General features: G+C 44.1%; 6 protein-coding genes and 1 non-coding gene across 12 annotated transcripts; 3 read left to right on the top strand and 4 right to left on the bottom strand.

Annotated features, from left to right (window-relative positions):
• Positions 1–10,388: 10,388 nt before the first annotated feature.
• OGDHL (oxoglutarate dehydrogenase L) lies at positions 10,389–33,147 on the bottom strand. 3 transcript variants are annotated; one of them, XM_068982213.1, is made up of 22 exons: positions 32,944–33,147; positions 31,013–31,180; positions 27,317–27,419; positions 26,775–26,890; positions 26,274–26,428; positions 25,434–25,580; positions 23,647–23,737; positions 21,113–21,292; positions 20,833–20,961; positions 19,773–19,952; positions 19,347–19,499; positions 18,721–18,823; positions 18,456–18,584; positions 17,246–17,396; positions 15,592–15,719; positions 14,539–14,717; positions 13,094–13,165; positions 12,849–12,974; positions 12,669–12,741; positions 11,298–11,461; positions 10,959–11,113; positions 10,389–10,512 (listed from the first exon to the last, which is right to left on the bottom strand). In XM_068982213.1, the coding sequence occupies exons 1-22, from the start codon at positions 33,145–33,147 to the stop codon at positions 10,389–10,391; spliced, it is 3,030 nt and encodes a 1,009-aa protein (XP_068838314.1). The 3 variants fall into 3 exon arrangements, with proteins under 3 accessions (XP_068838314.1, XP_068838317.1, XP_068838316.1); XM_068982216.1 differs by lacking the exon at positions 19,773–19,952; XM_068982215.1 differs by lacking the exon at positions 31,013–31,180.
• A 32,745-nt stretch (positions 33,148–65,892) lies between these two features.
• Positions 65,893–183,301, bottom strand: PARG (poly(ADP-ribose) glycohydrolase). The gene is made up of 18 exons (XM_068982315.1): positions 183,082–183,301; positions 173,809–173,875; positions 172,233–173,219; positions 171,186–171,369; positions 165,937–166,059; positions 165,720–165,803; positions 160,775–160,849; positions 133,372–133,464; positions 129,570–129,727; positions 118,762–118,841; positions 114,668–114,728; positions 109,047–109,122; positions 101,686–101,833; positions 90,956–91,034; positions 89,422–89,530; positions 79,003–79,108; positions 67,482–67,610; positions 65,893–66,802 (listed from the first exon to the last, which is right to left on the bottom strand). Exons 1-18 carry the CDS (start codon positions 183,299–183,301, stop codon positions 66,648–66,650), a joined length of 2,934 nt encoding a protein of 977 aa, XP_068838416.1. The 3' UTR covers positions 65,893–66,647.
• A 361-nt stretch (positions 183,302–183,662) lies between these two features.
• On the top strand, positions 183,663–204,575 carry LOC138087048 (mitochondrial import inner membrane translocase subunit Tim23). 2 transcript variants are annotated; one of them, XM_068981834.1, is made up of 7 exons: positions 183,663–183,882; positions 186,403–186,461; positions 194,221–194,314; positions 194,529–194,613; positions 196,819–196,877; positions 198,611–198,721; positions 203,973–204,575. In XM_068981834.1, the coding sequence occupies exons 1-7, from the start codon at positions 183,777–183,779 to the stop codon at positions 204,086–204,088; spliced, it is 630 nt and encodes a 209-aa protein (XP_068837935.1). In that variant the 5' UTR covers positions 183,663–183,776; the 3' UTR covers positions 204,089–204,575. The 2 variants fall into 2 exon arrangements, with proteins under 2 accessions (XP_068837935.1, XP_068837936.1); XM_068981835.1 differs by lacking the exon at positions 203,973–204,575 and adding an exon at positions 203,835–203,947.
• Positions 196,264–196,463, top strand: LOC138088080 (small nucleolar RNA SNORA74). Its single transcript, XR_011145666.1, has one exon. It is a non-coding gene; the product is annotated as a small nucleolar RNA SNORA74 (small nucleolar RNA).
• A 462-nt stretch (positions 204,576–205,037) lies between the features above and the next one.
• Positions 205,038–227,213, bottom strand: NCOA4 (nuclear receptor coactivator 4). 2 transcript variants are annotated; one of them, XM_068981832.1, is made up of 10 exons: positions 227,099–227,213; positions 213,030–213,184; positions 211,680–211,820; positions 211,413–211,501; positions 210,892–211,000; positions 210,253–210,342; positions 209,577–209,723; positions 207,600–208,619; positions 207,040–207,180; positions 205,038–206,692 (listed from the first exon to the last, which is right to left on the bottom strand). In XM_068981832.1, the coding sequence occupies exons 2-10, from the start codon at positions 213,168–213,170 to the stop codon at positions 206,687–206,689; spliced, it is 1,884 nt and encodes a 627-aa protein (XP_068837933.1). In that variant the 5' UTR covers positions 213,171–213,184; positions 227,099–227,213; the 3' UTR covers positions 205,038–206,686. The 2 variants fall into 2 exon arrangements, with proteins under 2 accessions (XP_068837933.1, XP_068837934.1); XM_068981833.1 differs by having other exon boundaries at positions 209,577–209,720.
• Positions 227,214–229,317: 2,104 nt separating this feature from the next.
• MSMB (microseminoprotein beta) lies at positions 229,318–239,516 on the bottom strand. 2 transcript variants are annotated; one of them, XM_068982996.1, is made up of 4 exons: positions 239,437–239,516; positions 235,485–235,581; positions 234,018–234,123; positions 229,318–229,554 (listed from the first exon to the last, which is right to left on the bottom strand). In XM_068982996.1, exons 1-4 carry the CDS (start codon positions 239,437–239,439, stop codon positions 229,425–229,427), a joined length of 336 nt encoding a protein of 111 aa, XP_068839097.1. In that variant the 5' UTR covers positions 239,440–239,516; the 3' UTR covers positions 229,318–229,424. The 2 variants fall into 2 exon arrangements, with proteins under 2 accessions (XP_068839097.1, XP_068839098.1); XM_068982997.1 differs by lacking the exons at positions 235,485–235,581; positions 239,437–239,516 and adding an exon at positions 234,504–234,741.
• A 17,707-nt stretch (positions 239,517–257,223) lies between these two features.
• LOC138087276 (basic salivary proline-rich protein 4-like) lies at positions 257,224–257,826 on the top strand. The gene has a single exon (XM_068982285.1). It carries the CDS (start codon positions 257,224–257,226, stop codon positions 257,824–257,826), a length of 603 nt encoding a protein of 200 aa, XP_068838386.1.
• Positions 257,827–262,336: the final 4,510 nt, after the last annotated feature.

The raw sequence follows: 262,336 nt of genomic DNA, 5'->3' as shown, positions 1-262,336 counted from the left end.
CAGCGATTCCTCTCCCAAGAGAAACGAAAACACGTTGACAAAAAATTGCCTATGATTATTCACGGCATTTATTCATAATAGCCAAAGGTCGGAAACAGTCCAAATGTCCATCAGCTCATAAGTGGATAAACAAACTGTGGTATATCCGTACAATGGAATATTGTTCAGTCGTAAGAAGGAACAAACTACTGCTGGGACAAAGTACATGCTGCAGCAGGGAAGGGCCTTGAAAATATTTATGGTAAGTGAAGTAAGCCAGTTACAAAACACCACAGAACATATGACTTGATTTGTATGAAATACCCAAATAGGCACACAGTGATAGAAATCAGACCCTGGAGGGGGAGGGAGGGTGTAGAGAGTTGAGGAGCTGATAAACTATGAGGTTTCCTTTCGACATGATAAAAATAGCCTATAATTGATCGTGGTGATGACTGTACAAGTCCATGAATATACTAAAAACCACTGAATTGTATACATTAAACTGAGTTAATTGTATGACACGTGATTATACATCTATTGCGGTTTATAAAACCGTTACCAAAAAAAAGTCAGTTACCTCCTCGCTCCAAACTATTTGGACAACTTTAAAAAGAAGATACTATCTATCTATCTATAGGTGTTGCTTTTGTAAAGATGTCCGTGTCACATATATGTGACCAATTGCCCAGTGTGTACATACTGCATGTACACAGATTTGCACAAGTAAATATATGTCAGGAATCTTGCCCAGGGTCACTGGCAATCAAGACAAATAGGTAGAAGGGAAATTTTCATTTTTACTTTATATACTTCTATGTTGTTTGATTTTTTAAAAAATCAGTATGTTCTATTTTATTAGTATCCAATAAAAAATAGGAAAAGGCAAAATTTGAGCTTCTCTACTGACATCTATCAATTATTTACCCTTTGCCAAGTGCCATATACTGTTCTAACCTCCTGTTGTACCTGATCTCATCTCACCCTTAAAAGACCCTTATACAGCCCTACATAGCATTTTCCCTTCTTGGGTAGGAAGACTGCGTCTCAAAGGAGGTGAGGGACTCAACCAGGCTCCCTCGCACAGGTGAGAGGTGGCTGCGTCTGGAAGCTGAGCCCCTGTCCTCAGCCTAAGCATTCAGCTTCACCCCCTCCCCTTGCTGGAATGGGACTCAAGCTGTTTTTGTGATTTTCCCCAAACCGACCTCCTGAGAGTCTACTTCAACAGTAACAGAGGACAACAATAATCCCGTTAAAGTGTGCATATAAAATAAACCAGTCTTGGGCAACAAATTTCAAAGTTCACCAAAATCAAGTAACAGCCTAAATAACATCAAAGAAGGCTCATAGCAGCTGGTGATCAGGCTCCAAGGCTTGACAGATTCTTGTCTTTAAAATGTTCCAGTCAGTTAAATATTCACTAGGAATTCAGAACCGCTGGGGAAATGGGTTAAATGAATTAAATGTACTAAAGACCGTGATTCACGTGAAGAAATATCCAGGGCTGCTTGTTGATTACTGCCCTGTCTGCAGTGAGCACCCCGTGGCGTTTGAATAGTGTGTGCCTTCCTGGAAACTGTCTTCAGAGAGACTTCTGTTTCCTCTGGTTTTGAAAAATGCTTCCAAAACATCCAATAGTGTCTCTGTGGCTTTCTGTAGAAATACAAAATAAAACTAGTCTGGTGTTTTTAACTATGTTATATAAAAGGTTTCTCAATCTGCTACAAGCATTAGCACATTATAAGAAAGATTACTTATTTGTTTGTGTATAACTGTGAAGGGATTTGGAAGTGTTTCTAAACATATTTCTATACCAGTACCCACATATTTTAATGGACATGAACTTGGGCAAACTCCGGGAGTTTGGTGAAGGACAGGCAAACCTGGGGTGCTGCAGTCCTTGGGGTCGCAAAGGTCAGACGCGACTTGACAACTGAACAACAACATTCCTCATATTGGCTCACCCCATCATTCTAGCTGGACCCTAAAGAAGGCGCGCCACCAAACTGTGGCGCTGGAGAAGACTCTTGAGAGTCCCTTAGACAGCAAGGAGTTCAAACCAGCCAATCCTAAAGGATGCCAACCCTGAACATTCATTGGAAGGACTGATGCTGAAGCTGAAGTTCCAATACTTTGGCCACCTGATGAAAAGAGTTGACTCGTTTCATTGGAAAAGACCCGGATGCTGGGAAAGATTGAGGGCAGGAGAAGGGAGCAGAGGGGATGAGATGGTTAGACCGGACATGAATTTGACCAAACTCCAGCGGATAGTGAAGGATAGGGGAGCTTGGTATGCTGCAGTCCATGGGGTTGCAAAGAGTCAGACACAACTTAGTGACTGAACAACAGCAACAGAATTATTCTGTCCGTGGTCCTCTCTCCCTTCACTCTCTAAGTCACATTCACAGTTGCTGCTATAACTTCCCAACATCTTTCCCAGTCCTTTCTTTGCTAAGTGCTAGATGTCAAATCCCAGTGGTCTAATCAGGAAATTTTCGTCTTCAAATGTCTTAAGCCGAGTACAATTGGCTTGAGAAAATAGGAAGTATATTGGTTCCTCTAACTGAAGATGCCATGTGCAGCTTCAAGCTTGGCTGGACTCCAGTGCTCAGTCAGTGATAGAAGGCCCTGTCTGCATCTCTGCTAAGTGGTTTCTTCTGTGTTGGCTTCATTCTCACGTAAGCTGACCCAGAGTAGTGACAGGATGACCAGCTGCTTCAGGCTGACCTCTCAGTAGCAAAACAGCTCTAGTAGAAGAAAATGTTACCTTCCCAAATGTTCCAGTGAAAGCCTGCGGGCCTGACTCTCCTTGGCTCAGGTTGGGTTGTGTGTCCATTTCTGAATTAATCACAGTGACCTGGGTTGATTAGGCCTGGAAGACATGCACATTTCTAAAATTGAGAAGAGGGGGACCCAAGCTTATTGAAACCCAAGGGACTGTGTGCGGGAAAGAGGTTAGTTTCCCAAAAGGAAAAGAGAGGACCTGTTTCCAGAATATATAGAGGCTGAGTAGCAAAAAACAAAACAAAACCCCATCAGTTGTCCCACATCTCGTGAGCATCTCCAGCAACTCATAGACCAGCTGTGGTAAACCCAACACATCTGCTCAGCTGGATTCCCCACAGTAAATAAAGTTATGGTCAACAACCTACTTATTCAGTTTGGAAATGTGGGGACAGCCGATTACTCTTTCAGCATCTTCTCTGTTCCTGCTTCTGAAACACTGCTGATCTGCCCTTTTCCTGACAGCGCTTCTGTCCTAGTTTGGAATTTCACCATCTCTTGCCTAGACTCACTAGATTCTTCTGTGATTCTATCTCCACTATCCCCTCCTGAAAACTGCTCTCTACGCTGCCGAAATAACCTTTCTAAAGTATACATCAGACCCTGCTTCTCCCCTGTGCGTTTTTGGTGTGTTTGGGCCGCAGAGCATCTTGCTGTGCTTGGAGATCCCCACCTTCGGGCCCTGGTGGAAGCCGAGAATTGATGGGCAGGGAACCCCCACCTGGGCAACTGGATGCCTTACCCAGCCCTTGACTCTCGACCTCTTGGCGTCAGGATAAAGAGAGGACAGACAGAGTGCTCTGTGGCCCCAGCTGTGGCGGCTGCATCTAGTTTCCACTGGCAGCAGGGCAGTCATGCCAACCACAGGATCCAGCAACCAGTGAGGCTAGTGGTGCAGGCCACCATCTCAGTAGCCGTTGCCACAGAGTCCTTCCAGGCCTGGTTTTTTGTGTGACTTGAGCTGTTCCTCTGGCTTGGAGTCTTGTCCCCCTTTTCTTTTTTTAAAGCCAGCCAGCTTTCTCAGCCTTTCTGGCAATTCTGTGAGCTCCCTGGCCTCCCCTCACACATTTCCTTTCGAATCTGTCTCAGCCAGAGTCAGCTCTGTGGCTCACAGCTGGGAACCAGGACTGAGACACGCCTGCACAGCTTTAAGATAAAGCCTAAACTCTTCAGCCGGGCACCAGAGTCCTTCATGATGTGGGCCTCACTCCCCTCTCCACCTGGCTGCTGTCCACTCCACGGCGCTCAGCGACCAGACCAGGCCCTCCAGGTCCCTCGGCCTTTGCCCTCCTGTTGGGCCCTACTTCATCGGGTAAATGCTGCCGACTCAAACAGCTCCTCCTCTCATCATCTTTCCGCACCGCACCTCCCCAGCGGCCTGCTGGGCTCCCTCCTGCGGTCTCCCGCAGCCTTCATTCTCCATGGCCTCTGAACGAATGCCCAGCATCTTGTGTCTGAGTGTGTCTGACTCCTGAGAGGGTCACGTATGTGTGAGTGCTCATCGCTTCAGTGGTGTCTGACTCTTTGTGACCCCATGGACTGTAGCCTGCCAGGCTCCTCTGTCTATGGGGTTCTCCAGGCAAGAATACTGGAGTGGGCGGCCGCTTCCTACTCCAGGGGATCTTCCCGACCCAGAGATCAAACCCGCATCTCTTATGTCTCCTGCCCTGACAGATGGGTTCTTTACGACCAGCGCCGAGGGGGTCATAGAGCTCCTCAAAGCGGCAGCCCTGTCATCTTTCACGTCTCTGTGCCTCCTGCCCCAGAGCCTGGCACAGTGAGTGTCACCCAGGAAGCCAGCTCCCGCTAACACGTTGTTGACAACAGACAGCTCAGCTATCAGCGGTCAGCCCTTGCTGAAGGGGCAGTGTGGCATTCTCGCTTAATAAAGCATGTTGGGAAAGCATTTAAATGCCTCGGAGAAATGTGCTTAGTACAAACTGTTGCTGACAATTTCTTAGCATCTCCCTTTGGGGAATCAGTTGACCTGCTGGAGAAAAGTATCTCCTGGGGTTCTCGGGAGCTGGGAGAGCTCCGGGTCCATGGAGGAGAGGAGGTCGGGCTCTTCCCTGTGGCCACTGCGGTGGGCAGTGGCTGTCCACTTCTGCCGCCTGCCCTCCACCTTCTTCCAGGAACAGCCCTGTTGTCAGGGCTTCACCTCTGCCCTACTCTTGGTTTGACTGGGATCCCAAGCTCTGCTCTGCGGCAGCTGAAACTCACAGCGGCTCATCAGAGCACGACACCCTCAGGCGAGAGTAGGTCAGTGTGAGTTAGGTTTCCTACCACCTGGAACCAAAATGCCAGCCACCAAACACAACACGGTGCCAGGCAAGATTGAACGGGCGTGACTCAGAGCAGCTGCAGGGCCTGTGGGAACGGGGGCAGCTCCCCGACACTCCAGGCAGCCCCGCCCCAGCCTGAGACCTGAATCAGCTCCCACACTCAGCTCGTCTTCCTCTTGGTGCGTTGGCTGCTCAGTCCTGTCCGACTGCTTGTCACCCCATGGACCGCACTCCACCAGGCTTCTCTGTCCATTGAACTCTCCATCTTCCTCTTAGCCACCCTCAAACACACCGCATGCCCAGAGGTAGCCGTGCACAGAGCCAAACTTGGGGACGTTTCCTTAGGGAGAGAGGAAGGGCTTCTGCCACTCCCAGCGAGGGTTTTGGGTTTTCAGTCTTCCTGTTTGTCTACAAAGCCCTCAACAACAAGCCCCCTCCTCCCACCACCTCTCCGTCCCCTCAGGGTCTCTGCCTCCACCCTGCTGGCAGAAGCACTTTCCTGTTTTATCCTCAGACAGCAAACTCCTCCTCCTGGTCTCAATTCCAGGCCAAAAATGGGCTGCAGGCTGCTGGGCTTCCCTGGGTGAGCCGTTCTCGGCTAGGAAACTCTGCCTAGCTCTTTATGTATGTTAACGAATTCTCAACAAGCTGCCAGAGACCAAGCCTGCTAGCCGGAGCCTTGAAAACACTGTTGACCTCAAACTCGGTGCTCTGTGACAACCTGGAGGGAGAGGGCAGGGAGGGAGGAAGGAGAGGGGTTCAGGATGGAGGGGACACATGTATGCCTATGGTCAATTTATACTGATAAACGGAAAAAACCATCACAATATTGTAAAGTGATTATCCTCCATTAAAATAAATTTAAAAATAAAAACAAACAGATTCTGGAGAGATTAAGTTAAACATCTTAAACTAAGCCACTGGAAAAACAAAAACAATACACTGTTGTAGAGAGTAAAGCACCTAGCCTGTGACCCCAAGGCTGCTGGGCGGTCAGGACTCAAGCCCAGTGTGCCTTCGTGACCCGGAAGAAGCTCAGAGAGCAGCATGGCCCAGCCGCGTGCCGGTGGGGACGGGGAGAGGCAGCCGAGGTGACTGGGAACACCAGGACTCACTTCATCAGACACAGAAAAGCTGTCAGAACACATTAGGGCTTTCGGCAAAGAAACAGGAATATGTGCTGTGGAGTTTTGCCTGAGAAAGATGATTGTGATGCTGATATGTTTGGGGCAATCACTCCATCTCCTGACTTGTTCAGCTTGTCACAGTGATTGTCGCTGTTTCCCAGGGAGCTTGATTTGCTAGTAAAGTGAGGGATGCCCACCCTGGGTGTCCAGAGATGCAGCCGGAATGCGCCCTTGGTGGTCCAAGCACATTCCTATAGGCTGTAAGATCTCAACAAAAAATGCCCCCCGATTCCTTTACTGAACACAGTGAGCTTGGGCACATGTATGTTTGAGAAAATGCTTTGAAGTTTGGCCAGACAGAAACGTGTGCATCACTTAATGGAATGGGGACACAGAAAAAAAAAAAAAAAGATGGCTGTTTTCTTTGCCACCAACTCAATAAGCATGGTTCAGGTTGGAAATTCAGAGCGGGGTATGAACACTCCCTCCTTAGGATTTGTGTAGCTGAGAAATTACTCAGTCCCACAATTCTCAGTGTTTCCATCTACAAAATGGGGGTGGTAATAACAGCTTTGGAGAAGGCAATGGCACCCCACTCCAGCACTCTTGCCTGGAAAATCCCATGGGCAGAGGAGCCTGGTGGGCTGCAGTCCATGGGGTAGCTAAGAGTCGGACACAACTGAGTGACTTCACTTTCCCTTTTCACTTTCATGCATTGGAGAAGGAAATGGCAACCCACTCCAGTGTTCTTGCCTGGAGAATCCCAGGGACGGGGGAGCCTGGTGGGCTGCCGTCTATGGGGTCACACAGAGTCGGACACGACTGAAGTAACTTAGCAGCAGCAGCAGTATGTTGCTATTATGAGAATCAAAATGAAAGAAAATAAGGAGCAGATCCCAGATCCTGGCACACCGTGAATCTGTCTGGAAATGTTCAGGATTATTATCCTTTATTATTATCTGGAGTGTCTCACTGTTACTCAAAGGACATACACTACGTTTCCCATCAGGAAAAAGATGAAGTTGGTTTAAGTTCCTCTGCAGAAAAGCACAGCGTCTGTTTCTTTGGCCTTTCTTTTGGGTCCAGCAGTTCAGAGAAGGAAATGAGTATTTTTCACTTTGCACTTCAGCTGGAAAAGAGAGATGATAAACAGCATGGGAGACAGATGATTTGTAATACAACTCAACTCTATCCTCCAACTCTTGAGAATTCTATCTTAGTATGAAAGTTTCCTTGGGTATTCAAAGAAACAATAACTCATATCACCTCTGATTACTTCCCACGTATGAGGAAAATGCAACGAGCTCAACTAGACCCGCTCTGACCCACTGAGCAACACTGAGCAGTCACTCTGGGTGGACTGCTGTGTCAGGGGCTTGCCCACACTGCCTCACTTAATTCTCAGTCACCCTTAGGAAGAAGCCCCCGAGTCCAGACAGCAGTGTGGCTCATGGCGCAGGATAAGGACAGCAGACCCCAGCCCGCCGGATGGAAACTCCAGCTAGTGGCCTAAAGACAGTTACTCAGCCTCTCTGACCCTCAACATTTTAACAGGCAGCAAGAAAGTGATATGCCTCTCAAGGGGCACAGTGAGAATCCAGAGGTGACATCGGGGGGTTGAGGCTGAGGACAGCGGCTGGTGCAGAGAAAGTCCTTGATACACACTAACGGTTGCTGTTCTCACACCCGCCTCGGGGCAGGGAGAGCAGATGCCCGTCTATGATTTGTTCTGTTCAACAACCATATTCCCCTCTTCTAGAAGCCACACCCCAATTTTATTTTCTAGTTCCTCTTCCATTTATTGAGCAGAGTCTTGGACAGGTTGTCAGTCAAATTACTCTAAGAAAGATATAGGTGACCCAAGAAATGCCAATCAGATGTTCTTTCCTGGAATTGAACTCTGAAGGGCATTGACAGCATTGACATGGCTCACAATGAAAGAAATCACTCAGCCCATCTGTTGGCGTTTTTGTGTTGGCAATATTTGGCATTTTCTAAACATGTGATTATTTCTTTAAAAGCCTGCTACAGCTTCATAGGAGCAAGATCACCCTTGCTCTCTGAAGTCATTACAGTTCACATGAAGCCTTTGTTCTGTGAGCTCCGTTTTACTTCCTAGCATTAGTTATTATCTTGGTAAAGTCTGGAGCCTCATTTCGTGTATTTGGTTTTCTTCAGTTTAGCAGTCTCAGCCACTGGTCCCCACCAGCCTGTGTGCAGCCTCCCTGTACCGGGAGTGAGGAGGGGCAGTTTGTACCAGGCAGCTCCAGAGCATGAGGGCTTCTGTCCCAGGCCAGGGGCCTCAGAGGAGACATCCCACCCACTGCCACAGCCCAACTGCAGGGAAAGACCCCAGACCACTAGATCCCCACAGGGCCAGGAATAAGAGGCTATTTTCCAAGGGAAGTAGTGTATCCTTACAGACAGAGGCCAAGTAGCCTTGGCGAATGACCTTCAAGGCTCATAAATATTCCTCATCTGTAAAATGGGCACATTCCCAGCAGGCAAAGCCACGGTAAAGGTTGAAGAATATTAGTAAATCTGTAGGACCCCTGGCAGAGGGCCCAGGGCACACGTACTACCAACGGCAGCTCTAGTCGTTTTTATTTCGTGCCACTTAGAATGCTCCTGCCTGTGATTCAGTACGACTCCAAGAAGCTGTACTCGAGCAGATGGAATTATAACACTCTGTCCTCCAACTTCAGACTGCTCTTTCTCTTCGGGTTTCCCCACCCCAACCCCATGATCAGTGTTTCGGGGTCTGCTCCAGAAGAGGCTCATCTCTTCCAGCTTTCCTGTAGGACATTTCCTTTAAACACCATCTCCTCCGGGGAGCCTTCCCTGACTCCCACAATCCTCTGCACTTACCTCCAACATAACCCACAGCTCAGGGAATTACAGTTGCCCATCAGTATGCTTGGGGGGTTGGTTCCAGGACCTCCCTGAAGGTACCAAACTTCACACATGCTCAAGTCCTTCAGATGAAATGGTGTAGTATTTGCATGTAATGTACACACATCCTCCCATATGCTTTAAATCATCTCTAGATTACTTACAATACCTAGTAAGGTGTAAGTGCCAAGAAATCATTGTAAATACAGTGTAAATGCCCTGTAACATAGTAGCTGGTGCAGGACAGATTCCAATTTTGCTTTGAGGAACTTTCTGGAATTTTTTCCCCCAAGTATTTGTGATCCATACTTGGATCCGTGTGGAACCCATGGGCATGGAGAGCCACCTGTGAACTGTTTATAACGTCTTTCCTGCTCCAGGACACGTGTTTGTTTCACCCTGAGTCCCAGCACCTAGACAGAACTGCTCTGAGAAGGGAATAAGTGAGCAAATGATTTGTAGAAAGCAAAACATCCTTCCTGCGCTGTCCTTGGCATCTTTGCAGGGATGCAAAACCAGCAAAAGGCTAAAGAGTGGAGATGCCGACAGATCTGTAAACACCGCCTGATGCCCAAAGGGAAACCTGCCCACAGGAGGGGTAAGTCTGCCCCTTAAGTCTCTCTTTCTTCCCATCCTCTACCCTCCCTAATCCATCTGCCCCTACCCCCAACTTTACAACAAGAAGTGACAACAGGGAGTCTCTCTCAAGCACTTTTTAATTCCTCTGTTATTTGGTTTTCTACTTTGGTACATGGCAAATATGACCGCATTTCACATGGAAGCTGACACACCGCATTATGACGCGCCCCACAGAGCAGAGCCCATAAAAATCACCTGGCACGGTTTTGCTTCAGCTGGCTGTCATTGCTAAAATCTCTATTCCTAAGAGCACAGCAGAGAACAGGGCTTGCATCTACAGATGAACAAGGGCAGGGAGAGCAACGGCCAAGTCTGCCGGGCTGGAGGGAGGCCAAAGACACGGGCTCCTCGGCAGCTGGCTGGCTGTCTGCAGAGACGTGAGTGACACAGACAGAGAAGCCGCAGAGAACCCTGGAGACCAGGGCAGCCGGAGAAGCACCCCGCAGCTACCGCCCATCCATCAGACCCCTCTGGCTTTCTCAGCCCTGAGAGACTCTGAAATAAACACAAAGGCCCGAGATGGCTTAATACCAAAGCTGGTGGTACCTACATTTGGGCCTCAATCACCATATGGGTAGGTTTTATCCTGGGGCTCCTGACAGTCTCTCTCCTGGGCAGCAGAGCCAGCCAACCCCTAACATCCTCCATGTCCCCAGGCAACCCCACAGCAAGACTCAGACAGGCTCTAAAATGTTTTGCCCTCAAAGGCCTGGAGATTGAAGGCAGTATCCAGAAACTTCTTCAAAGACACCAGGTGAGTGTTCCTGTTCCCTGTGGCTGGTGCAGCTGCTGGGTCTCGGCCAACATACCTGGAGGAGGAGAGACAAGCTCATGGGAAGGGCTGGGCTGGCTTCCCGGCTACCCTAGGACCGCATGGGGTTTATGCTTATCGTCACCCAGCTGCAGGAATGAAGAGCCTGAGGCTCCAAGGGGCAAAGTCCGTGGCCTAAGACCAAAGGCAGGAGATCTGAGACAGGCAGGAGGTTCTCAGTTCAGTTCTGGCCTCAGAACAAACACAAAGGTTTGCTCTCCATACGGCCATGTTGAAGAGGATCCCTAATGGGGAAGATACTCTGTCACTGACAGTCCCAGAGCCAGCAGGGACTAGGGCGCCCAACTCCTCGGTTTTCAATACATCCCAGAGAAGGGCAGTGGCAGGTGCGGGTCACACAGCAAATGGGGCGGGTCAGGCCAGGTGGGGCCCTGGCAGACCCGAGGGGTGGGTGGCGGGCAGCCCCCGCCCCCGGCCTTGTACCATATGGGCCGCGCCCGGCCCAGGACGGTCGTGAAGCGCGGGCTGATGTAGTCATAGTAGCCCATGTTCTTGTGCTCCTCCTGACACCACACCAGCTCCGCGCCCGGGTACGTCTCTGCCTCTCGCTTGATCAGGTCGAAAGGAAACGGAGAGATCTGGGGCAGGGCAGGAAGAATGAGGGGCAGAGCCAGGGGAAGGGGGGCACGCCCACAGACAGGCCCCCCGGAGAGCAGCCCCCACCCTCCTCACTGGCTCCAGCCCCGGCATGCTGCCCAGAGCCAGGGGGCTGGCGACTGGGCCCTGCCCACCAGGCTGGGCAGCTGAGGGGCCCAGGCGCACCTGCTCCAGGCGTGTGATGGCCACGCGCTCGTCCAGGCCCTGGCTGCTCCGCTCCTTCACCAGGTCGTAGAACACCTTGCCCGTGCAGAAGATGAGCCGCCGCACCTGCTCAGGAGCCTGCGCCGCAGCCCCGTCCTCAGGGATCACCCGCTGGAAGCTGGTTCCTGGGGACCCACAGGACACGGAAGGGGCGTCGGCCCCCAGAGGGGCCAGAGCAGCCTGGGAACCGAGTCCCCACTCCTGGCTCCTCCAGGCTCCCTTGGCCACCGAGCCAAGCCCCGGATTGAGATCTGCAACCTGAACCTCCTGAGCCAGACAACAGAACAGGAGACAGTGGGCCCTGGGACGCCCCAGGGAGGGGAGTGGAGACAGCAGGTGCAGCCAAGGGCAAAGCCCTGGGAACACCAGGTTCAAAGTGAGGCGGGGCTGACGGGGAGAGCCCCCGGAGGGGACAGAGAAGGTGATGTCACACTCCCATCTACGGAATTGTCATCTGTCCCAGACCTGCTCTCCAGCCAGTCACGCCCACCTCCCAGGCACACTCGATTCCCCCCACCATCAAACTGGAAAGTAAACCCTGGCACAGCTCTTCCTCCCTCAGCCCAGTCCCACCCATTTTTCCTTCCTGATCTCATGCCAGGTGCCAGAGGAAGCTATTGTGGGGTCACTGCATCCCAGGTAAGGACCCTGAAGCAGAGGGTTCACAGGCTGCCAAGCCCCACCAGCACTGAGTGTTCAGCCTAGGCAGTCCAGCCCAATGCCAGGGCTCTGGACTGCTGGCTCAGCCACTGGGCACGTCAGAGGAGATGCCTACACACGCGCAAGTGAGAACAAGCGCCTGCCTACGCCACTGAGGTCCCTGGACCAGCTCCTGCCCCTCCCCTACAGCCCAGGACTGTTTTCCCAGACAGCTCTGCTGTGACCAGCTTCAAGGCCCTAACCTTGCCCCCTTCATCCTCTACTGGGTCACATCCCAGTTCCAACACCAGGGCTGAGAGGTCTTGGAGGGGGTGCCAGGTCCCCAGGGCCAGTGATGCCTGTTGGGCTCAGGACTGAAAACAGTGGGTGAATGACTGGCACTCGGCCTCCCATGAACCAGGCGGAGCTGCAGCAGGCCTCCAGCCTCTGAGCTCTTCCGGTGCAGACAAGCCGGCCCTCCTGGGCAGCCGCGGGGTGCCAGTGCACGCTCCTGACCCTGGTGCTCAGCCCAAGTGACCCAGGCAGGCCCAGACATCTGGCCGCCGCACCAACCTGCCAATCCAGCTGCTGGCAGGGACCGTGTCAGAAGCTGCAGGGCCAACAGAGCCACGGAACCAGAGGCCGCCCCACGGGCCGCCCTCAGCCACCTCCCCAGCCCGCCCAGGCACGCACCAGACACCATCTGGTCAAAGCTGGACTTGGCCTCTGGGTGCCTCAGCAGAGATTTGGGTGTGAAGATGATCAGCTGGAAGGGAAACACGGTGGCTGGCTGCCGGCCTGCCCCCACTCGGCCAGGGCGCCCTGCACTCGACCCCCGCGTTATCCCAGCGATGACCCACGCGGGCGGCTCACCGGCTTGCGGAAGGGCAGCAGGATCTGCCGGCGCAGCACGTGGAAGAAGCTGGCCGGCGTGGAGCAGTTGACCACGATCCAGTTGCAGTCGTAGAGCTGTCTCACCTCAAAGTCCTGCGTGAATGCCTGGAGGGACGCGGTGCAGCTGGGAGGCGGGCTGCCTGTGGTACCCCTATCCTGGCCTTGCCAGGAGCAGCAGCGTGTGGCCCTGTCCTGGGGAGGGGCGGGCAGCGGGCAATACTCACAGGGTAGGCATCTGAGTCGTCATTGCTCATCTGCAGGAACCTCTCAGGCCTGGCTGAAGAGTGCTCTGGGCCCTGGAACAAATGCCAGAGGGCCAGGCTGGCCAGAGTTCAGGGGGCTTGGGGGTCTGTCACACCAGACGGGGACCTGGGGCTCAGGGCAGGGTCTAGAGCGCTTCTGGGGGAGATGCCCTAACTCCAGAACCTGAACCATAGGAAAAAGCAAGGAATGTGAGACGAGAGCAGGAAGGAGGGTCCAGCCAGAGCCAAAACGTGTGAACACATAGGGCAGAAGTGAAAAGGCCGAGTTAAGATGCTCTGTCTCTAGAACGTTCTGCCTTGCAGCAGGGACCATTTGCTGAGTGCTTCCTGTGTGCCAGACATCATTCTACAGACCTCACACACAATACGCTCTGTCTTGAAAGCAGCTCTGTAATGTAGATGAAGGTGCAGGGCGAAGATATTAAGAAGCGACCTCAAGGTTACTCAGTCAGCAAGGGGCAACTGCAAACCCAGGTCTGACTCCTCCTCCTCCCCTCACCCACAAGGCTGCTCTGCTCCATAAGAGCAGCAGGACACCCCACTGTCCTCCAAGCTGGCTCCCCATGGGACAGGGGTGGCCTGCCCCTCCCTTAGGGGCATAGCCCCACGGACCCACAGTCACAGGCACCAGCCAGGCCAGCTCAGCTCCTCATCCAGCCTGGCTCCAGGTGAGAGGCCAGCTACCTCTACAACTGGGGGGCCTTGGGCAGTCACAGGACTTCTCTTTTCGCATGTGAAATGGGAACAGAACCGATCTTCTGGTGAGGATGCCACAGGATAATACATGGCATGGGAAGTGCCCAGCACCACGAGAGCTGGCTCCGAGCAGTGCTGATCAACCCCTGAATGTATGGCCGGTCCAGGCTGAGCAGGACATCCAGTGCAGCCAGGCAGTGACCGAGGCCCACCCATGCCCCACCTGGTCAGGCCGCACAGCCCGCAGGGTGGGACCTCACGACGCGCCTCCCTCCCCTCCCCTGACGACCTGCGTGTCCTCCTCCTCCCCGACATGTGGCCCCCAACAACAGAGGTTCAAATCTCAGTGGCTAGCCGTGTGACCTTGGGCAGGCTATTCTACCTCTCTGCGTCTCAGCTTCCTTATCTGGAAAGTGGGAACAGGACCTGCCTCTTTAGGCTGTTGTAAGGACTGGAGGAGTTGATACACAGAGAAGGCTTTAAACAGAGCTGGCACACAGCAGGCACTCGGACACGCCTGTCCCGTCTCTGACCTAGAACAGTGGCGTCATCGTCTGCGGCAGTGCTAACACAGACCCACGCGGGCCCCACCTGCGTCCTGTGCAGTTCCAAGGGGCTGGAAGGCACACAACCCCCTCGACTCTGCAAGTGGCCAAGCGTCCAGCCGCCCTCTTCCAGGCCAGCCACAGCCCTCCTATGGCGGCTCTCACCATGCCCTCCATGCCGTGGGGCAGCAGCAGCACGATGCCATTGTGTCGAACCCACTTGGCCTGACCCGTGCTGATGAACTGGTCGATGATGCACTGGGCCGTGTTGTGGAAGTCACCAAACTGAGCCTCCCAGAGCACCAAGGCGTTGGGGCTGGCCATGGCGTAGCCCAGCTCGAAACCTACACGGAAGACACTGGGAAGTAGAGCCTGCCCCGCGCGGTCACCCAGGGCTGGGGCCCCCGCCTGTGCTCATCCCCCGTCCCTGCCCTGCCCATCCTTCCCTGGAGGCCGGAAGACCCGGGGACTCCATGGGACCAAAGGCCAGCATCTCCCTTTCCGGCAGCTGACAACAGGCCCAAAGATGCCAACCTCAGCCCTGACCTCACGTACAGCTGGCTTCACCCTTAGCTAGACCAGGAGCCAAGTCCAAAGATACCCTGCAGGGCCCTCAGGGGCCACCTGCCAAGGAGTCCCCCCAAAATGAGCAGGGGTGCAGGACCAGCCCCAGAGGCTGCTCCCCAGGAGGGGTGGCCAGCATCGGGGGTTACTGCTCCTTGGAGGAGGCAGGTTCAGAGGAGACAGGCCAGCTAAAGGTTGAGCCAAGGGAGAGCTGAGGGTATAGTCTGGGGAGCCAGAGCCCAGAAGAGCCTAGCTTGAGGACAGGGCCTCTGGGCGCAGCGGCGCAGAAGACGAGGCGGGTGAGGGATGTGGAGGCGGCCAGGCCAGGAGGCTCAGGGCCAGCCAGTGGCAGTGGCCCCTAGTGTGTTCAATGGGGTTTTGGTCTGGGCCCAATGATGCCACCCAGGGACAGGCTCTGGTATCCAGAGTCCCCATCCAGGCAAGACTGACCCTCAACTGGCCCTCTGAGGGCCAGATGGGACAGGAGCACGTCTCTGATGTGGCCTCAGGTGGAGGCCGCCCAACCACTGTCCCCCAGGGCTGTCTCATGACCCAGGTCCCTCCGGGGGCCTCCCAGCTCCTTCGGCCCCTCCCAGCTCCAGATGCCCTGAGGGGCCAGAGCCTCTCTGGCCTGCAGGCAGAGTTCTGACCCACCCAGGACTCCGTACTCCGAGAGGGAGCTGTTGCACACGGTGTAGGGGGCCTGGTCAGGCCACAGGTGGTTCATCGGGACACACGTCCTCCGGTCGATGTCCTGATCGTGAAGAACGTGGTGCCGGTGGCTGGAGAGACAGACCAGGAAAGGGTGGGAGGCGGTGGGCTGGGCAAGACACCTGGCAGAGCCCACAGGCGGGCAGCCGCTGCGGAGAGCCAGAGCCATCTGGCCCCTCCTCCAGGCAGCCTCCCCTCCCAGTGGCACGCGCCTCACACACGCCCTGAGGGTGTTGGAGCACAGACATGAGTCTCAGCTTCCTACATAAGGAGGGTCCCACGAGACCAGCCATGCCAACCTCCCAGGCCCTGGGTGGAACCCGAGGCCCTAGGAAGCCATACTCCAGGGGCACTGTCCCCTGGCCCCCTGCTAGCTCCCTCACCACTCGCCTGCCTTGCCCAGGATCACAGGAGACAGGAACTGTGGCACATTAGGAGGGGCCCCTGGCTGAACGCCAAGCCTCACGGGACTGACGTGCAACGGAGGCGCAGTGGAGTGGCCCTGAGCCCTGGCTGGAACAGGGCCAGCAGCGATGAGGGACTGGGGCAAGGGAGGGATAGCCTATTGAATTCTGGAAGCCACATCCCCAGGACTCACTGACATGGCAGAGACTGAGTGGAGATCCCAAACATCCGGGGTCCCCAACAGAGGAAGTGTGAACTCTAAACTGCAAACAAGAAAGATGGCAGTGGGGAGTCGGCGTGGCAGTAGTTCAAAGGGAAACAGGATCTTGAGGACCACTGATGACCACAAGACTTGAAACCAACCAAGAGCTTACGCAGAGCAGTCAGCTCTGCATGCTGGCCCCATGGGGGTGGAGAGGAGGCCCAGGAGCTTTCAGATGGCCTGGCTATCTGAATCAGTATTTCTTTGAGCTATTCTCCATTTGCTGAATCATAGGTGTTCCAGATCTATTCGAAGGGCTCAGCCAATCAACTGTTTTAATCCCTTCTGACTCTGAGATTTTCCTTCCTTAGTTTTGAATGGTGGAGCATAGGGGTAGACCCTAGAAATGCCACATCCATCTCCTCAGTGAGGCACGGGTGCAGCTCACTGTAGCACCTAGTCCAACAGGGAAAATCCTTTGAGGAAGTTCAGCAAAACACACAATAAGCAAATCAATCTGTGGACACTGGAGTTAACAATCACTTGCATTGCCAAGTTATTAACCTGTCATTCCTGAAACGTATCCAGCCTTCAAGCTTGGGGAGCTGATGAGGAAATAGTGATTAGGACGCCAGCGAATTTAATGTTCAGGAATATGTAGAGACCAATGTGTACCAATTTCCAGCGGCCCTGGACCTGTCCTTGATTTGCCACAAGTTAGTGGAGCCATGTGGAGGCAGCTGTCCTGCCACTGGGTGTTGGGAAAACACAGGTGGGCCTTTCCTGCACGGTGGTCAGTGGTTGTGGCTTTTCCTCCAGACCATAACACTCAGCCAGGGATTGAAAAAAAAAATCAGTTCTAAGAAGCTTTCCTCTTAACCCTCATTGAAATGACCATCCAGAGTCCCTGGCCAACTGAGAGACCTGTAGCACAGCTGAATTCCAGCTCTCGTGCCCACCGGGCCTGGGCTCCTCCGCCCCCAACCTCACCTGAACGTGCCCCTCTCCACGTCCTGCCCGCTGAGCCGCACGTGGATGCCCTCCTTGAGCAGTGAGCCGAAGGCCATGTACTCTGCCAGTGCCCAGTCCACCGTCCTCTTCCTGATCATGTCTGCACGGCCCCGCAGGATTCGAGAGAGGCCTGGGGGAGGGAAGGGCCAGCCTGAGGGGTGCAGGAGCTTGGCCACCTCGCCCGGGACAGCTATGGTCCCCGGGCCCTGCGCCAGGTGTGAGCATATTCATTGTGGACCCCTCCCCCAGCCAGGGGCCCGGCAGGGCACAGGGGACCCCTCCCCCCCAGCCAGGGGCCCGGCAGGGCGCAGGGGACCCCTCCTCCAGCCCCACCACTGCAGCCAAGGTGCTAGGCTGGCCCGCGCGTATGTTCCCACCGCCTCTGTCCCTGCGGGAAGGAGGAGGTGAGCGTCGGCCACGTGCGCGTGCCACATACACTGAGCAGGGGACATTTCTCCAATGAAACGCAGGTACCGACTTTCACTGCCTTTCAGATGAGAAGACAGGCTCAGAAGAGGGAAGTCATTCACTCACCCTCATACAGAAGGCGCTTGCATCTGAGCCCAGGCACCTGGCCTAGGCTGGCCTGCCGTCGGCCCCACACCCACACAGACCTGCTGTGACTGCGCACAGAGCCGGTGCCCCAAGACACCTGGGCTTGTCCCAGAAGTGGTGAAACCCTCTTGGAACACCCACAGCTGCTCAGAGGGTGCACGGGGGCCCCACTACCACTACGGGGCTCTTCAGGCTGCCTGAGTGGAGGCCACAACAGCTACAGCCAGGAAGCACACCAGTGGCCACCTGCTAGACCAGGGTCCCCCTCTACCATCTACCCAGTTTGGCACACTTGCCCCCCAACATTCTAGACCCAACTGCCCCTTCCACGGGAAGCCTTTTTCCCCCTGCTTTCCTCCTGTCTGATCCAGGGGTACCCCTAACAAAGGCACTGGAGAGACCCAAGGTGTCCATGGAGGCCTGTCAGCGGCACTCACTGGGGAGCATGGCACCCACATCTGTTCACCTGATGAGTTATTATCACAGATCCCTCACGGGCATGAAGGAAGCACGGAGAGCTCAGCTATCTACCCACAGCCAAGCAGGGATGAGGCTGGGCCTCCCTGACTCCTGACACCACCTTCCTTGGGGCCTGATGTCTGGGACAGTGGCCCATGCCAGACAGCAACCTCACCCACGTGGATCTTAAAGTCCTCCAGGGGCACAGAGCTGGCCACTTCACCAATGTGGGTCAGCGTGTCCTCGGGAACACCTGTGGCTGGGCACGTCATGCTCTTGGGCTCCCCATCCATGTTGAAGAAGCCTGAGAGGGCAGAGACTCTGTGACTTCTGGGAGGCGGTGGGGCCTCAGTTCCCCGGACCAGCCCATCTCCCTAGGACTCGGAGGCCTGCCTCTCCCACAGCCCCAGGGGGCTCCCAGCCACACGCTGCTCACGCACCAGGCCAGGGAGAGTCCAGCCAGTGCTTTATATGCAGGATCTTTTTGTCCTTGGACCTGCCATACGCCTCCTCACAGATCCGATCATATTTGGCGATTTCTTCCTGAAATAAGGGTGAAGGCCTGGATTGAGGCAATGACGCCCTGGGCAGTCACAGGCTGAGTGACCGTGCTCTAGAGGAATGGTCTTCCCCTAACGCACAGGGACGTTATGGCCAGAGTTTAAAGTCCCAGAGTTCAGGGGATCTTGGAAAGAGTCCACGGGATCGCACTCGGCAAGGGACTTGTGGGAACCCAGGAAAGACTCATGGTCCTTGCTCCCAGAGCAGCTGAAAGAGGGAGGGCCAGCATGTCCACAGAAGACACTGGGGACAACCCGGCTCAGGGCCACCTCCCACAGGAAGCCTTCCTGGACTCCTGCCTGAGGGTGGGCTTCCAGGCATCGCCGCACTGGTGCATCCCACCAGGCTGTAAGTGTCTTTGGTCCTCTGTCCCCCTTGATAACGGGCTGCTGGGGACAAGGATGATAGCGGCTAATTCTTTAAGTCGCCAGCACCCAGTCCTGGGGTGGTCACATCAGCAGCCCCCTCGGAGTGTCGGCTGCAGCAAGGGGCTGACGGGGCCCACCTCAAATTCCTGCAGGGTGACTGTGCCCTCAGCTATGAGCCTGTCTGCGTACTTCTTCAGCACAGGCGCCTGTGTGTGGATCTGCTTATACATGAGAGGCTGCGTGAACATGGGCTCGTCCATCTCGTTGTGGCCACGCCGGCGGTAACAGACCTGCAGGGGCAGAGGGCGGGTCCCCGTGCCCAGGCAGTGTGCCTGACACAGTCACTTCCCACTGGGGCACACCTGGCAGGCCACACCCTTCAAAACCTCACCAGCCCTCACGATCACCCGTCACTAAATGACCCCCCTCCAGGCCTTTGCAGAGACTGCGCCCAGTGGCACTAAGCCTGCTGCCCAGCCCTGACTGCTGAAGATGCTACAGCCCTGGAGGGCTTGGTGCAGCAGGGACAGCCGAGCCCACCCAGCCAGGATCCCCACACGCACCAGGTCTACCACGACGTCTTTATTGAAGGTGTTCCTCCACTCGGCTGCCACACTGCACACGTATATCACAGCCTCTGGGTCGTCCGCGTTCACGTGGAAGATGGGTGCGTTGACCACGCGGGCCACATCGGTGGGGTACGGGGAGGAGCGGGCCATCCGGGGGTCCGTGGTGAAGCCGATCTGCAGAAGCAGGAGGCGCTGAGAGCTGGGCAGCTACAGCCGCCTGGAAGGCCAGGGGTCTGGCGGCTGGGGAAGGGGTGCCTTTGCCTTGAGGTCCATCAGGCGTGGTCGGGAGGTGATGGGGACATGGCCAGGTAACAGTGAGTGACCTTGAAATCACGGGGACAGCAGCAACACCAGGCGAGTCACACCTGCTCTTTCTCCTGCCATCATTTTTATACAGGGGGAGTAGGGAGCCCAAGTTGGGATAAAACCCAGTCTCACCAATTACTAACTCTACAGCCTTGGGCCAGCACTTAAACTCCCGAAGCCTCGGTTTCCTCATTGATTAAAAGGGCTCATTAAATTCCTGCCTCATCGGGTTACACTGTGAAGATTAAATGACTTAAATGACTATGCAAATAAAGTCGTTAACCCAGGGCTTTACAGGCTCAGAAGACGAGCTGTCATTAACCTCAGTTGCCTTAAAAACAAAAGCTGTGAGAGCTGTGTTCTAAGACTGGGTTGCATGGAGCTAAGGCAGCATCTAATTTTATATGGGCAGCCTCTGGGGTAGACGCTGGTTATACCCATCTTCCTCTGTCCCTACAGCTTTATCATGTGTATATGTGTGTGTGCGCGCACACATACATGGGGACGGAGGAGAGAAGGACAGAGAGATAGATATACACAGAGACAGACACACAGATGGATACTCCTCCCAATTCCACAGACCAGGAAACCAGGGCCGAGAGATCAGGCATCTCGCTGAAGTCACGCTCTGCTAAGTGGCAGAGCAGTGGGCTTAGAAGCAGGACTGTCCCACTCTGCCCCTCAGAGTGCTGCCTGGACCCAGGCACAGATAGCGCTGACACGGCCAGCATGCAGCCCTGGTCCTCACCTGGTTGTTGACGACAACGTGCACGGTACCGTTGGTGGTGTAAGAGGGCAGATCGCTCAGGTGGAAGGTCTCATAGACCACGCCCTGGCCAGCAAAGGCAGCGTCCCCGTGGACCAGGATGGACATGACCTGCAGGACAGGGGATCAGTCAGGAGGGGCTCCCATGCTCCAGCCTGTGCTGCCCAGCCCCAACCGTGAACCTTGGAGTCTACCCCTCGGAGCTCACCCCTCAGGAGCCCAGCCCACAGAACCCAGGTCCTCAGGGCCCAGGAGAGCTCACCTTCTTGCCCTGGGCGTCCCCGCGGTAGAACTGCTCCGCCTTCGTCTTGCCCTGCACCACGGGGTCCACCGCTTCCAGGTGGGAGGGGTTGGCCACGAGCGACAGAGTGATGTTCCTGTTTGTGACTCGATTTATCCGCTCGTGGTACATGCCGAGGTGATATTTGACATCTCCGGAACCCTGAAGGTTGACATGGCCTGTGATGAAGCCCCCACCATCCCAGACATGCAAGTCCACAGCGGGGCTGGGCCATCCCCCGGAGTCTGCTCCCTGGGAAAATCGTGCTGTCCCTGACTCACCCCTGCATTCCTCCCCCAACCCTGGCACACACCCTTTTTGTCCTCCAGCTGCTCTAAGAAAGGCTGGCGGGTTCTCTGGGTCATGATCCCTCATCAGAACCCCTGCACATTATCAGCTACCATACTCTCCACATGAGTGATGGCAGAGTTGGGGACGGGTAAGGCACCCTTAGGAAGGGGCCAACAGCGACGTGAAGGCCAAGGAATGAAGGACAGCCCTTAACTGGAGTTAAGACCACGGGCCAGGCCTCTGGGAAAACACTGGAGCAGGACCCCTACTAAATTCCTTACACCAAAGTAAGCAAAAATGGGCACACAACAGACAAAAATACAGAACCGGGGGAAACATGACATGCTTTATGATCTTAGAGCAAGGAGTCTTTCTAAACAACATACAAGCCTCAGAAGCCACCAGGGATAAGACAGCCAAAATCTAATATGCTTGTCAAGGGGGAAGAAGATCCATGCACAGTATTAGGGGGCAAGAAAATCAAGCTGGGAAAATACTTATCACACAAATGCAAGCAAAGGGCTAACTCCTTCAATACATAAAGCACTTTTCACCAAGACCCCAGGGAAAAACAAGCAAAAGCCAGGAAAAGGAATTTATAGGAAAAGGCATGGTTTAAAACCATGGTTTAATACATGGCTTAAAAGCGTGAGAAGACACTCAAATTCATAACAGAGAAATATGTTCAAATGCAGTCACTTCTGGACCTGTCACATTGGCAAAGATGGAAAGGGTGGATGGAGTAAGGGAAGGGGGGCGTGTCCTGGGACTCTGGCACACAGCAGGCAGACTCGCTGCTGTCTGCAGGCTGTTTGGAGGGCAATTCAGTCCTGCCTCCTCAGCTTCAGCCACTGCATTTCTCAGACACTATTTAGAAATGCACACACATGTGTGCAAGAACACTCATCCCACCACCCAATGCTCATCAACAAGAGACAGTGGAAACCAGAGGGGCATTAGAAGCCCGGGGAGCTTGGCATGCAGCTCTAAAATAGTGATGGCTCATCAAGTGAAACCAGCAAGGTGCCCAGCGGCATCTTGAGCTGCTCACCTGGCCTCTTACAAATAAAGCTGTGCTGGACGCCTACATGTGCTTGCACTGTGTGGAACATTTCTGGAAGTACACACCTTAACATGAAAACTGACCACAGCAGAGCCTCCCAGGAGCAGGAGAGCAGGCTCAGAAGGGAAACTCACTCTCACTATGAAATCTTTTCTTCAAATGATGCTCACACTGCTTTTTCAATTAAGAAAAAAGTAAATTTGTTTAAAGAGTTCTTTGGCCAGGTTTTATAGTTTACTCATGTCATCTGTAATTGCTCACAACCTATTCTGGGGCCAGGAATTTTTATCCCTGTTTTACAGGAAAGGAAAGTGAGACTCAGAGAATGAAGGTGCTTGAGGAAAATGAACGTGATGGCGGAAAGATTATGAGTTGGGAGCCAGCAGATGTGGATTCTAGTCCTGCTCTGGTCTAATGTGCTGGACGGTTCTAGAGCAGTCATTTAACGTGGCTCATTTTAACAAACCATCCTCCAGGACTGGGTGCTCAGGCTTCGGGGGAAAGGCCCCTGCCCTCACCTTGCTACCAGCCTGGATGGGAAAACAGACAGACAGACACACGTACACACAGAATGGAAGAGGCCAGAGCAGACACGGTTCTTCAGGCAAAGGGAGCATGGAGGAGGCACAGACGGGGGAGCCATCAAACGGGGTGATGGGCAGGACGTGGGAGAGAGAGAGGAAGGGAAGACGGCAACGTGGCTGAGGGCCCAGCACGCACAAAAGCATGAGATACGAGGCCTACATGACACGTAAACATACCCGGAAGTGGGTGAGGGTGGAAAGCTGTGCCCTCTGCTCATCAGCGGGCACAGGAAACTGTCCTGACCTCCCAACACTGTGTTGGGCAAACAAGCGAGTGAGCAGTCCCTACGGGCAGGCAGGCAGGACTCTGGGCACAGAGACACAGCTACATGGGCTGAACTGAGTAACTTCAGGCACTCCCCTGCACCTCTCTGGGCCTCAGTTTCCCTGGCTGGAGATAGCAGGTTGGCCCAGATTATCCAAGGATTCTCCTAGTTATCTGAGATCAGAGCACTTGGCTCCAAAGCACCTCAGGAGCCTCACACTGACCCCCGGCCTTTCTCCCACTCGTCTGCGTGCCTGTCCATCCCCCAATACCCAGCTCTCCAGGGGCTCTGGTGCCCACACTTGGCACCCACCTCGTCCGCCGCCTCCAGCTTGGGATCAAACTGGCAGAAGATCTGCTCCAGGTCCTTGCGAATAACGTTGGCCAGCACATTCAGCCTGCCCCTGGGCCAGAGGGGACAGGGCTCTCACCCGGCACAGGGGCCACCTCCCTCAACACACCCCAGCACAACCATGCTCCCTGCCCACCGAGGACCCAGCAGGAACGGCCCTCTGCTCCTGTCTCAATCTGCAAGGCATGTGAGCAGCTTCAGCTGGCCAGCAGACGCCCACACCCCCCAGACTCAGGAGGCCTTCACGGGCAGGGAGCCACCCAGCCTCATGGCCGAGTGTCCACTCACTCCCTCCCTGACCCAAAAGCTGAGCCCAACCCAGAATCTTGACCCCAACCTGCTAACGCAGCGCAACCGCTCCCACACGGCTCCCCAGCCCAGCCTAGCAGCGTCTTGGAGCAGATACAGAAGAGGTGACGTTTCTACCCTTAGGAGTCACCAGAGGACCTGTCCAGACGAGCTGAGGTCTGGTGGGCGGGGAGGGGGTCCAGGGGGGCTGTGGGGAAGCAGCTAGGTCCAGGGGTTCTCCAGCCCAGCCTGAACTTGCCATCACGGGGCAAGACATGCAGGGGTGGACGCCAGCCTGAGCCAGGCGCGAGGCGTGACTCAGAACTCGCTTCCCATAGCCCAGCAGCAGACGCCAGCCCTAGGCCTGCACATACTCTCGCGTGACCTCCAGCCCCACGGGGCCCCGTGACAGGAGGGCAGCCCTCTTCCGGCGGGCTTCTCTCTTGCTCTGTGGAGGGAGGGCTGTGTGCACACAGGAACCGGATGAACACCCCTCAGCCCCTTTGGGGAAAGCCCTCAAGCCTCAGAGGCCCCTTCTCAACTACGGAGGCTTGGCCGAGGGCAGTCCTTGGCCCCGAGAAGCCTCCTCAGGCCAGGAGCCCGTGCCGCGCCATCAGAGTCCCAGAGCTGCCTGCTGGCCCAGCACCGTTCTCGCCGCCCCCCACAGTTCTCCTGAAGCCTCGCCGTCCTGAAACCACGGGGTCCTCTCTGCTCCCTCCAGGGCACAGAGCCTGTGAGACAAAGCCTGGACTCCTGGCAGGCCGGCCCACGGGTGGGGACCCTCCTCACACTTCATCCTGATGCCCCAGTGCTGAAGCAGTAGGGGGCTGGCCCCGCTGTGAGCAGCTGGAAACGGGCATGGGAGATACCGGGGCTTTGCCCCTCAGACAGACAGCATGTCCTGTCCCTGCCCATTCATCAGGACCCCTGTCTGCCTTGGCTATATTCCTCATTATCCCACAGGCTCCAGCTCAGAGGTAACTGCCCAGTGGCCAGGCCAACCTTCCAAGTCTTTACCAAGGTCCCAGGGAAATGAGTGGTCAGCTAGAAGCCAGGGAAAGAGACATTCAGCTGACCTCCAGAGACCTCCCACCAGGTGAGGCCAACCCAGGCCCATGTGTCCAGGCTCTGCCCTCATCACACTTTTCTGGGCTGAGCCACTCCACAGGAACCTCAAGTAGGATGACATAGCCCCTTCTGTCATCTCAGTATTGCTGGGGATGGCGGCAGCATGGTGAGAGAGAAGCTGAGCCCAAGAGAACCTGGTTCCAGAGGCTTTGGCCACGCTCTCAGCTCTTTCTGTGATGAGCAAGCCAGGGCCCAGGGAGTCAGACCTTTCCAGACCCCTTTGCCTCTACCCCTGGGTCCCAACAACACCCCTACTCTACTTTCAAAGCCTCACACCCATCTCAGCTGGCCGGGCCTGGGGGGAAGCACAGGCCGAGGCAGGGAGGGCCCACCTGTGCGGCATCCCCAGGATGACGTTCTCAATCCCCATCGCGCTGGATTTGTCGATGATGGTCTTCAGGGCCGGAATCATGACCTCACAGCCCTCCAGGCCAAACCGCTTCTCAGAAGACCACTTCCTGGCCAGGAAGTCTTCAAACCTGCATGGGGAGGGGAAGAAACGGGTGGAGAGGCAGGGGCTCATGAGGGCTCTTCCTGAGGGCTTGGAGTAGGGTGCCAGGATGGGGAAGCTACGAAGTCACGTCTCTCTGCACAATCCGGGGCCCAACACAGACACCATGATGCCCCACCAGCAAGGAGCATAGGTCTGGGGGAGGCTGAGGCTCCTCCCAGCTTAACCAGAGGCCTCGAGCTGCGTCCATTCCCAGGAACCACCTTCTCTTCCCCTTCCAGCCAAGCTGCTGCACGAGCCATTCCACGGTTCTCGGCTCGCTGCCCTCCAGCACACGTGCCCTGGAGCTCTCTCATCACGTTCCAAAGACCTCCTCACGGCTCAATTCAAATTCCAGCCCACATGTCACTGCTCAGGGAGCCACTTTATTCCCAGCAGCTGGGCCAGGGGCTCCTCCAGGGCCCCACGGTCCTGGGCAGACCCAGCTTCACAGAAGTCCAGCTCTGCCCGACCTGCAGGAAGTCCCTGCTACACTCACTCGACGCAGGGACATCTTTATGTCCGTTCCATCCTCACTGGGTGTCATTTCCTGGAGCCCCACCCAGCCCTGCCTTCACTTGCCAGGTATCTCCTCATCAGCTAGGGCTTGGGATGTCTCAGACAGCCCTGGAGCAGGCCCCCCAGCCACTGGGGCTTCCCAGGAAGGTGCTGGGGGCCTGACCTCATGGAGCGCACTAGCCGGGCCAGCAGGGTCCGCTTCTCCTCGCTGGAGAACTGCATCACGCCCGGGGTCTCGAACTTCTGCCGGACCCACTGGCACTGCTCCACGTCGTTGATGAACATGAACTCCAGACCAATGTGCTGGCAGTAGGTGCTCTGTGGGGACAGGGGGCAATCCGCGAGCTGGCAGCATGTGCTCTGTGGGGACAGGGGCACTCCGCAAGCTGGCAGCACGTGCTCTGTGGGGACAGGGGCACTCCGCAAGCTGGCAGCATGTGCTCTGTGGGGACAGGGGCACTCCGCAAGCTGGCAGCATGTGCTCTGTGGGGACAGGGGCACTCCGCAAGCTGGCAGTAGGTGCTCTGCGGGGACAGGGGGCACTCCGCGAGGAGCCACGTAGCAGAGGGGCCGCCTCAGGGCCTGGAGCAGGAAAGGCAGTGCCCTCCCCCCCTCCAGCTGGCGAGCTTCATCACGTGTGCCCGACACGCCTGCCCGTGCTCACCTCTAGGCGCCTTATGATCTCCCGTAGAGAAAGGGTGTTTTCGGAGCCTCCAATGAAAGTGGTTGTGGGCAGCTGAAACTCCTTATCCAGGTCAGCCTCCCGCAGGTCGTAGAAGGCTGGGAGGCCCATGGGGCAGAGTCCGGGCGGCAGGCAGGAGAGAGGGAGGTGAGGCGCAGGTGAGCCTAGCTGCACCCTTAGACCTCCTTCCAGTGCCCCCAGCACCCTCCCACCAGGTCCAGCCTAAAGGTCAAGGGCCCTCTGTCCGCAGGGCACAGAGCGTGAGAGTCAGAACCGAGCTGGCCATCACAAGGAAGGGCCTGGACGGGTGTCTCAAACTTGCTGAGTGGGTGTACCAGCTGGGGAGGATGGAGAGCCCTCCCTCGCAGGGACCCAATGCATAGATGGGCAAGGGTCAGAAGAAAGCCTCTCAGACTGATGGCTGAGACCCGAGACCCAGGGCACCGCAGGCTCAGTGCCTGTCAATAGGCACAGGCATCAGCTGGCTCACGTTGCCAGGGCAACAGGAGGGTTTCGATTCTCACCCAGTTTATCAATGGTGGTGATTAAGTCTGAGGGCACAAAGGAGTCCAGGTCCGCATCCAGAATGCCCAGGGGGTCCAGCTGGGCCACATGGTGGCCCCGGATCTGGAGAGGAGAAAAGGCCAAGGCAGAGTGGAGCGCAGCCGGGCAGACCCCCACCAACACTGAGACTCCGGGCCCCTCACTTCCGGCTTCAGAATTTCAAGTTTCCACGTGCCCAGCACCCAGGTCCCAGCAGGCCTGTGAGGCCCCAGCACAGCAACTGAGGTGGCAGGAGCTCCACTCGGTTTAAAAGTACATCGAGCAGCTTTCAGAAACAGGAAGGAACACACACAAAAATAATTACCATGGTAACTATCGGTAATTGCAAAGTTCTAAAACTTCCCAAATGCCCATCAGCAGGACACTGACAAATGGATACGGGCAACTCATGCAGGCACAGAGCTGCTCAAAGGAATGAGGAAAATTCCTAACTGCTACAATGAGATTGTCTCCACAAAATATTCTTAAGCAAAAAAGCAAATTATATAAAAATGTTTACAATAAACTACCTGTTATCTGAGAAAGGAAAGACAAAAGTAAATATATGCACTTGCATATACTTGTATCTATTTGAATGTCTACAAATAAACGTGAGCATTAGAACAATATGTAGTAAAATAATAAAACCAAAAAATAAGAAAAATTATTACCTACAGGGAAACGACAAAATAGGGCAGAGTGGCAGGGCTAGAAGCTAGACTTTTAAGACTATATCTTGCCTTTGGAATCTTATAAATATTTTCTATCACTATAAAACAAAATTAAGAATTCTGAAAAGTAATTATCCTTCAATTTAAAGATAAATTTTTTAAAAATTGTTTTAAAAAATGAAAGTAAGATAAATGAATTAATGCATCCATTTTGTGGCATAACTATATAGAGAGGAACTATTCCAATCGACTAGCAGAATGCTCCCCAAAGGCAAACAGGACTGCAGAAATAAAAAGATCATAAATTCATTTATATTTCCAACCAGCAGTGGTAGTACTAGAATTGTATCCTTAGCTTTTCATGTATGGATTATGAGAAAAATCAAATATGTCATTGTATTGCGTCTTTGAGAACCTCTATTTTTGATATTTTTAAAAGGAGATGGTGATATAAGATTGATGGAGTCAAAGACAAACCCTCAGTCCTATATTTGACATGTATAGAAGCATCAGTACAAACCTATAAAGTATGGTATCCTTAAAAAAAGACATATTTCCTGTCTCTAACCATCAAAAGAACCCAAAAGTTACGTCCAAACCAGTAACAGCAAATACTCCCTCACTCTCTGGAGAACTGGCTTATTAGAAACGTATAAGATGAGCTCAAATCATCTTCTCCTACCAAACACCACTGAGGCTGGGAATAAGGACACATGTTGAGCAACAATAATGAGAATATCTGTAGCAGACTGAAATTCACCAAATGTGTTTAAATCCAAGCATTCATATCATACTAAGAAAAAGAAGAAAAGCCCTTATTTGCCATATTTGGAAGATGCTAGGGAAGCAAATCATAATTTTGAAAATCCATCAATAAAAAGAAAAAAAATCAAGCACTGACCCTACCTTCCCTATACAATTTGTACCTGAGGCTAAACGAGCTAACAAAGGAAAGTTTCTCCCCACGGAAATATTTCAGGTACCAAACAAAGACGGAATTAGACTGTCACCACTTTTACCGCTCCTAATGACTTAATGCATCCAGGAAATAATTATCCTTAGCTACTAACTGATGAAGTGCCATCACCACCAGGAAGCTGATTTTGCAACAAAGAAATCAAATCTATGTTGGGTCAAGCACCTAGATATAACCACCACTTTACAGAAATCACATGGGACAAAGGATCAGATAAAGTGATACCACGCGGATGCAATCAGCAACATCCAGACTCAAGAAAACTCTACGGGACAAACAAGGAATACAGAAAGAAATGGAGAAGAGCCTGCAGAGAAGAGAATGAGAGCTGAAGAGCCGTGTCAACATCACAACCTGTGGCTTTGTTTGAATCTCGATTCAAATAAGCAGAAAAAAGAAATCCTAGAGACAAACAGGCACAAATGAATACCAATTGGGTATTTGATGACATTAAAGGTTATTACTATTTTTAGCAGTGATAATGCTATTATGTATATTTGTAAATTTTTAAAGGAGGCTTTCTCTCTGGAAATACATCCTGAAACATTCAATGAATGAAATGAAACGACATCTGGGATTTGCTTCAAAATAATCAGTGGCCTGTGGGTGGAGCCGGAGGTGGGTAAGATGAATCAAGAGCGGCACTGTAATGATGGGCTTGAGGGTTTGAGACATGATTCTTCTACATTCTATATGTTTGCAAATAAGCAGCAGCTTGGGTTTTTTTTCAGTAGTGTATGCACCAAGTTAAACCAGAGCTCAGCCCCGAGTTGGCCTGTGAGGCGCCGCAGCCCACCCCGTAAGTACTCATTATCAGGCAGATTTTTATCAAGCCAGCATAAAGTAACCTTCCTGAATCCAGAGACCAACCTGCCCAGGACCCTGGTGCTGTGATCTCCGACAACGAAAGACCAAAGGCCCACTGCAGAACTGAGACTCTGCTTGGAAGATCAGGCCCTCGGGCCGCACTCTGAATGATACCTTATACTTCATATAAAGTTTTATGTTCCTTGTTCTTCTTTTTCAGAGTCAACAGTTAGATCGCTTCCTGCCTATTAGCCAGCCAAGACAAACGTCATTACCACCAATCCTGTTTGCTCCCAAGTGGCCCATGATCCATGGGTCCTGAGACCAATAGGGGAGCCCGATCCTGTGCACCGTCCTCTTCCACCCCAGCACAGCTGGCACACCCTGGGTGGGCAGCTGCCAACCCACGCAGAGAGCCTCATTCAGAGGCAAGGCGCCCTTTCCATGTGCTAAGGCCTCCCTCTCGCCCCAGAGCCCTGCAGCAGCTTGTGCGGCACCCTCCCACTCAGTCGCTGCCAGGATGCTCTCACCCTTCCTTCTGCATGTCTTCAAGACAAGTTTCTCTTATGAAATACCTTCTGCCACCGATTCCCAGAGAGATCCTAAATGATTGCATTTTTATGGCGTGAACACCCAGAACAGCCCTCCAATTAGTACTGTTGAATCAAGACCAAGAATAGGGAACATCAGGACTCTGACATAGCGGGGGCTGAGCCTGGGAACCCAGCCTAAGTCTCCAGGACAGAGAGCAAGCGATAGGCGGAGGGCTGCTTAATGAACTGCTCATTCATTCATTCATTCGTCCCACAAACGCTGGCTAAGCACCTGCTGGACATCAGCCCTGTCCTCTTGGAATGCCCAGTCAAGAGGAGAAAACGGACATCAACAAGGATCAATGTATTCACCTTTCATTCAGCACTCACTGAAACCGACCACCCACTAAGTACCCCTCCAGGTACTGGGGCACAGTGGTGCGGGAGATAGATAACACTCCATGAGAAAGACCACAAACAAACCAGTCCACAAAAAAAATGAAGGGAGATGGCAAGCGATGTGAATGGTAGTGTGGCAAAGAGCAGGACGGGGGGTCTCAGAGCAGGAGGGGGGGTCAGAGCCCCCCACAGAGGGCTCGGAGAAGGGCTCTGAGGTGGCCTGGAGCTGAGCCAGTCTCCTTGTCATTAGCGCCTGCCACACCCAGGAGCCTGCGCCCTCCAGTCGCTCACCTGGTAGGCCCGGATCAGGGACTGTACAGCCAGGTGGTCTTCCACCAGTTTACTGGTCTCGGTCCGGCTGGATGCTGCCGGCCTGCTTTCAGAGACGACAGAACCCTGGGGCTGAGCCAGGCTGTAAGAGGCTTCCTCACTGGCTTTCCGGAAGAAGCTGTCCCAGGACTGGACGGGGGCAGAAGCAAGAAAACAGCCGAGTTAGGGACTGAGAGTCGTTGGGTGTGGCCCAGACTGGGACCCCAGGGGACACTGGTCTTCCTTCCTCACTATAGCTCCCAGGACCTTCCTTCCTAAGACCCTGTCCAGGGATCCCTCTCAACCAGCCCAGGCCCCCATCCAGAGTCAGATCTCTCCAGGACCCAGCTTGGTAGAGGGTTGGCTGGGGAGTTATAAGTTGTGATCCAGGGGCTTCAGGTATGAAAGAGACTTCCATCCCTGGGGGAAACATGCCCTCACACACTGGGATTAGAGGCAGCCTTTGTAGAGGGCAATGTGGCAAGCAGGTCCTCAACACTTTCAATGTATGTATCTTTTGAACCAGAAATTCCACTGCCAGCAATTTATTCTACAGATGTACTTGGACAGGTGTGCCTACAGGTACAAGGATGTTCCCCGCAGGACAGTTTACAAAAATGGCAGCATAGAAACAATCTAAGTGGTGATCAATAGGAAACCATTTAAATAAATGGTAAATTTAGATTCTGGAAAATCAGGTAGTATTTTTTTTTAAGATGCATCTATTATTATGGATGTGGAATATTGCCAAGATATGCTGTAAAGGAACAAAACAGAAGAGGACGTATGGTTTGCTACTCTTTGAGCAGAAACAAAAACCAGACAGACAAATGCACCGGCACCTCTGTGGCCCAGCAGAGCACACAGGGGACGAGCTTTCCTTGGCATCCTCCCAAACAGCACCGGTTTGGGAAGCAACTGGGCAACATCCTTCACAACTGCGTGTACAGATGCCCTCTGCCCAACAGCTGCACTTTGCGGAGTTTATCCCATAGTGAGCTGCACACACTCGAGGTGATGAATGCAAAGGCGACGCAGTGCAGCAGCAGGCGTGGCAGCCAGAGACGGGCATCGAGCCAGAGGCCCATCCTTGGTGGTGGGTGTGGCACGTCCGTCCAAACACAGCTGGGGGAAGAAACGGGGCTCTTAAGGTGCTGACACTGAAAATCTTAGAGATGCACGCTGAATGAAAAAAGCCTGTGGCAAAATGGTGGACATTACAAGCCATTTGTTGGTGTAAAGGTGGGGGAAATCCAGAATTATGTTTGCAATAAGTTTATCTAAAGAAAATCTGAATAGATACAGAAGAAATTAAGAATAGACTGGGGACCAGACAGGTAGGAGTAGAGCAGATGGAATGGGAGGAAGGCTTTTCACTGTAGCACGTAATACTTTTCGTTTTGAATCACATGAACGTATTCCTTTCCTCTGAGGACTGTGAATGGAGAGACAGCAGCTTCACTTTTTACTTTTGCCCTGGCAACGGATTTTATTTTTTCATTTTCATTATGATTATTTTCTACCATCAGTGTGTACTTATTTCACCTGCTCTCGCTCTCTCTCTCTCTCTCTCTCTCTCTATATATATATATATATATATAAACATTCGTGCTCCTAACCACAGGACAAGTGGCCACCTGGCACAGTGCAGCGTGACAGAGAGGAAGTGTGTCTGAGCAGGCATCATCTGGGCGTCTCAAACCAGACCACCAGCCACTGGCTAGTTCAGCAACAGCAGAGCAATGAGCTTTCCACACCTAATATGAGGACCAGCTCTTTCACAAACAAAGACAATGGTGGACCTGAGAGGCAAAGAAACTACCCAGGGTCACACAGCAGGCAAGCTGCTTCTCCCCACTGCCCCTCCACAGCCCAGTCTCAGGACTTTCTCTCGCACATAGTGGGGTGCCAACCTTGTGGACACTCTGGGGGTTTTCCAACCAGGCGAAGTACATCTCCTCCATATAACTGGAACCACCTCCAACTCTGCTGCTTGCAAAGGAAGCTGGTGGCCCAGACGACCTGCTGCACCAGCTGAACGTCTGGACTCCATGTGGGGCCAGGAGCCTTGAGGCCTGTGTCCCAAGCCGGGATGGCAGCAGCCTCAGCTGACTCATCCTGGACACAGGCAATAAAAGAGAAGCATAAACCACAGGACCAGGATGGAAGGAGGCTCCAGCAGCCACTTGTCCATTCACATGGCCTTTAGCGGGCCTACTGGGCAGGTGACCCTGGGCTAGGCAGCACAAGACAGAGAGAGAGAGACAGTTGGCCAGGCCCCCTAGCCATCCTGGAACTCAGGCAGGGAAGTCCTTCAAGGACTGGGTGCACCATGCCTGGTCAGGAAAACGCCAGAAGAAAGGGGTCTGGCCGAGCTGTACTATCTCAAGGCCCATGGCACTGCTGGATCTCTGGTCATCGTGACCAAAAGTGACAAGCGACTTTCCTTGACCCCACTAAGCCACCTGCTCTTCCCCAGGAAAAATGCATGAACAATGGGCTTTCAGGAGTCTATGTCTATATGGGGTGGGGGCCTTCCTTCCCCGCCCCCAACAGAAGACAGGGATTCTGAGAAGACCCTTCTCTTAGAACCTCTGTTCCTTCATAATACCCCCAAAACAATTGTACGCAGAGCTCCCTTCTCTTCCCCAGCACTGCCCAAACACAGAGCAGCTCCCTCTGAATACTTGCTGATGCCCTTCTGAGCAGAGAACCCCAGCCTGTGAGTGGGGTGCAGCACCAGAGCCACCCCACCAGGGGCCATGCAGGCAAGAGGGCTGGCTTCCCCTTGCATAACTCAATCCCAGAAAGTGCACCTCCCTGCCTAGGCTTGGCCGGAAGTCAATGGCCCTGGGGCCAGGTGTGCCCAGCCCACAGGGCGCTCCCCTCCCCACCAGTTCAACCAAGTCTCCAGAACAGCTGGCTGGACCTTCTATTTTACAAGGAGTCATGTTCCAAGGCAGGGCACAGCCCTCCTGGCGCATCTCCTCCCCTTTTCCCTCCAAACTTACAGGAGGCAGAGGGAAGGGGAGGGTGGTCTCCTTGAGTGAGGGACAGTGGGCTCCTCAGGGCAACCAGCAGCAAGTCCAAACAAAGGAAAATTAAAAAGCAAAACTGCATTGCACTGCAGGGAGGAAGGAGATGGGTTCAGCTGGAACCTGAGTCCCAAGTGCTGGAAGGTTCCTTTCCACACACTCAGCGGCCTGTCCAGCCCCACCAGCCCAGTGACACTAGGCTTTAGTGAGGGTTGCCAGGGGCTGGCTCTTCCTGGAGTGGCACCCTCCAGGTGTGGGCTGGGGCCCCAAGGTCTGAGATCTGCGGTCAGAGGGTCAGGGTGCCAACCCCTTTTCAACCTCTAATAGCCCCTGAGACCTGGGCAAATACAGGGTTGCTGCCCCTGCCCAGACGGCCACAGGGCCTAGGCGCTACTGGCGTGGAACATCAGAAGACTCTAAACAACCCAGTGGGGAAACTCTGACCTCCGCATCCCAAGGCAAGAAAGCCTGACAGCAAGATGCCCATTGTGGCAATGAGGATAAGAGCACAGTGAGCCGGCGCTGGCCTGGGGGCAGGCACCGTGCTCCTCTCTCCCTTTCAACAGTCCCAGGAGGTGGGCACTTCTCTCGTCCCATTTTACAAATACAGAAACAGGCACAGAGAGGCTAAGCTGGCGAGTGGCGGGGCCCTGTGGTTCCGGAGCCCGTGCCCCCCTCACTGCCCAGTCGTGATGTAAACACAGAGCTGCTCCCTGCCGGCAACCACTCCCACTGGGAAATGGGGTGGCTTGGGGCAGGGGGGTGCGGATGGGGGGCTGCCTGTGTCCTGCCCGGCCCAGCCCAGGAAAACTGTGTTTTACAAATACTGAGTAATCCGGGAAGCCACTGCACATTGCTGTGGCCTTCACCCAGCCTGACAGGAGGGCAGCCAGCCAACCACCCCTGCCCAACCCCAGCAGGGCTTGGGGGTGCAGGAGCCCTGGAGGTTCTGGGCACAGAGTCGGCCTCAGTACCTGCAGTCAAAGTCCCAGCCTGCTCCGCTTACTCAGGTGAAAGGGAAGAGCCCAGCTCAGCCTCCAGTGGACTAACAGGCAGGTTGCTCTGGATAGGTCTTGGTGGTCTCCTCCCTAAGGCCAAAGTCAGTACCATCCCCATCCCCACCCCCAGAAGCATAACAACTGCAGAAGCCCTGGCCCCCGAGCCTCTCTCACATAAGCCCCTACCTGGGCAGCCCTGCTGAGGACTGCTCTGCCATAGGCCCATTGTAGAGATCAGTTAACAGAGCCTTCCCCAGACCCTGAAGCTGGGCAGCAGCAGAGCCTAGACTCACGCTCCTGTCGGCCTGCTATGGCACCCTGTTCTGGGATCTGGGTGGCCTTTTCTCAGGAACAAGTCCCAACCTTAGTTTACTGAACCCAAGAGAAGGTCAAGGAGGCAGATCTTGGGGTAGGAAGCAGGGTAGAAAGGGGGTGTGCTTATTTCCTTGGCAGAGATGGAGGGCCTGAGCGAAAGCCCAGGGGTGGGAAAAGGACAAAGGTAAAAGGGGCCTGTCCTAATATGCTACAGGACATGCGCGGAGGGGGTGCAGGGATGGACATCTGGTACCCTGCTGGGACCTTGTCTCATCCCCCGCATTTCCCTGAGAGATGGAGAATCAGTTCTCAGGCTGGCTGCCACCTCCGGCCAGTCTTGCCTCTCTCAAGGCCTCAGTTTCCCCATTTGTGAGCAGAAACCGCGATTAAAGCCGTATATAAGGGCCCTGCCCACCTCCCGCCTCCCCCGACGAGGTCCTGAGACTTCGAAGCTGCCTGCCTGTCCCACCAAGCACATAACGCTATACCATCCCCCTCCCCAGCGCTGTTCTCCACAGCCCAGGTTCCTTCAGGAGGGGAAGGGCAGTAGGCCCCTCCCCGGGCCACGAAAGGCGCGGACAAGTCTGCAGTCTTGGGCTAGAGACCCCACGCCGATGTCTGAAGCCCCACCGGTAGAGCTTCGCTCCTTTGCGCACAACGCTTCACAGAGCTGCACCCGGCTGGGTCGGATGAACGTGAAAGGCGGGGGTGTCCCTGGGGAGGCCGCAGCCAGCCAAAGACGGAGCCAAGGTCACGCTCACTCCTCCCGCCTCACGGGGCCCCTGCTCCGGGCTGCGGCGCCCCGGGACCCGGGAGAGAGGAGCGGCGGGGAGGCCCGAGAGACAGCGAGAGGGGAGGAGGCGCAGGGACCTGGAGGGGCGGGGCCGCCGCGCTCACCCGGCCGGCGGGGGTCGGCGCGGCAGCGCGATCCAGAGGCTGCGGGTCAAGGGGCTGCGAGCAGATGATGCGGAGCGCAAGGTGCCAGCTACCTGGGTCACGAGACGCGGCGACGCGGGCTGAGCGCCTGGGAGGCTCCACGCGTCTTGACGTCTTTGAGGACGCCCCGCCCAGCCCTGCCCCGCTAGCGCTGTCCGCGGTGCTGAAGGCCCAGACAGGAAAGCTCCCGGGGCCAGGAAGAGAGGGTCCCATCTGTCTGGGAAACTTGGCACTCTACTGAGCCCCTGAACCCCAATGTCTTCGTTCGAACACTAAGGAGAGTGAACCAGAAAATAAACGACGGTTTGCGTATGGAAGGATAGCTTCCGTTTTATCGTTTGTAAAACAGAATACTATTAAAAGTCCCAGTCTTAGGGTTATTTTGAAGAAAAGATGAGATAAGGCATATTAAGTGCTTATCACAAAATCTGATACAAATTTTACCCATCCACTATCCAAATTACGGAGGCCTACTCTGCTTCCACCTCCTTGCTGCCTCAGTGAACACTTTCCTACCCATTCCCTTAAGAACCTGTGTGGAAATTTTCTGGAATATTTAACAGGGTGCTGAATTGCTGGGTCACGATATGTGTATAGCTGTGCTATGCTCAGTTGTGTCCGACTCTTTGCAACCCCATGGACTGTAGCCCACCAAGCTCCCCTCTCCATGGAATTTACCAGGCAACAATACTGAAGTGGGGGCTATTTCCTTCTCCAGGGGATCTTCCGAACACAGGGATCAAACCCTCATCTCCTGTGTCTCCTGCATTGGCAGGTGGGTTCTTTATCACTAGCACCACCTGGGAAGTCCAGGTTATGTGTATACTTGAGTCGGCAGTGCTACATCGCTTCTCAATTCTACGTTCTCATAAACAGTGAAAGAGGATTTTTAAATCTGCATATCCCCGCCAAAACTTGGCAGTGTCTGGCCATAATTTTTGCCAGAAAAACAGACACGGTGTCACATAATTGTTTTAATCCACTTTTCTCTGATTATCAGTGGCTTGTATCCCATTATCAGTGGCTTGTTTGTTAGTCTGGGGAGCTCCTGCTGTGCTTCTCTTGGGCTTTGATCTCGTTTATACTTTAGAGGTCCTGGCAGAGGAACACATTCGCCTGTGTTTCAAACCACCATTGGTTGCCCCCTGGATTATTGCAACAGCCCCCAAACTGGTCTCCTTGCTTCCACACTTGCACCTCTGAATTTTAATCTCAACACAGTAGAATTTCCCTGTGGGATGATTGAGGGATGCAGATATGAGGTAATTAAGCAATTGCCCATACCAGTACTGGTAGGGTGCCAGGATGGAGTCATTAACTCTATCCTGCACCTAAAGTCCCTTTTCCAAAAAAACTTGTTCAGTTGGAGATATTTTAAGGTCCATATGGCCAAGAAGCATATCTGTTTAATATTATATCTCCAGCAGTCAGCATAGTGCCCAATTCATAGCATATTTTCAGTAAATACTTGTTGAATGAGTAAATGGATATTTAGTTTGGATTCTGAAGGATAAGTAAGAGTTTCTCTGATGCAGAAGGGCTGGGTTCATTGGGAGTTCTTTGATTAAAAGCACCAGAAAATTATCTGGCTAGCTTAGAAAAAAACTAACTGGAAGCTTGTCTAAAGAACAACTAGAATCACAGGAAAACTGGAGAATTAGTCTCAGGAAGCAGGACTGAGCCAGCAATGGACTAACTCTTCAAGGAGCTTATGATGTTTAAAATCCGAATTCCAAGAAGAGAGATATTAAATGATCTGGCTTTGCCTTAAGTGAGGAAGAGGGGATCTGCAGTCAGCCATATGAGATACACCTGGATTGAGAAGCCACACAGATGGTTCATGGGTGCCAGGTAGCACAAGAAATAGCAGTGGATACAGGGAAAGAAAAATAATCGACGTGTGTGCACAGAAGACTTCCAGCAGGAAAGCTCAGCAGGCAGAGGCAGAGCTATGGAGCGTGAGGGGAATGGTAACTGCCTGGATGCACGCAGAGAAGTTGTGGCCTTTGTCTACCATGTTAAGGGGCTTGGACTCTATTCAGGAGGGTACTGGGTACCAGCAATATTTTAAGCTGTGAGGGACATGGTCAGATTTGTTTTTTAGAAAGATTTCTGTGGCATTTGGAGAGCGAATGGAGTAGTAAAAGGCAAGAGCAAAACCCCAGGTATGACGCAATAACGCACTGGCTGGCAGTGGAGTTAGAGAAAGAGGGGTAGTCTCGAGAGACATTTAGGAGCCAGTTCTAAAGGGTGTAATGGTTGACTGGGTGTGAGTGTTGGGGGCAAAGATAACAGATAGATTTTCTGGCTTTAGTGACCGGTGGACAGTGGAATCTGTCAATGAACTGCAAAATAGGAGATACAGATTCAGGAGAAAGAGCAGTATTCAAGTTGGAGCCACCAATGAGCCACTTAGGAAAGATGAAAAGATTTAAAATGGATAACTAACAAGCACACACATGGAACTCTGCTTAATGTTATGTGGCAGGCTGGATGGGAGGGGAGTTGGGGGGAGAACGGATACGTGTGTGTGTGTGTTGTGTATATGTATGGCTGAGTCCCTTTGCTGTTCACCTGAAACCATCACAACATTGTTAATTGGCCATACCCCAATATAAAATAAAAAGTTTCAAAACAAGATGAAACAGCAGGCAAGAACCAAACCCTAGCAAATCAGTAGGCTCTAGAGCCTCCCATTTGCCCACAGTTATCTTCAGAGTCGCAAGAGGAAATAGAGAGCCACGGAGGGGAGCTGAGTCACTGAAAGGGCTGTGAGGGTCAGTGAAAGATGGAAGCAGCTGCTGCAGGAACCTTTCAGCCTAATTGATGCTCTGCTAATTATACTGATTAAAGAAAACATTTGGGGCAATTAAGGCTCCCAGGAGGATGGTCGCCATTCTCAGAAGACTGAGAAGGTCCCAGGCCTAGCTATGGGCTCTGCAAAGATCTTCAGAAACAGAAACCTGCCCCTCCCCCTTCTGATAGAACTTGTGTGCAAGTCTGTATTTATTCTGGTATATATTCTGGTTGTATTCTTTCTGGTTGTCTATTTACTCTGTTTATAGAATTTAAATGATACAGAAGGATTCAGACCAAACCGTGAAAATCTCCCTTCCACCTGCCTCAGCTTCACCTTTGTCCCCCTCTGGAGATAATTACTGGCCTCAGCTGGTAAACGTCATTACAAAACTGTCTATGCATTTATCCAAGTCTACTCGAATGGATACACACTTACAAAAACATAAGTTGCATCCACTAAATGACAGTTCTGCAATTTGCTTCCTTTTCCTACTGGTCTTGAGGATCTTTATTTTAATTTCAGTTCGTAGGATCACCTCCTATTTCTTAATGGGTATCCTGTACTCATTGCAGGGGTCCAGGGGGCGTGGCCGGCCTGTGCCTGCCCCTGATCTCCCAGCCCACTCATTAATCGCCACCACCGCGCCAGCAGGATGGTAGGCATCCGGTGGGTGAACCACTGTCTTCCCAGATGAGCTCATGGACGCCGCTTGCGTGCTGGCCTCGAGTGAGCCAGTTGATATTAGTCGGTGGGACCGGGAGCTCGGGGAGTCCCTCGCGGGATGGGGTGGGGAGGGAGGTAAGCAAGCCTTTGGGCTGGAGTCCTGAACTACGAGTAAGAGTTTTACAGAAGGTGGAGTTTAACAGATGACTTGGCGAGCAGGCGGAAGCAGCAAGAGGGAAAGAGCTCGGGCTGAGACCTTGCCTGACTGCTTAGGGCATGCAGAGTCGCCTCCTGGAGAGCAGGTTTTGGAGACTGTAGAGAAGGGAGGGGAGGCTGCAATGGCAGGTTAGGGCCAGACATCCCTTCCCCCACGTGTGTGGAGGGACACGATCCCAGGACAAAGCTGCACAAGGACCCAGCAGCGAGGACCTGAGGCAGCCCCGCAAGATCGCTGGGGCACTGTTTGGGGCGGGCCTCGGGCTCCCCCTGGAGGTGACGCCCCGCAGTGCGCTCCAGCGAAGACCCGACGTCTGGGCTGAAAAGGATCCCTTCCTCATTTCCGCGGCTGCCTCTCCCGGCCCTTACTGTGCCCGCGCCAAGCGCGCCCCGCCGGTAACGCCCGGCCAAGGAGGCTCTGAACCCGGACCTGGCATTGCAACGGACGCGGCTACTCAGTCTCAGGTCTCTCCTGCTAGAGCCGGCCCCGCTCCACGGTCAGGGTGAGTTGTGGGTCATCGAGCTGTTTGCAGGAGGGGACAGGAAGGAGCCAGTCCTTTTTTGAGATGGGTACCTGGGAGACAGGCCTGCGCCCACTCCTGATGAGCTTTGTCAAGGAATATCCCGGGAAATCCAGTCCAGGCCTCTCGTGGGGAGACTCGGCCAACTATGTGAGAAAGCCGTGACTCTCTCAAGAGGGGCCTGTCTCCTGTAAAATGGAGGCAATCAGCTTGAAATCCTACACAACAGGCGAGCACTTAGATATGGGGGGCTCTCACCCAAGCAGAGCCAAGCAGCCCGTCAAGCTTGCCCTCTTAGGGAATCGGGATGTGTACAGATGTATCAGGAAGGGCTTCCTGGAAAAGAAGGAAAGACTGGCGGAGTGAAGGAGCAAAGGCTTGCGGGGCAAGCACGGGTGGGGCAGGTCTGGGGAGTTGGTTGGAGGGTGGCTCTCCCTGGCTGGGCATTTAGTTCTCCGGAGCAGAAGTCAGAATGGAGGTATCAGACAGGCCCAAGGGAAGCGCCTCTGATGTTCTAGCTGACTTTTGCATCCTCAAAGCTTTGTTTAAGTAGGGGACATGGTCATATTTTGTTTTAGAAAAATATGTTGTTCTGGAAGGTGGTGGAGGAAACAGGGCTGAGGCAAGGAGGAGGCACCCCAGTCAAGGAAAGAATAGTAAAAACCTGTGTGAACTGCAGCTGTACCCGTGGGGTCTGGGGAAGAGCCACTCATGATGGAGTATGATGCGAGAGGGATCAGCTGGGCTGAGGCATTGAGTCCTGAGGAAGAGGAGTCCGGTGTGCACCCCAGGATCCTGGAGGGTGCCCAAGACCCCTCCTGTCTCTCTGTGAGATGGTTACTGCCTCATGCAGCGCTGGGCCACACTATTCTTTGAGGCCAAGAGAATATTTCCTCATTACCCTTGGAAAACTAACATGAGCTTAATGGAGGGAGAGACCCAAGCAGTCCCTGCTTTCATGGTGGTTTCAGAATACATAGGTGGCTCTCAGCAGGTTCATAGAGTCCTCGACCCTGTATATGCAGGAAGGGCAAAACAGAAACCAAGGGAACAGAACGAAAAGAAAACACTGAAGTGTTTAGCGAATCAGAAGACGAGCACTCTTAACTGAGTTGATTTTTACAGTCAAGATTTTTTTTTCCAATTGCAATGTTGATACTCTTTACAGAAAAGTTTGAAAGCACAGAAAATTATAAGAAAAATAATCATATTCTATCCTTTTACTCAAACTTAACTACTCAGTTGAGTTTATCATGTAGAGTTTTGTTTCTATTTTCCTTGTGTAGTTTTCAAACTTCTACTACAGCCGTGGCTGGGTTGTCTTCACAACTTGCAGAGCCACTTCTTAGAATACAGGCATTTCCCATGATGTAACAGACTCTCCCAGTTCACCTTAAATGTTGCCGTGTTGAACAGGTCACCCCAATCTTGGCCTGGCAGGTTCAGTTTAATCCGTGACCCCTAAACGCCAGTGTATCTGCAAATTATGAATGCAGGTCCACTTGATTTACTTGCCTTTTGCATTAGAGCAGAAGGTAAGAAACCTAGCTTCCACACGCTCATTAAGCTTTTTTCCTGGAAAAAGATTTGGGCAACCCTAACTGACGTGACTTAGAAACTGCAGCAGTATAATTAACTTCTAGTGGAAGCAAGGATGAAGTGTGGGCTGAGGTTAGTTAATAAAATTGGGGTAGTGTCTTTGTATGATATGAACCGTGTGGCCGTAGAGACGATGGCTCTAGGGAATAACCAATGCCATTCTTGGTTGCATTCAAACTGATTTCATAAGAAACAACTGAGCTGTTGATACACGGTGGTCGTTCAGCCGTTAAGTCGTGTCTCTTTGGGACCCGATGAACTGCAGCATGCCAGGCTTTCCTGTCCTTCACTATCTCCTGGAGTTTGCTCAGACTCATGTCCACTGAGTGATGCTATCTAACCAACTCATCCTCTGCGGTCTTACTCTTCTTTTGCCTTCAATCTTTTCCAACATCAGGGTCTTTTCAAATGAGTTGGCTCTTTGCATCAGGTGGCCAAAGTATTGGAGCTTCAGCATCAGTCCTTCCAATGAATAGACACATAGTTGGATACAGACTCTGTCTTATTATTTAAACTCCACTGGAAAAAAAAAAATAGTTTGCAGTGTATTCTCAGTGGTTGACCCAGGAGAGGGAAGGAGGTATCTGTCATTATTCACAGCTAGAAAGAGGGCCTCTGCTGACCTTTAAGGAAACCTTAGGAACAGGCCTTATGTTTTAAGCTCAGATGCCCAGGAGCACAAGTGTTCAACATCTTCCAGGAACTGGGCTCCGGCATTGTCAATGTCCATGTTCTTCAGGGTGGGCTCTACAAACCAGAAGCACCGGCTTTACCTGGGAGCTTGTTAGCAGGCCCTACCCAGATCTACTTAATCAGAACTCCTATTTGAAGAATCCCCAGGTGATACACATGTTCAATTTGAGAAGCACTGCTCTCTGTCACAGCCAGATCCTCCAGCTTTTTTCCTTCAGAAAAATTAGACCCTGGGTAAGGCTGTCAGCAAAAGTGATGTTTAAAGGGGACCAACTTTGGGGCTTAACTTTTTTTAAAAATTGAATATAGTTGATGTACAATATTGTGCAAGTTTCACATGCACAGAAAAGTGCTTCTGCTGTATGTATGATACATACCTATTTTTTAAGTTACTTTATAAATTATAAAATGTTGAATATGCTTCCCTGTGCTACACAGGAGGTCCTTGTTTATCTATTTAGTATATAGTAGAGGGTGTCTGTTAACCCCACACTCCTAATTTATCACTGCCCGGTCCTCTCTCCCCACCGCCCCGTTCCCCCTTGGTAACTGTGGGTGTGTTTTCTGTGTCTGCGGTCTATTTCCGTCTTGTTTATGAGTTTATTTGTGTGAGTCCACATATAAGTGATGTCGCCCGATATTGCCAGTCTCTGTCTGGCTTATCTCACCTAGCGTGATGGCCTCTAGGACCATCCGTGTTGCTGCCGACGGCCTTGCTTCACTCTTGTTGATGGCTAGTATCCCACTGTGTATATGGGCCACATATTCTTTATCCCTTCGCCTGCTGATGGACATTTAGGCTCCCACGTCTTGGCTATTGTCGGTATGCCACAGTGAACATTAGAGTACACGTAGCTTTTCAAAGTATGGTTTTCTCTGGATATGAGCCCAGAAGTGGGATTGCAGGACCATATAGTCGCTCTGCTTTCAGTTTCCTAAGGAACCTCCGTACTGCTCTCCGCAGTGACTGCACCAACTTACATTCCACCGACAGCATAAGAGGGCTCCCTTTTTTCCACACTCTCTGCAGCATTTACTATCTTCAGACGTTTTTATGCTGGCCTTTCTGATTGCTGTGAGGTGACACTTTATCGTGGCTTTGCTCTGCGTCTCCCTAATGATTAGTGATGTTGAGCATCTCTTCGTGTGTCTTCTGACCATCTGTGCATCTCCTCTGGAGAAATGTCTGTTCAGATCTTCTCCCCATTTTTTGATCGGGTTGTTTGTTTTTCTGATATTGAGCTTTAAGCACTGTTTGTATATTTTGGAATTAACCCATTGTTGGCCGCATCATTTGCAGATGCCTTCTCCCGTTCCACATGTTGTCTTTTCCCATTCTGTTCACGGTCTCCTTTGCTGTCCACAAGCCTTTATGTTTGATTAAGTGCCATTTGCTCATTTTTGGTTTTATTTCTGTCGCTGTAAATATTGCGGCAGTTTATGTCGAAGAGTGTTCTGCCTGTGTTATCCTCTGGGAACTTTACAGTATCCGATCTTACCTTTAGGTTTTCATCCATTTGGGTTCATTTCTGTGTGCGGTGTTAGAGAATCTTCTCCTCTCGCTCTTTCACATGTAGTTGCTCAGTTTTACCAGTACCACTTACTGAAGAGGCTGTCTTTTCTCCATTGTGTATTTTTGCCTCCTTAGTTGTGGATTAACTGACCACAGATGCATGGGTTTATTCTGGGCTTTTCTGTCTCACTGATTTATCTATCTGCTTTTGTGCCAGTACAGGGTATTTTGATAACTGTAGCTTTGTAGTAGATTCTGAAGTCAGGAAGCCTTATTTCTCCAGCCCCGTTTCTCTTTCTCAAGATTGCTTTGGCTATTCAGGGTCTTTTGTGTTTCCTTATAAGTCTTAATATTTCATGTTCTACTTCTGTGAAAAATACTATTGATAATTTTATAGGGATTGCATTGAATCTGTGGATTGCATTTTGACAAAATTAATTCTTCCAGTACAAGAACATAGTATATCTTTCCATATTATGTCATTTTTAACTTTTTCATTAATGTCTTATAGTTTTCAGAGTACAGGTTTTTGCCTCTTTAGGTAGGTTTATTCCTAGGTATTTTATTCGTTTTGATGCACTGATAAATGGGGCTATTTCCTTAATTTCTCTTTCTTATCTTCTGTTGTTAGTGTATAGAAATGCGACAGATTTCTGGGTGTTAATTTTATATCCTGCCTCTCTACTGAATTCAGCAATGAGACCTAGTGGTTTTCTGGGGACATCTTTAGGGTTTTCTATGTTTAGTATCATATCATCTGCCAACAGTGACTGTTTTACTTTTTCCCTTCCACTTTGGATTCCTTTTAGGTTTTTCTTCTCTGATTGCTATGGCTAAACTTCCAAACTGCGTTGAATAAAAATGGCGAGGGTGGACGTCCTTCTCTTGTTCCTGATCTTGAGGAAGTGCTTTCAGCTTTTCACCAGAACATGACGGCAGTGAGTTTGTCCTCTTTGGCCTTTATTATGTTCAGGTATGGTCCCTGTGTGTCTGCTGGAGAGTGTTTATCATTAATTGATGTTGAATTTTATCAAAAGCTTTTTCTGCTTATATTGAGATGAACATATGTATCTAGAGTCGACTGTGGGCTCAGCCCGTCCGCCGACGCGCGGGGCTGTCGGCCCGTCCGCTGATGCGTGGGGCTGTGTTCCCTCCCTGCTGGCTGCTTGGCCTGATGCATCCCAGCACTGGAGCCACAGGCTGTTAGAGTGGCGCCAGGTCTTGGTGTCAGAATGTGGCCTCCCGAAGAGCATGTCCTAATGAGCGCCCTGATATCCCCACCCCCGGGTCCTTGCCCTCAGAGTGAGTCAGCTGTGCTTCCCCCCAGATGCCCTCCAAGGCCAGCAGGTGTGTCTGGCCCACACTCCCATGAAGTCGCTGCTTTTTTTCCTGAATCCTGGTGCACGTGACCTGAGCGTGCCCTCCGAGCTCGGAGTCTCCGTTTTCCCAGTTCTCTGGAGTGCTTGCAATCAAGCCCTGCTGGCTTTCAAAGGCAAATGCTCTGGGGGCTCTTCTCCCCGATGCCAGACCCCCAGGCTGTGGAGCCTGACATGGGGCTCTGAATTCTGACTCCTGTAAGAGAGCTTCTGCAGCGTGTTATTCTCCAGTCTATGGCCCCCTCCCTGGGGGGTCTGGGGTGTGATTATATCGTGAGCACACACCTGCTGCTGTCTCGTTGTGGGTTCTTTATGTCTTTGGATGTTGACTGTCTTTTGTTGTTGTTGTTGGATTCCAGTCTTTTTAATCAATGGTTGTTCAGCAGTTAGTTGAGACTTCAGTGTACTCATGAGCGGAGGTAAGCTCGAGGCCATTCCACTCCACCATCTTGTCCAGGAAGCCGTGGGTTGACATTTGATTATTAAGCACATGAAAAACTTCATCGTGACTATATGTTCAGCAGTCCCAATCTTTGGGAATGTCTTCCTTTTTTCCTTTCCGAAAGGCAGTTACTTTTCTCCCAAGTGCTGCTGGGGAGTGTTTTCTACCATGACTTTCTGGAGTTTTGCAGGAATATAAAAGGAGGGCTTAGCTTGAGCGTGAGTCGTAGGCCAGCCATGTCTCCTTAGGAAAGTTTGCATCGCATTTTTCGTACACATCTTTTAAACGTTGTAATTATTGTTACGCATTTACAGCTGGCTCTCATTCTTTTCTTTGGCTTTCCATCCTTTCAAGATGATAACGTGAAGCAGACCCCAACTCAGAGAGAGGGGCCAAGCTGTGACTGGAGGTAGACGGTTCCCTGGCTCAGGGCATGGCTAAGGAAACAAATATCTGGGGAGGCTGAAGAGCTGTGCTCTTACTTCCTTGGTGGTTAAAGGTAAACTCATGACCTCCAAACTTTTGGGAGCCCAGCCCTTTACCACAATTCATCAGTGCCTTATTGCTTCATCATAGGAGAAAAGCTGTGATAAAGGAGGTCACTGAGGACTTCATCTAAGTCCCAGAATTGTCACTGAGTCAACCTGGTCTAGTCACAATGTCTAGAATATAAACTGGATGAAATAACCTGGTGTGAAGTATTTGTTTTGCCTAGGGAGTAGGATAAATGTGTGCACTGGTCTTCCAAGACTGTTTTTAGTCATTAAGATCTGATCACTTCTGCTGTGAATGGGTGGTAGGCGTATGATGGCTTTTGCTTTGATGAATTATGGTTTTCTGTTTCTCAGAATGTTGTAGCTTAGCTGTGTCTGAACACTAATACCAATTTATAAGATACATGAGTCATCATGGAAGAGCTCCTCTCAGCATCCTTATCCAAAGGGTAGAGCCAACCAAGCCTGCAGCCAGACATTACTCAGTGATTGTGAGAGACCTGCATGCAAAATGTGAATGCCCCCTGAGGGCACTAATGTTCTCCTCTTCCCGCCGAGGAGACACTCGCTTCACTGAGCCTCTGCTGTGTGCCAGATAGTGTGCTCAGGACAGTAAGCATGACATGACCTCTGACCTCAAGAGGCTCGCAGCCTCTGCAGCGGAGACGCAGAAGCAAACGACAGACTGTGACCGAGCATCTTATAAGGTGTGTCTAGTGCTAAGCGCCGGGCCCAGGGCCGGAGAAGAGAGAAGGTCACGTTGGAGTTAGAGCTGCCATAAAGGTGAGTCAGCTGAAGAAGAGCAAGGGGAATCTAGAGAAAATAGTGAAGCACCTGATCCTAAACAGGAGCAAAGAAAGGTTATCTCATAGTGGCCCAAAGGGGCCTCAGAGTCCCCTGGACACCGAAGTGCTCTGCAGGGGACTGGCCCTTCCTACCAGGTCAGGAGCAAGGGCTTCCAGATGCGAGAGAGGAGTGAGTAGGAGCCCTGGCTTCTGGTCTTGGCTTGAATGCCATCTGCCTATTTTCTCAGAAACTTGGCTTTCCCTATCTGAAAATAGGTTCACAACGGATGACCTCTGCAAGCTTCTTTCAGGCTGGGACATCTACGGCTGCTTGATGTTTGAAAGAGGCGCTGAACTGCACCGCCTCAAAAGTTCACTGCAAGCCATCTCCCTTGTATGTTGTTGAATCACTTCATGATACAATTTAGTTTTGTTTGTTACCCATTGTGCATAAGGCAAGCCAAAGAGAAGAAGAAAAAGAAAATGGGGTTTTTTGACGCTTTTTAAAACTCTTATTGACTATAAAAATAGTCACAACCTGGAAGTTGAGTTAGATGTATTCTTTGGGAATTATGAGGACTTCAGGCCTGGGAGACAGCATCTCAAGTGACCCAGAGAGATTGCTCCAAGGAGATGGGGAAAGGAGTCAAGATATATGGAAGATTGTAACATGGAGGGGTGGAGGCAGGCAGTCTGTTAATTAAGGAAAACCAGGTATCCGAGGAGTTTAGTGCTCTTCTTTGTATGGGAAGATGCAAGCATCTGGGCTCACGGAATATATTGCTTTCATGTGCATCGCAGCTGCCTGGGGCCAAATCCTGCTTGAACAATCAAGATCACATTCCCAATTCCTCGGTTTAGTTCAGTCTCTCAGTAGTGTCCAACTCTGCGACCCCATGAATCACAGCACCCCAGGCCTCCCTGTCCATCACCAACTCCTGGAGTTCACTCAAACTCACATCCATCGAGTGGGTAATGCCATCCAGCCATCTCATCCTCTGTTGTCCCCTTCCTGCCCCCAATCCCTCCCAGCATCAGAGTCTTTTCCAATGAGTCAACTCTTCGCATGAGGTGGCCAAAGTATTGGAGTTTCAGCTTCAGGATCAGTCCTTCCAATGAACACCCAGGACTGATCTCCTTTAGAATGGACTGGTTGGATCTCTTTGCAGTCCAAGGGACTCTAAAGAGTCTTCTCCAACACTACAGTTCAAAAGTATCAATTCTTCGGTGCTCAGCTTTCTTCACAGTCCAACTCTCACATCCATACATGACCACTGGAAAAACCATAGCCTTGACTAGACAGACCTTTGTTGGCAAAGTAATATCTCTGCTTTTGATTATCCTATCTAGGTTGGTCATAACTTTCCTTCCAAGGAGTAAGCAGCTTTTAATTTCATGGCTGCAGTCACCATCTGCAGTGATTTTGGAGCCCCAAAAAATAAAATCTGACACTGTTTCCACTGGTTCCCCATCTATTTTCCATGAAGTGATGGGACCAGATGCCATGATCTTCGTTTTCTGAATGTTAAGCTTTAAAGCCAACTTTTTCACTCCCCTCTTTCACTTTCATCAAGAGGCTTTTTAGTTCCTCTTCACTTTCTGCCATAAGGGTGGTGTCATCTGCATATCTGAAGTTATTGATATTTCTCCCGGCAATCTTGATTCCAGCTTGTGCTTCTTCCAGCCCAGCGTTTTTCATGATGTACTCTGCATAGAAGTTAAATAAGCAGGGTGACAATATACAGCCTTGATGTACTCCTTTTCCTATTTGGAACCAGTCTGTTGTTCCATGTCCAGTTCTAACTGTTGCTTCCTGGCCTGCATATAGGTTTCTCAAGAGGCAGGTCAGGTGGTCTGGTATTCCCATCTCTTTCAGAATTTTCCACAGTTTATTGTGATCCACACAGTCAAAGGCTTGGGCATAGTCAATAAAGCAGAAATAGATGTTTTTCTGGAACTCTCTTGCTTTTTCCATGATCCAGCGGATGTTGGCAATTTGATCTCTGGTTCCTCTGCCTTTTCTGAAACCAGCCTGAACATTTGGAAGTTCATGGTTCACGTATTGCTGAAGCCTGGCTTGGAGAATTTTGAGCATTACTTTACTAGCATGTAAGATAAGTGCAATTGTGCAGTAGTTTGAGCATTCTTTGGCATTGCCTTTCTTTGGGATGGGAATGAAAACTGATCTTTCCCAGTCCTGTGGCCACTGCTGAGTTTTCCAAATTTGCTGGCATGTTGAATGCAGCACTTTCACAGCATCATCTTTTAGGATTTGAAACAACTCAACTGGAATTCCATCACCTCCTCTAGCTTTGTTCCTAGTGATGCTTTCTAAGGCCCACTTGACTTCACGTTCCAGGATGTCTGGCTCTAGGTGAGTGATCACACCATCCTGATTATCTTGGTCATGAAGATCTTTTTTGTACAGTTCTTCTGTGTATTCTTGCCACCTCTTCTTAATCTCTTCTGCTTCTGTTAGGTCCATACCATTTCTGCCCTTTATCGAGCCCATCTTTGCATGAAATGTTCCCTTGGAATCTCTAATTTTCTTGAAGAGATCTCTAGTCTTTCCCATTCTGTTCTTTTCCTCTATTTCTTTGCATTGATCACTGAGGAAGGCTTTCTTATCTCTCCTTGCTATTCTTTGGAACTCTGCATTCAGATGCTTATATCTTTCCTTTTTGCTTCTCTTCTTTTCACAGCTATTTGTAAGGCCTCCCCAGACAGCCATTTTGCTTTTTTGCATTTCTTTTCCATGGAGATGGTCTTGATCCCTGTCTCCTGTACAATGTCATGAACCTCTGTCCATAGTTCATCAGGCACTCTATCTATCAGATCTAGTCCCTTAAATCTATTTCTCACTTCCACTGTATAATCATAAGGGATTTGATTTAGGTCATACCTGAATGGTCTAGTGGTTTTCCCTACTTTCTTCAATTTAAGTCTGAATTTGGCAAGAAGGAGTTCATGATCTGAGCCACAGTCAGGTCCCGATCTTGTTTTTGCTGACTGTAAAGAGCTTCTCCATCTTTGGCTGCAAAGAATATAATCAATCTGATTTTGGTGTTGACCATCTGGTGATGTCCATGTGTAGAGTCTTCTCTTATGTTGTTGGAAGAGGCTGTATGCTATGACCCAGTGCGTTCTCTTTGCAAAACTCTGTTAGCCTTTGCCCTGCTTCATTCTGTATTCCAAGGCCAAATCTGCCTGTTATCCCAGGTGTTTCTTGACTTCCTACTTTTGCATTCCAGCCCCCTATAATGAAAAGGACATCTTTTTTGGGTGTTAGTTCTAAAAGGTCTTGTAGGTCTTCATAGAACTGTTCAACTTCAGCTTCTTCAGCATTACTGGTCGAGGCATAGACTTGGATGACTGTGATATTGAATGGTTTGCCGTGGAAACGAACAGAGATCATTCTGTCGTTTTTGAGGTTGCATGCAAGTACTGCATTTCGGACTCTTCTGTTGACCATGATGGCTGCTCCATTTCTTCTGAGGGATTCCTGCCCGCAGTAGTAGATGTAATGGTCATCTGAGTTAAATTCCTAATTCCTAGTGTACCCTTAAATCCTCCTTTACCCGTAGGGTGGCGGATGGCTGCCTCTCTGAGCTTTCTTCGTCCCCCCAACCAGCTCATTGGGGAAGTGGCTGATGGCTATCAGATAGCCGGTATTGTATTGAGTTCAGAAATTTACATTTGAAAGGCTGGAATCCCTGATGGCTGTGATATTCGTGTTTCAAAATACAGCAGGAAATATCTCATTTCACATCTTGAAGGCCTATCATGCCAAGACTACCCAATACTGTCCTGGGATGGGGTCAGTGAGGGCCCCTCATACTCCACAAACTCTATACCTCTTCCATCACCCTCATCTAAACCAGGGGCGCACATCAGTTAACTGGAATCTGACGAGGATGACCTCCAAGGCCCACTTCCGTTTGATCTGAGTTATACTGACTAAGCAACGACACAAGACAGGAAGCATAGGGAGTGAGAACTGAGTGTGTAAACGAGGCACTGTGGCAGTGTGATCTTGCAAGCTTTCATCGAAGGAAGCTACCAGCCTCATCAGCATAATAAAGTGGGCCAGACCAGTGCGGGTGGGCGGTGGTGCATTCTTTCTCTAAGTATCTGTTTTGTTTCTTGCGTTAAAAAGCAACCCACAGCCTGTCTTAAAAATAAAGAAAATACCAACAATGAAAGATGTGCCAAAAAGAAAAAGAAAGTAGCATAAAAATCTATGGACTGTTTGTATAAATGGGAGGCGGGGAAGCTGATGTCAGTGAGGGTGACTGGGAGGAACCCTCATTCTGCAAACGTTCAGAGTTTCACAGTCAGCACTGCGCTCACTCACGGCTGGGCACTCAGCCGCTGTCCTGCTGAAGCAGGAGGAGCAGAGATACAGAAATAAGAACCAAACCCTTGGCTTCCTTGGTGGCTCAGTGGTAAAGAATCCACCTGCCAAGGCAGGAGGCACAGGCTTGATCCCTGATCTGGGGACATCCTACACGCCACGGATCAACTAAGGCGCCGCGCCCCAACTTTTGACCCAGTGGCCTAGAGCGAGGGAGCCTCAAGCGCTGACCCACGTGCCCTAGAGCCTGCGCCCCACAACGGGGCAAGCCAGGGCAGTGGGAAGCCTGCAGACCACACCTAGAGAGTAGCCCCCGCGCTCCGCAACGAGCAAAGTCTTCAGCAACGAAGACCCAGCTCAGCCAAGAATAATTAGAGAGCCAAAGCCTGTGCTATGAGCTCTGTATTCTTCCCACCTGGAGTGTTGCCACAGAGCAGCAGCATCAGTGTCATCTGGGATTTTGTTAGCAATGCACAGTCCAGGCTTCAGAATCAGCATCTGCATTTTATCAGGAACCCCAAAGTTTCAGAAGCACTGATCTATATGGTGAGGGGCTGTGGGTAGCATGGGGTTGGGAGGAGAAAGACTGGCTTAGAAGGTCAGGGACAGCTTCCTGGAGGAAGTCACATTTGTGCCGGATCTTCAAAGTTGAGCGGAACTTACTCGTTTGAAAAGAGAAGCAAGGAAATTCCTAGTAGAAGGGGTAGAATGAAAAAGTAGCTGACTGAGGGGAAGCTGAGCTGGAAACATAGGCTGGAATCTGATTTTGACAGTGTCCATCTGCTATATTAAGGAATGTAGGTTTCTTTGTTTCCTAAGTATGGAAATCAGGGAAGGAGGGAGAACGTTCTCCAGGAGCCGTGCTGATGTTTAATCAGTGTCAGAGTGTTCAATGCAATTAGAGCGGCTGCCTTGTTCATTGTGGGAATGTTTGGGGCAGACTGGTACCCTCCAGGTGTACTCACAGAGGGTGGCAGTTTCCATGAATTTGATAGGGAGCAGAAAAGAAAATTTCTATCTAAAGGCCCCCCTTTTTTCCCCTGAAGGCAATAAATGCAAGGAAATGATCAATTCCTGTAAATGGTATTAAACCAAAACATATTACAGAGGGACTGGGAAGTTTTCTTAGAGGCAAAGTAGCAACTGTTTAATCTTTGAAACAACCCCATGAAAAGCCAAAGCAGATAGACAATCCCTGCCACACTGTGGCTGAAACTCAGTGCCAGCTCAGGAGCAATGATCTGGTGTTCTGATTAACAACCGTGATCAGACCAACCGGATGTTGACTCTCTGCCCAGGATCCTGGCTCTGGGTGTTATCACCGCCCTTGTGCAGGCCTAAGCCTTCCTGTGTCTTCTAACTGGCTGGATCCTTTCAGTAATGAGCCAGAGAAACCCACAGGCATTTTAAAAGTGGCAGAAAGCACTTGTCCTACTCGGCTATTATAATGACAGTTGATTTCTTAAGGGTGCAAAATGAGACAGTGCCTTTGATCTACCGTGGATAATTCAGGCACCTCCCACTTTCTGTCCTGGCATCTGAGGTTGCCTTATTGGAGCAAACGTCCCAGAGCCACTGAGACTATTAACTGGAGGGTTAAGTGTGAGAAGTAGAAAAAACAGCATTAGGAGAGAGGACTAACCATGCTGCAATGTAGAGCCGTGGCAACAAAACAAAGACACGGGCTTCTAGCGCCAGCTCCCACTAGGTGCTGGCGCTGACGGATGCTCCACAGCCGCTCCCTTCCAGTTCGTTCGCTAGCCGCGCCAGATAGCTGTCCTTGGCCCCAGTTTCGGAGGAGGAACCTGGGACTCAGTGGCTGCTAGTTGGATGACCCCACAGCCAGGTGTTCAGAGCTTGGATTCAAGTCCAGACCAGGCTTATTGTTGATCACAGCCACGACTCCCCGCTTCCTGGAGTGGGCTGTCCTATCCTTCAGAAGCCTGTAAGAGACTGTCACTACACTGGTATTGCAAGGAGGCATCTGGCACCCTTGTGCTTCCGCCTCACCAGCTTCCAGAAGTGGCATGGATCCTTTAGAGAGCCACACTGTTGCAATGAAAATAGCCCAGAGAGGGTCAGGTGTTAGAAGTTCACAAATACGGGTTGGCCAGTGGCTCATGAATGGCCCTTGGCCTTATTTGAATCATTCTGAAGGCTCTGAGAGCTCTTGTTGGAGACAGGGTACTTAGCTAACCTTGGAGAAACGGGTTGGCAAAGAGGTATTTTGGAGGGTGAGGCTTCACAGAACATTGAAGGGTGGTCAGAGCCTAGGAGAATAGTTCTGGGTTATCTTTCACCCAAACACTACTGAGTCAAAAGTCAGACCCATGAAGGCCTTCAAATGCGCCATCTCATTTAATTTTATCCATTGACTCAACTCTGAATCTCACTTTGAGTAATTTCTTCAGATATAGTTGCCACTCTAACCTCTTCTACTGTGTCTCATCCATTGTATAATCAATTTCATTTTCTTTTTTTGTTTTGGTTTTAGTTGATTCTTTTTCTAATCTGCCTAGTCATTCCCTCGTCTGTGTTGGGCCAAAGTATAGTAATACACATAGTGCAGTTATTGGCACTTGCCCTCACGACAACCCTTTTGTTCCCATTTGCTATTCCTAGATTTAATTTTAACTCACTTGGAGGAAGGCTGAAGGGATGTGGGAATTCTCAGGAACAAAAAAAATCCTTAAAAGTATGTAATATCTAGAGGACAGTTGTTTTCTTAAAATCATTCACTGCTAGATGTAGAATTCTCTGGGCCCCTTCATATCCTCAAAGACTGCAAACTCTAAAGCTCCAGTATATGGAGCGAATGGTTTTTGGATTTAGTTTTACTATTTACAAAAGGGAGAGTTTTAGTATGTTCACAGATACATGAAGGTACAGAGACTTACATTCAGTAGTTACTGAAAATGTCTCAAGACCCCCATCATCATCAAGAGGCCCAGGAACAGTGGCCGTTTAACCCTCAGCCTTGACACTGGGCACCTGAGTCCTGTCAGTAGCAGCCCGTTGTCCTTCGTGAAATCTCAGAGGCAGCTCAAAGCTATGCAGTCTGGCTCCACAATCAACTCATACTTCTATTCTCTCTCTCTCTCTCTCTCTCTGTCTTTCCCTTCCCTCTCTCCCTCTTTTAAGAGAGTATTTTTTAGAGCAGTTTTGGGTTTATGAAAAGTTGAGCAGATAGCGTGTGTGTATATATATACACACACACACACTCCCTCTTCCCCAGAGGTTCCCGTTAACTTCCTGTATTAGTGTGGTACATCTGTAACTGGTAAGGCAATAGTGACACTATTATTAAAGTATCTCGTTCACTTCAGTGCTCACTGTTTCTGTTTTTCAGTTCTATGGGTTTTTACAACGGAGAAGCCGATGGCGCCCCACTCCAGCACTCTTGCCTGGAGAATCCCAGGGACGGGGGAGCCTGGTGGGCTGCCGTCTATGGGGTCGCTAAGAGTCAGACACGACTGAAGCAACTTAGCAGCAGCAGCAATGTTATGTATCTAACATGACATTATCATATAGTCCGGTCACCCTAAAAATTCCATGCTCCAGCTTCTTGCTGCTTATCTTCCCCATCTTCCCTACTCCAAACTCCTGGCAACCACCGCTGCTTTTACTGTCTCTCTAGTTTCACCTATTCCAAAAGTCGTATAGTTAGAACCAAACAGTACGTAGCCTTTTCAGACTGCCTTCTTTCACTTAGCAATGTGAATCTGGCATTCTTCTATGCCTTTTTGTAGCTTGATATTCCATTTGTTTTTATCACTGAATAATATTCTACTGTATGGATGTCCCAGTCTACTCCAACTGAAGGACCTCTTGATTGCTTCCCGTTTTGACAGTGATAAATGAAGCTGCTATATACATTCATGTGCAAAATTTTCTGCGGACATAGTTTTCATCTCGTTTGAGTAAATAGGAATGTGATTGCTAGATCATACGGTAAGACTGTGTTTACCTTTGTAAGAAACTGCCAAATGGTCTTCCAAAGTGGCTGTTCTATTTTCCATTCCTACTAGCAACGAGTGAGAGTTCTTTTATTTCCACATCCTTGCCAGCATCTGCCGTTGTTAGCGCTGTGGATTTTACCCATTGCAATACTTGTGTAGTAGCTCTGTTTTTTAAATTGGATTGTTGAGTTTTAAGTGTTTTTCATAGTTTTGGAATGTATAGGTCTTTTATGACATGTGCGTTTCACAGATATTTTCTCCCAGGCTGGCTTGTCTTTTTGTTTCCTGTCTTGTGTCTTTGGCACAGGAGAAGTTACTCATTTTAACTAATCTATTTTTTTTTCATGGATGACGCTTTTGGTGTTGTATCTAAAAACTCATAACCAGTCAAGTCGCCTAGACTTTGGCATGTGTTAGCATCAAGAAATTTTATTTTGTGTTTTACATACAGCCGATGACCTATTTATGGCTAATGTTTGTGTAAGTGTTAATTGCTGAGGTGTGTGCAACTCTTTGCAGCCCCATGGACTGTAACCTTCCAGGCTCTTGACCATGGAATTCTCCAGGCAAGAATACTGGAGTAGGTTGCCATTCCCTTCCCCAGGGGATCTTCTCCTCCAAGGGGTCGAACCCGGGGAAGGTCTAGATTAACTTTTTTGCATGTGAATGTCCGGTTTGAACACTCACTGAAAAGGCTGTCCTTTCTCCACTGAATTGCCGTTGTTCTCTTGCCAAAGGTCGCTCGCTTGCATTCACATGGCTCTATCCCTGGGCTCTTTATTCTGTCCGTTAACCTGTTAGTCTGTGCTTAGGTCAGTCACACTCATACTGTCTTGATTACTGTTCTTTCAGACTGGAAGTCAGGCCACGTAAGCCAGCTGATGGAGCTCTTCTTGTTTTGTGTTGTGTGGGATATTCTGGACCTTCTGCCTTTCCATATAGACTTTAGAATCGGTTTGTCTGTATCCAAAAATAACCTGTTGGGATTTTGACCAAGATTACATTGAGTCTATGGATCAGTGTGTCTTGTGCCATCCTAACAGTACTGAGTCTTCCTATCCATGAACGTAGGTCATGTCTCCATTTGTTTAGACCTTCTTTGGTTTGTTTAATCAGTTTTGTAGTTTCCCTCAGATCTTGTACATGTTTTATGAGTCATACTATTAATATTTTATTTTTGGAGTGCTAATGTGAATGTTGTTTAGTTTAAATTTCACATTCCAATTGTTTGTTGCTGGTATATAGCAATGTAATTGACTTTTGTATATTAACTTTGTATCCTGAAACCTTAATAAAATGTTTATATTAATATATATTATGTATAAAATAATTCCCAGATATTATAAAAATATCCAGGAATATTTTTGTTCATCTTTGGGATTTTCTGCATTAATAATCATGTAACTGGGAACAAAATCAGTTTTCTTTCTTCCTTTTCAACCTATCTGTATAATTTTCACTGTCATACTGCCTTAGCTAGAATGCATACGTTCAGTATGACACAGAATAGACGTGGTGTGAGATCTTGCCTTAGTCCTGATCTTAAGAAGCAAGCATCTAGTTTCTAAGCATGAAGCACAGTGCTTACTGGAGGTTTTTGTAGGTTTTCTGTGTGTGTCAGGTTAAAGAAGTTCCCTTGTATCATTACTTTACTGAGAGCGTTTATCACAAATATATTTTAGATTTTGTCAAGACCATATCTATTGATATGGTCAGATGACTTCTTGAGCCTACTGATAGGACTACATTAATTGAGACAGCCTTGCATCCCTGAGATGGATCCCACTTAGTCATGGTGTGTGATTTTTCACTATTGATATATTGGTGAGTTCTATTTGCTAACACTTGTTAAGGATTTTTCTATCTTAAATCATGAGAAACACTGGTCTGCAGTTCTGTTTGTGTTTTTAACATCTTTGGCATCAAGGTAATAAAACAAATTAGGAAGTTTTCCCTCCTCTTCTATTTCAGGAAGATATTGTATAGACATGTTAATTCTTCTTTAAACAGCTGGTAGAATTCTCCAGTGAAACGATATAGGTGTGAAAATTGCTTTGTGAGAGTTATAAAAGTACAGATTCAATTTCTGTAATATTTATATGGCTACCAAATTATACATTTTCTATTTGGTGAGTTGTAGAAGCTTGTACCTTTTGAGGAATTGCTCAGTTTAGTCAGAGTTGTCAAGTGTATGTATAGAGTTGCATTCTACAGGATCTGTAGTAACATTTATTCCTTTCTTGATATTAGCAATTGAGTATTTTCTTTCAGTCTTTGAGAAGTTTGTCAATATGATCAACCGTTTCAAAGAACAGCTTCTTGCTTCTTTTGCGTGTCTCAATTTTTTTAATCCTAGTCATTTCAGCTTTTTATTAATTTTTACATTAGGTTCATGACATAGTCTCCTAGATTGATTTTAGATATTCTTTTTAATTGAAGTATAGTTGATTTCAGGTGTATAGCAGTGATTCAGGCATATATATATATATATATATATATATATATATATATATATATATCAGGTTATCTTCCCTCATTATTACACAATATTGAGTATAGTTCCCTCTGCTATACAGTAGGTCCTTGTTGGTTATCTGTTTTATATAGTAGTGTGTATATATTTTTCACTTTCATTCTGTTAAACATTTATCTTAAAATTTTGAGACTTAACCCATTAATTATTTGGAAGTGTGCTGTTTCGTTTCTGTGTTTAGAAATTTTAGCCTTCTGTTACTGATTTCTAATTGATTTGATTGTGGCCAGAGGACACATTTTACATAACTGCAATTCTTTTAAATTTGTTGAGGTTTGTTTTAAGCCTTGTTCAGTCACTCAGCCATGACCAACTCTTTGTGACCCCACAGACTGCAGCACACCAGGCTTCCCTCTCCTTCACTGTCTCCCAGAGTTTGCTCAAACTTATGTCCATTGAGTCAGTGATGCCATCCAAGCATCTCATCCTCTGTTCCCCTCTTCTCCTCCTGCCCTCAGTCTTTCCCAGCATCAGGGTCTTTTCCAATAAGTTGGCTCTTTGCATCAGGTGGCCAAATTATTAGAGCTTCAGGTTCAGCATCAGTCCTCCCAGTGAATATTCAGGACTGATTTCCTTTAGGATTGACTGGTTCCAAGGGACTCTAAAGAATGTTCTCCAGCACCACAGTTCAAAAGCATCAGTTCTTTGGCACTCAGTCTTCTTTATGGTCCAACTCTCACACCACTACTGGAGAAGCCATAGATTTCACTATATGGACCTTTGTCAGCAAAGTGATGTCTCTGCTTTTTAATATGCTGTCTAGGTTGGTTATAGCATTTCTCCCAAGGAGTAAGTGTCTTTTAATTTTATGGCTGCAATCACCATCCTCAGTGATTTTGGAGCCCAAGAAAATAAAGTCTGTCACTGTTTCCATTCCGCACCGCCCCCCCCCCCCCCATCTGTTTGCCATGAAGTGATGGGACTGGATGCCATGATCTTCGTTTTTTGAATGTTGAGTTTTAAACCAGTTTTTTCACTCTCCTCTTTCAACTTCATCAAGAAGCTCTTTAGTTTCTCTTTGCTTTCTGCCATTAGGGTGGTGTCATCTGCATATCTGAGGTTATTGATATCTCTCCTGGCAGTCTTGAGTTTCATCCAGTCCGGCATTTCACAGATGTACTTTGCATATAAGCTATATAAGCAGGGTGACAATATACAGCCTTGAGGTACTCCTTTCCCAATTTGGAACCAGTTCATTGTTCCATGTCCAGTTCTAACTGTTGCTTCCTGACCTGCATACAGGTCTCTCAGGAGGCAGGTAAGGTGGTCTGGTATTCCCATCTCTCAAAGAATTTTCCACAACTTGTTGTGATCCACACAGTCAGGGGTTTTAGTGTAGTCAATGAAGCAGATGCTTTTCTGGAATTTCCTTTTGCTACGATCCAGCGAGTGTTGGTAATTTGATCTCTGGTTCCTCTCCCTTTTCTAAATCCAGCTTGTACACCTGAAAGTTCTCGGTTCATGTACTGTTGAAGCCTGGCTTGGAGAATTTTGAGCATTATCTTGCTGGCATGTGAAATGAATGCAATTGTATGGTACTTTGAACATTCTTTGGCATTGCCCTTCTTTGGGATTGAAATGAAAACTGACCTTTTCCAGTCCTGTGGCCACTGCTGAGTTTTCCAAATTTGCTGGCATATTGAGCGAGTACTTTAAATAGCATCATCTTTTAGGATCTGAAATTCCAGCTCAGCTGGAATTCCATCACCCCCACTAGCTTTGTTCACAGTGATGCTTCCTAAGGCCCACTTGACTTTGAACTCCAGGATGTCTGGCTCTAGGTGAGTGACCACACCATCCTGGTCATCTGGGTCATGAAGATCTTTCTCGTATGGTTCTTCTGTGTATTGTCGCCACCTCTTCTTAATACCCTCTGCTTCTATTAGGTCCATACCATTTCTCTCCTTCATTGTGCCCATCTTTGCTTGAAATGTTCCCTTGGAATCTTTAATCTTCTTGAAGAGATCTCTAGTCTTCCCCATTCTATTGCTTTCCTCTATTTCTTTGCATTGTTCACTTAAGAAGGCTTTTGAAAAAAATCTCTCTTTGCTATTCTTTGGAACTCTGCTGCAGACAGGCTTATCTACAGCCTGGGCTATCTTGGCATATCTGCCCTCAGGTACTTGAAAAATCTGCGCATTCTGTCATCATCGAGTGTTTTCTGAGTGTTTGGTCCTAATCACTGGACCATGAGGGAATTCCCTTTGCTGATTTTCTATCAAGTTGTTTAATAAATTGCTGAGAAAGGGATTATGAAGTGATCAATTAAAATTTTATATTTGTCTGTTTCCCTTCATTTCTGTCCGTTTTTGCTTTACGTATTTTGCATCCCTCCCTGTTGCTCTGGATCTCATCAAACTGGAGTGGGCAACAGGAGAGTGGAGCAAGCGAGAGCAGCTGTGAGCTGATAAATGCCGACGATGAGCACTAGTACATATGGAGACGCTTATTGCTCTCCTTTAGTTTCTATGTCTGAAATTCTTCTTGGAAAGAAAAGCATTTCCTGGCTCCCAGTCTAAGTTTATTACCGTCTCTTGTCTGTGCTGTCCACTACAGTATAAACTTGATGGTAACGACCTCGTCTATCCTGGTCACAATTACAGCCCCAAAGCTTAGAGCTCACTGGCATATGGTTGGCACTCTAATTACCGTGTTTCCTCAAATATAAGCGGCCACAGATATAAAGGACTTCTGTGTGAGCTAGTCGCTCAGTCGTGCCCAACTCTCTGTGACCCCGTGGACTGTAGCCCACCAGGCTCCTTTGTCCATGGGATTTTCCAGACGAGAATACTGGACTGGGTTGCCATTCCCTTCTCTAGATCTTCCTGACCCAGGGATCGAACCCAGGTCTCCTGCACTGTAGGCAGACTCTTTACCATCTGAGCCACCAGGGAAGCCTGTCAAAATACTTAAATGTTACAAAAATACTTTTATGTATCATTAAAAAATGCTGCAAAGAAAATTATAATATGCTATTTTAAAAGTACTTGGATTTCAGATGCTACAATGTGAAAAATATTTTAAATTAATAAAATACAGTATCTGTGGAGTAAATGAATACTCTGAGGTCAAGATTCTGACGAAGAGGCTTCATACATGTTCAAGAGCAGATCAGGATATAGTTTTGAGAATATATTTCTTCCTAAATATTGAAATTTTAAGCCCAACTTTATACATAATTGTGACAAATCTTAATAGAAAAATCAACATTCTGACATGGTCTCCCATCTTTTTACCACCAAGGACCCTTTTATTATTTTATCCCCAAGGTTCCCATACTTTGAAATATTTTGATACCATGTAAAATTCCTTTTTTTACTTGATATCAAGTAAAAGCTAATTTTCATTTTTCATCTATTAAATATGCATATTCAAACTGAGGCAATACAATAATAATTTCCAGCTAAAATAAAAGAAACCTGACCTTCTACTGACCTTCTATGGACTCATCATAGGGAAAAGTAACATTTCTATTAGGAAATCTACTTTTTAGCCTCCCGTGTCTCTTTCTCAGAACTCAAGAACCAGAGACGGCAGGCACTTGAGATGACAGCACCCATATTAAGCCAAGAAAGGCCAGTGAGGTGCCCATCTTAAGGTTCTCAGTTAGCCATTTGTTTACACACCTCTCCAACAGAGAAAGCTGCGTTTAAGAGTGCTAGCCACTGGTGATCTGACATTACCCATGGGCCCATTCACATTCCTAAAACTGTTAACATAAAAATTCAGTTGGTCTTTCTAGATTTGAGCCGAAGCGAAGTAGTGAAAAGAAAATGCTCTCTGGGGGGTTTCACATCGCCCACCCTCTCTCTGTGCCTTAGTTTAGATCTGAGTGCAGAGGACAAGCCATCCATCCCTGCATCCCCGTTCAGTGGCTGCCCAGAGTAAGCACTGAAGTGTCCATGAATATGTGAATGAATGAATTCAAGACATCTTCCCTGACTTGAGCTCTTCTGAGGGAAAATGGAAACTAGGAAAAGGAAATGAAAGGGAACATGACCTCAGGAACCTGGCAAGGAAGATAAACTAGTGCGGTCAGCCTTCTCTTTCCCTTTGGAAGATTCCTTAGGCCAGTGGCCATTTCTATGTGCCTGATTCTGAATGAGGACTAACAAATCTACAAGTGAAAATTTTAAACAAATGCCTCAGACACACAGTATATTTAAAAAATGAGAGCATGTATGTTAAAGAGGTGTTGACCAGGGGACCAGAATTTCTTTACTCTCTTCCTAGAAAAATCCTGTAAACATTAGCACAGATCTCTCCTTATCCCCGAGCTTCCCTGTTAGCTCAGTTGGTAAAGAATCCGCCTGCAATGCAGGAGACCTTGGTTCAATTCCTGGGTTGGGAAGATCTCCTGGAGAAGGGATCGCCTACCCACTCTAGTATTCTTGGGCTTCCCTTGTGTGGCTCAGCTGGTTAAGAATCTGCCTGCAGTGCAGGAGACCTGGGTTCAATCCCTGGGTTCGGAAGATCGCCTGGAGAAGAGAAAGGGTACCCACTCCAGTATTCTGGCCTGGAGGACTCCATGGACTGTATAGACCATGGCGTCGCAGAGTCGGGCATGACTGAGCAACTTTCACTTTCACGCTTCATCCTCAAGTTCAAAATCATGACCTGTTAGCACTATCTTTAATACAGTCAGGAAAAGTAAAAACAGTTGTCAGATGAACAGTTTTGGTGTCTTGTTTGGGAACCCTTCCAGTCTAAAGGCTCAGCAGACCTGGGTCCATCTGGGAAGGAGGGACTAAGGGAACCTCAGTGAGCACAGGAAGAGTAGTGGGCTAGTGGATTTGGGCAGTTTGTTCTGATGAGTATCACGTTAGGACACACTTCCGGCCCCCAAAGAACAGGGTTAAACATCCTGAGCTCAAGTTCCAGGAATGGCTGGTTTTCCCCTTCCCTCCAGACAAAGGATTGGGTCAGAACCACAGGGCTGAGAGAAGGACATGCAAGCTTCTAAATCTCTGCTTGTCTTTGAAGCAGACATCCCAGGACTCACTTCCTTTAATCAAAAAACATATGAACCATGAGCACACAGACTGGAGAAAATGGAAGAAAACAGGTGAGAACCTATGAAACTACTTTTCTTCCTGTTGAAGTGTTTAAGAATATAATCCCGTGAATTCTTGTACCATCATATTCTTGGAGTGGGGCACCTTAATGTTTGGTTTCCAAAGCAATGTATATTGCTTTGGAACATATTCAACATAGCAGTCCTGGAGCTTGGTTAGATCTTTATAGTCTCCTTTTTAAATACTGATTCTCCCTGCCTTTAATGTCAATTCAACCATCAAGAAAAGAGTTACTTCTCTGAGACTATTTAATATACCCCACTGATAACTAGTCATTCATGATGAAGACTAGGCTCCATTGGGAACCTGGTAGAGATCAAGAGTGTCAAAGCTTTTGCTCTATCATATGACAAAGCAAACCTCCTTTCATAATGAACTCCTGGAGCTGAGATGGTAATTCCCTAATCTGGGCGTCTGTTAGCCCATGGGGAAAATGGGCTAAAATATACAGAGCAGTGAGCACAGTCCCTAATATGCAACAGGCGCCCCATAAATGTTTCCTGGTCGACTGTCATAGTTGGCATTTATTAAGAACTAACCATGGGCCAGACCCTGTGTTCATTTTATATACAGTATTTCTCAGTAGTTACTAACAGCCCACTTTCTAAATGAGTTAAGTAGGGCTCAGCAAGTCACTTTATTTAAAGAAGGTTACAGTGTTAGCCAGGGATACAGCCAGCATTTGAACCCAGCTTGTTTGACTTTAAACCTCATGCCTTTTCCATTACTCCACGTTGTTTCCTTAAACCATTATTATACATTTGAGTGAGCCAGACAGAAAGTGAAAAGTGAGCGAGCTGTATTAAAAACCTAAGAATTCTACACTACAGATATCCTTTCGTGCCTCAATAGATTAAAGACGAGAAGGGCAAACAACATGAAATAAAACAATAATCCCTAATGAAAGAGAACAGAAAGGTGCTGCTAAATGTCTTAAAATATGTATGTTAATTAGATGTCTGATTTTTCCTTTTTACAGAGGGCTTCTGGGAAGGTCAAGTGTCTGCCTGCAACACGGGAGATGCGGGTTTGATCCCTGGGTCGGGAAGACCCTCTGGAGAAGGAAATGGCACCCCACTCCAGTACTCTTGCCTGGAGAACCCCATGGGTGGAGCCTGGTGGGCTGCAGCCCACGGGGTCGCCAAGAGTCGGGCACGACGGAGCGACTTCACTTCCTTGGGAGCAAGGCCTTTCCTGGCGGCTCAGATGGTAAAGAACCCGCCTGCAGTGGGGGAGCCCTGGGTTCAGTCCCTGGGTCGGGAAGATCCCCAGGAGAACGGAATGGCACCCCACTCCAGTATTCTTGCCTGGAGAATCCCACGGACATAGGAGCCTGGCGGGCTACAGCCCATGGGGTCGCCAAGAGTCGGACACGACTGAGCGACTAACGCTTTAGGAGCAAAGTCATCAGTTCTTTCCACCTCCCTCTCCACCTCAAGAACACGGACATTAGTTCTCTCTGTACAGTCCACTTGATCACACAGTCACAATTCAAGAATGTACTGAGACAAAGTAGGTTTCATTCTTGAAAACCCCTCAAGAGGAGAAAGGCAGTCAGATGGCCTGGTCACCGACCTGTTCAGCATTAAGAGCCGAGTCTTAGAATGTGTGTGCTGTAATACTAGGCTCGGGGTCAGGTGTGGTCTTACCTGGATTTAAGGATATCTTGCCACATGAACCTCCTAAACTGTTCATGTAACATTTTAAAGAACTGGTCACTTAGTCTTGGGGCTGGATAAGAGGGAAAGAATATGCAGACAGATAAAAAGAAATGAAATATACCATAAATGCTTAACGAAAGCATAGAACGGGAAGGATTTTAGTACCAGTAGGAAAAAAAAAAAGCCAGATATCTTGGACTCAGAGATGATGAAAAATCTTAAAGAACTTTGTTAATGACAAGTGACTGTCTTCAGGCACTTCAGTGCCAAATTCCATTAGCATCTGTACACAAATAAAAAGAGCTGCAGATGCTGGCCAAGGCCCCTTTTTACCCTGCCAATATTAATACCAGGTGTCGGACCATCTACTTACAACTCCTTATTAATAGGATTTGACTACCAATAGCTTTTCCTGACAGTTGACTGTAAGCTAGAACTTCAACAGTATGGTTTAGAATTACTTTAGAAATAATAAGTGCTTTTGCAATTAAACTCTGCTTTTAATTAGCATAGAACTGGCATTTGCTTTTTAACTTCTGAGAGACATTATTATTTATGCTTGTTGCCTGTTTTAAATGGACACAATTTTAAATAAAAGATTTTAAACAGAGCCCCTAATAAAGCCTAAATCTAATCATTTCCACAATTCCAGTTTTATTTAGATTTTACGTGCTTGCATGTAGACACACTTAAAGAAAGGAACACATATGTGTGTGTATATATATATATATATATATATATATTAGATGATATAAGAGTTTGACAAATGACTTGTTAATGAAAATTTATTAACTACATAACCTTTGAATACCAGAGAAACTTCAATATGTACAAATCACCATGAAGTTCCCAGTTCCTAAACTTTGGTTATATGAATATGTCTCAAGCACCAAGGAACAAACAATAATCCTAATTCAAAAAAAGAAGAAAAAAAAATCCCAAGAAACGAGGTCCTTCAAGTCTCTTGAATCTGTCTGTTTTCTAAACACTATTTGGGAAACTCTTTTATTCTTATATTTCCTTTCATTTGGGTCAATTTCCAAAAACAGTCAATAAAAATTGATCAGGGGAAAAGGGACAGACAAATTACCATTACAAATAAAGGTGATATCTCAAAATAACTTTTTGGAAAGTATTCTTAAATATAAAACTCTTAACCTAGGAGATCTGTATTATGTAACAAACCCAACTCTTATTTCAAAAATCAAAAAACCTCCAACACCACAATCATAACAAGAGTAGGGGGTGAGAGGCTCACAAGGATATCTACAGCAGACTCAGAAACAGCTCCTAGGATTTCACCACCTTCCTTGGCATCTGCTAGCTGCAGAAGTGATTTGTATAATATTTAGGCATCAAAAAAGACACCTGACAGGCTGAGCACAAACTCTGATGAAATTTCACAAGAAGTGTGATGGGCAAAAGAAAGAAAAATCAAAGGATCAAGGCTGAAATAGGAAAAAACAAAGTCTGTCTCAGTGTACGTAAGTCGGGATGGAGGAGGTGTAGGTGTGCCAACTGACGGGTGCGCGTGCGGAAGGGACTGCACCCTGCCTACAAATGTGGATCATATGCACGTGTAAACTATGTCGGTCCATGCTACGCCTTCCTGTTACAGAAGTGGGAGGGGCTTCTCGTCACGTGGCCCCTCAGGCCCCAGTCCTTTGTCCTGGCTGGTTGGTGGTCTGTGTACAAGACTCAACCGCATGGTATATGAATGGATAAAGCTTGATGTCTGGTCCAGGGGTGGAGCAGTTTCTGCATTCTTCATTGTAATATCGTAGCAGCAGCGTATACACTTCTCCTGAAGAGCAGAAAGCCAAACCAGTTTGCACATTAAGATATGTAGATACATAAATCGACTACAGAACATCCCAGTTCTATCCTAAATAACATATGCTCAAATTTGGCTTTTGAAAAGAGCATGAGGTCCATAAGTCTGGAAGGCTTTCCTGATGTAAAGCTAAAAATTTTTTAAATACCTTAAACTACTTATTAGTTCATAATTACAGCAGGCTACACATGGTTCATCATCCATGCGTCCTTTTCGGAGTTCACGGCGACTTTAATTTTACATTTAGCTCCCATGACAGGAAGGCCTTCCAGGTCCAGCTGAAACACAGTAGATGGAACGTGTGCTGGCCTGTCTGATAAACGTGACTCAGAATAAGGCCTCTTAGGTTTTAATGTACCTTCCAATACCATCCCCTCATTCAGTTTTCCATAAACACAAAAGTAAAAATGGACACTAACTCCAACTTCTTGGCCTTCATTTAATAAGCTGACATACTCATTGAATACTGAGGATGAAATTTTGCCAGAAAAATAAGGCCTGCAAGCATTGTCCCTCTGAGACCTTGTCCCCCACCCCAACCCAACTCACATTTCCATTTGTTCTTATCCACTAGGATCTATCCAGAGTTAGCAGGTGCTCCTCTTGGATGGTGTACAATCCATCTAGACACCAGCCATCCCCTACTTACCAACAGTCAGTTTCCTTTCAGTAAGGAACGCATGCATGCTGTAAATGTCTCTCATCAATTCTGAGTCCCCAAAGGTGAAATACACCACGTCTCGCTCAGCTACGGCAGCTGCCAGTATCTGTATTAAGGCTGAAGCACAGAGGGAAAACACAGCTATATTACGACACTTCCCATCAGGATACCTTTAGTTCTTTCAGCCAGCTAAATTATAGCTGGCATGCCATAGCTATATCCTGGATTAAAGATTTATAAACCTAATATACACGTTATTAGAAATGGCAAATAGAGGATGAATATAAATCATCTGGTTGTGTGACTTTCCAGACATGCTGCTGAGACTCTCATTAAGCCACAGAACTCCCACGTAAGCACCTTTGTGGGAGAACAGAGAGAGGAAGGTGCGCCTGAAGTGGCACACTGCAGGCGGTACGGTGGTTTCCCCCACGTACATTAATCTGGAGCCAAAAGTTCTGTGTTTGCTCGCTTGATTTATCTTGCTACACAGTCACTGGTTTTTTGTATCAAAGGTCTGTGATGTTCCCCGACCAGTGTACTTGGGAGGTTCTGCTTTTGTGAGCTCTACAGCAAGCAGGCATTCTCCAAATGGGTTCCAGAAGACACCCCCATCCCTTCCGCACTCCAACCTCCACCCAATCACTAGAGCATGGAGTGAATGTTACTGATAACACTGGACATTAACTCCAGTGTGCTAGCATAGGAAAATCATGGAGAAGCCCTGTCCCCAGGAATCAGAGGTACAAATCGCTGAGCCTGGAGTATATTTCCAAAAATCAAATTCCTTTACAATCTTAATCTCAATAGACAAAATTTACTTTAAATACCAAAAAAGAACATAGGTACAATAAACGCCCTGTTGCTAGTAACATATCTTCTCCTTCATAAAAGGGGAGGTGGGAATCAAAACACTATGGAGGATACATATAATTTTGACTTTTGAGAGCATGTTAATATTGTACATCTTCAAAACATAAAACATGGGAAAGGGGAGGAGCTTATAACTGAAAACAAACCGCCTAATTTTATTTAAAAGGAAAAGCACGACAGGCAGGGAAAGGAAAAGGGAAGAACGAACGTAAGAGCCGGCCCAAGGAACTCATGAGCACAGCATGTGACGGAGATGCCCCAGTCCTGGACCAGGAGGAGAGAACTGCAAACAAACCCCAGACTTCCCTTATTGGATGTGCTTGCCACAGCAGTCTAGGTGAGACAGTTCTGAGACTATTAACAAAATACATTTCAGGACTGAATAAATGAGTTGATTTGTCGATGCTGCTGGGAGTTACAGTTCTCAGAATGGAAGAGGGGACATGTAAACATGGAATGGGAAAGACAAAAAGGTGCTGTGGTCACCAATTGAAATGCAAGAAACGGGTGTGCACTCATGACTTTCAAATACGAACATCTGTGTGTGTGTGTTTCTTAGTTTTGTCTGCTGAAAGGGCCAAAAAGAAGACACCCCAGTAGCAGTTAGCATACCTAGTGCCCAGACAGTGGTCTAATACCATTCTCCCTAAAAGCAGCTGGATTCCTCAAGGAATACTTGATTCCACGGTTGGGACAGAATAGGTACAAGATAAACCCAGAATGTTTCATTATACCAGGAAGTGAAGAAGTACTCCAAAACAGATGGGGAAAGACTGATGAGTGCTTGTCCTAAGGATACAGAAGCCAGTTTGAAGGAGCATCTATCAGCCAAATCTGGGCGACGGAAGCACCAAAATACTATGTATAGCAGTAAGTTACAAATCATTGAAAAAATATCCATTCCTGAGTCCACAATGACAACACAGAATAAATAAGTGGAGAAGAAGGGCTCTTGCTCACACGAGAAAGCTAAAGACTAACCGGTACGTCCAGAGGGAGTGTTAGAACGAGAGAGCCCTTTCCGCATTCATCATGGTAAAGACTGGATCAGGCAAAGATCAATAAAGGACGCTAAACCTAAGGGGAATTTTGACTCAAAGCGTCTTCGCACAGACTACTTATTAACTACAAGGGAGGAAAAAACATCTCTACGGTGGAAAAATCAGATGGTGACCAAAGCCAACATCACCAGTGGGGCCAGATGACCACCAAGTGCCTCTAGACGCTGCACCTGCGCACTACTCTGATCCCGAATGCACAGCCCCGCCCTAATGATGAGGGAAGAGCAGACAAGGGCAACGAATGCTGTGTTCCTCAAACAGGTGTTATTCTCATCACAGGCGACTGGAATGCAGAAGTCGGAAGCCAAGAGATACCTGGAGTAACACACAAGTTTGGCCTTGGAATACAGAATGAAGCAGGGCAAAGGCTAACAGAGTTCTGCCAAGAGAATGCACCGCTCATCTCAAACACCCTCTTCCAACAACACAAGAGATGACTCTACGCATGGACATCACCAGATGGTCAATACTGAAATCAGATTGATTATATTCTTTGCAGCTGAAGATAGAGAAGCTCTATACAGTCAGCAAAAACAAGACTGGGAGCTGACTGTGGCTCAGATTATGAACCCCTTATTGCCAAATTCAGACTAAAATTGAAGAAAGTAGGGGAAATCACTAGACCATTCAGGTATGACCTAAATCAAATCCCTTACGGTTGTACAGTGGAAGTGACAAATAGATTCAAAGCATTAGATCTGACAGACAGAGCGCCTAAAGAACTGTGGACAGAGATTCGTAACATTGTATAGGAGGTGGTGATCAAAACTTTCCCCAAGAAGAAATGCAAAAAGGCACACTGGTTGTCTGAGAAGGCCTGACAAAATACCTGAGAAGAGAAGCAAAAGGCAAAGGAGAAAAGGAAAGATATATGCATCTGAATGCAGAGCTCCAAAGAACAGCAAGGAGAGATAAGAAAACCCTCCTACGTGATCAATGCGAAGAAATGGAGGAAAACAACAGAATGGGAAAGACTAGAGATCTCCTCAAGAAGATTAGAGTTACCAAGGGAACATTTCATGCAGGGATGGGCACAACGAAGGACAGAAACGGTATGGGCCTAATAGAAGCAGAGGTGATTAAGAAGAGGTGGCAAGAGTGCACAGAAGAACCATACAAAAAAGGTCTTCACGACCCAGATGACCCGGATGGTGTGGTCACTCACCTAGAGCCAGACATCCTGGAGTTCAAAGTCAAGTGGGCCTTAGGAAGCATCACTGTGAACAAAGCTAGTGGAGGTGATGGAATTCCAGCTGAGCTGGAATTTCAAATTCTAAAAGATGATGCTATTAAAGTACTCACTCAATATGCCAGCAAATTTGGAGAACTCGGCAATGGCCACAGGACTGGAAAAGGTCAGTTTTCATTTCAATCCCAAAGAAAGGCAATGCCAGAGAATGCCCAAACTACTGCATAATTGACTCATCTCACACGCTAGAAGGTAATACTCAAAATTCTCCAAGCTAAGCTTCAACAGTATGGGAACCGATAACCCAGATGTTCAAGCTGGATTTAGAAAAGGCAGAGGAACCAGAGATCAAGTTGCCAACATCTGTTGGATCATAGAAAAAGCAAGAGAGTTCCAGAAAAACATCTGCTGCTTCTTCATTGACTATGCTAAAGGCTTTGTGTGGATCACAACTAATTGTGGAAAATTCTTAAAGAGATGGGAATATCAGACCACCTGACCTGCCTCTTGAGAAATATGTATGCAGGTCAAGAAGGAACAATTAGAACCAGACATGGAACAACAGACTGGTTCCAAATCGGGAAAGGAGTACGTCAAGGCTGTATATTGTTACTCTGCTTATTTAACTTCTATGCAGAGTACATCATGAGAAACGCTGGGCTGGATGAAGCACCAACTGGAATCAAGACTGCCAGGAGAAATATCAATAACCTCAGATATGCAGATGACAGCACCCTTATGGCAGAAAGCAAAGAACTAAAGAGCCTCTTGATGAAAGTGAAAGAGGAGAGTGAAAAAGTTGGCTTAAAGCTCAACAATCAGAAAACTAAGATCATGGCATCTGGTCCCATCACTTCATGGCAAGTAGATGGGGAAACAACGGAAACAGTGAAAGACCGTTTTCCTGGGCCTCAAAATCACTGCAGCCATGAAATTAAGACACTTGCTCCTTGGAAGAAAAGCTGATGAAGCTAGACAGCATATTGTCCTTTGTCCTGTGTCAGTAAAGTAACGTTACTGACTGAAAAAGGTCCGTCTAGTCATAGCTTTGGTTTCTCCAGGAGTCATGTTTGGATGTGAGAGTTGGACCATAAAGCAAGCTGAAGGCCAAAGAATTGATGCTTTTGAACTGTGGTGTTGGACAGGACTCTTGAGATTCCCTTGGACTGCAAGGAGATCAAACCAAAATAAAAACTTTTAAAAATTGAACTAGTATATTTGATATGGCTGAGTATCCCCAGATTTGAGAAAGAATCTAAGATGTTATAATACATACAAGATTCTGAATACATGAGTATTTCCTAATTTCCAAACTAATATTTATTGAGTATCCACAACATGTGAGGCACCACGACTAGGCCTCATTAATCTTGGAGTAACTGATCCCAAAATACAGATAAATTTTAATTAAAACTGCTCAACCAACTTACGCAAACATTAAAGCTTCAGTACCATCAATTTTAAAAGGTTCCTAATTAACCTAAACTACATATAAAAATGGAAACCAATGTGCTGTAATCTTCTTCTACCAAGAGGTATTTCTTGTCTTTTGGTTTGAATGAAATTTATCCATATTTCCTATTAAGAGGAGAGAACGACCCAAAGAAAGTCCTTCTAGTCTTGTTTTCCCCTCACACACAGAAACACTAGCTCACTGGGCACTTGTCACTTATGAAAATAAAATATTAATAAGAACATTTAAAATGTATCTCCCTATAGTATTTATTTATTTTTTTCTCCCTATAGAGTTTATTTTTTAAATGCTTCAAGGCCATTCTGTCTCTCTGGATAGGCTCACAGAGTTAAGTTTCACAGATCTACCAAAAAAGAGGCTGAATCCTAATAAGAGAATGAATTTACATTACATTCTTATTTCCCATCCATTTCTGTTTGGAGCACATGATAACAAAAGCATGTGGCAGACAAGCTGGGACCGGAGACTGAAGACCTGAGCTCAGGCCTCACCTTTCTGCTGGCTATCTGAGCTCTAGGACTCTCTGGCCAAGTCACTTCGCTCTCGTGCCTGCATTCTCCCATCTAAGCAAAGAGGAAGTCAGATCAGATCATCCCGAAAGACTCTTTCAGAGTACGGAGTTCCACAGCCTCTACTACAGAGCTTTTCTTCTTGCATTGGATATTAGACTATAAATACACAGAGTAAATTTTCAGAAATATAACAACCTTGACCTTAAATCCATCAGTAATCACTAACAAAAGATCATTTTAAACAAAACTGTCTTCAGACCTCACTATATCCCCAAGGTCTTTGTGCATCTAGACAATTAAGTCTCACCATTTAAGTGAGCTCTCCTGCATCACAAGTGAGATGAGAATAAATCACAGATCTAACAGGATGTGGGGACTGATTCCAAGAATGATACAAAAGCATCAAATTCCTAATTGAAGCACAACTAGGTGCCAAAATAATCACTTAAATTAACCTGCAGGGAGTTTGGTTTTAATTTTCTTTTTGGCATCAATCTTAAGCAATAAAATTTTCAAATAAGTATGAATAATCAAAAAAGGCTTCCCTGGTAGTTCCGACAGTAAAGAATCCACCTGCAATGCAGGAGACCCAGGTTTGATGCCTGGGTCAGGAAGATGCCCTGGAGGAGGAAATGGCAACTCACTCCAGCATTCTTGCCTGGAGAATTCCATGGACAGAGGACCCTGGCGGGTTGCATTCCATGGGGTCACAAAGAGTCGGACATGACTGAGCGACTCACACACACTACACTAATATCAAAAAGCAAGTCATAGTGTCATCTTACGACAAATGAACCAAGCAAAACAATGAGCAAAATCATGGATACCTATACACAGGTATGGTCTGAGGCCATCAACAGGTAACACTAGTGACAACTGCTAACACTGGGCTCTACACTATAGCGTGCTGAATGGTCCAGCAGCTTTTCAAGGATAAGCTTAAGATTCACTAAGATTAACTCAATCCTTATAAAAGCTGAATAAATATTAGCATTATCTCCATTTTGAAAATCAGGAAATAAGGGCATCAAAAGATTAAGTAACCTGTCTAAGGTCACGGAGCCAGAAAGTGGTGGAGCTGAATCTGAAGTGGGCAGCCCAAGCCAGGGCTCTCCCTCACCCACTGTGGTGGCAAGCTGCCATACCACGCCAGCCTGCTATGCTCCAAGCCAACCTACCATATGTCTGTTAGAAGACTCTCCTCAAATTGTTTACTTACATTATTTAAATACATACTGGCAGGAAGCTAAAATAGTATAGATTTGAAAGTGTTACTCATGTCCTTCTCATGAAACCCAAGTTGTTTTGCGAACTCATGTCTTGATTACTATGAAAGCTCAAACAGCCAACTCTTATTGTCTAATTGGTCTTGCACTCCGGCTACTGTTTTTATTTTAAATATATATATATATATATTAAAGTATTACTATTTATTTGCTGCTGCATGTGGGCTTTCTCTGGTTGGGGCAAGCGGGGCTACAGTTGTGGCCCACAGGTTTCTCACTGAGCTGGCTTTTCTGGGTGCAGAGCACGGGCTCCAGACGCTTGGACTTCAGCAGCTGTGGCTCGCAGGCTCAGTGGTCACGGTGCGCAGGCGCAGCTGCCCTGTGGCCGTGGGATCTTCCTGGACCAGGGATCAAGCTGTGTCCCCTACACTGCAAGGTGGATTCTTAACCAGTGGACCACCAGGGAAGCCCTGGCTACGGTTTCTAATCTTGGTACCATGTGACCCTACCAACCACCCCCAATCCTCCAGTGGATATTATGAAGGCCTCAATCTTTGGTGCCTTAATTGTACTCACGTCAAGAATTCAGCCACCATCTCTAGAGCGGCAATTTCCAAATCTAAACCTAGATACAGAGTCTGTGGCCAATAAAGATGACATTTAAACGCACAGACACTGGACTCTCGGGCGTTGATCCTGGTTTGAATCCTAGTCCTGCCACTTGCCATCCTCGTGACCTGAGGCTATTACCTCCTTGCCTCAGTTAAGTCACAAAGACAAAAATACCTCATACCTAGTAGGCTGCTACGAACTCGTACATCTAAGGAAAACAGTACAACACAGAACACTTTCAACATGTTGTCTAATAGCAACCACAGCCACAGCACTGGTTTTTGAGGAAAACAGGCCAAATATGAATGCTGGTTCTGATTGTTGGCTGTGTTTCCTTGGGAAGTTTTATTAGCCTCTGCATAAAACCTTGGTTTCCTCATCTTAAAAATGAGGCCACAGATTGAAGGGTGACTATGCAACATGAAAGGAGAGAATGTAGTATTTCTTAAACCTGGCTGATTATCAGCAACTCCCAGGGAGTTAAAAAAAAAAAAACTCCCAGAGCCATTTTCCAAATCCATTAACTCAGTGGTATCTCTGAAGCCCGGTAATAACCATTCCACTCTCTCCAGACAACTTGAAGGTAACCTGAAAGATGCATGTACCCCTGCGTTCACTGCGACATTATTTACAAATATGGAAGCAACCTAATTGCCCACCCATAGATGAACGGATGAAGATGTGTATTTATACAATGAACTACTACTTGGCTATAACAATGAAATCTTGCGCTACGCAACAACATGGACGGACCTAGAGTGTATTATCCTGAGCGAAATGAACCAAAGACACAGACTGTGCGATTTCACCTACGGGCTGAATCTAAAAACGAAACACGTGGACAAACATAATCAAACAGAAACAACAACAAATACAGAGAACAAACAGGTGGCTGCCGGAAGTGAGGTGGGAGGGAGTCGTGGGTGTGGATGCACAGTGCAGGGAGTACAGTCGGTGATCACGTAAGGTCTTCACGCGGTGACAGAAGACAGCCAGACTTGTCATGGAGACCGTTCTGAAATGTACAGAAACACAGAACCACTGCTGTGCGCCAAGAACTAACAGTGCTGTAGGTCAATCACACTTTAAAAACGAATGCATAGGAAAACATGATCAGATTTCTGGCTACCAAAGGTAGGAGGCAGGGGGAGAGGGAATTAAATGAAGGTCCCCCAAAGGTACAGACTTCCAGGTCCAAGATAAGCAAGCACTGCGAATGTAATGAGCAACAAGGTAAAGGTGATCAACGCTGCTGTACACTGTAAATGCAAGTTGCAAGGGAGTATAAATCCTGAGAATTCTCATCACAAGGAAAAAATTTTTTCTACTTCTTTAATGTTGCATCTATATAAGATGATGGATATTCACTAAACCTACTTGATACTAATTTCATGATGTAAGTCAAATCATTATGTTGGACATCTTAAACTTCATAGTTCTGTATGTCAATTATTTTTGAATAAAACTGGAAAAAAAACACATGCTCACAACAGAAATTGTTGATAACTGAAAATAAATTACACAGTGAAAATCTTGGAATACTACCCTCAGCAGTCACCAGAGCAAGCAAAGCTGCAGTCTGAAAGGCTTTTTTACACCATAAAGAAAAGAAGCAAAATGAACACATTTATAAAGCTTCCCAAATTGTCCATCACAAATGACCAAGGCTTGTGGCAGACCTGGCTTCTGGATTGATGATGTGAATCTACTCATTTATTTTACTTAAGAGAAAAACAGAAAAAAGTGTCTGTCATAAGATCAATAAGGCCAGAGTGAAAAACAGGTTTCCTCAAACAAATTCAGGATGATAAAGAATTTCATAAAATAAAAACCAGAAATTCTTTCTTCTATAGACATTCAAAACACTGAAACTAATAATGTGGTTTTTATTTCTGAATATGAAGAAAATGTCTGTGAAAGTCTTTAGAATAAGGAATAGAAGAAATTTTTTTAAGCATGCCACAAAAATGTAAACACATAAAAATTAACCCCATAGGATAACAGGCTGATCACAACTCAACAGGCTGAAATAAATGAAAAAAACAGAGAAAAATACCTGTAACATATATTATTCAGTTGCTAAGTTGGATGACAGATAATTAATATTTCTGAATATACAAAGAGTTATTATAAGCCCATGAAAACCAAATCTATTGACTAAAAGCTAAAGGGCAGATGACATGAACAAACAATTCGCAAAACAAAAATGACCAATAAAACATATGAAAACTACTGAACCTCAGAGAAATTAAGATTGACAAAACCCTACTGTGGTGAGATTGCCTTTGCAAAGAAGACACTGTAAATTGATACTGCCTTTCAGAAGAACAGTTTGTGGTAAATATTAAAATATGTTGTATCCCTGTCCTTTGAGTCATTAATTTCACTTCTAGGAATTAACCCTAAGAAAATAATTATGTATAACATATATAAGCAGAAACTTGCTCTGCTTATATAAAATTAAAAAAACTGTATGAATGGAGAATTGGTGGAATAAACAATGGCATATAGGTACATACAACAGAATATTAAAAACTGGGCAGTTTTTGGTGTTGCGAGCCATCATGAGACTACAGGGTTTTCTAGAAGAGGAGGTCAGAGCGTAGCATACATAGTGTGATTCTGCTAATGTCAGATGATTACATAAACTGTTACAGAGAAATTCCCAATGAGCATTTGAGAAGGATTTCATCTGTATCTAGTTTAGCTATCAAGGCCAGCTGGCTGTTTTATATTTGCTTCGTTTTCTTGTTATTTTGACAACTGTAGTATAAACAAAATATCTGTCAGATTTTTGTCCTGGGTTCCTGGCAGGAGCTTCAAAACCTTTGCCATTTCCTGAGTCAAAGCTATGGTTTTTCCAGTGGTCATGTATGGATGTTAGAGTTGGACTATAAAGAAAGCTGAGTGCCGAAAAATTGATGCTTTTGAGCTATGGTATTGGAGAAGACTCTGGAGAGTCCCTTGGACTGCAAGGAGATCCAACCAGTCCATTCGAAAGGAGACCAGTTCTGGGTGTTCATTGGAAGGAATGATGTTGAAGCTGAAACTCCAATACTTTGTCCACCTGATGCGAAGAACTGACTCATTTGAAAAGACACGATGCTGGGAAAGATTGAAGGCGAGAGAACAGGACGGCGACAGAGGATGCGACGGTAGGGTGCCATCACAGCTCAATGGACGTGGGTTTGGGTGGAGTCTGGGAGTTGGTGATGGACAGGGAGGCTTGGCGTGCTGCAGTACATGGGGTCACAAAGAGTTGGACACGCCTGAACAACTGAACTGAACTGAACTGAGTGATAGGGTGTTTGTTATGCTGGTGAGAGTGACTGCCAGGGGGCCTCTAACTGCTTGAGGATTGCACTTTGAGTCACTGAACTCTAGGGAGAGGGGAACTGGAGCATGGCCAGGGATGACCAATGGCGCCCATGTAATGAAGCCCCCATAGAAACTCTGGACACCAAAGGTCGGTGGAGCTTCCTAACAAACACATTCATGTGCTAGGAAAGTGATATGCTTTGACACCACAGGGGCGGGGCACGGAGCCTCTGTATTCCCTCCCCATCTCACCCTATGTATATGCTTTGTAACACAATTGTCACAGCACCTTCCTGGGTTCTGTGAGTTCCTCAGAGGCTTGAGGGAGCTTCCCCACTGGCGGCTGGCTGATCAGAGGTGCAGGCGGCCCTGCGCAGGACAGCCGAGCCTCAGACTTGCGGCTGGAGCCTGAAGCGGGGAGGCCCAGCGGGGGATGCGTGCCCGTGCCCTGCGGGGTCTGCACTGACTCCAGCGCGTGTCCGGGCTGTCCTGCAGCGCCCCCAGCTGTGTCAGACCAGCCGGGCTGACACAGAAGAGCAGCCTTCCTACCTAACAGTATAATACTATTTGCTATAACTGATACTCTTGAGAGGAGAAAAAAGTCATAATACGATAAATAACCAGTAGCTCTGTTGATAGGTACAAACCTAAAGTGCGAGAAATGTTTATCCTTCTTGAGTGCCAAATGCAGCTCTCCCATGCTGTATGCCCACCCATCATGCGCCTCTACTGAAGCACTCATTTCTCTGTGCTGTGTTTGTCCAGGCCTCTCTCTCAGATGCTAGACTGTGAATTCCAAAGCAGAGACCACACCTTATCCACCGCTGTATTCTCAGAACCTACCACAGTGCCTAGAGAGTGGCAGACGTGCCCTAAGTCTGGTGAATGAACAAGGCACTCAGTGAAACAGCTCTGTCCGTAAAACTCACTATCGTAAAGGAATGGGCTTGCATGGGTGGTTTGGGTTGAAACTTGAGTCATTTTGGCCTCTTTATTCAACTAAATGCTGTGTCTGATAAATCAGAGAGATGTGACCTCTGCAGGGAATAAAAATACAGATTTAAACATAAAAATACAGATTCCTGCATATACAATAAAAAAACGATTGTATCAAATATTCTTTTTCTTTTGTTTTAGATTTTTGTGGTCTATTGGTCCAGATCAATAGAAATCTGGTTAGAAGGACTAACTCTGTTCCTTAGTCAAAAAACGAGTGCCCTTCTTGTAACAACAGAGTCACCCACCTTTTAGTCTAGCGTCGCCCCCAAAGGCACCACAGCCCCAGTTTCCTGTAGCCACTGCAGACAGGTTCTCTGAAGAAACTCCAGGACGAAGAAATCCACAGTAAGCCTGAACAATGAAAGAAACATCAAAGCAATGTGAGTGACTAGACACTAGCAGTATTTCTGACTGATGTTCTAGGGTCAGTACCCATTATCAAGCTTGTGTTATCTCTCTTTCTCCTTTTTTTCCTAGGGGCCAAAGGAGACGGAGAAAAGAAAAAAATCCTGGGATTACACAAGGAAGAGAGTAAGAAATGACCAGTTCTAATTACTGATTTGCTTTGATGCTGGGCAAATCAAAGCCCTTAAGCCAATACGGGTCTCAGTTGTCCCCCTTCCCCAATTCAAACAACTACAAATGAAAGTATCAGAGATATTTCAAGAATTAATGGGATTCCAGTTACGAACTATGAGGGACTAATGGACAGAAAGGCATTTAAGACAGAGTTTTATTTGAAAACTTTTGATTACTATTTTTCATTACAGTAAAGAGTTATTACTATTAGGCTTCCTCAGCTCTCTCTCTGAATTATTGGGACTAGATTAATAACTGTGGTTAGCTTTTAAATGTGCTTCTTGCCACTGAAACACTTAAGCGACTATATATAAAATGAGTCCCTATATATAAAAGGGACTCCTATGCCTGGCTATAAGATAACCTTTAATATCCCTTCCAGCTCCAAGACTCTAGTTTCACAGCTGTATTTTAAGCTAGATTACTTTATTTTAAAATTTTCCAGTTACCTGCAAAAAGCACAGTATATCCTGAGGATGCTGGCTGCATATTAATTAAATGAACAGCTCATTTTATATTTGAGAAGATCGCAGTTTAAGGCCCTAGAGTTTCTGATTTCCATTTCTTTGCTGTCAGGCTAGTTGGCCTTTCTGCCTCCTAAGGGTTCTTAGTTTTCTGAAACCATCAGACTATGTTAAGAAGTTTAATATAATAGCAAAGCAAATATCCCCTGGGCTTTCTGAAGTACCAAGCAAAGCCTAAAATATATCTTATGTATAACAGTGAATAAAATAAAAAGAACAATGTGTGACAGATGTTCCCAGAGAAAAGCCAAGGATAGAGAAAGATGCCTCTACAAAACCCACACGTAATACTGTAAATTGCTCTCTGAAGTTGCTACAAAGGTATAAAAATTTATTTTACACACTGTCTGGATGGATTAACAAGGCTATTTCTTCCACCTCCTCATAGGCTGTAAATCCTGGCAGATATTAATTATAAGTTGGTACCAGACCATCATTCAATGCTGCGGTACAGAGCTTACGCTAGAACTCACAAATTACCTGTATAATCAGATGCACAGAGCTTTTGAAAATCTCTTTCAGGTCAAAACTATCAAAGAGCTCAATTTTTTTTGAGCAGGTTCTTCTTGAAAGATACAGATTCTCTGCCTTTATGCCAACAAAGGAATAGACCTTCTGTCAGAATAGACATAACTTTGCCACTTGCTTTCCTGTCAAATCCTTCAAACATGCCTAGATGAAGAGGAAAATTTCTTAGCCTCCTAGTTAATGTTTTCTATTTTATGCCATCAGAACGACTTTAGTCTCTTCCAATACTGCTATCTCTACGTATCTGGGCTAAATTTTCTTTAAAATAAGCAAAAATAGCTTAGTGAAACTAAAGCCAAACAACAGAGAATTTGAAATATTTAGATTATCCGAAGCAAAATCTAACCAGTTTTACTAAAAAAAAATCTGGAAAAATGGCCACAACAGAAACAAACTATAAAACTGAAGTTATCCTGCATTTGCTGTTTTGATCGAATAAAATAAAACTTTAAAAAGGTAATCAGATAGAAATTAAATGATGTGAAATACTTGTAAAACAGGGAAAAGAATAACTAATGATTAAATACAAAGTTCCTTTTTATAGAGGTCTAATTGATTTATTATATTAGTTTCAGGTATACAGCAAAGTGATTCAGTATTTCTACAGATTACACTCCATTAAAAGTTATTACAAGATAATGGCTATAATTCCCGGTGTTGCCCTATATATCCTTGTTGTGTATCTATTTTATATAGCTTGTGTCTCTTAATCCCATGACCCTGATGCGCCCCCATCCCTTCCCACTCCCCTCCGTAACCACTAGTTTTATATCTGTGAGCCTGTTTCTGTTTTGTATACACAGATTCCACATATAAATGGTGCTGTGCTGTGCTTAGTCGCTCAGTCATGTCCGACTCTTTGTGACCCCATGAACTGTAGCCAGCCAGGCTCCTCTCTCCATGGGGATTCTCCAGGCAAGAATACAGGAGTGGGTTGCCATGCCCTCCTCCAGGGGTCTTTCCAACCCAGGGATCAAACCCAGGTCTCCTGCATTGCAGGAGGATTCTTTACCATCTGAGCCACCAGGAAAGCCCCCATATAAGGGATATCATATAGTATTTGCCTTTCTCTTATTTCACCAAGCATAAATACTCTCTAGGCCCATCCACACTGCTGTGCAAGGGGAGAACTCCTTTCTGTTTAATGGCTGAATAATGTTTCATCGTATACATTATCCATTTGTCTGATGGTGGGCATGGCACTCGGGTTGCTTCCATATCTTGGCTGTTGTTACAGAATTCTTTTATTGTGTTTAAACCAACCACTTCCAAGGTCAGCAATCAGAGAGGAGCAGCAAGCTCCTCTGAGTCCCCTTTAGAGGGACAACCCTTGCTTCTCTCCATTCCCCAGTAAGGAGAGAGATCCCTCACATGTCAGAGACCAGGACAGGGGCACTAATCAGGATAGTAACTGAGCTTCTTTGGTAAGAAACAAAGATCAGATAGTGATAGAGACGGCGAAAGAATCGTCAAGTTCTTTCTTCCTAGGGGAATGTGCTAGGAGTTCTCAGGAGCTCCACACTGGCAGCAAATTTCTCCCCACATGAGCTAGAGCACTTGAGAAGATTAATCAGAGCAGTAAAAGAGACCTTGCTCACTAAATTCTCATCATAGCCTGACCTAACATTCACCATGACAGAGCTATTCATTTTTTACTAATTAATAAACTACTTAAAAGTGGGGGAAAGCAGCAGCATTCAAACCTCAGTAAGCAGAAGATACCAATAAATACTCCTGGCTCAGAATGGGGCTTCCCTGATAGCTCAGTCAGTAAAGAATCTGCCTGAAATGCAGGAGACCCCGATTCAATTCCTGGGTCTGGAAGATCCGCTGGAGAAGGGATAGGCTACCCACTCCAGTATTCCTGGGCTTCCCTTGCGGTTCAGTTCATAAAGAATCCACCTGCAATTCGGGAGACCTGGGTTCAGTCTCTGGTTTGGGAAGATTCCCTGGAGAAGGGAAATGCTACCCACTCCAATATTTTGGCCTGGAGAGTTCCATGGACTATGTAGTCCATGGGGTTGCAAAGAGCAGGACACGACTGAGTGAACGAGTTTTGATGGGACGTTAAGAAGAGAGGGAATTTTGGGGTCCTGAAGGATCCCGAGGGGAGCCTTGAGAAGCAAGTGGCAGGAGGAAAATACTGGTATCTAGAATTAAAAACTAGCACCCAGCGGGGAAGTGGTAAAAGACATGGAGAAAGGAAGCCAAGAAACTGAAAAAGGAAACAAAGAACAATTTTCAAAACCTATAGGCCCAGAACTGGGCCCAGGAGACAGACGGTATTCAGGTGAATATTCTGTGCAAACATCCCTGCGACACACAGGCACGAGCACACGGGCTGAAGCGGGACTCAGGCTGCAAAGCCAACTCTAACCGGCCTAAGAGAATACAATTAAATCACGTCCTTCATTATAACGTAAATACATCATACTGTTTTCTAGATTAATGATTTAATTATTGTCCTAAGGAGTTGTTTATATTGTCAATATAACATATCTGTCTAACAAACTAATCCAGAGTTCATACTGATAATGATTTTATGTTTTAGAATACTGTGATTTCCTAAAAACAAACATAGAAAGTGCCTAAAGGGATGTCCCTGGTGGCCCAGTAACTAAGACTCCACGCTCCCAACGCAGAAGGCTTGGGTGTGATCCCTGGCCAGGGAACTTGACCCCACATTCCGCAACTAAGAGTTCACAAGCCACAGCTAAGGCCCAGTTGTTGTTCAGCCGCTCAGTGGTGTCCAACTCTTTGCAACCACATGGACTGCGGCATGGGATTTTTTAAAGTGCCTTTAGAATCTTTTAAAAGACAGAAATGGTATGAACCTAAGAGAGGCAGAAGATATTAAGAAGAGGTGGCAACAATACATAGAAGAACTACACAAAAGAGATCTTCACGACCCAGATAATCACGATGGTGTGATCACTCACCTAGAGCCAGACATCCTGGAGTCTGAAGTCACGTGGGCCTTATGAAGCATCACTACAAACAAAGCTAATGGAGGTGATGGAATTCCAGTTGCGCTACTTCAAATCCTCAAAGATGATGCTATGAAAGCGCTGCACTCAATATGCCAGAAAATTTGGAGAACTCAGCAGTGGCCACAGGACTGGAAAAGGTCAGTTTTCATTCCAATCCCAAAGAAAGGCAATGCCAAAAAATGCTCAAACTACCACACAATTGCACTCATCTCACACACTAGCAAAGTAATGCTCAAAATTCTCCAAGCCAAACTTCAACAGTACATGAACCGTGAACTTCCAGATGTTCAAGATGAATTTAGAAAAGGCAGATGAACCAGAGATCAAATAACCAACTTCTGCTGGATCATCGAAAAAACAAGAGTTCCAGAAAAACATCTACTTCTGCTTTATTAACTATGCCAAGACTTTGACTGTGTGGATCACAACAAACAGTGAAAAATTCTTAAGGAGATGGGAATACCAGACCACCTTACTCGCCTCCTGAGAAATCTGTATGAAGAAGCAACAGTTAGAACTGGACATGGAACAACAGACTGGTTCCAAATCAGGAAAGGCGTACATCAAGTCTGTATATTGTCACCCTGCTTATTTAACTTAAATGCAGAGTACATCATGAAAAATGCTGGGCTGGATGAAGCACAAGCGGGAATCAAGATTGCCAAGAGAAATATCATAACCTCAGATACGCAGATGACACCACCCTTATGGCAGAAAGCAAAGAAGAATTAAAGAACCTCTTATGAAAGTGGAAGGACACTGAAAAAGTTGGCTTAAAACTCAACAATCAGAAAACTAAGATCATGGAATTGGGTCCCATCACTTCATGGCAAATAGATGGGGAAACAATGGAAACAATGACAGGCTTTACTTTGGGGGGGCTCCAAAATCACTGCAGATGGTGATTGTAGGCATGAAATTAAAAGATGTTTGCTCCTTGGAAGAAAAGCTATGACCAAGCTAGACAGCATATTAAAAAGTAGGGACATTACTTTGCCAACAAAGGTCCATCTAGTCAAGGCTATGGTTTTTCCAGTGGTCATGTATGGATGTGATAATTGGACTATAAAGAAAGCTGAGCGCCGAAGAATTGATGCTTTTGAACTGTGGTTTTGGAGAAGACTCTTGAGAGTCCCTTCCACTGCAAGGAGATCCAATCAGTCCATCCTAAAGGAAATCAGTCCTGAGTATTCACTGGAAGGACTGATGCTGAAGCTGAAACTCTAATACTTTGGCCCCCTGATGTGAAGATCTGACTCTCTGGAAAGACCCTGATGCTGGGAAAGATTGAAAGCGGGAGAAGGGGATGACAGAGGATGAGATGGTTGGATGGCATCACCAACTCAATGGACATGAGTTTGACTAAACTCTGGGAGTTGGAGAAGGACAGGGAGGCCTGGCGTGCTGCAGTCCAAGAGGTTGAAGAGCCAGACACTACAAGTTCAAGATGAGGGTGTCCACGTGTTTGGTTTCTTCTGAGACCCTCTCCTTGGCGTGCAGACGGTCACCTTCCTGTAGACCCACCCACACATGGTATTTATTCTGTGCGCGTGCACTCCTGATTTTTTTTTTTTCCCAGACTGAGCGACTGAAGAACCTTTTAGAAGAGAATAAAGTAATATTGTCTTAAAATTATTCTTAGATTCAGTAACAATTTTATAAATTTCTTCTTTGTAAATTTCTTTTATTTGATTAAGTAACAACTGTACAAAGATGTTTAAAATGAAAGTATTAGTTGCTCAGTCATGTCTGATTCTTTGTGACCCCATGGACTGTAGCTGGCCAGGCTCCTCTGTCCATGGGATTCTCCAGGCAACAATACTGGAGTGGGCTGCCATTCTCTTCTCCAAGGGATCTGCTCAGCCCAGGGGCTGAACGCAGGTCTCCTGCACTGCAGGCAGATTCTTCACCATCTGAGCCACCGGGGAAGCTCCACAAAGATGTTCACCACCTTGTATATAATAAGGAGAACCCTGGGACCACCATTAGTTTAGTTAAAAAACTAATAGCTAAGTCTTAGTATATCAGCTAAGTCCTCATATGTCAATCCAACTAATTTTATGGCCATTATCATATTATTATGAAGATCATTAGAAAGTATGAAAAATGTTATTAGGATAAATACAATATTTATGTCACTTTTGAACACATTTATATGAAACAATATTTGTGTGGAAAGTCCTACAAAAATGAAAATGATTATTTGAAATGTAAAATTATAGATGATATTTTGTCTTTAAAATAACTGTAACCTTAGTAAATGGATGTTGCCTTTTCAAGATGCAATATAAAATGAAAGCATCATTGAGGCCTTAGATTTCCCACGTATGAAATCAGAGATTAGATTATATATTTCTATGGTTATTCTGATTCTATACATTGAGAAACTGAAGGGAAAACTCACTAAAAATGATACATTTTGAACCAATATTCCTGAAAAGTAAAGTAGCAGACTTCAAGAAAAAATTATAAATGATCAGATATTGAACTTCTTTGAACTATCAACAGCGAGGACTTGATCGGTTTTGTTAATCAAGCACTGTAACAATCCACTCCTGAATTTGGTGATAATAACAAAAACAGCAAAATCAATACATTAGTTTTAAAAGGGAAGTGGTGATTTCCTGCTCAGATGGTCTCCTCACTTTGTTAAATTTCTGATCCAGATGACTCCATGGGATATATTCGTTACTTAATCTTACTGGATTGAGTCTAACATGGCTAAACACAACTTTCCACAGATGATTTCTTTCTTCCTTTGCTGAGCTATTTGTTACTTTTACATCCTGAAGTCATAAATCTTTTCAATCCAAAGACAGTTCTCCTAGAAAACGTTACCTAGCTGACCTTTCACAGGTTTAAAACACAGCTTCACTGTATCAGTCAGATGAAAGGAGTCTGACTCATCCCTTTAAAAACCGGCTCTTCTCGTCAGTCATGATGAGGGTCCAGCAGGCCGGGAGGAGCCTGGATAGAGCCAGTTGTTTCCAGAGATGATAAAGCGCTCTGTGGGCCTGCCTTTCGGCTGCTATCTGTTGTGTGTCTGTCCTCAGTCGCTCAGTTTTGTCTGATTCTTTGCAAGCCCTGGCCTATAGTCGACTAGGCTCCTCTGTCCGTGGAACCTTCCAGGCAAGAATATAGGAGCAGACTGCCACTTCCTCCTCCAGGGGAATCTTCCCAGCCCAGGGGCTCCGCCCATGTCTCCTGCGTTGTCAGGCAGATTCTTTACCACTGCACCACCGGGAAGCCTGCGTATCGCCTAAAAGCAGCAAGCCCCCTGGAGCTCAGAGACCACTGCACCTCCAGGAAGCCTGAGTAATGCCTAAAAGCAGCAAGCCCCCTGGAGCTCAGAGACCACTGCACCGCTGAGGAAGCCTGAGTAACGCCCAAAAGCAGCAAGCCCCTGGAGCTCAGAGACCACTGCACCGCCGGGAAGCCTGAGTATCGCCTAAAAGCAGCAAGCCCCCTGGAGCTCAGAGACCACTGCACCTCCAGGAAGCCTGAGTAATGCCTAAAAGCAGCAAGCCCCCTGGAGCTCAGAGACCACTGCACCTCCGGGAAGCCTGAGCAATGCCTAAAAGCAGCAAGCCCCCTGGAGCTCAGAGACCACTGCACCTCCGGGAAGCCTGAGTAATGCCTAAAAGCAGCAAGCCCCCTGGAGCTCAGAGACCACTGCACCGCTGAGGAAGCCTGAGTAACACCCAAAAGCAGCAAGCCCCTGGAGCTCAGAGACCACTGCACCGCTGAGGAAGCCTGAGTAACACCCCAAAGCAGCAAGCCCCCTGGAGCTCAGAGATCCACACTGAATTCTGACGGTGAAAGCTGGTCTATTGCTTCATTTGGAAAAATGGAGTTTTTCTGTTCCTGTCTAGTTTCTTTCTGGCATACGGAAAAAAAAAAGCACTGTACAAGTTATCTCTGAAGTGATTTAATACAGAGTTCTGCTTTAAACCTAAGTTTACAAAACCCAGTGAGATGTAAAACATTTAATTTACTATGCTCTCCAAGTTGTGGTGTCATCAGTTAGCCATGGGGAATTAAAAATGAGAATATTTATTTATGTCCAGGGTTATATCTGTAAAAGTGAATGATCCAGCTCCTGCAGGAAAAGTATTTGTGGGAATATAAATATTATCCATTGAAAAAAAAAAGAACCTTGGAATGTGTGTTAATGTACAATAATGGTTAAATACATTTCCTTTTCATACATGTCCCTCTAAACTTTCCATGTATTTCTTGCCGTAACAAAGTGCCACATAGACTATGTGAGTAAAACAACGGACATTACTCTTCTCAGTTTAGGAGACAGGAAGTGCAAGATCAGGGTGTCCACGTGTTTGGTTTCTTCTGAGACCCTCTCCTTGGCGTGCAGGTGGTCACCTTCATGCAGACCCACACACGGTATTCATTCTGTGCTCATGCACTCCTGGTTTTTTTTTTTTTTTTGGTTTGTTTTTGTATGACCTAATCTCTTCTTATAAGGATACTAGATTGCATCAGGACCTCCCTGGTATCCTAGGACCCCCATAGCCACTACTTCTACTATCAATGACCATGTGACCCATTCACAAACACTTTTGATGAAAAGCTAAATATAAATCTTATTCTACTTGATATGCTGTGTAATAAAAACACCATGTGCTTGGAGACAACTGCTTTAAGGCAAGAGTTTAGGCAGTGAAAGCAGGCTCACATTTAAAAGGTACCTAAAAGATATTCCTTAGTATCATGAGTCATATAAAAGAGAAATTATAACTGTTGACATATCAAAGAACAATCTTTTTGGACAGCTTTTCTGAGGAATTAAAGAAAAATGGAATCTGTATGTAAGTTCAATTTCGGAAAATAATGCATTTACTCCTCAAACTTTTTATGGGATCCCTTTGAGAACTTCAAATGTTAAAATAACCTAATTGTATATTTTAAAAATATGTTCAACAGCAAATTAGATGCTCAAGTACATTAGGATATAAGATAACAAATGTACTTATATTGGAAATATCCCCTAAGTTTTAAGCATAGTAAAAGCCTATCTGGATTATTTGGCTATTTTATAAACAACATGAAAGGTAAGGTGCTTGAGCTGGGATTAGCAGAGCACCACACAGAGGCCATTCCTGTGGTCAGACCCAGGGAAAAGAGGTGAAGATGATATACAGAGGGCCACACATGCCAGTCCAGCAGCACTCCCAGCTCCCTTGCAGCGGTACACCCGGTCGGCTCTCATTACCAAAAGCCTATGTAGGGACTGGCACATGGGGGTCATGCAAAACACACACCTTATCTAAGCAGAGAGTGTCATGACCAAACCCTATTCATGGAAGCTAAAAAATGGTTTTCAGAATTGGGTCAGTCTTGGCCATGAGAGTAATTTGAGGAACTAAAGAAAAAAGCGACAGTTTTGGTAAGGCCCTATCTACCTAGAGAACAGAATAAGAATGCTATTGTAAGTTAGTTTATTTATTATGGTTAATTAGTAAAAACCTGAACTAACAATAGGTCTAGCTCATTTTTGTATTTCTGTAACACAATTAAAAAAGAAAATGATTACAGGAGATAAAACTAAGCACAGAAAGCCATATATTCCATCATAAATATGTCAAATTGCCAAATAAAAATAATTTACATGACTCGTACCAATATGAGAACAACAGTGACTTCACTTTCATGGTTTATCTGTTTTAATCCTGATAGCATACCTTGCAGAGAAAGTGTCATTGGGTAGGTCTGAAAAAAACTTTCAAGGTTCATTCATTTCTATATCGTTTTAAAATGATAATGTTCCAAAGCAGCTAAATGTACTTGATGAGATAAATGCATGTGTGGGGCTTAATATCAAGCAACAGTCTATCTGGCATCAGTCATCAAACAATTACAAAACGGAAAGCACATCCTGTACAAGCTGACAGACCCATTAACTCAGGAGCACTGTGGGCAAACGTCCTGACGCTGCAGGAGTTACCAGAGAGCATTAATTCAGCATTAATAAAACGGCAGCAGATAGATGCAGCTGCCAGACGGACGGAGAAATAAGGTTACTGGCCTTGTTAAGCTCCCGTCTGATCTTCTCGGGCGCAAACTGGTCGAGGTAGCGTCGGAAGTGCAGGGCGTCGATGGCAACGATCTCAGTGCTGCGCCGCTGCCAGTCGTCCCTGGGGCAGGACAGACGGGGGCGAGGAGGAGTGGGGAAAGGCACTCAGCAGACAACAACCCCCGCCAGGGCAGGGTCGGAGACTTCGGCGGGGTTAATACATTACAAACCAACCAAACGATGGCTTTGTGTCTCAGCAAATCAGGACATCCAAGGCACACGTATTGTGGAGCACCAAGCATTAATCAGTAAAATGAAAAGATAGAGTGCACTGCAACCAGACACTCCATTAACAGTGAGTCTTCGAGGGTAAAAGGTCTGGTGGGCAAACCAAAGGTATTTAGCTCTTTGTTTTCCTCCCAACACCAAAGACCTGGCCTTTGTATCTGGACAAGAGCTCTTTCCTCTGTTCTGGAAGAACTGCTCTAAGTCACTGAGTTTGTAACATCACCGTATATCGTCCAAAAACTAGTCCCAAGGAGTCAAGTGCTGAGGTAAAAAAAAAGTGTAACAATTCAATATTAAATTCTACCTGCTGCCTTCAACTGCTGAGTGCACAAAATTATTTTTTAAAAGGCAAATAAATCAAAGCAAACAATAACAATTTGCCTGCGGAGACAGGAAAAGTGGGATGAGATGGTGATTTTGGAAACATGAAATTCTAAATATTCATCTCTTCATAAACATGCATATAATGATATTCCCATCAATGCTTCACACTGAAGAATAGCAACAGAAGCCTTCATGCTAGTCTGTAAAGAATAATAAAGAATTAAAAATCCACCTTAGTAACTGTTGCAGCCATATGCTTTATCCAAAACAAAGGCAGACTAGCAACTGGACTTGAGATATTATGAAGAATAAGGCTGTATGGCTGCAAGGGCGGGGGCTGATTTTTTTCTGCCACAATGGCTCTTCCCACTGAAACACACACACATTTGCCACACACAGGTTTTCAATAAAAATTTGCCTCTGGGGAAGCAAAAATGTCGAAGTGTAAGAATGTACTTCAATAAGAAACCAGAGACAGCAGCAGCAAAGCTCACCATAGGTTCTGCCAGCAACTGTTTTATGGTATTAGGCAAATTGTCCCAACACAGGTTTCCCCCACTTACCTAATCTCACAGAAGTTAAGGACAACTAAGAAGGCTGTTTAAAGGCTTTAAGCTGTAATTAGAATCCACTCAAATTAAGTTTGTTGTTGGAAGTTAACCTTCACTGGATGCTTACAATCAGCAGCAGAGACGCCTGCAGAGAGCTGTGCCCTTCCTGGTCTCGGTTTAGATATCTGGCCTTTCTTTCTCTGTTCTTCTCTGAGTATATAGAGCTGGTGAATCTGTTTTAACTACTAGTGAACCTGTACTATCGAATTCAAGAAGAAAATTATATTTCTGAAGTGAGAGTAGATGGAAGGCAGAACGTACCAGGGTCAAGCCCACATTCCGTAGCTTTGGGCTGTGTGATACTCAAGTAGAGATGAACTCACCTTCCGCTCCTGTCTTCGTGGCTCCGGGCCCAGCGGTATGTTTCGGCATAGCCTGTGTATTCACTGTACTGTTCAGTACCTGAAACAAACAATCTGCCACTATTATTTTTCAGAAAAAATTATTTCTTAGAAACTACACCCTCTAAAGGGTCTCTGTTAAGAAACACAAGCAGATAAAAAACCCCACTAGTCTTAATGACTTATTATTTCACATGAAGAAAAAAAATGATGCTTCCAGAAGCAACCACAATATTTAATGTACAGTGAATGAATGGTCCAATCAACAAAGAAAAGTCTGCCATATTCATTTTTCTTTGACGAGCACATAAAGACTGTGTTTTATAAAAGTCCACTGTCTTCAGGGTCAGTAATCTGATGGTAATATTTAATTTGCATTGTTGAGAAAATAAATTTTATATAAAAACATTCCCTAAGAAAAGTATCAATAAGATTAAATTTAGGATTTGCCTACCAAAAGGCAAAATATTTCAAAGGGCTTTGTATAACCAGGATATTATGCATGAGAAGACAGGGAGGGAGAAAAGCATAATTAACATCTGATAAGAACAGGTACCAAGCTTGGCCTTTAACACAGGTGTCTAATTCATGGGACCTGAACATAAGAACAAGGGCGGTGTCCACAGTGGCAATAATTTCTACTATTTCACTAAATAAGCTCATTCCAACTTCTATGGCCAACTCAATAACTGCTTGACAAGAATCAACAAACAGTAAAATTAAAAGCTGAAGACCCTGAGCAAGACAATACTTTTCACGTATGAAAAAGAGAAACAAGACAACACTGAGAACTAAGATCAATGCTATTTTTAGCGCAGCTGACTCTTGAACAGCATGAGTTTGAAGTGCATGGGCGCCCTTACACTGCAGTTTTTTTCAGTGGTGAATGTTACAGTGCTACACGATCGGCAGCTGACTGAATCCACAGATGTAGTCCCCATAAGTGAAGGAAACAGGTATTCAAAGGGCTAACTTGTAAGTTCCCTATACATGTAAGTTGTATGTGGATTTTATGGTCCTACTTTTCTCTTCAAAAGATATACTTCAGTGGCAAAGTGAAAGTCACTCAGGTGTATCTAACTCTTTGCAACCCCATGGACTATACAGTCCATGGAATTCTCCAGGCCAGAATACTGGAGTGGGTTCTAATGCCCTCCTCCAGGGGATCTTCCCAACCCAGGGATTGAACCCAGATCTCCTGCATTGCAGGCAGATGCTTTGCCAGCTGAGCCTCAAGGGAACCCCAAGAATACTGGAGCAGGTAGCCTATCCCTTCTTGAGCGGATCTTCCTGACTCAGGAATCAAACTAGGGTCTCCTCCACTGCAGGTGGATTCTTCACCAACTGAGCTATCAGGGAAGCCCATACTTCCGTGGGGTTCCTACCAAAATGAATAAACTGAATCTAGTTATGAAAAAACACGGGGCAACACCTCAAAAGAGATATTCTACCAAGTGATGGTCCCATCACTTCATGGGAAATAAATGGGGAAACAGTGTCAGACTTTATTTTTCTGGGCTCCAAAACCACTGCAGATGGTGACTGCAGCCATAAAATTAAAAGACGCTTACTCCTTAGAAGGAAAGTCATGACCAACCTAGACAGCATATTCAAAACCAGAGACATTACTTTGCCAACAAAGGTCCGTCTAGTCAAGGCTATGGTTTTTCCAGTGGTCATGTATGGATGTGAGAGTTGGACTGTGAAGAAAGCTGAGCACCAAAGGATTGATGCTTTTGACCTGTGGTGTTGGAGAAGACTCTTGAGAGTCCCTTGGACTGCAAGGAGATCCAGCCAGTCCATTTTGAAGGAGATCAGCCCTGGGCGTTCTTTGGAAGGAATGATGCTGAAGCTGAAACTCCAATACTTTGGCCACCTCATGAGAAGAGTTGACTCATTGGAAAAGACGCTGATGCTGGGAGGGATTGGGGGCAGGAGGAGAAGGGGACGACCAAGGATGAGATGGCTGGATGGCATCACTGACTCGATGGACGTGAGTTTGAGTGAACTCTGGGAGTTGGTGATGGACAGGGAGGCCTGGCGTGTTGCGATTCATGGGGTCCCAAAGAGTTGGACACAACTGAGCGACTGAACTAAACTGAACCAAGTAATTGGCTTATATATTTTAAAAATATCAAGGTGAACAAACACAAGGTTGAGAAAGTGTCCCAGTTTAAAGAATGTATGACAAGTGTATTCAAAGAGAAGATATGTGCACCCTTACGTTCACAGCAGCACTGTTTACAACAGCCAAGACACAGACACACACACGTGGACACACACACACACACACACACACACACACTGAACTATGACTGAGCCACCAAAAAGAATGGAATAACGTCACCTGCAGTAACATGAATGGACTTGGAGATTATTGTACTAAGCAAAGTAAGTTAGCAGAGAAAGATACCACATGATATCACTTATATATGGAATATAACGACACAAATGAGCATATTTACAAGACATACACAGACTCAGACACAGAGAACCAAGGGGAAGCGAGAGTAGGGGCGAGAAGGACTGGGCGTTTGGGAACAGGAAAGGAGAACTATCATATAAGGTGTGGGAACAACAAGGCCCCACTGTAGAGCAGAGGGCACTGTATCCAATGTCCCGCGACAAACCATAAGGGAAAAGAATATGAAGAGAACCGCACGCACACCTATATATAGCTCAGTCACTGTGCTGTACCAAGGACAGCAACACAACGGTGAACTGTTCTTCAATAAAATTTTTAAAAGTCAAATCTTCCCAAATTGATCTGTAGATTCAAAACAGCCTTAATTAAATTAAACTTCTAGGCCTGCCCTGGTGGTGCAGCGGACATGAATCCGCCTGCCAATACAGGGGACACAGGCTTGATCCCTGGTCTAAGAAGATTTCCATAGGCTGTGCAGCAACTAAGCCGGTGAGTCGCAACTGCTGAGCCCGTGTGCCTAGAACCCGTGCTCCACAGTGAGAGAAGCTGCCGCAATGGGGAGCCCAGGCACCACCACTGGAGGGAAGCCCCCACTCGCCACAACTAGAGAAAGCATGCACAAAGCAACGCACCCCCAGCGCAGCCAAAACACATAAGTAAACAAAATTATTTTTTAAAATTCTAAGAAGCTTTTTTTGTAGATAAATTCAACAAACAACTCTGAAGAACAAAGTTGGAGGGCTCACACTGATTTCACAAATTATTATAAAACTACAGTAATCAAATCAGAAAGAACTTAAAAAAAAAAACCCTCGAAAACAAAACAAAACCCAAAACTCCGAATTAATAAACTGGACTTCAAAATTAGAAACTTCTGTTTTTCAAAAGTAATTGAGGATAATGAAAAGATTTATTCCATGTACCTGATAAAAGACTTACCTAAAACATATAAAGCACTTCCAAAACTCAAGAGTAAAAGACTGTACCATGGCTGGTTCATGTTGATGTATGGCAAAAACCACAAGTAATCAGCCTCCAACGAAAATAAAGAAATTCACTTAAAAGAAAAGAAACCCCAACTAAAACACAGGCAAAAAGATGACTTCATGTGAGTAGCCATATGTCAAAACTTACGGAACTGTATACTTTAAATATATATAATTTGTTATATGCCAGTTATACTTTAATAAAACTGTTAAAAATGTAATCCATCTTCTTCACTAGACTGACAGCTTCTCAAGGGCAGGAACTATAAATTATTAACGTTTGTGCCTACATTAGCATCTTCCCCTGGAGCAGGGCACAGCAACCCACTCCAGTATTCTTGCCTGGAGAATCCCACGGACAAGGAGCCTGGTGGGCTCAGTCCCTGGGGTCTCAAAGAGTCGGACAGGACTGAAGTGACTTATCACGCACACACAATGTAAGAATACAGGAGCAGCTGAGTAAGTACTTGCTGCATAAACATAATTAACAGCAAAACAGGAAGTACATGGAGGTTAGGATGAATCCAGTAATACTTAATCTGGACTGTTACATAACTGACATATATTTAAAAATTCATTTACCAAGAGCATGGCATAGCAAGAGCCACAAGGAATCACCCAAAGTGAATCCCCGAGTAGCCTAATCTCACTGGACTGCATTTCAACACCTAAAAATCCACCCTGTCAATAATTTTTATATTGTTCATCTCAAAGAATTGCTTGGAAAACCAAATAAAACAAATTTAAAACCCTTCAATACCTTTAGTTGGTATTTGGTGTCATCAGACTTAACTTTGTAAGAGAGTAGAGAAACCAAGGGATTCCCTGGTGGCTTAGCTGGAACAGAACCTGCCTGCCAGTGCGGAAGACATAAGAGACATGGGTTCGATTGGGAAGATCCCCCAGAGACGACAAGGGCAACCTGCTCCAGTACTCTTGCCTGGAAAATTCTATGGACCGAGGAGCCCGGCAGTCACAGAGCACTGGACACGACTAACTACGCAGACACATATGCTAGAGAAACCAAAGCCATCTGACTCCACTTATGCAAGGCTGGAAAGAAGCCTGGTCTGCCGGCATGACTGGAAACAGAGCGACGGGAACAATCTTCTTCTGTCTTTGGCCCCGCAGTGGGCAAATCTGTTTATTATTCTTAGCAATAATAATAATAATAATAATAATGCCTACTCTGATCTCTTAATTACAGATAACAAACACCTGTCTTTTGAAAAGTGGCTGAAAAATATAAAATACCAATGATCAATTTCTATTGCATTTTAGAGTGGTTTCTGTCTTCTTTCCTAAGAGAAACAAAGTTAGGTTTATTTCCTTCAGGCTTGGGAAATCAAAAATGTACATATAGAAGCTTTTGCTCTCAACAAATTAAATCCTGAGTTTTCTAAGGAAACATCTTTCACAACTATGTTGTTTGTTCTGAAAGACAACTGCCCTTAGCTTGTTGAAAATTTAAATTTGTTGATAAACTTTTCTGAAAATGCAAAGGTAAACAATGATAACAGCAAAGAAGAGACAAAAGTCTGAATGACCTTTGTGATAGCTCTCCCTAGGGATAGCCTTAAGACTTCATGCTCAAAGATAAATCTTCACCTAAGTTAAAAACTTAAGGAACCCATTTAAATCTTTTCAAGAGCTTATTACAACTTTATGAGTTCTTAGATTTAGTAGTAGTAAGAAAAATTCTTATTTTCTTTTATTAGTAATGAAAATTTATGATGAGAACAGCAAAAGATAATTGGAGATTAAAGAAATTCTACATACTAATGGGTTATGCCCCTAGCAAGAAGGTTTATACAAAAACCATCTACCCCAATTTTATTCGTATCATTAAAACAGTGGTGGTTATGCAGCAGAAAGAACACTCTTGCCTTTCATTCCCATGACTAATAAAAATTAAGAAAAGTCAAACTCCAACTGAATTTGGGTCTTTCCCAATCAGCTGGTGTCATTAGTAGTGATGTAGGGCCGACCAACCTAGATAGCATATTCAAAAGCAGAGACACTACTTTGCCAATAAAGGTGGCTCAGACTGCAAAGCGTCTGTCTACAGTGCGGGAGACCTGGGTTCGAGCCCTGGGTTGGGAAGATCCCCTGGAGAAGGAAATGGCAATCCACTCCAGTACTGTTGCCTGGAAATCCCATGGACAGAGGAGCCTGGTATGCTACAGTCTATGGGGTCGCAAAGAGTCGGACATAACTGAGTGACTTCACTTCACTTCAGTCAAGGCTATGGTTTTTCCAGTAGTCATGTATGGATGTGAGAGTTGGACTGTGAAGAAGGCTGAGCGCCAAAGGATTGATGCTTTTGAACTGTGGTGTTGGAGAAGACTCTTGAGAGTCCCTTGGACTGCAAGGAGATCCAACCAGTCCATTCTAAAGGAGATCAGTCCTGGGTGTTCTTTGGAAGGAATGATGCTGAAGCTGAAGCTCCAGTACTTAGGCCACCTCATGAGAAGAGTTGACCCATTGGAAAAGACTCTGATGCTGGGAGGGACTGGGGGCAGGAGGAGAAGGGGACAACTGAGGATGAGATGGCTGGATGGCATCACTGACTCGATGGACATGAGTTTGAGTGAACTCCGGGAGTTGGTGATGGACAGCGAGGCCTGGCGTGCTGCAATTCATGGGGTCGCAAAGAGTTGGACACGACTGAGCGACTGAACTGAACTGAGGGCTGTTTTTGTAGCGATGGACACCTCTAGTGTTACTCAATGAAAAGCACCAGAACTATAAACAAGGGGGTCCACTTCTGTCCTTTCTATCAATTCTGTTGATACAAAAGATGTAAGGACCTGTGATGCTTAGGACAATCTGATTCACTAGAGGGCAGGTTTTATATTAAGCACACAAACATTCTGCTCAGGAAGTTTCATGCCTAGGCATCTTCTTTATGTTCTCACAGAAATTTCAAAACAATATCACAGCACCACAGTAACACCTTTTAGTACCGAAGCTATTTATTGGATGTTCTGGGGGAAGATTAGAGTTTTTAATTCCTTCCCGCTATCCATACTTATTGAAAGGTTTTAACTCATGACTGCTCCAGGGAGAATTACAGCAAGTAGAGGAATAACACTGTCTGGATAAAAGTATCTGCCTGTTTGCACGACCTGTTTCATATTCATTTAAAAGTCTGATACCAACCAGATGCCCCACAATGATGATAAATTTAATTTATTTCCAATTTCTCAAACTCTTCTACAGATTCAGGCAGCACAGTCACAGCCATTAGCTCACTGAGTCTGGATGAATCATTGAAGGAATGGAATTGATCAGGCAGATAGATTGCAGTACATGGTTAAGAGTCTCCAAAGAAGGGAGATGGCAGAAATCCAACATCAAATAGATGATGAAATGGCCATTTCCATTAAGGGAACATCACATCACAGATATTAATTAGGAGGCACTAAAATAGAGTTAAGTGGATATGGGGGAAAATGCTGAGGTAAAGTCGCCCCGGGTGTCCTTAGCCTGAGGTAATTACAGATGGGAAGGTGAATCATGGGTCTGCGATTTTCCATCTATTTTACAGTGGCTGCAGGTGAATCAGATCAGATATAACTCCAGAGTGATGAAGCTTTTTTAGACTGGGGAGAAACTATCCTTAAAAAAGGAAAAAAAATCTAATGTTTTACTAGTCCCAGGGGAAATTACGTCCTTTATTTACAGAAACATTGATGGAAAATGGCAGGAGACTGCTTCTCTCGTGCAGCAAAAGCGCAGCAAGTGAGACAGATGAGCTTTCAGTTTAGATGCCCTGCACTCTAACACATCTCTTACAAATTCATCTTTAAAAATGGATGGAATATTTTGTTCTGAGTCTTCAGTTCAAATCTAGCTTAACAGCTAAAAATTAAAAATCTTTTAAGAGTATTATTCGATACACTCAAATACTGGAGACAATCACATTCCAGACCTTCAGTACCCTCTAAAACAGTCTGAGATCAATATTCAAAGTATTCATAAGCCCAACAATGAATTTATGACAGTTTAATTTTTTTGTTTGTAGTTCCATACACTTTTTGTCCCCTAATGACTTCTAACTGCATCCTTCTTAACTGCATACATGACACACAGCAAATGCAGACAGATGACCAGTATGTGAGTCGAGACAATGCTGAGAATCAAAGGTTTTATCTTTCTCTTTTAGTACATTCTGGATCAACCTCAGAATACTGGATGAAATGCTTCAGGTTATTAACTTCAGGTTATAGCTGCATTTCTATCAAAGAAGAAATTTCTTTGCTGAAGTTACATTCTAAACTTCCCACAAACTCCATCAACAACTTTTATTTTTTTGCCTTACCTCACCAAAACAGCAGAATCACAAGGATATTATAAAAAATAATATAGCATTATCTAAAAGGTATGGAATAACTTGTTGAAAGCCCTTTCACCTACAAGCACTTCTAAAAGATCAGGACACATCAGCGAAAATGATGGCATAAAAACCTCACAGAATTCCTTATCCATAAAAATAATAATAATTATTATTATAAATAATAATTAATATTATAAAATAATAATAATTATTATTATTATAAAAATAGTAATAATTTAACACTGGTAAAACTTGTGAGAATCTTTTTCTGAACTGTAGGAATTAACCAAAGGCTTGCATCAGTCTGAGAAGTGTTTATTAAAGAAAAATTGACTGAATATTGGTAAACACAGTAAGCTGTGTATATCTTGATAACAAGCCTCACTCTGATCTTGAAGCTCCATGCAAGCAGGAAGAAGTGTCAACTGCCTGGTGGAGTGTTGAATGTGAGCCCCAACATAAACAGAGAGCCCTTTGGCAAAGAATGAGTGACTCATAAGTTCTAGGCTTTTAAAGAAATCTCCGTCTAATCATTAGCTAACCACTAATCTAACCATCCAGAGACTTCAGTGACCACACGTGAAATGTAGATTTCACAGGATTAGGAAAGTCACTGAACAAACAGCAACAAAGACAAACTCTGAGGAAAAGAGAAAATCTGATTCCAAGAGTTGCCACATTTAAAATGTCCAGTTTTCAAAAAATTGAGACATGCAAAGAAACAGGAAAGTTGGGTCCATCTTCAGGGAACAAAAGTATTCATGAGTAACTCCCTGAGAAGCTCAGATGCTGGACTTACTAAACAGAAACTTTAAGTCAAATGTTTTAAATATGTTAAAAAAAAAAAAACCTAGAGAAAATTATGTCTAAATAACTAGATGAAAATATGAGAACAATGCCTCACAAATAGAGAATCTCAATAGAGATAAGAATCAAATAGATATTCTATAGTTGAAGAGTATAGTACCTGGAATAAACATTTCACTGAAAGGATTAAAAAACAGGTTAGAGATGGCAGAAGGAGGAGTCAGTGAACTCAAAGATAAGTCAATTAAAACTATCCAGTTTCAGAAACAAAAAGAATGAAGAAAAATGAACAGAATTCAGAGACCAATGGGATATCACCAAATGTACCAACTAAACTCCAACTTTGGCCACCTTATTGGAAAAGACCCTGATGCTGGGAAAGACTGAAGGCAGGAGGAGACAGGGATGACACAGGATGAGATAGTTGGGTGGCATCACCAACTCGATGGACATGAGTTTGAGCAAGCTCCGAGAGGTGGTGATGGACAGGAAAGCCTGGCGTGCTGCAATCCACAGTGTCGCAGAGTCAGACACGACTGAGCGACTGAACTGAACTGAACCAACACATGCATAATACGAGTCCTAGAAAGAAAGAGGAGAGAAAGGAACACAAAAAATACTTAAAGATATAATGGCCAAAAATGTACCAAATTTATATAAACATTCAAGACATCCAATGAATCCAAATAGGATAAAGTCAAAGAGATCTACACATCATAGAACAGTTGAAAGACAAAGAGGGAATCCTGAAAGCAGAACATAAGGGACAAAACTTAGATACATCCCTGTAGGTTGCCTACAAATGCATCTGAGGTAAACACTGCGGCCCCCGAGTCTTAGTCCTGTCATACGCCCCTTGGCAGATGGACTAAGCTGAGTTATACATTTGATAGGACAGGAGATGGTTTTCACCCCACTGTCATCTTTGAGAATGACAGCCAACCAGATTCTTCTACACTTAGTCTGTGAGTCTCCTGCACTAATCTCAAAGTGGGAATAGACTGAAAGAGGAAATGAATCTTCTTTTGCAGAAAGAAGGAAAGCATCGCCAACTGATGGCTGGTTACGGCTTTTATACGGGAATGTGCTCTCAGGGGGACTTCCTAGGCGGTACGGTGGTAAAGAATCTGCCTGCCCATGCAAGAGACACAAGAGATGTGAGTTCAATCCCTGGGTCAGGAAGATCCCCTGGAGAAGGAAATGCCAACCCACTCCAGTATTCTTGCCTGGAAAACTCCATGGACAGAGGAGCCGGGCGGGCCACAGTCCATCGGGTTGTAAACAGCTGGATGCGACACAGTACGTTCTTTTAGGTACCTGAATAAAAAAGGCTTACCTTCCCTACAGTGGCTGATTAAGAGTTTCTTCAGAGTTATGAGTTAACCATCATTTTTTTGGATAGCTTATACACAAGAAAATACTCTGACATAGTGATACTGCAATCTGGAGAAACTTAAGGAAAATGCTGTAAATCCTGGTAATAGCCTTCTAAGTACAAATTTAACTATGTTTCCATCTTTTCTCCTCCCGGGTTAACATAAGTCAAAGAGGCACTATGATAATCATACTTTTTCTCTTCAGATTAGAAATTAGAATAAATACAAGGTCACGGACTCATCTCCCTTCTATAAAGCTCGCTGTTGCACTGGCCCTCTTCAAACTGCACCTGTTTTTTCTACTTAGTGTGTTCATACTGAAGCACGACAAATCACTCTGGAAGTATAAGAAAAGGATAGTAATAGGATTCATGCTCAAAGACAAATCACTGTCTTTTTTTTAAGGGTACTATATCATAAAATTTTCCAACCACAGAGTAACTGAACCATCTTTACCCTTGTTCCTCAGATGAAGAAACCAACAAAGAAAATGTGGGGATAAAATATCTTACTCAAGATTATGAAAATGAAACTAACAATTAAAAAAAACAAGTAGAAATTAATGAAATAAAATATTAAGACGAACTCCTTTGTTGTTCACCAAAAACTATCACAACATTGTTAACTGGCTATACCTCAATACAAAATAAAAAGTTAAAAAAAAAAAAATATTGGGACCAATGCCCATGGAAAAGAAAAGCTATAACTGAGTGGCCTCTAGTCTTCATGACCGTCACAGATGGAGAACTATTCCACTGTCCAGATGTCTCAGAACTAACCTGTGATGATAAGACACTCATTGTGATCCAGCACCTCAGTGAAGAGCCGTGAAGCAATCAACTCAGGGTTGATTAAAAAGCGGATTTCTTCTTGCACAAGTCCTGCACTGGTCACACCACCTCCGACAAAACGGTTTGCAAAATCCACCTATTTGGGAAGATGTGACATGTTAAACGCTGATTTCAAATACCTGCATTTATGATTAAGAAGTACTCCCTCTAAGCTCTGACCTTCCTTTCCTTCCCTATATAAATCAATCCCCAAATTATCAATCTTCCCAGGGATATTGGATTGTGGTTGACTGCACTCTTTCCACTTCACTGCAGTTAGCATCTCTGAATATTTCTTTGGATTCCAAAACCTCAGAATTTGCGTTTAGGCAAAAGCCTCAATGTAATCATATGGGCTCTTGTTTAGAAACCTTATTTGTGCTCTGAGGGCTACAAATCAAGGGAAGTTTTATCTGGAAAGGTTTTAAGGTCATCTCTCCACCATTCACTACTCAACTTCCGTTATGTACTTCATATGACATTAATATAATTACACAAACATATCTCATCTTATTGTGCGTTGCTTTAAAGCACTTCACAGATACTGCAAATTTTTTTTTTTAAACAAACTGAATGTTTATATCAACTCTGCATCAAGCAAAGCTCTTGGTGCCATTTAACAAACAGCATTTGCTCACTTTGTGTCATATTTTGGTAATCCCTGAAATATTTCAAACCCTCAACCAGCAAAAAGATTATGACTTGTGGAAGACTCAGATGACGGCTGGAATTTTTTTAGCAAGAAGTACTTTTTAATCAAGGCATGTACATTTCCTCAGACATCAACGCTATTGGACACGTAAAAGCCCACAGTATAGTGTAAACGTAACTTTTATAAACACTGGGAAACAAAAAAGTTCATGTGACTTGCTTTACTGTGGTAGTCTGGAACTGAACCCATGATATCTTCAAGGCACATAGCCTGCATCTGTTTCATATAACATGGCAATCAAACACTTGTCCTTAAAAGATCTGAAAAGTTTAGGAAGTCACCTTTTCTGAGTAATTCTTTTTTCTTTTCTAAAAAATTTATTTATTTTTAAATTGAAGATAGCTGCTTTACAAAATCCAACTGCCCTCTCACCTCCCTCGCCACCCCACCCCTCTAGGCTACAGAGCCCTGTTTTTAATTCCCTGCGTCATACAGCAAGTTTCCAATGGCTATCTATCTTGCATATGGTAATGATATGGTAATAAGTTTCCACATGACTCTCTCCATACACCCCACCCTCTTCCTGCCCACCCTCCACCCGTGTCCATAAGTCTGTTCTCTGTGTCTGCATTTCCACTGGTGCCCAGCAAATAGTTTCATCAGGACCATCTTTCTAAATTCCATATATATGCGCTAGTCTATGACACTTGCTCTTCTTTTTCTGACTTATTTCACCCTGCATAATAGGCTCTAGGATGAACCTATTATACTCTATTATACAGAGTATAATAACGTTTTAAGGGATAAAGATTTCTTCCTTCTAAATTCAATCACAAGCCCCAAACTGCATAAATATTATGAACTTTTTCTTTTAATACACCTAAGGGGCGGAAAATGAAGATTAAAAAAAATCTAGTTTAACAAGAAATTAATACTTGAAATTTAGTTTAAAATTACATGTAAGTTTTCTATGGAGCACTATGATGGGATCCCCAAGTTCCTACTAATAAAGTTGGGTGGGTTAGACAATCCTCAAGAGAAAGTGAACTCTAGAAGACAGTGAAGGACAGGGAAGCCTGGGGTTGCAAAGAGTTGGATATGACTTAGCAAGTGAACAACAAGAGAAAGCAAACTCAGCCTGCCAGCATTATTTGTCTTAAACTTACTATGTCCTCAACAGTATGCCAAGGCTCTATGGGGCAACACATAAGAAACAGTTTCTAACTCTGTCTTATTCTATTTGAGGAGTTCTGTATGCAGGCCAAGAAGCAACAGTTAGAACTGGACATGGAACAACAGACTGGTTCCAAATCAGGAAAGGAGTATGTCAAGGCTGTATACTGTCACCCTGCTTATTTAACTTATATGCAGAGTACATCATGAGAAACGCTGGGCTGGAAGAAGCACAAGCTGAAATCAAGATTGCCGGGAGAAATATCAATCACCTCAGATACGCAGATGACACCACCCTTATGGCAGAAAGCGAAGAAGAACTAAAGAGCCTCTTGATGAAAGTGAAAGAGGAGAGTGAAAAAGTTGGCTTAAAACTCAACAATCAGAAAACTAAGATCATGGCATCTGGTTGGTCCTTGGAAGAAAAGCTATGACCAACCTAGACAGCATATTAAAAAGCAGAGACATTACTTTACCAACAATGGTCCGTCTAGTCAAAGCTATGGTTTTTCCAAGTCACATATGGATGTGAGAGTTAGACTATAAAGAAAGCTGAGCGCCAAAGAATTGATGCTTCTGAACTATGGGGTTGGAGAAGACTCTTGAGAGTCCCTTGGACTGCAAGGAGATCCAACCAGTCAATCCTAAAGGAAATCAGTCCTGAATATTCACTGGAAGGACTGATGCTGAAGCTGAAACTCCAATACTTTGGCCACCTGATGCAAAGAACTGACTCACTGGAAAAGACCCTGATGCTGCGAAAGACTGAAGGTGGGAGGAGAAGGGGACAACAGAGGATGAAATTGTTGGCTGGCATCACCAATGCAATGGACATGAGTTTGAGTAAACTCCGGGAGTTGGTGGACAGGGAAGCCTGGCGTGCTGCAGTCCATAAGGTCGCAAAGAGTCGGACATGACTAAGCAACTGAACTGAACTGAGATTACACATATACAACAAATTGTGTACATACATAGTCATATACAATGAAAAACCCAGAATTTAGTAAGTAATGTAACAGAGACTTCTATACTGTATAGGAAGAACTCACTCCTGGGTCTCTTCTTTACTCTCACACTACTACCACACTCACAACACTTCTGACACCAGATGTGTGGATTTTCCACAATTCTGCAACAACCAGCTGGATGTCCTACAATCCAGTTCAGTTCTGACACTCTCTACCAGGAGTCAGTGAACGATCACACAGGCCAAGGATTCAGTCCTACAAGACTGCCCCAGTTCAGATGCCAATTTCAAGCCCCAGACTGGTACTTCGAGTTCACCAGCTATAAATCAGAGTTTCCATTATCCCCTTCCAAGGTTTGATGACTTGCTAGGATAGCTCACAGAACTCAGGGTAACACTTTCACTTACTGATTTACTGCGAAGGATAAAGTAAAGGATACAGATGAACAGGGTTTCCATGGCAGCCCAGATGGTAAAGAATCTGCCTGCAATGTGGGAGAACAGGGTCTGATCCCTGGGTTGATCCCTCCACCCCTGGAGGAGGGCATGGCAACCCATTCCTGTATTCTTGCCTGGAGAACCCCCATGGACAGAGGAATCTGGCGGGCTACAGTCCATGGGGTCGCAGAGTCAGACACGACTGAGTGGCTAAGCACAGACACAGATGAACAGCCGGATGTAGACACCAGGGCCAGGCACACGGGAAGGGGCACAGAGCCCTCACCCTTTCCAGGCACGTCATCTCCCAGCGCCTCCACGCATTCGCCAGCCCCAAAGCTCTCCAAGTCCCGCACTTTGAAAGTTTTTATGGAAGCTTCAGCACATTCGCATGACCGATCATTATCTGAGTCTCTAGATCCTCTCACTTTCCCAGAGAATGGGGGGTGGGGCACAAAGTCCCAAACTTATAATCATGGCGTAGTCCTTCCGGTGCCCAGACCCCATACTGAAGGTACCCAGGAGCCCACCGAGAGTTGTGTTATTAGAACAAAGACATACTGGGAGATTTCCAGGGGTTCAGACACTCTTAGGAACTGGGGTCGGAGACCAAACATCAGAGCAAAAGGCATTCCCAGTGCCCTCACCACGCAGGAGATCACAGGGCTTCAGGAGGTCGCTGCCAAAAACAGGCTGCAAAGACGAATACACAGACTTCCTATGATTTCACGTATCCTTTCAGACTGTTGTATAAGATTTCTTAAAACTTGTATTCTTTAAAGCAATTAGATCAAATGGTCCTGTGAGGCCTATTTTACAAAAGTGAAACAAGAATATGAATTTTAAAATATTTATTATTTATTTACTTTGCTGCACTGGGTCTTAGCTGCAGCATGTGGAATTCAGCTCCCTGATCTGGGATCAAACCCAGGTCTCCTGAATTGGGAGTGTGGAAGCCAAAGGACCACCAGGAAATTCCTAAGAATATGAATCTTCTGACTTGTAGAAATATATGTGAAAACAGAAAAATCAGGAGAAGATAAAGTAGTCTTCTTTCATTACACAAGAACTTAGAAAATACTGAAAAATATGACTGGACAAGTTTTTGAAATAAGTCACCACAGTGAATCATATATATTTGGGCTTATATTCTGGCATAATGAATCAACATTAAAACTTTAGCTGATATAGAAAAATAATTTTCATTAAACTAGTCTACTGATTAGAAATAGTTACCTACCACACATAACGTCTTTATACATTGGGTGACTCATTGCTTAAATTGCTTTAATATTCATCAAATATTAATGAGACATGCTGAGAACTATGGGATACAAAGATGAATGAGACGTGGTTCCTGACTTCACAGCAGTTATAGTCTAGATGGGAGTCAGGCACATAGTTAGAATGGTAAGATAATTATCAAAGAACCTATTAGGATGTATTTGTTCCTTCCAAAGTAAGACAGTTAACTAGAAGTGGAGCATGGGGGGAACAGGGGGGCATTACAAAAGGGTGCGGCACTCCACTGAGAATTTGCTGACATTCAGGCTGAAGGAATTACTGCACAAGGACATGGGAAAAACCCCGCGCAAAGAGCTGCGTGAAGAGAGCGGCAAGCAGACTCCTCACGCCTGCTGCGGAGCACAGCACCTGGAGAGTCGCAGTGGGTAACGAGCTGGCCACGGGGTTTACTCTGGGTTCTGAAGATTCTGAGAAAGATTCCAAGGAAAGTAACAACTGTATCTGTGTTTTAGGAAGATAATTTAGACGAGAGTTCAAGGAATGAACTGGAAACGGAAAAGCAGAAAGACTGGTTAGGTAAGTAGTGGATAGTTTAGACAAGAAGCACTCCTAGGGCCTCGAACAGGTCAGTGGGGTGGCAGGGCGGGGATGAGGCCCAGCAAACAAATAAAACGGACAGCTCTTGAAAACTGAGAGACTGGCTAAACATCATGGTACTGAGAACAGAAATGAGAAACAAAGAAGTTCTGAGATCAGCTAAACTTAATTGTTACTGGAGCAAGATACATAACTAAATTTAAAAGATAAGCTCTATTCAATCTATATCGTCCCTGAAAAGGATAAATGAAATACAGTTAGTGTGCATGCCACTGTTCATTCTCTGAATAAAAGGCCAACACTTCTTACTTAAAAGGGATGCACAGAAATAAACTCAGCATGCCTCTGAAAGCAGCAGTCTTTTAGAAAATCAAAGTTTCTACTACTTAAAAAAGTTCTTAATCAACGGCTCTCTATTACAAGTGAGAAACCTGTTGCAGTACATGAAAACAAGCATATGAGTGCTTCTTTATTTTTAGCCTTTTTCCAACTCACTTTACTTTAAAGCTACTTGTTCAGCTTACTTAAGTTTCTGAATTATATAACTTGATGAAGAGAGAACTGATAACACTCCTTAGAGAGGTTTGGTTGTTGTTGCCATTCAGCATGATGTAATTTATACGCTGCACCAGGAGCTTTGGAGCACTGCAATACAATATTCCCTGATCTCCTGGGGATACACGGCATGCGCAGGGAGAAAAATAAATAGAAACCTTTATGGTATTCTTTTAATCACCAAGGTTTCACACTTATCTACAATACATTCCAAGAAGTGGGGAGAATCTCAACCTTGAATGTTGTTGAATAATTCCTTGCTGAATTGTACTGTAATGAAAGGTCAGCATTCCTGTGGTGCTAACAAGCAGCAGCTTTGTTTATTTCATGTGTATTGGCCTCCCTCAGTTAATCCAAGATGTTAATGTGGCTAAGAAACTTGTCAAGATGGAAATGTGGGGGGAAAAGCGATAGTCATTCAAAACAAATTTTAGCCCTATTTCAAAATTATTGCTTTATTATATAGAAGAAAAGGGACTTATTGAATACAAATTCTAGAAAAACTTAAGTACAGGACAAAAATTAATTCAGTTATCCTAAGTATTTTAGTCTATAATATTCATCACTGGACGAAGGTGAATTAAAACAAAATACAGTCTGCCTCTTTTAAAATATTAAACACAAATATGTCTAAATAAAAGGTCATTCTAAAAAGAATGTAGGCACCTACCTAAAGCATACGCATGAAGTAACTAGCCAAATGCAAATCAGTCAGGTCATTTTATAATAAATATTTTAAAAATAGTCCACATTCAAACAAACTGTCTATTATTTAATAACTGCATTATTTAACTTCTAACCCTATATAAACATAAGGCTCTGAAGAAAAATCAGCTGTTCTCAGCATAAATGAAATGGTGTACAAGTTTCTTTCAAAGAAAATCAGGATTACAATGCTCTCATAAATAAGAGAGGACACAAAGCACTCACATTCCATCTCTGATTAGTGATTTTTTATTTTCAAAGATCACTATAAAGCAAAAGGAAAGCACATGTTCGGGTTAGGCGTTACAATTTAAAGCTAGATACACAAAACATTTTATTTGTTAACTCCTTTTTCCAAAAATATATTTTTAAGTAATGGCAGTAACATACAATAATAAAAATTGAGAGATGGACAACATTACCTGCTCTAAAACAGGACATCAAGAGTCAGCAGTGAGACAGCAAGTGTATTTGGCTCACAAACCTAAAACTATTACATATGGGAGAGAGGACTTTCTTATCAATCAGTTTTAGATGTCTGCCTCCTAGACCCAAACAAGGTTGGTGGCAGAAAAACATCTCAAGCTGGTCATTATTTAGGGCAGAGCAAGAGCCTTTAAAGGAAAAGAACAAAAGTGTCTGGTGACAGCTTGTCAAGACTACACCCTGGGAGCTTCCTCCACTGTCAATTTACAATCTGTGTCTGAACCGAGGGGCCTGATGTTGTCCAGATCTTGGGGTTTTCTGTCAAAGGCGTTTTAAAGAGGCACGTGTAGGATACAGAGAACGCACGCCAGCAGGTAACAGCATTACCCAGGCTGTCAAGATGACCTGTTCAGTGTTCTTCTCCATTCTCCTATGATGCTTGTTTGCATTAAATCAACTTAGAAGAAAATAAGCAGCTTTTCAAATTTCCTTCGCTGTCAGAAGCTTGACGACAGAGCTCCCCCCACACCCCCACCACTGTGATTCACCTACCTGCAGCATGCCTTGGCCGTTTGCTTCTATGGTACCTTCGTAAGTGACGTGCAATCGAGTCAGGAGTTTTTCACATCTATGATTTAAAAAGATACTTCCTCATTTATTTTTTCAATGGTAAGCATTTCCCTATAGAAAAGTCTGACAATACAGATTAACTAGAAAAGAAAACTGAAACTATTCCAAATCTCAAAAGTCAGAAATAGATGCTTTCTCTTCACATTCCTGGGACGGTCTCCCCCGATTTTTCTTATTCAAATATATAAATATACATATCTAAATTAAAATGGGGTCATATACTGTTTTGAAAACTGGTTTGCCCCTAAAAAATACCAGTTTCTCCCCTTTTTGTTTTTTAAAAAATATTTTTATATAATTTTTAAAGGTTACTTTCTGTTTACAGTTCTTACAAAATATTGGCTATGTTCCCCATGTAGTAACATCCGTGGGCCTATCTAACATCCAACAGTTGGCATCTTCAACTCCCCACCCTATCCCTGCCATCACTGGTAACCACTAGTCTATTCTCTGTATCTCTGAGTCAGCTTCTTTTTTGTTATATCAGGAGTTTACTGTATTTTCTAGATTTCACATATAAGTGATATGATACAGTATTTGTCTTTCTCTGCCTGACTTATTTCACTTCTCGGCATAATGCCCTCCAAGTCCACCCATGCTGCTTCAAATGGCGAGACGCTGCTCTTCTTTATGACTGAGCAGTGCTCCACTGGGAGAAGGAAATGGCAGCCCACTCCAGTGTTCTTGCCTGGAGAATCCCAGGGAAGGGGGAGCCTGGTGGGCTGCCGTCTATGGGGTCGCACAGAGTCGGACACGACTGAGCGACTTAGCAGCAGCAGCAGCGCTCCACTGTGCGTCTGCGTGTGTGAGATGTTGTCCTTCTTTATGGCTGAGCAGCGCTCCGTTGTGCGTCTGCGTGTGTGAGATGGTGTCCTTCTTTATGGCTGAGCAGCGCTCTATCGTGCGTCTGCGTGTGTGAGATGGTGTCCTTCTTTATGGCTGAGCAGCGCTCCATTGCGCGTCTGCGTGTGTGAGATGGTGTCCTTCTTTATGGCTGAGCAGCGCTCTATCGTGCGTCTGTGTGTGTCACAATCTCTTCAACCATCATTTCTTGATGGACACTTGGATTGTTCCGGTATCTTGGCAACTGTGAATGTGCTATCAACATTAGGGTGCATGTATCTTTTCAAATGAGCTTTCGGCTTCTTTTGGATATATGCCCAGGAGTGGAGTTACTGGGTCATACGGCAATTCTATCTTTAGTTTTCTGAGAAACCACCACACTGTTTTCCACAGTGACTGTACCAGTTTAAGTTTCTCCTCTTTAAAAGTTGAAAAATTTCTCAAAATGGTTTGAAACTTAGGATCTAAGAATGTTACTATTATGCTAGAGCTGGCACCCTAAGGAAAAACAGAAAAAAGTGACCCAAAAATTATATACGATGCTCAGAGGGGCTCTATTTTCACTGGTTTGGAAACTGTGTGTGCATGTGTAGGGGGGTGTCTTAATGACATGCTACAGAACTCCTACAGAAACCCTGACCTATGGTATTTTTATATTAATGAAACTCACAGGTAAGCATAGTACCTGCAAGTCACAATTATTCTCTTTCCTTTTCATAAACCATCGTCACTAAGGTGTATACAGGGTTCAGATAAACTACCCCCAAATTTGGCACCCTGGCATATTGAATACTTTAAGCTGAAGAAGTCTGAGAAAATGACAGAAGCAGAAAGGTCACTCTGACTTCCTCCCCTTCTCATGCTTCTTGCCTGAAACAAGCCATAAAACTCTCACGTGAGGGGCACTATCTATGCCTGGAAGAAAGGAGCATTCTTATCTCTGAAGACAAAGAAATGCCAAGAAGAATTCTAACGACCAGACCTGCTGTCTCCTGCAGTTTACTATGATCACTCCACGCTTTTGTACACATCGTATTCTTCCTTGACTGTCTATTCTTCTCCAAACCTATCATAAAAGTACACAGATCTGTTTCTTTGGGTCTTCATTTCCTCATAAAGGTTCCTGTGTCACATAAAACTAATGTTAAAAATTCCTTTTTATTAATAGCAGTTGATGATGACATTTTTTCTTAGATTTTTTTTTCTCCATTTAAACCATAATAGAACGCAATAGAATGTAACAGATATAAACCCCTTTCATAGCATGGCATAAACTTTTTGGAGGGGACTTGCATATTTTTAGAACAATTACATTAAAAAAAAAACACAATAAAACAATTCAGCTGGGGAGCTCTATTTATTTATTGGGATTTGCTCTCATCCTGGTATCAATGAGTCCAAATATATTTCTAGTAAGGCTCCAATCCAGGTTATTCACTGTAGTTCTAAAAGCTTCATTTGTACTCATTTAATCTTCACAACATCCCTATTACTATCTCCCTTTTACAGATAAGGAAACAATAAGCATTTAAGTGACCTAATACTAGTAAATGAAGCAACAAAGATCTGAATCCAGAGAGCCTGAGGTAAGCTATACTTTTAGAAAAATTACTTCCCAAATCTCTTGGAGAAAGTTAGTACCATAAGTTTGATTCTTTTTAGTTTCCTTTCGGAAGGGGGGAGAAATCCTCCTTTCCCAGCTGTTTTATTCCAAGGGAGATCATCTGTGAGGATACTATGGGAAAGATAAAGAAGCATGATCCAGAAATCTTATCTGTCGTCAACTATTCTCTGTGACTGTAGTTGTCACTTCTCAATAAAATTACGAAACTGCTAGAAACTAGTTTTTTTTTAATAAGCATCCTTATTAGGTTTTCTAATAGGGTTCCCCTTCTGTCCCCAGCAAATTCTTCACACCACTGCCCCAGGAATCAAATATTATTCTGGTTCTCTGTGATTAATTAAGCCACTAAGATATTTCAGAGAAGGCAATGGCACCCCACTCCAGTACTCTTGCCTGGAAAACCCCATGGATGGAGGAACCTGGTAGGCTGCAGTCCATGGGGTGGCTAACAGTTGGACACGACTGAGTGACTTCACTTTCACTTTTCATTTTCATGCATTGGAGAAGGAAATGGCAACCCACTGCAGTGTTCTTGCCTAGAGAATCCCAGGGACGGGGGAGCCTGGTGGGCTGCCGCCTGTGGGGTTGCACAGAGTCAGGCACGACTGAAGCGACTCAGCAGCAGCAGTAAGATATTTACTGATAATCACAGGGTAGCTATAACGCCAGAAATTCGGAAGTCAGAAAAGCCTCTAGCTTCCTGGTATCCATTTAGCTCTGTACTCTTGGGAAAACTAAACAGTCCTCATCTCTTCTTCATCCTCCCTCTTCAAGTGAACACACGTTTCTGGTTCTGTGGAATCTTGGAGATGGATTTTAATTACATTCTCCAACCCACTTATGAAGCAACTAAAACAAGAATCAATGAAATGAAAAAAAAAAAAACGTTTTAAAAGTATCAAGTTAAATTCTGCCTATCTAGGTTAAGGGGACTATCTTGATCTTCCTAAAGGGGCAGAATTATCTTATGGGCACAGCACCCTCACCAATCCCTTCTCTCCCAGATGGTATACAAATAGTGCCCTTTGACATTAGTGCCAAACGAATGCAGAGACAGAGGAGCGATTCTGAGCTAAATTAAAAACAGTTCCTCTGAAAGATCTGCAAAATCGACACCAAAGCGACACGCACCAAACATGCATTCCTATCAGAGACTAATACCAGAGCCGAGAGAGGCAACCCTCTGTACTCACATGTATTCCTATCAGAGACTAGTACCAGAGCCGAGAGAGGCAACCCTCTGTACTCACATGTATTCCTATCAGAGACTAGTACCAGAGCCGAGAAAGGCAACCTTCTGTACTCACACGTATTCCTATCAGAGACTATACCAGAGCCGAGAAACGCAACCTTCTGTATCTACTCTGGGCAGATGACACAGCAGATTGTTACTTTAGTTCTAGGCACCATATTTTAAGCAGGACCAATTGCTTAGGGTATGTTAAGAGCAGAGTTTAAAGGGTTTACAATCCATATTACATGCAAAACGAGTAGTTTAATATGTACTTATGTGCATTTTTACAGGTGGGGGGTGGATCAAGAAAACATTAAGATACATGAAGGAGGGTCAAATGTTAAAGAAAATTAGATTTAGCTCCAGAAAGAAGAACCAGGAATGGGATTTGGCATGGTAGGGAGATTTCCGGAAGACAGACTTTTTCAGTGCATTCAAGTATCAGATAATAACACAAGCAGCCCACGATGGGAAGAGTGCGGTCCAACAGCGGATCCCCATCACCAGGCCAGTCTAGTCTCTGTCTGTTCACGGGTATCACGGAGTCGACTGTCTTGGCAGGCAGCTGGAACAGATGACTGCCTGGGTCCCTTTTCTCTCTAATCTGCTACGATTCCAAAATGCTGTACATGGCTCTTCCTTTCTGACTCAATTTTGTTCTTGTTTCTGTCTTTCCTTTGGTTGCTTAATCTCTTATCCACTTCCCTCTGCTATGACATCATCATCTCAGCCATGCAGTCAGCCTCCTAAAGTAAGTCTGTTTTTCTTTCACCTCGCAAACAAACATCCCTGATGGATGAAAACACAGGAAAGTCATCTAAGCATATATACCTTTTCAACTTAATTCCTCGAACAATAACTCCCTTTCATCGTTAATTCCAAACAAAACAAACTATGATAAAAACCATCAGAAAGTGAAGATGAAGAGGCACTGGTTAGCACGGGTGCGCATCCAAACAACGCCTGCAGTATGTCGGACACGTCCTCACTTGCACTGAAAAGCAGACCCATTCTGCTCTAAGTGCTCTGTGGATTTGTTCCAGGTTACAACTATTTCAGGGCACTAAGGAACGTGCAAATCTGAATCAGCCCACATTGGTTACTATTATCCTTAGCATATGAGGTTAATAATAAGGGAAAAAGCCCTAGGAAATTAGAAACTTCCACAAAATTGCCAATTCTCTGTTGGTGAAGGATCTGCCTGCAGTGCAGGAGGCTCGGGTTCTTTCCCTGGGTCGGGAAGATCCCCTGGAGAAGGGAATAGCTACCCACTCCACTATTCCTGCCTGGAGAATCCCATGGACAGAGGAGCCTGGTGGGCTACAGTCCACGGGGTAGTAAAGAGTCGGACCCGACCGAGCGACTAACACACGCACACACGTGGACAGCCAAACTCCAAAATTCTTTGCCACTCAGACAAATTCTAAATAATTACAATTTACACTTCATTTTAATTTAAAAAATGCACTAATCTCGTCCTCCAGAAAGAAAAGCCATAAAATACAAACCCTAACCATAAATCCGAGGGTAAAAGGAGGAATATTAAATACTGGTGTTTAACACTAGTGCCTTTCACAGAAAACTCCTAGATTCTAAATAGGACTTTGTCTCAGAAGACAAAACTAAGGCACAAGGGTAGAAATGACAGGGGTTGCAGACCGATTCAAAAGGCATGACCTTTCTCACGATGAGAGCTGACAATCGACCGTGTTAAGAAGAAACTCCCTGGTCCTAGGGCAATCAAGAGGCTGGAAGACTATCTTTTCAGGGGCTATAAAATTGAATCCTCTCATGGTGAAAGAGCCCTAATTCTAAGATTACAGAGATTTACATTATTATTACCTTTCCCACTCTGGAAAATCTTCAAGACTCTGTCTTGTAAATGTCACCAACCCAGTGGGTTCTACAAAAGCAATAAAAGAGAAACACATCCAAAATAAGTTTGAGTTTGAGAAGACTATACATTTAGTGAAAGAATGGGTCTAACAAAGGCTATAAAACTAGTCAGGAAATACTAAGCCTAGTGTTGGAATACAATACAAGGTGGATTCAAAATAATATCCTTACAGTAGGAATTCTTTCCACAAAATAGAAAGCCCTCCCTAAGGCACAAACCTATACAGATAGCAGCACAACAGTAGGATGTGAGTGCTGGTGCCTTTTGGTTAAGTTTTCCAAACTGAATATACTTAGAAAAAAAAAAAAACTGGCAGGGGGCAGATGCATACTGGATATAGTTTATACACAAAGACAAACTGAATTTTAATCTGTAGAGTCCTTTAAAAAAAAAAGTCTTAACCCTAAACCTGTGGACTGGTGAATGTCAATACATTTATATGTTTTATAATAAATATGTCTAAGATTAAAAAAGAAAATCGTTGGCATGTACTCTGAGGTGCCACAGCTAAATTCAGGGCTTAGACGACACGCAGTTGCTCTATTTATAAGGCGTCTTAGCCAGAAGGAAGAATCACTGTATTCCAAGAGGCTACAGAAGAATGATGACATAGTTTTCAAGGAGCAACAGATATGAGAGGATCAAAGGGCAGTAAATTTTAGAGGACGAGAGCCTTCTGTGTTAGGTTTACTTTTTTTTTTTAAAACTAGTGGCAAAAGCAACAAATAAATCAGCTGGGCAGAAGTAATTTGTTTGATTCAAATCAAAGAACAAACCAAGAAGGCCAGGCCATTTCTGTTTAAAAAAAGAATGCTCTTAAGCAGAGAGAGATATGTCAGGAACTATTAGTGATAATGGTGGTGGAGTCCCAGTGAAAGGCCGGCAATCATTTCATTCCTTTGGATGATTCCACATTTCTTTGCTTTCAGTCACAATCAGCAACAACTCAAAAATCATATGGGGCAGTTACAGTAGAAAACAGAGTTTTGTTAACATGAGCTACAAAATATTCTCTAGAGGTCTAACTTCTTTTAAGACAAATGATTAAAATCCACAAGTCAAATACTTCAAATACTAGAGCAGTGACTCTATTAATAGGAGACTCAAGTCTGTGGCAACGGCACCCACTCCAGTACTCTTGCCTGGAAAGTCCCATGGATGGAGGAGCCTGGAGGGCTGCAGTCCATGGGGTCGCTGAGGGTCGGACACGACTGAGCGACTTCACTTTCACTTTTCACTTTCATGCATTGGAGGACATGGCAACCCACTCCAGTGTTCTTGCCTGGAGAATCCCAGGGACGGGGCAGCCTGGTGAGCTGCCGTCTATGGGGTCGCACAGAGTCGGACACGACTGAAGCGACTTAGCAGCAGCAGCAGCAAAGTCTGTATCATCATTCAGTAATTTAGCAGACAAATAAGAACATTAAATGGCCCTCATATGTACTAGGAGAGACCAAGAGAATTTTTTAAAAATGAACATTTCTGGCAAAGCAAGAGAAAAGGCAGAAGAATATGACTCTTTAGATATATATTAATAACCCCCAAAAAAAACCCTTGAGAACATGCCTATTACCTTTCTTTCATAAAAAGGCATCTTTTATACCAGAATAGGTTATTTTGGTTAATCAAATATTTCTCTTAATAAACTAGCAGCATATACTACATACGAGTCATCACTTTTTATAAATACTCCTTTTATAAGATAGTTTTATCTAAAATTATATTGAAAATAATTCAGAAAGCTGTTTAAAATCATTCAGTCTCAAGAGCCTCACTATAATTACACAGACTGACAACCCTGAAAAGCTGGTCTTGATGGAATCGTATTTTATAAATTCTAAAAAGCATATTTTCATATATTAAGTTTCTGAAACTACGAATATACCTCACATAGTCAAAGGTATCTAGCCACGGCTACTGGTCTCCATCAAAGCTGAATTTTCCCAAAGAAGATGAGCATCTGCTTCTGCCATCTTCTGGGAACACCAACCACCTGAGACCAGTCGGAATTAAGCCTTCTGCTCTAGGCGTCTATGGATCACTCTGGTAATGAGACTTCCAGTCCCAGACTTGACGCTCGTGGTTCATATTCTCAGGGAAGACTCTTTGGGGCGCCCTCTCTACCTAGGGTGACACCTGCAGCTCCTTCGTTGCCACCTTCCTGCATGGCAAAGGCAATTTCTCATTCAACCTTAGGCTAAAGGTACGGAGATCTGGCGTCCCAGCTTTGTAGGGGATCTCCTGCAACTGCCTTATCCTGAGTGTTTTTCCATTCTCAGTGGCGTATAAGATAATGAAACTTCTTGTCACAGATCCTGTCCTAGAGCTGATGAAATATGGTACTTTAAATAGGTTTCTATAGTTTCTATTCAGTAGAACTCCAGAACTTTATATATAAAGTAATTATTAAATTGCAAACCTCTCTTTTATTCTACCTACTATTTCCTTCTGAAGTCTGTAGCTTTACAACCTAAAAACCTATAGCATATCATACTATACGTCTACAAAGAACCGAATTACCATGTACAGTGAAAAAGTCAGAAAATAAAAGGTCTAATTATCATTTATTTTTTCAGCCTAATTCCCAATATTTATGATGATTTATAAATTTTTAGCTGAAAAAACAAAATTTTAGGCTTTTTCCCTCAAAACACTTAAAATCCGAAAATTTGGAAAGGCAAGTTGGCTTTTAGAGCAGACACGCATGATTTGACTTCAGGGACAGAAAAATAAACTTCAAATTATTAAGATATAGTAATGGTATTCATTCTGTTTAGATTTACAATAGCAAAAAATATACTTACTTTTCTAACAAATTAGTATAAATTTCAACTCAGTTTTATGTCTCATAAGCCCTAGTGAACCTTCACTTTCTTTTCTTACTATTTCATTCAGTACAGGGCACAAAACTAAAAATGATAAGCTAAGAAATACATAGCCCGCTATCAAAAGAAGCCTATGAATTTGTCCCTGAAATATCAAAATCCTGATCATCGATTTCTTTACCTCAAATCTGAACCATGCCCAACAGCAATACATTCAAAAGGAAAAAAATCCTAGGTACACTATGATGTGTGATAACTTACTAAGGGAAGGATATGAGAAAAATGACCTTAAAATAATTCAGTAATATTATTATTATGTTATTCAGTAATATTAATAATTCAGTGTGTGATACTTTAAGACAATCACACAACTGGGAAGACCAGAACTAAAAAGAACTCATTTCACTGGGACAGAGTTAACCTGCTCTACTTAACAAAAGCAAACTTACAACTATTTGCAGGAAAGGGCACCTATGATAATAACTGACATTTACTAAGCATGTCACTACTCGTTGACACCTAACCACCCTATGAAGTAAATTATCATTATTCTTTCATCTTACAGATGAGGAAACAGCCGTTTAGAGATGTTAAAAAAACTTGTCTGCGGCCACCCCAGCTCCTAGGATAAGAGTGGCAATACCGATCTATTATTAGCTGGCCACTACCAGCACTGGCTAGACTTTTACCACTGCTGTCTCAAGTGCTATGATTAGCCTCTGGGAAAACAAGACGGTCAAGGTCCTACAGAAGAAGACAAGACACGTGAACTCTAAGTACAAACACTGTTTCACAAGAACCTTATAAGGGCACAGAGGAGGCACAAACGAGAGGGGTGGCAGGAAGGCAACGAACTGGTTAGCCTCTGCAAATAAACTAATTATACCAGTCAATGTTTCTTTAAATAAAGAATGCCCAAAATGTATCTCCCAGGCAATATACTTTCTTTTGAAAGCACTAATTTACTGTTTTTATTCATGAACATCCATCACCTTGTGTTATGCTGGTCTAAATTCCGAGTATATAAAACCCACACGTTTACAGTACACATTTACGCATACACACAACATATGCGTAACATTTAGGTTATGCTACTGCATTGCTAGTTTTAATGTGGTTTGGGCAGAAAGTGTACTTTGAACACGATGTTTTTGACCTGTCTGAACTGTCCCCATCAGTGATAAAAATTACAAGTAAGAATGAAAGGAATGTACTTTTCTCTGTGACTCTTCTAAAGTAGCAGAAGAGCGTTTTAAGCTTCTCTGGTTTCCTTGATGAACGTCCTTCAAACAACCTGAAAGAGACCAGAAATAAAAGAGGGTAAAGATGATTTTAAACGCCTTAATGATTCACAAAACACTAAATCTATATTGCTACCGAAACAAAAGAAGTAATTATTCCAGAAGACAATTCTGGAACAACAGGAAACTGGGAAACTATCTGGGTTCAAACAGCACCCAGAGAGGACTGAAAGCGATGAGAGCCAGGCTTCCTCAAAGCTGTCCAAATCAGACGGCCCTCTTTAACCACCACGCTCCTCCAGGCTGTCTTCCTGCAGGGAGAAAGCACCATCTGGCCCCCTAAAGACAATCAGGCCAGGGAGTTAATGCTCATTTCCCCCATGGCAAATATTATTGGCCATAATATTACTCGGTCATTACATGATTGAACAAAATGGTATGAGGAAAAAAATCCACAAGATTGCTTGGCGGTGGGGGGCAGCTATGACAACAACAAGCAGGTATGGTGAGATACTGGCGGACTGACCGACCCCTGGTGATCAAACAAATATACCCTTTGTATGGTAACCGAAACACTGGCCACCTTATGTCATCCGGCTTCCAGCAACCTGGACTTGCACAGCTTAATTCAGTTTTCTCTGAAATGGTGTGGCACCGTTATTGGTAACACATAATGCAATTTATCCTGAGGAAAGAAAAGCAAGGCTTTGGAACTATATGACCTGAGTAAGTAGTTCACCAAAAGATTTCCAACGCAAATGCATGCTTTCAGGCACAATAGCTAGCTTCACAAAGGTATTTAAAAATCATAAAGAAATTCTGTGGCTATAAATGATGAAGTATTAGTCATCTGCCTCTGGTCACATACTCTTGCTTTAAAACCAGAAACCCTTCAAGTAAAAGTTCACTTTAATAAGTGCTGAAATGGGTAAAATTTTCCATGATTAGAGAAACAAGCTTATGTAACTATGCAGAGAGGGAAAAGTTAATTCTATGAGCAAATCCTATTGAGCAAATGAAATGAATTAGGAAAAGGGAAGGAAATGCAGATGTCAAATAATCCTGTTTTCAATGATCTGAAATTCTTTATTCAGGGTCAATTTCTGAGAAAACAATTTATATAAACCCTTATTTCCTGAAAAGAATGCTAAATATCAGAGAGCATTTTAACCAAATCTGAAATCTAATTAATGTTAAAAAATAGTTTGAGTGTCTATGTGATAATTTTTACTCTTCTAAAACAATGTATTTTCTAAAATATTTATTAAATATACTCTTAAAACCTAACTGCCCTCTGGAAGAATCTATGAGAACACAGGTTTCAGCTTGGTTTCTTCTGCAATACGTCAGCCAGAATAGAGTTTGTTCAAATCAAAATGATAGTCAAAATGAAGGAGCCACTTGGCAGTTTAATTAAACATCCTGTATCAAATAAATATGATTTACTAAATGAATACCTTGGGATCCATTGCAAAATCCCTTTCCAAGGTTTATCACTTAGTAGAGAGAAGCAGGATAAATATCACTATAAAGGCAGCTTTCACCTTCTTTTGTTTTTAAAGAGATGAATTGATATAGTATACAATTCAATTAAGAGGAAAAAGCTCCTCTTCCACAGAACTGTTGCATAGTGAGTGAAAATGACTACTGCCCTTAAGAAATAATTCCCCCAAACATAAAAGGCATCCCGAGCTTCAGTATGTGGTCAGTTGTTTATAAAATTACATAAAAGTTCACATATTTCATAACCATGATGACAAATTATTAACTTTAAGAGACTCTTGGGACTACAGATTTATTACCCAAGCAATATGGACTTTCCTGGAAGGATTATATGGCTGTCATTATCACCCACTACAAATGAGCACTACTATTTATTTTTCAGGTTCAACTCTTACAGACACAAATCAAACAGAACCTCAACACATTCTTCTCCTTCATTGCTCTAAGTCTAATATCAAATCTCTGTGTAACCAAAGATGCTCTCCCATCTTTCTGACGGGGAAGTGTGTGGGGGTTGAGGTCTGGGACACAGCGAGGAGGCAGAACAGCAAAGATGAGGAGCGTTTAAAACTCTTGCATCAGTTCTCAGATTTTGATTCGTAGACTTGTGCATAGCCACCTAAATAAATGAGGCAGCAAGTGAAAATAACATAAAAACACAGGCACTCTGCAGGACCGAAAGCCACGGAAGCAGTGTGCCATCCGAAGGACGCGCTTGCAGGGGAGGAAGAGACGAAGGCACTGAGGAAAGAGCCCGAGCAAGGGAGAGTCAGAAAGACGGGGCTGGCAAGACAGAGCGCAGAGAAAGAGCAGAGACCGGGCCGGAGGCGGAGGGAGGGCGTGAGAGACAGAAACTCACAGAAACACACTCAGAGCGGAAACACAGAGACTCAGAGCCTGAGGTCTTCTCGCAATCATCAAGCTCCATCCAGATGGTTTTAATGCCTCGATACCACTTTTTTTAAATTTAGATTTTCAAGTCCAAGGCGGTTTTGGTTTTTTGGCTCTGCCACACGGCACGCAGGATCTCAGTTGCAGACCACGGCTTGAACCCGCGTCCCCTGCAGCAGAAGCAGAGCTTTCGCCGCTGGACTGCCAGAGAAGTCCCTGGATGCACAGACATATTCAAAGGCATACTGAGAGTAGAGAAGTCCCTGGATGCACAGACATATTTAAAGGCATACTGAGAGTAGAGAAGTCCCTGGATGCACAGACATATTCAAAGGCATACTGAGAGTAGAGAAGTCCCTGGATGCACAGACATATTCAAAGGCATACTGAGAGTAGAGAAGCCCCTGGATGCACAGACATATTCAAAGGCATACTGAGAGTAGAGAAGCCCCTGGATGCACAGACATATTTAAAGGCATACTGAGAGTCAGCAGGCGCACCCGGGGAGATGCACATGAACTAGGCCATACTATCCCCTCCTCATGTAGCGAAGACCTTTCAGCGTCTCACCGAATAGTAATCACAGACCGTTAAAGGGAACAAACAGAAAAGGCCAGTCAGACCTTGTGTTCAAAACAAAACTCCTTTTCAGTAAGTCACTCAAGGGTCAGCTACGCACTAACTGTTTTTCTTTCCATACATATAAAGAAAAACATAGTTTAATGAAATCTTTCCCTGAATGGAATACTGATAACATTACTGGAATTGGATTCTAGACACACACACACTCCCACGTGATTTCAAGTTAAGGATTAATCCTATTAGTATACAATAAATCAAACCCAAAGCACTATAACCTCCACTTTAAAGTGGAAGCAAATGATAATCCGGAACCCAGCCAGAAAGTCACTCTTGGCTTTGCTGTGAAGCGGTGTGCCATATGGCCCCGGCAGCATTTCCAATCCAGGGAAGAGACAGATGTGAAAGCCTCCTGGGCTGCCCACTGTTGCAACCTACAATTAATCTCTGACCATCAGTTTCCAAGCAATTTCAGAAGCATCAATGCTAATCACATTGGAAGCCTTTATAAGAATGTTTAGGCCCTGAAAGGCAAGCAGGGGAAAAGGTCAGGGGTGTTTAACATAACTAAACAGGGCTGGAAAAACACAACAATAAATAAAAAAGGGAAGACTTATTCAATTTGTTGACGTCAGCCTTCTATCACATACTCTTACCATTTTTCTTATGCAGTTAACTAGCTGGCCTTTTAAGACCAAATACACTCACACACAGACACAACTCCCAACTGGCAGAAACTATAATCATAAACAGCAACTACGGCAAAAAAGAAAGCATGCCAGCAACAAGATGCTCCATAATCTGCTTACCAAACGGCTCACCAAACTAGGTACCTGATTGTCCATACGCCACAAGAAAAAGGGGGAACTACTGACTGTTTTTCATTTCTGGAGCACACTCAGAGCACCTCCTCTTGGGAGGAAGTAAGACGTAATGAAACAGCACTAAGTTTGAACAGAAGACAGTGTTCAAGTCCCACTTCTGCCACTTAAACTCTTATTCGATAAAAATGCGACTGGGATGCTGTAAGCTTATTTCCTTCATGGTCATTCTAGATTGGAAATAATTCTTACAGATCAAGGATTATTTCAAAGCATAGTTTTAATTTCTGACTAGCTATCAGGTAAAAAAGGCCAACCATACCCTGAATTTTGAACTCCAATTATACCAGTTAACTTGGTGAAGTGAACTACCCTCTCTAAGCCTCCAACTCCTCATCTGAAACATAAGAAAACAATATTGAATTTATAGGGACTGATATGAAGATTAAAAAATAATAGTACAGTCACTGGTACATGGCAGGCACTTAATAAATACTAGTTATTAGATATTTTTACGCAAAAACTTCAGATAATGCTGAGTAAGTAGAGGATAGAATAAGTCATTACATAATGCCCAGCTTAAAAAAAAATCAACACTTGTTTACATAAAACACTTATACTGTTCTAATCCATATTCTCTTCATTAAGGAAAATGGCTCAGCCTCTTTTCCCATCAATCCTAACATGCTGACACTAGAGCCAACAAGCTCAGTCTTCAGGATAAATCACCACGCACAATGAAAAGAGATAACAGGATGTTGCCAAACCAGCATTCTCCTGTCAAAAGTTTACATGACAAACCAAGATGCTTTAAAAATAAAACATATATTAAAATTAATATAAATTCTGGTTATGGCAGCAGGAAATGAGCAGTCACAGAAGTCAAGGCTTCCCAAGACCTCTTGACTTCTGCCTGTCAGTCATCCCAAACCTCCAGTCCCCTTTACTGCTGAGGACAGAAGGCTGCCAGTGTTGCAGCCATCAGAGGGCCCTGTGCTCTCGCGTTTCCTCGACATGCTGAATGGTCAACCGAGAGAGCAGGGGCGGCCATGGCAATGTGTTTACAGGGCTGTCATTAGGAAGGAAGAAGTTACCCACACCAGCTATTTTGGGAAGGCTCAAAATCTCTGTGGGATTCTAACTCTCGAAAGCAAATTACAAAATCTGTCTACTTTTTTATTAACCATTTCTGATAACTGACTTGCTCCTCCTGTTTAACTGATTTTTCTTCTGATTAAAAAAGCAATATGTGATCATTATAAAAGCAATCTGAAAACACACAGATGTGTACGAAGCGTGTGTATCTCACCACCCCATGGAAATCATATTCTGACTCATTTTCCTGTCAGTCCATTTTCTGTGCACATACATTTATTATGTATAGGTATAAACACAAAGTATATTAACAGATACAGATATTGGGACATAATTGAGACTGCATTTTTATACAATTTTTTATTTCTTTTAAAAACCTGCAATTACTGATTCTAACCACACATAACATCTGTTCCCTTTCTTGTGCTTTTTCTTGTTTTACCTAATGTGGAATGTATATTCATAGTTACCAACAGAGAACCTTAAGCTTTTCTGAGAAAAGGGCTACAAACATTTAACCGAGATATAGTACTGAAGTTATCTGTGACAAGTTTAAATACTGAATTCTTAATGAGTAAAATTTAATGTCTGTAATTTGCTTTAAAATATTCTAGGGAAAAACAAAGTGGGGTTAAACAGGTGAAAAAAAGAGAAAAACCAGATACTGTTAAGTACTGAAGTTGGGTTATCTTTAAAAATACTCATAATACAGTTTAAAAATAACTTATCTAGAAAAGAGGCTTTCTGAACTGATTCACAATTCTTGTCAAAAAAATTAAATCTGTTTAAATCAAAGAATCTTCTGAGAAAGTTTATAACTAAGACATAGTTTATCTTAGTTTATAACTAAGACATAAGGTTTATCTTAGGAACCATCAAGATATATTACTAGCTGACCATTCTACAGAAACAAACTCTAAGTAGTCACTGAAACACTAATTCTAAACCATTATTAGAGCTACTTCTTACCAAAACTCAGAATAACAACCCCCAAATCACTGGGATTGTCTCTGGAATTCCAGATAGAAATTTCATAATTTATAGCATCTCTTGACAGATCCTAGAGCTAACCAAACATTTATTCCAAATAAACAGGCTACTTACTCCTTGGAGAACCCTTATTACTATAATACTCTTCATGGAAATAGATAATTATATTTCTACAAAATTAAATTTCCACTTCTTTACTTACATACAAAATCTGACCATTTCCTTTTCTATATTAACAAAGAAAATCTGTGAGAGATAAATAGCTCGTAACTAACAGTGAGTCTACTTGTAAAGAAAAATTCTTTAATAATTTTTCAAACAGGCACAAAAGTTGTATTTAATAAACAGGTTCTTTATACAACCACAATTGCAGATACCAAGGTTCTTTGTTTTCTCTTAATCCTATCCCAAATACTAAAGAAATCAAAGGTAAAAAACGTTTAATTATGAGGCTTAAAGATAAAACATCTCATGATTCCTAAGAATACAGTGCAGTTTGAAAAGTAAAAGACCACAGAGTGAGATCAAGACTGCCACTAACCAGTCACTTAATTTCTCAAATGTTTCATCTATAAAGTTTACCTTCATTTATTCAACAGGGATTTGCTGAGGACTACAATGCACGAAATTTTGTGAAAACAACGAAGAACAGAGCAGATAAGCTCTCTGTCCCACTGAAAGGATTAAACAGGCAATTGTAACAGAGTCAGGCAGGCAGTGCCTCAGGAAAAGCAGGCAACACTACAGGCACGCAGCTGACTGCACAGACCCAGGAAGCGCCCTGGAGGCCTCTCCGCAGACACCCTCCGATCTGGCCCAGCACCACCACACTGGCTTCTTTTTCGAAAGCCTCCCTAGCTTCACCTCCACCACTACCCGATTCTGGCTGCCATCTTCCCTTTCCTGCAGCATCACAGTAGTCTCCTCGACCGGGTAATCTCACGTCTGGCCCCTCTCCACTCAGTTCCCCCTTGCAGTCAAAACAAACTTTCCAAACTTTAAATCGAATCAAGTGCACCGGCCTCCCTCTCCCCCATATCAAGTCCTTTACTGACTTCCTGTTGCCTTAGGATGGCCTCCCCAGCACAGCCTCCTGGCCTCCGCTTACTTCTGCAGCCTCTGCTCTCTCTCCAGGCTGCAGCCACAGTGGCGTTCTCAGCCCCTGGGCAGGCTGTGTCCAGCCTGCCACACTCCTGTACATGCTGTGCCCCTCTGCCCAGAATGCAATCAACTTTCCTTTCTTCCTTGGTAAAAATATTCCTGCTCACTCTTTCACACTTAGTTCAACAGTTATTTCCTCAAGGAAGGTCTTCCTTATTAGATTATATCCTTCTCTAATACACTGTCATCATGCTGTGCACCTATTCTTTATATCCGGGGTCCCCAGCCTTCTTGGCACCAGGGACCAGTTTTGTGGAAGACAACTTTTCCATGGACCTGGTCAGGGAGATGGTTTCGGGATGATTCTTATAAGGTGCACGCAACCTACATCCCTCACACAGGCAATCCCTATATTTACTTTTGTTTGCCAAAGAAATAAAGTAAAATACAATAAACATACCAAAGTGCATTATTTTTAATAAAAATGTATATTAAGAACTAATAAGATAAATTTTAGAATTTTTCTCCTCATAAGAGAGAGAAGCATTTGGGATAACTTTCTATGCCATTGCAAAGAATTGTGACCCCATTTCTCTGCTGCCTTGTGGAGCTGTCAGAAATGCTGTCTTTATACACTAAGTGGCACTGGAAACAATGACACTCTCTGGGAATTCCCTGGTGGGTTAAGTGGTTAGAACTTGGTGCTTTCACTGGGTTTGATCCCTGGTTGGGGAACTAAGATCCCACAAGCTGTGCAGCTTGGCCAGAAAAAAAGAAAAAAAAAGGAAAAAGAAGAAGAAGAAACAGCGACACTCTAGGAACACTGAACACACCTGTAAACTAGACCTTAGCCTGCAAGCACCATTCTCCAATAAAGGAAAACCAGGGTTCCTCGAGAAAATGACTGATTCTACAGCTGGGTAATAGAAAATATAAGATAAGCCTGGCACCTTATGAGACCAGAAAGTAAAAAAATACTTTAATAATTTAAAAAAAAAAAAGGTTGGGGGCTTTTTAAAAGAACACAGATGTCAACCTGAAGGAGTCCTAATGGCCAAATGGAATAATATCAACTCACAGAATAAAATATATGTATCCATTCTGATTCTAAAATTGGGTGAGAAGGGATAGCTCTTCTTTACAACAGAATTTCAGTAAATGTAGAAGGAAAGAGAGAAATTAAAAAATTACAATAGGCCAACAGCACAGTAATAACTGTTAGAGACAAGATCCACCGAGGGATGCTAAAGAGAGTGGGGAGAAACACAATGCAAGCGTTTGCACAGTGTCCACCCCCCCCCCCAAGGTATTTATTAATCCCAGAGAAAGAGTCTGTAATGTACAGGGCAAGGTCCCAGCAGACACCAGCTTAGTGAGGCCACTGATCCCCAGTAGTAAGACACACCAATATCGAGAGCCCACCGATACGATGCACAGAGAAGGACACAGGATCAGCTCTCCTGAATCTCTGTTAAAAATGCAATGACCTCACTCCACTTGCGAAAACAATGTCAGTCAAACCCAGACTGAAGAACACAGTACAAAATAACTGATGAGTTGTCTTTAAAAGTGTCAACATCATGAACGAAAAGGAAAAACTGAAAAACAGGGTAGAGAAGACTTAGCAAACTACAGCACTTACCTGCAGGGAATTCCAGCCTCCCCAGTAGCTGCCTAAAGCACTGGGCAGTATGGAGCCCTGTGTATACCGCATTCTTTTCCTATGCTTATACACCGAATGATAAATTAGGCACGGTAAGACGTTCATGACAATAACTAATAATAGAGCAGAATAATTATAACAATATAGTAAGCTACGTGAATGTGGCCTTTTGCTTTCAGAATATCCTCTTGTGTGTATTTAATGCCTTTTCCATCTTAACTAAGCACTTACAGGCAGAGTGGCCATAACTTGTGACTGTAACAGCAAAACTAGCGTGAATCTCTTTTACCTTCACAAATCCATGGAAAGAAGTACTTCACAACTCTTCTCTGACACATTCAAATTGCCATCACCACTACTCATGTGCTTGGGAGCCATTATTAACTAAAATAAGGGTTACTTTAACACAGGCAACGCAATACCTCCAGAGTTGATCTGGTAACCAAGACAGTCTACTAAGTGAGTAAGAGGTGGGATGTCCTGGACAAGCGGATGATCCAAGTCCCAGACGGGAGGGAGTGGGCCAGTACAAGATTCCATCATGCTGCTCAGAATGACGTGCAATTTAAAACTTAACAAATTGTTTTACTTCTGGAATTTTCCATTTAACATTTTCAGACTGCAGTTGACTACAGGTAACTAAAACTACAGAAAGCAAGCCGCAGACAAGAGGGGACTACTGTAAATGCCACGGGGGACAGTGGGAAGATTCTGGAACCGAAAAATAACAGCAGAAAAAAACAGCTAGAATTAAAATAAGGCCAGCTAACAGCATTACACCAATATTAATTTCCTGGCTTTGACAATTTTCCTACGGTTACACTGTATGGGTTCATAATAACATGACAATAAAGGGAAGTTAGGTGAGTTATATACAGGAATTCCCAGTACTATCTCTGCAACCTTTTTACATGTCTAAATTAATTTGAAATAAAGTTTTAATGAGACAATATCAAAAATGTAAACTAAAAGAAGCTGCATCAGCATGCCAATGAGCTGTGAACACAGACACAGAACAGAAACGGAACTGTGCCAACTGTGAGCAAAGTCATGTGACTCTGCTCCCTGCCTGCATCTCCTCCGCTCCCTGTCCTTGCTGCCCCACCCCTCAGGGGCAGGAGATGGGGACATTACACACAGTTGACTGGGAAAGAGGGGCAGATATTGTAACGATTTTCTGAAGGCCCACTCCTGACACTGGGGGAAAAATTCACATTCTACCCACAGATCCCATAAAGATAATTCTCATGTGAAGAACAGAGATTGGAGGGGTGAGGAGGGGAGGGTGTAGGAAGAGAAAAATTATATTCATTTTCCAAGAAGATTTGACAATGTTTTTGTGTAAATTATGGAGAAAGCGATAATCTGGGGAAATGGCTAGAATCTGAAACTTTATCACAATAAACTACTTTAATAAAAATTTAAACATGTTTTTGTCTTTCTTTTAAAAACATTGCATTAATAAATTAATCATGTCTGTAAAAAGGGAAAGTCAACTTTAACTCACACTTTACAGAGTCTTCCCTGGTAGCTCAGACAGTAAAGAATCTGCCTGCAGTGCAGGAGACTTGGATTCGATCCCTGCATTGGGAAGATCCCCTGGAGAAGGGAAGAGCTACCCACTCCAGTATTTTGGCCTGGAGAATCCCAGGGACAGAGGAGCCTGGCAGGCTACATACAGTCCATGGGGTCACAAACAGTTGGACATGACTGAGCGACTTTTATTTCACTTTCACTTTACAGAAAGGAAGACTCATGGTGCAGCCTTAAATTATTTCGGCATACAAGAAATATAAAGTGCAACAAACACCCTGTGAATGAATAATCACATCAAACAGGCATCAGGAATCCAGGGCACGTAGAGGGGAAGGACAGCCTGACAGGGTAGAGAGAACGAGGGCCTCGGAGTAAGACAGGCCTGAGATCAGCCTTACCTCTGTCACCCACTGGCTCCTCAGCCCCAAGCACGCTTTGTGACGATGCATTTTAATCATCTTGCTTGCAAAATGCCAAAAGTATCACTTAACTCACTGTACTATAAAGACTGAATTCCATAATTGTACATGAAATGTCTGGCAAATCACTCAATGCCAACTTTTTGTATTTTACTCTTAAAAAGGTATTCTCTGAAAACATACCGATTGAAGTTAATATCTGGATAACTGGAATACTCTGATTTCATCTTAGCATTGCGCCGTGGAAACGTGCAGAAGAAAGCATTAGCTAAAAGACTGGCAATCTGTTCCTGCGACATTGTGATGGAATGATTCATCTTCTGTTTCAGGAGCGGTATTGGCTGATAAAGGAAACAAAAAATACAGACAAGAAGAGCAGTAATTAGTTTAGCAATTTCAAAAGCAGAGGCACCAAATTGCATTTGCTAAATTAAGGTAGGAATAATTTCAGGACACTCCTGAATCCCTAATTCAGCAATACGGTTGAAGTCAAGGGCAGTTCATTAAGGATGATTGGGAAAATGTACTTGTTTGACAAAGTGCAGATTTCTAATCAATAATAACGACAGTGAAGAGAACACAAACATTACTTGTATTAGTGACAAACAAGATTCCTTTAGCAAGTAAGAAGTAAAAACACATTACCTTGTAATGAAAAATTAAAACAAAGGATGGAAGAGAAAAATGTAATGTTGAGGTTGGCTATTATTGCATATGCTAAATTTTGTTCTCATTTAAAGATTACTGGACAGACTAATTTTTCTATTTCAGTCCAAAATAAAATGATCTATGGAAAATAAATCAATAAATAAGTACTTTCCTTCTAATTCTGAATCACACTTCACATTGACAATTTAAAAGACCCAAACCTAATTTTGTTAAAGCAATTAATGGAAAACGCGTGTACAGACTTACTTCCATATAACTTGCAACAACATAGGCATTTCCTACATAACCAAGTTAAGGGAGATGCAGGACATTTTTCCCTCAAGACATTTTTCCCTCAAGCTTTTTATGTCTGATGTGTCTTCAAGTTGTACCCAATCCAAGTTAACTTACCTTTTATTTTTAGCATATTCTGCATGAGCATTGTGTTCAGTGGGTTTTATTTTAAATGTTTAAACTGTATGGTTTTAAAGACATGCTGGGAAAGCCAATTTATATATCAGCTGTTAAATTTCAAAATGCTCCAATATGATATTTAGAGGTGCTTTTCCTTCTCCCTTCAATAAGACCCAGAAAGAATCTTGGATATCTGCATTAATCTCAAAACAACAGGCAGAGAGAATTGTCCCGATCATACTACAGGAATCAACATTAATATGTACATTATTATGAATGCTAATATGATTAACTCATTAACAACATAAACAATTCAACTTGCCAAAGATATATTTGGATACCAAAGTGAAATGTTAACTTTTACAGCAAAGGTTGCCTTTGTAGTCGAGGACAGAGGACAAAACTAAGATGCTCTCCGCGTCAGCACACTAATGGAAGGACAAACAGTTTTAAGCCAGGAAAGAAGATGACGGCCATGAATCTGATTTTGGTTCCACCACCTGAGATGTTATAGACTACAAACCTGGGTGCTCTTGAATACGTATCCCCTTAAATCCACCTTCTCTCTAAAGCACGAAGGAAAGAGCAGAGGAGAGAGGGATTCCTATCAACAGGCTGTGCTGTGCTTAGTCACTCAGTTGCGTCAGACGCTTTGTGACCCCATGGACTGTAGCCCACAGGCTCCTCTGTCCATGGGGATTCTCCAGGCAAGAATACTGGAGCGGGTCTCCATGCCCTCCTCCAGGGGATCTTCCCAACCCAGGGATTAAACCCAGGTCTCCCGCATTGCAGGCGGATTCTTTACCATCTGGGCTACTAGGGAAGCCCAAGAATACTGGAGTGGGTAGCCTATCCCTTCTCCAGGGGATCTTCCCAACCCAGGGATTGAACCAGGGTCTCCTGCATTGCAGGTGGATTCTTTACCAGCTGAGCTCCCAGGGAAGCCCCCCAAACAGGCTATATTCTGTCAATTATGAACTACAGTGAATTGAAGAAGAATTTAGTCAGGCACTATGGAGAAGGAAATGGCAACCCACTCCAGTATTCTTGCTTGGGTAATCCCATGGACACAGGAGCGTGGCAGGCTACAATCCATAGGTCGCAAGAGTCAGACATGACTTTGTGCTATCTTTCTTTATGTTAGACCTTGGGAAACAAAGATGATCTTCCTTCAGGAAGAATATAATCTAGGGAAGCAGATATATAAAGACATAAATTACAAAATAATGTGCTAAGGATGATTTGGATGACATAGGAACGATTAACTTTGGCTGGGAGAGGTAGGAAAGTCTTCACAAGGGGCAGGGTCCAAGAGGTAGTGAGAAATTTTATGACCTAGGGGAAAAACCAAGGAGGAAAAGAGAAAAGAATGAATATGAAATATAAGCAAGCAAATAACTTGCAATATAAACAAGAAGAGTTGTAAAATGAACTAGTGAGGTGAAATTATTGCTATGTAAAATTGGAAATGTCACAATATGATGCTAACAAATATGGCACACTGGAAAACACTCAACATTTGGAATCCGGTATTTGGACATGGCTTCTGGTTACCCCAGAGGCTATGTTTGTGTTTTCTGCGGTGTTCCAATGACAGATTGCAATGTGTGGGACCATCCTACACCTTCAGGAACTGCTCCACCCAAACTGTCCCTAGGGCTCCTGTGGATCACCAGTGTCAGCAGAAACCCGGCTAGCATCCATGCAGCCAAGGGGCTGGCCCTAGAAATCTTAGACAGAGGCAAACTCAAGCTACTGTTGCGGGAAATAGAGGAGGACAATTATGAACAATAAACCAACAATCTCTTATAACTATCTGAAAATACAGTCTACAAATTCTCTGATAATCCCCCTCCTTGAGAGGCAGAGTATGAGCTAGATGTAGTGACGACATTCTAATAAAGAGGAAAAAATAAAGAAAGTCACCGTGTGTACCTTCAGATACAAGGTCAAAAAAGGCACTGACCCTTCCTCTCTCTCTCTCTTTTCGGTGGCTTTTTCTGGGAAAGTTAGCAACCATGTCATGAGGACACCCATCAACCTAGAGTCCCATGGCAAGGAAGTAAGGCCTTCTGCCAAGCAGCCACGTGAGTGAGCCAGCTGAGAAGTGGCTCCTTCAGCCTCAAACCTTAGGACGACTGCAGTGCAGGCCATTACCTTGACTGCAACCAGGAGAGAGCCAAGTTAGAACCAGTCAGCTAAGCTGCTCCCAAATTCCCACCAGAATCTGAGATAATAAAATTTTCTTGCTTTAAACCACTAAATTTTAAGGTAGTTTGTTATACAGCAATAAATACAACAAAACAACACAGATTCTTTCATTTTAAAAGTTAAGAATGTATCATGGTTAATGGGAACAGTTTCAGTTTACAAGGTGAAAAATTTGGGAGATGGACGATGGTGCAAGTTGCCTAATAATGTGAATATATACTTAATGCCGCTGAACTGTACAGTTAAATATGGTTCTATCACAATAAAAAAGCATTTAAAAAACACATACATAAAAAAGGGAAAAAAAGAATGTACGGTGAATTCATTTGCTTTACAGTGGGGGAGAGAAGAGGAAGGAGGAGGTATTAAACCATTTTGAAGATAAAATGTTCTAAATCGACTAGCATGTTTTGAAATACTGACTATCCTTTTTTGAAAGTTAAAGACTGTTTTAAAAACAGAAACAGAAGTACGAGTGAGCAAACACCAGCACTGTGAACCGAAGCTCGGAAATTGAGTGCTGCATTTTTAATGGCCTCTCGCAGCGCTCTCCTAACCTCTAACCTTCTCCCTAGCAGAGCAAACTTATCAGGCTCCGGCAAAAACTGTTTCCATCTCTCTCTTCTCTCTTTTACCTTGATAATTCAAGTTTAAACAAGATTCAACTGCGAGTCTCAAGAAAGCTACTGAGGAAGAAGTCATTTCTACCAACCTGGGTACAAATATTTGGCAGACAGAGTGCAATCTTCACCATATCAGGCAAAATGGACTGACACAAGTGCTGAGCTTCTGCTTCTTCTAGTACCTGAAAACCAACAGAATATGTTACCAGTGAATAATAACCAATGAACAAATGTCTGTTCTTAAAATTAAACTACATATCTGCTTTTCAGAGGATCCCATAAAAAGGCATATTACCAGCATGGAATACACGCAAAAGTGTAACAACAGGTACAGTCAGGAACTTATTTCCAAATGTACGTAATTCACCTTAATGTCCTCTGAAAAGGAATGAAGTATCCCACATGTGAAATCTCTCTCATATCACATCCACAACTAAATAAAATATTTGCAAAGGAAAAGCAGTACATTCTGCCCTTGGTTACTTCAACTAAAAACTATTAGACCACCAAGAACTCTTCGGAAGCCCTCAAGCGTCTACAGCCTATAATTTAAGTAACTCACCATAAAAGCCACACATTGTTTCAGAGCAACTTTTACGTGTCAAATCTGATCTACCGGATAGTAAACAAAAAGTTCCAGGTGACTCAGAATTTTCCTTTCACAGGGACCTTCAGGAACTTAAAACCACAATTTCTGTATCATAATTCGAAGTACAAGAAAAACGATATTTATGACCCATTTTTGTCTTATAATTTCCCATCTCTTCAATGCTTTAGAAATTACTTTAGTCTATTTAATCCAATTTTTCTCAAAACATCAGAGCAATTCTTTCAAAACAGTGAAAATGAAAACACTCTTAATTTAGACATTCTATATACACAGTCAGGATTAAACATGTATCTATCTGAAATCACATCTGAACTGGATAGATGAGGTCTCAGTTATAATCCAGTCTGATCCTGTCATTATTAAAGAGAAGAGAAAACTGAGGCCAAGGAGGTTACCCTCATTATCCTAGATTGAATATGTGAATTAGCTACTAAATCAGAACTAGAACCCAAGTGTTCTGGCCTATACTCCACGGCTCTCCCCCACTTCTCTACGTTTACCATGTTTGCGACTGATGAGGATATAGACTCTTTAAAAATATCTAGATTCCCTTAGCTAAGAGGAGCTAAACTGAAATAAATATGCATTTGTCTACCTACAGCTACACACTGTATGTGTGTAAACAGAAAAAGTAGCAAGATAATTTACAGTCACCTTGGTTTTACAAGGAAGTTTTACTATTGAGAATTTTCTTTAGACCAAAGCTTTAAAACTCAAACCTATGTGCAACTCCTTCTTTAAATTAGGATAATGGGGAAACTGATGCTCAAAATGAACAGAAAGATACTTACAATCCAGAGAGTGCAGGATTCAATTAATCACAGGTATATTAAAAAAACTAAGCAAGTTAAGAGCAGAAGACAATTATTAATTCTGGAGAAAACACAAAGTTGTACAAGAGTAGAAAAGGAATCATATCTCAGATATGAACAGTTTTTACCATCGTACTAAAAAACCAGAAAACTGATCTAACTGAAATGAATATTGTACATATAGTGGAAGAGTGGGAAACGGAAATAAGGCTGTGTTAAGAGGTGGTAGGGTTAAGTAAACAGCAGATAAATCCAACAGGTCTCTAACAGGAAGTAAGCACACTGAAAAGAATAAAATGAAGGCTAAAGAGGGTTCAAAGCCTCTCCATTATAAGCCTCTTTAATGCCAATAAAGGGCTTCCCAGATGGCTCAGTGGCTAAAGACCCCACTTGCAATGCAGGAGACAAGGGTTCCATCCCTGGGTCAGGAAGATCCCCTGGAGGAGGGCATGGCAACCCAGTCCAGCATTCTCGCCTGGGAAATCTCATGGACAGAGGAGCCTGGCGGGCCACAGTCCACGGGGTGGCAAAGGGTTGGACGCGACTGAAATGACTGAGCACAAACAATGCCAAAAACAGGAAACCTAAATTTAAAAAGTCAAACAACAGGAAGCACTCTACTCCTTTAGAATTCTAATGTAAGCAGTAAAGATGCTTGCTTTCCTGCACCTGAAGATGCATGAAATGCAGTGATGCACTGAAGACATTCAAATTCTTCTTAGTCCTAATTTCTCTCTTTGCTTCTGAAGACACTGTGGCAATTAGAGACTCACAGAAAGTTGTGAAAACGACAGAGAGAGGCCAGTTGGCTCTTCGCCCAGTTTCCCTTAGTGGCTACGTTCTGGATTAACTGTAGCACACTTAATACTGGTACAGCGTGCGCGTACCGGTCTATGCTATTTTATCACACATGCATCTGTTTCGCCACTATCAGAATCAAGACGCAGAAGTGCTCCACTCCAGCCAAAGTCTCCCTCGTGCTACTGATTTACAGTCACTCCCTCCGTCCAACTGTCCCTAAACCCGAGGAAGCATCACCCTGCTGTCCATCTCTGTAATTCTGCTGTTACACAAATGGGATCATGTGGCATGTGTTCTTTAAAGACTGAGTTTTTTACTCACCCCGTTTAGCATTCTTGAGATCTACTCAAGTTCAGGACCGTACCAAGAGTTAATCCCTACTGCTGAGTAGTATTGCAGAGTATGGCTATACCACCATTTGTTTAACCACTTTACCTGCTGAGGGGCATTTTGGTAGTTTTCAATTTTTGGCTATTACAAACAAAACTGCCTTTTATGTTCACCTGCCTATACTGTTATGCCTGAAATAATTTCTTGTAAGCAGCATACAGTGTGTCATTTTTTTAATCCACTCTGTAATCTGTCTTTTAATTGGTGAACTATGATCATTTACATTTAATCACTGATATGTTAGAACTTATTAATTTCTAATTTTCTTTAATTTTACCTGCTTTCTTTTCCTTTATTCCTGTGGGTTACCTGAATATATTTCAGAATTCCATTTTTATTTATCTAAACTGTATTTGAGCACATCTGTTTAAACAGATGTTTTTTAATTGGCTGCTCTAGGCACTTCTTTATATATGATTTATCACTATTCATTTTGGTGTCAACACTTCATATGCTGCAGTACAGAAATATTACCTTCAAGGCCCTTTACCTGTCCCCATTATAATTTTAATATTTCTTTACATACACTGAGAACCACATTTGATAGTGTTGAAATTTCTGAAAACAGCAAAACAGAAAATGTCAAAACACTGTTTAGAAAACGCTACTATATTTACTGTATTTTTACTCTTTCTACTATTCTTCTTTATTTATGTAACAAGATTCCATCTTTCATCATTTCCTTTCTGTTTCAAGAAATTCCTTTACACATTCTTTCAGGACAGATCTATTAATGACAAACGGTCTTCCTTCCCTTCATCTGAGAATGTCGCTGTTTGTTCTTTAGTTCTGAAGCATATTTTCAACGGATATACATTTCTCTGCTGACAGTTCGTTTCTCTTACTCCTTCAAAAATATTGTGTCATTTCTCTCTGGCCTCCGTGTTATCGATGAGAAATTCACTGTCATTCAAACAGTTTTTGCCCTACAGGCAATGTGCCATTTCTTACTGAATGCTTTCAAAATTCTTTTCTTTGCCTTTAGTTGGAATAAGTTTGACTATGATATATCTTGGCATGGATTTCTTTGGGTTTCATGTAAGAGGTTTGCTCAGCTTCTTGATGTCTTTTATTAAGTTTGGGAAATTTTCAGCTATTATTTCTCATTTCCAGTTGCTATTTTTCATTACTGTTATTTTCTCAGCCCTGTCGCTTTTTCCTTCTCCCTTTCAGTACTAAAAAGGCACGACTGTTAGATCTTTTTAAACAGTTCCAAAGATCCTTAAACTACTTTTTCAGTCTTTTTTTTTTTTTATGTTGTTCAGACTGAGTAATTCTTTTGCTCTTTTTCAAGTTCTCCTATTCTTTCCTCAGTCATCTCCATTCTCCACTGAGCCCACTCCACTGCATTTGTTTAAAAAAAAATCAGGTACTATTACTTTTCGGCTCTAAAATTTCCATCGGTTCTTCTATACAGCTTCCGTTTCTGCTGGGGCTGCTCTTTCGCTTCAGGCAGGTCTGTAATTGCTTACTGAAGGCTGCACTGGTGTCCTCGCTGGCTAATTCCAGCATCTGTGCTGTCTCAGGGTTGGTGTCTGCTGACCGTCTTCACATTCTAGTTGAGGCTTTCCTGCTTCTTGGTGGAGTGACTGTTATTGAAACCTGGGTATCTGGGGTATTGTTCTGAGACCTTGGATCTTTTCAAATCTGTTTTCACAGGTCTTCTGTGACACAGGAAGGAGGAGCCAGCTCACTGCCATCCGTCAGGAGTGAAAACTCTGCTGCCCTCCATAATTCCCAGGGCAGGGAGGGGAGACGCACCTTGATACCTCTGGGGGGGTGGGCCAGGGGCAACTCTGCTGCCCCAGGTGATTCCCAGAGCGGGGAGGGGAAATGCACCTTGATACCTCTGGGGGGGGTGGGCTGGGGGCAACTCTGCTGCCCTTGGTAATTCCCAGGGCAGGGAGGGGAGATGCATCTTGATACCTCTGGCGGGGGGCGCTGCAGAGGGTGAGAGTTCTGGCTCCCCACCAGGCCTCTGTTGATACCACCCTGGTGCCCACAGCCCCATAGACTCTAGCTGGTCAGTCTAACTCCACGTTTCAGCTATATTTAGTAGGAGGGATAAAGAGAAGTGTCTATCCAAACATTCTTAACCTAAAGACATTTAACCTTAAGTGACTAAAGAGGCTGACAGCTTCTCCTTTCGGTACCTGTCCTTGTCTTTTAAAACTGACACACTAGTAGCTGCAGCCACAAGCTTGTGCTGACCATCACAAGCTTTAAAATATCACTTATTTATCTGATGAAGCATCATTGCACAGGACTTCTTCACAGCTGTCAACACTTCAGACCTATGTCTAATGTGGCTTTGAAAATACAAATGAGATGATAAAAAATGTCATTTGAGAATGTAACCAACCCAACTACCATTTTAGATGGAATGCATAATTTAAAAACCTAGTGTGATCTTATGCCCTCCCATATATTATTAGCATCTTCATGCAAATCTTAACTTTTTACAAATTGATATTTATTTTTTAATATAAATTTATTTATTTTAATTCGAGGTTAATTACTTTACAATATTGTATTGGTTTTGCCATACATCAACATGAATCTTATTAATCCACATAATTTATTAATCTATACAATGCAAACCAAGATACAAGTAACAAAAAGCTTTAAAAATTTAAATCATTGCCTAACTTCAAGGGAAGTAAGAGGCTTAAACATAAATACTTATTTATATCATATATTACTTATAACAATAATGACGAAGATGATCATAAAGAAATTAAGCATTTACATGGTGATAAATGGGAAGCTTCATTCAATTCTCCCTGCCCTCTACTGGACAGTCTGCACGGATAATTACATATGGCACTGTTTGTGTGTGTGTGTGCGCCCGTGTGTACATACTGTCGTTTTATTCTCATCCCAAAAGTTGATTATGTATATGCTTCATTCAGAATTGATACAAAGATTTTCAAAATTATGATGCTATTTTACCCATTTCCGCCCTTTTACAGATCTGTTCATCCACTCAACTGGAGAGTAAATGTTTAAGTGCCTATTATACGCCAGACACCATGCCAGCACTGCCAACAGGACTGGAAACAATAATGGGCGTGATCACGGACCTCGTGAATCTCAGAGCAGAAGTCTTGCGCTCTTTCTGTGATCCCCTCAATACATCAGCCCTCACCTTGAAGGACAGTAATTACTGCAGTTTCGTCACAGTGACCCTGAAGAAGCTATCTTTCTTCCTCAGCAGACACAAGCACGGACAACAACTCAAACAGAGCAACTGGGTTTGTCAAAGGTCAGAGCACGACGAAGGCTTAAACACCCAGCAGCACACACACAGAGAATGAGCTTGTACTTGTTTCTTCTTCCTCAGAACGCCTGGTCAACTAAACCAAGTCTGTGAACTGTGCTCTGATATTAAAGACATATTCATATGCGACTAAGCACACAACCCGGTACACATCAAGTACTAAATAAATAATACTATAGAATTTTGAATGAGTAAGTGAAAACTACAGCCAGTAAAATCAGCAAAAGAGTGTTATTTTAAAAAGGGGGAAAATTTCCATAGATCTGCTTCTTCAGTTCATAGGAAACAGCTTTTGAATCAGTCACAAACCAACAAATATAATAAACACTTCAAGTCACACCATTTTATCTACTGATGTGTACCCAAGTAGATCCTAGTAAAATTGTTAAAAGTTACTCACATTCTTTAATAAAAAATTTCAAAGAAGTTTATATAAGAAGTCTTGAACATGAAATTTTATTAATAATTTTTAATATAAAAAGTATTTCATCCCAAAATCTAAATAGAGAACAGGAAAAAACTCATAGCCCTACGATCCTAAGGTTAATATAACCATTTAAGTTTTTGTTATGTTTAGGTACTTATCTACCTTCTAACACAGAAAAAATCACTTAAAAGCACATTATTCTAACAGTTGTATAGTTTTTCCATTAGACAAAAGAACTTTCCACTTTGCCATCAGAAACATGTTTGTTTAAAAAATCATGTACTTTCACTGTATAAAATGAATATAAACAAAAAGAAAACAAATACAACTCACAAGCCCAATATCAAGATATATACTGCTAACATTTTGGCATATATCTTTCTAGTCTGTATTCTGTTTTCATTTATATTGTGAACATTTTCTTGTATAAATAAATACAATCCTACATCACTATTTTCAATAGCTGAATATTATTATATAATTCAGACATACCATAACTTATTTCCTTACCTAACTCTCTTATGATAGATTTACAGGTTGTTGCCAACTTTCCACTCTTATAATTACCATTGTAATGAATATCCTTGTACACACATCTTTCTGCCAACTATCTGAATATCTCTATAAGAGAAAATGCTATGGTGAAAAACAGGCTTTTTTTTTTTTAAGTTTTTTGATATATGCTACCAATTTATATTCTGGTGCTGTATAAGAAAGTACTCAACTCCAGCTTATTGTGAATTCTCACATTCTTGTTTTATTTGCAATTTGATAGACTAAACTGACACCACTATTATTTTCTGTTTCTTTGATTATTAATGCTGTTGTGCTTTTTATCCCTATAGATACAAACCCCTGTGACGAGCCTTAGCCCTTCTTTTCCATTAATTTTTTAAGTAACATGTGAATGCATTCTAGCTTACAAATGTCAAACAATGCAGATGAAGTCAAATCCCCAATTCCTATTCCTGCTGACTGTCCGAAGACATAAACAGATGCTTGTCTTTTTCCCAAACGTCTTCTAAGCATTTCTACATATGTGCACACAGAAATTAAGATGTTACATGAATTTTTAAACTAAATGGTATACCATATATTTTTGCAACTTGTTTCTTGGCTTAAAAGAAAGTCATCTTTCCATGTAATGGAATGATAAATGCTATGCAGTATTTTCCACAGTATAGATATACAATTTTCTTCACCATTCCCAACTGGTGATAATTACTTCTCCAGCATTATGAAAAATATAAAAGGTACTGCAAAGCTAAAACAACTATACACTGTGCTTCTGTGCTCAGTCGTGTCCGACTCTTTGCAACCCCATGGACTGCAGCCCGCCAGGCTCCTCTGTCTATGGGGATTCTCCAGGCAAGAATATGGAGTGCGTTGCCATGCCCTCCTCCAGGGGATCTTCCCAACCCAGGGATCAAACCCAGGTCTCCTGCATTGCAGGTGATTCTTTACCATCTGAGCCACAGGGGAAGCCCAAGAATATTGGAGTGGGTAGCTCTCCCTTCTCCCGGGGATCTTCCTGACCCAGGAATAGAACGGGGGTCTCCTGCACGGCAGGCAGATTCTTCACCAGCTGAGCTACCAGGGAAGCACGCACATACATACCTATAGGATAGCACTTCTTTTGGCTTATTAAAATTATTTATTTACATTTTTTCTCCTCTCCTTCTCTAATCCACGACACTGCAAATGGAAGGATTGCATTGTACACATTGTGTATCCTGCTGCTGCTGCTAAGTCGCTTCAGTCGTGTTAGACTGTGCAATCCCAGAGACGGCAGCCAGGATTCTCCAGGCAGGAACACTGGAGTGGGGTGCCATTTCCTTCTCCAATGCAAGAAAGTGAGAAGTGAAAGTGAAGTCACTCATTCTAGTACCATGCATAAAATTTAGTACTCATTATTTGTTGAATAGAGATCAGGAAAATTTTAAAATTACGTTTTATCCTGTAAATATCAATGCAAAATAGAAAGCATAAAAATATCTGGAGAGACTGAAGCTCAAAGAAGGTAAAGCCAGTTTTTCCACATTCAAACTTAGCGGCATACATTGGGACTAGATGACAGAGCCTCTCTCCCCAGGTTCACAAGTAAAGGTATGTCAGAGAACAGAGCGCTCAGCCAAAGTGGAGCAGACTACAGTCATAGGCCAGACCTGCATCGACTTTCTGCACGAACAGCAAAATCCCTAAATTCTTTATTTTCTCATCCCTAATAAGGATAATTTGAACTCTGTTTAACTTACGGAGTTATGAAGGCTCAGATATAACAGTGTTTAACAAATTCTAAAGACTCATATATAAATGCAAAGTATTATTATCTAATGGGCCAGTCATTTACAACCTTTCTGGAGCCTCCTCTTTCTTTCAACACCCCCACATCAATTAACTGCCAAGTCCTGCTGATTGATCCAGCAGGGCCTCATATATTCATCGCCTCCTCTTAATCACTACTAAACTACCCTGACTCAGCCCCTCATCCAGTCTCACCAAGATTACTACAATAATCTAACTGCTGCCCTGCTGCTAGCCCACCTTCAGTTTCAGCCCAAGTATACCCCAGTGTGTCCTTGTTCCACTGGAAAGCTTTCAACGGCTTTTCCTATCTTTTCAGTACAGTATTAACTAACTCCCTGAATTAATAATCAAGCTCTCTGGCCCTAGATCCTTATCCAGTCTTACCACACACACACTCTCTCCCTCTCTCACAACCTTCTGTGCATTTTACATACTAGACTTTTCTGCAATTGACTCTTCTCTAGCACCTACATGTGCTTCCACAAGTAAGATCTGTGCCTTGCCTGGAATATCCTTCCTACTCTAAACCTTACCTAAGTTTCTAATGTCTTGCTCAAACAGCACACTGCTTCAACATCTAGCCAAACTGACTCACCAGCTGCAAGGTAACTCTCCCTCTTATAATTTAATTCTATGTTTTTTCATAAGACCCTTAAGACTTCCTGCTTTATATTGTAGTTATTTATGGACAAGTGTTCTAGTGCTTGTATGAAAGTTCCTTTCATACAAGACTGACACTAATTCACTATGCTGGAACACAGTCACATGTAATCTTCTTGGTAAAAATTCTTGTTAAATTAACTGACACTTTCTATCACAGCTAGGTGATTTTACAAAGCTTTTCCTCTTCCTCCTCTCTACTTCCTATAAGAATCTCCCTCACTTAGGACAAGGTCTTTTTTTTTTCCTTAAGTAAATTAAACTGCATATGAACTGGGTTTTCTATAATATGCCTCAAAAAACTTACTGGAACTAACTCAAGAGCTTCCCAAGTCTGAAAGAGGTTCATATTTCAAAAATTAAAAAGAAAGAACATAAGTCAGAATTCTTAAGATCATGCAGATCCACCTACTCTTCAGGCATGGTTTTAGACTACAAAAATTAAACATTAGAGAAAAAAATAATTATGGCATTAAAATATGTAAGGATAAAAAATCGACTGGAGAAGGTGAATATTTCTAACATTTATTTGTGTGCGATTCAGGCTGACACTTTGAAGAGAAGATGTGACAGCTTACAAGAAAACAAGCGCACGCATTCCCCTTAATTTCTGAAAGCTCATGCAAGTCTGACAGGCCAGCCACAGGGTGATCTCTCATGTGTATCACCCATGACAATGATGGCTTCAATAAAAATTTTCTCCAAATTTTAATAAGGCCCAATTGGTTTTCAGGAAATAGCCAGTCTAACATTTTCATATTGAAGAAGGCATACTTCACAAATTAGTGAGCTAATTTATGGACTTACAAATAAGACTTTCAAAATTTTTATCTCATGCCAACAAAAGAGGTACGAAATGAAGGTGGTGGCAGAGGGCCAGGTGACCCGAAAGGCTGAGTGCTAGCAAGGGCCAGCAGCGGCCACTCCAGGGAGAGGACTGTGCTGAGAAGCATCCTGGCTCTCGATCACCCTTTGCTTCGGTTTCCTCTTCAAACAGCTATTAAGAGCTTCCTAAGTAATTTTCAAAATGCTATGGACTCAAATCTGAGAGGCACTGATAAAAATCACAGCTCATTACAAGCATGTGAAAAGGTTTGCTTTAAAGATAGTACAGAAGAGTCTTTAATGTACTTATCATGTAACTTACACTGGAAATACCCTGTATTTGTCGTTACCCTGACAGTTGCTTAATATGGGACAGATCAGGCTGCTATACACTCTTTTCCTCCCCATTAGCGGCTGCCAGCAGGAGAAAAACAGTGCTAAGCATTAGAAGCTCCTTTTATTCTTTTTCTTTCCCCCACGGGAAGGAAGGATTTATTATTACTTGCAGCAAGTAAGGAGACTATCAGGGTCTTTCCCAAAGCAGTGTCTCTAGAATCTCTTTTTATTCTTAATCTCTAATCCCATCACCAAACGCTCATCAGGCAGTAAATGGGCAAGTGGGGATGGAGTGAGAATGAGCTCTTCTGCAGGCCTTCGCCTCAGCTCTGCTTCCATTCTCCCAATCTCTGTTCCGTTTCTCAGGATAGAACTCATTTCAGGAAACTAGCCATCAGCAGCTTAAAACTCACAGGCTTTTATAGATGGGTATGGAAAATTCACCATCATATACTCCAAAACCCAGATAATCAACAACTAATTTGGGAACACAATAACTTCAGGAAGAATACTGTCAGCCAGTTCTTGAAACAAAATGTACCCCTAATCAAAACCAGTCACACCATTTCCTACACAAATTTCATTAGATTAAACATTAAGAATAAAATTGTGTAGGTTTATGACACATAAAGGGAGCTCTTCTCTAAACAGTAATCTCTTGTTTCATGCTAATAATAAAATGCACAAAGTGTTCTTGTCATAGGATAAAACATAGTAACACATTCTCATTATCTTCTGCCTCCTAGAAGAATTTACTTCTCAAGACTGTTACTGTAAATGATTATTCTTTAGGGAGGGATCTCAGACTAATACAAGATGCTCCGGAAGGTCTTTCTCATCTCTCACTCCTATTACTGTATGACTACATGGCCATAACCATCAATCATTTTAGCAAACACCACCAAACCACAAGGCTATTACACACACACCAACAGATATTTTCAATACCACACAGTCACACTACTATCCATCTGTTATAGACAAGCAATCACACTCAGCATGACAAGATTTCAGAGAAATAACTGATGGTTAATGTTAAGTTTTCTAGTCCTAAAAGCAAAATGAACTTAGTTTGTCTAAGAAATGTAAGTGAATAATAATTCAGTTCTTTTACTACAGTCAACAGTTTTAAATGTAATAAAAATATTTTTGAAATATAAGAAATACTTTAAAGTTACTTATTTTTACTTCTAATTTTCAAGATAGTTCAGTGATAGGTTCTCACACTCACACTAGGAAAATAATTTGCCAAACTAATCAAGTAATGTGCATATATACATATTGTAATGCTTAATCCTTAATTTATCTCTTAAATTATCCAGTATGAATTAATAGCCAATATTATAGTCCAAGGAGATCCCCCACAGTTTACTGTAAGGAACCCATCTGCAATGCAGGAGCTGCAGGACACAGCAACCTACTCCAGTATCCTTGCCTGAAAAACCGCACGGCGAGAGGAGCCTGGTGGGCTACAGTCCAAAGGGTCACAAAGAGTCAGACACGACTGAAGGACTAAGCAGACACACAGGTTCTCCTTCACACTTCACTCTTGTTAATTAGGCGGAAACGTATTTCCCAAAAGGTTTGAGGGCACCCCCTGGTGGCAGACTTTGGGGAGGAAAAAAGAAAAGGAAAAAAAGCACAAACGCCGTTACAAAGAAAATACCCTTTTAAAAAACTGACCAAGTTCTACCCAACAACTCAATTATTCCAATAACATCCAATCTAGAAAAAATTCAAAGTGTGATCAAAGAATGTTGGGTAATCTCTGGCGTTTCCTATAAGGAGATCTGACCAGTAGTAGCTTCTAGCTAGTGGAACTAGTAAGAAGTCAGAGGCAGAAGAAACCTCCAAGATTGTCTAGTCCAGGGCAGAACACAGCACTGTCCAAGACAGCAGCCGCCACCCACATGTGTTGGCTGGGCACGTGAAACGCACCTGGAGTGACTGAGCCACCTCATTTCAAATTCTATTTCACTTCAATTAATTTTCACTTACACAGTCACATACTACAGTCGTAACAGCTACTGGCTATTGTTTGGACAGCACAGATCTGGTCCTACCTGCTACGCCACCCCAGTGAAATAGTCCCCGAGGAATGCAAGGAAGCGTCGACGTTCCCAGACGTTCAGCTGGACGGTGAAAATGCACACGACTGAACCTGCGCCTATCTGTGTGCGGGGTTTTAAATGCTCCTAATTTTAACCCATTACATCGGGTTACTGTTTGTTAACTGCAATTCATTTGAAAATACAGATGGTTTGAAAATGGTAATATATTCTTTCAGAAATAAATTTTGGCTTTATAGCCTATAAAAACTGAAGGAATGTGACAACTGATAGAGCGTTTAGTCACAACAAGTGAAATAGATTACGAGCTCAGGCTCAACTCAAGCTAGACTCTAGCTTAAGTCTTCATCTAGACTTGACATTCATTCCATCTAATGAATGTTATCTAGGACATTCATTCTTTCCTTATATACAGAGAATCCTGAACGGTGGGTTAGCTGTGCTCAGGAATCCAACAAAGAGAACGGCCCAGCTGACCCAGCCTCTACTTTACAGTTAACTCAAGTTAAGTTATATTGTTAGCAGCATGCTGACATTTAGTTCAAGCATATATTGAGTGTCCACTCTACCCAAGACATCATACTGTGCACTGTGAGGAACAGAGAGGTAGACGGTGCAATCCAAGCTCAGTGTCCTCTAGAAACTGAGTACATTTTAGGGTAGAAATCCCATATAAATTGGAGAAGGAAATGGCAACCCACTCCAGTGTTCTTGCCTGGAGACTCCCAGGGACGGGGGAGCCTGGTGGGCTGCCGTCTGTGGGGTCGCACAGAGTCGGACACGACTGAAGCGACTTAGCAATCCCATATAAACAGAAATAAGGGCTATAGGTACATGCCCCACCTTCCCTCTACCAAATGCCAATCTCAAATGGTCAACTACCACGTTACACAAGTCGTTTCTAAATCTTTTCAATAAAAGACAAGGGCTTAAGATCCACATCTGTGTGTCTCCCTTAAATTCACTGAAGTTAAGTTTAAGAAACACTAACTGAGCGTCAGCCATAAGTTAGAGGACACTAAGATGCCCGGGAAAACGTCAGCTTCACGAAGGACGCACACATTTCATAGACAGACCATGTACTACATGGCAAGTGCCTGGAGGCAGGCACAGGTACCACTGTGAGCACGCAACAGAGTTTTGGGAGAGGCTGGGAGGACAGAAAAGAGTTTGCAGAGGAGGTGGAGACTGAGCTCTGTCTGGAAGGATGGATGAAGAGCAAGACAACGGTGTGCCGGAGAGCTATAAGCAGGGAGGAGTCACTAGGATTTCAGGACTGGAGCAGGAAAGTAGCAAGAAGTGACGCTGGAGAAACGGGGGCGGCAAGGCCACGGGAGAGCATACACATCATCCAACAGAACTGAGAACACACGAGCTGCCACCCAGGGTTTCAAGATACATGCTTCGGAGAGCTCACTGTGTGTGAGCAGCGTAACGGATGGATTGGAAGGGACCACCAGTGGACAGAGAGAGGGACGAATGCAGCAATATACCATCTGAGTCATGGTGACAGCAAGGATCAGACAAGGGTAACAGAAAGAGAGGTGCGTCTCAAGCGGTGTTTAGGAGATGAATTACGTCTTAATGGAAGGAGTGGACAGAGAGAAGGAGCTTAAGATAAAAGAGCTCTGAGTGTGCTAAGCATTAAGTGGTATTTAAAGCTCTCGGCACTACGTTAAGTGACTGGGGCATAACAAAGAACAAATCACAGCCTCCTTCAAGGAAGGGTATGGGAGATGGACAAGTAAAAAGCCAATAACAGAAGTGACAGCTACCCTGAACACTAAGAGACAAGCAAGCGTTAACCAAGCATCAGGGGACAAGGACGAGGCCGGAAAAGAACCAGCGACAAGCGTTCCTAAAGTATAATTAATCCTGTTCTGGACCTGCTAAGTTTGAGGACTGGAATAAAACTGGCTTTTCCTCTGAGTATCAAGTAAAAAAATGAATGAAGAATTCTGAAAATCCAAAATGAAAAAATTAAAGATTCTACCTTTTAGATGGTCTCAGATCTCTCAGTGAGGTGTGAAGTAGGAGCAGGTAGATAGTAGCATATGGGTCAAGATCCGAAAAACAAACACATTCAGAACCACAGAATAAAGAGGAAATACATAAAAGATGGTACAAAGGACCAAAGGCCAAGTTAAGATTCAATAACGTAAAGTCTCAGTAAGGCCCATTAATAAGATTTATGATTTATTTCCTGCATTTCTCCTTCCCTTCTTTACTTTTTCAAAGTAAAGCCCTCTATTTGTCAAGAGCAAAGGAAACAGGTGACCGGACGCTACCAGAGCTGGAAACTAGCAGAAACCAAAGGTGAAGGAGGACCTAGATTTTCAAAGGACACTACAGTGGACCCTGGAACAACGCAGGAGTTAGCAGTGCCAACCCTCTGCAGAGTCGAAACCCTGCATATAATTTATACTTGGCGCTGTGTATTCAACTGAGCTATCAGAGAAAGACATGGGAATACCAGACCACCTGACCTGCCTCTTGAGAAACCTGTATGCAGGTCAAGAAGCAACAGTTAGAACTGGACATGGAACAACAGACTGGCTCCAAATCGGGACAGGAGTACGTCAAGGCTGTATATTGTTACCTTGCTTGTTTAACTTACATGCAGAGTACATCATGAGAAACGCTGGGCTGGAAGAAGCACAAGCTGGAATCAAGATTGCCGGGAGAAATATCAATCACCTCAAATATGCAGATAACACCACCCTTATGGCAGAAAGTGAAGAGGAACTAGAGAGCCTCTTGATGAAAGTGAAAGAGGAGAGTGAAAAAGTTGGCTTAAAAGTCAACATTCAGAAAACTTATGATCATGGCATCTGGTCCCATCACTTCATGGCAAATAGATGGGGAAACAGTGGAAACAGTGTCTGACTTTATTTTGGGGGGCTCCAAACTCACTGCAGATGGTGACTGCAGCCATGAAATTAAAAGACGCTTACTCCTTGGAAGAAAAGTTATGACCAACCTAGACAGCATATTCAAAAGCAGAGACATTACTTTACCAACAAAGATCCGTCTAGTCAAGGCTATGGTTTTTCCAGTGGTCATGGTATGGATGTGAGAGTTGGATTGTGAAGAAAACTGAGTGCCAAAGAATTGATGCTTTTGAACTGTGGTGTTGGAGAAGACTCTTGAGAGTCCCTTGGACTGCAAGGAGATCCAACCAGTCCATCCTAAAGGAAATCAGTGCTGAATATTCATTGGAAGCACTGATGCTGCAGCTGAAACTCCAATACTTTGGCCACCTGATGTGAAGAGCTGATTCATTGGAAAAGACCCTGATGCTGGGAAAGATTGAAGGCGAGAGGAGAAGGGGACAACAGAGGATGAGATGGTTGGATGGCATCACTGACTCGATGGACGTGAGTTTGAGCAACCTCCGGGAGTTGGTGACGGACAGGGAAACCTGGCGTGTTGGCAGTCCATAGGGTTGCAAGTAGTCAGACACGACTGAGTGACTGAACTGAACAGAACTCTGTATCCATGGTTCCCCCTTATCCGTGGTTCTGAAATAGTACCTGTCCCTCAGCTTTTTTGCCTTGTCTGAAGGAGCTTTTCCTATTGGCAACTTTCCCTTCTCAAGTAGAACTTGTTAGAATGAAGAGGAGGAGTCGTTTCTCCGCCTCCGCCCCTACTACTAAACGTCGCCAGATTCAACCAACTGTGGGTTGTGCAGTACTGCAGTATTCACTATTGGAAAAAAATCCACGTATGAGTGGACCCATGGAGTTCAAACTCAGGTTGCTGAAGGGTCAGCTGTCCAGGTACCAGGCTGGGCAGGAAAAGACACGAAGGCAGGAGAGAGTCGGTAGATTACAAGCGTTTTGCTAGCTGTGTTCCATGGGACACAAGCTACAAGGGAAATCGTAAGTCGCTAACACAGAAAGGCATTTTGCTGGTAAGTAAGTTTGGGGAAAATATTTAGTTAACTAAAACTAAGCAGGTTTCTCTACTGTATGACTCCTCAGAACTATTCCCAGTAGGAGGATATAACATGCAGCAAACTTTGCTCATTCAACCCTTTAAGAGGATCAGAACAATACAACCTGGCAAACTGGCCCAGAACAAAAGGGATGCCAGCAACAGCCTTAAAAACAGTGCTATAGGAATAAGTGAGTGGAAAACTAGGAGGCTCTGGTAGGAAAGAAATGCAGAATGAAGCTAGAGAAGGAACTGGCCCAGGGCACCATCAGATCCTGTGTGATCATGCGTTAATACAATAGAGGGTGTCACAGAAACTTGAGTCAGATTAGTGTACAGGTTACCAATGTGATTACCAAATGAAGCTGCCCAAGTTGATATCAGATAATAGGGCTGAGAGGAAAAGAGGTGCCAAAAATGAGCAAATAAAAATGGGAAGGGGGGATATAACCATATGGTAAAGAATTCAAAGAACAAAGGCAGTTGGGTATTGGTAGGTACCCTTCCTAAGTCAGTGCTTTTAAATAATGCCAGATCTAAGGCCACAGGCCAGTAAAGCCACTTTTTTTTTCTTTTAAAGAAGATTTTCTCTTCTTTCTACCAACAATTCAAATCTTTGAACTTCTTAGGCCTCTCCTGATTTGGTTTAATTGGTTTCTAAGACGGTTCTGTCCCTTAATCGAACCATTTCCAGTTGACCTAAGGTGTGGGTGGTATGTTCCTCTCTAGATGCCAAGTCAGAGGCTAGTTCTGACGGCATACAGCTTAGGGCACAGATGAGACCCACCTCAGCCCAGCTCTACACGTTCTGAGCCTGGGTTTACACAGATCTAGGTCAGGGCCAGAAAATTCAACAATGGATAAGAGTTAGCAATGGGGGTGAGGGGAAAAACAATTCCTCCTCTCCATTCCAGCAAGTTCCACGTAAGAAGGAAAAGCTACCAATAAGAGAAGCTCCTTCAGCCAAGGTAAAGAGCTGATTTTAAAGGACAGGCACTACCCAAGGAGAGAGATTTGAGAATGATGCTGGGGGACAACAGCAGCGCTCAAACCTTCACATCAGAATGAGCTGCAGGTTGTGAAAGCAAAGATGAGTGGGCCTCAGCTTCAGAATTTCTAATTCAGAAGGTTCAGGGTAAGGAAGGAGAGTTTCTGTCTCTCTCCAGTCCCCAAGTGGTGCTGTTGCTGCTGCCTCAGGGTGCCCCCTCGAGAGCCAGTGCAGAGCAGGGCTTCCTGGTCCTGGCACTGCCGGCCTCTGGCTGAGATGACTCTCTGTTCGGGGGGGATCGTGTTCACTGTACGATGTTCAGTGCTATCTATGCCCTCTACCCACCAGAAGCCAGTAGAACCTCCCCTCAGTTGTGAGAACCAAAAATGTCTCCAGACCTTGCCAAAGGTCCCCCAGGAAGCAGAATCACTCACAGGTGAGAACCACCACATCAACTGGACTGGTGATATAGACTGGAGTACGTGTAGATTCTGGAGTGAGTGGCACCCAGGTGGGAATCCCGGCTTCATCACTCGAACAAAGTACTTATACTCTCTAATCCTTGGTTTTCAGTTGTTCATTTGTAAAATACAGTGTCTATATAATGGGATATTTGTGAATATCAAATGAAATAAAACATATTGCTTATATTGCACTTGGTACACAGTAAAGCTCTTAAAAATAAGCAGCACCACTATCTTGACTGCAGATGACCTCACAGGATATTGAATAAAACAGAGGAGATTATCTACAAGGTGAACCTTGTAGAAGGGTTAACTCTAGGAAGAGGTAAGGCTAAGCCTGGAATGGATAAGAGTTTGCATGTGAAGTGAAGCTGAAATGGTCTGCAGCTTAAGCAGCAGGCCAGGAAAAAGGAAAGGGTTAAAAAGGGAGACAAAAGTCAACTATGAGGAAAAGAGGCTGTGGGTATGGCTGCTTGGAGAAGGCAATGGCACCCCACTCCAGTCCTCTTGCCTGGAAAATCCCACGGACGGAGGAGCCTGGTGGGCTGCAGTCCATGAGGTCACTAAGAGTCGGACACGACTGAGAGACTTCACTTTCACTTTTATGCATTGGAGAAGGAAATGGCAAGCCACTCCAGTGTTCTTGCCTGGAGAATCCGAGGGACGGAGGAGCCTGGTGGGCTACCGTCTATGGGGTCACACAGAGTCAGACACAACTGAAGCGACTTAGCAGCAGCAGCAGCATACAGCTGCTTAACCCAGTAAGCTATTTTAACATTCCACTTCCAATGGAAGAAGATGCCCTGGTTCGATAGTTAGAATGTCTTGTCCCACCAAGATGAGGATGTTGGAGTCTGTTCCTCCAACGTGGTAGTAGTTTGGAGCTAAGGCCTTGGGGTGATTAGACCATGATGGTGCAGCCATCGTAAACGGGATTTAGTGCCCTGACAAAAAGAGACCCCAGGGAGCTCTCATTCCTCCTACACCTTGTGTGTGTGTGAAGTTGCTCCGTTGAGTTCAACTCTTGGCGACCCCGTGGACTGGAGCCTACCAGGCTCCTCTGTCCATGGGATTTCCCAGGCGAGAGTCCTGGAGTGGGTTACCGTTTCCTTCTCCAGGGAATCTTCTGGACCCAGGGATCGAACCCCAGTCTCCTGCGCTGCAGGCAGATGCTTGACCGTCTGAGCCACCAGGGAAGCTTTGCGAGGACACAGAAAGAAGATGGCCACCAGTGAGTCAGGAAGCAGGTCCTCAGCAGACACCAAACCTGCCAAGGCCTTGACCGTGCACCCACCAGCCTCCCGAACTGTGAGAAATACGTCACCCACCCAGTCTATTCTGTTACAACAATCTGAATGCATTAAGACACGCTGTTTAATTTCTGAGTTAGGCATCCCGGCGCTAAGATGGATTAGACCAATAGCATAGCTTGGCAGTCCATTTGAAAACATTCCATATTTCACTGTGGTGGGAATGGTTCTTGCAGAAAATGTCTTTTTCAAGTGCTTTCCATGTAATCAAAGAGCAACTGAGGCAACAAGGTACTAGGCCACTCAGTTTACTAAAAATTTCTTTAACACTGTAAAGAATAATTGCTCAAATAGCTTAGAATCTGACTGCCCCATAAAGTTAATCATTACTTGTCATCACCATAACAATACATGATGGGTAAGTACTTTTCACAATCAGCACCAAAAGTGGGATACAGGAAGAATCGCGGGCTCTGTCCTCCGGAGACGCAGCCGCCACACAGCTGCCGTGGCGCCAGCGGTGTGCGTGCCGCCCCTGCACCTCAGGGACAACGGGCCTGCTCAGCCCTTCCCCACCGGCTGCACCGCAGCGTCTATACAGGCTACCCGCGGAAACAGCACATAAACTTGAAAGCCAGATTTACACTGCTTTTATTTCTTTTTACTGTTTTTATCTTCAGATGATATATACTACAAAAATCCTTTTAGTGTTAAATATGAGATCTTATATGTGTTATCAGGAGCTTAACCAAAAGGAACACAGAATTTATTTTTAATGAGCAGAAGCATAAGATGAGTAAACGATCTGAGAAGCCACCTAACAGGACGATGACTGTGACTATAAATGGAAGTATTATGCCAAATTGCATAAAAAACAAAAACCCACCTCAGAGCTACTTGACAGAGAGATATAAATCATGGAAGAGGTTAGAACATGAAATTATCATCACTACTCCATCAGAGTAGATGTCTGGATCATGAAATCAATGACACAGCAACATTTAAAACCAAGGGCTTCCATAGTTATTTGAACAAAGTAGGTAAGGTTGGAGTTACAGGACATTAATATACTAGATTAATTCCATTAGAATACAGGAGGAATTCTGCCTAAATAAATTTTCACTTTCAGATGCCTGTAATTTCCATCCGCCTCGTCTCCACACACGTAAATATAACAATGTTTCATAAACACTGTGATCACCGTTTCAGTGATCCAGGGCACGGAAGGCTCAACCAAGAGTGATTATCTACAATAACTCAGCAAGTCTATAAATCAAGGTGCCTAGTGCCAACTGGATCAATTAGTTCCATGAGATGTGCACTATTTAAAATAAATCATGAATGAGACCCTCAACATATACTCCAACCCAAAAACATACAATAACCAAACCAAGGGGAAAGTCCACATATTTCATAATAATCTAAAATTTAATATTTTATTGACCCTATTCAGTTCTCTTTTGGCTCTTACAGTCCTCATGAATTAAATCAAGTCAAGTTGTAAAGCAATGCAGACTTTATTGATTTTAGAGACTGTGAGTCACTAAGGGAAGAAGTCCAAGAAGGTTAAATTTCCACTGAACTCAAATCAGAGGTTCGAAAGCTAGACAAATAAAGACATTAGCTGTAGTCTTGTGAAATATTCAAGGCTGCTTTCATTTGATTAGGAATTTGCTACGGGCTCTTTATGACAAATATAACAAGGACACGTTAAATCTTTTAAGCTTTGAAGAAAGGCCCAAAAATAAATTAGCTAAGAAGAATTCCATTTGGAACTGAAAGCTAAGGAGTAATATGTTTATTATATACATTCAGAAACTTACTTCTACATTACTTAAAAAAAACAAAAGGCTATTGTGAAAGGCCACAATTTTCACTGGGTCTTCGTTAAAGAAACTTGTTCTGATTTGAAATAGTAGTTAACAACCTGGTGCCTTACCTCAGCTTTTCCAAAACTAGCCTAAAAATTAATTAATGATGTTCCATGAAATGTTTTTAGATGTTTATAGAGATTCTGAGTTAAATTCACCCATTCCAGTCCATTTTAGTTCGCTGATTATTAGAATGTTGACGTTCACCCTTGCCATCTCGTTTGACCACTTTCAATTTGCCTTGATTCATGGACCTGACATTCCAGGTTCCTATGCAATATTGCTCTTTACAGCATCGGATCTTGCTTCTATCACCAGTCACATCCACAACTGGGTATTGTTTTTGCTTTGGCTCCATCCCTTCGTTCTTTCTGAAAGATATTTCTCCTCTGATCTCCAGTAGCATATTGGGCACCTACTGACCTGGAGAGTTCCTCTTTTGGTATCCTATCATTTTGCCTTTTCATACTGTTCTTGGGGTTCTCAAGGCAAGAATACTGAAGTGGCTTGCCATTCCCTTCTCCAGTGGACCACGTTCTGTCAGGGTGAATTTAACTCAGATGACCATTATATCTACTACTGCAGGCAGGAATCCCTCAGAAGAAATGGAGTAGCCATCATGGTCAACAAAAGAGTCCGAAATGCAGTACTTGGATGCAATCTCAAAAATGACAGAATGATCTCCGTTCATCTCCAAGGCAAACCATTCAATATCACAATTATCCAAGTCTATGCCCCAACCAGTAATGCTGACGAAGCTGAAGTTGAATGGTTTCATGAAGACCTACAAGACCTTTTAGAACTAACACCCAAAAAAGATGTCCTTTTCATTATAGGGGACTGGAATGCAAAAGTGGGAAGTCAAGAAACACCTGGGATAACAGGCAGACTTGGCCTTGGAATTCGGAATGAAGCAGGGCAAAGACTAATAGAGTTTTGCCAAGAAAATGCACTGGTCATAGCAAACACCCTCTTCCAACAACACAAGAGAAGACTCTACACATGGACATCACCAGATGGTCAACACCGAAATCAGATTGATTATATTCTATGCAGCCAAAGATGGAGAAGCTCTATACAGTCAACAAAAACAAGACCAGGAGCTGACTGTGGCTCAGATCATGAACTCCTTATTGCCAAATTCAGACTTAAACTGAAGAAAGTAGGGAAAACCACTAGACAATTCAGGTATGACCTAAATCAAATCCCTGATGATTATACAGTGGAAGTCAGAAATAGATTTAAGGGCCTAGATCTGATAGATAGAGTGCCTGATGAACTATGGAATGAAGTTCGTGACATTGTACAGGAGACAGGGATCAAGACCATCCCCATGGAAAAGAAATGCAAAAAAGCAAAATGGTTGTCTGGGGAGGCCTTACAAATAGCTGTGAAGAGAAGAGAGGTGAAAAGCAAAGGAGAAAAGGAAAGATATAGGCATCTAAATGAAGAGTTCCAAAGAATAGCAAGAAGAGATAAGAAAGCCTTCCTCAGCAATCAATGCAAAGAAATAGAGGAAAACAATAGAATGGGAAAGACTAGAGATCTCTTCAAGAAAATTAGAGATACCCAGGGAACATTTCTTGCAAAGATGGGCTCAATAAAGGACAGAAATGGTATGGACCTAACAGAAGCAGAAGATATTAAGAAGAGGTGGCAAGAATACACGGAAGACCTGTACAAAAAAGATCTTCATGACCAAGATAGTCATGATGGTGTGATCACTCATCTAGAGCCAGACATCCTGGAATGTGAAGTCAAGTGGGCCTTAGAAAGCATCACTACGAACAAAGCTAGTGGAGGTGATGGAATTCCAGTTGAGCTGTTTCAAATCCTGAAAGATGATGCTGTGAAAGTGCTGCACTCAATATGCCAGCACATTTGGAAAACTCAGCAGTGGCCACAGGACTGGAAAAGGTCAGTTTTCATTCTAATCCCAAAGAAAGGCAATGCCAAAGAATGTTCAAACTACTGCACAATTGCACTCATCTCACATGCTAGCAAAGTAATGCTCAAAATTCTCCAAGCCAGGCTTCAGCAATACATAAACCGTGAACTCCCTGACGTTCAAGCTGGTTTTAGAAAAGGCAGAGGAACCAGAGATCAAATTGCCAACATCTGCTGGATCATGGAAAAAGCAAGAGAGTTCCAGAAAAACATCTATTTCTGCTTTATTGACTATGCCAAACCCTTTGACTGTGCGGATCACAATAAATTGTGGAAAATTCTGAAAGAGATGGGAATACCATACCACCTGACCTGCCTCTTGAGAAACCTATATGCAGGTCAGGAAGCAACAGTTAGAACTGGACATGGAACAACAGACTGGTTCCAAATAGGAAAAGGAGTACGTCAAGGCTGTATATTGTCACCCTGCTTAGTTAACTTACATGCAGAGTACATCATGAGAAACGCTGGGCTGGAAGAAGCACAAGCTGGAATCAAGATTGCTGGGAGAAATATCAATCACCTCAGATATGCAGATGACACCACCCTTATGGCAGAAAGTGAAGAGGAGCTAAGAAGCCTCTTGATGAAAGTGAAAGAGGAGAGTGAAAAAGTTGGCTGAAAGCTCAACATTCAGAAAACCAAGATCATGGCATCTGGCCCCATCACTTCATGGCAAATAGATGGGAAAACAGTGGAAATAGTGGCTGACTTTATTTTTCTGGGCTTCAAAATCACTGCAGATGGTGACTGCAGCCATGAAATTAAAAGATGCTTACTCCTTGGAAGGAAAGTTATGACCAATTCAAACAGCATATTAAAAAGCAGAGATATTACTTTGTCAACAAAGGTCCGTCTAGTCATGGCTATGGTTTTTCCTGTGGTCATGTATGGATGTAAGAGTTGGACTATAAAGAAAGCTGAGCGCCGAAGAATTGATGCTTTTGAACTGTGGTGTTGGAGAAGACTCTTGAGAGTCCCTTGGACTGCAAGGAGATCCAACCAGTCCATCCTAAGGAAGATCAGTCCTGGGTGTTCACTGGAAGGACTGATGTTGAAGCTGAAACTCCAATACTTTGGCCACCTGATGTGAAGAGCTGACTCATTTGAAAAGACCCTGATGCTGGGAAAGATTAAGGGCAGGAGGAGAAGGGGAAAACAGAGGATAAGATGGTTGGATGGTATCACTGACTCAGTGGACATGGGTTTGGGTGGACTCTGGGAGTTGGTGATAGACAGGGAGGCCTGGCGTTGCTGCGGTTCATGGGGTCGCAAAGAGTTGGACACGACTGAGCAACTGAACTGAACTAAACACAAGTGAGGAAATAAGAAGCCTAATCATTCCTATCTTTTCTATTCCATACATAAAACTAAAACTGGAAAAGAAGATGAAATAGCCGCTAAAACCTTAGGTTTCCTTTCAATAACTATGCCATTTACTGAAAAAACTTATTATACAAACCAATTTTAGAATTAAAGTTCTTTTTTTTGAATTGACATTCACGTTTACTGTGAAATATGTTCAAAAAGTACACAGAATATATCAAATATGGATGGCCTAATGAATGATTATAAGGCAAACACACATTTTTTACGTACTGTCCAAGTCCAGAAAGAGAAACCAGCATCACAGAAGCAGAAGCAAGCTGTCTTAAAACACCCCACCTCCACACCCCTCTTCAGTCACTACTACCCTAACATGCTATATGAATTTCACAAGCTAATTCACTGAGAACAAAAAGAAACAGGGCCACAGTTTATGTGAGGTGGAAGTATTTAAAACACCTCTAAAATGCGTTAATGGGCTTCTCTCGTAGCTCAGACAGTAAAGAAGCTGCCTGCAATGTGGAAGACCAGGGTTCAATCCCTGGGTTGGGAAGATCCCCTGCGGGAGGGCATGGCAACCCAGTCTAGTATTGTTGCCTGGCGAGTCCCCACAGACAGAGGAGCCTGGTGGGCTGTGTCCATGGGCTCACAAAGAATCGGACATGACTGAGCGACTCAGCACAGCACAAAATGCATTAATAGAGAAACGTTCCTAATATATAGGACATTTTGCTATACTTTGCTGTGAAAAATGCCAGCAATAAGAGTATCGATCCATTTAGAACACAAATTATAGAAGTGTTTGAATTTAATTTTGTGGAACACCACACAGGAGGGCCATAAAACACAGATTATTTTTCCCCAGCTTTTCCAACAGCTGGCAGGGAGGAAGACCACTATTAGCATTCAAGATGCAAAAAAAAACACTAAAAAACGGCCACTGCAACTCAGTGGCACCTAGATACTTAATTATAAATTACAAAATAACATATTGGTTTCTGTAATCTTCCCTGGTCTCTGACAAAATTAAAAAAAGCTTAGTCAATACTCACTTTCATCCTAAATAAGGGTGCTCACACAGCAGGATTGCCATGATTCTGGGTCTCTTATTTCTTACATTAAATGCCAGCATTTACGTAATAACTATAGCATGGAATCCCACTAATGACTGTTTATGTTAACACCTGCTGTTCTAAGGTAGTATGAATCTGAAAAACCTATTCCTTATAGAACTAGCCAAAGCAAGGTTTAACAAGATAAATGTTAACAGTCCCCAAATAAACTTAAGTGTAAATACTAAAACTGATATGATGTTGAATTTAAACTTCATTTTTTTCCTTAGCAAAATATGCCATTCAGAGTGGAATGTGACATTTAAGTAAAGAATTCCTAAATACTGTTCATTAGTAGCACTTAAGAGCCCTTTTTAAAGAAGCATTCTTGCTCCAAAATGTGGACATAGATCATGAAAAGCAAATATAATTCATTTATAATTTAAAACCTAGCCAAACACCTGTTTCCCTTGCACTCAAGATCTCCTTTCACTTCTCCAATTCCACCCACATACATGTCTAATACTTACTTCTCACTAAACCCTGCAGTCCCGAGCAACGTTACCCCTGTGGGCTGTGGCGTGGTAAAGTTCTATATCACTACATTTGGAGCTTTGAAGGACAGAAAAACACACAACCCTTTAAACAGCCAAGGTCTACTGTTAAGTACACTGACAACAGCGGAATAGCAGCCACAGAAGAAGAGCCTTAACATCTAGACATGCTTTACACAAAGAGAATTCCTTGAGTCTCTAATAGTGGAATGGCTAAGCAAATGATACATCATTTAATGGAATATTATGCAACCATTAAGACTAAAAATGATAAACTTGTGCAACGTAGCTTCATATCGTTAACTATTTTAAATATGCTTTTGTCTCTATATATAACTACAAAAACAGAGAGAAAAACTTAGAGAAAACAGTAAGAAATGAGTATTTGGTACAATTGTGAGGACTCCCCGAACCCTCCCACAGGTTTACAAAGTAAATAAAACCTAGAAGGTCAAAAATGTAATAACTCCTCTCTCTAGACAACTATAAAACTCTCATCAGCACCTAGTAATCACCTCGTTTTATGATCTACACTAAACACACCAAAACTTGCTACATAGTACTCTTATGGGGCTGCTTCTCGGCAAGGTCACCAGATAAAAGGGAAACAAGGTCCTATCTGAGCAGACTGATTCAGAAGGGAGGATAAACGACTTCCTTGCCTCACAGCAAGGGGACGGAGGTGTTTTAATCCGTGGCATGCTTCATCACCATCACAAGGCATCAAATGTAAGCACTATTTCCCACCAAAACTAACAAGTCTATCCGGTTTACGGCATAACTACACACACAAATGAGCATAACTAGGACACTCTGAATAAGGCCTTATGTCAGCTTCCTAGTTTTGATACTGAATTATACTTAATCAAGCAACCAACACTGGGGAAGACAGAATAAAGAGTGTGTGAGACCTTCCCTGTATATTTCTTTACAATTTCCTGTGACTCTATCATATCAAAACAAAATGTTAAAAAAAAAATATATATATATATATATACACACACACACACATATATACTGCCAATTTTTAAAAATGGATAAAACTCATTCTTCTAATAGTACTATCAGAGTGGTATTCTTCACCTTGCTGAGAGCATACTAAACTGCTACAGACTCCTTTGGGAAAAATGATTCTATAGCATAAATCCCAGGCCATAAAAGTTGTGGCTTTTGACCTAGCCGTTTAATTTCCGGGAATCACCTAAAGAAACATCAGATTTGGGAAAACATATACAAGCATTTACATACATACATATGTAAAGATATTACTACACTAAAACAAAGTGAAACTGATGCAACTTTAGGTGTCTGAGGATATGAGAATCACTGAATTCTCAAAATCTAGGCATGAAATATGCCATCATTTGATAAAACTGAAAATGGCACAAAAATACAAGAGGAAATGCATGTAACGAGAGACTAAAGCAAAATTAAAAATCAGCCACACAAAAGTCACAGGAAGCATTTCTGATAAAAATAAAAGATGATAATGGTGCTAGTATGACGGAATTCTGTGCATTTTCCTCAAGCTTCTCCATTAGAGATATTACATTAGTTTCATAGTTTAAGAAATAAGCATACTTTTACCTTATCCCAGAAATCAATCAAAGCTGTGAAGTCCCATTTCTTAGAATATGCCACATTGTACTTCAGAATAGCATCCTATGGAAAAAGCATAAGTAAAATGTCATGAAACAGGAAAGCGAATTATCTAGGAATAGCCTGTCCCCTTTATGAATTACTTCTAGTATATTCCTTAACGTTGGACAAGTTTCTTTCACCATTAGCTACTCCATATCAGCAGCTATGAATGAACAGAATGCATACTAATCTTCAGTATTCACTTAAGAAAACTGAGATTAGAAAGGTCAAGTAATAGAGGGGGAAATATAATTACTCTAAACAGAAGCAATATAATCCAAATGGACAAAAGTTGGATCTTGGTGGTTAAAAAAAAGGAAATAGTAATAATATAGTGACTTTTGGTCTTTAATAGGGTCACACTACATATATAGATATAAATAGTGTTTTAGTATGAAGTTTCATTAGGAGAGTAAATTAGGGAAAAACTATCTTAAAAGGCTCCCTGGGGAAGAGAGCAATAAAGAAAAAAGACTGAGGTCAAACTAGTGTGCCATCTACTGGAGTAATTTTAACTGTCTGAATGCTACATGCTATATCGCTTCAGTCGGGTCCGACTCTACAGCCCTATGGATTGAAGCCTGCAAGGCTCCTCTGTCCATAGGATTCTCCAGGCAAGAATACTGGAGTGGGTTTCCATTTCCTTCTTTTCCTTAACCCTAACTGTCTGAATATGCAGTACTTTACCTGTGGGGTAAAGTACCTGTGGGGCACAAGACAATCCATTAGTTACGCAGAAAGAACTATTACATCGCATCCTTTTAAATTTCTATTATATTTCATAATACATGTTAAATTAATATAGAATTTATAAAATACCATTTATAATCGCAATATACACCTCAAGACTTTTTACTGAAGGCATATTAAGTCTGAAAAACACTGTGCTAGGTTATTACCATAAACCTAAATTTCCTCATCATTGAAAAAAGTTTTTAAAAATTTACATTCTGCCAAAGAGCTTCCTGAAAAATACTTCATGTCACATAAATTATCACCAAGCATCTCGGCTAAAAGAAATGAGGCAATAAAAAGGTATATAATCTACTTCAAATAAGAAGATATCCAAGTTCCTTGAAAAAGGAAAGGAAAAGTCATCAACCACGAAATAACGTGACAAGAAAAAGATTTTAATTTACTCTCACAGCTATAATACATTTTCCATTAAGAAGGAGAAGATTTTAAGAATTTTTTCCCCAAAATTACTGGTATTTGATTTCCGGACCTCAAACAAAATATTAAATAGCAATGTCTATAACAGCAAACCGACGGACACCACATACAGTGGAATAAGCTACTGATACACTCAGCAACACGGATGAATCGCAAAGATCTTCATCTGAGTGAAAGAAGCCAGACACACTAGCATACCTAGCACATGATTCCATCACGTAAAATGTGGCCAATACTTAGTGTTTTTTTTTTTTTAAGGCAGATCATTAGTTGCCCGCAGCCAGTGCAGAAAAGAGGAAACTGATCGCAAAGGGGTAAGAAAAATCTTTGCAGGGTGACAGGAATGCTCTGCATCTTGACGGCAGTGAGAGCTTCAAGTGTCTATGCAAATGTCAAACTTCATCAGGTTACATTCTTTAAAAGGATGTACTAGCTTATATGTAAATTATTCCTCAAAGTTGGTAAGGAAAACCATTCTAAATAGCACTTACACTCTGATTCTTTAATGGAGTTGTATAAATAGCATTAACTCCTAACTAACATTCACTCTACTTCAGTCTTCAAGTCTCAGAAGGAGTCCACCGGAGGTCTCCGATCACCAGGAAACCCGGGTGCATGCTCAGTTGCTTCAGTCGTGCCCAACCTCATGTGGCCCTATGACTGTAGGCTACCAGGCTCCTCTGTCCCTGGGACTCTCCGTGAACACTGGAGTGGGCCGCCGCGCTCTCCTCCAGGGGATCCGCCTGACCCAGGCATCGAGCCCGAGCCCCTTCTGCCTCCTGCACTGCCAGACAGTTTGCTCACCACCAGCGCTGCCTGGGGAGCCTGGGTGCTACTCCACACAGTATTCTTAGGTGATTTTTTTTTTCCAGTTCATAATTCACAATAAATACAACTTAACGCACAAAGAAGCCCATTCTTTGCAAATTATCAGACATATTATTCATAGAAATATTACAGTGTAAACCACTTTTGAGGACACTGTTGCTTTTTTAAACTTATAACATCTCTAATCCCTCTTAATTCAACATCAAATGGCATTAAAAAAACAGCAAAAATATCATTATATTCTATAAGAAGGATTTAATGTTTTCCCCTCCCTCTCATAGTGCTCCTTCAGCAAAGGAAACAATTACCATTAAGTCGAGAGAAGAAAATCTCGATAGATTACTCTGTTACGCTGAATCTACCATAAAATAAACAAGAAAGGGAAATTCAGATTAAATTAATTACCCCTTTTTAAAATAATCATGGCACACTAAGGAATTGCTAAAAGAGGTGAGCAGCAATGTAATTTAGAACACTATTATGGATATATGTTTAAAGAAAAAATATGTAAATTCTTAAATAATCCTGTTTGTTAGGCCATTAAAGGCCCTAAATTATTGTTTTCCATATAGAGTCTGGACAGTATTCCTGATTGGTCTGCTTGTGCTTGAGAGTTTATAAATGTGGCTTTGGAATGAATCTGCTCAGTTCAGTCACTCAGTCATCTCTGACTCTGTGACCCCATGGACTGCAGCATGCCAGGTTCCCTGTCCATCACCAACTCCCGGAGCTTGCCCAAACTCATGTCCATCGAGTCGGTGATGCCATCCAACCATCTCATCCTCTGTTGTCCCCTTCTCCTCCTGCCCTCAATCTTTCCCAGCATCAGGGTCTTTTCCAATGAGTCAGCTCTTTCGCATCAGGTGACCAAAGAACTGGAGTTTCAGCTTCAGCAGCAGTCCTTCCAATGACTATTCAGGACTGATTTCCTTTAGGATGGACTGACTGGATCTCCTTGCAGTCCAAGGGACTCTCAAGAGTCTTCTCCAACACCACACTTCAAAAGCATCAATTCTTTGGTGCTCAGCTTTCTTTATAGTCCAACTCTGACATCCATACGTAACTACCGGAAAAACCATAGCCTTGACTAGATGAACCTTTGTTGACAAAGTAATGTGTCTGCTTTTTAATGTGCTCTCTAGGTTTGTCATAGCTTTTCTTCCAAGGAGCAAGCGTCTTTTAATTTCATGGCTGCAGTCACTTTGGAATGAATACAAAGGCCAGAAAACAACACACTGTAGAAACGAAAGCTGGTATTTTAAATAAAGAAGTACCTAAGACGCACTGCCGGAGAAGGCAATGGCACCCCACTCCAGTGCTCTTGCCTGGGAAATCCCATGGGCGGAGGAGCCTGGTGGGCTGCAGTCCATGGGGTGGCTGAGGGTCGGACACGACTGAGCGACTTCACTTTCACTTTTCACTTTCGTGCACTGGAGGAGGAAATGGCAACCCACTGCAGCATTCTTGCCTGGAGAATCCCAGGGACGGCGGAGCCTGGTGGGCTGCCGTCTAAGGGGTCACACAGAGTCGGACACGACTGAAGCGACTCAGCAGCAGCAGCAAGACGCACTGCAGTAGAGGATTGTCAAATTCTTTAAAACCTGGACCTATCGTATTTATTTGCAAGCTGATATTCTGCATAGAGACCCCTATCTTTACCAACATTCACCAACTGTGATAAGTTAAAAAGTAGTAAACACAGAGAATTTTATCTTTATACAGTATAATTTTTAAGTTCATCAGCATACTATTCTGGGGCTCAGATATGTGTTTTAAAATCTGTGCGAAAAGCAAATACTGATTACAAATTGTTTTCACAGTGATAATGAACACAACTCAAATGATGGGTCAAAATGTATAAAATGGAAAAAATCAAATTGATATAACTAGATATAAGTATAAAGAGATTTATTTAGTTTTATGTTTGTACATATGTAATTAATGTATGTTTACGTTTGTGCACATGTAATTAACATATTAACAACAAGTAAGCTCTGGCAGACCCTGAGAATTTCTCCCATTTAAAAAGGTAATTATAAGGCTGAGAAACACTATCCCTAAGAAATGAAATTTTCAAAATATATTATGGTACAATGCATCACTGTTTTTCATATGAAGGGAAAACAAGAGCTAAGGGAAAAAAAGGGAGTGATGGAAAAGGTACAGAAAGTTAAGATTAACTTGTAAGTATAGATGAAAAATCAGTATAAAACCTAAGAAACAGTACATAATAAATTAATTTCTCAAAGAGAACGAAGCAAGTTTTACAGAAGTATAAAAAATCTGTTTATAGTTGTAAAAACTTTAAAAGCTTATATAAGGCTATAGTGCCAAAATTTATACTCAAAACAAACTAACAGTTGCCCTTACGGACTTAAACGAAATATTTTTTAAATCAAAAAATAAATTATTGCCAAAATATAAGATTAATAAATTATGAAACTGCTAGAAGCTGTTATTAAAAGCAATAAAAAGTACAAAGCTTAATCATTAGCAAACTCAGCTTCCCTTCAGGCAAACAATGCTGAAGTCGTAATTCTTCCCTGATTTTAAGACATTTCAGAAGCAGGATAATTCTAAAACAAAAAGAAAAGCAAAGCCCAGGATCAAAGGAAATTGGATGGGGAATCAAGAAACAGGTCTTATTTCTGGTTCTCCAAATTATTCCGTGTGGCTCCAGGCAAGTCATTTACAACTCTCAATTCTTCTACTCATTACCTAGAGATGGAGTATAAACCAAGAATGTCTCTAAAGAAGAGCTCCTCAGGAAGCAAGCACTTTGCATATAAATAATGCTGTTACCTAAGTCTATTAAAGATCAAACAACATCTCTGAAGGAAAAGACCAGGGCTCATCTCATGTTAGAGACAAAAATTACAAAAGAACACACCTTCAAGTTCTGAGGTCGAGAAAACTTGTTGAGAAGCGCAGTCTGAATGAGCTCCCACCGGCTCCCTGCAGTTCGCTCACCATTCTTTAAGGAAAAGAAAAACATGAAGAAACTATTCCAAGTTCTCTTAACATGCAGAATCAGGAGCCAAACAGCAAGCACTGAAATAGCTTTCAGAGACTAAAAGAACATGAGTTCAGTTCAGTTTTGTTCTCACCTCATCTTCCACAGGGTACAAGTTTTGTTCTGAACAAGGCATCTTAACGTGCTTGTTGTCCCACAAATCTTTAAAATGTGTTGGGAAAGGTTTAGGAACTTCTCCTATCCGCAAAAGATCTACCTGAAATGCAAGAAAACTGTAAGTGCATCAAAACTAGGCCTATATTCTGTAAAATAATCCAAAGAAATCAGCTGAAGTAAATGCTAGAAAAATACAGACCAGCTCCTGGGCAAGAAACCTCATAAGTCTCTTTCAGTTGTTCCCACTCCTTCCCTTCAGTTTGTTTCCAAATCATCATGGCCTGGGCACTCTATCTTCATCCCATCCAGTTCCCTGGTCCTTACTAATCCCTGACTGAATTTCCGGTAACAGCTTTCTATCCCTCTTCCTAACTCTCAACTGCTCCCAGATACACTCATCCCACATAAAACCCTTATTCCCACTTGGGAATAATATTATCTTTCTAAAGTATCCCCAACCTTCTAATCCTATAACGGCTCCCTTCTGCCTATAGAGATTCTAAATGATTCCAATTTTTAACATCCTCTCTTACCCAAAACACTATCTATTTAAACATCAACCTTCAGTACCCAGCCCAATTTTCATTTCCTATAAGAAGTCTTTAAAAACTTTCTAATAGGCAGTAAGCTTATTCTCTCATTTCATTGGATCATTATCATACTAGAGCACACTTTTTCCACTGGACTCTAAACTTAAGAATAATAACTATATTAACTTTGTATTTTGAATGTTTACAACTGAGCCAAACATGTATGTTTTCAATATGTGTAAATGTTTATATACGTACAGTTGATCTTTGAACAACATGGGTTTGAACTGCACAGGTCCACTTATACAGTTATCTTTTTCAATAAAATACACACTACAGCACCGCATAGTCAGCAGCTGATTGAACTGCTCGATGGGGAACCTCAGCTACGGAGGGCCAACTGTAAAGTTATACTCGGATTTTTGACTGCCCAGAAGGTTAGCACCCTAACCCTCAAACTGTTCAAGGGTCAACTCTATATACACACACATTGTTGCTGTTGTTCAACTGTTAAGTCGTATCCGACTCTTTGTGACGCTGTGGCCTGCAGCACACCAGGCTTCTCTGTCCTCCAACTGTCTCCTGGAGTTTGTGCAAACTCATATCCACTGAGTCGGTGATGCTATCTAATCATCTCGTCCTCTGCTGCTCCCTTCTCCTTTGCCTTCAACGTATATATATGAACATGGATAAATATATATATATATATATACACACACAAGGTTCATCCACACTATAGCATGAATCAGAAGTTCACTGAAGATCATCAAATAATATAAAATTTCAACTGTAAGATGCTATAAATGAGAGGTTCATAATGTCACAAGGATCTTTCTAGACAATTTTAACTTATATGGTGAGCTTAGGGAATCCTTCTTTGAGGAAGTAGCAATTGAGCTCAACTCCAAAGGTGAAAAAGAAGTAGGAAAAAATGAAAGGGACAAAAAAAAGGGACAGCCTATGGAAGGAAAGACTGTTAAATAGGCAGCTTCATTAAAAGCCTGCAACCGAAGAGAAATAAACCTGTGGGCCTTTTATACAGGTAACCATTAAAACCACAAGTGTGTATACGACTACTCCAAGAGAGGAAAAAATAAGAGGACCTATGAAAAAGTCCTGGGGAACTCTAACAACGTTTAAGGGCCACATGCAGACAAGAAGCTAAAGGAACAAAGCAAGGGTTTGAGGAGGCAGGAGGAAAATCAGGAATATATGGTGTCCGAGAAGCCAAAGGATGAGAATACTCCAAGGAGGAAACAAAAAGGGACGTTCAAGACTCAAAAGTGGCTGAGACGTCCATCCTGCCAGAAGTATTTTATCCTCCATGTGGGGACCCCAAAGGTGACTCTGTAAAGACCTTCCCTGTGATCTAGGGTGACAAGACCAGGCACGAGCAGAGCCTCACACACAGGGGAACATAACAGATAAGAATAGACGTGTCTCTGCGTGTCCGTAGTTCAGATGTGTGTATGCGTGTGTACAGCACACGCCTATACATGCGTTTGCCTGTATGTGTGTACATGTTTGTGTGTGGGTGAGTGTCGTGTGCATGAGTGCATTTACAGACAATCACGCATTATCGCGTCCACGCAATTTCCGACTGTCTTCCATTCCTAACACTAAATGCCAGGTTATAGCATGACTTCACATGCTGTAACTGTTAATATCTGGCACCTTAGAAAGGTAACCAAGGACTACCTAATTTAACAACCATTAACTATACATACAGCATAGTGAGCGTAGTGAAGTCGCTCAGTCGTGTCCGACTGTGCGACCCCATGGACTGTAGCCCACCCGGCTCCTTGGTCCACGGGATTCTCCAGGCATGAATGCTGGAGTGGGTTGCCATTTCCTTCTCCAGGGCATCTTCCCGACCCAGGGATCGAACCCAGGTCTCCCGCGTTGTAGGCAGACGCTTTACCGTCTGAGCCACAAGGGAAGCCCATACATATAGCATACTACTACCATATTCAGGAAAAAGAATCTAGAAGAAAACACACCAAATTCTTAAACTTTTTTCATTGACCCTGCATTACTTTTGTAATAAAACTTTTATAAATTCATTGGATATTTGACAAACAGTAATTATAGAGATTAATTAATGGTGGTATAAGATGCTTCAGGTTTTCTTTGTGGGCAGTGGGGGAGAGGAAGCAGGAAAAGTCAAAATATCACTTATTTCCCCTGATCAATCTTTTTCCAAATCTTAACCATTAACATCTTGTCAGTCACTCAAGCCTTTTTTAAATTTCACATACATTATCAATGCCTCCTTTTCCCGTATCACCCACAGTTAAGAATTCACAGTGTCCTATCAATAAAATCTCAAAACAACTTGCATTTATTCTTTTATATGCCCACAATTACTACCCTGTCTCAGTTATTTCCAAACTTTTTTAAAGAGCAGAACTCTTTTTTCCCTACGAGTTCTAATACAAAATCATTATATTTAAATAAAAGCTATTTTAATAAATACAATTTTTAGAGTGACTACACTTATTCTATCAACAGCAAAGAGACTAACTGGAGGACTGTGAAATTGAGAGACGACAGCTAAAGCTTTCATCACTCACTTATATCTCTCATCCGATACTAAGAAGATCCTATCCACACACCTAAACAGCTGCCAGATGGTAACTTTTTTATGCTGTTATTTTGATGTTTAAGGAAATGCTTCAAACAGCAGTAGCAAGAGAACCCTGATTCTATGACCTGCACAAAAATGAGTTCTCTTGGTAAAACCTGCTGGTTAAAATATGGTATTAAGCAAAAAAAAAGGTATTAAGCATTTTTAAAAGTGAACACAGGTTAGTTCTTTCACGAGAGGTTTTTCATAGTTAAATATATAGTTTAGAAAAGAAATCTGAGTCAATGTCAAAAGAAGCCCTGAGCCACTTTCATGAAGCACAATTCAATCATCACTGTTTGCTTACTCTTCATCTCTTAACCGAGCTCGTACCTTTTCCTGCTTCCAATGTATCCTCTCCTCAGTTATCCTTACATACAGCCGTCTGATCAACCTTGCTATGTATGTAGTACAGCTATCGTCTGCACAGACATTCCCATGATTTCCAATTCTTATAGACTCAGTTTCTGATACCTAAAGCCCTCTACAATGGACCCAAACTACTTTTCAAGTCTACTCTTCCACCATTTTCCATCCAAATACTCAGTTCTAGCAAATCAATTGCTTTCCATCTGTAAAAATTTTAAACTGCACAGCCTTTTCCTATAAAGGTTATATATCTATCTAGAATTCCCTTGCCTTACTAACTCCATTTCAGAAATTTCCTCTCATCTTTAAGAACTCAGCTCAAACTCCACCACCCTGCTCAATGTTGCTTTTACCTAACCACACTAATGAGTTCTGTACTTCAGAATATTTAATCACATGAAGGCAATGGCACCCTACTCCAGTACTCTTGCCTGGAAACTCCCATGGACGGAGGAGCCTGGTGGGCTGCAGTCCATAGGGTCACTAAGAGTCGGACAGGACTGAGTGAATTCACTTTCACTTTTCACTTGCATGCATTGGAGAAGGAAATGGCAACCCACTCCAGTGTTCTTGCCTGGAGAATCCCAGGGATGGGGGAGCCTGGTGGGCTGCCGTCTATGGGGTCGCACAGTCGGACATGATTGAAGCGACTTAGCAGCAGCAGCAGCAGCAGGCTAAGTTGTTTAAGAGCAGAGAGTTTCTTTAAGTAGCCCCTGTGAAATCCAATATAGAATCTAATAAATGAGATGAATATTTAATCCTGCATGGATTCTTTTTTTTGTTGTTTTTGCTGGCCATGCCACATGGCTGTGGGATCTTAATTTCCTGACCAGGAATCAAACCCAGGCCCACGGCAGTGAAAGCGTTGAGTCCTCACCAGTGGAGAGCCAGAGAATTCCTAAGACATGGATATTTAAAACTACTCTAAGAGTGACAGAAATGTTCTAAGATTGGATTACGGTGATGGTTGCCTAACTCAGTAAACTAACTGAATATAATTGAACACTTAAATGCTCAATAAAGTTTTTCTTTTAATTTTTTTAAAAGAACCCATGAAAAGTATGAAAGAGGTTCCCAGGGTTAGTGAGGAATGAGAAGTTACTGTTTAGTAGGTAGAGCTTATGTGCAGGAAGATGAAAAATTTCTGGAAATGAACAGTGGTAATGGTTGCACAACACTGCCACTGAAATGCACACTTAAAAGATGATCAAGTTGGTAAACTTCATATTATGTATATTTAACCACAGATTCTTTAAAAATGAGGTTGGTTTTAGAAATGCTGAGCTTGAGATATCTATGGGATAGTGATGGGGATGTCTAGAAGAAACTAAAGCTCAGAAAAAGAGGATCAAACCGGAGAATAATTTGAGGATACTGAACAACATACAATTTTGAATTTTAGTATCTAACATGTAGTGGGTACTCAATAAATATTGTCAATTGAATTTTTTAATCCAATAAATTTTCTTAACAATACAGAATATTCAGTACCCTCAGCAGTTAACAGTGATTCATCTTACAGGTGTGTTAAGCACCGTGTTAAGTAGCCTATCATCACATTTCTCTGTTCTATAGACTTCTCAGTACTTTATATGTGCAGAAAAGAGAAGCACTTTCTGTGCATTGGTCTGTTTTTCACAAGTATCACAATAAATGGAAACTTAGCACCTTCTCTCTTTATAGGTAAGAGGTAATATCTACCCGAATAGTCACTGTGTGATTGGCAGATGGTCTCAAGGGAGGCAGCCGGATCCCACACCTTGGCATCCTTCTCATCTCCTCAATAGGAGTTCCAAGCCATTTCTTATCTGGAGAAAGGTGAGGTGGAATGTATCTAGGGATCTTCCTTTCTGTTCTTTGATGTTTCATTTCACATTGTTCTTTTCTAAGATCAAAACAAATATATTCAATCACAAACCACTCACTGTTTAAATTCACTTAGATACACAAGTAAAAATACTTACCCAGAAGTTATTGTTTAAAATGTGCCAAGCTTGCTCTTTCTCCTTAGTATTTAGAAAAAACAAAACAACAAAAAGCTTATAAGGCTTACAATAAAAGCCAAGAGCTTATTTTCAATAGTCTGTGGAAGGAATTTCCAAACACATGTAAACCACCTTCTGAAAAAAGGGGCCTTGTAAAACAACAGATACACTGCCAAACAAGTCATGGTGCACCGTGTCAGCTACTTCTTAGGACTCCAGACAACAATTTTCAATGAAGTGAACTTACTATGGCGTGCTTGCCATAAAAGATCACAAAAATTATGGAGTGGGCTTTAAGGTAATTTTTCTACTTACATTTTTTTGTAATCATACAGGCTGGGATTTAAATCCCAGCTTTACTCCCCACAAGTTACATAATCTCAGTGACTTTCCTAACCAATTTCAGTCTTCTCATTTGTGAGGTGAGTGCAACACCACCTGCCTGCTGTCAGAGCATTAGAGAAAATGCATGTACAGTAGCCTGAGGTAACAGTAGTTACTATCATATTTATGACCGAGTAATTCCCATAAATCTCAGAAGGAAGTTCACGAAAGTAAAATCTGATTAATTATTTACTTCTTTTCTGTTTCTGTGATTTTTAGAATTTAACATTTGAGTCTAAGTTTAAATCAGGCATTATTAATTAATAAGAAAGACAATTATTTCTTGCCTTCAGTGCAAACCATAACTTCGTGAAACTCCCCCTCACAAAATTATGTAACACATTACCCTACTGAAGACACTCTTGATGGTAAAAATTACCTTTTGTCCTCTGCTTTGGGCACTCTCATGAAATGATCTGTGATTTTAGAATCCTTTCTCCCATGTTGCTTAGAATTTCTGCACTCTACATTCAGGCTAGAAGTACTTCCAGGTCGCTTGACATTCACATCATTCATTCCAGCTCGACTCTCTCCTCCTTCAAACTGGAAATGTAATCGAATCTCACCTCCCTTAGCAGAGGACCGCTTCCTCAACTCAGTGTCAGCTTCTCTTGGTTGGAACCTTGAAGGCTTATTTGCTGTTTGAGCAGAACTGCTATCTTCCTGTTCATCAAAACCTGGACTTGTCTCTTCATCTGCTTCTGAATCCTGACAACTATTTTTGGAATTATCTACGTCCATTGGTGACTCGGGTTCACTTTCTTTCTCAAACGGAGGAGAATTTCCTAGACCACTTTCTTGTCTGCTCAATCTGTTGGCATTTTTCAGTCCAGTACCAGCATCCTCAGAGCTAACGTCCGACGAGGGGCTCTCCGGCAGCACGTCTGTCTCCTCCTGCCGACACCCTGCGCGGGCTTCTGCAGGATGGCGAGCCCCACTACACTTCTGGCGGCTTCTGGCTTCCCTGCCCTGTCCATCTTCCACCGTCTGCTGTGCGTTCGCAAGCTTCACATGTGTCAGAAACGGCTGGTTATCTCGACTCTCCTCACTATTTGTGTCGCTGTGACCATCATTTTGGGGTGAGCGGCCAACATTAGCGTTACTGAACTGCTCTGGCACCAGAGTTACTGCAGGAGGTTCACTGTCCAAAAGCCGTTCCGAGTGTCTCCCTTCATTCTGCCACTGACACACAGCTGCAGTCTGATGCTGCTTCAAATACTGTGTACTTTTTTCAACTGGTGACTTATCGAAACCTAGCTGAGAGACGTTTTCTAATTTTTCCATGTTATGTTGATAAAAGGTATCTTTTTGTACAGAACTCATCATGGAGTCTTCTCTTGTATTGTCGTTTTCTTCACTATGCAAACTGTAAAAGAGCAGAAAGAATGATACAACAGAACTTATGATACAACAGAGAGAATTTATGACACAAAAAGATCACTGACCCAAACACATCCCTACAATATCAGAGCCATAATTAAGCTTGCGATTACCTGAGCATACAGCATGCTCTTTCACGACTCCATACCGTTGCACATTTGCCTATAATGCCCTTTTCCCAACTGTGTGCCTGGCAAACACCAGCCAGAAAGCAGTGTTAACCCTCTCTCGCCTCCTGTGCGGCCCCTCTTGCAAAGGTAAAGCGGACTGTCTGCTCTACATGCTAACTGCCACGGCGCCTTGTCTGCATCTTGGCTGCGGCGTCGATCACACACGTAAGAATCTGTGCTTTTCGGCGTCTGTCAGCACCACTCACTGTAAGCATCTTAAAGGCAGAGACCACTACTGCCTCATCTCTGCATCTCAGGGTCACTAAACCATCCCTGGCGCACAGCATCAACGGAAACGCCAACACAGGAAAACGTGAGAGCAAAAAGGAGAGACACCAGCGTGAGCCGCGACCCAACACCCATACATCAGGCTGTTCGCTCCTCTAGACAAGCATGTTTCTGTACCTTTCTGATCCCACTGTCCTGATTCCTTTAGTGTCCATCCAACTGGTTATCGTCTTCTGCTTGGAAACTGTGAAGGAAAGAAAAATCTATGTGCATGCATACCTTCAAGGAGAGAATACCTATGGAAGCAGCAGATACACATGGAAGGCATTAAGCTAGGTTCTGCGGATTAAAAAAAGATCAATTGTTCCTTCCTCATGCAAGCAATGGGAGAAAATACAGGAACATAAACATAAATACATTTGGCACAGAAGATAAAAGTGACCAGACCTTAAAGGAACTGGTCTGGTCTAACGGATGAGACTACAGACTCTGAAATCAGACTGTGTGCTTAGTTGCTCATTGTTTGACTCTTTGTGACCCTTTGGACTAAACAGCCTGCCAGGCTCCTCTGTCCATGGGAATTTTCAGGCAAGAGAACAGGAGTGGGTTGCCATTTCCGTCTCCAGGGGCTCTTCTGGACCTAGGGATCGAACCCGCACCTTCTGTGTCTCCTGCACTGCAGGCGGATTCTTCACCTAGGTCCAAACCCTGGCTCTCCTTCTGACTTCCTGTGTGATTTCATGAAGAGCCGCCTCTCTGTGTCTGACTCCTCATCAGTAGATGTGCAAATTAATAGTGTCTCTCTTGGGTTATTGTGAGGTTTAAAGTAACAACCACTGCAAACCGCTTACCATATGCTCAGTAAATGTTAGTTACCAGTTATTACTGGTATTAAAAGAGATCCTAAGGGAGGTCCCTGGTGGTCTAGTGTTTAGGATTCGGCACTTTCACTGACCTGGCCCAGGTTCAATGCCTGGTTGGGGAACTGAGGTCCTGCAAGTGCACAGTGAGGCCAAAATAATAGTAATAATAGGTTTAAAAAGTAAAATGCATTCAAAAAGACCCTGATTAGAAATTAAGATATTTCTGAGGAAAGGACTGCTTTAGGGACTTGAAGAAAGTGGGATCATCTGATAAGCAGTTCTTGAAGAATAAACAACAGAACCAATGGTAGAGAAATATGAAGAAAACAACAGAAAATATGGCTGAAAGGTCAGCAAGGAACCAAAGAGATTCCTGAAAAACCCACAAAGAGAGGTACAAAATATCGTCTAAAGTCACATTCAGAGCTGTAACGCCAGAACTGAAATCTAGGAGGCTCCCAGTCAGGCAGGACACACAGCCTAGACAGCTGGAGTGAAGGGCAAGGAGGAGGAGTCTACCGTTAGGAGCTGACGAGGAAGGTACTGGTCTAGGTCAGCGGTCCCCAAGCCAACTGAGTCGTCAAGGCTGACAACAGACGGATCCAAGGGCCACATCTAGACCCGAATGAAAATCTATATGTGATGATGGAGGTACGAGGGGAGGTGGGTTCTGTATTTTTTTCCCCCCTTAATAGTGGTTCTGATGATCAGCAAAGTTGAAGAGCTATTGGTCAAGATCCAAAACTAGTCTTGTCTTTGTAAGAATAGAGAACAGAAGTTGAGAAGTGAGAGTCATCACAGATTCCAAAATGACAGAGGTGAGAAGTGGCACTAAACTTTAAGCCTGAGACTTGAAAGACGGTGAGAACATTAACTGGAAATGCAGACGGTAAGAGAACTGGATGTAGGGGGAAAACATGGCTGGGTCAATATGAACACACTAAATTTGAAATGCCAAAGAGATAACTAGATAGATGACCAGCAGATAGTAGCAAAAGTAGAATTAATGGTTCAGCAAGGTACATAAACCATAAATAAATGGAAGCCAAATTCATATAAACATTAGAAATTTAAGCATGCTTTAAAATTTAATGTATTGCATGTGGATTACATGTATATAACATTTTAGCATGACAGTGGAAGTGTTAGTCGCTCAGTTGTGTCTGACTCTTTGTGACCCCATGGTCTATAGCCACCAAGCTCCTCTGTCCAAGGAATTCTCCAGGCAAGAACACTGGAGTGGGTTGCCATTCCCTTCTCCAGGGGATCTTCTTGACCTAGCAATCGAACCTAGGTTTCCTGCACTGCAGGCAGATTTTTTTTCCATCTGAGGCACCAGGGAAGCTCTTTAATATGAGAAACCATAAAATCTTGAACATTCTCAACTACTGTCTAAACTGCAACGTAAGAATCTAGGCACCTTAGATCACAAACCCTCTTATTTACCCATGTCCCTTCAAACACCATAACATGACACGCCGTCCCAAATACATGAAAATCAATCATTTATTTATCACTGTATTTGAGTGCCATGTAATTCACATTTTATACTAAATACTAACATTCTAACTAGTCAAAATCTTTTATCAGCAGTTTAAAAATCATTTGTCACAAAAATTGTACATATATATTTGATATTTCTTGTTAAACACCACGACTTTAGTCATTTTATGAAGGTAATACTTCTACAGTAAATTAGACTTCAGAGAAAAAATTAATTCTAGTCACAAAAGAGTGAGAATAAACCAGTTGATTCTGAAACTTTTTCTACAGTTCCATCTTCTCTATTTAATTTCATTATATCAAGCACAGCAAATGGGCAAAAAAATTCATTTTCTGAGTCAGTATAGAATTTAAAATACCTTTTCCCATAAATGTAAAGATTTGATGGTACGATATGACTATGTTCCTATAGCACACACGAAGCATGACACTATCATGACAAGTCAACTGAACCTAAAGAGTGCAGGCAACATCATTTCATGAAAAACTATGAAGAGTGTTACAGTGCAGCTGAAGGGGAGGGCGTCTCCTGCAGTTCTGACACTGAGAATGTGTTCTCTCTCTAGCTTCAGGCTTCCTATTATAATTCCTGAAGCCTGAGAACAGGGTGAAGGAGAAGTAAGAGGCTAGGAACCATCATTTCCTGCTAATAAAACAGTCCTCAGTTCTTCCAAGGACCCCAGAGAAAGGAGAGCCTACCAATGCTACAGTTTCTGGCTTCCAAAGGTTTCTTTTACAGCACATCACAGGACTGTTTCAGCTGTATCCCTCTTATTCCTGAAGTAAGCATAAAATGGATAGCATCACCGATTCAATGGACATGAACTTGGGCGAACTCTGGGAGAAAGTGAGGGACAGGGAGGCCTGGGGTCGCAGAGGGTCAGACACGACCTAGCGGCTAAACAACAACAAAGCATAAAATGACATGTCCCAGGTTCCAGGGAATCTTTCTTTTAACTAGAAGTAATCACAGTAAACAAAGAGAGAGGCCATAGGAGGTGATGAAATAGACACAAAACAGAATCAAACAAAATCTTGGCCTGAGATCTTTGCTCAATTCAGTTCAGTCACTCAGTTATGTCCGACTCTTTGCAACCCAATAGACCGCAGAACGCCAGGCCTCCCTGGCCATCACCAACTCCCGGAGTTCACTCAAACTCATGTCCATTGAGTCAGTGATGCCATCCAACTATCTCATCCTCTGTTGTCCCCTTCTCCTCCTGCCCTCAATCTTTCCCAGCATCAGGGTCTTTTCCAATGAGTCAGCTCTTTGCATCAGGTGGCCAAAGTACTGGAGTTTCAGCTTTACATCAGTCCTTCCAGTGAAAACTCAGGACTGATTTCCTTTAGGATGGACTGGTTGGATATCCTTGCAGTCCAAGGGACTCTAAAGAGTCTTCTCCAACACCACACTTCAAAAGCATCAATTCTTCAGCGCTCAGCTTTCTTTATAGTCCAACTCTCACATCTATACATGACCACTGGAAAAACCATAGCCTTGACTAGACAGACCTTTGTTGGCAAAGTAATATCTCTGCTTTTCAATATGCTATCTAGGTTGGTCATAACTTTTCTTCCCAGGAGTAAGTGTCTTTTAATTTCATGGCTGCAGTCACCATCTGCAGTGATTTTGGAGCCCAAAAAAATAAAGTCTGACACCGTTTCTACTGTTTCCCCATCTATTTGCCATGAAGTGATGGGACCAGATGCCATGATCTTCGTTTTCTGGATGTTGAGCTTTAAGCCAACTTTTTCACTCCCCTCTTTCACTTTCATCAAGAGGCTTTTTAGTTCCTCTTCACTTTCTGCCATAAGGGTGGTGTCATCTGCATATCTGAGGTGATTGATATTTCTCCCAGGAATCTTGATTCCAGCTTGTGCTTCTTCCAGCCCAGCGTTTCTCATGATGTACTCTGCATAGAAGTGAAATAAGCAGGGTGACAATATACAGCCTCAACGTACGCCTTTTCCTATTTGGAACCAGTCTGTTTTTCCATGTCCAGTTCTAACTGTTGCTTCCTGACCTGCATATAGGCTTCTCAAGAGGTAGGTCAGGTGGTCTGGTATTCCCATCTCTTTCAGAATTTTCCACAGTTTATTGTGATCCACACAGTCAAAGGCTTTGGCATAGTCAATAATGCAGAAGTAGATGTTTTTCTGGAACTCTCTTGCATTTTCCATGATCCAGCGGATGTTGACAATTTGATCTCTGGTTCCTCTGCCTTTTCTAAATCCAGCTTAAACATCTGGAAGTTCACGGTTGACATATTGCTGAAAGCTGGCTTGGAGAATTCTGAGCATTACTTTACTAGCGTGTGAGATGAGTGCAACTGTGCGGCAGTTTGAGCATTCTTTGGCATTGCCTTTCTTTGGGATTAGAACAAAAACTGACCTTTTCCAGTCCTGTGGCCACTGCTGAGTTTTCCAAATTTGCTGGCATATTGAGTGCAGCACTTTCATAGCATCATTTTTTAGGATTTGAAAGAGCTCAACTGGAATTCCATCACTTCCACTAGCTTTGTTCCTAGTGATGCTTCCTAAGGCCCACTTGAGATCTTTGCTCAGTCACTTAGTAATAATGTACTTCATTTCTTTGAGACTTTACTTGCTCACCTATAAACTGGGATTAACAATACTTATTTCCAAGGCTTATGTGGATCAGTGAGAGGAAAATACTAAGTGGCCAGTCTCACAAAGAAGAAACTCAAGAAATGTATCCTCTACCAACATTTCCACCCAATCTCTTTTTTCACTGAGATCATTAGTTCTCCATCTTTACTCTGACTTTACATCACATAATATCAGTAACCTCACTCAGTATCCAGCATCTTTCAATGAGCAAATCATTAAATTAGGTGCTAGAGATACAGTCAAAAGGCATAAAATGCAGAAAAATTCACTTGTACTCAAAGGAACACCCCACCTTCACAAAAAGCCTCTTTCCTCCAGCAGCAGGACGATAAGGCATGGGAAGGAACGGTGTGGTGAGTCCAAAGAGCAATGGACAGTGGGAAAGTTTTGAGATGAGCAAAGAGGTCTGAAGATGCTTTTGACGGCACTAAGGCTAAAAAAACGATAAGGGAGATGGGAACAATATAGCTCCAGACAAGCCCCCAACCACCAACGACCTACCCTGGGGCCATCCCTGAAGTGAGGAGAGAAACTCCTCACTGTTTACAGGTAACTGTTAGTAGGTGGAAAAGGGAAGCTCCTATACCAGTACAACTGGATGAACCATTCCCCATCGGAATGTGAGTCAGAAGCGGAGTTCTGCCTGTATGCAGACGTGCAGATTTCTATCAGTATAAGAAAAATGCCCAGGAAGATAAATAACACAGAATTTAAAGGTACTGAATAAACATCCATTTCCCTACCTTACTTCTCCTAGGATAAGCACATATAAAAATTTTAAATACCAAGTTCCTAAAAGAATGCCAAAATCTCAACCAACAGATTTTGATACAAATTTACACTTTGAATATTTTGTTCATTGGCGTCCTCTGCCAGGTATACAGAAAACATTTACACACATGCACAAGTACAGCCCAAGTATTAAGTCAGTTCCTCTTCTGCAGAAAATCAGAAGATCCAATCAGTAAGGACTGATAGCCACCCCTCTCCCTCACTCCTCCTCCTTTATAGGACCTATAACAGGACCACAAATGAGCCTGTCACAGAAGTCACAGTACCTGGAGGTCACCCTCAGTTCCTCTCCCTTCCACTCTCCTTCAACAAGTCCTCTAAAATCTACATCCTAAACCTTAAATCCACCTTTCTCCCCATCTTCAAAAGAGCACCAATATTACAAGCATAGTTACATCACTCAGTGGGCCAGCTCACCTGCACTGGTCTCATGACTGGTCTCCCTGTCTGCAGTCTCGACTTTCTCTAACCCAGTGTCCCAGAAACTACAAATGACCAACATTTTTTAGTTAAATATTACAGACAACATGAGAATGCTTCATACATAGTAAAGCTAAGTTTATTTCATGAAACGTTTGTTATAAATATGGCATGTTAATCAGGAGATATATCTACTGCGGGTTGCAGTCAGAAAAGTCCAAAGATCACTGCCTAAGCCACCTTTCCAAAAATATCAACCAAACGACTGCAACCCTTTCTTATAAGCTTTTTAGTCATACTCTGCGCTCGGTCGCTTCAGTTGTGCCCAACTCTTTGCAACCCAAGGACCTTGCCCGCCAGGCTCTTCTGTTCATGAGATGTTCCCGGCAAGAATACTGGAGTGGGTTGCCATGACCTTCTCCAAATGATCTTCCCGACCCAGGGATTGAACCCACGTCTCCCCCGCTGCAGGATTCTTTACACCTGAGCCACCAAAGAAACTGACCGTTTAGTGGTTCCCCATTAACCACAGAATAGTGTCCAAACTCCTTGAAATGGCACTTGACTTTGTCCATAAATAAGCTCTTCCGCTCCTTCCCAGCCTTAACGGACAGTCTTGTCATCCTGTGCTCCTATCAAGCCACCTTTCGTACATCCCATTCCCTCGGCCTTTATAGTTTTCTCTCTCCTTGGTTTATAAATCAAACCCTGCTCATCCTTCATTGCTCATTGGAGGTCTGCTTCGCCACTGCCCGTAAGTCCTGAGAGGACTAAGTGTACACCATTTGTCAGAGGACGGCCTGACCTCTGTCCATTCTCTTACACTGTTGACCAACGCTTCCTTTTTGAAACGCTCCTATCCTTGCACGACCAAGAGCCAGGCTTTCCTCCTACTTCCCTGGTTGCTTCCCTTCAGTCTACTCTTATATGGCAGTGTTCCTAAAGTTTCTGTCCTAGGTCACCTTTTTTTTTCAGTATATGCTTTATACCATCTAATCTACTTCCAAAGCATCAATAATGGTGTATATTGTAAGAACTTCCAAATCTATATTTCCAGCTCATATATATTTCTTATGAGGTACAAACCCTTATGTCCTGTTCTCTCCTAAATCCATCCACATTTCCCCTTTACTACTGCCTGTTGCTGCTAAGTTGCTTCAGTCATGTCTGACTCTGTGTGACCCCACAGACAGCAGCCCAACAGGCTCCTCTGTCCCTGGGATTCTCCAGGCAAGAATACTGGAGTGGGGTGCCATTTCCTTCTCCAATGCATGCATGCATGCTAAGTCGCTTCAGTCATGTCCAACTCTGTGCAATCCCATAGACAGCAGCCCACCAGGCTCCTCTGTCCACAGAATTCTTTAGGCAACAGTACTGGAGTGGGTTGCCATTTCCTTCTCCAACTACTGCCTGCAACCAAGTATAAACCATCATTATTTCCCATGTAGACTAACTCCTTAACCAGTCTTGGGCCTGCACTTCTGCTCCCTTTCAATCCATTCTTCATTTTCCACACACTAGCAACGAAGATCTTTAAAATATGTATATTTTAATATATATGTATTTTAAAAAATATATATCCAATTATGTCACTCCCCTATTGAAGCCTTTTAATAGTTTCTTATTGCCCTTAGAAATAAAGGTCAAAGCCCTCAGCACGCCCAGTATGACCTGATCTTTGCCTCTCTCTGCAACCCCATCTCTCACTACTCTCCCCTGTCCACAATATTCATCAGCTGCACTCTGGGATCACTTCATTAACTTCTCTTCATCTAGCTAACCCCTCATTACTCTTCAGTTCAGTTCAGTCACTCAGTCGTGTCCAACTCTTTGCGACCCCATAAACTGCAGCACACCAGGCCTCCCTGTCCATCACCAACTCCCGGAGTTCACTCAAACTCACGTCCATCGAGTCCATGATACTATCCAGCCATCTCTGTCATCCTCTTCTCCTCCTGCCCCCAATCCCTCCCAGCATCAGAGTCTCTTCCAATGAGTCAACTCTTCGCATGAGGTGGCCAAAGTACTGGAGTTTCAGTTTTAGCATCATTCCTTCCAAAGAACACCCAGGACTGATCTCCTTTAGAATGGACTGGTTGGATCTCCTTGCAGTCCAAGGGACTCTCAACAGTCTTCTCCAACACCACACTTCAAAAGCATCAATTCTTCGGTCCTCAGCCTTCTTCACAGTCCAACTCTCACATCCATACATGACTACTGGAAAAATCATAGCCTTGACTAGACGGACCTTAGTCGGCAAAGTAATGTCTCTGCTTTTGAATATACTGTCTAGGTTGGTCATAACTTTTCTTGCAAGGAGTAAGCGTCTTTTAATTTCATGGCTGCAGTCACCATCTGCAGTGATTTTGGAGCCCAAAAAAATAAAGTCTGCCACTGTTTCCCCCATCTATTTGCCATGAAGTGATGGGACCAGATGCCATGATCTTCGTTTTCTGAATGTTGAGCTTTAAGCCAACTTTTTCATTCTCCTTTTTCACCTTCATCAAGAGGTTCTTTAGTTCCTCTTCACTTTCTGCCCTAAGGGTGGTGTCATCTGCATTACTCTTTAGTCTTCAGAATAAAATTCTTATCTTCTGGCTGGGAGATTATCTTTGAGCCTACAAACTGGATTAGGTACACCTAACTCTACCATTATGTTCCGTTCCCTTATGAACTGGAACATCCATTACCGTTTATTATGTTGACTTTTATAATCGTCCATCTCTCCTGACAGATTTTAGGGTCTGAACACAGAGACCAAGTAACTTTTGTTCAACATAGTATGCCAGAGCCAAGTTTAATGCCAGCTAAGATGAACGGCTCTGCATTCAGGGACTAAGAATCTAAATTGAGATAAGCTATGATTTTTTTTTTGTAGCTTTCTTCTCATCTAGAGGCTGAAGCTTCACATCCACAATTAAACTTCCTTAACAGCAGCAACAACGACTAAGGCAATTACTCAAACGCGAAAAAAGCAAACAGGTGGAATATCTTATCACTTCCCGCCCAGTAAGTGACTGTTCATCAAGGTTTCTCACACCACCAATCGCCGTGGGGGAAAATGCGACTCTATTTTCCCAGTCGCGGTCTTGGGGGGCTTAGCAAGGGGACCTCGGAGTTCAGAGTGGTGTAACAAGACTAGAAAGGGGGTAGGAAGATGCTAGAGTCCCTGGCTCCTGAGACAGACCAAAAAGAGGTTTGGGCCAAGGAGAAGGACCAAGAGCTTTATCTCCCCACGTACCAAGAGAGGTGGCGCTGCCTCGGTGCTGTCCCGCCCGGCCCGGGACGCAACCTGACGAGGACGGCGGGACCCTGAACTGCACCGGAGCGTCCTTGGAATCGAGGACGCGCCTCTGCCTGCCGGGGAAGCTCCGGGCGTCCGAGGCGGCCGGCGGAGAAGTTGCAGCGGCGTCCCAGCGGGGTCGCTTGGTGCAGGGCTCACAGCCGGGGCCCGCACTCATGCTGGGACCCGCAGCACTGAGTCTCCGGGCCAGCCCGGGCGTAGAGCCTCATTCACTAGCCCTGGGAGGGACGGACTGCGCCCCCTCCTCGGTGCCGCCCGGCACCATGCCCCCTCTGCCGCTGACTGCTTCTGCAGCTCCTGCTCTGACAGCCTCCCGAACCAGGCCCTATCCAGACGCCTGCCTTCCCTCTTCCACCGGCCCCCTACCAGCCTCAGGATGAGCCGTTCTGATTCTGGCTTCGTTCACTTTCCCACCACCGGAAAGCTGCCGTCAGGTGCTTCCGGCTTCCGGGACGTACGCTGTCGCAAACCGGAAGTGTGAGGTTTAGCGAGCACCGGCGCCCGGAAGGTCAGCGTGTGAAGGAGCCGGTGGTAACGCGGGTCTCCCCGCTCTTACCGAGGAGCGACGGCCGAGCAGACTACCTCGGCCGGAGGCGGCGGGGAGAAGCAGACGGGCAGTTTGCTGCGACACCATGGAGGGCGGCGGGGGTAGTGGCAACAAAACCACTGGGGGGTTGGCCGGCTTTTTCGGAGCCGGCGGAGCAGGCTACTCGCACGCGGATTTGGCTGGAGTCCCGCGTAAGTATCAGGCCTCGCCTGCGAACATTCTCACTGGTTCTTGCCACCGCCCCCCACGTGCGGTGTGTCCTGTTCTCTCTCTCTCTTTTTTTTCTTTCTTTCTTTTTTTTTTTTTTTTTGCTGCGGTCGCAAGCTTCAGTACCAGTAGTGGGGCCCGTGTGTCTGCACGGCCGCATTTTCCAACACTGAACGAGTGTTTGGAGCCGTGGATCCGGAGAAGCTCTCTGTGGCTGACTTGGATCCGGGAGATACTGCATGTTTTTTCCCTCTTATATTCAGGCTTCCTGCCTTACCGTTCCTCCCACATATCGAGCCCATAGGTAACTTTTTAACACAAAGTCACATATCCTAAGCCACGAAGTAGTAGCCTTCAGGGCAAAACACTCTGTAATAACGCATACAGATGAGAAAGAAATAGGCGTCAAGTGGAGAAACTTGCAGAACTGAACTTTTTTATAGATACGGAAAAGAAGCCAAGAAGGAATTTTAGGAAAGGAGGCGCGAACACCCTGCCTGCGCCCTCTCCTAAATACCACGAACATGGATTCCTGATCTTTGGAACTTTCTAACTGTGGGTATTCACCTGGATGACTAAAACGTGGACTTAAAGATAGTGGGAAGTTGGTGAAGGATAAGAGCTTTATAAAACTTTTATCTTGAGAATCTCTCTACTCTTTCTTTAGGTCTTTTATGCTCAAAAACAAAAACGGCTTTTAAAATTCCTAGTGTCACCTGTGTGAAAACTGAATCTAGAACATAGTTTGCATGTAAGTTATAGGATATGGCTAGTTCATGAGTTTCGGAGCACAAAGCGCACTGCCTTAATGTGAAAAGGCATTATTACATTAAGATTTCAAGGTGAATTAAGAGATCAAGGAGTACACACTGTTGATTGATTACGTAAGATGGAGTTTTCTGGGTGCAGGACTGCAGCAGTTATATTTTTTAAAATGACTGATGTTTTCACAGAGCTTCCATTCCATTGAAGTGAGCCAAGTAATAAAGTGTTTCAGTTAGTGGTAAATGTGTAAAGGCAAATAGGATTTTGAGATGGTGATGGTAGCTGCTGCTAAGTCGCTTCAGTCGTGTCTGATTCTATGCGACCCCGTAGACGGCAGCCCACCAGGCTCCCCCGACCCTGGGATTCTCCAGGCAAGAACACGAGTGGGTTGCCATTTCCTTCTCCAAATGGGAGCTGAAGCCATTTAAAAATGGCCCAGGAAAAACTACTCAGGGTTGTTGACATTTGAGCTGTATTTGAATACCATTTGAATGGTATTCAGGAGGTCTGAGAGGAGGTAAATGTTTAAGGAACAGCTGTTAGGCCATTGTGTCTGCAGTCTACAAGGGAGCTGGTGAGGCTGGAGATACTGAGATTAGAGGTGAAGGAATGGCAGCTAATGGAGTGTTTTATAAGGAGTTTGGACTTAGTTACAAGTGTAAATGGAAGCCATTTAGATTGATTTCCTTTTCTGGAAAAAAAATGAGTTTAATTACCATTTAGAAAGTGAATTGGAGAGACTGGAGCAAGTAAGGAGTCCAATTAGGTAGTGATTGGACTAGGATGGCAGCAGTAGAGACGGTGAGTACCATTCAAGATAGGTTTTGGATATAGAACTAACAGGCCTTCGGGTTGATGAGAAGACCAGAGTTCTGGGTAATGGATAGATTTGAGAACAACCATCTGAGATACAGAGGATCCAAAGATTCAATTTAAAATATGAGGAAGTTGACTTTTCCTTGATAGATTTTTCTGTCTTCAAAGGTAATGGAATTCAAGTCTGGCCCTCGGAGAGCTCCCGTTTTCTTTTGCCCTGACCTCCATCCTTCTGGTGATGACCTAGAATTCTCTATTATATAAATCAACTTTGTCAGCAACTGTCAACACTTAGATCTGAAGGAATTGCCTTAAAATATTTATACACAACACATAACCCAAGTGATTTTTTTTCCCCTTCATGAAATTGGTTTGTCTCTTGTCAGTCTTACTTTGCAATGTGTATAGTCCCTGGTGGCTCAGACAGCAAAGAATCTGCGTGCAGCGCAGGAGACCCAGGTTTGATCCCTGGAGAAGGGAACGGCACCTCACTCCAGGATTCTTGCCTGGAGACTTCATGGACAGAGGAGCCTGGCAGGCTACAGTCCATTGGATCACAAAGAGACGGACACGGCTGAGCAGCTAACACACACACACAGTTGTCAGGTACTTTTGTAGTGAAGTGGAGGGAAATTAGCTTTATGGATGAACTGGGCTATGCTTCCTGCTACTTCAGTTATTTGGTCCCTGTTACTGCCGGTGTCCTGATATGAGAGCCTGAAACACCAGTGCAGGATTGAGGCCGCCAGGAGGAGTCGGCCCCTAAACTGCCAGGCAGGAAGGATAAGACAGAAAAGTGGGAGGAAAATTTGCAGGCATCGTAAGTCAGAATTGCAGAATGCATTGAAGAATCAAGAGCAGAATTAATGCTAAACGAAGTAACTAAATTTTTATTGCAATATATTGCTTTCTTTTCTCTCTAGTAACTGGTATGAACCCTCTGTCTCCTTATTTAAATGTGGATCCACGGTATCTCGTACAGGTAAGAACTTTATTAGTCTGGTCCTCTACCTTACCATTTAAAAAAATAACCGCAGGTACCTATGTTGACTTGACCTGTGATATGTGCTTCTAGAGGCATCAAGTCTCTGCTCCTCTTTCACCCTTTCCCCCCACAAACTCCACGGGTTTGCCTTGCATCCCTTCCTGACACTATTGATTAAAGGATTTGGGGGTTTGGTTGGTTTTTTGTTTTGTTTTTTCATTTTTTTTTAAGGTTGTGATAAAATTAACAAAAGTTGCCATCTCTGACTGTACTGTTCGGTGGTTGCATTCCTAATTCTGTATAGCTGTTACCACCTACGAGTGCCATGCTTTTCATGCTGTGAAGTGAAACTCTGTGCCCGTTAAACAGTAGCTCCTTTTTCCTTCCTCCTCCCGGTTCCTGACAACTACCCTTCTGCTTTCTGTCTGGCGATTTTTGAATGCTCTGAGCACCTGAAATAAGTGGACTCATACAGTCTTTGTGTGTGTGTGGCGGAGTTAGTCCAGCCAGCATAATGCCCTCAAGGCTCGTATGCATTGTAGCGCGTGTCAGAGTCCCCTTTCTTTCAAGGCCGCGTAATCTCCCATTTTGCTTATCCATTCACGTGTCCTGTGGACACTTGGATCGCTTCCAGGTTTTAGTTGTGAGTAGTGCTACTGTGAATTTTGGTGTATAGACACCTTTTCCAGATCCTCATTTCAGCTCTTTTGGCTGTGCATCCAGAAGTAGAATTGTCCCATCGCAGGGCAGTCATGCCTGTAATTTTCTGAGAAACTGCCACACTGCTTTCCACTGCAGCGGTGCCGTGTTTCATTCCCACCAACAGTGCACGAGCGTTCCACTTTCTCCACATTCTCACCAACAGTGCACGAGCGTTCCACTTTCTCCACATTCCCACCAACAGTGCACGAGCGTTCCACTTTCTCCACATTCCCACCAACAGTGCACGAGCGTTCCACTTTCTCCACATTCCTACCAACAGTGCACGAGCGTTCCACTTTCTCCACATTCTCACCAACAGTGCACGAGCGTTCCAGTTTCTCCACATTCTCACCAACAGTGCACGAGCGTTCCACTTTCTCCACATTCTCACCAACAGTTTTGATTATCTGGAATTTTTTGAGAATCATTATTAAAATGACTGGAGTGGTGACTTACTGTAGTTTTGATTAGCATTTCCCTAATGATTAGTGGTCTAGTGGTTTTCCCCACTTTCTTCAATTTAAGTCTGAATTTGGCAATAAGGAGTTCATGATCTGAGCCACAGTCAGCTCCTGGTCTTGTTTTTTGCTGACTGTATAGAGCTGCTCCATTTTTGGCTGCAAAGAATATAATCAGTCTGATTTTGGAGTTGACCATCTGGTGATGTCCATGTGTAGAGTCTTCTCTTGTTGTTGGAAGAGAGTGTTTGTTAACGACCAGTGCGTTCTCTTGGCAAAACTCTATTAGCCTTTGCCCTGCTTCATTCCGTACTCCAAGGCCAAATTTGCTGGAGTTACTCCAGGTGTTTCTTGCCTTCCTATTTTTGCATTCCAGTCCCCTGTAATGAAAAGGACATCTTTTTTGGGTGTTTATTTTAAAAGATCTTGTAGGTCTTCTAGCCCTGGGTGTTCATTGGGAGGACTGAGGCTAAAGCTGAAACTCCAGTACTTTGGCCACCTCATGCGAAGAGTTGACTCGTTGGAAAAGACCCTGATGCTGGGAGGGATTGGGGGCAGGAGGAGGAGGGGACAACAGAGGATGAGATGGGTGGATGGCATCACTGAATTGATGGATGTGAGTTTGAGTGAACTCCGGGAGTTGGTGATGGACAGAGAGGCCTGGTGTGCTGCAGTTCATGGGGTCACAAAGAGTCAGACACGACTGAGCGACTGAACTGAACTGATGAATGATTAGTGATGTTGAGCAACTTTTCATGTATTTATTGGCCTTTTGTCTATCTTTGGAAAAATGTCTGTTCAACTCCTTTGTCCAACTTGGAATCAGTTCATTTGAATTATGTTGAATTTTAGACATTCTCTGTATATTCTGAGTATTAACCCCTTATAGATATATGACTTGCAAGTATTTCCTCCCATTCTGTGAGTTGCCTTTTTACTCTTGATGTTGTCTTTTGGTGCATAAAAATCACGAAGGCCAATATTTGTGTTTTATCACTTGTTGCCTTTGGTGCCATATCCAAGAAATCATGGCTAAATGTGTTATGACAAAGCTTTTTTCCCAGTGTTTTCTTCTAAGAGTTTTACAGCTTTGGGTCTTCCATTTAAGTCTTTGATCCATTTTGAGTTAATTTTTGTGTGTGGTGTTAGGTAAAGATCCAGCTTCACTCTTGCCATATGGCTATCCAGCTTTTACAGTACCGTTTTTTCAAAAGACTGTCTTTTCCCTGTCTAATGGCCTTAACATTCTAGCCAAGAATCGTCTGACCATACGTGCAAAGGTTTATTTCTGGACTCTGTTCTGTCCGTTGATGTGCACGTCCTTATGTATACTAGCACCGCACCAGCATACATTCAGGCTTATTGAGGATTGTAGCTTTGGTAAGTTTTGAAATCAGCAAGTGTGAGTCCTTCAGGATTGCTCCTCATTTTTCAAGATTGTTTTGCTTCTTTGGAGTGCCGCTTGGTCATGAGGTATACCCCTTTGACTATGCTTCTGGCTTTGGTTTCCTGGACTTTTGTCTAAGACTTTGCAGCAGTGTTCATGGGGGGTTTTGGCCTGTAGTTTTTTTGCAGTGTCTCTGTCTGGCTTTGGTATGACCATACTTGCCTCACACCCAGAGTCATGAAATGTTCCAAGCATTTCCTCCACTTCAGGGTTTTGGAAGAGCCTGAGGATTGGTGTTAGGGTTTTGGAGTGTTTTGTGTTTTTTGTTTTGCATCTGTGCTCCACGACTTCCCTGTCCAGAGATTGACCCAGCCCATGGCAGTGAAAGTCTGGAATCCTAACTACTAGGCCACCAGGGAACCCCTGCAGTGGGGGTTAGTTCTTTAAACGTTTGATTACACTTACCAGTGAAGCCATCAGGTCCAGGGTTTTTCTTTGTTGTGAAATTTTTTTTTAATTAGTGATTCAGTCTTTTTACTGGTCTCTTCAGATTTTCTGTTTCTTGGTGAGTTTTGTGTTTCTAGGAATTTGTACATTTCATCAAGGACATTCAGTTTGTTGGCATACAAACTTGTTAATGACAGTTTCTTATGATCCTTTTTAATTCTTTAGAATCAGTAGTGATATCCTCACCTTCATTTCTGATTTCAGTAATTTATTCATTTATCTCTGCTCTAATCTTTATTATGGGGTCTTCCCTGGTGGCTCAGCAGTAAAGAATCTGCCTGCCAGTGCAAGAGATGCCGGTTCCATCCCTGGGTTAGGAAGATCCCCTGGAGAAGGAAACGGCAACCCACTCCAGTATTGCCTGGGGAATCCAAGGACAGAGGAGCCGGGTGGGCCACAGTCCATAGGATCACAAAGATTCGGTCATGACTGAGTGACTGACACTTTGCTTAATTTATTTGGATGGTCTGTTACTAGATAAGTAAATGTTTATAATTGTATTTTCTTGCTGTGTTGAAACTTTACTGATGTAATATCATTCTTTGTTTCTTACAAACTTTTTATTTTCTAATTTTAATACAGCCGCCCTGCTCTTTTGGTTATTATTTGCATGGACTATCTTTTTCCATCCTTTCACTTTGAATCATTTTGTGTCTTTGGAAGTAAAGGGAATCTGTTGTAGCCACCGTATGTATAAATGGATCACATTTCTGAGTGCATTGCGCTAATCTCTGTCTTTTGTCTAGAGCTGAATACACTTTAAAGTGGTTGCTGCTGAGGAGAGATTTTGGTGTTTTGCTCTTCATTTTCTGTAACCTAACTTTTTTGTCTCTCCTTTCTTACATTAATAACTTCTTTTGTGTTTGATTTTTTTGTGGAAAATTGTTTAAATTCCTTTCTCATGACTTTTTTTTTTTTTTGTATATACTCTATAGCAGTTTTCTAAAGTTAAAACACTAATTTGAATTTATACCAGTTTAACTTTGGTAACATACAAAAATACTGCTCCTTTACCACCTGTCCCTGCCCCTCTCAATTGTTGATGTCACAGAATTGTATCTTTATACATCATGTGCTCAAAAACATAATCTAATAATTCTTTTAAATCCTTTAAAATTTAAAGTTATGTAGAAATACAAAGGTGGAGTCAAAAACAGAAGCTACAGTAGTCCTTTGACAACTGTCCATTTATTTGCTTTTATTGCACTCTCTGCCCCTCATCAGGCTGTGCGTCACTCTCTTATCCTTTCATTGTGGTTTGCAGGACTCCCTTCATCGTGTCTCGCAGGGCAGGTCCAGTGGTCACAAACTCGCTCAACTTTTATTTTTCTGGGAATCTTTAATATCTCCTTATTTTTGAAGGACAGTGTTATATGTCAGCCCACTTCCTAGTGGCCTCCAAAGGTTCTCTTGAGAAATTGACTGATAATTAACAGCCCACTTCCTAGTGGCCTCCAGAGTTTCTCTTGAGAAACTGACTGATAATCTTATTGAGGATCCTTATATGTGAGTTGCTTCTCTCTTGCTACATTCAAGAATCTCTCTCTGTAGCTTTCAAAACTTTTGATTTTAGTACATCCCAGTATGAGTCTTTTTGAATGTATCTTACTTGGTGTTTATTGAGTTTCTTCAATGTTCACTTGCATCTCTCATCAAATTTGGGGGAGTTTTCAGCCATTGTTTCTTCGAACATTCTCCTTCTGTGACTCACAGTCTGTATTCTCGTCTGCTTTGCAATATCACAAAGATCCTTAAGGCTCTCTGTTCACTTCTGTTCAATTATATTTCCTCCTGATCCTAAGACTCAGTAATTTCTATCGTCTTATAATTGGTGGTTGTCTATTCTGCCTGCTCAAATCTTTGAATCCATGTAGTGAATTTACCAACTGTTCTTTTCAGTTCCAGAATTTATTTTTGGTTTCTTTCTAGATTTTCCTTCTGTTTCCATTTTGTTCATACATTGTCTTGACTTTCTCCACATCTTCCTTAGGTCTTTGAGCATCTTTATGACAATTACTTTAAAGTCATTTAGATCTAGGCTTTTGTTTTAAAGCCTAGTCAATCTCCTATCAGGTGTTTCCTAGGGACAGCTCTGTTGATCTTTTTTTTCCCATTGAATGGCCCATACTTTGCTGTTGCTTTGTATGCCTTGTGATTTTTTTTTGTTGTTGAAAATCGGACATTTCTAATAACGTGGTTAACTCTGGAGATGAGACCCTCTTGCCTTCCCTGAGGGTTGCCTTTATTTGGTTGTTGTTTGGGTTTTACTCATACAGGCTGCCTTTGCGTTGAGGGCCAGCCTGGAGTATAAACTGAAGCTCTTCTCAGTCTTTTTCAGAGCCTACACTTTTTTCCTGGACGTGTGTTGTCTCTTTCTGATTTTTCCTTTAGATAAAATTGCTTTTGAATGTTCTAGTCTTTAATGTCCAGTTCATGAAGGAGGAAACAGTAAGGCAAGCAGCTCCCAGCTTTTCTTCAAAACCCTGGGAGTGAGCAGGGGTGAGGGGGCTCAGCAGCAGTGGCCGCCTGCTTCTGTGTGTGCACTTCTGAATCAGGAGCAGAGATCAGAGCACAGATGAGGGGTTTACATGTAGAAGCAACAAGTAATTAGCTTTTGAACCCCATAAAAATATTGTGTGAGAAGTTAACAAAGTTTTAAGAGATCATTAAAGTGGGAATCTTTTCAATCTTAAACCAAATCAGTACATGTGAGAAAGGAAGAATCTTTACTACCTGAGTTTATTTTATTAGATCAGGTTATTTTTATTCAAAAGCCTATGGAAATAAGAGTGGTCTGATGAATACAAACATTTGAAATTAGGGGTTATACATTTTAAGGTTTATATTAGCCTCAGTTTTTTGTTGTTTGTTTTTGTGGGGTTTTGATGATTTGTTTTTTTGGGTTTTTTTTTTTTTTTTTTTTTTTTTGAGAAATTGCTGATTCAACACAAATAAAGTTGCAAAAACTCAGTTTACAACATCAAAAGGGCTTCCCAGGTGGCACTGAGGGTAAAGAACCCACCTGCCAATTCAGGACACGCTAGAGGGTTAGAAAGATCCCGTGGAGGAGGGCATGGCAACCGACTCCAGTATTCTTGCCTGGAGAATTCCACGGACAGAGTTTACAACATCAAAAGGGCTTCCCAGGTGGCACTGAGGGTAAAGAACCCACCTGCCAATTCAGGACACGCTAGAGGGTTAGAAAGATCCCGTGGAGGAGGGCATGGCAACCGACTCCAGTATTCTTGCCTGGAGAATTCCACGGACAGAGGAGCCTGGCTGGCTACAGTCCATGGGTCGCAGAGAGTCAGACATGACTGAGCTATTTAATGCACGCGCGCGCACACACACACACAACATCAGAGAGTAATTGCTGGCTATCTCAGGAATGCAAGGCTGACTCACTCACTGAGGAGTGAGTCAGTGATGGCGTGCACCGTACCTGCTAATGTTGATTATGGCCACCATGTTTCCCCCCATTTGTATTAGGGTCCATTTCTGGATCATAAATAATCATCATATTTGTTTACCTCATCATATTAAATACAGCATTCCTAAAAACCTTAAGAAGCACAATTTAAAACTAAGTCATTAAAAAAAAATAAAACTAAGTCATTACTTGAAAAGTCAGGAAGCACTCAGAATTTACAAATATATGTTTAATATATTTAGACATAGAATCTATTCAGATTTGCTTATTATTGCTCAGCAGACCATTTCTGTGTGATGAGAGTACATGTGTTTATTTATTTGTACAATTTTTGGTAAGAATTTATGCACAAGCCAGAAATCAGAGCTAGCGTAGAGGTGGAGTTTTCCTAGTCGTGAACGCGTTTACCAAAGGCCAGTGTTTGCCAAAGCGATGTTTATTTGTTAACATTTTGTGTTAAGGGTGTGTGCTATGGTTCAGGAGCTTATCTTAGCTATTTTTATATAGAAAGCTTGGCAGAAGTGTAAGTGTGTTTGTTCTTCCGGAAAGTATATTGTATTGCAAAATCAATCCTGTTGTGCACTGACAGTGATGCTTCTCGACCCAGTGTTCTCGCGTGATCTTCAGGGCGGGGAGTTCATACCAGATTTTGTGTGTGCATTTACTAGAAGGAGGGTAGCTTTCCTTCTAGTAGCTTTCCGAGATTAGAAAAGGAATACATGCCCTCCAGACAGTTAAGAACTGTTAAAGTGGTGTTTTTGCCCTTGTGTAAGTGATCCAGTCTATTATACTTCTCTCGTTTCTGCTCGTTTTTCATGAACATTTGGTCTTAACATATAGTAAAATGGTGGTTGATAAATAGTATTAATAGCTACAGAATGAGTTATTTTCTCCTTCCAGACTGGTTTTTTGTTACCTCTCATAGCTTTCAGTTTGCCTTTCTATAGAGATGGCACTCTTAAATTGTCAAATTTATCGTGAAGGCAAATTACGTATAATCTATCAAATTTACATTGAGAAGCTAAATTCTGAGCAAGAATTTCTCCTAAGAACTAATGAGCATAACTGTATATATTATGTACTTCATTTCACTTTGGTTACATGTTGCTTTTGTTGCAGAAAGTTTTATCTTTGTTTGACAAAGTATAGTGGAGTTTTACTTAATTTACGTTTTACATTCTGTGAAAAACTCCCTTGAAAAATTAAACACTTTGCAAGTATAATACGTGTGTTGAGGGGAGCTGAACTTGATTTTCATTATTATCCCTGTAGGATACAGATGAGTTTATTTTACCAACTGGAGCTAATAAAACCCGGGGCAGATTTGAACTGGCCTTCTTTACCATTGGAGGATGTTGTATGACAGGTTGGTATTTATATATGGTTTTTAAGTGTCCTAAATCCAGGTAGTCAAAAGTGCTTAAAATCCAAGGCAATTAAAATAATAGCTTCAGGGTGTTTTTTTTAAAAAATCATTATTTACATTTTTTCTTATTAAAGAAAAATGGAAAAGAATCAAGTATAATTGCTCTTTAATATAAAGCTGATTATTTGAATGAATTATTACTCTGATTTTCCAGGGGCCGCATTTGGGGCAATGAATGGTCTACGGCTAGGATTGAAGGAAACCCAGAACATGGCCTGGTCCAAACCAAGAAATGTACAGTAAGTCTCATGTGATGACTTACTGATGTTTGAGTATTAATCTCTACTTTGTTGGCCTAATGAGCACGACCTTGAGATTACAATATTTAGAGTACTGCATAATTTTTGGTCAATTTTTTTGCTGGTGTTTTCCCCTTATTCATTATAAAAGGAATTTAGGAAGCAAGTTGCTGGGTCTAAGCTTTTAGGAGTGATTTTTGAATCAGTGTCCATCAGCTGGGGCTATTCCAGCCTCACTTCTCAGCTGCACCTGTTCTATTTTGCAGGCCTATATCACATGCTTTTCAAATTGTTGAATTACTAGTACATTATTTGGATTGTTCAGGGCTGTGCAAAACCATAGGACATGGTAAGTGAAGAAATAAGAAGCACATAAGAGTAATTACTAAGTTTGTTGTCATTTGATTGAATTACTCACTGACTTCACCCTCCATTTCTGAAGTGCAAAGGCGCAGAAAGTGTCCATGAAATTCCTGGAACTTAGAGGTAGCTCTGAAAGGAGTGAGATACTCACCGTAGGAAACTGAAGTTTGTAGAGAAGGGAAAGTGCAAATAAAGAAGTCAGAAAGTGTGCATGCTGTGCGTCTCCACCCTGCTTCAGAGGCAGACATGACCAGACCCTTCTGCTGCTCCTTGAATAATGTTTTTTAGGTTTTCTAAACAAAGCGCATTTTATGCTTCATATGAGTGGAAGGGCACAGTTTTCCTTGGCCAGCAGATGGCAGCAGGTGTGTTAGAATGAAATCTTGGGAAACCTGAAGGCCTTTCAAACTTTTCACCTTCCTGTTACTGTATGGATCACTGCCCTTGCTTTACAAGCTCAGATCCTTGAATATTTTTGTATTTATGTTGGTAATATTCATTCTTTACTCCAGTTTTGTTTTTTTTTACTTTTTGTATTATGGATAGTTTTGAATATATACCATAACCCAAGTTCAACAACCACTAACCAGCACCAGGACCAACTGTGTCCCATCACTTTCTCCCCTCTCATATTATTTTGAAACAAATCCCCAGCATCATATTATTATTTAACAATTTGGAAGGTCTCTTAGAAAAGATAACCTTTGTTTCTGAAAACCATCATAGTTATTAAATTTTTGAGAGAGTTGAATTAGTTTGCTTTTTTAAAGTCAGATTTTTTAAATCTTATACATCATTTTGTTTTATATACTCATTCTGATTTTTTTAGACAGAGATAGCATTTAAAAAATGGAAAGATAATCAGGTTTCAGGCCAGAAAAGATCTATATAGTTTCAAAGCCCAGATTCATTACTTAGTGGGATCTTGGGTAAGTTTCTCTACTTTTCTGTCTTTAATCTGTTAAGAGATGATTACAGTGGGAAGTAGGTAAGGACCCAGTAAATGAAAGTATGTTGCCCAATCATGTTCCAAAGAACTTTGCCACTTTGCAGTGCGACCAGCAATACAGTAATGAAAATTAATAGTTTTAGAAGCTTATCACAGATGAAAAACAATTAAGTGCTAAACTTAAAATATTAGTAAATATGTAGCAATTCACTATTTAACAATATTTGTAACCATTACTAATTTTTTTAATAATCCTTTAGAAGTAATACAAAGTTTTGTTACTATTGAGCATTAGTTTAAACAGGCTCTTTACTGCTTGCTATTGTAACTCCGTGGTTCCCAGCAGCAGTCAGCTGTCGGGACGGCCGTTCCTGTGACAGTGTTGCTCTGCTGGGAGAGGAAGGCTCTGTCCTCTGCTCCAGTCGCCTCCGCCGCTGTCCTGGTGGCGTCCGGCACTGGTGAGGGCAGGGCCGTGCTCCCCTGAGAGTGTGCTAAGTGCTCCCCGTGGCCGCTTAGCGCTGGTGTGGGAGCAGACACAGAACACTCCTCAGGTCTCTAATGGGGCGCTTTTTCCTTCTCTCTGGGTGCTGGTAAGATACAGTCCAGGATATCATTCAAACCTTTTATATATTTAATAATTTAATGTATTTAGTAATTAGAATTTTCTTTATGCATTGCACCAAAACATTGGGAGTCTTTAACCTAACCTTCATTTATGTAAAGTAAAAGGATTCCTTATTGAATTCTAAGGAGGTGTTAAGTTTTAAAATTAAAAAAATAAAGAAAACTTTGGGTATTGTGTTTATATATTTAAAATTGATGTTATATGGTTTTCTAAACACTAAAGCAGTACTGGTTCTAAATACAGATTCTTTCTCTTTCTGCCCTGGTAGGATCTTGAATATGGTGACTAGGCAAGGGGCACTTTGGGCTAATACCCTAGGTTCTCTGGGTAAGTAGATATCTCACTTTATAATAAATCATGATCATTACAAAGAAAGAATGTACATGTATCATGAACAATTTGATCAACTAAAATTCTGGTGCTGGGATGTTCATAATTATGTTTAAATCCACTCTGGTGAGCAGTGTAAATACTACTTAGGAAAAGATCATAAACTATTGATACATAGCAAAATCATGCCAGGTACTAATACCATTGTGAATATACTCTTTGCTAAATATTTTAAACACTACATACTCTCCTATCGCATCAAGACACCAAATAAAATCATATTTTAACTCAGTGAAATCCAGATAGTTCAGCAACAAGGCAAATGTTTTTGTGTGTTAGGAAAAGCTCAAGGTTCTATAGCAGATATGAGGAGGAATCCAGCCCTCCTGATACGTTTTCCTAATAGCCCATTCATCATCCTGTTTACCTAATGAGATTTCTCAGACTAACTGCCTGAGTTGCAACAGGGCCTTTGTAGATACTGGAAATATTTGCAGTTCTAAGGAAGGTATAATTTAGTAGTACTTAGCAACAAATGCTTTCATACTATAGTGTTTATGAATGATTGACTCTTTTGATTATTCATGACTAATATAAGAAGCTTACTTATGGCACTTATGCCCTCGACCAAAGTTTTCTGTGTCTGAAAGTCTTTAACTGATGGCAGATTAAGTAAGAGAAAATGTAGGTAGCTTGTCAAAAGATAAGAGAGGCCTCCTGTGTGACAGAGGTCCTGGCCTTGTCGTAGGTTCTGGAAGCAGGACATGGTCACCCTTAGACAGTCAGGTTTGCGTTTGGGGTCCTGGTAAAGGGCTACTTCCCTGTACTGCTTGTGCCCCCAGTACCCCTGCCCCTTGCAGCCACCCTCCTTTGAGTCGATGCTTGTGAGATTGCTTGTACCTAGAGTGAGGCCCTGGACATTCTCAGTTCAGTTACTGTTCCGGAAATACCAATTCTGAGCAAGCTGGAATGGTCAGTTGCCCTGTATGTTTTCCTTATAATGTGATCAGTTATGATGTTTTGCTCAAGTTTAGTTTGAGTTAAATAAATTGAAACTGGAAGAAGAGCCTTTGTAGAAGTATAAAACTTCACAGCAGAGGAGTTGTGAGGCCGAGTTTGCTGTAATTTTGAAAAGGGGCAGGAGAAGAGGTAATGCATTCATGCATTATGTCTCTTTAGAGCCGGAAGAGGATGGCGATTTAGGGGGATCGCTTGGTAAACTCAATAGTGCTATTGTTAGAGTTTTCACATGTGCAGAAACTAAAGCCCATTGTCTTGAAGTTGTCTTTTTCTTAAAATAGAAATGCATGTGTTTTGCTTTTGTTTCTAAATTCTAAGTACAGCTGTTAACAAATAAATGGAAGTGAAAAAGATACTCTTCCTGGGTCTCCGCAGTGTTACTTTCCATAAATAGCTAATAAATTTCTTTGCTTTCCAAACATTTTCTTTGCCTATCCAGAGTCACACACACATGTGCCTGCTTTACATGTTAGTGGGCAGAGCTCTTCCTGCATTTTGAGTGCATAGTATTCCATTGTGTGGAAAGTCTCTCTGGATCAGTCCCCTCTTGAAAGTCACTTGATTTGTTGCTAAGCTTTTGTTACTACAGTGTTCCAGTGATCATTGCTTATATGTCTTATGATGTCTGTAGAAGGCGTTTATCTGAATATCATTGCCACACTGACTTTCAGTTCACTTTTTTATTGTGACCCGTTCCATTGCCCTTGCAGCTTTGCTTTATAGTGCATTTGGTGTCATCATTGAGAAGACAAGAGGTGCAGAAGATGACCTTAACACAGTAGCAGCTGGAACTATGACAGGCATGTTGTATAAATGTACAGGTAGGTACCATTAAATGGTGGAACTGTCTGTTAATACAGTTGAAGTATGCTTTTTGGCCATACTGTAGTTTTTAAAAGAATTTTTTTTTTGGTAGTATAGTGTTCTTTGATACCTCACGGTTTGCGATTTTATTAATTTTCATAAAATACACATAAAATTGACCATCCAAACTATTTAAATGTACAGTTCAATTATGTTAAGTATATTAACATTGTTATGCAACTCCAGAACTTTTCTTCATCATATAAAACTGAAACTCTGCCCACTAAACAGCAACTCTGTCCTCCCCCTTCTGCAGCCCCTGGCAACCACCATTCTACTTTCTATGAATCTGATTCCTTGAGGGCCCTCATGGAAGTGGAGTCGTGTAGTGTTCTTCTTTCAGTGACTGGCTTATTTCATTTAGTATAACCTCACAGTATAGCATGTATCAGAATTTCCTTCCTTTTTAAGGCTGAATAATACGCCATCATACATATACACCACATTTTGTTCATTCATCTGCCAGTGGACACTTCGGTTGCTTCTGCCTTTGGCTGCCGTGCATGATGTTGTTATGAACAGTGGTGGAGTGAATCCTAAGAGTTGAATCAAAATTACTTGGATGAAGATCGAATATCAAATTGTCCTCTAAGATGGAAAAGAAATGAACATTTGCTGAGTTATGGTTATTTTCTCAGTAATAACCACTTAATATATAACTTGTTAAACTCTGTGAAGTGATAATCACAATACCCCAGTTTTATAGATGAGCACATTAAAGACGTTCTTTTTCAAAAGATCATAAAACTAGTGACAGCCCCAGATTTTTCTCACATTTCTGTTTTAAATTGCCTAAATTTATGCCATAATTGCCTAGTTATGTTTTGTACTCAAGCCTCTGAACAGTACTTTTGTTTGATTGTTTTATTATGCTTCAGACACTCGATTAAGTAATTTTTGTTCTTAGGTAATTCCTCCATCACAAACATCAAGTAGCATTTTTTGCCTCACTTTTACTAGAAATGAGAGAGAAGTCTCTCTTACAGGATTATAAAATCTAAAATTTCATGGTATGTCTGAGAGCAAGAGGCTTTTTTAATACTGAAAATGGTAACATTTGGAATCGTATCCCTAAGAGCTCACAAGACTTCTTGCAACACGTGCCTGTTCTGATACACATCAGCAGAGCTCCTAGGCATAATAAGAAAGGAAATATCTCCTAGGCACAATAAGACAGGAAATATCTTTTGTATACACGAAAATGTTGGCATAGAAAAACCTTGTTAAAAACCTAAAAATACTTTCACAGTGAAAATCTTTGGGGTCAGACAAAGGAGTTTAAAACCTTAATTGGCACCACAGGGGTGGCACTCAGCCAGCAAGTGTTTAATCGGCCCAAACTGTGTTTATGAAAGATCAAAGTAAAATTTAAGGAACAGGAGATTCCACACAAAAATCTGGAGATTTTAATTCTTTTGCAAAAATGGAAGACACACGGCTCACGTTGTATACGGGAGCAGATGGCAGGAGCTGCCCTGGGGGCGCTGCTACCCCAGGGGATGGACACGGGAGCTCTAGCTCAGTCCTCACCAGTCCCCGCTTTCTTACTCAGCGTCAGCCATTACAGCATTTCCTGTGTTGGGGGCAGCCTTAAGTATAAGAATGGACTGAATTACCACCTCGTTTAAGACACATTACACATATTTTAAAGATACAAAGGGGAAGGCTGAATACTTGGGATTATCACAGGAGAAAAATGAGAACCTAGTTTTGTGTGTCCAGGACTTCCTTGCAGGAATAGCATCTTCCCAGCCTGGGACATCTCCAACATAAATTATGGAAAAGAATGCTCATGGCTCAGAAGAGAAAAAGCAAAAAAGAATATTCATTAGTGCTTTGTCAGGTGACAAGTGGGTTTCCGTTTTTCAGTTTCAGTGGGTTTCAGTTTCCACCACAATTGTGGAACACAGAAGAGGTGAATGATCTGCTGACCCAGAATTCCAACACTGGTTCCTAGTTCCCAGCTGACTAGTTTAATTCAGCACATCAAAATTGCGGACGGAGGCAAAGCAGTGTCTTTTACTGATTTCTGGTTTAGACACCACTTAAAACAAAGCACAGAATTTTGTGTGGCAGAAATTTATTAAAAAACTCCCATATTCAAGGATTTGGAAGACAGTTCAGGTACTCCTTTAGTCTAGAGTCAGCCTAAACCACGAAGGAAAGAAGGTGGATGCTGGTAGCCCAGGGTCAGTGTATGTAATGCTACTGAAGTGTACACTTACCAATGGTAAATTTTTTGTTATGTGTATTTTATCACAATTTTAAAGAGTTTTTTAAAAACAATTTAAGTTAAATAGTGCAGAAATTTGTTGGATTTGTAAGCTGTCTCAGTGTGTAGGTAAGGCCGTTCCCCTAAAACAGGGCAACAGGCTCCTTCTGGCCAGATGCCTGTCTCTTCACAGTTTGCAGACTAAGAATGTATTTTACATTTTAAAATAGTGAACATTTTACATGGTTATATGTATCTACAATATGTAGGATCGAAACATCAAGAAATAGCAAGATACATACTCTTTAGAAACATGCAGGTAAAAAGTGGGTTTATTTTCCATCTGTTTCAAAAAAAAATGTGCTGACCCCTGTACTGAAGTAATTATCAGTTCAGTGTGTTAGCTCTGCCAGTAATCAGCTCTATACCAAATAAACTAGGCACTTAAATATTCTGGGCCTCATTTTCCCAGGTTTAGAAGAGATGACATTTGCCCTTTTTGGAAGAATTGTATAAGGATCCAAAAGATAGACAATAAAACAGAAGCCTCATGTTTGTTTTGCTTTATAGAGGTTAACCATTGGCCTCATTTGGTTCACTGTGTTCAGAGCAAGTGTATTTGCTAATCAACTTCCTGTACTTAGTTGGGCAAAGGTTGTTTTGTTACAGAAAGCCTAAAGCCAAGGCTGTTAAATTCTTTAACAGATCAACCAGATGGAAAACCCTGACATTATTGGAAAGAGTTAAAACTAAAACGTAATAAAAGGCTACCCTTGAGCCAGGCTTCCCTGGTGGCTCAGCTGGTAGATAGTCCACCTGCAGCACGACCTAGGCTCAGTCCCTGGGTTGGGAAGATCCCCTGGAGAAGGGAAAGGCTACCCACTCCAGTATTCTGGTCTGGAGAATTGCATGGACTACTGTATAGTCCATGGGGTTGCAAAGAGTTGGACATGACTGAGCAACTTTCACTGAGTCAGGGTTACTGTGTAGTAAATGATACAGTACATGTTTGGTATCTTCTTGCTAGAAACAGTTGCTCAGTCGTGCTAGAAGCAATTTTTTCTTAGCCTTCAGAGGAGGCTAGTACAAAAGGGTTATGTTTTGTACTAAGGTTGCTTCATTTTGGTATGAAAGTAGAAGGCATTCTAGGGGATAAACTGTTAAGAGGCACTATGCCACTGACCTCCCAAAGTTCTTAAATCTTTATAGCTTCTGGTTTACACTGGAGTCTTCTGGTTTTGTAACCTGCTTAGAGAACATTCATTATATCTGAACCATAGTGATGCTGTCTCAGATGGCATTTATTTTTCCTGGGCTTCATTGCTTATTTTTTCCATTTCTAGAAATTTGGTCTGAAGTTCACTGTCAGCCCATTTTCCAGCCACATTGAATAGTTGCAAATGCAGCTGTCATGCCTAATCTTAAGTGTGGCAAGATAGATGAGATAGACTTGAAGGAAATATCTCCCATTTACTGTGATTAAATTTTTTTGTGTATCATCCCCCTTCCTACATATTTGATGGCTGTTTATAGATGATGCCTGCAGTTTCTATTTGGGTTTGTTTAAGAGAGATAATTGGGGTACTTCAGAGTTGAAGCCTAAGCCAGTCAGCTATCTAAAGTCTTCAGGCTAGAGAGGCTCCTAGAGGGAGTAACCCTTTAATCTATCATCTGAAGCCATCTGGCAGGACGTGCATTGCAGAAATGGTTGGTCTGAAGTGTTCTAACTCACCAGCGTCACTGAATTTCATGGAATTTACTGGAATGTAGCTAAAGGGTTTCTAATAGGGTATACCATAAACACTGGACCTTTGCTTTCCTAACACATGACTTGCAGCAAATACTCCATAGATACCATACAGACTACCTGAAGTCTGTTATCCCTACTTATTTGTGAAACTGTTAAGAGAACATCAAGTATTTCTTAAAAGCTGCTTTGGGTACCCCCATTCCTTTTACTAGACTTGGTGACTATTTTCAGGTAACTGGTTGAAACATTGTTTCTGCATTTCAAATGAAATACCTATTCCATAATCTTTTTCCACGTGAAAAAAATTCTTTTGTTAAGCAAAAATAGCTCAAAGTCTAATCCTAATCCTGGAATGTTTTTCCACTAGCATGACGATGCTTGGAGCTTCCCAGGTGGCTCAGTGGTAGAGAATCTGCCTGCCAAGCAGGAGACCCAGGTTTGATCCTGTGGGTCAGGAAGATCCCCTGGAGAAGGAAACGGCAACCCACTCCAGTATTCAACCCACGCCAGTGTTCTTGCCTGGAGAATTCCAGGGACAGAGGAGCCTGGCGGGCTGTAGTCCTTGTGGTCGCAACAGAGTCAGACACGACTGAGTGACTAAATGATGCTAAGTTATGTCTCTGCTCATTAGTTGGAGATTTTCTGAAACATCAGAATAGGGCTAGGTAATGGGAGAGTCGGTGCTTCATCAGCACCCGACTCAGACCTTGATTACAGCCATCTTATCTCCCACCACTGTCTTGAGTCTTCAAAATTAATCTTTAGAGGACCTGTGCAGAGTCCAAAGCCTGTTAATACCGTCTCCAAAGAGGGTATCGCCTTGTTTACATACCACCTTAAATCAACTGGCAGTGCCAGTGAAGTTCTGAAAGTTAGGACTAGCAGGGAATTACTGATCTGCCTGGGATTTCAGTAAGAAGCATAAGGTCTTGTCCAAAAATGTCCTAGGATCAAGTCAGATTGAGGAAAGTCAAAACACCATGCTGATAACTGTGAGATTAAAAGTGAAAAAAGGCTGTTACTATGGATACATCGTTTACGTATTAAGCAGGTGACTTAGGGGGAATCTGTGTCTACTGAATTTCAGTCTTGGTTTATTTATTTTCAGAGCTTACTCTCCTGTTTGGGATGGAATCTTCATAAATCTGAAGAGTGTGTCTCAGCTTTGCAAACCTCTTAGGTCGCCCTCTGATGGGACAGTGTGCAGTCCAAGTGTGTAATGACACTCTCCCTTTTCCTCTCCCAGGCGGCCTTCGAGGGGCAGCACGAGGCGGTCTAGCAGGACTAACGCTTACGAGCCTCTACGCTCTGTACAATAACTGGGAGCACATGAAGGGCTCTGTGCTCCAGCAGTCACTCTGAAGATTCTGCTAGTTTACAAACGGAGGACACTTAGGAGTCACCCTGATCAGTTTATAAGTCAGTCTGGAGGCATTTACTCTTCTACAACTAATTTGAAAAACTAGAGATTCCAGTTTGCTGTGATGAAGAACATGGATGGTTGACCAGGACTGGCACTCCTTCCAGCCATTACTGAGTTGAAGACAAAACGCCCCTTGGCGGCTGAGTGGTGCGGTTCTCCTACGAAGACCTTGCACCTGTTTTTGCTCGTGCCCACTTCTGGAAGACCACTTAATCCCAGAATGCAGGCCTGCTTGTCAATGCTGTACCAGCCGCATTTGTTCACCTAATGACCCAAGACTGTAGTATTGCTCTGTATTCCCAATAAAGGGTGAAAATAGAACGGAAGTCCTAACTCCAACAGTAACATAGTGGGTGTTTCTCCAAAGTTGCTCTTGACTTCTCTCTGCTCCCATAGGCCAAAGCATGTTTTCATGTTTGTGATGAAGTGAAGGGCTACTAGCAGCGTTAGCAACTAGGTTAAACATTTTTCTCCAACAGAGCTGACACTAAACAGCCTCAAGATATCTCAGGTTAACTGTTATACCGTCGGTGTGCTGTGCTAGAATAATCCTAACTCAGTCTCACTGGGGATGATGAGAGAGATGGCATAGACAGAGCTGGAAGTTTCTAAGGAAGCCCCGGGAAAGCGACAGAAAGGGGGACGAGTTATGTGATTTCTGAGTTTGTTTTCTCATTATGAAATGAAATTAATCAAATAATGCACTCTAGGTCACACATATACGTAATAAACAACTGGTGGCTATTATGATTACAGAGAAAGTGAAGTAGAGCCTTTCTGAACACATCTAGCTAGGAGGAATTTGGCAGGAAACCAGAGGACAACAGCAGATAGTAATAACATACCTGTTTGCTAATTCAGGAGTGATAAAACAGCATTTTATTTTAAGTGAATATAAGAACTTTTTATGTTCAAGTGTTTCTCAGCTGTGCTTGTAACCAAAGGATACCACATTCATATAATTTTGTGACAAGATGTTTTACAAATACACAGGACAACTATATGGGTGTTACGCTTTTAATGAATGGAGGCAGATACAAAATGCATCGATGCAAAAGAATGGTTTAGATACTCAGCATAGTGATTAATGTTAATTTAGGGAGACACAGCCTGTTAAACCTCAACTACAGTTTCCTGCAACCTAAGATAATGGAGAAGCTGCTTAAGTTTTTACCCACCACCTTTAAAGTTCTAAATGGTATCTGGAAGAACTGAAAAGTAATAGGCTCCTTTCAGCTGTGGTTAAGAACTCTAGTGAAGCTGTATGGCAGTGACACTGGGTGGGACTGTAATGTTTCCCCAAAGGGGCTTTCCAGATGACCACATCACAGACTTTAAAGGTATTTCTAATAACAGGCAAGTTGAGTGGCTTAATAGTTTAAAAGTGGAAAGCAGCTAAGACGTCTCATTTTAGAGAATTTTAAAACATGGTATAAATACCACCTCTCCTACAGAGAAACTTTTTAAAGCACGGACATAACTTTAAGGATACTAAGGAAACATCGATAGTTTTCATAAAGCTTCAATAAACACCCCAAGGCACAAGTGTTCAAAACTTCCTATTCACTAAAATGTCACTGCATTACACTTTTATTAGAGGTATAGGTATGCTATGCTTGCAGTGAGCGGACGTTTAATTTACGCCTAGTTAAAAGCACCAGGTGTCAAGTTCAGCTTCCATTTACACAGGATGCACCAATAACAGGATAGTGAACAGTTCAAGTACATTTCCAACATACTTTGCCTTTTGATTAGTCAGCACTGGGGCTCTGCTGCCTGTAGTTCAGAATATTTTGGAAGAGACTAGAACTACTCTGAACATAGTCTTCAAGCAATATGGAGCCCTTCTGAAAGTGAAGTTCTTTCATAATAACATTTAGAGAAGGAAATACAGGCAGATATTGCAAAATCTGAATGTCTTTCAAAAGAAGAAATGTAGAATCTGGCACCTAAGCTAAAATGTTTTGTAATAAATGTCAAAAATTGCCAAGACTTTCAATATGTGTTTTGGTAAGAAAAAACCACTATATCGGCAAAGTTAATGATGTAAAATATAATAGAATATTAATTAAATAGAAAATCCACCATTAATGGAAGAAAACCCAGGATAAGGGAAGCATCCAAAGACTGCCAATCGAAAGGTAATTTTACTAGCTTTAGAATACATCAACACACTTTGATTATAGAACTATTTCATTTTCAAAACTACAGTGTTTTAATGTACTTCTAATAACCACCCAATCTAAGGAGCCACGGAGGCTTATGAGAAAGACCTACCCACTAAGATGCATTTCTAGCACAGGGGTGAATTAATACTTCTGTAAGAAAGAACCTGAATGACCTCAGCATCAACAAATCACTTTTTTCTTTTCCACAGTAATTCATAATTTGATGACTAATTTCTCTTCACTAGTTCGAAACTGGGGAGGAAAGGAACTACATCAGACCCAGAGACAATGATTTCGCAAGCCACAGTCACTCAGCTCATGGATTTGTGATAATCTGCAGAAAATTTGGTCGACTAGTACTCGATTCCTTCACATCTGTAAAAAAAAGTCCACATAAAAAGTCACTTCACTGTAAGATTAAAAGCAAATGTCTTCCCACTTTAAAGCTCTCATTTCTCAATAAGCTATTAGAAACCACACAGGCTCCAAAAATTCTGACAGCTACATCATCTGGAAAGGTTACTTTCAAGTATGTCCCAGTTATTTCATGGAGCAAGTTCAAGTGAAACATGAAGTTTCTATGATCTCTCTTTTCCCACCTCACCTAATACACAAACAAACCATTAACAGAAATACAGTTTGGTGAGCAAACTGGATTCATAACGTAAGACAAGTCATAAGCAGCCAGAGCTGCAGCATTTGCACTAGCGGCATGTACCGACCTGTAGGGGAGTTCGATACAACCACTTTTCTTTATCAACTTTGAACTGCATACAGGCAAAGAGATCGCAAACTGCTGGGAGGCCGTACCGGTCCGGGGCAAGGCTGTGCTCCTCCTGTAGGGGTGAGCTGAGTAACACTTCCTGCAACAAGACAGAGGGTGGGTTGCTCCATGACAGCTGGGAGGCGTGATGCCAACAAGTCATCTTCCAGTCTAGTGTCTATAAAGAGTGATGCGAACGCTGGGCATGCTAGTAACAGAGCAAAGTGACAGCTAATTTCTCTGCCCCTAATTTTTCCATAAACTGCAATAAAATAGGCCAGATGCAGATTTGGGGCATAGAAAATACAAACTTCAGTATGAATAATCATAAATGTTCCATTCTGTTCCTAACATGGCCCCAAAATTAATACTTAAGCTGCATTTAACAGTTAAGATAGTTAAGGATCTGGTCCATTTATTTGCAAGGTTTGGGATTAAGAAAATGCAAGGATTGGGATTAAGAAAATAAAAATCTACTGAATATACTTCAAATGGTGCTTTTTTAATGTCTCGGCTCACCTTGGCCTTCTTTCGAAGTAGCCACTTGTCCTCTCCTGAGGATAACTGGCTAAGATTTCCTGTCTTCTTTCCTGGCAAGACCCAGTCAGCTGTGTTAAAGGGACACCAGGCGGTGGCCAAGGGGCTTGTAGGCTTTTGTTTGCCAGCCCTGTCCTCAGTAGGAGGCACTTCCTTGTTGGGACATCCTTCTTTGTGTGAGGGGGTCACGAGCCACTCTGACAAGGGAGTGTCCCTTCTGACCTGGAAGGAATCAGCAACTCTGGAAGCCCTTGCCTTGGGCGCCTTGGCTTGCTGTGCTGCCTCTCTTCTGGATGGAGAGAGCCACGTGTCCAGGGAATCTTTACGTTTCTCAGGCCCAGGCTTTGGTTCCACATGCATACCATTTTTATCCTTTCCTTCTTTCTTCAGAAGCCATTTACACAGAGCTTCCTTCTCACAATTTTCATCACATACGCACTCTGCAAAACTTGTACAGGGCTCATTGGCTTTGCAGACCTCCTCTACTTTATATGGGTCTTGATGGTTCTGGACAAGCCAATCCTCAATAGTCAGGCTGGGAGTGGACAAGGGTTTCCTGGCCTCCAAGTGGTCGTTGAGGCATTTCAGACTGCCCAGGTTCTCAATCTCCACACCTTTGGGCTGGTTACCCTGACAACAGGTACAGGAATCGGACTTGACAAGCCAATCATTCACATTGTAGGACTCCTGGAACACCTGGAACAAGAGCTTAAACTTCTCACTGGCGGTTTCGCAGCTGCCATTCTCGGGCTTCTCAAGCTTTCGGGATTCCTGGGGAGTTACCAGCCAGTCAGAAAGATCCATCTCATCTTGATCAAGAGGCTCTGCATCTTCAACCACTTCGATTTCCACGGAGCAAGAACTGGCAGTAGAACAGCTGTCAGACCTTTGGTAGCTTGGTTTTTCAGAAACTTCTTGTTGCTGACTCTTGTGGAGCCAGTTTTCCAAACCCTTTAGGTTGCCCCAGACTTTATTCAAGAAACTGCAGGCTCTAGCAGATGTCTACACAAAAAATACACAATATTACTTTGCTAGAATATTATGACTGCCTTGAAATTCAATGATAAGAGTTCTACTTATATTTACCACACTACAAAATGTTCCTAAGTATACATAGCCAAAAGACATGGGATTTCTCTGAGATATTAAAATACATAATTATATTAAAACTTAAATTTTCTGCAGTTAAAAAAAAGGCAAACTAGGAGAAAGCATTTATAGCACATCTTGTAGAAAAGAGACAAGTAGTTTCTACATGTGCATTTATGAATAAAGACCAAAATGAGTGATAATATGATTAGAGAAGTCATCAAAGTTAGCTAATAAAAATGAAAAATACTCAATCTCCTTAGTAACCTAAGAAACTCAACAAGTAAAATTGTTCTTTTGTGTTAAATTCAGAGAAAAACTTGTAAATGACTGCCACTGTTAGAGATGTTTAGGGAAGAAGGTATATAAACTGGTATGGACTTTCTAGAAACCCAAACTGACAGTATGTATTGAAAGCCTTAAAGGGTCTGCAGAACTATAGGAATGCAGTTTCTAAGAATTCATTCCTAAAGAACTAATCAAGAATGCATATAAATAATTATCTCCTGGACATGCAAAAGAAATTTATTTATATTCAGAAAAATTGAAATTTATAGCCCATCAATGAAATACTATATACTATGAGGGATTTTATGGAAGAAATTAAGTGACATATTCATGCACGTATATGTACACATAAACGAAATGTTAACAGTGGTAGTTTCTGCATGCGGGGTTATGAGCTTGTATTTCTTTATATAGTTTTTTCCTAAGCTTTTTCTCTACAGTGAAGAGGTTGTCATTATTGTAATAAAATGTTATCTTTAAAATATGTTTCCCAGACTAGAACTAAAACCAAAGACATGCTGTCAGTAACTAACCCCATCTATTACATCATCTATCTCAGAACCAATAGGGGCAGCGACACACCTGGCTGTTCTCCACGGTCTGCTTCTGGTTGAGCCAGTCCTGGAGATTGGTGCTGGGCAGGTAAGGAGCCTGGTGGCCGACGGCAGGTTTGCTTCCAAGGAGCCATTCACTGAGAGGGACAGCTGTGGCGCTGGACGCCGACTTCTGCTAATCACACAATACTTTGCTGCTTAACAAGGCAATGCCAAATGCAGCAGAAAGTTTGCCAGAAAAGCAGGAGACCCAAGCTCTTTAATCTTGGCCCAGTGCTGACCCTGCACAAGTCAGATGATTCCCCTAAGCCTCCATTTTCACAATTACAAAACAAAGAGTACAGCTGGAAATCAGCTTCTCAACTCAAAACTTTTAGGATCCTATATTCACACTTCTCACGCTGCCTTCAGAAGTAAATGATCAAGAGAAGGATCCCTAAGAGAACCAACCCAATCATAGAGCTAATGATAATTTCTTATGAACTAATTGATAATAATTACTTTCTTATAGAACACGTCTAAAACCTCTAAATTTCTGACATTCAGTCTCAAGGGAAGCATTTAATTGTATAAACTCATTTATTACCATTCGTGCCTTTTTACAAATAAATAATAGCCAAAAAAAAAAAAGTGATATAATCAAAACCCCAAAGAAATACAAGCCAAATAATAACTCAGTTACCAGAAACAAAATGACATTTTACCTGCTCTGGTAATGGGATGTAGCCTCTCTTCTCCAAGAAGGACCCAATACTTGATGAGCTAGCATGAGCCATCAGGTGCTCAGGAATTTGCTGTGAGATAAACAGCAAATTAGTCATGTTTACTAATGTGATGCTTTCAGACCAAAAAAGTGAACTTGTAATCCCTAAATTTCAAAAGTACTAAGCAAAGTGTTACAGTTCACTAGAATAAATCTTCTTCACACTAGATTCAGTGACCTACGAAGTAGTTATAGAATCTGAGAATTCTCTACCACATAACTACCTTCACAGAAAAAACCTTCACCAGAGCTGGTGGTACTACAACTACTAACAAGACCCAAATGAGATGACATTTGACTCTATACAGACCATTCAAGCCATAAATTTCCTAAGAAATAAGTCAAAGGTATTTAGAGGTACAAAGATGAATTCCAGAGACAATCAACCAGTCAATAATGCATTCCAAGCATTACCAGCCTAAGGCTCTATAAATGCAATCAGAACATTAAGTTTCTAAAGCTTACCAAATTCTCAAGAAAGTCCCTTTTCATAGTGACAGTGTGCTATTTTTAAGACCATGTGACAGGCCACAGACCTGAGAAGCTCACTATGAACCTTCTGAGATGAACATTTACTTACAATGGTCTTGAGAGACCCAAATGTGGTGATTGCCTGGCGCAGGGCAGTTATGTCGGCTTCAAAGAATAAAGCAGTTGAATCTTCAGGTTTGAGGGTCAGACTGCCCAATCTGGAGAAAAAAGTAAACAAAATCTGGCTATTTTAAAGAAATATCTATTTCAAATTCATCCAAAATAAAAACCAAATTGTGAGTTATTTGAAGTTTGGTTGAGTAACTCAACCAAAGATAGATGAGTTAACCATGTACCACCAAGTATGATGTTAAATATTTAAAGCAAGATGATATTATCAAACAAACGTTAGGTTTAACACTAAGTTAAATCCAAGTCATGCAAAGAGTTAGATGACTTAACCATGTAACGCCAAGTAAGATATTAAATATTTAAAGCAAGATGATATTATCAAACAAACATTAAGTTTAACACTAAGTTAAATCCAAGTCATGCAAAGAGTTACAAAGTGACTTTTTAATACACCAAAGTCAAAGAGCCAAAATCAAAACACACAAGAAGGGTCTTTACCTCTCCAGGCAAGCTGAGACTTGATTGGCTAGGTCTTTGTTTTGGGTGCACTCCAGCTGATGAATAAGACAACTGAACTGGCCCAGCAACTAGAAGAAAAATGAAATCATAGAGCCACAATGATACGAAAAGCACCAAGTGTATCCAAGCTAACAAACAGCAAACAGCACTTGAGATTAGGTTTTTATCTGATCTGTATTAGTGCTTCATGACAGGAAAGACAGTCTGGAGACCAGAAGCCGTCTTATGGCCTTGCAGTCGTCTTACCCAGTAGAGCTGTTGGGCCTGCTGCTGAAGCGTCTCCTCTTTAAGCTGATAGATGAGGTCCACCTGTTCATACAGCCACACCTCACGGCTTCGAAGGCATTCCAGGTGGCGACTTATGCAGCTGTGAATCTGGGCTTTGACCTACGAAACATAAACATGTTAGCTTCACCAAACAGTGTTTCCCACAGAATGGTAAGGTCCCTAAATTTCTGGGGGTCACAAATCCTCTGATTATCCAATGATGCCATGTATGGAGTATCTCCCCAGAAAAATGCACGCACTGAAAATTTTGCCTATAATTTCAGGGTTGAGTGTCCCAAAGCCCACCCATGGAAGAATCAAAGCCCCGTGGACCCAGTTTAAGATGTTCAGTCATAAAAGCATCTTTAAGCTCTAAAACCCTCAATACTCCTCCTTCTAAGAGGATAAGGTTTATTTTGGGTGTCCTAAAGGAGTCAAAAGAAAATACAAGGATATGTCATGTAATACTGATTCCCCTGTTTTCCACATAATTTGAAAACCTACAGTTTTACAAAATCATCAGTGGAATAAGACAAGAATGTAGCTAGCCCTTATCCCTTTTCTCACCCTATGAATAAGGAACACATTTACAGCAGGCCAGTTTAGTGACGAGGTGAACCACTACGTGCCAACAGCCAGAGGACTATAAGGGCAGGCAGTTTACGTAAAATTATTTGCTAAATGGTTCTGGAAGTATCAACAGTGATGCAAAAGAGAGATAAATATAAAAATCCTATGGAAGAAAATCTTAATGGCTATAAATTATCCATGAGAATCCACATAAGGAACTGTATTTCAAAACACCTTTTTCTGTATAGTAAAACAGTGTTTCAGTCATGCAATACTTGGTCTACCAGTTCACCAACAGAATGCTGTTGGGCCAACAGAAGGAACAGATTTCATCTTGGCCTGCTCTTAACAACTAACTCATTTACAGAATCATGCCATGCCAATACCAGATTAAAAGATAGTAGGGGATGTGGAAGTGCCATCCTTTGTGCATCAGGAACACAGCTGGCCAGTTCAATGAGCTGAGCTCATTCCTTTCGCTACTTTTTAGTAGATGGCAGTGCTTGGCACAGCCACCACACAGAGAAGCTAGCAGAAATGCAGGCTAAAGTGGATTCTGTAAGGTGGTACAAGAATTTCTAGATTCTTCTAACATCTGCTCCATTTTCCCTTTGGAATCAAAGGCACCAACATTTCAGGCAGATGATGCAAGGCATGGGATAAAACCTTTTTGGTTTGGAGAAGCCAATCCCTTGGCTATGCTCTAACTAGACCTGTGCTAAGAGTTCAGACAAGGGGAAAGAAAAGCACACGCCACACCTCTCGCAAGTTTTCTTTAATCTGCTGCTCAGCCCGGAGAACTCCACCAATAGCAAGCTCCAAGTCCCTTCGTGCATCACAACACCTCAAAAGGGGTTCTCTATTAGCAGGGCAGCCACTCTGGTCCTGTGAGCCACTCATTCTGCACCTTGTTCCTTTAAAAGAAAAAAAAAATCCAATTTGCACTATAATTACAACCAAACACCTTGCAATCATTCCCCCAAATGATTATCCAACCAACTCCCAGTTACTATTCATGACTACTTAACATTACTTTCAACACAGGACCTGGCACACAGCATCCCCTTAATAAATATAACTTGTCTATCCACCGCACCCACCCCACCCCCAACGCTACTGTTGTCCTGCCCTATCTATCCTGGATAAATCTAAAATCAGAGATGGTTTCTAAATACTGAGAAAAAGGAGGCCGTGATCACAGTAGCTCAGCATGGATTCACTAACCCCTGTGAATCCGTGGGCTTAGATGGATCCCAAGTAATTTTTTTTACTTAGAATCCAAAGTCACTTCCTTTTTGGGTAGTTTTACTAAACTGACCCGTCCAGGAAATGCTGTAGACATATTTGGACAACAGTAAGACCTGTGACAAGGCTGTATACTACATTGGACAAAGTAAACACAGGCCAAACAGGACAACTAAACTGAATCATAAAATTACGTTTTACAAAGTACTCAAAGGATAATGGATTAAAACCAGTATGCAAAATTTTTAGAGGTATGCCCCTGTTTTCCCTGATTACTCAACAGTTTTCTCTAATTGCCAGGATGAAAACACAGAAGAGATTAAAACTGGAGATAACGGGGCTGTGACAAGAACAGATTTCAAGACACTCTCTACAGAGCTGTTAAATCTTGTAAAACAAAATGCAGCTTTTGTTTTTACTTGAATGGGGGAGGACAAAATGGAAAACAATGTTTTTCAAAAATGGAGATTTAAATTTATTTTTTATTGAAGGACAACTGCTTTACAGAATTTTTTCTGTCAAACCTCAACATTAATCAGCCACAGGTATACATATAACCCCTCCCTTTTGAAGCTCCCTCCCATCTCCCTCCTCATCCCACCCCTCTAGGTTGATACAGAGCCCCTGTTTGAATTTCCAGAGCCATACAGCAAATTCCAGTTGGCTATCTATTTTCCATATGGTAATGTAACTTTCCCTGTTACTCTTCCCATCCATCTCACGCTCTCCTCCCCTCTCTTCACGTCCATAGATCTAATCTCTATGTCTGTTTCTCCACGGCTGCCCTGTAAATAAATTCTTCAGTACCGTTTTTCTAGATTTCCATATATATGCATTAGGATACAGTATTTATAAAAGAATGGGGATTTTTAATTGAAAGCAAGCTTTATATGAGTTAGCAGTACACTGGATCTCAAGGAAAAAATTACTTACTATACGACTACATTTACCGAAAGCCTAACATTCGCCACAGGACTAATCTGTTCCACATTTATCAGACTACTTTTGAAATTTCCCTCTGAATAACAAACTTCAGAAACAGGCATTTAGGAAAAAAAGAAAAAGAAAGGGGCCTCAAAACCATGAAAAATTTCTCCAGGAAGAGAGGCTGTTTGGTCTAGGTAAGAGAAGTTTCTGGGACAACAAGATTACTATTCTGGAATATTTGGAGACCTGTCAAATAGAATTAGACTTGTTCAGAATGACCCAAGGAGTAGAGAAGGATTAACTGCAGATATCTGAGGCAACATATAAAAGAAATTTCCTAACAATCCTGAAGGAAAAGACCTTTGCAGAGAAGCCAGCCAGCTTTCAGAGGAACAGCAGTCTACCCAGTGCTGCTGCTGCTGCTGCTGCTGCTAAGTCGCTTCAGTCGTGTCCGACTCTGTGCGACCCCACAGAAGGCAGCCCACCAGGCTCCCCCATCTCTGGGATTCTCCAGGCAAGAACACTGAAGTGGGTTGCCATCTCCTTCTCCAATGCATAAAGTGAAAAGTCAATGTGAAGTCGCTCAGTCGTGTCTGACTCTCAGCAACCTCATGGACTGCAGCCTACCAGGCTCCTCCGTCCATGGGATTTTCCAGGCAAGAGGACTGGAGAGGGGTGCCATCACCTTCTCCGAGTCCTGCAAATGGCTGACAATTCACGTGAGATGCAAGGAACTTGGCCTACGCTGCATCTTCAGGCTGAAGTTTAGGGCCAGGTGGCTAACTCGCTAGAATCTAAGAAAAGCCAAATGCAGTGAGATTCCCCATCCTCAGAGACAAGGCAACAGGAGGAAGAAATGCAGTGGAATTACTCCTGACCACGAGCTAGATTCACTGAAAATAGCAGAAAGATTCAGGAAATTTTCTAACTTCCCCCTGCTATTCTGTTGCCACAGTCTGGTTCCCTATACTCATCTCTGAAAAAGGAAGGGCTTCATCATCAACTGGGTTCGACAGGAATCCCCTTGGAGATTTTTTTACCCCTTAAAACATGACTTTGCTACCTTCATTTTCACTGTAAGCTGCCCTGTTTAAACACACCTCTTAGTGGACACTCAGAGCACACAGTAGGAGCCTGCAAAATGTGGGCAGAATGCTGGCTCATAGTTGGAGAGCAGAATGCCACCTCATCACCACAAGTTACTTCACTGTGCACGTAAGTTACACGAAAGCATGTTCAGCTTTCAAATATATTAAACAGCTTTCACCTGTGCCTCACTTCCCACTCGTAGTTCCTCACCATTTGTGTGGGATGCCACAATGCCCGGCGCAGTGTACATTTTAAGCAATAGCATTAAATTAAACAGTGTTAAAAAGCTCCATAGCTCTAGACCATGTGGGAAACAAATTCAAATGCAGACAATGTAGAAAAGTAGGTCTTCTCAAAGCGATCGCAAATACTGCACTCTGCCTACCAAGAACAGAAGATAGCCGAAACACACAAATTGGACTGTCCCCTTATTAGCTGTGGATACAAATCAGGACGCGATTTCAAAGTTACAAAACTGATTCTTCGCCACATATTTACCCATCTTGTTTTCAAAATAAAAGGAGCCTTATCCCTCAGGACAGTCACCTGGTTAGAGTAAGGGTCTTTAAGAACCTGCTTCATCCTCTTACACCCAGCCCAGGGACGTGTGTCCCTCTGCTGCCCTTGGCTCTGACCCTCCTCCTTCCTGCGGCGCAGTCACGGGGTGGTCAGCTGCCGTAGCCTAGATCCCGAGAAAGAAGCTGTGCACGTCTGTCTTCTTGTCCTGCAGTGAGGGGGAAACCCTCGGAGCTGAACTCAAGGACTCTACCCCACAGGTGAATTCTAACCACAGTAAAGTGAAGCCAGTCCTGAACTGCCACATTCAGAGACACTTGTTTGAGTTATCTAAGTCCATACCAGTCAATTTCAACAATCTGTTTGTTTCAGGTTGGAGAGCCAGTGTAGCGAGTGTGATGTCGAAGAGATTACTCTGAGGCCTGAGAAACCGGAATTCCAGTTACATCTGCAACCTTGAGACCCATGAGCTAGCTACTTAACTTCTCTGGGCCACAATTTCCTCCAGAAAAACGGAGGCAACAGCAGCTTTCAATACAAAGTGCTGCAATAAAGACAAACAGACAACACCTGCGCACAGGCACTCCACCCAAGCCCTGCACACGCACTTCTTAACGTTTGGTTGCTTCTGCAATTAGGTTAGCTGAGTTACAGGGGCCTTCGGGATCTCCGCCTTCGGACTACAGAAAGAAGCACGGAAACTAGAAAAGGCTCTGGAGTGACAAAGCTCGGACTCAGAATCAATTAGCCATCACTTAATGCTATGACCTTGAACTGTCTGCCCTTTTTGAACCTAATGTTCTAATTAACAAGTGAAGAGAACAAGATCTACCTCAGAGACTTGGTGGCCAGGGTGTGGTACTTGTATAGCTCTCCATCTTCTCTCTCACTATATAACAGAGCAAACCCTCTAATATATTAATATACTAAGTATACACACACTTTTCTGCCCTACTACCTTCAAAAGAGGATTGACTTAAAAAAAAAAAAAAGTATTGCCTTAAATGTCTGGGGTGTTTTTGTTTGAGACAAGTTAAAAGTTTAAGTGCTTTCTAAAGCTTCCCTTCCCCTAGGATTTCTGTTCAAGGTCTTGGGGGAGGAAAGAGATCAAGCAAAAAATACACACATTCCTCACATAAATAAAGCTCCTGGAAAAACATACTTTCCTCAAAGCAGGCTCTGCCCACTCGGGCAGCCCACTAGGCCCTCCTGCTGCCGGAGAGCCCCCACCCCCACCCCCACCCCACCCCTTTCCCCTCAAGCGCCTCCCCTCAAGCGCTTCCCCGAAGGCTCAGCTGGTAAAGAGTCTGCGACGCGGGAGACCTGGGGTGGATCCCTGAGTTGGGAAGAGCCCCTGGAGAAGGGAAAGGCTACCCACTCCAGTGTTCTGGCCTGGAGAATTCCACGGACTGTATGGAGTGGAATGACTCTGTGACTCGCAAAAAGTCAGACACGACTGAGCAACTTTCATTTTCTTTCCTCAAAGAAGAGTTCCACAAACTGTATGTGCCATATTTGCACAATACTCTGCACAAATCTAGTTATGAAATCCAAAGGACAGGCAACAATAATTGAGCAACTAAACCGCAAATGAAGCTAAGTCCTTGTCATATGGTTTAACCATAAAATTTCCAAAGAGCTAATACCCTCTTGTGACCAACACTAACCACAATTGAAAGTTAGAAAAATCTTGGGCATCTCTGTGATGGACTGCTCTCATTACACTGATGATGCCACAAAGACCCAGAGAGCTTAAGTGACCCATCTGCAGGGCCACCACAGCCGCAACGTGGAGAGTCGGGTTCCGAGCCAGAGCTCCTAGGGTCAAGGCCTGGGCTCTCTCCTGGCCAGTTTGTTCTTCCTTTACTGCATCGCCCAGATATTCTTTTTATTTGCCAACAGGGGGTTAAAGTCAACATTCCAATGCGTTACTCCTGGAACAACTTCCATTAAGAATCTCAGTCCATTCATAATCCTCAAAAAAAACAATTTTTCATAGCCTTCTTCCGTAGATAATGCTAACAAAAATAAACAACATGTCATGACAGGCTCAGAATAACCAAAACACTTCCAAGCACGAAAGACAGGAGCAAGAGCCCTGGGCTCTGACCTCAACATCTCACAACCACTCTGCATCCTCTGTCTACACGACGGCTTGTATCATTTCTAACTGCACCTTCCAGGTCTCGCTGTTTGACTCCTTCCCAAATTGCTCTCCTCTCCAAAAGAGATGTCCATTTTTCATTTATATTCCTAGCATCTAAATCACTGCTAAAAGACCCATAAGGTACTTATTATCTTCTATGAATTACTAAATTAGAATACTGATGGTCCATTTGGTTATCTCTGATGAGACAGCACATATCCGAATGTTTGTACAAATTTTCAAGAAAAAAATTACACTAATAGTCCACATGCAATTTTACCCTGACACATTCCTTAATGGGTTTTTTCTTCTGTCAGTTTTTAAAACTAAAGGTTTTTTCAATATCACAAATCATTAACTCAAAGGTTATATATATGTATCTCATCCTAGCCCACAGTTTCTGAAATTCAGGATGATTCTGTTAATTTTTTAAAGCATGTAAGCAAAGGTTAACGCCTGAAGAAACGCACAAAATAAGGGATAATAAATGCACGACAGCACATTGTAGGCTCGCTTAACACTTGAGGCCGTACTGCGTTCAGGTCTACCTTTATACATGTAACTATAAGCAGCCAATCCCTGCACATCAACTTTCCCAAGCAGTGACTGAGAACGAACCACAATATTAGCCATCACCCTCTAATGCCAAGTGCGGCATTTCTAGTTCAGAAGCAACAGTGACACACGCGCCTCTCCAGGCTCCCCAACACTTTCTAGGAGCACAGCTGTCCGAAGATGCCTGCGTCTGGTCCTCCCGGGAAGCCGCAGCCGCGCGTCCACTCTGTTTCAGAGCAGGTACCGGTACCGCTCAGTACGCATGCGCACAGCAGGGCTCATGCCCAGCCCGCCCAGGGGAGCCCATCCGGAGGGCTCCCGCCGCGGCCCTGGGCTGCGGGACATACCTCCTCTCCAGCTAGGCCCCGGTGCGCGAGCTGCCCAGCAAGCAGCACACTGCTTTATCCGGGACGGGGTGAGAAAGGGACCTGGGCCCGCAGACAGCGCCCCGCCCCGCCAGCGCGTGCGGCAGCGCCCCGCGGGCGGGCGGGAGCGCGCACGTCGGCCGCGGGGCGGGGCCGGAGGCTCCGCCCACTCGGGGCCCCCAGGTGCCCCCGCGGCCCGAGGACCCCCACGCCCTCGCCGTCTCCCTCAAGACTCTCGGTTCCGAGCCGCTTGGGCGCCGCCGCCACTGGCCACTCCGGGCGAAGCCAGCCCGCAGAGCCTCGAGGGACACCAGGGGCTCCTCTCCAGCCTTTCCGCGGCCCACCTGCTCCTGCGTCTAGCCTCTGTGTCCACCCTGATCCACACCCCAAAGCGTCAAGACGTCTTTAAGGATTTTGCTGCTAATCACGACAAAGAAATACCAAACGCGGGTCAGTAAGGTTTCCGAAGTTGTCGGAGTTCCTGGCAGTAGTTCGTGACTCCCCCTGAGATCACCGCCGCCAGCCTAGCTGAGGCTCAGGTCTCGGCTTCTGCTTCAGGCTCTGCCATTTCCCCACATCTGTGACACTCCTCTACCTGTACCCCGGTGTCCCTCTGACTCTCAAACACACTCCCACATGGCCTCAGCCCAGTTATGCACTTAATGCTCATGGATGCTTTTCATTCAACAGCCTGAGTGAGCACCAGCCAGATGGCAAGCTCTATTCTAGGTGCTGGGATACAGTAGTGAAATAAAAGCCCTAGTGGAGAGGCAGGAACACGGAGTAGTTACCAGAATGAACTCTGGAGCTGCACCATTTGGGTGCAAAACCTGGCTCTGTCATTGAGATGCTGTGTAACCTTAGGCAAGTCACTTAACCAATCTACGCCTCAGTTTCCCCATCTGTAAAATGAGGACGATAATAATGGGTCAACTCAATGAGAATTATATGAATTGGTATATAAAAAATGTTTAGGACAGTACCTGGCCCCCATAAGTACTTCCTGCCTGATGATTGTCATGCTCATGGTACTCTAGTTTGATGCCATTTTCCCTGAAAATAATCCTTATAGCCTGCATATCCAATCAGGCCAAAGACAAAATTCTATACAACCTTGTCACACCTTTTAAATCAATTTTTTTTGTGAAATACTAATTCTCATCAGGCTATATAACTTATATGCAGGGTATATCATGCGAAATGCCAGGCTGGATGAAGCACAAGCTGGAATCAAGACTGCCAGGAGAAATATCAAGACCTCAGATATTCAGATGACACCACCCTTATGGCAGAAAGTATAGAGGAACTAAAGAGCCTCTTGATGAAAGTGAAAGAGGAGTGAAGAAGCTGGCTTAAAACTCAACATTCAAAAAACTAAGATCATGGCATCCGGTCCCATCATTTCATGGTAAATAGATGGGGAAACAATGGAAACAGTGATAGACTTTATTTTCTTGGGCTCCAAAATCACTGCAGATGGTGACTGCAGCCATGAAATTAAAAGACGCTTACTCCTTGGAAGAAAAGCTATGACCAACCTAGACAGCATACTAAAAAGCAGAGATACTAGTTTGTCAACAAAGGTCTGTCTAGTCAAAGCTATGGTTTTTCCAATAGTCACATATGGATGTGAGAGTTGGACTGTGAAGAAAGCTGAGTGCTGAAGAATTGATGCTTTTGAACTGTGGTGCTGGAGAAGACTCCTGAGAGTCCCTTGGACTGCAAGGAGATCCAACCAGTCCATCCTAAAGGAAATCAGTGCTGAATATTCATTGGAAGGACTGATGCTGAAGCTGAAACTCCAATACTTTGGCCACCTGATGTGAAGAATTAACTCTTGGAAAAGACCCTGATGCTGGGAAAGATTGAAGGCAGGAGGAGAAGGGGGTGACAGAGGATGAGATGGTTGGATGGCATCACCGACTCGATGGACATGAGTCTGAGCAAGCTCCGGGAGTTGGTGATGGACAGGGAAGCCTGGTGTGCTGCAGTCCCTGGGGTCGCAAAGAGTCGGACACGACTGAGTGACTGAATTGACTGACTCATCTATGCATCTGAAGCTACTTTCATGACAGTTAAGAGCAGAGTGAAACCACTTGACAAAAAGCAGAGGCCAGTGAACACGGAAGACTAGAAACCTCAGTTAAGCGTCCCTCAGATTCCAGACGGACACAATCTATGGACGTGCCTGCTTCATCTGCGAGGCACAGTTTCTGGGGTCCCATGTCAGTCATTCACTACGAAAATTAGTGAGAAAACAATTTCTGTCTTAATTCAAAATATCTTCATTGGGCAGCATATTTTGTGAAGACACAAATAAAGCCAGACATGCCTCTGAGTGATGAGAGGAGAAACCTGATAGCCCTTTGCACTTTAAGTCAGCGGCTAGAAAGAAGCAGTTCTCTGCATTCTGTAGCAGCTCTCTGAAAATATGACTAGTGTCAAGAACTTTCATCTCTCTTGCATGCCCCTAAAAACAGTCGCAAAATGAATACGACAGGAAATTTGTTGGCCACCACCTACATAACCAGTGGTCTCTACGCCCTCTCTACCAGATCCTGACCAATGCCTGCTCTCCTTCACTTGAACTGAGCTACACAGTCACTGAGAGTCAGTGTTGTTCTATTTATGACAGCTTTAATTGTTACTATAATGAAGTGACTAAAGAGTATACAAACATAAAAACTGGAGGGAGAAAAAACTCATAAAAATCTAAACAAATTCTGCATTCAGACATTGCAGGTAGCTTTTTACTCCCTTAAGCTTTGTTATTTGCCCTTGCATATTTATGAAATATTTAGGTTCTAAAGGGGAAAAAGTCATGAGACATTTTACCTCTCTTCTGTTTCAAGACTTCCTCACCGTCTCCCGACAGGAGAACCGTCTATTTCCTAGCAGATTAGCAGATCATCTCATTTAGAGCATAAACTGCAACTGCCAATGGCTCCCCACCTGCCTACAGGCTAAAGTCTGAATTTCTCTAATAAAGCTTGGAGTCTTCTGACTTCAGCCTGACTCTCCTGCTATCTCCCCAGAGCAGCCCCCACCCCGTGATCTTCTGGACAGCAGTTTCTCATGCGTAGACCTGGCCGGTTCCTCGCATCCAGTCCGGCTCTCCCAGCTCTCTCTGCCAGCAATGCCAGACCTCTCCCCTCTCCCTACCTGTCTGCTTTTCTGACTATACTTAAATCAGAAAAGCAGAGTCACCACTATTAAACCTTTTCTAACCAAGCATCCCATTTCTCAATAGTTTTAACCTATAGAGGCTTCCCTGGTGGCTCAGATGGTAAAGAATCTGCCTGCAATGCAGGAGACCCAGGTTCAGTCTCTGGGTTGGGAAGATACCCTGGAGAAGGGAATGGCAATCCACTCCAGTATTCCTGCCTGGAGAATTCCATGGACAGAGGAGTCCATGGGGTCGCAGAGAGTCAGGCACGAGTGAATGACTAACATACACATAGAGTTAGCTGCTGCCTCCTCTGGGCCGGGTGTAATGCGAGTGAGTTGCCACTCTGACACCTCTAACACACCCCCTTGGCTGCAGGTCTGCCTCCTTAGTCTGAGGTCCTGAGAGCAGGGCCAGGCATTGTTGGCCTGGCGTCAGCATCACGGCGCTACCAAGCCCCCTTCACATTCCATGTGCTCTCTGAGCTGACCTAGAGAATGGTGTCCCTGGAGCTGCGCAGTGCTTCAACCCTCAACTCAACAGAGGCTCCATACTTATTTGATAAATGGATGGATGACTACATGAGAAACGAATGCTCAATTTCAGACCAGCCAGGGGAAGTGTGGTATACTTCTGCTTTAAACAGAAGCAGTCAACTTGATGTCCCATTCAGAAAGGTTTTTCAGAAGTGGAGATGTTTCTACCACAACTGTTACCTTCCGTTTGCTTTCAAACAAGACAAAACTAGCAAGGATATTGCTACTGAAACTATGCTTTCAGGCTAGGCTCTGATATAAAGTGCCTTTCCCAATGCCAGAACGTCAAAGCCCAACTATGCAGATTCACAAGCACTAGCTGATGTATGAGTTAAAGGGGAACCAGTAACTGCGCTTACAGCCATCTCTGGGTTTTTTCCCTCTGATTTTACAGAAATTCCACCCACATCACAGAGGTTTGGTAAGCTTTCAGAACTAGGGCTGTACTCTATCTTCAACTTGAAACTTCTTGCCATAATATAGGAAAAGATGTTATTTATCTACCATCACAGGAATAATTTATCCCTAATTTTATATGGTAAATATCTTGTGGTTTTCCTGACAGAGACAAGCAAATGATAAAATACTTTCCCTCCTCTGAAGCCTAGAGGTCTAGAAATAATGCCAAACTAAAACTCAAAATATACCCAAGATCATTTTATCAAATCTGTAATTGTTCAAGCATTAAAAGACTTAACTTCCTGTCTATGACCAACTGACAAGAAAAAACTTTTTAACCTATTTTGCCAGTCACCCACTCCTTCACTGAACCAAACTGTCATGTTTCTAGAGGACTCAAGACAATGCTAGCTAAAAGGAATATTTAGCCCCAAACATACCCTCAGCCTCAAAACAGATTATCTTGATTTCATCGCATAATCAAGCCAAGTAAAATCAGGGGTGACAAGAGAATCAGGGAGAATGTCAGAGAGTCTAATCAGGGAGACTAAGAGAGTCTGAATGAAGCATTCATGCAGAAGTTTGTTGTTGCTGTTGTTTTAAAGGGACCCTCAAGATAACCTTTTGCTGACTTGCCAGTGAATCTACCTAATTCAAAGAGTAAGGATGACATGCCAGGATTCCAGGCAATGGTAGACCAGGGGGGAAGTTCACAAATTGACTGTAATGTCAGGATTTAGCAAGCAAAGAAGACAAGCTGAGAAGGACCATATGGCTGCTCCTCTAACTGACAAGGATAGAAACACTACTAAAACAATTCACCAGAGCAGAAGCGGTCAACCTGGCCCCCTTATCAGCTCAGGCCATCTGCACTGCTTGCCTCCTCTATGTGCAACAATGTGTTTACACATACCTATGTTGAAAACAAAAGCCAACATAAAAACTGATAGCAAAAATTTAAGAGGGCCAAAGTGTAGCAAAAAGACTAATAAAACTGCCACAGCAATCTATGGTTCCTTCATGAAACTGAACTTAATCCCGTACTTACATACTGGTTTGTCCCTTTTAACAATCACTTAAGACTTGCAAGCTAACTAGTACATATACAGAGACCCTGAATTCCCTGATTTCAGTAACACTCAGAAAATGCTCTCTGGTCTAGCAACACATGCCACTGTGTATCCTTCACAGAAACGCGTCTTGATTCTCTGAGACTGGGCATACGGTTTTGGAAAGAGTCAAAGGTTAATACATGTAATCATTAATATGTGTATGGTATACATGTATTGTAATACATTATTATAAAGTAATATTATAATAATATATAATATTATAAAGTACATTCACACATGTAACTAATATATGACACAGCATTTAGAATAGTTTTGATCACTTCTGATAAGAGAATGAGTATGCTAATACAGGAAGACTTTTTTTGTAGTTTTTCATCAATTACATAAGTCACCCTCATCTGTCTCCAGGATTCCTGCAGAAACCTCATCACTGCTGCCCACTTCTCCCCTCCTCGGAGCCCACTCAGCGCTGCCACAATGGCCTCTTTGCTGCTCCTCCGGCATACCAGGAATGCCTCAGGGCACTTGCATTTTCCTCCAGATTTCTGTGCCTGCTCCCCTCCCTAGTGTCATCTTCCTTATTATCCTGTATAAAATAAGTCTTCCTTCCACACACTTCCCCTTAACATGTTTTAACATTATCTCCATAGTATGTGTCACAATCTGACACGGAGAAACCATTTATTTTCTGATCCCACGTCAGAAAACACACTAGAAGGAATGTACACTGTGTACATTCTGCACAGACGGAGGCTGTCTTTTTGTTCACTGTTACAGAGGTGCTCAGTAAGTAGTTGCTGGAGGAATGGATTCAGTAAGTATTTAATATATCTATGAAGCAAGACTTTCTTTTTTTAACACATCATCTCATTTAGTCCTCACAAAACTTTAAGGTACCTACATATTACAAATACAATTTTTAAAACAGGGAAACTATGGCTTGACAAGGTCAGATGTATTACCTACAGTCACAGGCTTCCAAGTAAAAGAACCAAGATTTAATCCAAGATCTGAGCCTGTGTTCTCTAACCACACAATGGATGGTGAACAGATCATTTAAGTGTTAAGATTGTACTGTTATTTTCTTACTCATTCTACAAAGATTTACTGTCTACAATGACACATACTGTGATAGTCCCTAGGGACACAATGGCAAACTTGGCATCTAGGGGAAAATTTATGACACTGAGTCACCAAAAACTAAGAAGATAAGAAAACTTTGAAACCAGTCACTGCAATGACTGCTCTGAATGCCTTCAAGTATGCTAAGACTTACTCTGGGAGGGAAATTATCATAAAATTCTAGCAAGAAGCTAGTGGGGGAGGAATCTGTATCAGAATCACCTATACAGTTTTATGAAACCCCTACAGAGGCTCCTGAGATTCTGGCACAGCTAAACTGACTTTAAGTAAAATGGCGGTGGGGAAGGGAGTCCGATCTACTTCTTAAAATAAGATATCTCCTCCCTCTTTGAGAATCACATCTTCCTTTCCCTACGTGGCTCACCATGCTTCTCCACTTTTAAAATACCTATTTGCCCAAAATAAGGTAATTGGAGAAGTGAATTTTAACACAAACACATCATAAAACTTGAGGATTCTCCCTAGGAACCCAAGAACAACAGAAAAGGAGGGAGAAAAAAAGTGTAAGATATGTTACCCTGCTAGACTTTACCTATGTCATCTCACTTAACAAGTCTGCAAACTAGCAGACCTTCAAAGAGCAAAACAAGTGACCTGCCTCAAGGTCCATGCACCCACTCCCAACTCCACTGCAGCATGTGAGTGAGTCTTCCTCAAAGACTCCGAAAACGTCACACTAGTACCCCCGTGCAGAGATGAGTCAACTATGATGAACTGCCCCATCCCCATCCAGAAGTAACTCAACAGTCCCTACAACTAGGCGTCCATATTACCAAGCGGGTAGGGGCAACAGTTATGGCACAATGAGCCTCAGCCTGATTAGAAATCAACACAGAACAGTACGGTGAGAAGCCTCTGCCTCTGGGGTCAAGTATTACTCTCTGCCTTCTGCCATTCTTGATCTCACCATCCCCTGTCATACCACGTGGCACTTAAGCCTATTCACACGATTATTGTTCCTGCCCCGATTATTCAGTTCCATGAAAATAAGGACTATGCCCATATTTTTTTCCAGTGTCATATCCTCAACACCCTGAACATACAGGTGCTACATTAAACAGCTGTTGGTGGAGTGAAGCAATGGGCTAAGCGGCCTCGCTCTTCTCATGTGTAAAAAGGAGATAAGGGAGCTACCTCTCAGGATTCTGGAGAGAATTACAAGCTCTTTACCGTAAGTCACGGTGGGTTGGCGGGTAGAGGGCCGAAAAAAATTGCAATCTGTCTGTTTCCACCCAGCAGGCTAGGAATGTATTTACTCTGGGGCCGTTCGGGAAAACAGGCCCCTCCTCGCCCCAAGAGACTTCGGCCAGAGCGAGCAAAAGCTTGGAGCCGTCACCCCCGGGGCTGGGGGCAAGGCGGAAGGGCAGCCTGGCGTTGGTGGTTCCCGGGCCAAGTGCGTCCAAGGACGAAGGAGGACAGGCTGGGCAGGAAGAAAGAGGTGACCCCTGAGGCCGAGAGTCGCGGGCCAGAGAGAGGAGGGCAAGCCCAGGCCGGCGGGCAGGGAGAAGGTCGCGCTCCGGGCAGGCAAGTCGAGGGAGGGGCTGGCCTCCAAAAGCAGGCCCAGACAAGCCCGGGCCGGGCCGAGAAACGGCCCCGACGCCCCAGAGCCTCCCGCGGCGTGAGAGCGGAAGGAGGCACGCCCGCCCCGCTGGCCGCTCCGGTTCTTACCACCTCCGAGCGTCGCTCTGGGCGTTCAGAAGAGACCTTCACGCAGCCGCCGCCGGCCAGACACACGGCGAGGGCCCAGAGGTACACTTCCCGCGAGAACGCAACCTTCCTCCCACGCCTCACGCCACGCGTTTGACAGTCTCGCGAGATCTCAAGTCGGGGTCAGCCCAAGGCTCTCGCCTGCCCCCCAGAGGGTTCAGAGTGCAGGTGCACAAGTCTTCCTGCTCCCCAGACCAGAGTCTGCCAGTTTAATGCTGCGGCTGCTGAGTCGCTCCAGTCGGGTCCGACTCTGTGCGACCCCATAGACGGCAGCCCACCAGGCCCCCACGTCCCTGGGGTTCTCCAGGCAAGAACACCGGAGTGGGTTGCCTTTTCCTTCTCCAATGCGTGAAAGTGAAAAGTGAAAGTGAAGTCGCTTAGTCGTGTCCAGCTCTTTGCGACCCCATGGACTGCAGCCCACCAGGCACCTCTGCCCATGGGATTTTCCAGGCAAGAGTGCTGGAGTGGGGTGCCATTGCCTTCTCCTCACTATCTGACTGCAAAGCATTCGTCTGCTTGTACCATATCACACACCACACAATTTTCTACACTCCGCATTCCACCGCTCTGTTCGCACCACCACCACACACTTCCCCTCACAATTTGACATTATCCACATTGGAATTTTATTTGTTTATTACCAGATGTTAAAATAGGATCTTTGTCTTAGTTTTGAAGAAGTCCCTAATACTATTAATAGCTGCTAACCTGCTCCTCAGATTTCCCAGAAAGATGGAAAACCATCTGAGTAGGATTTGCAAGGGAAATGATTTTGATACAGCTTGCAACTCACCCAAGAATGATAAGGGGCAAGGCTACCTCAGCAGAGGGCAACAGGAGGCAGATGCAGAAGCTAAAAGGGCTCTGTCATGGAAGGGGACTGGAAACGGATATTGTTGTTCTCACTAAATTGTGTCCAATTCTTTGTGACCCCACGGACTGTAGGCGGCCGGGCTCCTTTGTCCATTGGATTTCCCAGGCAAGAATACTGGAGTGGGTTGCCATTTTTTCCCCAGGGGATCTTCCCAACCCAGGGCTTGAACCCAAGTCTCCTGCGTTGCAGACAGATTCTTTATCATCTGAGTTACCAGAGAAACCAGATTGGAAAGGGAGCTATGGAGAAAGAGGAGCAAGAGGGAAAGTCTAAGAAGCCCATGGAAGCCCCATGAGGAAGTAAATCATCTTGAACACTGCCAGGCAGATGAAGCCAAAATGGCATCATACTCTTAATGTTCCTGTCCCTCATTCTTTTTTAATTCAGATGAGGATTCTGGATTAAGACTTTTTTTTTTTTTTTTTTGCAACTAAAAGTGACCAAGGGACTTTTTAAAAAATTATCTTCTGGTCACCAAGATCCAGGACCTACCAAGATTGCTCAACTAGCCCACGCAGTGTTTGCACAGATGGGGTGAGAGGCCAGAGGTGAAATAGAGCTCTTTACCAACTGTCTATGGATTGTTCAACAGAGGACTGTTTGCTCACTTGCGATTCGTCACATACACACACACACCCACCTCTAAGCCCCAAGAGAGCAGGGGCCTGGCTCACTACTGCGTCCCCAGGCCCAGAGCACTGCCAGGCACCCAGGAAGGACCTGTTGACTGAACAAATGTTCTGTTCACAGAAACAGCAAGAGACAATCAACACTGTCACCGTTTTCAGTTCCTAGGTTTTGAAAACTGATACTGGAGCCCTGTACCCAAGCCATTCCCCAATGGCAAGTCAGGACTCCTGGCTTTTTCACACCGACTGGGCTGCCTGTGGCCTTGGAGGCACTTCTTCCAGGTTAACCTCAGGCAAACACGGACATATATGAGGGACCCAGCAGATGCTCTCTGAAGAACAGGAAGGAAGAATGAGCATGGAAACCTCAAAGAAAAGAGGATTTCATCTCCAAGACGTATTTATTTTTTGAATTGCTCACCAGATAGTGGGACCCTGGGGCAGCAGGGCACAGATGATCAAAAGCAAGAAAAGCAGCAGCGCTCCTCTGAGTGAGGGACACACAATGATCTGTTGCAGTGGAGGGAAAAAGTTGTAGCTTTTATCAACATTTATTTTTGTTTCCTCCTTTATCTGTTTGCATGCTTTATAATGTGTGTTTATATCGATGCATACATAATTTGTCAATTGAAAGTATACACATACTCAAGTGTTTGCTTAAAACATTCTTTACTAATAGGTAGGGTTATACAATCAGGCTGTTAGAGGCCGTAGGAGAAGGAAGCCTGACCTGGGAGAACCTGGGGCCCTCCAGGTGGGGAGCTCTGGCCCCATGAACAGCGCATTATAACACCCAGGCCTCGACAGCGCAGGTCTTTGATGGGTTCTTCTTCTCCAGCACTGTATAGGTGCAGGTCTCCTTGTTGAAGACAGCCTGGCACTTGTCTCTGTCATAACCCATAGGTGTAGCTGCACTGTCATTGAGAGAGGAACATGTGTTAGAAGGAACAGGATGCCCAGCCTCCCTGGGGGCTAACTGAGCTGGAAGCCGCCCCCACTCCAGGCGTCTGGAGTGCCCCTCACCTACATAAGGGAATCTTAACATGTCACTCTCAGAAATCTGCACCCCAATACACAGGGCCTGAACTATGAACGCAGACCATCCCTGACATCATGGCTAAATTCCATCCTGCACAGACTGGACCGCAGCAAGTCCCAACAGGCCCAGGGGTCTGGACTCCTCCGAGGCCGGGCGGCCTGCTCCAGCCTGACTCTTCTTGTCCTTGCTGCTCAGGAAGTAGCCAGCACTACTGCTGCCTGAATGCGGGAAGGGAACAGTTGTCCCAGCCCTGGCACGGAGGCCGGTTCTGTCAGGAGCTATCTCAGCCAACGGGAACAATGCATCACTTCAGTCAGGGGCCATGGAGCCCAGGGAGAAGCGGATGAAAACTGGCAAAGATCTCCTTGGGGAGAATCCACCCACACATTCAAGGGTGCAAACAATTTTAGGGCTCATTGCCCTCTTGAAACCCTCCGGTAAACTCCAGGTTTAAATTGCCCATCTTCAAAGGGCGTACAAAATAGCCATCTCCATGGCCTTTGTGACAACATTTCCTTCCACAAAGTAACCTTTGACTTATTTTAACAAAAGAGGATATTTCAATCCTATTCCCAAAGGGTAATATGGAAACCAAAGGGAACACTGGAAGAAGCTTTTCCCAAGGGTGGGTGACCTGGGTAGTGGGCAGTCCAGAGCAGCCTGGGCCTGGGCCACCAACCTCAAGCTCAATTGCTTCTGGGCAGCTTCAGATCTGGACAGTGTCCCTTAAAGAGTGCAATGAGTGGAGAAATTCCCCCAGAGAAAATTTTATCAAAACATGTATCACAAAAAAAAAAAAAATCCCAAGAGAAACTCCATAGATGGTGATATAATTGTAGGAGAAAGGGGCTGAAGACTCTGAGCAGCAGAGAAAGTGTGCCAGTCTCCTCCATGTGGAGCTCTGTGCTGAGTGAGATAGCAAGGGCTCTGACCTGAAGTCAGTTTCTATCCCAGGATCGAGGGACATAACCGGTCTAGAGAAGACATTAAATGTGTTTTAAGTTAATGAATTTAAGTGAATCTGTGTGCTAGTCGCTCAGTAGTGTTCAGCTCTTTGTGATCCATGGCCTGTTGCCCGAGGCTCCTCTGTCCATGGGATTCTCCAGGCAAGAATCCTGGAGTGGTTTGCCATTCCCTTCTCCAGGGGACCTTCCCAGGCATCCAACCCATTTCTCTTATGTTTCCTGCATGGCTGCTGCTGCTAAGTCACTTCAGTCGTGTCCGACTCTGTGCAACCCCATAGATGGCAGCCCACCAGGCTCCCCCGTCCCTGGGACTCTCCAGGCAAGAATCCTGGAGTGGTTTGCCATTCCCTTCTCCAGGGGACCAACCCAGGGATCCAACCCATTTCTCTTATGTCTCCTGCATGGCAGGAGGGTTCTTTACTGAGCTGCCAGGGTAGGCTGAATTTATATGAAGAATCTCATTTAATTAACTTATTTTTTTGGCCTTACTTCTCATCTTGCAGGAACTTTGTTCGCCAACCAGACATTGAACCCAGGCCCATGGCAGTGAAAATGCCAACTCCTAAACACTGAACCACCAGGGAACTCCCTCATTTAATTCTCCTATTCACTTGATTATCCCTATTTTATGGTGAGGAAACTGAGTCTCAGAGAGATTAAGAAACTTATTCAGGGTCACACAGCTGCTATACAAGGGAATGGAGATTCAGGCTCAGGTACTCTGGCCCCAGCATCGAGGCTCTTTTCACTTCACTGTTTTCCACACTAGGTCCGTGAGACCCCTAGAAAAGGATCACATTGACGTGGCTGTGATGAGGCATCACAGAGTGGGGTGGGGAGGGTCAAATCTAGTGCACAGGGACGCTTTGGCCACTGTGGAGGGGCACTCTGGTGTCAGAGAGGAAAGGCTCACTGGGCGTAACCTTGCTGACGCTCTCGCACTCCAGAGTCACATCGGTACTCGATACAAAGACGAAACTCAGGTTTCAGGAGCACAGAATCGAGGTTCAGCCATGCTATACGGCTCAGTCAAGACAATGCCTGCAAACCTGCTTCAGGTAGCCAGACAGACAGACTCTGGATCTGATATTGCTTTTGTTCCACTTAGCACTCGGCATGGGGCATGCTCAACAAATGGATTCAGGACTTTCCAGGTACTTAAACTTCAGTAGCACTCGGGTGTTTTGATTTAAGTCAAGTGTTTATGCTTCTACTCCTTGGTGATAGGTATCAAGACTCTCTGAGGCACCTACTAAAATCCAAATTGCATGGCCTCCTGTAGATCCTGACTCAGTAGGTTTCAGAGGTGGGCCCCAGCAATCTGTATTTCATTAAGCTTCTCAGATGAGTCTGTGATCGGGCAAGTTTGGGAAACACTTCTTTACACTAATTCTTCTATCAGCAAAGCCGCTCTTGTCCTTGTCAAACACTAGGGCCAAGACTGATGTCAAGACAGCAGATGGATGGGGATGGGAGGAGTGGAGGTGGGATGGCTGATTTGGATGCAACTGCTGAGGAGACAGGAGAATTAGGACCACTTTGCAGGTACTCTCTGCTTTATTGGCCTGAGTACCAGAACTCTGAGATCCAGGAGAAAACATCTGCACAAACTCAGTCAAACTTGAGCAGTGGAGCAACTTCGGGTTTAGAGTACAAGGTCCACTACAGAGAATCCTTTGCTCCTCACATCCATACCCTCTGCCTGTGTTCAGAGCCATTCCTGTTCCTGCAAATTGCCACAGGCCAAGCGAGGCTGCCCGAAAGCCAGATCCCTTCCAGAACAGCTTCAGACTGCTGGGTACCCTTTCCTGTTTTTAGCAACCCATATGGATATAGATATTTAATAATAAAAGTTATTATCAAGATTCAAAAATGACCTAAAAGAAAAAAGTCTGAGGTAGAAGGAACCCATTAACAGATACATGGATAAACAAAATGTGTTTATATATATATGTATATGCATATATAATATTATCTATAGATATCTATGTATCCATACAGATTATCTATAGATATCTATATATCTATATATAATGTAGACATAATTTAATACATTTAAATTTATAGAGAACATGTATTATTATATATTTAAATTTAATATATTTATCTATCTAATACATATGTGATATAATATATTGAATGTAATTTTTTCCTTTTTAAAGCTGAAAAATGTTTACTGTATATATGCAGTGAAACATTATTCAGCTTTAAAAAGGAAGGAAATTCCTAGACATGCTACAACACGCATGGAGCTTGAGGACGTCACGCCGGCATGAGCCAGCGCGGGTGTTCAGGACGAGCCTCCCCAGCATGTGCCACTTTTTCATGAAGCTTATTTTGAGCTAAAAGCAATAGACACGTCGCAGGCTCAAAAGAAACTACTGTCCCCACCCCCCAGCTCCCTAGGAAGCATTCAAGCTGAGGATTCTTCCCAGAGAAGCGTTATCACCAGAGACAAATTGTACTTAAGTGACCCCATTCATATGTCAGGGTAAACATCTGAGCGACTGAGCTGATTGAAACATCTAATTATGAAGCGTATACTCTAACTCTTTTCATCCTGTGAATGGCGCTTCTGTCCTTGCAAAGCCCAAGCCCCGACCTCTTTCCTTAGCACAGGATGGCATATGTACCTCATTTTACCCGCCTTTGTGCTTCTGTCTCTAAACCTCTCATGTTTGTGGGATTCCCGTACATATGAAAATACATTTGATTTTTTCCTGTTAATCAGTCTCATGTAAATTTAGTTCTTAGCCAGAAGAACCTGGCGGGGTGGGTAGTTTTCTTCCTTCCCAATAGCAGTCATAAAAGGACAAATACTGTACAATTCCACCTAGGGTTGTCAAATTCATTGAAACAGCGTAGAACGGTGGTTGCCGGGAACTAGGGAGAGCAGGAGGTGGGTAATTACTGCTTAATGGGTCTGGGATTTTAGTTTGGGAAGAAGGAAGATTTCTGGAGATGGATGGTGGAGATGGTTGCACAAAATCGCAAATATACTTAATGCCACTGAAAGTTACTTTTTACAATGGTTAAAATGGTAAATTTCATGTTATGTACATTTTACCATGATTTAAAAAAAGAAAAGAAAGAAATAGGATTGAAAACTAAACTTCCTTCAAGATGGGATTTGGGGATTGGGGGGTTTTTGTTTGTTTTTTAAATTTTTTGGCATGGCTGCTCAGCATATGGAATCTTAGTCTCCCAACCAGGAATCAAGTCTGAGCCCCTTGCACTGGAAGCAACGAGTCTCAACCACTGGACCAGCAGGGAAGCCCCAGGATGGGATTTTGAAAGAGGGAGTAGCTGTTCCTCAGACAGCACCCCAACAGTGGCTGCCTCCCCCTCTCAGCCCGGTTGGCTTGAGACTTACGTGCTGCAACACTGAATTCCATCATCGTCACAATGACAGCTTTCACAGTTGTCAGTCTTCCAGTCTGATTTCAGCTGGTGTGTGACTCCACTGAGATCCTTGCATCCTAAAATAATACATGTGGCATCAGCAGCAGAGGCCTAAGGTCATGCAACCAGAAAAAGGACACTGGGGCTAGTTGGTACCATCTGTACTCCACCCCACTCAGAGAGAGAGAATCTCAATGATTTTACAAGCATCTCAGAAAAGTACTCATATATTCATTCATGGCTAAATTCAGTACTTTCTAACTCATACTACTCATCATGTTTTCCTTACAACAAGATTAAATCTATCCAGAGTTCACTTCAGAACAGACATTTCAAGAAAATGTAAGCCCCTCCCTCTTTAATTAGATAGCTATGATGAGCCAAAATCCCCTGATAGCTCAGGGGGAAAGAATACCTGTCAAACCTGAGATAGAGAAAAAAGAAAAAAAGAATCCACCTGCCAATGCAGGAGACCTGGGTTCAGTCTCTGCGTCAGGAAGATCCCCTGGAGAAGGGAACGGCAACCCACTCTGGTACGCTTGCCTGGGAGATCCCATGGACAGAGGAGCCTGGCTGGCTACAGTCCATGGGATCGCAAAAGAGTTGGACTTGACTGAGCAACTGAACAACACCAACAAATTATGAGCCCAGGAGTACTTAGGGCAACTTTTTTCTGCTATATTATATCTGGATAAATGCCTCTTTTCTCCTCTTTTACTTGGTTTTTAACCCCAAAAGCACATCTGAAACATCTTGGACACTTTACAAAAAAACAAAAAACCTGTGCCTGGGCACCAACACAGAATGAAGAAATCAGAATGTCTGGGCATGGGGCCCAGGCTGCCGTATTTCTGGACATTTGGTCCGTATTTTGGACCCTTGGTTGGTTCACATGCTCAACCGTGAATGAGAACCACTGTTGTAGACTCACGGTGGTCCGTGGATCTCATGTATGCTTGAGGGACCAGCAACATTAGGACCACGTGAGGTCATGAGACATGAAGACTCTCACTCCACTCCAGGCCCACAGAATCAGAATCTGTGCTTTAGTAAGAGTCCCAGAGGGTTTGCACACACATTCAGCATTTGAGAAGTACTGGAGTAATCAATGACTCTCAACCCTAACTGCATGTAGGTGTCAATCAAGAAGCTTCTAAATATGTAGATCCTATCCTTGAGAGTCTGACTTACCTGGTTTTGAATGGAGCCTGAACATTAATAAGCGTCAAAAATTCTCCAGGCAATTCTCATACAGCTAGGATTGAGAGGATTGAGAACCACTTTCTTACATAAATGGAATGTTGAAGCACCTCATTCTACTCCATTTATACATCTGCCCTAACCCTCTGTCTCATGCAGATTTAAGGTTATTCATCTGCCAATAGTTTATATTTACTGAGATGCAATCAAATAACAAAACACAGGAGTCAGGACTTACCATCAGAGGCAGAGCTCTCATTAGGTATGACATAGCACTGGGCATCGCATAAACTCACGAAGGTGGCTAAGGCCGCAAAGCTGATCAGAAGAGCGTTCTGTGCAGGAAAGAAGGGTGAATGGATTCAGGTGCTGATTACTGACTGAGTGTCCTGTGTGGAGGGCCCTGCTGGGCTCTGACGGGTGGTGCGAAGGTAGAGCTTCTACCTTCAGATAATCTAACAAAGAAGCAAGAGCTATAAAGTTACTGGAATTAACTGGGGAAAAAGCGAAACGTGAGTGAGAAGTCACAGAGCAATAATGTCAGTGTGCTATTTTACTGCCGAGGAGTTCAGGAAGCCCTCGTGGATAGGAGATTTGTAGCTGCTTTGCAGGGCATGTGTAATCTAAACGACAGAAATAAGGGATTGAAACGAGTTTCAAGAAGATAGTAGAACAATGACAAAGATAATAAAACATTGACAAAGATACGAAGACAAGTAAACCACAGGTGGAGACTCGCTGGAGCTAATTGGGATGGTCAGGGTTCTTAGACCACAAGGCTAAGAGCTTCATTTTCCAGATGATAAAGGCACTGCTGATGGCTGGCATCGGATCTGTAGAACAAAGGGAAGCATCAGGTTGCTCTTGAGGTGAGCAAACTAAACGAACTTCAAGGGGGGAATTTCCAAGAACCTTTTAAAAAGGAAGATGGGACGAGGGTACTTATTCTGTAAGTGTCTAAAATTAATTATGAGCTGACGCTACTTGAAGTAGTGTGTTGCTGATATATAGAGAGAGAAATAAATGGAACAAAATAAAAAAAAACAGAAAAATAGACTTATTCATGAGTAAATATAAATATATATTATTAAAATAAATTAACTCTTTGAAATCTGCAGAGAATGATTATTCAGTGAATGGTATTAGAACAAATGGTGAACTATTTGAGGAAGAAAAAAAGTTAATTTTCTGCTTTAGTTGTCACAATAAAATAAAAGGGTTCAAAGGTTACATTTTTACAATAAGACCATAAACTAATCACAGAAATACAGGCAAATATTCTAAGCAGAAAAGGAAAAGAAAATAAATAGGCTTAAATATGTAAAAGTTGTAAGTCATAAAATTAAAAAAACAATTACCAAATTTGGAGAACATCAATACATGAAGAGTTTCTATATATCAATGGGAAAAAGAAGCATAGCTGAGAAATGGTAAAAGCGACATTTCACACACACAGGCACAGACCCTGATAGAAGCGATGAATAAACAGGAGAGAGTTCCGCTGACATACAGCACGGGAAATGTAACCATAGAGAAAACAGAGTCATAACGGGATGACAAAAATGGTGATTTCATTTATAACACCCAGAGGGAAACAGACACATATGGGAAGTAAGACGCACAACGGTGGTGTGTATTAGAACAATTTTTACGGAGTGTACACCCATTCAAATTCTTAAAACTCTTTACAGCCTTTGCCTTCATCACTTCTAAGTCTTTTCACTTCTAAGACTTGATCCTAAATAGAACAGCACAGGGGATATCAGCTTCTCCTCAAGGATGTTCACTGCTGTGGGAAAACAGAAATAACCAGTGCTCAAGAACAGGACTGGTTTAGAAGATGGAGATTCAGAGAAGAAACCGGTCAACCGAGGAAGTAAGAGAAAATGAAGCGATGTGAGTAAATGATCACTGTATATCATTAAGTGAAATACAGGTTGCAAAGCAGTTTGCTTGGAGTGATTCCTACAGTGTAAAAAGATACAGAGAGAGACTGATGTTTTTGTGGCACACTTCAGCAAGTCATTTTTGAGCTGAGGGATTATGACTATTTCTTCTTTGGACTTTCATTTTCTAAATTGTCCACAATGAAATGCCTTGATTTTATAATCAAAGGAATAAACAAATCCTCACAACAAGCTCTCCGTACGTTTAGCTCAGGACCTGAGGCTGCACCTGGCTCTCCCTGTTTTCTTCTTTTGAATAATCTTCAGCTTAAGATCACTGTGGAAACCTGACTGTTTTCTCAAAAAAAAAAAAAAGCCAGCCTCATTAGCAAAATTTCTGCTCTCTTCATCCAAAAAGGGGGCTACTGGAAGCAGGGAAATGACCACAGAAATCTTGAAAGTCTCGTTTCACCGAGTCTCAGAACAGAGGGGTCAAGGGACGCGAGCCAGGGCTGCGGACCAGGGTGAGTGAGGAGCGCAGGATTCCCACGACTCCCGCGGCGGCTCTGAGCAGAGGCCTGTGATGCGGTGACTGGAAGGTGGAGTCCGAACACGGTGGCACAAGGAAAACCAGTTACTCAGTTAACCGACTGACACCATCTCGAAAGTGCTTGTCACTGGCATGGTTTCCTCTCTCTCTCTTCCTCTCCCTCTCTCTCCCCTCGTGAAAAGAGAGGTTCCCCTACTTGGGTGGGCATCACCGGGGTTGCTAATAAGGAACCCCCAGTCTCAAGCTCATTGAAGGAGAGGGCCTGGGCCTTTGAATGTTTACCAAGTGCCCCAGGTGAGACGCACAAGAGGAACGATCAAAACCCGTGCTGCTTCAATGTGCATGTGAATCCCTGGGGGATCTTATTAAATAAGAAGCAGATTCAGTGGAATTTAACGAGTCCTCATCCTAGCAAGCTCCCTGACAAGGCCAGTACTGCTGGTCGGAGGGCCACTTCCAAGCAGAGAAACCCTGAACTGCCCTCCACGCTCTGGTCTCCACAGCCCCTCGCGCCTTTCTCCGCTTCCTCTCCTGTCCTCAGTGAACACGGGCCCCTGGCACCCGCAGGCACGGGAGACAGTGCAGCGATAAAGCTGGCATCTGTTGCAGTTTCTAGACGGTGGGGCTTCGTGCCCAGCCTTGAGATGAAGCGGGCTGGTGGAGCTCCTAGAAACGGTGTCCTTTGAGCTAAGTCGTTGCTCCTCGAAGAGCCTTGTCCTGTGTGATCAAGAGTCAGGGGTCTTCAGAGGGAGTCTTAGGCTGGGCAGGGGCCCTGCCGGGGCTGTAGGTTAGGGTTAAGTTCACTCCGAAGCTGGAGGAGGGGGTCTGAGTGGAACTGGAAGGATCCCATCATTTTTCTACTATTTCCAGCTCTGTCTCAAGACAGTTTCTGAGGCGTGGCCCGAGGGCGACCCTCTCCAGCCTCACTTGCTGCCCCTGCCGGGGTGGGGGGCCACTTCCTTCTACTTCCCTTACACCCTGAGAGCAGCCCACTCCATTCCCTTTTACTCATTCTACGAAAGGATACTTTGAAAAAGATCAAGTTTAAATTAAAGACAGAGAAGGGTCTGGATGAGTTTTTACAGATTTTGATGCACATTTCTTTCTTAATACAGCATGAAACAATGAAAAGGGCCTAGGGCATCGTCCCCAAATTTCGCAGGACATAAAAATCACCTGGGCAGCTTAAAAACCCTGAAACTCAGGCAGGCCTCACTGCAGACCAATTAAGTCAGAATATCCGGGATGGGAGTCAGGTATCAGTATTTTTCACTGACCCCCAGGTGACTCCACTGCACAGGCAAGTTTAGGGACCACTGGCCTAGAGAGAGGGGCTCAGCTGCCCCACAGGCTCCTGGTGAGATCCCTGAGGCAGCTTCTTGCCTTCCCCAGGTCCAGTTTCCTGTAAAATGACACAATGCTGTAGCTCTGAAGTTATATTTAATTTCACCAATCACTCAGTCAAAGCCAAGGAATTAAAGAATTAGAGACATATATGAAACCCAACCTGATCCCAAAATTACTGGAAGAAATAACAGCTTAGAGAACAGAAATAATGCTAAATTCACAAAGCTGTTCCCAAGCTCCCAGATGCTCATGCTCCTACACACGGTATTTCAAGTAGAGAAGATTCATGACCAGGTCACATTTACCCGGAATAGTACCCAGTAGAAACATCCACCACAGTTTATGAAAATAAAGACGGTACATATCTTATTTTCCTTTTCCTTTCTGTATGAAACCCGGTCACCCACCATTATGATGAGCAGGCGTCCTTGCAAGCATGTGCATCCAGGGAAGGTCACACTGGGCTTATATCAGAGACGGCAACCGCACGTTTGGCATCATTAGGAAAGATAACACACCAAGGTCACATTCAGTGTTTACAGAGGCTTGGCTATCAACAGGAAAGGATCGTTTCAGATGATTTATGAGTCGTTCATAGATCAGGTCTCCACCCCAGTCATATGTTTGCCCTTGCTGTTCCCACCCCAATATGCATTCGCCTCTGCTGTGAAAGAGCAGAGGAAGAGAACTCTCCTTCCCTGAGCCTTCCCCTGTGCTGAGTGGGTGGCTAGGCACAGGGCATGCATCTTTTTTTTCTTTCACACACAAAGAAACGAAGAATTACAGAGTCAAGCGTACAGGATGGGCTTCAGGAAGGAACGTGAGAACAGCTTAGCAGCCAGCCCAGCAGGCCTCCTGAGGGTATATTGTGAGACAACAGAAATGCCCCAACCCCCCCCCACCATGGCTTGAGAACACAGCACCCTTGCAGACAGGGTTCCCTGGACAACCCAGACTTTCTACAGGCCCTCTTCAATCTGAAGTCGCCGCTCCTGACTGCGTCAGGCCAGCTTTCCTTCTCTTTGTGCAACCACGATCTTCTGAAAAGCCCTGCATGCCCAGGATGGCCTTTGGGGAGTGGCGTCAAACAGAACCTTCTGGTGTATTCGAGGAGCTTCGCCTTTTACTAGTTTGCTCGGCCTGCCATAACAAAATACTTTAGAGTGGGCGGCTTAAGCAACAGGCATTTACTTTCCCACAACTCTGGAGGCTAGAAGTCTGAGATCAAGGCTGTTAGATTTCTCCTGAAGCCTCTCTCTAGGGCTTGTAGACGGCTATCTTCCTGCTGTGGTCTTCTCTCTAAGCACATCTGTGTCCTGATCTCCTTTTCTTAGGAGGATACCAGTCATATTGGATTATGGTACAGTCTAATAATGCCCTATCTTGAATACAGTCATTTCCTGAGGTACTGCTGCTACTGCTACTGCTGCTGCTGCTAAGTCACTTCAGTCTTGTCCCACTCTGTGCGACCCCAGAGACGGCGGCCCACCAGGCTCCCCCGTCCCTGGGATTCTCCAGGCAAGAACCCTGGAGTGGGTTGCCCCTTCCTTCTCCAATGCATGAAAGTGAAAAGTGGAAGCAAAGTCGCTCAGTCGTGTCCGACTCTTAGCGACCCCATGGACTGCAGCCCACCAGGCTCCTCCGTCCATGGGATTCTCCAGGCAAGAGTACTGGAGTGGGGTGCCACTGCCTTCTCCGAGGTGCTAGGGCTTAGGATTTCAGCATATGAATTTGGGGGTAACACAGTTCAACCCATAGCACCACTGTATCCCCAAATGTCCCCTACAGCCTGCCACAGTGCCCAAGATTTCACCCTGGGTTTTCCTCTGCCCACAGAGGCTCACCTCTTTTCTTGACTGACTCTTAGAGCTCTGGCCATGGTGATCTTTTCCAGTGCCTGCCTCTACCTCCCCTAAAATAAGTCTTACCCACCAACACCGCTTGGGGGAGCTCTCCCTTTCCCCTGAGGGGCTGCCGCCCTTCTCACCAGGGACCCCACAGGCCCCTGCACACTTCTGCTGTCTTCTCATGTGTTTAAACTGCCCGCTGCTGCCCTGAAGTTCCTGAAAGTCAGGGGCACATTTGTCGTGGTTCGTGGCCCTTTGGTGTCTTTTTAAACAAGTTTGAAGGATCTCACACAACGTGAGTCCCATCACACCTAAGTAGCATCTAGGACTTGCCATCCTAGAACCCTTGTCACAGGTGTGTGACTTCAGTTCCACAAGCAGACACGCTGAGCAGGACCCTCTTTAAAGGCCACGTGGGAACTGCCACTGTACAGAGTCCCCCAGGAAAGATGGCAGTGGCTGATGCTGCTCCGAGCGCGAGGTGTCCAGAGGGCAGCGTCAACGGCTTGAGCGGCAGTGACAGTGAACGGAGGCAGTGGCGTCTCGCTGGAGCAGCGAGGTTTGGGAGTCTACCTGGCCTCGTGGCAGCCGAGCCTGTGTCTCTGGGCTTCCACAAAGCCTGTGAGCTGCCTGACATCTTTAATAAATTTCTTTCCTACTCACAGCCTGAAGCAGGCTTGTTGCTTGCCACTGAGAGCTCTGTGACCAATTAGTGATCATAACTTATTCCTGTCCACGTTCCTCCCAGTGACTGACCCGATGCCTGGCACAGAGCAGGCACGCAGGATAGAATCCCACCAGGTGATTCCAAGTGTTCCAGCGAAGGAAAAAGATCCTGACGTCGTCAACCAGTGCCATAGCTAGGAAGTACTCACCAGGTATTCACCAGGTGCTACGAGGAAGGCAGTGCCTGTCTGTGTCAAGAGGAGCCGAGCTGGGGCTTCTGATGGGGAAGGGACTTTGTGAGCAGGTATGAGGGTGCTCCACAGGGAGCGGGGAGGAAGGAGCGCGGAAATGAACAGTCCTCAGACGATACTGCAGGCAGCTCTGTCCCAACCTGCCTGACGCATCTTCACTGTTTGATCCTCTTTCAGTTTCATAGACTGGAGGGACTTTATTTACTTCCTTATTTTAGATTTTTATACACATACACGCATACAGTGGTAGAAACAAAGAGAACATGGAGATAAGCAAAATAAATCCTGTGAAATTTTTAAAAGAAATTCTGTGGTTGTCCTGTCTGAAGGGAACTAATGTCAGCATTTTGGAAGGTTCCCGTTAAGAACTTTCTAGGTATATCTATCTATCTATATACCATGGATTGTAACCCACCAGGCTCCTCTGTCCATGGAATTCTCTGGGCGAGATTACTGGAATGGGTAGCCATTCCCTTCTCCAAGGGATCTTTCCCACCCGAGGAGCGAACCTGGGTCTCCCGCGTTGCAGACAGATTCTTTACTGGCTGAGCCTCCGGGGAAGCCCCAGGTATATTTTCATTCAGGAAAGGCAAAAATCATAAGCGCTTTTTCCCAAGATAGAACATGTACATAATGCTGTACGTAGGCTATAGAATGTCATTACGGAATCTGCTTTTCTCATCTAGCAATACTCTGACCGTCTTGAATAGCAACTATTTTAATGCCCACATTTCACTCCATAGAATGGCTGGGCTCTCATTTATTTAATCAGCCTCCTCTTGTTGAACACTCAGGCTGTTTCTGACCTTTTTTTAAGAATTAGGAACACCAACCTAGGAATTTTGTGTTTTAGATAAAAATTTCCCCACACTTATACTACTTTCCTTAGGATATATTCATAGAGGTAGAAATTCTGGGTTGGAAGTATTATTATTTCATTTACTTGTTAACCTGAAAGGTGGGAAATGTTACTTTGTTTTAATTTACTTTTTTCTGATGACTGGCCAGAGTGGATATTTTTGGTGCATCTATTTGCCGACTGCATTTCTCCTTTTGTGGGTAGCCTGCTGCCTTGTTTTTTACCGACTTTTCTATTTTGATGGTATTTATGCTTTTCTTTTGGATGAATAAATAGGCTTTTAATATAGTAAAGATATTAATCTTCAACTGTCACAAGTGTTAAAATTTTTTCCTCACTTTTTTAAAGTTAAAACACTGACTCTGAAGATTGAACTAAGGACTGAGTAATTTTCCTCACCTCTGTTTTTACCTTTAATGTGGTATTTTGAGAAACAGAGATTTTAAGCTTTTTCTTAGACCTATCAGGTATTTGCTATGCAGCCCCTGCTTTTATTTATGCACGATTAATAACTAGAAAGTTCACGAGGTTCCCTTTCGGTGGTGTACCACATTTCAGAACATTTTGCTTTCAAATAGGTGTGTTAGTCACTCAGTCGTGCCCGACTCTTTGTGACCCATGGACTGCAATCCACCAGGTTCCTCTCTCCATGAGATTTTCCAGGCAAGGATACTGGAGCGGGTTGCCATTTCCTTCTCCAGGGGATCTTCCCAACCCAGGGATTGAACCTGGGTCTCCTGCACTGCCGGCAGACTCTTTACCGACTGAGCTACAAGGGTAATTGCATGTATCTGATTTAAAAAAAAAAAAAAAAAAAAGCTTTTTCTTTTAAGAAAAAGCCTCTCTTCCACTTGTCTCCCAGACTCTCAGTTTCTCTAGTTAGAACTCCCGGCTGTTACTGATCCCTTAAATATCCGCCTTCCTGGAGGCGGTTTACACAGACGTATCTGTGCGCACTTGCCTTTTGAAGCACCATTCGTGGTGTGTTGCACACACTGCTCTGCGTTTGCTTTTTCCTCTTCTGTTAGTGCTCCGTTCTCTCTAATACTTGCCTAATAGAGATTCAAGTTCGATCCCCGGATCAGGAAGATCCCCTGGAGAAGAAAATGGCAAACCACTCCAATATTCTTGCATGGGAAATCCCATGGACAGAGTTTGCTGCTGCTGCTGCTGCTGCTAAGTTGCTTCAGTCGTGTCCGACTCTGTGCGACCCCATAGACGGCAGCCCACCAGGCTCCCCCGTTCCTGGGATTCTCCAGGCAAGAACACTGGAGTGGGTTGCCATTTCCTTCTCCAATGCATGAAAGTGAAAAGTGAAAGGAAGTCGCTCAGTCGTGTCCGACCCTCAGCGACCCCATGGACTGCAGCCTACCAGGCTCCTCCGTCCATGGGATTTGAAATGAGCCCATGGGGTCACAAATGAGTTGGACACAAATTTGCAACTAAGCAATAACAATATCCTACCATGTGGCTGTAGGGTAACTAGTCTCTTATTGACGAAATCGCTATTTCAGTTGCCCTGCTACAAACATGCCTTTGAATCCCATTCCCATTAAAAAAGAAACCTTTGTATCTTTAAATAATTTAAGATTCACAAGAATTTGCGAAAACAGTACAGAGAGTTCCTGTGTATCATCAGCCAGCTTTTGCCAATGATAACATCTTAAATAACCATGGAACATTTTCAAACCAACAAGAGATCGACCTTGGTACAATGGTAACGTACTAAAACTAAACTATAACTTTATTCTGATTTTATCAGTTTTCATATGCACTTTACAGCAATTTTGTGTGTCCAATTGCCACTTAACAGCACTTCCCACTTGCCTTTCTGGGCGTTTTCTACTCGTGTTATTTTCAAAGCAGGGTGGGATAAGTGGAGGTGCCCCAGCACACGTGACTTCTTACAACAGCTTTGTCCTTGCCCAAGTAACACTGGACATTGCCTAACCTTTTCACGATTGACAATCTCTGCCAGATGGTTTTTATAAAGGTCCTTGATTCCTTTTCTATTCATCTCTGGGTGTGTGTGTGTGTGTGTGTGAGAGAGAGAGAGAGAGAGAGCCTGGTATAGCAGGGAAAGTCTAGGATTCATACGACTTTAAAAAATGTTTCACAAATTTGTTCCCTACTTTTTTCCATAAAGATGGACATGATAAATTATAAACAAATATGACATATTGGTGCAAGGGAAAAATGATTTCAACTAGTCCAGTGACTGCCCAGCTGCCTGGGTGTGTGATCCTGGGCAACACACTTGAACACAAGTTTCCTAGTGCTGAAAAGTCAGTGTTGCTTAGGAAGGCTTAGGACCGTGCGCTCTGCGGGCAGACAGACCAGAGCTGGACTCCTGATTCCAAAAGGTTTACTGTGTGTTCTCCGGCAAGTTACTTAACCTCTCTGAGTTTACCTATTCATCTAAAAGGGGGATTACAACAGCACCCACTCTGTCGAGTCGTTCTGAAAATTAAAGGGGGCAAGAGTACTAAGAGTAAAGCCAGGTCACCTTCCGCGGTTTCTCCTCCTGCTCCGAGTCAGGCTGGAGTCCTTCAGGGCCCATCAGCTCCTCCACGACCCTTGGCCCCCTGGCCCCTCTGACCTTGTCTTCCCTGCAGGCCAGCCACAGGATCCAGGCCTACTGGCCTCGCCCTCCTTGCAGACCCCCAGTCACCTTCTCTGGAGGTCCTTTCCGGAGCAGCTACAGACCATCTACCCCGTTTCTCATTGTCTGTCCCTCCCCCAGCTAGAACATCAGCTCCTTTAGGGCTGGCACTCTCCTCTTTTATTCATGTTTTTATTCCCAACCCTCAGGAAAGTGCCTGGTGCAGAGTAGGGGCTCAACAATATGTGTTGAGGGAATCAGAAACGAAAAGGCGCTTGCCCAGTTCCTAACACCCAGTTCCTGCTCTGTACATGGAACCACAGCTGCGCTGCTGCTGTCGTATAAACTGAGAATGATGGGGACACCCACCAGGCCTGCCGTGAGATTTAAACTAAACCGTGTATGTTGGAAGAGTTGTAGAAACTGTAAAGTGCTATGCAAACAGGGGAGGAGCGTTCTGATTACAAGGCTGTTTATTGATACGCTTTCTACTCATTAGAACCTTCACTGATTGTCTGGCTGATCCTCGGGTCTCAACAGATCACAGCCTGTCACAGAATAACCACGGCAGGCAGGTTCATTTGTCCCCATCAGGGTGCAAAGCTTACTGCTCCATGTTCTGCCGGCACAACTGGCCAGGATAAATGCTTGGCGAGGCGGCACACGTGCTCTCCACCTTGTTCCAGAAATGTGTGCCAGTCTCTTCCTCCACCCAAGTCACTGCTGACCTCTGGGGAGCATTCACCATGCCATCCCAGGCTCCAACTGTCCGGAGAGAAAATTTTCCATGACTCTCCTTTGAAATTCACTTTCTAGGCAAGGAGTGTTGTGCCAGTATTTCATCTTGCTGTAATTAAAAAGGACAATGTGGAGACACTCTCCGGGGGAAGGTGGCTTGCGTGGAGAGGGAGCAGTGTCCTGGTGGGGTTGCCGTGTTCTAGGCTGTAATGCTCTGCAGAGGAAGCTGGGTCTTCCCACAGGGTTGCACCAAACTCCCCAGAAGCCCATAGATGAATGCTGACCTGACAAGGCCCGTTCACCACACTGGCTAGCACAAAATGGAAAAGGAACTGCCTGTGCCAGAAGGCGGCCCTGTGGCGGCACTCTAGCGGCCCAGCGAGGGGCTTCCTGGAAAGATCTCTGAGCTCTCCCACTCTGCAGCCGCGGACAGAAGACCCTCTCACTATCCAGGAGCCCGTGAGAAAGAGCGCCTGATTGGAACCGAGACACGCCGTCTGCAAACTCCGCTCTCCCCCGTGTCCTACTGCATCTGTGGGCCAGGCTCTGCTTTCAGAGAGTGCCGCCTGGGGAGCTGGGTGAGCGCAGGATCAGAGGGAGATTTAGACTGGAGGCTGAAACAGAAGTAAGCTCTAATCTCCTCAAGTTCTGCCCCTCCTCAAACCTGGGGCAAATTCCTTAACATTTCTGATCCTTATTTTTCTCATTTATTAAGTAGTGATGATAATCTCAATCCCAAAGAATTGGCCTGAAAAAATAATGAGAAATGTGTCTAAAGTGTTCAACCCAGTGCCAAGTAAAGGGTGATGTCATCTTTTTTTTATTATAAAAGTATCTTCAATGTATAATATTATGTTAGTCTCGAGTGCACAATATAGTAATTCAACATTTAAATACATTACAAAACAATCACCACAATAGTCAAGTAGCCATCTGTCTTCATACAGTTCTTAACAGTTCTATTGACCATATTCTTCACGTTGTGTTACACCCCTCTGATTTATTTATTTTATAACTGAAAGTTTGTGCTTAATCGCTTCCACCTGTCTCACTCAAGCACCGCCCCCCCCTCCACCCCGCTTCCCCCTGGTGGCCGCTGGTCTTTTCTCCGAGTCTATGAGTCTGTTTACCTTTTCTTTGCTCATTTGTTTTGCTTTCCCACAAGTTTCACTTATAAGTGAAATAATACAGTGTTGGTCTTTCCCTGACTTATTTCCCTTCACATAACACCCTCTAGATCCATCCATTCTGTTGCAAATGGCAAGATTTCCTTCTTTTTTATGGGTGAGTAGTAATCCACCGTGTACCACGTCTTCTTTATCCATTCTTCTATCAATAGACACTTAGGTTGTGCCCATATCTTGACTATTGTAAATAACGCTGTGATGAACACGGGGATGCACATATCTTTTTGAGTCAGTGCTTTCATTTTCTTCAGGTAAACGCTCGGGAATGGGATTGCTGGACTGCATTATAGTTCTACCTTAATTTTTTGAGGAACCTCTGAGATGTTTTCCATGGTGGCTGCACCAACTTACATTCCCATCTACAGCGCACAAAGCTTTCCTTTTCTGCACACCCTCACCAATGCTTCTTATTTGTTTTCTTTATGATGACGACCACTCTGACAGGTGTGAGGTGGTATCTCAATATTGTTTTGATTTGCATTTCCCTAAAGATTAGCTTCTTTTCATATGACTGTTGGCTATCTGTATGAATTCTTTGGAAGCTTTTGCACAGCGAAGGAAACCATCAACCAAACAAAAAGGCAGCCTCCTGAATGGGAGAAGATATTTGCAAATAGATCCCGCAAGGGTTAATCTTCAAGACAGGTTCGAACCTCAAGCAACTCAGTTCCCAAAACCCAAATAACCATTACGAAATGGGCAGAGGATCTGAGTAGGCCCTTTTCCCAAAGAGGACACACAGGCGGCCACCAGGCACACATGCTGGCTGTTGATAACGACTGGCGCCACCAAGTGTCGGCAGCTTGCTGTATTCCCCCCGCTGGGAGTCTGGTGGCCAAGGCCTCCTCTTCTCTGGGAAGTGCCGGCGATGCCCTGCTTAGCTCTGTCTCTATAACATCCCTTCTGCTTTCACACTGGGGACGCTTCCATGAGCCACAAGCGTGAACGCACACCTTACCGGGAATGCACCCTTCCCAACCTGTGGTCTATAGCTGGCGATTCTGGAGAAGAGAGAAGATAGGAGCAGTTACCTTCTCCAGGTGGCTGATCTCTACACATGTACGCTTTTATTTGCTAATTTCCCCTCAGAGGTAGCCTCAATGTCACATTTTATGAGACTTGTGAAATCCCATTATATTTGCTAGGTAAACACTTTTTCTGATGATCTCAAAACCTTACTTCGCTATAGTTTGGTTCTTTTCTGTAATTTCACCGAAGGACCTTTAAGAGAATGGGAGTAAAATACTGGCACGTGGAAGAAGAGATTTGGTGCATTTATTTTATAAATATTGGCTGAGTGACTGTTTAAAGCTTTCTGATAGTACAGAAACCTTTTAAGTCTCAATCCAGGATTATCTTATTTTCAGAGATACAACTTTCCTTCACTTAACCCCAGGGGAGTCATGTTTGCTAAACTGATAGATGGCCTGTCTTTTAATAAAATTAACATAGATTCCTGCTTCCAATGGGAGAGAGATGTTGCCAAAAAACATTGCTGGCTCTTTATGTTTATGTATTGTTTTTGCCAAGTTGATTTTACAAGTGAGCCTTTAAAATGTTTTACTGTAACAAACTGTATTATATTGGTTAAACAGAAACTATTGTAATCAGCAGCATCTCAGAACTAGAGGGACCCTCCCAGGATTGTGTGCTCTGCCTTTATGGACAAGGACTGAGACTGGGAGAATCCAGTGATTAGCTAATAAATTGCAGAGTTTCATACACTGTGAAGGGAAATGACTGCAGTCTCAGGGAGTGGAGCAAAGGGCCGATAAAGAATGAGAGTGGGTCACCTCAGGTCCATCCGAAGCATAGAAATAATAGGACCAACCTGCTTATCTCCCAGGGTGATCTCCCATCTGAGGAAACTGATAGAGGGCAAAGAATAAATATAGAACACTTTAAGACAAACTAAGCTTTTCTTGCTATAATCACAGCAAAGAGTGTTTAGGAGTTCCTGGTGAACAACTATTGGTCTAATTTTTAATGTTTTGGGATGAGCCATCTTTGAAATGGAAAATACTGTTTTGCCAGCAGGAATTCAGTCCTGCTGACACTTGGGATTAAGCAGATGATGATGAGAGAGAATACGCCATTCTCTAAGATGGCCTTGGGAAACCAAGCTTTGCAATGGAGTCTCCATAATAGACACTGTTCTTGTAGATAATTTTTCACAGAGCCTGTAGAGCCAGACGAGAGTGGTCAAGGCACATTTCCCACTCAGTCTCAGCCACGTTCTTGTGTCTTCTAAGCTGCTGTTTCTGGGAATTGGGGCTGCTGTGGTTAGAGGTGTGACTTCCTCTGACTTGCCGTTTGTCACACAAAAGAGGGTGGATTCCAGGGAGACATCAGCCAGAGTGAGGTCCTCAGCACCTCACCTTCCGCTGCACCCACCGGAGCCAAACCTGGGGAGCAGCTTTACGAGTCCCCAGCCTCAGCTCTGCCCCATGAGCCGCTCAGCATCCACAGAATCACAGAGCCCACAGTGGAGGCTGCTGCAAGGTGGGTACCCAGGATCAGGGCGGCCCCCGCTCACTAGTCTTCAAGGTGATGACTTATCTCCCATCTGTCCCTCTGCATTCCTTCCAGAGCCTGTCCAGATTGTTCTCACTCCTCTTAAACCTCCCACCCGCCTGTGAAGCTTCCTTCACATCCAGAAGATAATCGCACGGGCAACAGCGGTGAGAACTGCCCACTGCGACCTGCACCTTCTATTCCTTTCCTTTCCCTCCAGGTCCCTTTTCTGTATCAGACTTACTGTCTGTATTCCACCCCGCCCCACCCGACACACACACACACACACACACCCCTCCCAGGGACCCCTCCAGCCTCCCTGGTGACAGGTGGTCGTGAAGGTGCAGATGGAAAGCACCCAGCACTCGAGAGTTGCTGAGCTCCCAGCCAGGGAAAGTGTGATCCTCACCAAAGAGCCATCTTCCCTGAGGGCCCACCCAGCCCCTGTCAGTCTTTCACTTTAGAGCCTGATACCCCACCGTTGGGAACTGGGAGGCCTAGCATGCTGCAGGCCATGGGATCGCAAAGAGTTGGACACGGCCGGGCGGCTGTCCACCACCACCAGCACCACCATCCTCGGGAGGACCAGCTTCTGCATCAGCCAGGATGCCATCCATTAGAAAAATGAACTCGAACATAGGCCGTATTTTGGGTTCACGCATTCAGACCAGGGGTAAACTAGCTTCCGGGTTTAGGGGATCAGACCTTGTCTGGCCTTGTGATATAAACTGTCACTCTCCAGGGACTTCACTGGCTGTCCAGGGGTTAAGAGTCCCTGCCTCCACTGCAGGGGGCATGGGTTTGACCCCTGGGAGGGAACTAAGAACCCACATGCTGCACGGCATGGCCAAAGAAAAACAAACGAGAGGAAAAGTTTACTCTCCAGAAATCAAAACGATGGAGGCCGATGAAAGTCCATATATTAATCCATGCCAAATGAGTGTTTCCATCCATTTTAATACAATAAGATGAATCCACTGCCACTTGCCGAAAGACGCCGCAGAGGAGCCTTAACACCACAGAGCAGCGGGGGTGTGAGGCGTGGGCTTCCCGGGCCACCCCGGGACGAGGCAGACGCACCCCAGCAGAGCAGCGGGCGTGTCAGGCGTGGCTTCCTGGACCCCCCCGGGACAGGGTAGACGCCATGAGTGGTGTCCGCTTGAACAGGTGTTGGAAGAATGTGCTTGAAGCTGACAAGCCAGGGACCAGGAAGATTTCTGGTGAATTAGTTGCTGGTTTTTTTCCTGTGAGGCAATTGGGACCCTTATCTGCTGCTGCTAAGTCACTTCAGCCGTGTCCAACTCTGCGACCCCATAGATGGCAGCCCACCAGGCTCCGCCGTCCCTGGGATTCTCCAGGCAAGAACACTGGAGTGGGTTGCCATGTCCTTCTCCAGTGCATGAAAGTGAATAGTGAAAGGGAAGTCGCTCAGTCGTGTCTGACCCTCAGCGACCCCGTGGACTCAGCCTACCCGGCTCCTCCGCCCATGGGACTTTCCAGGCTAGAGGACTGGAGTGGGGAACCCTTATCTGGAGGAGGGTGAAAACAACAGACACAAGTGAAGCATGGAAACAAAGAAACTGAGCTAAAGCAAACACATCTGGGATTAACTCCCAGAACCTGGGAAACAAAAGCAAGTTTTGTTCCAGAGAAACCGGAGACCCAGCACCCCAAGGAAGCTCGGATTAAAGGGTATTTGGTTTGTCAAGTGGATTAAAGGCTATTTGGTCAAGGATCATGTGTGTACAGCTTGGAGTGACTGCGCAAAGAACCCAGGAACCACTGCCTCCCTGACCTTGACCGGGGCTGTCCAAAGACTGCACCGTTTGTGAAGCTGATGCTTGCCTTCTTTTGCAGATAAGGCGGTGACAGTGAGGCTCTGTGGACAGATAGCTTGTTCCCTCTTTCTGGAATAGTATTCAAAACATTGAGCAACCAATAGGACTCAACCACTGACCCACCAGTACAGCTGGCAATGTGTCTGGGGGAGCCTGCTGTACCAGGTGTTAGATTTTCGATGGAGGGGTCAGGTTCTTAGCTGAATGGAGGCACTCGGGGGTTTCGAGCCAGTGATCACTGATTTGCCAGGACACCTGAACTGATGCCTGCCAGCATCACCAGCCTTGATGTTCTTCTACAGAGCACCTGCAAAGCAAAGCACCCCCCAGAACCAGAGAAGACAGTCAGCCAGCAGCCTTCACAGTCTTGCTATGAGCAGAACCTCCCAGAGCCACCTGAGCAGTGAGGGCTAAGAGGCAGGAACAGGGCGGGAGCCAGCACAGCAGGCCCTCATAACTGCTGACACGCGCACCTCCTTGCATGCTCACTCCCGTTTCACTAATGGGACACCTGAGGTTTAGAGGGATGGAGAAATCTATCTGGGGTTTTCAGGTGGTGAGGAGGCAAGATCTGAACTCAAGTCTGCTGACTCAAAGCCTGTGGTCTTTTTTTATAAACCTTTTATTTTTACATTGAAGTAGAGTTAATTTACAATGTTGTGTTAATTTCTGGTGTATAGCAAAGCGATTCGTATACAGATATGTATGTGTATATATTTATGTTTTGGGTTCTTTTCCATTATATGTTATTACAAGAGAAGGTCCTTGCGCTACACAGCAGGGCCCTTGTTGTTTACTATTTTATATATAGCAGTAAGTGGCAACCCACTCCAGTGCTCTTGCCTGGAGAATCCCAGGGACAGGGGAGCCTGGTGGGCTGCCGTCTCTGGGGTCGCACAGAGTCGGACACGGCTGAAGCGGCTCAGCAGCAGCAGCAGCAGCAGCAGCAGTGTGTGTATTTTAGCCCCAAACTCCTAACTTACCCCTCTCTTCCTTCCCCTTTGGTAACCATAGTTTGTTTGCTATGTCTGTGAGTTTCTGTCTGTTTTGTAAATAAGTTCATTTGTATCATTTTTTAAGATTCCTACATTGATATAACTGTCCTCTTTTTATGGTCTTCTTCCCACATCTGCCTGAAGGGCCCCGCAGCAGCTGGATTCAAGCAAAAAGAAATAAGCACCGTGGAGCCAGAGCGCCAGGATGGCAGCTGCTACCTGGATGGGGTTTTCAGGCCAGGGAAATCCACGGCCCTCTTCCTTCCCCTTCCTGCTCCCTTGACAATGGGTCTGAGCTTCCCATGGCTTTTGGCATCAGGAAATTCCAGCAGATGCTAATCAGCCTAACAATCTCGCTGAGGTTAACAACCCACATGCTCTCATTTTTATTTTTCAAATCCACCCTTCCTTATAGGCATTCACTAGGGAAATAAGTGCCTCTTAGACTTTGTTAACTAACCATGGTTAACTGAAAAGGAGCATCCAGCTAATTCAGTATGTGACCGTGGGCAAATGGATCACTCTCCCAGGTCTCGGGTTCCTCTTTGGCGACTGAAGGAGAGTCCTCAAGAAGACTCTTGAGATGACAAGCTCAAACGCTTCAGTGGCAAGTTAGGAAACATGAGTGGAGTGGGTGCGGCGTTTAGATGTTAAACACGAGTTAAGAGCCTTCCCTTCTCAGTATATTTGCATTCTGTTTCTCGTGAAATGTATTATCACTTCCAGTTTGTCTTGCTTTATCTCAGTTTTGATGGAGACGTGTGTAAAAGGTAACCGGGAACTGGGCCAGTGTGATAAGTGACTGCTGACACCCAGTTTAAGAAGACGATAGGCGAGGCAGCCTTCATGCTGGCCCAGGGAGTGTTAGTAACCCATGACCAAAGGGCCCGCACAGCTACGCATCAGCCAGCTGTTTTAAGGCCTCAGTTGTAGCTTTGACTTCTGATATTTTCTGATACTGCTATTAGTTATTTTTTAATAGTTTTATTTATCCATGTATGGCTGTGCTGGGTCTTTGTCCTGCACGGACTTTTCTCTGGTTGCGGGGCGCAGGGTCCGCTCTCTAGCTGTGGCGCGTGGGCTTCTCACTGTGGCGGCCTCTCGCTGCGGAGCAAGGGTGCTGCAGCGCGCACGCTCAGCAGCCGTGGCTCTCGGGCTCTAGCGCGCAGGCTCTGCAGCCGTGGCTCTCGGGCTCTAGCGCGCGCGCTCAGCAGCCGTGGCTCTCGGGCTCTAGCGCGCAGGCTCAGCCCCCGTGGCCGTCGGGCTCTAGCGCGCAGGCTCAGCAGCAGTGGCTCTCGAGCTCTAGTGCGCACGCTCAGCAGCCCGAGCTCTAGAGCTCAGGCTCAGCAGTTGTGGCACACAGTCCTTATTGCTCCAAGGCATGTGGGATCTTCCCAAATCAGGGATTGGACCAGTATCTCCTGCCTTGGCAGGCAGATTCTTTAGCACTGAGCCAGCTGGGAAGCCCCTATTATTATTTATAAATGAAGACATAGGCAATAACCATACAAACTTAAAAGGGCGTATATTTACTCTTTGGATATATTGGTCAAATACACTATCAGAAAACAAACAGGACTCCTTTTAGACAGGTATCATAGACTGAACGTTTGTGCCTCCCCCCAACATATGTGGACGTCCTACCCCACCATCGTGATCCTCTCTTATGGATATATCTGGCAGGTTCTACTAACTGCAAGCTTGTGTATGCCAATGGCTGGGAAATTTTTAATACCGAGTGCCTTTAACGACAGTATAAAAGCAAATGGACACACACATAAAATCAAGGATGTGCGTCTTTGTTTAGGCAAGAGTACACAAGGAGATTCAGGTGGAGGTTCACAAGTCTTAAGGAACCTAAGGCAGAATTTTGACAGTAGCAAGGGAACTTGGGAGACAATTTCCAAGCTTGTAAAGCGATTGGCTGGCTTAAAGAGCAATAGTAGTTAAATTTCTACAGGGCTTATGGTTCCCTTTACATTGCCTTTTTGTTTTAGCTCTGCAGTCCAGTTATACTTATTCTGCAGGTGTCCATGCTGAGTGACCTTGAAAGGTACCTAGGACTTCCCTGGTGGTTTAGTGCTCAAGACTCCATGTCAGCAAACTAAGGTCATGTATGGCTAGCAACATGGCCCCCCCAAAATAGGAAAAAAAAAATGTGCCTAGGCTATTAGGGGCTCAAATCCAATTCTAAACATTTCCAAAATTATATCTTCTCTCAAATCCCGTCCTGATTCTCATCTGTTATATCCAAGTTCATGGAGATTCCTGTCCCTTATACTGCTTACTTATTTGTAATTGTAAACCTTTATTTTTTTTTATTATTTTCTTATTGAAGTATACTTGATTTACAGTAGTATATTAGTTTCAGATGTACAGCATAAGGATTCAGTATTTTACAGATTTGATTATACCCCATTTAAAGTTATTAAATCCCGTGGACAGAGGAGCCTGGTAGCTGCAGTCCATGGGGTCACTAGGAGTCTGACATGACTGAGCGACTTCACTTTCACTTTCCATTTTCATGCATTGGGGAAGGAAATGGCAACCCACTCCAGTGTTCTTGCCTGGAGAATCCCAGGGACAGGGGAGCCTGGTGGGCTGCCGTCTCTGGGGTCACACAGAGTCGGAGACGACTGAAGTGACTTAGCAGCATCAGCAAAGTTACTACAAGATAACGGTTACGATACACCATTACACTTATGTACTGGTATTTTGCACATAGAAGTTCATCTCTCTGAATTCCGTGCCCCTGTTTGCCCCTCCCCCCCTCCTCTGTGGCGACCACTAGTTCGCTTCCTGTATCTTTGAGTCTGTGTCTGTTTGCACATGCGTTTCTTTGGATTATTTCTGAGATTCACATGAATGATGTCATGGAGTATTTGTCTCTGTCTGACTCACTTCACTAAGCACAGTATTCTCTGGACCCATTTGTGTTACTGCAAATGGGAGAGTTCCTTCTTTTTCTGGCTATTACTTCGTTATGTAGGTATACACCACATTTTCTTTATCCGTTCATCTGCTGATGGGCATTTGGGCTGCTTCCATGTGTTGGCTGCTGTAAATGGTGCTGCTCGAACATTGGGGTGCATGTGTGCGTGTTTTTTTTTTCAAATTAGTGTTTTCATTTTTTTCAAATATATTCCTAGGAGTGGAATTGCCATATCATATGCTAACTCTATTTTTAGTTTTTTGAGGAACCTCTGTACTGTTTGCCACTGTGAAAGCACCGATTTACATTTCCACCAACAATACAGGAGGGTTCCCTTTTCTCCACATCCAGGTCAACAATTTGTTGTTTGTACGCTTTATATAACGGCCATTCTGACAGGTGGGCGGTGACAGCTTACTGTGGTTTTGATTCGCTCATACTGCTTAAAGCAACGCCCAGATCTCACCACACAGAACGGAAGATGTCCTGCACTAGAATTACTAGGATTGAGCCCCCACTCCTGAGGTCTAGGGAGGACACTGAGAACTATCCATAACATTCCAGGAGAAGTGAAAGTGGTACTAGATTCATTACATTTTATATTTATTGTACAATGAACGTACCTATGTTGAGATGAACTTTGAAGAAATGGCCTCCTTTTCTCTCCAGTTAACCTTACTCTGTTGGATCGACCCAGACACCATCATCCTTACTGCTTAGTAAGCTCCCTTTCTTTCCCTCAGGCCCAGGCACTCTGTTCTACCAAGCCCGAGCTCACATCCCATCACAAGGTCTAATCCTTTATTGCCTTCCTAGTCATCTTTGTTTGCCTTTATGTCCCTTCCCATTAGCTACACTACTGGAAAAGAAAAATAAAAAGTAAATAAAGATATTTCCTTATCTGGTTTGCTCAGAAGTTAGAAGAAGGAGAGACTGATGCAGATAAATAATGATAATGTTTAAGGTAGGTAAACATGAAGTTGTGTGTTTATTTCTCCCAAATCAGCTGTACAATGATGGGATGGTATTGACAAATATTAGGCAATGAGACTTGCCCATATTGACAAATATTAGGCAATGAGACTTGTCCTTTCTTCCCACCCTCCTCTACTTTCTGATATCCGTCCATTGAGAGGGGGATGTTTCTTGTGGTAATTCAGAAAAAAGTGACTCAGCATTCAACTTTTACTTTCAAAACAGATTTTCACAACTCATGGCAGAGACAACAGCTTTAGGAGAAAAAGGCTTTGGGGGCATTAATACACTCAGTTCTTAGCCTGAACACTGATGCTGCTGCTGCTGCTGCTAAGTCGCGTCAGTCGTGTCCGACTCTGTGCGACCCCATAGACGACAGCCCACCAGGCTCCCCCGTCCCTGGGGTTCTCCAGGCAAGAACCCTGGAGTGGGTTGCCATGTCCTTCTCCAATGCATAAAAGGAAATATGAAAGTGAAGTCGCTCAGTTGTGTCCGACTCTGAGCGACTCCGTGGACTGCAGCCCACCAGGCTCCTCTGTCCATGGGATTTCCCAGGTAAGAACACTGGAGTGGGGTGCCATGCCCTCCTCCAGGGGACCTTCCCCACCCAAGGAAGATTTCCTGCATCTGCTGGAATTGGCAGGTGGAGTCTTCACCACTGAGCCACTTGGGAAACCAACGGAGCCCCCAGAACAGAGACGCCCCTGGGAGGGCCCTGGGGTCGGGGAGGGAGAGCTGCACTCACTTCTCAGGGGCCCAGGGAGAGCAGAGGAGGTGTCCGAGCATCCCCATGGGATGGCGCACGGCCAGCCCCGGGGCCCAGCACAAGAGTGCTGCCTGCTGGGCTCCAGAGCACGGGAGGCGCACGTCTCAGAGCGCCCCGCGCGCCCCCCCAACCAGAGGCCCCCGGGCAGGCAGAGCGCCCCGTGCCCCCCCGAGAGGCCCCCGGGCAGGCAGAGCGCCCCGTGCCCCCCGAGAGGCCCCCGGGCAGGCAGAGCACCCCGTGCCCCCCGAGAGGCCCCCGGGCAGGCAGAGCACCCCGTCTCCCCAGGCTCCCGGGCAGGCAGAGCGCCCCGCGCCCCCCCCACCAGAGGCCCCCAGGCAGGCAGAGCGCCCCGCGCCCCCCCGAGAGGCCCCCGGGCAGGCAGAGCGCCCCGCGGCCCCCCGAGAGGCCCCCGGGCAGGCAGAGCGCCCCGTGCCCCCCGAGAGGCCCCCGGGCAGGCAGAGCGCCCCGTGCCCCCCGAGAGGCCCCCGGGCAGGCAGAGCGCCCCGTGCCCCCCGAGAGGCCCCCGGGCAGGCAGAGCGCCCCGTGCCCCCCCGAGAGGCCCCCGGGCAGGCAGAGCGCCCCGTGCCCCCCCGAGAGGCCACCGGTGGGGAGCGAGCCTTGTGCTGAGGACAAGCAGAACTCTGAGTGTGCAGAGAAATACTTTTGGGAACATTTCCAGATGGGTTTTCCTGTTCCGTGAGTCCTGTTGCCTAGAGTCCTTTCACTCGCTGAGTCTGGGAAGAGGTGGGTACCACCTGGGACAAAGGGGTTGTTGTGCTGCTTTGGGCCTCAACACTGGCTTCTATTTTGGGTTCCTACCAAGACAATGATTTTGAAGACCGGGCCTGAGTCAGAAAGAGATTGAGTTTCTTAAGATTAGACTAGAACATGAATAGCTTATGTCTAGAACATGTCTATGTCCCACATAATTAAGAAGGGCTCCCTTTCGGTCTTTGTAGGGTAATGGAAACGTACATTTTTATGATGATGATGGCTGCATGACTCGGCACAGTTGTCAAAACTAACCCAATTAGAAATTCAAAATAGATAAATTTTCACTGTATACAAATTATACCCCAAAACTTATTCTAAGCAAGACACAGGATGCTGGAAATTTTCCAGCTCCCAGTGGTGAGGACGTTGTGCTTTTGGTGTCTGCAAGCTATGCAGCACTGTCCAAAAAAGGATACAATGTGCTGAGACCAGTGAATGAAAGTTAATGAAGGACAGAACGTTACACCATCTCAAAATTGCTTATTAATTACAAAAGGAAAAATAGTGATTTTTCAATGCATACTAAGTAATACCTCTTAAACCGAGTTTTCAAAGTTAATTGCCAATGATGGGGTAAATAAGCTTCCTGCCACAATGCCCTAGGACATTCTTTTGTGGAATTCCTGCCAAAAATGCATAATGTAATTTAATCACAAGGAAATATGAGACAAATCTATTCTACAAAACAGCTGGCCCCTACTCTTCAAATACCAAGGCCGTGAAAGATGAAGAAAGGTCGAGGAGTTGTTTCAGATTAAAGGCAACTAAAAAAATAAGAAACAGGGTAAAATCTTTGATCCTGGGCTTGAATCGGGAATATTGAGACAAGTACTAAAGTTCAAAAATGGACTGTGGATTAGCTAACTTTTTTTGCCAATGTTAAGTTTCCTGATTTTGAAAAATATACTGAAGTTATACTAAATAAAATTGCCTTGTTCTCAGGAAATTCACACAAGCATTCATAGGTAAAGGGGCACGATAGGCAAATTACTCTCAGATTACTAAAAAACTGTGTAGAAAGAGACAGAGAGAAGAAATGATAACACAAATCGGATGAAACGCTTACAGTTAGGGTGAATACCAGTGAAGGGTAATCAAGACTTTTTTCTTTTTTTTTTACTTTACAATATTGTATTGGTTTTGCCATACATCAACATGAATCCGCCACGAGTGCACACATGTTCCCCATCCTGAAACCCCCTCCCACCTCCCTCCCCGTACCATCCCTCTGGGTCATCCCAGTGCACCAGCCCCGAGCATCCTGTATCCTGCATCTGATCAAGACTTTTTAGGGAAGCTCTTCTATAACTTTTCTGTAAATGTGAAACTATGTCAAAACAGAAAATTTTTAAAAATGTCGTCTCCATCATCAATAAGCACATGAAAAGATGCTCATCATCATTAGTCATTAGGGACTAATGACTAATCAAAACCACAGCGAGATATTTCCTATCGTGCAGGATGCGTAAATCAAAAAGACAGGAGTTAACACATGTTGTTAAGAACGTGGAAAAGCTGGGACCCTCACACGTATCCTGTGGGAACGTAAAATGGTGTAGCTTCTTTGGAAAACAGTTTAACAGTTCCTGCAAGTCTTCAGTATAGAGTCATTACATGAGGTAGAAATACTGCTCCTAGGTATACACCCATAATAATTGAAAATAGATACTCAAACAAATGCTTCTGCACACACTCTCACAGCAGTATTATTCTCAATAGTCAAAAAGCAGGAGCAATGTCCATCAGCTGTTGAATGGGTAAAAAAGACGTGGCATACCCATTCAATAACACAGAATCAGGCGATAGAAAGGGAGATAGTGCTGATGCACGTGACAAGGCTGGGTTTCAAACGCTGCCCCCTGAAAGAAGCCAGTTGCAAAAGGCATGTATCATGTAACCCCAGTTATGTGAAATATTTAGAGCAAGCAAAAGTCACAAGACAGAAAGTAGATCAATGGTTTCTAGGGGGGTGGGAGATCGGAGGACAGAGGAGTGGTAGCCATGGGGCTTGTCTTCGAGTATTCTAACATTCTACATAGTTCTGAAATTGATTTTGGTAATAGTTGGACAACTCTGTGCATATACTGCTGCTGCTGCTGCTAAGTCGCTTCAGTCGTGTTTGACTGTGCAACCCTACAGATGGCAGCCCACCAGGCTCCCCCGTCCCTGGGATTCTCTAAGCAAGGATACTGGAGTGGGTTGCCATGTCCTTCTCCAATGCATAAAAGTGAAAAGTCAACTAAAACCCAGTATATTGTACAGTTTAAAAAGGTGAATTTTGTGGGTTTTGAACTATATCTCAATAAAGTTTTTATTAAGAATTAATTCTACCAAGGAATAAAAAGACAGCTAAGACAACATGATTAAACGGAAATGCATGCTCTGTTCTTGACTAGAAACAGAGAAGATGTTAATTCTTCCTGTTGACTCGTAAATCTATTTTTAAAATATTCACAGGATATTTTTGGTACTCAGTTCAGTTCAGTTGCTCAGTCGTGTCCGACTCTTTGCGACCCCATGAATCACAGCATGCCAGGCCCCCCTGTCCATCACCAACTCCTGGAGTTCACTCAGACTCACGTCCATTGAGTCAGTGATGCCATCCAGCCATCTCATCCTCTGTCGTCCCCTTCTCCTCCTGCCCCCAGTCCCTCCCAGCATCAGAGTCTTTTCCAATGAGTCAACCCTTCACATGAGGTGGCCAAAGTACTGGAGTTTCAGCTTTAGCATTCTAATGTTCACTTAGGAAAAGAATCAAGCAACAGTAGTTCAAATAATTCTGAAAAAGAATAAGAATAATAATAGATTTAAATGGGATTTTAAAAAAAAACTCGAAGTCTTAAACACATGGAATGACAAGTATCTGTGAGATGAAGAAAAGAGCCAAGAAGGAAACATCATGCCTCTTTTTCTATCTCTCTTAACAAGAGTCCCAGCTACTTATCTGTGGGATGTGGGCGGTCAGGATGCTGAAAGCCTCGTGAGTAAGAGTGAGAAAGATGTTAAGACGTGGAGATATTCTAATATCACAAATGTTTGTTCCTATGACCTGCTTCTGCTTCACCATGAGGTTAGTGATCTTTATGAGGCCAGTGATACTTTCCAAGCCTTTGTGAACCTAACATTCTGATATTCTCTTAGTTACTGAAGACCTTAAAAGATGATGACTGCTAAGAAGGTTTCCTAGTAAGGTAACTATCAGGGTCATGATAACTACCCTTAGCAAAGGGCCCACAATGTATTGGAATCATTCAAATACATCATGTCAACCTCACAACAGATCTATAAGCCAAATATCACGATCCTTATGCTACAGGTGAAGAAACAAATTCTCAAAAAGATTAGGTAGCTGGTTCATGGTGATATAGCTAGTGAGGCGGGAGACTTAAGCACCGAGCTCTACCATCCAGAAGCAAAAATGTATGACCAGCACTGTTGTTTATTTAATCAGAATCATGTTGCAATTAGTTTGAATGCGTGGTTTTAGGGCGTAAGAGACACCTGGCAAAGCCTTTAGATCTCAATTTTGTGCAGTTAGTTCAGAGTCAGACCAGAAAAGCTTGACTGTGCTTATATTCCATGCTGGTGCCTCCTGGGATCTCTGTCAGCAATGAATGCCAGAAACATTCTTGAACTGGAGATGGGTTTCCATCAACAACTGGAGAATAGTCTAATTGTCATAGAGTTTCCTGGGATACCGACCCGTCGAGCACCAGGTTTCCAGGAGAGAGTATTTCTGCGGTATTTCTAGGCAGGATAACTCTTAATGGTTGTGTGGTTAATGCACCAGGGGACTGGCCCGTGACCACTGAGGAGCAGAGAATGACTGAGTCCATGACTGGAACAAACAATGGCCAGTGGTGGAGAAGGCGACGGCGCCCACTCCAGTGCTCTTGCCTGGAGAACCCCATGGACGGAGGGCCCTGATGGGCTGCAGTCCATGGGGTCGCTAAGAGTCCAATATGACTGAGCGACTTCACTTTCACTTTTCACTTTCATGCATTGGAGAAGGAAATGGCAACCCACTCCAGTGTTCTTGCCTGGAGAATCCCAGGGACGGGAAAGCCTGGTGGGCTGCCGTCTATGGGGTCGCACAGTTGGACACGACTGAAACGACTTAGCAGCAGCAGCAGCAGTAGTGGTACCGGCTAACGTAGAATGTGATTTCGCCAATTGCCTGATCTTGGAGGAGACAAGTGATTGTGGGCGGGCAGGTCTTTCTGGGGAAAAGCTGCCCTTCCTTGTACTCAATAAAGACAGGGAGAGGCATCTGGTGGGCTTTGCTGAGAGTTCAGTTCTCCAAAAGCAGCTCCATAGATGGAGTTTGAGGTGTGTGATATTTAATAGAGTTCAACACCTATGA

The sequence above is a fragment of the Capricornis sumatraensis genome, chromosome 10, assembly GCF_032405125.1.
Source record: "Capricornis sumatraensis isolate serow.1 chromosome 10, serow.2, whole genome shotgun sequence".
Lineage (NCBI taxonomy): Eukaryota > Metazoa > Chordata > Mammalia > Artiodactyla > Bovidae > Capricornis > Capricornis sumatraensis.
The sequence above is the reverse complement of the archived record's forward strand: the minus strand, read 5'-3'. Positions and strand labels throughout refer to the sequence as shown.

Bases quoted from the DNA above. Each gene is read 5' to 3' on its own strand.
- OGDHL (XM_068982213.1), bottom strand. From the start codon at position 33,147: ATGAGTCAGCTGAGGCTGCTGCCATCCCGGCTTGGGACACAGGCCTCA. The intron at 31,181-32,943 runs GTTGGCACCCCA...GCCCCCGTCCAG, and splicing joins ACCCCCAGAGTGTCCACAAG to TCCTGGGACAGCTTCTTCCG. The intron at 15,720-17,245 runs GTGAGGTTGGGG...CTGTCTCTCCAG, and splicing joins GTGGAGAGGGGCACGTTCAG to CCACCGGCACCACGTTCTTC.
- PARG (XM_068982315.1), bottom strand. From the start codon at position 183,301: ATGAGTGCGGGCCCCGGCTGTGAGCCCTGCACCAAGCGACCCCGCTGG. The intron at 173,876-183,081 runs GTACGTGGGGAG...TTTCCTTCACAG, and splicing joins AGGCAGCGCCACCTCTCTTG to TTTCCAAGCAGAAGACGATA. The intron at 171,370-172,232 runs GTAATTTTTACC...TTTTGATCTTAG, and splicing joins CCCAAAGCAGAGGACAAAAG to AAAAGAACAATGTGAAATGA.
- LOC138087048 (XM_068981834.1), top strand. From the start codon at position 183,777: ATGGAGGGCGGCGGGGGTAGTGGCAACAAAACCACTGGGGGGTTGGCC. The intron at 183,883-186,402 runs GTAAGTATCAGG...TTTTCTCTCTAG, and splicing joins GGATTTGGCTGGAGTCCCGC to TAACTGGTATGAACCCTCTG. The intron at 198,722-203,972 runs GTAGGTACCATT...TTCCTCTCCCAG, and splicing joins CATGTTGTATAAATGTACAG to GCGGCCTTCGAGGGGCAGCA.
- NCOA4 (XM_068981832.1), bottom strand. From the start codon at position 213,170: ATGAGTGGCTCACAGGACCAGAGTGGCTGCCCTGCTAATAGAGAACCC. The intron at 211,821-213,029 runs GTGTGGCGTGTG...TATGTTTCGTAG, and splicing joins TTAAAGAAAACTTGCGAGAG to GTCAAAGCCCAGATTCACAG. The intron at 207,181-207,599 runs GTGAGCCGAGAC...GTCTTGTTGCAG, and splicing joins TACTTCGAAAGAAGGCCAAG to GAAGTGTTACTCAGCTCACC.
- MSMB (XM_068982996.1), bottom strand. The intron at 234,124-235,484 runs GTAAGTCCTGAC...GTATTATTTTAG, and splicing joins TGAGAGCTCTGCCTCTGATG to GATGCAAGGATCTCAGTGGA. The intron at 229,555-234,017 runs GTAAGTCTCAAG...TCTCAATGACAG, and splicing joins GGAATTCAGTGTTGCAGCAC to TGCAGCTACACCTATGGGTT.
- LOC138087276 (XM_068982285.1), top strand. From the start codon at position 257,224: ATGGGATGGCGCACGGCCAGCCCCGGGGCCCAGCACAAGAGTGCTGCC.